Raw genomic sequence first — 228479 nt, 5'->3', positions numbered from 1 at the left:
GCTAGTGAAATTAGATGCTGATTTGGGGATCACCCATTCTCCTAAAAACGTTGTCTTTGATGTCCTATTATGTGCTTTACACATAAAAAACAAAACAAAACAAAACAAAACAAAACAAAACAAAACACCACAGTCTTAGGATGTGCAGAGAGTAGTAAAGGATAGAAGCAAGCTGAAACCGGTTTGGCTCAGTGGATAGAGCGTCAGCCTGCAGACTGAGGGGTCCTGGGTTCGATTCCAGTCAGGGGCATGTACATTGTTTGCGGGCACATCCCCAATGGGGTTGTGCAGGAGGCAGCTGATCGATGTTTCTTATTGATATTTCTGGCTTTCTATCCCTCTCCCTTCCCCTCTATTAAAAAAAATCAATAAAAATATATTTTAAAAAAAGATCATGTAATTTTTTTAATAAAAAGAATAGAAGAAAGAAAACACATAGTTTAAATAAAATTAATAGGTGAAGTAATGGGAGTATGTTCAAACAATGTGGTTGTACAGAAAAAGGACAGACTAGCTCTATAGCATGGGTGGAGAAAGTTCTTTAAGCCTTATAGTATCTTCAAAAGGAAAAGGAATTTATATATATATATATATATATATATATATCAGAGAGGAAGGGAGAAGGAGAGAGATATAGATAGAAACATCAATGATGAGAATCATTGATCAGCTGCCTCCTGCACGGACCCCACTGGGAACTGAGCCTGCAACCCAGGCATGTCCCCTAACTGGGAATTGAACCCTCAACCTTTTGGTTCATGGAACATTGGCCAACCAGCAGAGTCACACTGGCCAAGGCCTTCTCTTCCTCTTTAAATGGTCTGTGGGCTTACATTGGGCCTACCTTGATAATCAAGTTTAATCTCCATTTTAAGGTTCACAGTCTTAATTAAGCTTAAGTTCTGAAGCTATTGCTCCTGTGTCTAAATCCTGCTCTACCATTCACTTGTTAGCTTTGAAGCCTTGGAGAAGTTACCTAAACTAGTGTCAATTTTCTCATTTAAAAAATGGCAATAATAATTGCATCTATTTGTGAATTGTTATGACTGACATTAAACAATGTGTGAAAGTTCTTAGCACAGTGCATAGTATATATAAAACTTGGTAAGAGTTCTTATTTTTTGTATCCAATGCATGAGTATCCCATGGAACATAGTATTTATTATGCCCAGCATATAATTGAATTATGGCAAGGCTTACTAGTAAATGTGATAGCTTATCATTACAGTTTTGGTACATGGGAGGTAATAAAAGCAATAATGCAATGACACTTTGTAGTCTTTATGTTCTCTTTTTAAAAAACTGTGCTTTATAGGGTTTTGCTTTCTTGATGCTGTTTTGATAGGTTTGTACAACTGTTTTGTGAATATTCTGGGATATGTAACATTTTGGCCTCACTTTGTATGTATTCTTTTGGGAGTCAGAAAATACTGAGGAGCTCTGGGTGTGCAGTTTTCTTCCATTTCAAATCTATTTTTACTTTCTTTCTCAAAGGTTAATATATGATAGTTTGTATCACATTTTGTTTTTGGGGTTCTCCCAACTCTTTTGAGCTATTTCCCTTATAGATATTGATCAAGGGGTATTTCTGTTTTTTTCTCAGCTTCTCAAAATGCAGCTTAGGTAAATTTACTGAAATGCCAAGGGGAAAGTTGGGAGAAGCGTTGTTAGAGTGCACTAATATGTGATTATTAGCAACATGTGACTACTGAGCCTTGATATTGGGCTAGTCCAAATTCAGATGTGCTGTAAGTGTGAAAGACACATGGGATTTCAAAGACAGTTTGAAAAAAATCAACCATCTTATTAATGGTTTTATATTGATAACATGTGAAATGATACTTTTGATAAATTGGTTTAAATAACATACATTGTTAAAATTAGTTTTACATGTTTCTCCTTACTTTTTTAGTGTGACTGACACCATATACAAACAAACAACAACAAATATATATATATATATATATATATATATATATATATATATATATACATATATATTGTTTGTTTGTTTGTTTTTGTTTCGTTTTTTGTTCTTTAGAGAGAGAGAAAGAGAGAGGAAAAGAGAGAGAAACATTGATGTGATAGTGAAACATCAATGGGCTACTTCATGCATGCCCCCTGCTGGGGGTTGAGCCTGCAACCAAGGCATGTGCCTTGACCAGGAATATAACCTGCATCATTTGATGCATGAATGACACCCAACCAACTGAGCTACACTGGCCAGGACTCACATTATATTTTTATTGGACAGTACTGCTTTAGAGTATTATAAAAGATATATTTAAGCATACTTAAGGCTCAGAGATATCCGGCAATAAAGAAAACTAACAGAAAATAGAAATTGTTTGACAAAGTGTTTTGATCACAGAACATCTATTAAGTTCTAAGGACTTAAGGTTCTGAAGATGAACTTTTGGGAGACTATAGTCTACAAAAAATATCCCAAAAGCCTAGAATTCCTTTTGCTAGCCCAAATTAAATTGAACATATTGTGATTTTTTTGTTGTTGTTCTCTTAATACTCCAAACATACCCACTCTAGTTTTTATTGTTTAGTAACAACAATTAGGTTAAGAATAATATTTTTTGTTTCATATTTTTTTTACCTTTTGAGAGATTAAATTCCATGGAGTGCAAATCATGTGTTTATTCTGGGGTCTACTTTCAATTAACTGATTCTTCCAGCTCATACGCAAAGAACTGCAGTCTTCCATGTGACTTAGCATTGCTCTGCCTTCACTACCTTTTATGAGGGCAGGCCTCTCTTCTCTTTGCCCAGACTTAACAATATCCCACCAACTTGCTTCTCACGGCTATTTTTACCTTTCTCCAAGTCACACCATTCCAGAGTAATGGTTTAAAATTAAGAACAAAATAACAACAACAACAAAAAAAACCCACCACCAAATCAAATTGCTTTCCTGCTTAAAATGCTTAAATGAATTTTCATTGTATTTAGGGGGGAAAAATTCTAAATTTTTTTTTTTTTTGGCCTGCATGTTCATCAGAATGTTTCTCTTTCATATGTGATCCCAGAAATGCAGGCTGCCTTTTCTCAGTTATTCTACATTCTGTCCATTTCCCAGGCTTCTATCCACTCTGCTTTGAAAGGTCTTTACCAAATTGTCTTGATGTTTTCAGACCTTCCGTCCTGATCAGATTGGCAAACTTCCAGACAAATATATTCTTCCTCCTCTTGGTGAGACATGCTTCATCCTTAGCCAAGAGTTCTTCAGTGTGTAATCTTAAACCTCAGTCTAGGAAACTACATCCTATCTCACCACTATCTCAGTAAGCAGACCTCCACTTCTCCTATCGTCCTTTTTCTTCCAAAACACCAAAACACCAAATCAGATTGCTGAGGTCTTTTTCTAGATTCTTACCTAAGACTTCATGGATATTAGCTATTTTCCAGGACCCTTGAAGCAACAGTATTAGCCCTCAAATAAATCAGTCAGTGTGGTAGTAGTTAATTGGCTTTTTGTCATGTTAGACCTTTTGTCTATTTTAATGTGAGCTGACTAAAAGAATACCAAGGACACAGGTCTGTGTGCGCAATGATCCAGGGAAAATGCCAGCAGTTATGAACAACAAAGGAATTATACCCATCACAAACTGGGCATTTCCCTGATCTTTTACCTTGGGCTTATAATAATTCTATTTTTTTTTAATTGATGAGAGAGAGAGAGAGAGAGAGAGAGAGAGAGAGAGAGAGAGAGAGAGATCCATTGCTTCCAGCTCATGCCTTAATAGGGATCAAACCCAATACCCAAGTATGTGCCCTGACCCAGAATCAAACCTACCACCTTTTGGTACAAGGGATGACACTCCAACCAACGGAGCCACACAGGCCAGGACTGCAATATTTCTAAAGAGTAGTGCTCTTACTTTGGGCAATTTGGAGATGCCGGGAGAATGTATCTTTGAAAATGCCGTGGTGCAAGTTAATTAATTGATATCAGTTTCAGGTACTAGGGAAGCATTATAAGCATTAAAGGAACTTCCAAAGGGAATAAAAAATAATTCTAAAAGTATCTCCCCCCCACCTCCCCCAAAAGAGAAGCTGACTTGTTATGTTAAGATTTCTGTTTTATGCAATGTGCCATTATTTGTTAGGAAAAGTACATTTAAAAATTATATTCATTCAAATGATCTTGGAGGGGGGAGGGCTTTAAAATGGTAAGTAGAATTCAATTATTAATCCCAGACTCCTTTCTTCTGGAAACAGTGTTAAATTGGGTGTGTATTTGGTATGTTTTTCACACACTTGTCTTCATAAATTCTCTCCCTCCCCTATATTGTTTGTCTGAAATTTGCACTAAAGGTAAAACGGAAATAAGTCATTGGCAACCAATCCGCAGAACTTAATGTCCCAAACTCCCTTCAAGGAGGTACAGGCAGCATTAAGAAAAATTTTGAAAACAGAGGAAACAAAGATAGAAAATTATGGTTGAAATAGCTAGGACAGTTAGACCAGGTTAAACACTATCATATTTCCTCTCCCCTCGGAAAACTTAGCTTTCCTTTAAAAAGAAACATCTAACTAAACATCAGAATTTGTAACCTTTAAAAAATTTGCCAGTTTTTGGTTATACATTTCCCCGCCCAATTGTCTTCTATTTGGTAAATATCCAGATAATTGGATAGTTTGTACTTACTTTGCTATAAAAATGATTCAATTTTTCTATTACAGCCAAGCTTTAAAAAACAATCTGGTCCACCAACAGATTTTAGTAAATAAAATAAATAAAAATCCCAGAGACAGATAACCTAAGTCGATATGCAATTTCTGATCATTCTACTTAAAAATTAGTTCTTGTTAAAGGCATGATATGCATGCCCAGCACCTTCCTATGGCTAGACATAATGTAAAGGACTGCACGCTTTCTAACAATGTGGTTAGTTTGAAACTTGACCCTTAGCTTATTGATTTTCTTTCTTTTTTTTTCTTTTTTTCTTTGAAGTTGTCAGTGAATAACCATTTGAAAACTCTTAATTTCTCAATATCAGAGCCGGAAAAGCCGGAGAAACTGGAAGCTTTCAACATCTCCGCACATTCCTTCTCTCTGCGCTGGAGCCTGGCCTCGGGCCGCGTGGAGGGGTTTCGTGTGGATCTGGTTCCTGACCGAGGCTTTGCTGCCACCAGAGATCTGGGAGGCGGAGAGTATCAGGTATAGTTTTCATCGTCAAACTTGCCGGGCCCACTTGTACTTATATTTGGTTCTCATAGGAAAGTTCCGTATGAAACTCATTCAGTGTTTTCAAAAGAAGCACAGGTTGGAGACAGAAACACTGTTGCCGGATTGAGGGGTGTAAGTTTCAGCATCCCTGGACTGTTACCCTAGCAACGTCCTTAACCCTCCCCACCCCCCGTTTTTTAAAGACTACCCTGAACCTGCAGCCAGCCATCCAAGGCTTCATGAATAGTTTAACAAAGAGAGGGCAGAGCTATTGAGTAATCCAGGCTCATGAATTGTGTACTTGCCAGGAGGATCTGCCTGTAAATCATTAATGCAGGCAACAGTTCTCTCCAGAGCCATCAATGTGATTCCACTGCCTGAAAAATGTAATAGCGATGGATATTCTCATCCTATTTTTTTTAGTTTTTGTTGGAACTTCAGAGACACAGGTATTTCGTACACACTCATCAAAACGAGGGCTGAGCCATGGGCTATGGATTTGTGACTCTTAATTAGTTGTTTCTCGTGACAATGAACTAGCGTAGGTGGAAATGCAGATTTGGTGTTCTATAATGCCGTGTGTTTTGTAAGTGTTTTTGTTTGTGTGAATAGTTGTGTGATAGAGCACACTTGTATTTTATAATACTGTGAAACTTGTGATATTTTAAACAGTGCAGAGTTATACAGCCAAGTTGCTTTATTTTTTTCTGACTGTGATAGACTCATTATTTTAGCTTTCTTGCTTTCCAGGAAGAGTTTTATTGCCATTGTTTGCTTTTGGTGTTCTAGGTTGATGTTTCCAACGCTGTTCCCGGCACTAGGTACGATGTAACTATCTCTTCAATTTCTGCTACAACATACAGCTCACCTGTTAGCAGAACAGTGACAACAAATGTAACGAGTGAGTATGTGCTTTTATTTGGAGCCAGTATAAATCTATTGGATGGAAACACTTTTATTAGCAATATGGACATTATATGCACGGAAGCAGTTTGGTAATTAAAGCAAACTTAAGAAAGTGGTCTGTTTAGAACTTTCATCTTACCGGTTCTTTCGTGTCCTTTTCTTTCAAAGACTAAAGGTAACTATTCTATACCTGTTCATGAAATAGATCAGAGACTGTAATATTTGAATAATGGAGAGCCTGAAAATAAGCTCACTGTCCTTGCTAAGAAAGAATTATTCAGCTTGTAAGACTATTTCTTGTTTTCTCAGTTCTGTGTGTAAGACTGGCACAAGTAAGCTTCTTTTGAAAATAATCTGGCATCAAAAGTATATCTGGCATGTAGTATTTAGTAGCATTCCATTTTTTTTTTACATTCTTATAAAAGAATGTTTTTGGTATTTCCCAAACCACTTAATCTTTTTATTTTTCTCTTGGTTCTAGGGAGGATACATTTACATGTAAGAGACCATTTGTCTTCACAAGTGTACATTTGCAAATACTTTCCTTACCTATGATTGTGGACATACAATAATTTAACATGGTTTTGTTTTAATAGAACCAGGGCCTCCAGTCTTCCTGGCAGGAGAAAGAGTGGGTTCTGCTGGGATTCTTCTATCTTGGAATACACCCCCCAATCCAAATGGAAGGATTACCTCTTATGTTGTGAAGTATAAGGAAGTTTGTCCATGGATGCAAGCAGCATATACACAAGTTAGAGCAAAGCCAGACAGTCTGGAAGTACTTCTTACTAACCTTAATCCTGGAACAACATATGAAATCAAGGTAATAATTTTTTTAACAATAACTTAGTATTAAAACATTGCCTCTATTTTAAAGGTGAAGGAGCTTTTCCCATCTGGTCAAGCCTTTACAGCAGCACAGAAGTGCCTGAGGAATGACCATTTGAATCATGACCTCAGTGCCCATCAGGGCTTTTAAAACAAACAAATGTTATAATCTTCTTTCATTTTTATGTGCATTTATGTGATTGATTTATTTATAAAAGCATTGGCTTAGTGACTTTTTCAAAGAATAAATCAAGTTTAAATTAAATAACTTAGGGTTTATAAGTGAAAATGTTCTACTTTTTAATTAAAATCAAAGTTAGCTTTGTTATTTTTTTCTCTGAATCCTGTTGAATTTGCATGTCTGTTATTGAAAATTTGGATAATGGAATGGAAGTAACTAATAAGCCAGTTTTCCAAAGAACCAGGAATTCAAATAAGCTTCATCCACCAATATTTCCTGATAATTTACTGTGTATTTGTGCTAATAAAAATGTTTAATCATTTACAACATTTAATATGCAAAATTTAACATCTTATTTGAAAATAAAATAAAGAGTAACCTATGAAAAACTACCCTAAATTAGTTAGGCCATACGAAAATGTTTACAATTAAGAGCTATCTGTGATATTTCTAGGGAGGTGGTAAAGGGTACAGATGTTTTCTTGTCCTTCTATACTTTCAGCATAACATCAGAATATTCTTTGATCATTGTAGGTAATTAAATGTTGAGGAAAAAAATCTGTTAGATCTGTATAAATATGTGAACAGACATAACTGGGATGACCTTCTAAATGGTTAGAAATGATGGAGAGGTTTGCCTGGAGGGTTTTTCCTACTGGAATTATGCCTATTTGTGAAATAATAATAATAATAATAATAATAACAAGAACTGGAGAGCATATACCAAAATTGGGGATCTCACAAATGAGAAAAGTAAAAACAACCTTTTACTGATAAAAAGGTCAAAAATAAAAAATGTTGACAACAATTTTAGTGCAGAAATGTGGGTTAAACAATGGGAAAGCATTTCCTACCTGACATCTGAAAATGACATACTACAGATATTTTCTATTAACGGGCTAATTTATTTTCAGATTATTTTATGAGAAATATCCTGTTGAATGTGATAAGTAAAGTTTATATTTTAATGTGATATGAGAAGCTACTTAGCCAACTTAGCTATGCTTAGATTTATTTTTATGGAGTTTAAATTTTTATTCCTTTGAATTCTCTTATTCTTTTTATTCCACATTTTATAAATCATTGTTGAGTCCTTTACACTGTGGTGATAAATGTTAGCCAATGCAGAATCCCAAAAGGTATTTGGCATGTTACATTTGATATCTTCAAAATGTAGGTATAAAATCTATATGATAATGGAAAAATCCTGTTAAGTATATCACATGTGCTATTTCATTTAGTCCTCAGAACAATCTTAGGATATAGATACATTATCATTGCCATATTGAAGTAAAGGGAAATGTAACTTAGAACAGTTAAGTTAATTGACCAAATCTACTTATCTGGGAATTGGTAGGGGTGCAATTGAAAACAAGGTTGTCTGACTCTGGTGTGGTATTTGAAGACCTTGAGTCTTGCTCTCTTTTAATGACACTTTTTCTGCCTATTCTATTTGACTAGTTATCCAACTCAAAAAGAACTTTTTCTTCTCTTAAATTCTAGAATCCTTAGTGTAAATGATTAATTAGATGTGCTTATTTTTTTTAAAATATATTTTATTGCTTTTTTACAGAGAGGAAGGGAGATGTATAGAGAGTTAGAAACATCAATGAGAGAAACATCAATAGGCTGCCTCCTGCTCACCCACTACTGGGGATGTGCCCGCAACCAAGGTACATGGCCTTGACCGGAATCTAAGCTGGGACTTTTCAGTCTGCAGGCTGACACTCTATCCACTGAGCCAAACCAGTTAGAGCAAAGATCTGCTTATTTTAAAAAGTGTTTTCCTGAGTGTTTATTTGCCTGATCAAATTGTAAACTCTAAAACCAGATTCCATAGCTATGGTTTTGTATTTGTTACAGAAATAATTGTAGATCTTGCATAGAGTCACTACAGTGGAAAGAGGTTGAACTTTAAAAATAAGGCAAATTTTAGCTGGATTTTGGTTCTGCTACTTATTCCTGTATGACTTCAGGCAAATTATCTGATCTCTCTCAACTAGTTTTCTCACCTATAAATTGTTGACAATAATGCCTCATGTTTGATTATGTGGCTAAAATGAGATTTATAAAGTTAAAGATTTCCTTGTACATAGAAGTTGCACTTTAAATGGTAATTGTTAGCTTAGGCTATAAAACTTGATTATTAATTTTTCCATTAAGAATATGAGAAATCTGTTGAATCAAACTATGCTGCAAATACATCCTTAGGGGAAATGGAAATATGGACAACTCTGTATATGCCTTACATTTTGGGTATATTGTAAGGAGGAGAGGAAAAGGGTCTTTATCATTTGCCAAATAATAAGACAAGTCAAAGTTTTATTATTTCAGGTTCTGTTTAATTAGAGAGGAAAACTTTTGAACATAATTATTTTGATCTCCTCTAGGTGGCTGCTGAAAACAGTGCTGGCATTGGAGTGTTTAGTGACCCATTTCTCTTCCAAACTGCAGAAAGCGGTAATTTTCCTAAAGCATTTTTTCTACTTTAACTTAGTTATGAGTTTTTGTTACTTAATTTGTTGCTAAAATGAATAAAATATTCAATAGCATGACCATTTAATTATTTTAGAGCCTTCTTAGATAATTTATTCATTAAAGTATATATTGTCCTTTCCGATTATAAAAGCAAATGTTATCTTAAAAAACTAAAAAAATAAAATAAAAAGCATGAAGTGAAAATTATTCATTGTCCTGTTTTACAAAGTATCCTATTCTCATTTTGGTACATTTCTGGCTGGTCTCTCTCTCTCTCTCTCTCTCTCTCTCTCTCTCTCTCTCTCTTTCTCTCTCTCTCTCTCTCTCTCTCTCTCTCTCTCTCTCTTTCTCTCTCTCTCTCTCGATATATATATATATATATATATATATATATATATATATTTCTATATAACTGCATATAATAAATGTAGGCTTGTGCTATTTATGCACATTTATATCCTGCATGTTCCAGTTAACATCATCATATGCATTTATATGACGTTAAATTTTTAGTAATATGGATTTTAACGTTATAATATTATCCATAACATGTGTCATTACCAAACCAATTTAAAGATACCTCTATTGTTCTAGTGGCAGTGAGGAAAAATCTTATTTATTTATTTATTAATTTAAAATCTTTATTGTCAAAAGTATTTTATATATATATATATATATATATATATATATATATATATATATACCCTTTTCTCCCCTATTGACCTTTTTTAGCCTGCCCATACCCTCTACCTCAAGCCTTCAAACTATTTTTCTTTTATTAAATTTTTCTTTATTGATTAAGTTATTACATATGTGTCCTTATCCCGCCTTTGTCTCTCCCCACCCCCATGCATGCCCTCACCCTCCTGTTGTCTGTGTCCATTGGTTAAGCTTATATTCATGCATAGAAGTCCTTTGGTTGATCTTTTCTCCTTACCCCCACCCTCCCCTACCTTCCCTCTGAGGTTTGACAGTCTGATCTATGCTTCCCTGTCTCTGGATCTTTTTTTGTTTATCAGTTTATGTTGTTCATTATATTCCACAAATGATTGAGAGCATGTGATCTTTATCTTTCTCCAACTGGCCTACTTTGCTTAGCATAATGCTCTCCATTTCCACCCATGCTGTTGCAAATGGTAAGAATTCCTTATTTTTTCCTTCAGTGTAGTATGCCATTGTGCAGATTTACCACAGTTTTTTAATCCACTCATCTGCTGATGGGCACTTAGGTTGTTTCCAAATCTTAGCTATGCTAAATTGTGCTGCTATGAACATAAGGGTGCATTTATCCCTCCTGATTAATGTTTGTAGTTTCTTGGTATATATTCCTAGAATTGGGATCACTGGGTCAAATGGGAGTTCCATTTTTAGTTTTTTTGAGAAAACTCCATACTGTTCTCCACAGTGGCTACACCAGTCTGCATTCCCACCAGTAATGCACGGGGGTTCCTTTTTTTTCCTGCATCCTTGCCAGCACTTGTCATTTGGTGATTTGTTGTTGATGATAGTATTCTGACAGGTCTGAGATGGTATCTCATTGTAGCTGTCCATAAGTTTCTTAGTTTGTACCATTTATCATATCATTTATATATAGCCCCTCTCCCAAGGCCAAACTTTTTTATTTTATTTTATAATTTATGTGGTTTTCATTTATAAATCATATTTTGTCATTCTTTTCTACAACATGCACTTAAATTCTGTTATTTCGTATCTTAATACTAGGCAACTTGTATCACTTATAATATTTTACCCCAAATGCCTTATTTTGTTTTTATTTCTTTCAATAGTGACTTGTCATGTTTGTTCAATATTCTGAAGGATCTTGATTACTTACTCTACTTTGTCAGTTTTGTATAATTTTTCTTGAAATTAATAGGCATAATTTTCTTTCATTCTGCACTTATGTTTGTCTCATTCCGATTAAAATAATATATATAGATTATTATTATTGCAGATTATGAATAATTGAAACCAAAGTACCATGAATTCTGATGAAAATTAATTTTGAGGGTGTGTGAAACTCAAAATGTAACAATCACAACCAATTGGGTGTTATCCACTTTATGTTAGACACTAGATATTAAACACTCTAGAAATGCTTTTTGGGGTAATTGGTGGATATTTGTTTTAATTTTCCATTTCTTCATTACCTAGGGAATCTATATAATTCCAAAAGGTTTTGAGGAGAGATTCACATTTTAGTTATTTTTTGTATATTCACAAAGAACTAATAATTGAATTTTTTAGATATATTTGAAGTAGTTTATCATTAGACTAGAGGCCCGATGCACTAAAATTCCTACAAGAGTAGGCTTTCCCTCCCCTGGCTGCCCGCAAGGCTTCCCTCCGGCACCTGGGACCTGGGCTTCCCTCCTCCAGCCGCCCACAGGCACCCGGGACCTGGGCTGGCTTCCCTCCGACCCTGGCTTTGTCAGGAACAATCTCCAGGAAGATGTCTGGTCTACTTAGCATATTACCTTTTTATTATTATAGATGTGTTGATCAAATAGTCTTGAAGTTAAACTTATCTACCCCTTAAACACAGCATTATGGGCCTAATTTCTAGTTCTTTATTTTAGGCAGAAGTTATTTAAATATATTTCAAAACCTCTCATGCATGTAGATCCCCCCTTCCCCATGTATTACATATTTAGTTTCATATAACATGGGAAGTGTAATATCCTAAAATTATATAACTGGCATTCTAAGTTTTATAACATTATTTTTACTTCCCCTGTAATCCCTCTCACTTCCCCAGCTCCAGGAAAAGTGGTAAATCTGACGGTGGAGGCCTTCAACTATTCAGCAGTAAACCTGATTTGGTACTTACCCCGTCAACCAAATGGCAAAATTACCAGTTTCAAGATTAGTGTCAAACATGCAAGAAGTGGGATAGTGGTGAAAGATGTCTCCATCAGAGTAGAGGACATTTTGACCGGGAAATTGCCAGAATGCAATGTAAGTACTATGGAACACTTTCTATGTCTCAAGAACTTTAAATGTATATCTTGAAGTTTCCTGCATCTGGATACTATATATTTTGCCAAAGTACAGCGATTTGATTACTTATAGTATTCGGTCATAGTATCATGTTACACACAGTTGGCTGTATTCAAAGTAGAATAAGAGAAGGGTTTGAGAATTCAAGAGTAAAATGTCAGAATTACTTAGGGAGCTCAGGAAAGACTCCTGACAGGACTAGCATTTGTGATAGGCCTTGGGGAAAGGATAAATGGAGATTGTCTGAGAGACACATTTTGTGTGAAAGATACTTTATAAAGCTCTGAAGTAAGAAAGTATAGGCTATCACTAGTAACAAGATGTGATAGGAAGTGAGAGGATGGGCATTGTCAAGGTTAAGTTTGTGATTTTTGTTGTGCATATATTTGGTGAAAAATTTGTTATTATTCTAGTCACCAATGGGAAATCCCTAGAAGTACTGTAATAATGCTCTTCTAAAAATAATCTTATTAATCTTTGTGAGAATATTGATGGAGAAGCAGCCAAACAAAATTTTGTTTTAAATGCTCGATTTTTTACAAGTTTCAAAATCTTCTTTGTGGAATTTGGATATATTCTAATATTTACAAACACACACACACATACACACACACACACACACACACACACACGAACATGCACTCAGATACACAACACATGCTTTATCTTTTGAGCGCTTATGAGAAAAAATTATAGTAACAGTAAGAAAGAAACATATTTGAAATTTCACAAACAGGGAAAAATTTCAGCTCTTTGGCTCTTGTACTTTTAGCATGAATTTCAAAAATTCTTACTAATGATTTTGTTATAGTTTTACCTTTATTTTAAGCCACTTGAAATCCTACTCACAAGAAGGATTAAGGTATAAAGAATTCAATATGTATATTATGCTCTAAAACTGTAGGCACAAATGGGTATAATTCTAGGGTATAATCTAGCAGATTTTTTCCATAATGTATATAGGCTAATTTGTTAAAATCTTATATTATTTCCACCAAATTCTGTGATCATACACATATCACAAATGCAATAATAGTATTTATACTATAAAGGAAAAAGAAATACATTTCTCATGTCTGTGAAGAGACAACACATTTTCCCATTGACATTTATTTTATTCACTAGGAGAATAATGAATCTTTTTTATGGAGTACAACCAGCCCTTCTCCAACCCTCAGTAGAGGTACGCCTCCAACACGGACCACATACTCCTCGAACACGTGGGCGCGGAGTAAGATAAGCTCCGTGTGGAAAGAACCCATCAGTTTTGTAGTGACGCATTTGAGACCTTATACAACATACCTTTTTGAAGTTTCTGCTGTTACAACGGAAGCAGGTTATATTGATAGTACCATTGTCAGAACACCAGAATCAGGTATGGTTTTTATTTATTTTGTGTGTGTGTGTGTGTGTGTGTGGGGGGGGGGGGGTTAAATTACGTACAGAAAGGCCTTTCATTTAAAAAAAAATATATATATATATATATTATTGATTTTTTACAGAGAGGGAGAGAGATAGAGAGCTAGAAACGTCCATGAGATGATGAGAGAGAATCAAATCTGGGACCTTTCAGTCCGCAGACCGACCCTCTACCGCTGAGCCAAACCAGTTTCAGCTCATTTTTTTTAAATACAGATTTTTGTTAAAATATTCCTTCCTTTTCGATACTTTCCCCTCCTAATGACAGATAATAGAAATCTTACTTGGAGAATCTTCAATTTCACTTCTCTTTTATAACATAAACATCTAGAAGCAGAAATATTTGAAAGGATTCTTGAACTAATGACCATGATTCTAAGATCAGCTTTTATTCTGTGATCTCAGCACTTATTCATAATCATCCCTTCCCTTCTGCATCTTCTGTAATCACCTATACCCTTCTCTCACTGATATTGCTATCACCAAATGTAAAGCTATCACCTGCATAAATATCATGCAATTAACATTTCAGTGTTAAATAAAAACAGTAGTTAAAAATATACATATTAGTATCCTATTTACCCTGCAGTTTCCTCATGTGAAAAAAGGATACTGTAATAGTATGTTTTTATGGCAGTGGTGTTAGGATTTAATGAGTATAATTAGATATTATTACCACTAAATTCACTATTTCTAGATCTGAAAATATCTATTTAATTATGGTAGTATGGATATATATGTAAATTTATGTAGATACTGACATAATTCCATACTAAATATATAGTATCAAATATTCAGTTGTGATTTGTAGTATTTGAAGTTACTGGAAATTATTGATGGTAGAGTAATTTCACTAAAGCATAGTATTTTCTTTTCTGGTAACATATCTGTTAGTTTTTATCATTTCATTACATGTAAGTTTGAGGGGTTTTTAATTTTAATAACCATCTTTGAATCACAGCATTTTCTTCTTTGATAATCCTTACTTCTTCTTCTACAATAAAAACAAATTCATGAGGGTCACCCAAAGTGAGATTTAGTAGGCACAAAATTTGTTTTGGAAAAAAAAATTGAAATGTTTTATTTTAATTTAAAGAAAGGGTAAAATGTAGAAACATCTGTGAAAAATAGACCAAATTGTCATTATTAATTTTACATGTTAACAGTGTTACCTTAGAATATTCTAATTATAGGCTATAAATATTCTCTCAGAAACAAGTACAAATATTGATACAAAAAGTAAAGATCATTGCCAATAGATTCTGAAGGTTGTTATTTCCTTGACGCTTTTACTTGTATCTACCAGGAGTTGAGTGTATATCAAGTCAGACACAGGCCTGTTGAATGCAATATATATGTACATATACATATTTCAGGACATGTAACTCTACACTGAACTATAAAGAAATGAAACTTAGATGCAGCATTAAATAAGACTAGTAATTGTTGCAAATAAGTTGATCTTATGATCCAGCATGTCTTATTCAAATTCAATTTATTCCATTTTTCCTTTTCTTAAGTTAAGAAAACACTTTGCTGTTATTGTGATATTTTATTTTATTTTTTACTTTATATTTTATTATGTATATTTAATCAGGTAATTTTTAATTTTAAATATATATAACTGTTCTGTTATTTATTCATTTCCTCTGTGATTATCTTAGTACCTGAAGGACCACCACAAAACTGTGTAACAGGCAACATTACAGGAAAGTCCTTTTCAATTTCATGTGATCCACCAATGACAGTTACAGGGAAATTTAGTTATAGAGTTGAATTATATGGGCCATCAGGTAAGTGTTCATTGGTTTTGTGTTTACCTTTCAGAATAAGAATTACATAAAATATGTTACTGGTATCATTTTTTTAAGTATCAGACTCCTTTTAAAAAGACCCTGTAATTGAAGCAAATAATTGAGAAGTAATAAGGAAGGTATGGCTCTTTGAAAATTTTCTTAAAACCATAAATAAATATAAAGAAGGCAGAACACTATCCATGTTCCGTATTTGTTGAGGATGAGCTGAACTAAAGATAACTCCTCAAGAAGAAAAGTGTTAGAGGAGATATACAGAGAACTCCCCACCCCCCAAAAATGTATATATACTTTAACAACTGATAACTCAATTTTGAAAATGAAATATATTTTAATAAACGCTGCCTTTATAATTTTTCAATGTATACATTTTTTGGGATGCCCTATATGTCTTTATATTTGAACAAGACCTCGAGTTATTCTGATTACAAATATATTTATGAAGAACAATAGTCTTTGATTATATTAACTCAGATTTCTGCTTAGAATAAAGACTCCATTTCTAATAGTTAGAGCTCTCTGAAAATAATATGAGCAACTTTATGAGGTGTCAAGTTCTCCATCTCTGTGAACAAGGAGAACTTTGGCATCTATTCATCATAGATATTTTGAGGGGTTCAGATACTATATTATTGGTAGTTAATTAAATAAAATCTAAAATTGTTTCTATGGTTATACAAGAGAAGTTAAATTCAAATAACAATGAAATAACATAAACTCACATATTATTATTTATTTTGAAGAATGAAAAAAGTGGAGTTCCAAATTATTCATTGTGAAACTTTTATGAATCTCATGAATCATATGAGTAACCTTTATTTGCATTCCTACGTACTCCTAAAATTATGAAATACTTGCAGTTTTTTAAAAAAATGGTAGTCCTTTCTTCAACTCCCAACCCTTTCTTCTTTCTGAAACATAGAGACAAACACAATACAGAGACATACCTTTTGGAATTAATTTGCAAAACATTGGCAAGGTAATTTTTTTCATCTATAAAACTGATAAATCAAGTAAGATGCATTTAACAGCATGGAAGTCATTAACAATCTTGGCAAGAACAGTTATAATAAAGTGTGGGGGTAAATGACTGATTGGGATGGATTCAAGAGAATGAGAGAACATTGTGTAGTAGGTAACAGACAATTCTTGAGTTTTGCTGCAAAGTGAAGCAATGAAAGAAGCAGAGCATGGGGATGGGGTAAGCAGAGCTAACAGGGTTTCCCCCACAGAAAGAACAAATAATTCTTCTCTGTTGTCTGATGTCAATGAAGAAAGAAACAAAAATTTAATGATATAAGAAAGGCAAGAATTATTCAGATTATGGAGGATTTGCAGTTATTGGTAATAGCGATAACAAAGTTATGATCATGAGAGAGTGACTGAGATAGAGTGCAGACTATATTATTTAAAAAGAACTCAAGGTAGTTTAAAGATTATCTCTTTAAATATTGAAATCACCACAGTAAGATGGTAGCATTAAATAAAATGATATTGAAGTAGTAGGTACTCCATCCAGAATGAGAGTAAGAATGGGAGGGTTAGACAGTGAGCCGCAGTTTGCCACTCTGTTGACTAATGAGTTTGCTGACCACTGGATAGGGGTTTAATCACAAGGAACAACAACAGCCTGTAATTATTGGAATTGATAGTCTTAGAAGATCACTACAACAATGAGGGCCAGTGGATGCCATTATAACATCACGTTTAAAAATGTAGGCTTTTATAAGGAGGGAGCTAGAATGGCCTATGACAGGGTAATGAGGAACAGAAAAAACACTTACCACACCTGAAGGGCTAACCATGTTTTAAGGGCTCTGGGGAAAAATACCACTACTGGGAAGGCTGAAGGGAACAGAAGTATCCCTTTGAGGGGACAGTCAGGTTTCAACAACAAGAAGGTGAAAGAACTATTTAGTGAAAAAGTTCAGGATTTAAGGAATTTTGATGCTGGACTACTTGAATTTTTCTCAGAAGCTAAATTAGAAATGTTTTCTAAATAAAATTTTCTATAGATGAAAATGAGAATATTTAGCATTTTAATTGACTAAATTTGAATATAAAATGTTATCACTGATTTTTAAAAATAAATATTTATTGTTGAAAATATTACATATACCCACTTTCCTCCCTCCCATTGCCCTCTCTCACTCCCAAGCCTTCACCACCCACTGTCTGTGTCCTTGGGTTATGCCTTCCTTCTGAGATTTGACAGTCTGTTCAATGTTTCTATGTTTCTGGGTCTATTTTTGTTTATCAGTTTATGTTGGTCATTAGATTCCACATATGAATGAGATCATGTGATACTTAACTTTCTCTGCTTGGCTTATTTTGCTTAGCATAATGTTATCTAGGTTTAATGGAGTTCCTTCTTTTTTATAGCTGCATAGTATTCCATTGTGTAGAGGTATCATAGTTTTTAATCCACTCATCTGCTGATGGGCACTTAGGTTATTTCCAAATCTTAGCTATTGTAAATTGTGCTGCTATGAACATATGGGTGCATAGATCCTTTCTGATGGGTGTTTCTGAGTTCTTGGGATATATTCCTAGAAGTGGGATCACTAAGTCAAATGGGAGTTCCATTTTTAATTTTTTGAGGAAACTCCATACTGTTTTCCAGTGGCTGCACCAGTTTGCATTCCAACCATCAGTGCACGAGGGTTCCTTATTCTCTGAATCCTTGCCAACAATTGTCATTTGTTGATTTGTTAATGATAGCCATTCTTACAGGTGGTACCTCATTGTCATTTTGATTTGCATGTCTGTGATGATCAGTGACTTTGAGCACTTTTTCATATACCTTTTGGCCTTCTGCATGTCCATTTTGGAGAAGTGTCTATTGAGATCCTTTGCCCATTTTTAAATTGAGTTATTTATCTTCCTTTTGTTAAGTTGTACAAGTTCCCTGTTTTGTAGGTTAACCCTTTATTGGATGTATCATTGGCAAATATGTTCTCCCATGGAGTGGGCACTCTTGTTATTTTATTGATGGATTTTTTTTTTTTTTTCAGTGCAGAAGCTCTTTATTTTGATTTAGTCCCATTTGCTTATTTTTTCATTAACTACCATTGTCCTGGGAGCTGAGTCAGTAAACATATTGCTATGAGAGATGTCTGAGATTTTGCTGCAAATGATTTCTTCAAGGATTTTTATGGCTCCACATCTTACATTTAAGTCTTTTATTCATTTTGAGTTTATTTTTGTGTATGGTAGTCTAATTTCTTTTCTTCTTTTTATATACCTGCCCAACTTTTCCAACACCATTTATTGAAGAGAGAAGAGAGACTGTCTTGGCTCCATTGTATCTTCTTGCCTCCTTTTTCAAATGAGCATAATGACTAAGGTTGATTTCTGGGTTCTCTGTTCTGTTCCATTGGCCTATTTGCCTGTTTTTGTGCTAGTACCAGGTTATTTTAAATACAATTGTTTTGCAGTACAACATGAAATCTGGTATTGTGATTTTCCCAACTTTGTTTTGCTTTATCAAGATTGCTGAAACTATTCAGAGTCTTTTTTTATTCCATATAAATTTTTGGAGAATTTGTTCTAGCTCTGTGAAATATGCTGTTGGTATTTTAATAGGGATTGCACTTAATCTGTAGATTGCCTTGTGTAGTATTGACATTTTAATGATGTTGATTCTACCAATCCATGAACATGATATATTCTTCCACTTGCATATATCTTCCTCTATTTCTTTTTCCAAATACAGGTCTTTTACCTTCTTGATTAAGTTTATTCCTAAATATCTATTTTTTTTTTTTGCAATGGTAAATGGGTTGTTTGTTTTCCCTTTCTGAGAATTCATTATAGGTGTGTAAATATGCCATAGATTTCTTATTAATTTTATATTCTGCTATGTTGTCAAATTCATTTATTAAATCTAGTAGTTCTAATGTGTTCCTTTAAATATATAAAAAAATAAACATGGGAATTGAACAGGACTTCATAATTTAATAAAAGTCATTTTAAATGCTGGATGATTTTCAAGTTATTTTAGTTATTTTAATTAAATCAATATCTATCAATGAACTATTAAACTCTATACTTAAAATATATCTAAATGTTATAGTGCCCTGGCCAGTATGCTCAGTGCTTAGAGTGCTGCCCATGAGTGGAAAAGTCACGGGTTTGATTCCCAGTCTAGGACATGATACAGGCCACAGTTCAGGCACATGTGGGAGGCAACCAATTGCTATGTCTCTCTCACATCATATTTCTCTCTCTTTCTCTCTTCCCTCTCACCCCCCTTTCCTCCCTCTCTTCCACTCTAAAAAAATAAATAAATAAAAAATCAATGGGAAAAAAGTCCTCTGGTGAGGATTAACAACAAAAATAAATTGTATTAAAAAACAATGCACAAGTTAGCACTTTAAATGCTGTTCTTGGCTATATCCTTATATGTGAGAATGATCACATGTTTGATGAGAAAATAATCCACAGTTATATTTTTTTGCTTTTTTTTCCAGGTCGGATTTGGGATAACAGCACAAAAGACCTTAAGTTTGCATTCACTAACCTGACACCATTTACAATGTATGATGTATATGTTGCTGCAGAAACCAGTGCAGGGATTGGACCCAAATCAAATATTTCAATATTCACTCCCCCAGAAGGTAAGAACACCTCCTTTAGTGTATTAATGAGATGTTTTTTGCTCTGCTTGTGAATTTTATTGCATTGGTTTAATATTATATTATAAGCTATTTGGCTTATATAGGGTTTCCCAAGGAATGTACACCCACACTTTGAATACTTATAAAATCAGTTTTTATTAAAATACATTTAATTTTCAAAATTGATCTATCAACTGTTAAAGTGTGTATACATTTTTTGGAAACCCCATATGTACTTAATTCATATTATTTCCTTATCAGGTAACTACCTAGTACATTCCAAGCATACATAACTCAGAACATTAAACCCATAGCTTACTTCATAATAAGAGGTTATGAAACACTACATGCAGTAACGGACCTGCTAGAGGTTCACAGTGAATATTGGCAAAACCTAAAGAAATCTTAAACAACTACATTTAAAAGTGTTTAACTCACATTATTTGATGTAGAATATATATTTCTTCACAGATTAATGTTCAGAGGAATCTATATCTCCAACACCTATAACAAATATGTTTATAATGAAGAGGATATTTTAAGCAAGTAATGAATCCTAGAGGGTGCATACATAATACTAATTTACAAGCATGTACTGAAATTATTAAAACAATATTTCTCCTAAAAAAACACTTTTATCTGTATCTCGTAAACATCACAGTTTTAGGTGAAATGTAGTGTTAAAACATTTTTACCATACTCTTTTATAGCATTTTTTTGGCCTACACCAAACTTGCTAAATGTCTTTATTTCTATTTAGGAATTGTATAACTGAAAAGAACACAATAATTTTTTTCACAATCACATTAACACTTTAAAAGTTTCACATATTTTCTTTTTGTGAAAGATAAGATATAGTAACAAATTAAATACATTCATGTGTGAACATACATGGGCATGCATACACCCCACACACACACACACACACACACACACACACAGGATTGGGCATGAATTCATCAGAAATATATCCATTCAAGTATTTGACCATTAGAGGGCAGCAACATCTTACAATTAGGGAATTTTGTACTTCAAAAAACAGTAAAACGATGATATTTTATTTAAAGAATATACAAATTATGTTTTATATCCCTTTCAAATGAAAATGCTAATGCATATATGGTTTCAATACACAGATTAAGAAAGAGAAGCATATACATAAGCAAAATGTTCTCTTTCTTTTTTTTTATATTAAATTTTTTCCTTCGTGTTTCTATTAGAAGAGTTTTGGCTTTGTATGCCTTCTCCACTAGACCTTAATTTTCCTGGTCTCCACCTAGAAACTGTTCTTAAGCATTTCCAAGAAAGCGGGACAGATTTATGGATAGCTGTCAAGCACAGCAGCGCTCCAGAGCTCCTTGGCCCTCATCACACCAGAGTACTTGAGTTTGATTGCAATAGCATTTTCTCAACCAAGCTAATTTCTCTTCTTATGTTATACAGCTAAATAAATTAAAAACTTTTGTCTTCTTTCAAGTCAAACCAATTTTGGTGCTTCTGAATCCCCAATTTAAGATTGTTTTATTGTCATCATTCTTGGCCTATAGTATTTGACAAAAAATAGAGAAATAGAAAATATTGCCACATACAATCCTGTGTGTTTTTTTATTTTGAATATCATGTAAACATTAATTTCCCTTTTTATGTCTGCATTTTTATTCACAAAATAATAAGTATAATTTTAGGGACATTGTTCAATAAGTTTCATATGAGTTGTTTTTCAGACCAAATTATTTTCAATAGATGACTCTATTTGCCCTGTGTAACAAGCAGTTTACCCTGAGTTTCATCTTGGGCTACTCACCATATAGACCACATCCGTTTGGATCTCAGGAGGGAACACTGACAACAGGTGAACTCCAGTAAGGGCAGGAATGACGTGGTTCTTACCATCTGCATGCCAGCCTTCCTCCATGGAGTTCTTGGGGATAGTTCAACCTTAGGAAGGGCTTCATAGGAATACTCTGTCTAACGCAGTGAATGTAGCTTTCTACTTGTGACAACACTAATGAATCATGGTCCCACTAATTAAACCTTATAATATAGGAATCTTTAAGCTATATGAGAATATTCTAATAACTCATAAGAACTATATTCTTTCAATTAAAATCGATCTCTGAGTTTTAGTTGATTTTTTCATTTATTGACACAACAGAGAATAGATTTTAAAGTCACTCATTTTATTTTCTTAATTAAGGTTACTCTATTTTCTTTTCCTTGTTTAAAAGGAGGTTATAGTCTATTTAAAAATTCATTAGGACAAACTTTAAAAAAAATCTTTTGTTGAAAGTATTACATATACCTTCCTTTCTCCCCTCCCCCCAATTGATCCCTTCTAGCCTGCCTTCTGCTCCCTACCCCAGCCTTCAGCACCCTATCATCCGTGTCCATGGATTATGTAAATATGCATGCTAGTCCTCTAGTTGATCACTTCCCACCCACCATCATCCCAAGACTTCCCTATCAGTCTATTCATTAGGACAAATTTTTAAAGCAACTGGGGCTCTAACAAACCTCCAGATATTCATAGAAAATGTTGAATTTACCCTTACAGAAAATAATATCTGCAATTACATTGCAATGGGGCTAATTTCATTAACACTGAGAATATTATGGTCTCTAGTATACATTGATTATCAAAGAAAAATCAGCCCTAACGGGCTTGGCTCAGTGGATAGAGGACAGCCTAAGGACTGAAAGGTCCCAGGTTAGATTATGGTCAAGGGCATGTACCTTGGTTGTGAGCACATCACCAGTAGAAGGTGTGTAGGAGACAGCTGATGGATATTTCTCTCTCATCGATGCTTCTGTCTCCCTTCCACTCTGTAAAAAAATCAATAAAATATATTTTAAAAAATCAATGTCATGCTGTTATAGTAGTGATATTATATATTTCATAAGACTCCTATATTTGCTTAACATTTTATTAAACAGATTTTTACATAAGGATGAAAAAGATGATTTTGGGGAAAAATTGGTAACATAATAATCTCCAATGCTACAAAATCATGAGTCATAAGTTACCCAACTAAGAGACAGCAAAATGAGACGGTGCTCCTGAATATAGACAACAGCATTTTCTTATCATTTGTATGGGGCTGAAAAAACCTTAAGTGCCCTGGCCTGTGTTGCTAAATGATTAGAACCTCTGTCTGTTCTGCAGGTTTGATTCCTGGTCAAGGGCACATATCTTGGTTGCAGGTCAGGAGGCATGTGGAAGGCAACAAACCAATGTATCTCTTTCACATTAATGTTTCTCTTTCTCTCCTTCTCCCTCCCCTCTATTCTCTCTAAAACAAACAAACAGACAAATGGAAAATTATCCTCAGGCAAGGATTAACAACAAAAACAAATCTTAAGTAAACTTTGTTGCTTCAGTATCACCTAATAAATTTTGTATCACTAGTGACACATGATTTGTAATGTGTTTAACATCATATAAAGCAAAGTATTAGATGCCATATTTACTTCCCCATAAGTAGCTGTAGAAGTGAAGATTTTTGTTTTCAGCGATTTCAACTTGCTACTTTCTGTAAATGGTAATAAAATTTTTAGTAGGGAAATCACTGACAGACTGTCAACTTTGTTTTTCAGGATTTCCAGTGACATCTATTTTTCAATAGGTTTTCCCCCACAATGTATTTCTAATGGAAATTTAATTTGCTCCATAATGGTAGAAATTATTTTAACGAATTTTCTTTGTTTCTCATTTATTAGCAAAATTTATAGATGTATTGACTTGAGTTTTATATAGTCCCTGCAGACAATACAATAACTAATTGCCTTGTGTGTTTGGTTTTCTTTAGTTAATTTGGTATCAATGTTAAAGGAGCTTGATCTGATCCACATTTCTCTGGTTTCCCTATAAGAATTTGTGGTAAAACAGATCAAATCTCTTTCTGAAGATAAGACACAATGCTGTCTACTTCATTTCTTTTATCCCTTAAGCCTTTTCTTCTTTTATAAGAAAAAAAAGAAAGATGGGTATGCAGTCATTCTTATATGAGTTTGGGGTTCATTTTTAAGGTAATATAGAAGCATTTAATTTTTACTTGAATCATAATGTTAGGCATTAGTATCATGGGGCAATACTTATTAAGTTATATTAAAACATCTTCTAAATTAGAAAATGAAGAAATTACCTGCTACTATTCTAAGTTGGCTAAGAGATACCAAACCATGTACTGGGTAGTTTGTGGTATCCTACTACATTAATGTGTTACATCAAATTTCACTTATTTTTAGGAGGCAGGGTTTAGCTGCCTGATTATTCTGATAAATGCAATCATTAAATTGGCTTCTTAAATTGAGATGCCACTACGTGAGTTCAAATTACTAAATAGAAAAATGACCTATCTCTTCTGTGAATATGTTATACCATACTGGCTAAGGGTGTATCTACATAGTGATGCCATATCTACAATATGGAAGAAAGGTGAAATGGGAGCATTGCTAACTAAGTGGCTGCATTGTTTCCATACTACTCAGTTCATTGGAATGTTTCTCCACCCTTAAACAATATGTTGGTAAATATGGTAATAGAAACATAAGCTCTGAAGGCACTATCTGTTAATGAAATAAAACCTATACAAGAAGTGACCTGTGCAAAATGTTTTATCTATCTTATGTCTCCCTCTGTCTTCAGGTGCTCAGACAGTGTGACTATATGAGTACTCGGTTGGGTGATGAATGAATGAATCAATGATTGTGGGATCCTAGAACTGTTCCTCCATCCATCAAAGGACAGCTTTCTCTTGAGATTAGATCTTACGATGTGGGGGAACAATCTAAAGAGTTATCCTTCTATTTAGAGATTTACCAAAATGTTTTTAGCTAGAAGATTCAAAGGATTCGCAAATTACAGACATTTAGCCATGTTATATTTATCTCCCAGTTTTGATTTTACCCTTGCTGGACACTAGAATCTTGTCTGCAGTAATCAAATAATATGCTCTTGGGCCAGAATGACTTACTCATCCATCTAGCCATTAACTATCAAAAAAAAGTTTAGAAATATTTATATTATTACAATATCTAGAGAGCTTTTTAAATGGTTATGTCATAGATAAAAACACTCTTTATTACTGGATGAAAACTCCATACAGTTTCTTTCATGATTAATTTAAGCATGATTCTAATAACTAATTATGGATAATATTGATGGAAGTTGTGATATTAATTTTTAATTTATTTATGTTATCTTAAAAGGTAACAGAGTAATTTTCCATTTATATCATACCCTCCTCCCTCCCATCCCCAGGGCTTTAAGGCGTCTCTTCTAAGTGAAATTTGCTAAATCTTTACTAATGTGAACTACCTCATCTTAGGAAGATCAATATGTTACCGCGTCCTCATTATAAAGGACATTATTTTTCTAACATATTTTTTTCTTTCTTGAACCAACATTTTATAAATTCTCTTGAATCATTTGTTCTTTAAAGAAATCTCACATAGTAATAGGAATGATATAATTACACCAGTTTTATAGATAAGGAGACTGGGGATGGAGGGGTGAGTTGGCCATTTGTAACCACACATTGAGCTATATGAAAAATGTGGACAAAAGCCCAGGGCAGTTTGTCCTTGATCCATTACTCTTTTGCACTGGAGGTTTCCTCGATGTCACTTTTGGTGACTTTATACCTAGAACTTGTTTAAGCATTTGGTGCTTTGTCTTAAACCAAATAGTTTGTTCCTGTTTTTCTTGACTGAAATACGTAAGGGTGCCTGAAATTTGAGACTCATGTAATTAATTTATAAAATCAGCAGGTAAAAATCAATCAACTCTTCAAACAATCTTATGTAATAAATTAAATGATAGCCTAATTGAATTTAACAACTATATTTCATTGTATTCCAAGTCTTCTAGATATTGTTTTTTGATATGCTGTTATCCTATATAATAAAAGGCTAATAATACACAAATCGACCAAACAGCTGGTTGCTGTGCTGTGCACTGATCACCAGGGGGCAGATACTCAATGCAGGAGCTCCCCCTGGTGGTCAGTGCATTCCCACAGGGGAGCGCTGCTCAGCGAGAGGGTGCAGCAGTGGAGCCTCTCCCACCTCTTCAGCAGTCAGACATCTCTTGAGGGCTCCCAGAGGGTGAGAGGGTGAGAGGGCACAGGCTGAGCTGAGGGACCCCCCCTCCCCCCCTCCGCCCGCGCTCAAGTGCACAAATTTCATGCATTGGGCCACTAGTAATTTGTATAAAGCCCTCAAGGTTTCTACTGTGCATTAATCATCCAGAAACAGCTTCTGGGAAGTTTTTTTTTTTTTATTAATGTAATTATCGGGACAAATATTACAACATTTTGATTTGGGGAAGTTATTCCACATTATTTTGTTTCTTATTTTCATTTTTGAGAATAATGTGCAGAAATTTAACTTTAAATACCCATGTATTTAAAGATTCTTATATATATTTAATTATTGATTAATAATTGTTTTAGCCTGTTTTCTAGAAGAATTTCTTATAGATCTTAAATCATTAAGAATTTGGAAAATTAAAAAAAATTAATTTTTTTTTAAATTTCCACCTCCTTATTTTTATTTTTATTTTTATTTTTAGTTCCAGGTGCAGTATTTGATTTACAGCTTGCAGAAGTAGAAGCCACACAAATAAGAATTACTTGGAAGAAACCACGACAGCCAAATGGAATCATTAACCAATACCGAGTGAAAGTGCTAGTTTCAGAGACTGGAGTAATTTTGGAAAATACTTTGCTCACTGGAAAAGATGAGGTATTGTCTTTTATTTTACACCTTGGTGAACACTTTCTACTTGTTCCTGACACATGATAACTTGGAAGGTTTTCAGTCACTCACACAAAATACTTGACAAGCTTTATAGAAGAATGTGAAGTAAATTTGGGCCTTGTTGATAATCTAGTTGGATCATATTTCATTTTAAGACAGATATTATTAGTGAAATGTTATTATTCTCTTTCAGCATATGAAAGATGTTAATTGAGCAATTAAGTAGGCAAAAGGTCCTTTCATATGTGAATATTATTATGGTAATTCAGTTAATGAATTGTTTTAAAACTCCTATTATAATTTAAACAATTCTACTAAGATTGTGCTTGCAATGGGAACAACAAAAGGTACTGTCATTTTAGTAGCTATTATTGACAAATGATTATGTTTGTTTAGCCTTAGGAGAGTATATTTCTCAGAGCTGCCTTTTATTGAGAAAGTACATTTCATTAAAGAAATCAAATCTTACCTAATAATAGAGAAACATGTAAATTGACCATACCTCCACTACACCCACAGCCAATCAGAGTGAGTATGCAAATTAACTCAATAAAGATGGCTATTAATTTGCATACATACCTGGATCCTGGGAACCTTCTCTCTACCCAGGTCACTCCCAGCCGGTCATCAGAGGGGGTGGGGCCTCCTTTCAAAGTCTAAAGCCTCTTGGGGTGACATTGGTTTGCAAAGCCATACAGGTTTCAAGTGAACAACTCAGTCAAATATCACCTGCACACTGCTTGCTGGGCACACATAGAATAAACAGATTTAGGACCAGTGAGTTCATCTGGAAGACTAGCTTAGAGGCACTGCCCAATGGGTATTCAGCAATTGGCTTCTACTATTTTGGTTCAAAATCACTGCTGCTTCCAGCTGTGCTGTTATTTTCCCCACATTTAGTCCTTCTATTTCTAACCCCGGCCTTCCTCTGTTTCTGCCATCTATTTGAAAATTGACTCTTCTAGGTGCTCAATGCCCTCTGGCTGCCCAGTATTATTACTCCGACTTGTTCACCATCTCCAGCCTAGGGTTCAGTTTTAATCCTGTGTTGACTCCTTTCTTTCTCTGAAAAGATGTTGAGTTCTACTTTCTCTGATACTCAGGTAAAGGGTAAAAACTCGACCCTTTACTCCTGACAAGAAGGTCTTAAATGAAATATATAGTTCTTTTGGGACTTAGGTGCCAGGTCTCTCACACTTGCTTTTCTCTTGAAAGGAAGAGGGTCTAGAGAGACTTCTTGTAATTTTGCTTCTATCTATATGACTGCAATCCCTGTGACATAGTAGGGACAACCTGAGCTTTGGAATAATAGAATTCTGGGTTTGGTCACTTACTGGGCTGTACTGGGCAGAGAGGTCAAGAGCATGGTCCTAAGAGACAGAATACTTGGCTTTGCCATTATGGACAATTTAACTTTGGGCAAGTTGGCTTGAAATCTCTGAATTTTAGTTTCTTTTTCTCTAAGATAGGGATTATAAGAGTCCCTAAAACAAAAGGTTGGTAATAAAGATTTCATAGATTAATGTATGGAAGAAACTTAGAACTGTAAGTTGGCAGGTATTAAGTACTGTGCTAAATAATTGCGACTTATTGTGATTATTTTTTAGCATAGCTTTTTATTTAATTTTTTTAAAAATTTAAATTACAGTTAACATACAATATTATATTAGTTTCAGGTGTACAGCATAGTGATTAGGTATTTATATAATTTATGAAATGATCACCCAGATAAGTCCAGTACCCGTCTGACACTATATATGGTTATTACAAAGTTATTGACTATATTCTCTATGATGTACTTTACATCCCTATGACTATTTTTATAACTGGCAGTTTCTATTGTGATTATTAATCATGGCATTGGGCCATCCGCCTTGGTTGGCACTCAATATTAGCTCCCTTACCATCTCTCAATACAGGAGACATTATACTTTATTTTTGTGATGGTATCTTTTTCATTAGATGAGGCCTGTTATTGGTGTTTGGGTTTATCTTGCAGGGAGAAAGATATGGCTAAAGCTCTAAATTTAAATGAGCCAGGATCCTAGCACTGGCTCTGCCCTGTTCTAGGTCAAGAACTTGGACAAATCCACTTTTGGAGACTTGGTGCCCTTATTTTAAAAGCTGGACTTTGCCGAAACCGGTTTGGCTAAGTGGATAGAGCATTGGCCTGTGGACTGAAAGGTCCCAGGTTTGATTCTGGTCAAGGGCATGTACCTTGGTTGTGGGCACATCCCCAGTAGGGGGTGTGCAAGAGGCAGCTGATCAAGGATTCTCCCTCATCGATGTTTCTAACTCTCTATACTTCTCTCTTCCTCTCTGTAAAAAATCAAAAAAATATATATATTAAAAAAAAAACTTAAAAAAAAAAAAAAAAAAAAAAAAGCTGGGCTTGTATACCCACTCCAGAGAATGAGGAATATATGAGATAACAGATAAAACTTCTGGGTTAGTGTAGTAATTTATTATCCTTTTCCTTGATGTTAGCACCTATCTTAGGAAAAAGACAGTTTTCTTCCAGTCACTCTTTTAAAAAATTTATTTTTTAATTATAGTTGTACAAATTTATATCAGCTTCAGGTGCACAATCCAGTGATTAGACATTTATATAATTTACAAAGGGATCATCCTGATAAATCTAGCACCCATTTGATGTCACACATAGTTATTACAATACTAGAGGCCCGGTGCACGAAATTCATGCACTGGAGGGGGTTGTCCCTCAGCCTAGCCTGCACCTTCTTCAATCTGGGAACCCTTCGACATGCCTCGCCTCTCGCAATCCAGGACTGCTGGCTCCCAAACACTCGCCTGCCTGCCAGCCTGATCACCAGCCTGATTGATGCTTAACTGCTCCCCTGCCAACCCAATTGCTCCTAACTGTCCTCCCCTACTGGCCCAGTAACCCCCAAGTGCCATCCCCTGCAAGCCCAGTCACCCTCCCCTGCTGGTGTGGTTGCCCCTAACTGCCCTCCCCTGTTGGCTCAGTCAACCCCTAACTGCCCTCCCCTGCCAGCCCAATCACCCTCCCCTGCTGGCCTGGACACCCCTAACTACCCTCCCCTGCAACCTGGTCACCCCCAAGCACCCTCCCCTGCCAGTCATTTTTAACCACACAGGGGTGGCCATCTTGTGAAAGCGTGTGAGGGTCAATTTACATATTACCTCTTTATTATTTAGGATTATTAACTATATTCCCTATGCTGCACTTTACATCCCCATGACAATTCTGTAACTGTCAATATGTACTTCTGAATCCCCTCTCCTTTTTTACCTATTCTCCCAACCTCCTCTAGCAACCATTAAAATGTTCTCTGTATCTATGAGTCTGTTTCTGGTCTACTTGTTCATTTATTTTGTTCATTATATTTCACATATAAGTAAATTCATATGGTGTTTGTCTTCTTCTGTCTGACCTATTTCACATAGCACAATACCTTTTAAGTATATTCATGTTTTCACAGATGGCAAGATCTCATTCTTTTCTTATGGCTGAGTCATATTCTATTATACATATGCACCACTTCTTTATCCATTCATCAATTTTTAAAATATTTTAATTAATTAATTTTTAATAATGTTTATTGTTGAGAGTATTACAGATGTCCCCCTTCCCCTTCTCATTGTCCCACTCCACTGGGTTTCTCATCCCACCTTCACCACACTACTGTCTGTGTCCAAAGGTAATGCATATATACATATAATAAAAGGTTAATATGCAAGTCAACCAAACGGTAGAACGACTGGTTGCTATGATGCACATGGACCACCAGGGGGCAGACACTCAAGACAGGAACTGCCCCCTGGTGGTCAGTGTGCTCCCACAGGGAAGCTGGTCTCATGGTTGGCGAGGGCCGCGGTGGTGAGGTGGTGATGGTAGCCTCTCCCACCTCCGCAGCAGAACTAAGGGTGTCCAACTGAGAGCTTAGGGAGCGGGCCTAAGCCGTCAGCTGGATATCCTCCAAGGGCTCCCAGACTGTGAGAGGGCACAGGTGGGGCTGAGGAGACTCCGCCACTGAGTACACAAATTTTGTGAACTGGGCCTCTAGTGTGCATATAAGATCCTTGGTTAATCTCTTCCCACCCTCTCCACACTTCCCTCAGAGATTCCTCAGTCCATTCCATGTTTTCATGCCTCTGGTTCTATTTTATTCATTTGATTGCTTGTTTGTTTATTTTGATTTTTAAATTTAATTGATAGATATGTATTTATTGCCATTTTATTGTTCATAAATTTCCTCTTCTCCTCCTCCTCCTTCTCTTCCTCTTCCTCCTCCTCTTCTTTCTCATCCCTCCACCACCTCTGCCTGTGCCTCCTCCTCTTCTTAAAAAATACCTTTCAACATTTCATGTAATACTGGCTTGGTGTTTTTTTCTCTTTCCCTCCCTCTCCTTTAGGTTTTTCTTATCTATGAAGCTCTTTATCTGACCTTAAATTCTAAATGATAGCTTTGCTGGATAGAGTAAACTTATTTGTAAGTTTTTGCTATTCATCACTTTGAATATTTCTTGCCACTCCCTTCTGGCCTGCAAAGTTTCTACTGAGAAATCAGCTGACAGTCATATGGGTACTCCCTTATAGGTAACTAACTGTTTTCTCCCTTGCTGCTTTTAAGATTCTCTTTTTTCTTTAACCATTGGGATTTTATTATGATGTTTCTTGGTGTGGGCCTCTTTGGGTTCCTCTTGTTTGGGACTCCCTGTGCTTTCTGGACTTGAAAGTCTAATTCTTTTACCAGGTAGGGGAAGTTTTCTGTCATTATTTCTTCAAATAGGTTTTTAATATCCTGCTTTCTCTCTTCTTCTTCTGGTATCTCCATAATGTGAATGTAGTACACTTGAAATTGTCCCAGAGGCTCCTTACACTATTTTCATATTTTTGGATTATTTTTGCTCTTCTGATTGGATATTGTTTTGCTTATTCATATTCTAAATCATTGATTTGATTCTAAAAATCTCTTATTCTACTGTTGAATTCCTATAAATCATTCTTTATTTCAGTTAGTGCATGCTAATTTCTGACTCGTCTTTTTCCATATCTTTGACATTCTCACTAAGATTCTTGAAAGTCTTACTACATCCCTTGAAGCTCTCAAAAAGTCCCCTGAATCTCTCATTAAGATCCTTGAGTAACATAACTATTTTTTTGAACTTTTAATAGTTTTCTTGCTTCCATTTTTTTTTTTCCATTTGCGATATGTTTCTTTGTTTCCACATTTTTGTTTGTTTTTGTGTACTGGGTAGGGTTGCTATGTCTCCTGGAATTGGTAGAGTGGCCTTGTGTAGTAGATGTCCTTTAGTGACCAATGGCTCAGCCTCCCCAGTCACCTGAACAAGGCACTATAGGTGCACTCTTGTGTGGGCTATGTGCACAGTCTTATAGTTGAGCCTTTATTGCTGTTGGTATCACTGGGAGGAGTTGACCTCTAGGCCAGTTGGATGTGAGGACCAGCTGTGACTACAATGGAATAGCTACTATGCAGAAGACTCCTATATGAAGCAGGACTTGCTTTAGTGGAGATTTGGTGCTCACTGAGTCTGCCCGTTGAGTGTGTGAGGAGTTATGGATGTGAGGAGTTGTAATCTAGTGTGGTATGAAGCTATACCACAGGTGCACTGGCTATAGGCCTTTAGGGAGGTGCAAAGTCAGCCTGGCAGGAGCTACAAAGTGATCTGTAGATGCCTGCTATTTGTATTGGGTTCTGAAATTCCCAGGCTGTGAAGCAAGGCAGGCAGGTTCTAGTGCCAGGTCTTGGGCATTTTAACACTAGGTTTGGGGCATGTTAACACCAGCTGCTGATTGTTTGAGAGATTTTTAGCAAAGTCTGAAACCTGAGCCTTTGTACAGGCTATTCATATGGAAAAGCTGCTACAAACAGCTTGGATGGGGCTACAAATTGGACGGGGCAGGTTCTAAAGGAATCAACAGGGTGGAGAAACAGTGTGAGTCACACTGATGTAAACTCAGATATGGCTGCCAGTCAGCTCTGTGACAAAGAAGGTCCCAGCACTGGAACAATGACCCCTGTGTGATTCCTGTGAGTACTTCCATCTGGGGAAAAAAGCCATCCCCAAGTTCTGCCCCAGCGCCAGACAATTCAATCCTCTCTAGGTCCCCCAAAGCTTCCGTCAGGCATTGGAGCTCAGAGGAAGTGGGACCCAGTAAGTTCATGTACTGGTATTTAAGAGGAACTGCCTGGATCTTCAGCAGTCTTTGTGTTACTTAGCAACAATCTCTGCTGGTTTTTATAGCCTGAAGTTATGGGCTCTGGAATGCTGAGCTGGGGTCTGGTGTGGGGCTGGGACACCTTGCTCCTTATGAGAGGCCTTGGAGATATTCCTCCTTATTAAAAAAAAAAAAAGCCACATGTGGGTGTCAGACCAGCATGTTCTGCACCTCTGCCCCTCCAACGAGTGTCTGTGCTTTCTTCTTTACTTCTCTAGTTATAGGACTTCCATTCAGCCAGATTTCAGGCAGTTCTGAATGATGGCTGCTCTATATTTTAATTTTAATTTTGATATGGTTGTGGGAGGTGACAAGTGCCCACATTTCCCTATACCACCATAATGGTTCTCGAGATAATATATCCATTCATCTATTGATGGACACTTAAGCTGCTTTTATATCTTGATATATATATATATATATATATATATATATATATATATATATATGCTTAAGTGACCATCTGACCAGTAGCTATGATGCACAGTGACCACAAGAGGGCAGATGCTCTGACCAGTAGCTATGATGTGCAGTGACCACTAGGGGTCAGATTTCAACATGGAGCTGCCAAGCTGCGGTGACTTGGCAGCTGCGATTCTCGGGTGATGCAAGTAGAACCAGAGAGGAGGGACCTAATTCCAGGGTGTGTCACCTGAGAACTGCCCCCTTGCAATCTGGGGCCCCTTGTGGGATGTTGCAGAGCAAGTTTTGGCCCAATCCCCGCAGGCCAGGCCGAGAGACCCCACTGGTGCACAAATCTGTGCACCGGACCTCTAGTTGTAAATAATGCTGCAGTGTACATATGGATGCATATTCTTTTTGGATTGATGTTTTGGGTTTCTTTGGATATATACACAGAAGCAAATTGCTAGTTCCTTCTTTGTCTCTAGTCTTAAGGTCTATTTTGTCGAGGATAAGTATTGCTATCACAACTTTTTGTTTTTTTATTTGTATTTGATGAAAATATCTTTTTCTATTCCTTTACTCTGAAGTGAGTTTCTTTGTAGACAGTATATGTAAGAGTCTTGTTATTCTATTTTCACTCTTAAATGTCTCAAAAAGTATAGCCTTCACACCCAGTCTTGTTTTAAAAATGCTTTAAATCCTTTAAATCTTTATAGATTTCACTAGTGATCTCCTAATTGGATACTTTTTTTTTTTTTTTTTTTTTTTTTTACTATTTTTATAAAATGTCTTTATTTCTGAAAGTATTACCGACGTACTGCCCATTGACTTTCATCCACCCTGCACCCACTCTCCCAGGCCTTCACCACACATTAAATGGTTACATATTTTTAACACTCCTCATCTTTCTGTGTCTTCCAAATCTATCTCTCTGTCATCCTACTCCCAGTTTTTCACATAATTATTTGTTTCCTTATACTTCCACCACTTTTATACATTATAACTATTGAATTTTGCCTTTATGCAATGAACAATGAAGAAAATAAAAGAGCTAGCATTCTCTTTTATGATTTTCTAATTCTGTCTTCATGAAAGTATTCCAGAGATTTCTATTTTCAGCCATCTCATTATACTTCTATATTATTTTAGTTAATTCTCAATAAGATTATTTTTTCTATTGATTTTTTTTTTTTTTTTTTTTTTTTTTTTTTTTTAGAGACAGTGGGGTGGGGGAGGGAGAAAAACATCAATTGGTTGCCTCCTACACAAGCCCTGACTGGGGCCAGAGATCAAACCTGTAAGGCAGGTATGTGCCCTTGACTGGGAATCGAGCCTGCAACCCTTCAGAACATAGGCTGATGATCTAACTATTGGGAACACTGGCCAGGGCTCATTACATTACTGCTTTCTATTTGCACGATTCTTTTGCTTTGCTTTCCACAATGATCTTTAACACTCTGCATTCCTAATTACAACCATTTGTGGGAAGATTCTTCTAGGGCTCATCACATCTAAACTCATCTACTCCATAAAGCAAAACAAAATTATTATTATTATTATTATTGTTAATTATTATTATTATTTGGCTAGTAGCATTTGGTTCATATTTAGAAGGAAAGAAGTTGAGATGAGGAACAGATACTAGATAGCTCCTGGTACAGTGAAGAGGACCTGTGAATATTCCCACAGGACACACAAGAAGAAAGTCTGTCTAGGTAATTAATACTTTCAGGATGACAAGAATATACCAAATAATAGGCTTAGAATTCCCTCACCCCTTGGATTGGGCACAACACCTAGCCCTGACAGGAAGGCCATTGTCTAAGTGTTTGGAAGGTTTTTATGGCATTTTTATATGCCTTATGTTTCTCTTTTTGGATAAAGGCATCGTTATCTTCTCTGTCATGAAGGTTCGAAACCTTGGGGTTAACTCTTTATACTTAGCATTCAGATAGCCATTCAGTGCTAAGTCCAGTTATTTCTTCCTCTAGAGTGTGATTGTCATACATCTCTATTTCATTCCTGTGTCCCCACCCCAGCTCAAAATTGCACAGTCTCTTGCCTAGACTATTGTTGTTATCTCACTGCACTATTTTTCCATTGTTGTATAACAATTTGACACAAGTATAAAACAATTCACGTTTATTGTCTCACAGTTTCTGTGGGTCAGAAGTCCAGACAGCTTAGATGGTTTTTTCGTTGGTGTCTTACAAGGCTGCGATCAAGGGGCTGATTGTGTTGTCAATCTGGAGGCTGGACTAGGGAAGATCCATGTCTAGGATCATTTAGGTTTTTGGCAGATTTAATTTCCCTTCCTTCCTCCCTCCCTCCCTCCCTCCCTCCCTCCCTCCCTCCCTCCCTCCCTCCCTCCCTCCCTCCCTCCCTTCCTTCCTTCCTTCCTTCCTTCCTTCCTTCTTCTTCTTTTTTGTTTTTGCTATAGAATTGAGAGAGAGCCTTGTTTCTTGCTGGCTCTTAACAGGAGAGCATCCTAACTCTAGCTCACGGAGGTCTCACATATTCCTTTTCCACATGGACTTTCCCAACATGTCCATTTACTTCATCAAGCCAGCAAGGAGAGTCTGGGTGATGAAATGCAATCATGGGAGTGAAATTCCATCATTTTTGCCTTGTTCTGTTAGGTGCAAATCACAAGTCCCGCCCATTTTTAAAGGAAGGGATTATTCAGGATCATGAACAAGAGGAGGTAGGAAACGGGGGACCACCTGAGAGCTATCACCACACTCTCTCAGTGCACTGCTTTATATTTCACATACATTTTACAATATTTTTTTCAGATTTAAATATATTAAAGTTGTAAAAGTAATCAAACAAGAATTAAGAATTGGGAGAGAAGTTAAGTATGTATCTATTTATGTAATATAACTCTCCACTATTGTAGAAAGTCAATAGATAATGTTTAAAATAAGTGAGCCTTAATAGGAAATATAAGCATAATATTTAGTGATTTTAGAAATAAACACCATAAGAACTGAAAACAAGTGCTTAATAGTGTTGCTCAGGAGTAAGACTGAAAGTCAGGAAGATATGGTCAGGCATTTTGGAGGTCAGTGAAGAGAGAGAGAGAGAGAGAGAGAGAGAGAGAGAGAGAGAGAGAGGGAGAGAGAGAGAGAGGAGAGAGAGGCTACTATTTATTGTAGTATAATACCTTAAAGAATAAAATTTTTATAATACCTTAAAGAATAAAATATAATACCTTAAAGAATAAAATTTTTTAAAAAGTTTTAAATGGACAGGCATTTTCATTGTAAATTCTTCATCACCTGTTCTTGTAGCCATGCATATATATAATGATAATTAAACTTAAAAACATATTATATATAGTCATATTAGGCTTAATCTGATATCATCTACATTTTGAAAAAAAATTTCTTAGTGATCTCCCTAGATATTTGTTTCTTTTTTTCTATTTTTAAAAATTTTAAACTGATTGTTTTAGAGAGAGAGTAAGGGAGAGAGATTGATGCAAGAGCAAAACATCAATATACTGTCTCCTGTATGCCACCACCAGGGTTTGAGCCCACAATCTGGGCATGTACCTTGACCAGGAATCCAATTGGCATACTATCAGTATACAGGTATATGCCTTACCAACTGAGCCAAACTGGACAGGGCAATTTATTTTTTTCTTAATGAATAGGAGTTACTTAAGCAAGCCTAAATATGTATAAGATTTTACTTTCACTATTCAAACATACTTGAAAAAATGCATTAGAAACTTGAATCTCAGAGTTTGAGAGTTTTATTTCAACTTCAAACTTATATAAATCTTTTCTGTGACATTCCTACTAAATGATTGGGAATCCAGCCTCTGATATAACATTTAGTCGACTCTGAAAATAGGGCAATTTACTACATTACAACTTTAAAACATTCTTCTCTTGATTAATAACTTAAAACATTCTTCTTTATGGTCTCACAGATGTTTATTAAGTAACTATAAAGTTTCAGATATTCTGTTAGATCCAGAAAATACATAGATGGATAAGAGACTACGCTGCCCTTTAACTATTTTGAACTGAAATATTTGTGGCCCCAATATTTACCAACTTGTCTTGTTTGTCCTTTCTAGACCCAAACAGTAGATTATCGTAGTTTGGGATTTGTAACCAGGAAAATGTGTTCCAATCCTTCCTTTGCTATCTTTAGTAAAGTGCACATGAACAGATGACTATGAAGTGGGAAGGTGAATACCTATCTCCTTGTGCTATAATGAAGTGACAATTCATGGGCAAACGTGTTTAGTACTGTATTTGACACATAATAACTTTAAATGTTAGTCTGAGTAGTAGTAGTAGTCATTTGAAGACTGATGAGAAACAACTTTAGTTATGATTTCTAGGTCCTTTGTATTATTGATTATACTACTTTATATATATTCCTGTTTGTCAATGAGCCTCTTTCTTGGGTGAACACAATATTTCATATATAGTGTTACTATAACCAACTTGAACATAATTTATCCTTCAGTGTAGATTTTCTACTTATATCAATGCAGTGAACAAAATTAATTTATTTGGGGGATTCATCTACTGAGATTGAAGTCCGAAGTAACCTTAATTCGTCTGTCCATGAACTCTCTTTAGTTGACTGTCACACACAGGTCTCTTCTTGTACTTATTCTTATGATAGAACTCTGGGACATTTTCTTCCAGAAGATACCATCTTGCTACCTAGTATTATAATTTCTGAGATTCATAGAAGCACATATTTTTCATACAACATATTTTCAAGTGTATCAATGTTTGCCAGCTAAATGCTGGCCAGTTGCTATGGAATGAGGCTGAGGACAGGACTCAGTATCTGTTTAGGATTGCTTGAGGTAAGTTTACTTTACTGAGCAATAGGAACATAACAGAATCAAGCCTTTAGGATTTTTTTCACCCAAATAATGTACAGAATGATATGGTATCTGTTAGGAGATGTCAAACATATGCTAATTGTAAACTTTTCTTTTTACTATTGCTTCATAATAGATAATATATCATTTTATATTCTATTATAAAATATAGCTTCATAATAGATAATATAAGTCATGTTATAGTCTATTATAAAATATAAAATCATTTTTAAGAATAAATTATTATTAATTAATTCAGCATATCTTCCAGTGAGTCAAAATAGGTAGATATAATTCAGGCTATATAGATACATATATATTTAGAGTTTGTTTTTAAATAAAATTGGATTAACTATAATGAAGAATATTACATGTAGAATCAAGTTGGTTTATTCAGGTGGGTTTGGAATTTAACTCTAAGGACTCCTAATTCTTTCACAAAAATTCCAAAGATTCCTGGGTAGCTTATAACAGGCCTTTCATGTTGATGAATTGTGACATTCCCTGACTCGGTTGTTCTCAGCTGGGGGTGATTTTGCTCTCCAGGAGGCACTTGGCAATCTCTTAAGACATTTTTTATTGTCACAGTTAGGAAGATGCCTCTGTGCATAGGGACCAGGGATGATGCTAAACCGCCCACAATGCACACAACAGCTCCTTAGAAAAAGAATTATCTGGCACAGAATGTCAGTAGTGCTGAGGGTGAGAACCTTAGGCCCACCTAGTGATTTCCAAGCTTTGGGAAGTTGCAATGGATTCCCTCTGCCTCATATTTCCTTTATTTCTACTTCTGCTTTTCTCTGTCCCTTCCCATCACTCCTTACGTTCTGATCTTTCCCATCATTTTTCGCTCTTATTTTTTTTCTTTTTCATCTATTAAAAACAGATAGAATCTAGTGTGTGTGTGTGTGTGTGTGTGTGTGTTTATAGAGGCAAAATATCAGCAATATCACAAATGGCACACTTTATGATAATTAGGAACATTCTAGGCTATGACGAACCCAATGCTACTATTATTTCCCAAGTTAAGGAGGGCCTTTCCAATGAATACCAGAATTTTGGAGAAATTCAGCTAGAGTATTCAGGTCAACTCTTACCTTGAAGTGGCAGTATATCAAGAGAGATGCTTAGCCTAGTTAATTGATGGGATGCTAGGGTTTAATTTCAATAATTTATCTGACATGGGTATAAATATTGAGAGATTTAATGCAAAATCATTGTTCAGGGGGAAATTCTTTGTACTACCTCACGGTACCTTCTGTAGTGGTTTGTACACAGTAGATTTTCAGAGGGGCTGATTGATAGTGGGAACAGCTGTGTGGTTGGGCATAAACTATCGACTGAAATACCAGAGCATCTCTGAGTTATGTGTTTGTGCTTCATGCCCTCCCTGATTTTCCTGTGGAGGCAGAGCTGAAGTGAATCTTAGGGAGACAGAAGACCTTTCACTTATCCCCTATAGCGTTCCCTCTCCAGAGTTTTTTAATCACACATTTTTGGAATGGATCATATAGGTGTCCCGCTGCTCTTTATCAGGATACTTTTGTGGATAAAGGTGTAACAACATTTAGATAATTTTATCTCAAAAATATTATTTGGAGAACTGAAATTTTTCTTGAATCTTTTCTCCATTCTTTTATCTCTCAGAAAAGTTAATATTTAAATGACCCACCTGTGTTGGCAATTAAATAAATAAACTGCCTTAAAATGTCTAGCTTTTCTGAGATTTTTCTTTCTTGAGCATCTATTTTTTTGAAAATACTAAGTGCTTTATATTGATAAGGAATTAAAAACTTGTTTTTTTCTCTATGAGTAAAGACAACCTCTAAAAATATAAGATAATTAAAAGACAACTGTACCAAAACTTATAAAGAAAACCTCTATTATGAATTAATTACAAATCCTGAGAAATTTATATTTGAGAATAAATAGGGTAATTTTTTTAAATAAAATGTTTTAGCAGTGGATTTTGAAGCAGAACTTCAAAAGAAATAGACAAAAACTTTTTTAAAATACTTTATTTTGGATAATTTTGAGGAGAGATAAAAGTAGAGAAAAGAGAATGATGAACTCCCAATTGCCGATCAGCAGGATTGAGTAATTGTCAAAACTCTGCCATTCTTGCCTTAGCTCTCTTGTGTTGTTGTTACTTTTGTGAACATATTTTAAAATAAATTTTGTTTCTACATGTCTAAGTGCAAATCTCTAAAAAACACGGATGTTTTAATTCACTCAATGATCCCATTACCACAACTAACATATTACTAACATCGTTTTGGTATCATACAGGGGTCTTCAAACTATGGCCCGCGGGCCACATGCAGCCCCCAGAGGAGTCTGATCCTGCCCGCCAGGTTTTTTGGGCAGTGAGCGCAGCCAAGGTGTTACAGTAGGAATTAGTACGTAGTTCATATAGTCCGGCCCTCCAGCTCTCTGAGGGACCGTGATCTGGCCCCCACTTTAAAAAGTTTGAAGACCCCTGATAATACGTAGATGATACCAAAACGATGGGGTTGGCAACCTGCGGCTCCGGAGCCGCATGCGGCTCTTTTGAACCTTTGCTGCGGCCCCCAGCAGGTTCGACACTAGCAGGGCAGATAGCAGGGCGGGGCGGGGAGCTGTATCACTTATGTCACAATGGTTTTGCTGCTCCGAGGTTTTTTTTTTCCTTCGAAAACGGTCCAAGTGGCTCTTTATGTCTTGAAGGTTGCTGATCCCTGACTAGATCATATTCATATTTTTCTGATTACCTTCAAAATCTGTATTGGTAGGTATGTTGTAATTAGAACCCAAAATCCAAACATTGCATTTGGTTATTGAGTCTCTAAAGGCAACATTTTCTTTGATTAATATTTAAGCTTATTTCCAAGGTTGACAACCCATAGTATTTGGCCAAAACAAACTTTTCTCATTCTGTTTCAATCAGCTATGCTGTGGGAAGGGAAAAGTCATCTTGTTATCCCAACAAAAACCTCTAAATATTTGTAATCTGCTCCTGATGTTTTTACTTCAATATCTGCCACTTTGGTGAAATTGATGTGTATGAAGAACATCATGGCTCTAGGAACAATCACAGTTACTTAAAATATTCCTTAGGGACAGAGCGTTGGATAGGTAGGTCTACTGTGAACCTGTGTGAAAACCATTGCCATGCAATTTTGTTCATGTCTGCAGCCTCAATCAGTCATAGATAAACTCCTATTCCTAACGTTTATTAAGCAGTCATACAGGACTCTCACACCTGGTGTAAGGCGGTATTCCTAGACTATTTATCTTTTTTTTTTGGGGGGGGGGGGTGGACAACAGTTAAAATATTTTAGTCCTGGAGTCTTTTCATGAGGATTTTGAATTTTACAACAACTGAAGTCAGAAACAAATATCTGCTTCTTCCCACAATCCAGTACTAGTCTCTCAAGACACAGGAGTGATCAGTGAGTAACATCATGCAGGATTTTAGTAGCTTTAGAATAAAATTTTGGTATATAAAGAAGACAGGAGTCATGGAAATAATATATCAATATTTTTCAAAAAGGGTAATTCCAAAGTTACTAGTTTCTTAAATTGAGTGAAGTCATTGTTAATATAATGGTTATAAGTGGTTTTTGTAAATACTTATTTTTAATTACAGTATATAAACAACCCGCTCACTCCAGAAACTGTGAATGTAGGAGAGTCAATGGCAGAATTATTTGAGGGTTCAGCAGAGATATCTTCTGACCTGTATGCAATTGCTTCAGTTATGTATAACAGTCATCCACATAATAACTTTCCTGCGAGGAATAGAGCTGAAGACCAGCATTTAACACTTGGTAGGTACAGATTTTTATGTTCTATCAAATGCATTGAAACCACCAGTGCTAGCTAGCACAGATATGAACTTCAGCTTGGAATTCAGCCGAATTATTAATGGTTCATGGGCTGGAGTCAGAGTTTTTTCTTCTTTAGCTGTTGGATAACCTCATGCAGCAAATGGAAAGGCCACACAGGCAGGAGCTGGCCCCTCCTAACCCATTTGACCTTCCTCCCAGAGAAAGTAGCACCCTAGAGTCTTTGGCCAAGCTGCATAGACAATCAGTTATTACAGTTGCCAAAGCAGGTGTGATGGGGAGGGATTAACATATCTTCAAATCATTTACAGGCCTCGCACTCTCTGCAGCTTTTGACTAATAGGTTTTCAAATGTCACTAAAGGTAAATAGGTCAGAAAGTTACAACTCTAGTGCATGCAAGGGATAAACAGGTGTAGGTGCCCCAGCGACGTGGTGATGTCATTAGTGTGTACACTTGCTCTTCAGGGTCAGTGGATCTTATTGTTTCTAAAAGGAGAATACCGTATAGAGCAAATTAAAAGTACTTGGTTAGAGAACATCCATTTACATTTTCTCTTTTTTTTTTTTTCTGAAATGCTAAGTGAGAACATTTTCTCCAATTTGATATTTGTCTTGTTGCAAATTAAAAGTGTGACTTTATTGATGGTATACTCAGTCAGAATATCACATTACTTCAGTATACATTTATTTCACTTACTGATTTATTCTTTTTTTGTGTGTGTGTGCAAAGATGACTGGGGGCAACACTAGAAATTAAGAGACCCACAGCTTCTAATACAGATGTTTCCTTAAATACTTCAAGTGTGGCCTAATTACTAATTAACATCATTGGAACCACAAGTTCTAAATAAATAAATAAAAATCTAACACCATTTGAAATCCTTATTCAGACAGATTTAAATATCAGTTATCAAAACGTGCCTGCTTTAAAATACAGCTGGTTTTAGTGAAGGTATAGTGAATTTTGAGTTCAAATAAAAGGCTTAATTTGATATCATTGCTTAGTTTTTTCAGAAAAAAAAAAAGGAAAGAAAATCCTAGCCAGTCCTTTTTAGCAAGTTATATATTTTCCAAAACACTAATCTCATATTCCAGGATATCATAATAACTAGCAAAGCTGTATTATGAGTATAAAATGTTTATAGATATTGTTGGGGAATACTCAGCATATTTATTATAAATTGTACACCTGCCTTTTGTATAAAGGAGTAAATGGAGATATTAATGAAGTATGTGAACTCTGGTTTAATATTTCACTGTGTGAGCAAACATAATTTTGATCGTGAACCCAAACACGCTTTAGAAAACATTTTATTTCAAATAGGAACTACGTGGAATCAGTATATCACTGACATTGCTGCCGAACAGCTGTCTTACGTTATCAGGAGACTCATACCGTTCACTGAACTTATGATTAGTGTATCTGCTTTCACCATCATGGGAGAAGGACCACCAACGGTTCTCCACGTTAGGACACTTGAACAAGGTAAGGATGTATTTCCTTTGAAATAATTACCTGCAAGTGTTGCTCTTGCACATTGTAATCCTCTTTCTTTTCTTGCGAATTAATTGTTCATTCTTCTTTTCAAGTGCCAAGCTCCATTCAGATTATAAACTATAAAAATATTAGTTCCTCATCCATTTTGTTATATTGGGATCCTCCAGAATTTCCCAATGGAAAAATAACTCATTATACAATTTATGCAATGGAACTGGATACAAACAGAGCATTCCAGATGACTACTCTAGATAACAGCTTTCTCATAACAGGTAGAACCAAGTTTTGCTTTTTGAAAAACATTTCTATCCTGATGGAACATCTGCATCTCTCTCTGCCTTAAGCCCTGCAGGACACGTGTTTCATCTTTCCAGATTTAGCTGGGCCATGGAGATCTTACAAAATATGCGTTCTTATTAAATGTGTTCTCCTTTGTATTTAGCTACAAAGAAGTAAAACCATTAGATCACAAGTGTCTTAGGCATATATTTAACCCAGGAAAGTTTGTCTATATATTGAAATAACTCAGAATTATTGAAGGAATGAATGTGAAGTAAATCAGCTGATCCGGTGTTTGTGCCAAGTCAACTGTACTCCTTGCAGTGTGCCAAAATTACATTTCATCCTCAAATCATTCCTTGATATTTTAGGAAAGAACTAAAACATCAACAACATGGGAAGATCCTCAAGCCCAAGGACTTTGGGAAGATTGGGATTATAGGGAAAGTGACTGGAGGAGTCAGTCTCCAAAATAAATTATTTTCACTATTCCTATGTAAAATGGCACTAATCTGTTATTTTAAGAAATTGAAAGCAAATTGCCTGTTGGTTTTATAGGGTTAAAGAAATACACCAAATATAAGATGAGGGTGGCTGCCTCAACTCATGTTGGAGAAAGTTCTTTGTCTGAAGAAAATGACATCATTGTGACAACTCTGGAAGATGGTAAGACGATTAGGTGCAGTTTAATTTGCTTACTGCCATATTCCTTGTGCTGCCTTCAGTAGCTGAACCAATAAACCTGAAAAACTGCAAGTATTTAAGGTTTTCTTTTCTTCCCCCAGAACCAGAATCATCACCTCAAGTTGTGGAAGTTACTGATGTTACTGCACATGAAATAAGTCTGAAGTGGTTACCACCTGAGAAACCCAATGGGATTATTGTTGCTTATGAAGTTCTCTATAAAAATATGGATTCCTTATTTATGAAGAACACCTCAACAACACACATAATTTTAAGGGACTTAAAACCTTATACCCTTTATAACATTTCTGTGAGGTCATACACCAGATTGGGTCATGGCAATCAGTTATCTTCCTTACTCTCTGTAAGGACTTCTGAGACTGGTAAGTTTTTTATTTATTTGTTTAATAATGAATAGTAGCCCTAACTGGTTTGGCTCAGTGGATAGAGCATTGACCTGTGGACCGAAGGGTACCTTGGTTGCAGTCATATCCCCAGTAGGGAGTGTGCAGGAGGCAGCTGATAGATGTCTCTCTCTCATCGATGTTTCTAACTCTCTATCCCTCTCCCTCTCCTTCTCCCTTCCTCTCTGTAAACAAATAAATAAAATATATATTTTTAAATGCATAGTATTGAATGTGGCTGACAATTGTTATACTGTTTTTATTTTACTTAACTAAAACCCCTCGTTGTTCCATTTTGTATAATCCAGGAATTTTTTTGCTTTTCTAAAAAAAAAAATGTTTTTGTTTTTTTTTAAAATTGATTTTAGAGAGGAAGGGAGAGGGAGAGAGATATAGAAACATGCTGCATTCCCCCACTTGGGATCAACTTCTGACTGGAATGAAACCGTGACCTCCTGGTTCATAGGTTAATAATGCTCAACCGCTGAGCAAAACTGGCCAGGCTGTTTTTGTTTTGCTTTGTTTTCTTTGGTAAACGAGTATGAAAAGGCTTGCCATGCAAATTTTTAAAAAAATCTTATTTGCATACAAGGGACTCCAAAATAAAAATCAGCAAATTTTATAAATGAAGGCTTAAAAAACTAAAGATGTTTTACAACGTGCCTGTAAATTTGTGAATTAATAACTACTTGCTTTCAAATTAGGTAAAAGCAGAGACATACTCATAAGAATAGATTCCTATACTCTAATGAGGTATGTCTGTAGAGTGGGATCACAGAAAGGGCATGTGGGGGAAAGCCTTTGGAGGAGGTAGCATTTAATCTATGTCTTAAGGAGTCAGGTGGAACGGGCAGGAGGACCTTATAGAAGCCATATGAGAGGATATCTGATCAAAAGAAAATAGTGCAAGCAAGGAGTTACATGTCAGTTTCACCAATGCAAGAGCCAACAACACAAAGGAAGACATTTTGCCTGATGATGTCAGTTTGTTGTTTATGGTTATAATCATACATTAGAGCATCACTCTTAAGTCAGCTTTATAGTGTGTGCTAAGAATTAAGAACTGAATTTAAAGTTACTGTCTTATGCCTACATGTAAAAAATTAAATATTTATTGACTAGCAACTATATGGATTTGCTATTCCTATAGGTCAGTGGTCAGCAAACTCATTAGTCAACAGAGCTGCAGTTTGCAGACCAATGCTATAGGTCATAATGCCCAAATGTCAGCAGCTTCATATGGCTTAGTCAGACCCTGTGATAGTGTGGCCCTGTCACTGACCTTGAGGATCAAGGAATCTAGTAAAGCAGCTTACCTTGGAGGGAAACTGATCACAGAAATTAATTATATGAGATGACACATCGTCCATAGAGAATGGCATTGGTTATAATTTCAGAAATAGGAGTGTGATGAAAAGAGCATTTTTTGAATCATCAAGAGTTCCTCTAAAGTGAAACCTAATTGATATTAAACTACATATCATCATGTTTCATTGCTTTTATAGATACGGTGCTTAAATATTAGTATTTGCTCTTTACCAGACCTATTTTTATTTTATTTCACACTGGGTCAAGGAAAGAAAAGTATATTTAAGCACCTGGAAAGTACCATGGGTTTTGCTATTGGACTTCATAATAATTGCCTTTTATTCTGGAATAGAGCATTAAGGTATTATTATCTTCATTGCCTAATGAAGAATGGAGATCTGAGAGGTTCATCCTTTCAATAAATATTTACAATATGCCAAGCCCTAGTGGGCATAAACCACTGTAGAATAAAATGAATTTTACCCACCTGAAGTTAATATTAATTGGTGGGTATTTAATTGCTTAAGGTTATGTAGCTGGTAAGTGATGAAGCTGGAATTGGAACCCAAATCCCCCTAACTGTAAAGCCCATTCCCTTTCACAATAATGCTGGTTTAAGAACCATCAATAGAGCTGCTAAGTGATAAATATATCTTGACCTTCCTGTCATTTTTTTTCAGTATATTTCACTGTTTGGGGCACTGAACAGCATTAGAAAGGAAACTAAGAACTTAAGAACTTAAAAAATCCTGTTGTGATATTAAACAATAGCCATATTCACTAACATTTATTAAATGTTTCACTATTTAATTGGTCATAGCATCAAATACACCTTATTTTTATGACTATATAAAAATCATTTTTTGTTTTCTAATTATTATATGCTTACAGTTTTTTTTTTTTACTTAAGATTAAGTAAATTTGATTTTTATTTCATTATTTGTTGTATGGATTTAATTCTCAGGTAGGGATAGTAATAAGCCATAAGTGAATTTAATTTGAAATGTAATTAAAAAATGTGAATTTTAGTGTTGGAAGGTGTCTTAGAAAATACACAGGATCCTTTATTTTATGGATGAGGAGACCTAGGTATCTATATATATATATATAAAAGGCTAAGTGATTGACCATCCATTTGTCTGACCATCCGACTGACCATCTGGCCAGTACATATGACATACGCTGGCAATTTAAAAATAAATGTTGACTCGCACATGTGAAATATTTGTCCCGTCCGTTACTGACCTCCAATGTAAATTAATTTGAGGATAGTTTCCTGTGATGCCAGCATTTGCGATGACTATTAACAAATCCAAAGGACAAGTTAGACAGAGTAGGAATATTCCTACCTAAACCAGTTTTTGGACAGGGTGAGTTATATGTTGCTTTCTCTTGAGTTTGAAGAGAGTGTGACGTTAAAGTTAAAGTTATAACCGTAACTCGTTTGGCTCTGGATAGAGCATCGACCTGTGGACTCAAGGGTCTCAGGTTCAATTCCGGTCAGGGGCATGTATCTTGGTTGCATGCACATTCCCAGTAGGGGGTGTGCAGGAGGCAGCTGATTGATGTTTCTCTATCATCGATGTTTCTAACTCTCTCTCCCTCTCCTTCCCCTCTGTAAAAAAAATCAATAAAATATATTTAAAAATAAATAAATAAATAAAGTTGTAAATACTTCATCACAAGGGAAATTGGTCAAACACTCTGAAAGTGTTTTACCCTTAATGTGGTATACAGGAGATATTAGAATTAGCTTAATCAATTTATCAGTCATTGTTTTTTATCAATATTTTTATATCATGTTTTTGTTGTTTCTATATCATCTTTGTTGTTATATCATGTTATTTTTAACTTATTAATCAATTTATATATTATTTTCATATACATTTTTACTAATTTTCTTTCAACTCTGACACTTATAGAGAAATGGTGAATAGTGACATTAAAATATTTCTTCTAATTAATTTCCTTTCAATGTGCATGAACTGTGCACTGGGCCACTTGTATTTTAATAGAATTTCTCAAAAATCATAGTAGATGAGAAATAGTGTTCGGACTTGAAGCTAAGCCTCCTGACAGCCATTCAAGGCTCCTGGTCTAGAGAGAAAAATAGAGAAGTGAGAAACAATTATGACAGGGTTCGCTAGCTCACCCACCTGGGTGAGTACAAATTGGTCATCTTTACACTAGAAGCAAAAGAGACCTAAATACAGGGCCTAGAGCTCAGGGTCCATGCTCCTCATTCCTACTTCTCTGTCCTAAATTAGGGTACTCTCACCGTCTCTGTATTCTCCGTCTAGATGAAAATGGTGGACAATGGAATCTGTTAATGATTTTTCCAGGATCATGTTTACTACTTTTGAGCCACCAATTTAGCTCTTTTTACAAAAGAGGAAGTTAGAATTTTAAATAGTTTTCAGGTGTTATTTGAAGCAGGATGTGCTCAAGAACAACCATCTATTTGTTCCCAGGGCTCAGGATACTGATTAGATACAATAATTTTACCTTTAGTCATATCAAAAGAGAGCCCACATTTCATTATTGTTTCATGAGAAATGGAGGAATGTGATTACTCAGTAATGTGTTAATTCTGCTAATTAGAAATAGGAGTAAATTATTTGTTTAAACATTTTATCTTAGTTGGGGAATCAGGTTTTACTAATGCTTGGAAGTAAAATACTGTACTCCTGTATTCAATCAGGAAAGTGCAATACATGACTAATTCGTGTGTGTGTGTGTGTGTGTGTGTGTGTGTGAGTGTGTGTGTGTTTATATCTGTGCTTAAAGTATAGAATGTACAGTTGACAAGCAAGCTTGAGATTAGTTTGTATTTTCTCAAACGTAGTGTGCAGTAATCACATAAAGAACTTTAAGTTCCCATACAGATTACTCTATGATGATCCATATATTCTGTACCCCTTTTAAGACATAATTATTTTTTTTTAATTCTTACCTGACGATATGTCTTCATTGATTTTAGAAAAAGAGAGAGAGAAACACTGATGTGAATGAGAAACACTAAACGGTGGCCTCCCATATGCACCCTGACTGGTGATCAAACCCACAACCCAAGTATGTGCCCTGACAAGGAATTAAACCCAGGAGATGAGAAGATGCTCCAACTGACTGAGCCACCCATCCAGAGCAAGACATAGCTTTCTTTACAGCAAGCCTTTAGCCAAATGCCTTGAATACATCTCATTCTGAGCAACAGCCACTGTGGATAGTAACTTAGATGTTGACCAAAATTTGATGTGGTAGGACTCTATAATTTTATATTAAATTAATAACATTTATTTTTTAAGTTTATCTTCATTGTTAAAAATATTACAAATGTCCTCCTTTTCCCCCTATCGACCCAATTCACCCCTCTCCAGCCCTCTCCCTAAGCTTTCCTCACACTATTGTCTGTCCATGGGCTATGCATATCTTAATTTATCTACATAACATTAAAACTATACCAGTATATCCCAAACAACAATCTTTTGGCATAAACAAGGTAAATTCCCACTTCCTATTTTAGTATAATCATGAACTACATCATTTATTTTTAATTTTTATAAAAATTTAGCTTCTTTCAACTAACTATAATAACTACTTTTTATTCTTGGATTATCTATTTTGCGCACTACAATTGGAAACACTATGTTATTTCAGAAAACTGAAGAGTGCCTCATCAAATTCTGAAATAGTAATTTATCAAGTTGGTCTTGCTTTATTTACCCCGAAGATCCAGGACCAGGACTGGCCTGCAACAGGTCTGACTCGGGCAATCCAGCCTGTAGTGTGTGAGTTCTTGACTTTGTGTAGGAACGACTGCACAATATGAAGTCCAGATGATTTTGAGAATACATTTACTGGGGGCAGTGAAACAAAGGAAGGACGTAGGATAGACAAAGCAGCAGCAGAGAGCCTAGTCAGGGCTCTGCTTTGACTCTCTAGAAATGCAATAGGAGAGAAGGGAGCCAGAGCGGGACTGCTTTAGCTCACTGGAAGTCAGAGAAAAGGGGTCTTGGAGACAGGACCAGGCGATAAGCCTGGGCTGAGCTGATAGAGTCCACTGCTCCCCTGGTTGCAAGTCTCTTAGGGACCCTGAGAATTTAGGAACAAATAAAAAGTTCATGCTTGGGAAGAGGCATGGGTGTGTTCTAGAGTGAGCCTACACTGAGTCTTTGTTCTGAGGGCTTTCTCTCGCTCTCTCCCCCTCCCCCCTTTTCAGGTGAGAATCATACCGGAGAGTTTCAGCAAAATATCCATCAGCTTTCTAGGTGTATTTTTAATATGCTGATGTATTAAAATGAGTGTATAAGGGAGTTTGGGATTTTCTTTGGTTTTTTATACTGTTTTACTTTTTAACTTGGACCTGTTTGGCTTTAATGGGCTTTTGTTATTTGTTCTCCTGACTTCATCTGTCCTTGGGTTTAGCTGGCACAAATAGCATTAATTGTGTCTTTGGTCTCTATTTTCCCAGGCCAGGATGATTTAAGCTATCTTTACTCTGGTTAGAGAGGGCAGGTATAAGCCATTTGCTCTAAATGTCCTTGGTTAGGAAAGATAAGGTCTTATGGTTCACCAGTTGGCAGATGTAGTTCAAATAGTTTGGCCTTGTTTAATTTTCTTGCCTTAGCTTCCCTATTTTACTTGCTCAGAAATTTTTCTAGCTTCTCACTTTTATGCAACTGGTATCCTCTCAGGGTTAATCAATAAAAATGCAAAGAATATCAGCCTGCGTCAGAGAAGCATATTTATATCCTAACTACCCCCACTCCTCCATGCTCAAATTTTGTGGAATGGGCCTCTAGTAATTGTATAATTTGGGAAATCAAGGAGGAGCAAGTAAAGGACTAAGCAGAAGTGGCCAGTAAGATAGGAAAATTCAGGACAAGATCATGTTTTGGAAGGCAAGTGAATAATTATTTTCAAATAGAAGGAATTTATTTCCTATGTCAAATGCTACTGATACTGCAGTAAGATGACAGCTCATGTATTTAGTTAATGATATGGCAAGATAGAGGCCATTGATGACTTCACAGCAGCAGGTTTCATGAAAAAAAATGGGGAAAATACTTAACTGAAGCAGGACTTAAAAAGACAAGAAAATGGACTAAATGAATAAAGGCAAATTTTGGTATAAAATGGAAGGTAGAATGGAGCAATAGTTGAAAGGACAAGTAGAATCCATTTTTTTTTTTTTTTTTTTACTGTGTGCACATATAATTGTATAGTCCTATACAATTAAAGCCTAATATGCTAAGTATCCAGTCATCCATTCAACCAATCAAACCATAATATGCTAATGATAGACTAAGGCTGCCCAGCCACTTGCTATGATGTACACTGACCACCACGGGGCCGACACTTTGACCAGTAGGTTAGCTTGTTGCTGGGGTCTGGCCTATCAGGACTGAGCAAGATGAGCTGGATATGCCCTGGAGCCCTCCTTCAGTCTCTCTTCATCTGCAACCTCCCGTGTCCCTCCCCGGCCCTGATCATGCACCAGTGAGGTCCCTCGGCCTGGCCTGCACCCTCTTGCAATTTGGGACCCCTCTTGGTATGTCAGAGAGATGATTTCAGCCCAATCCCAGAGGCCAGGCCAAGGGATCCCACTTGTGCATGAATTCGTGCACAGGGCCTCTAGTGATATAAATAATTCAATAAAAAAGGAAAAATAAAAATTGAACAGATAGGGTATAACTTCAGTTCTAAAGAATTGGACCATATACATGGAATAGAACCTAATGCAGAAGTGGAAGGCTAGAACTTGGAAAGGAGCAGAGGAGTAGAAAATTAAAGGAAAATTGGTGGTAGGAAGATAATGCAATTCTCTTCTGAATTGTTTTATTTTCTCAGAAAATAAGAGACAATATATCAGCTTTGAATGAGGAGAGGAAAGATACTAGATGTTTGTGGAGAGAAAAAATGGTGAAAATATATACAACAACATGGGAGACTGAATTAATTAATTAAATATATATATATATATATATATATATATATATATATATATATATAGGCTTCTATATAGTGAAATCTATTTTATTTGAGATTTGAGATTATAAATTTATATGAGACTAGTCACCATGAAATGATGTTTTATCCAGACATTTTCAACTGTTACATAGCTGACATGAAATTAGCACTGAGTTTGGTTTAAACCAAACTGGAATTTTGCCAGGAAAATAAGATAGAAAAAGCAGGAGTTGAGGGAGATTGCTAGGGAATGACTTTACAGACACTGATCGGAGTAAGTAAGAAGGTGGAAGTGAAGATTTGATGAGGATAAAATAATTGCTCAGTTGGCAGAACAAGAGTCAGTAAGCTGGAAAGATAGAAAGGGGTTGCCAAATGCTGATAGTTACTGGGAATGACAAGGTCTTAGGTGTTGCTGTGAAAGGTGAGGTAGAGGAAAAGATTGTTGGCATTATGGAGACCAAGGAATGTCCACACCAGATAATTGGATAGATCATTTGTATCAATGTTGACATCTCTATGAGTGGTAGAGAGGAAGTCAGTCAACCAGATGGCAAATTTTTAAAGATGTTTGGAGAAGTGGCAGAGTGTCACTAGATAACTGTCTTAAGAAAGTGTAGCTCATAAAGTTTTTCAGGAGGAAGGAAGGAGAAAAGATCTGAATATGGCAAAGAGGAGCAATAAATTCAACTATTCAACTCCCAGGTCCTATAGTTATAGAAGTTACACAGAAAAACAAATGGCTACCTGTTACCCACCCGGGCTAAGATGTAGTGTTCTCAGCAGGTCCAAGATTTCACTGAAAGACAGAAAGTTAACAAAGCATTCTGAGTAGATGTTGGATGTTTGGGAACGGATAGTAAGATTATATTGCTATATATTGTTACACCAAATTATGTTCTGATTTATAAATCTTCCAAAAATTTTAGAACTATCAACATTCTTAGGTCATTTTTTTTCTGTGAATTCTTACTTAGATACAATATACTTCATAGCAGGTAATAATTGGCATTGGGGGTACCATATCTATATTTTAAAGTCTTCAGAACTTTATTTCTCTATTTTGTTAAAATTAATAGTACCACTATTTATGTACATGGTATTTAGGATACTAATAAAAGTTTCATTTTTTTTCTTTTGAAAGAAAATAATTTAATAACAGGAGTCTATAAAGAAAATAATGTTTACATATTTAGTTCATATTGTTTATTCCCAAAATTAGCCATAATTGTTATTGTTCTGTGCAGACGATGTTTAAACATTATCTTTGCAACTACAATTTTTCATCTCTAGGAATTTCTTTTTCTCGAGAGTACATTATTTAAAATTTCATTTATTGAGGTTGTATTGATGGCATTCTTTGTTCTTGATTGACTTAAAATCTTACTAATTTTTCTGGCTGTAGATTTCCAATTGTTTTTGAATTAATTTCAATTATCAGTCTAATGTTCATTCCTATATAGATGATATGCTTTTTTTTTTTTTTTTTTTTTTTTTTTTTTTTTTTTGGTGCTGTTAAGACCATCTCTCTTTTTTGTATACCCTACTTTCACAATGAAGTGCCTAAATATGATTTTTTTTAAAACTCTGCTTGAGATTTACTGGAATTTCTTGATCCAAAGTTTCGTATCTTTTAATTATTTTGAAAAGTCTTAGCCATGCTCAGCTGGCATGGCTCAGTAGTTGAATGTTGACCTATGAACCAGTAGGTCACGGTTCAATTCCTGGTCAGGGTACATGCCCAGTGTGGGGCATGCAAGAGGCAACCAATCAATGATTCTCATCATTGATGTTTCTCCCTTCCTCTCTGAAATCCTCCATTATCTTTTTAAGTAACTCTTCTCATTCTATTATCTTAGATTTTCTTAGTATACCTTCTATATCTAACTGCCATTTTATATATTATATTTTCTTTTTCTAAGCTTCATTTTGATAATTTCTCCAATACTATCAAATTTCTCACTAAAATTATCTGTTTTATCTAATCTGCTTTTATATATCAAGAGAATTTTAAATGCAGTTAGCTTGTTTTTCTGTTTTAGAAAACCTATCTGGTTCTTCATTAACCCTGCTTGCTTATCTATATGATTTATTATTATTATTTGAAGAATTATCTGTTTATATTTTTAAAATGTTTAATTCCTTTAAATATACTAAACATCCATATTCTTATTCTATAGCAAGTTCAATAGCTGAAGTCTTGTGTGTTTGTGTGAGTGCGAATATGTGAGTATGTGTATTATTTTCCCCCTCTTTTTTTTGCCAGCATTAACTGTTGGTGCCTAATTTGCTCCGATATTTAGTGATCTTATTAGTGAACTCATATTCCTTGAATTCACTTACATGTGGGGAATTATGTGGCCTGAATTGAGTTTCTTCAGAAATTTATGTTTACTTTTGTTATTTGCTTTTGAATGATAGGAACTCAGAGTTACAGATTTGTTTTAATTTAAATTCTGAAGTAGAGGTTTTTCATGCTATATAGGCAACAGGTTTTGGGCCACATAAATTCCTAGGAAGAGACTTGCAGTTCTACAACTGAATAATTTCTCTTTCTTTCCCACCTCTTTCTTTCCCACCTTTTATCAAGAAGAGGGGCAAAAGAAAAAAGTTGCTTTTCTGTTCTCTTTTGCACAGTGGGTTTACTCTCCACCCTCCAGTCCCTGAGAGTGAATAGACCACATTGCACTAGTCCGAGAGTGACCACACCTGGTGAATTTCATGGCATTCTGCAGAATAATTCAAGGCGCCCCCTAGAGTTGTCCCATCTAATGGTTCTGGTTGAAATTGCATTCTTATGGGTTCTAGCTCTTTATGCAGGGATATCCCTTACCCTTCTTCTGGTCCAGGTCTTTCTCTGGCACAGCTATTAATCGAGAAGCTCAAAGTCACTGGGATTGACCAATATCTTCCAAGGCAAAGTTGATAGTACAAGCTTCCTTCTGAGGATACTGATTTTATTGTGTTGTGTGTTTTTGTTGTTGTTGTTGTATTTTATTTATTTTTGTTTTTGTTTTTTGGTCACCACTGTTTTCTTACTTCCCTGTCAACTTAGCAAGTAATTAAAAGAAAAATATGTTTTTATTTTATGAAGTGTTTAATTATTTTAAGTAAGATAACCATTCAGTTTAGAATATATATTTTGCCAGAATTTGAATCCCACATACAGTTAGTTATTTGAACATATATAGAGAACCATTTATGACCACTATGTTTAACAGAATGAAAACATTACCCAACACACACACACACAAAAAAAAAACTAGTGCTTTAAGACTGTTTTTTTGCCAGGCAATAATTACAGCATTATGTCTAGAGAAATTAATTGCATTGTCATAGATCTTGTTTTAGACTAAAGCTAATTATTAACTATATATATTTAATTAAAAACAGAATCATGTTAAAGTGTTTTTCAATCCTCTTTCTTTCGTCTGTGTGTTCTGCAATGCAAGGTTGCTTAATACAGTTACAAGTATTTTAATAAAAATATCATCCTATTATATAAGCATTATTATATAAAATAATAGTATGAATTTTCTTTTTCGATGAAATTTTTCTTTTTAGTGTATAATTTACCTACACCTTACTTCATTTAAAACATTTATTACAATCACATTGTAGTACTCATGAATGAGAAGTTCAACAGAATAGATTTTTAGGATGGAATTATTTTATGCAATTATTGTCTTTCTCTTTTCTTTTAGTACCTGATAGTGCACCAGAAAATATTACTTACAAAAATATTTCCTCTGGAGAGATTGAAATATCATTCCACCCCCCACATAGTCCTAATGGAATCATACAAAAATATACAATTTATCTCAAGAGAAGTAATGGAAATGAGGAAAGAACTATAGATACAACCTCTTTGGTCCAAAACATTAAAGGTAAAAAAAATATATATATATATGCATATACATACACATACACATTATATATATAATATATATGCATATATATACATGTGTATATATATGTGTGTGTGCGTATATAATGTTAAATATTTACCTTTATATTGACAGGTTGGCCACAAAATATTAGCTTGTTCTATTATAAATATTAAGTGTGTGAGTGCGAACAGTTTTATACAGGCTATGGCAATCTGGCTTTTTGGTTAGATAAGCCAGAAGTTTATTTCAGGTCACATGAAAGAGTATTCTAGATCAATCCTTGTCCACATTAGCCTGTTTCTTTTTGTTTTCATAACAGGAATTACTATTTCAAAGATTTACATTTCCATTTAGCTTTTACTTTTGGATGATTGTTAAGAGACATTTCATAGTTTGCTTCATGCATATTATTAAAGGATATTTGGTAAGTCTCAACTTGTCAATTTTGTTTCTATTTAGGACTGAAGAAATATACCCAATATATAATTGAAGTGTCTGCTAGTACAGTCAAAGGTGAAGGAGTTCGGAGTGCACCAATTAGTGTACTGACAGAAGAAGATGGTAAGTATAGTAGTGGATAGTGGTGTTTTTAAAATCCATCACATTTCAGAAAAAAATGTATGAAGATAAAGATATAATGAAAACAACAACAACTGTATCCTTGGGTATCAGTTGTGTGCCATTCCAGCATTACACAGATTTCTTTGTCATGGTGTAAAAATAGTTAGTATAGTCAAATTTATGTTCAACAAAATCAAGTGTAAGATGCTTTTTTAATTATTCTGGTATCATCCATGTCCTGTAAAAAAAAAATTACTAATATTTTTTTTTCAATTGGAATTTTTAAGGTTAATATTTTGGTTTGAATAGTTTGAACACCAAAAATGCATTAGTTATAACTGTTCATGAGTTCTTTAGTTCAACTTTTATGTTCATAAGAATAGACATTTACATAGGTTTTGTAGTGGATTCTGTTATGTGAACCTGCAAGTTTCTTATTTCATTAGATTTAGTTTGTTAATGAGCTCAGGCTGCTTTCCAGGTTGAATATTTAAACCTACCTTTTCTTAACCTAAATAAAATCAGCTTTACTACCAAGACCACTTTACACCAAGTTAGAGGCATATATCATGCTAAGAAAATTAACTTTGAGGAATATACTTGGGTTTTGATTTGCATTTATGTTTTATATATTGTGTGTTTTGGGACTGTTAATTTTTACTATAAAAGGAAGCTCTATTCTAATGGAGGGGGTGGGGGTACTGTTGTATCGCAAGCATTTGTAAGGTTTTTGTTTTTCCATTTGTTTCAAGTTTCCCAGTCTTCAAGCTAGTTTGTATCCTTTGTATCTTCAGATTCTAGTCATTCACCAGGACAAAATGTGCACTGCACGCTTGTAAAAGGAAGGCTTTTCTCTGCATTGTTCTTATTTTACTCAATAAAATGAAGTCTTTGGAGCTCCCTCTTCCCATTCCAGGTCCCCATGGCTTCCCCTCCACCAAATTACTTCACTAGAGCATGGTGGTAGAGTGCTCTGAGTTGCCCCCGTTTCTAAGTCTTCTTAGAGGTTAGTCTTCCTTAGTCATTGCCTCTACTTGCTATGCTTATTTCTCCATCAATCTTTATCTGTCCAAAATTGTATTTTTAAAATTATTTTTTTTCAATTACAATTTATACTCAATATTATTTTGTATTAGTTTCAGGTGTACAGTATAGTGGTTAGACAATCATATACTTTACAAAGGGTTCCCCTCATAGTATTTCCAGTGCCCACCTGGAAATTACAATATTATTGACTATATTTTTATTACAATGTTAGTGACTATATTTCCTATGCTGTATTTTACATCCCCAGGACTATTTTTTGACTACCAATCTGTACTTTTTAATGCCTTCACCTTTTTCATCCAGTCCTCTACCACCTTCTCCCTGGCAAATATAAGTCTGATTTTTATATCTATTAGTCTGTTTCGGTTTTGTTTGTTAATTTATATTTTTTAGATTCCACATAAAAGTGAAATCATGTGTATTTGCCTTTCTGTGATTGACATATTTCACTTAGGTGAATCTATGCTGCTGTAAATCGTTAGATTGCATTCTTTTTTATGGCTGAGTAATATTGCACTCATCTATTGATTTTTCACTTGGGTTGCTTCCATGGCTTGGCTATTGAAAATAAGGCTGCAATGAACATAGGGGTGCATATATTCTTTTAAATTAGTGTTTTGAGTTTCTTTGTATATAACCTCAGAAGTGGAATCACTGGTCATAAGGCATTTCCATTTTGAAAAACCTCTATAATCTTTTTCATAGTGGCTGCACCAATCTACATTCCCACCAACAGTGTACAAGGGTTTTATTTTCTTCACAAACCTGCCAACACTTGTTTGTTGATTTATTGATAATAGCCATTCTAACACAACAACCCCTAATCTGTGGAACACAATTATATACCTACCTCAAGAAATAAGAAAAGTCTCAAATAAACAATCTTACTGTACACCTAAAGGAACTAGAAAAAGAAGAAAAACTAAAGCCCAAGGTGAATAGAAGGAATAATAAATATCAGTATGGAAAGAAATGAAATAAAATCTAAAAAAAAAAAAATGCAGATAATCAATGAAACAACAGTTGGCTTTTTGAAAAGATAAACAAGATTTATAAACTTTAACCAGACTTATCAAGAAAAAAAAAAGAGAACACCCAAATGAAAATCAGAACTGAAAGAGAAGTAATAAGTGACACATCAGGAATAAAGAGGATTATAAGAAAGCTAGAGGCCCAATGCATGAAATTCGGGCCTAAATGGGCAGTCAGACATCCCTCTCCTCTCACAATCCAGGACTGCTGGCTCCCAACTACTCGCCTGCCTGCCTTTCTGATTGCCACTAACTGCTTCTGCCTGCTAGTCTGATCACCCCCTAACCACTCCCCTGCCAGCCTGATTGATACCTACCTGCTCCCATGCCAGCCTGTTTGCCCCTAAATGCCCTCTCCTATAGGCCTGGTCATCCCTAACTGCCCTGGGTTAGGGATGCAGGCCTGGGTCCCCCCCAACTGCCCTTCCCTACAGGCCCGGTCCCCCCCAACTTCCCTCTGCTGTCCTGGTCACTCCTAACTGCACCCCCCTGCTGACCAGCCATCTTTTGTCCAAATGGGGCCAGCCATCTTTGACCACATGGGGGCAGCCATCTTTGTGTGTTGGAGTGATGGTCAATTTGCATATTACTGTTTTATTTGATAGGATAGAGGCCGGGTGCATGGGTGGGGGATGGCTGGTTTGCCCTAAAGAATGTCCTGGATCAGGGTTGGGTTCCCTTGGTGCAGGAGGTGGCCTGGATGAGGTACCTGTGGTGGTTTGCAGGCCAGCCATGTCCCCCAGCAACCCAAGTGGAGGCCCTGGGATCTAGGATTTATTTATTTTCTATAATTGAAACTTTGTATCCTTCAGCGGAGGCCTGGACTCGCTAGGGCAAATGGAAAGCTTGGCTTCCTCCATTGCTGGGGTCAACCCAAGCCTCCTGCTCTCTCTGTGGCCACAGCCATCTTGGTTGGGTTAATTTTCATACTCACTCCTGATTGGATGGTGGGTGTGGCTGGTGGGTATAGCAGAGGTATAGTCAATTTGCATATTATTCTTTTGTTAGATGGTATGGTACTGGAAGTCCTAGCTATAACAATCAGGCAATAAAAAGAAATAAAATACACCCAACTTGGAAAAGAATTAAAATGTTATAATTTATTTGCCCAGTTCTTTATTTTTATTCTAATTAAATTATTCTGAGAATTTGAGTTCTTATATGAAAGAGCCTAGGGTAGTAAAGAACCTATATCTCAAACAGTCAGAGCTTGTTACCTCTCAAGTCAATAGTTTCAGTGCTTGACTATGCATCTGAATACCTGGCTTGCTAAAAATAGAGTCAAGGTAACCCTCCATCCAAATCTTTGGCCTAGTCATTGATATAATTGCTAAATGTAAAGAAGACCCCCTTATCAAAACACTGCAAGGAAATTGAGAAGGGATAAAATCTTGATGAATTTTGATATTTTTGGATATTAGGAGTTCCTTGCCCTCATGGAGCTTTCAGTTCAGTAGAAGAGATACACATTTAATAAATGTATACACAAATAATACTTATAATTCTAATTATTGGTATAAGTGTTCCCAAAAGTATTCACAGGGGGAAAAAATGACTCTAGCTATTCTGAGACATATAGGAAAATGCAGCTGAGAAAGTTATGTATAAACTGTGACTTGAAGGCAGATGCCTAAAGAAGGAGGGTGAGCGATAGGAAAGATCATGCGATGCACAGAGAGTAGGAGCCTACTGAAGACCCTTCTCATGTATTCTCATATTCTCTTTCATAATGAAGTGAGTAAAATGCAAATGACATTGCATTTATTTTTCTAATTTTTATACAAATGCCAAAATGATTAAAACAATCAGAGCTTGTTACCTCTCAAGTCAATAGTTTCAGTGCATTGACTGTGTATCTGAATATCTGGCTATGACAGATGTGCAGTATTTTGTTTAGATAAGTATTTAATTACATTTATTAAGCAATACAAAGTTTTACATAAAAATGTGCTATCCAAGGATATATTGTAGTAAGATTAAGTATAAAACACCAAGAATTAACGTTTGTTCCATATAAATATATTAAAGAATAATATGGGATAGAAATGCCTGATTACAACATAAGTTTAAATCAGTTATTTTTTATTGAAATATATTTCCCCCAATAATAAAAATGTAATTAAGGTTATTCAGAAAATAAAAATAAAAATAATTCAGGTCGTATTTTATATAAATGATTGGAAAAGTTGATGTGCACATGTACAGATTAATAAATTAATAATGTTTGAAGATCTCAAAACATTCCCAGAATCTCTGTTAACTTCCTACTTGTTCATTTTCCATGTAAAACTGTAACAATGATCAGTTTAGTGATTTATACCATTTTATATGTAAAAGTTGAATATTAATAGTCCAAAACATTACTATACTGTAATACAGAAACTGAGAAATGACATTCTAAATGTTTTATCTAAATGGAAATATACATTTGGCTAACTGGTTTACAGAATTTTTTTTTAGTCTCATTCAATTAGAATGGCTAAAATATTTGATTCCTTACACGATTATAGCAGAATGAGATGTAGACCCTGAGCTGTATTTTCCAGTTTATGTGCTGCATTGGTATTTCCTTTGTAAACTATTCAATTTCAAAGACTAAGTGAACAGATATCAATATTATTTTACATTAACACAACTAAAATTGAGGTGTGTAGTTTTTATTTGTGAGGTCAGTCATTTTAACTGCTCTCCCAATGTTATGCTTATGACTTTTACTTTTTAAATGTGGATTCCCCCCCACCCCCATCTATTTTTATTTTGTAGGGAGCTTTTTTTTTTTTAACCGTATATTATATTTATTCACCACATAGTTTCATTTTTATTAGAGAATGATAATTTACCAAGATGTACTTGAGCAGTAGGTGAATCACTGTGAAATACTCCTTGCTCTTTTTTCTCATGAAATGTTTTTTTCCATTGAATCACAGAAACAGATGTTCTAACACCACCATGCAAAATCTTCTTTTATCATCTCATTTTGAAAGTCAACATCAGTTTCTCATGCCCATGGAGAAAAACACTATACCTGATTTATTTACCAGAAAGTTTATAATAAAAATGTTGTGCACCTTCATTTTAACCTTTTTAATATATGTCTAATAAAATGCATCATCTTTTACTCTAACTTTTCAGCTCCTGATTCTCCCCCCCGTGACTTCTTTGTGAAACAGTTGTCTGGTGTCAGGGTGAGGTTGTCATGGAAACCACCCGTGGAGCCAAATGGAATTATCCTCTATTACACAGTTTATGTCTGGTAAGAATTTTTTTTTCTTTTTTGGAAATAGTTCTGAGAACAAATATTAATCTGTAACATAATAGGAATGTGGTTTATTTTTTTTATTTCAAAATGTGATACTACATTAGGAACCTGATTATTAATAGGCTAGTTAATATGCTTTTATTAAAAACAAGTTTTTCCATATTATGTGGAAATCTAAGCATAGTCAAACAATATAGTTTTTTGTAACTAAAACAAAGACAATTATGTATTATGCATAATTACACTACATTTCTGCTCCTTAAAATTATTGCTCCATCAATTTAAGTGAATAGAGAATATAATTTTAAACTCTCCCTGAGTTTTACTCAACTATTTTCTATATTACTGTTCTTTTTAACTTTTCTTGAATATAATCATTTTAACTAAAATTTAAAAGATATGTCTTCAGAAATCTGTTACTTAAGGTCAGTTTTCTATTGAAATGTAAACAGTGGATTTATTGTTTTCTAACAACTTTTACCTGATTGCCTATTTATGCATCAATTGTGAAAAAGTTAAAATCTTATAGTGTGTCTCCTGTCAATAACATGGAAGTACTACTTCATGAAAACTCCATAGATAAAAATCCTAATTTTCATCAATGTTAATGCTATTAAAATGAATCATCAGTTTTGTAATCTATATCCTAGTGCATTTTAAATATCTGAACTCAGAAAATACATTTTATACAATATTTTATGGAGCATAGGCATTTCTTACATTTAGATTCCTGACTTGGAAGATCCAGCATTGAGAGGCTACAATATTTCAAAGACATTTACTTTTTTCTCCTAAATTAAAATTTTTCCTCTTTAAATTCTTTACATACTGCTGTGTAGGACTACATCTCTTATGTTCTTCATTGACATTGCTAGTCATTTTCCCCAGTCATGGTGAAATTAGGAGTGACAAGAATGATGTCAGTGGGAAGAGAAGCATATTCATTCATTTATTTATTCATTTTTTAATCCCTTCACTTAACAGCACACATAAGTCCTCTACCCTCAAGAAATTTATATCTAAAGGGATAACTGGATTATACATCCACAAACAAACTACTGAGGGGAAAACAAGAGAAAGAAGGCTACTGCACCATTGCTTGGGTGCTTGGGGAAATCCTCTTTAAAGAGGCATTGCGTTGTGATCTGAGGAGGACAACAGCCTCTCTGCCATGGGAAGATCTTCAGGGGGGGGTTGTCCAGGAAGAAGGAGCACCAACTGCATAGGCTCTGTGGGGAAACACAACTTACCATTTTGAAGACAAGAAAGAAGTCCAGTGTTTCTGGGGGAACAGGGAAAGAGGTGGGTAGTACTGGGGGCAGACAAAAGTCAGTAGCCAAGCCACAGTAAGGATTCAGTTTTCATTTTAACAACGATGGAAGTTACTGGAGAATTTCAAGCACTGTGGATACTTTACAGAGAATGCATTGTAGGGAGCCAGAGGTGCAGCAGGAGCCTCGTAGGGGTGCTGTTTTAGTAGTCTTTGCAATAGATGATATTGGCCATGGAAAAGACAAATGGGCCACTCTGAGCTCCAGTTCTAAAGAGCTGACAGGACTTGGTGATGGATTTGTTACAGGGGTAAAAAAAAAAAAAAAAAAGATAAATCAATGATAACGTCCAGATTTTTTTAAAATATATTTTATTGATTTTTTACAGAGAGGAAGGGAGAGAGATAGAGAGCTAGAAACGTCGATGAGAGAGAGACATCGACCTTGCACACCCCCTACCGGGGATGTGCCCGCAACCAAGGTACATGCCCTTGACCGGAATCGAACCTGGGACCTTTCAGTCTGCAGACCGACGCTCTACCACTGAGCCAAACCGGTTTCGGCAAACGTCCAGATTTTTAAAATCAAGCATGATACTCTAAGATTTTTGACATAATTTTACTGAGTTAGAATAAACTGAAAAGGAAATAAGTTAATGAAAGTGAGAGTCAAGATTTTTCTGGCTGGGGTTCCCAGTCCCTTCTCGATGCAGTGATTATGCTTGTCTCATTGAAGCATCAGGGTGTTTTTAGCATCATGTGTGCAGCACACACAGAGACACACAAGGTTAGATAACATTCTGTGGGGTGTTGTCTACCTGCTTCTTTTCTCTCTGGTTATGAACTGGTACAGTCCACCAGACCCACTTACTTCAGGAATTCAGCTATAATTCTAAGTTATCAATTTTATAAAATTCTAAATTTTATAAAAACATAGTAGGATGTATTACAATGGCATTTATTTATATTATACTACCTTTTCAGAATATAGCAAGACTATATAATTTTGTATGGTTTATATGAATTCAGATGTTATATAAAATGACCTCGTGTTCTGGCTCTTTGTGCTTTTTGTAATGTTGGTGTGGGAAGTGAGGACACTGATTCAGGGTAACTCTTTCTCAACCCCTCTGGGTTTAGTTCAATTTCTTTTGGGTAAATAATTTAAAGTTCACCTCCCCCAAAAAAACAGGAGTGCTTTTCCCCTCCTGTTTCTATGAGTATTTCTTTTCTGTTTCACTTCCTAAGATGGATTCTAGGTACGGGGGAAGTCCAATGAAACTGGGGTGAGGGAATTTCAAGTCTGTGATACTGTGATTTATCTGACCTGGTTTCTGGGAGTCATTCAGGTACTGACCTGCAGTCATAGCTTCTAGTTTCAATGTTCTTACTTTCTGTTTTGTTCTTGATCCAGCCCCAGGCTTAATTTAGTGCCCTGAGTCTCAGCATGTCTGTCTCAACCCCCAGAGGCACTTGGTTGTTTTCCCTGCCCGCATCAGCAGTGTGCAGGATGCGGAGGTGACTTCCACACCCTTCCCTAGCTCTGCAGTGTCCACTAGAGGAGCCCTTAGGTCTTGCTGGCCTTGGTACTATATAGAAGACAGAGATTTTCTGAGAAACTTGTTGTTTCTCTTAATCCTGAGAAGGAACAAGTCCTATACAATGGGATTTCTTTCACAGACCTATTTGGATGTTTTGATCACTCTACCATCACCCTAAAATCCCAGGACACCCTAATTATACTGCTTTGCTCTTTTCTTCCTCTCACTGTTTTTTAGTAGTGCAAAGCTTTTTGTTTTTTAACTAGTAGCTCTGTACAGGAATATGTGCGCCAGTAGGTTGCCAGTAGCTCACTGCTGCCCTTCAGTAGCTCTCCCCCCTGATCTCCTTCCCCCTGACACCCTCATAGCTTGCTGCCCTGCCCCCTCCTGTAGTTCCCTGTCACCCACTTGCAGATTGCTTCCCCACCCTCCTGCTGATCTGTGATCTGGTCATTACAAAGTGGGTTGTTACGCTTCTCGGCGTAATGACCATTTGCATATTACATCTTTATTATATGGGATTTTTATTTTTAATTGATAAAAACTTTATTTTTTTATATATACTCCTCCCTCTTTACACCATCATTACTTATCAATATGGTCTCAAATCATACAGGATTGACTCTTGATGTATAAAGAGAATGTAGAAAAAAATTTTTCCCTCTACAAAACTTGGTTTCATTTTACACACACACACACACACACACACACACACACACACCACAACTTGAGAGGGAGGGGGCAGGAAAAGGAGGGAGAGAGGGAGGGAGGGAGGGAGAGAGAGAGAGAGAGAGAAGACCCTTTGTGTTTCAAGATTTACTTCTTTGTTCATTGCTGTATACAGAACAGAAAGCCACCTGGCTTATAATTGTGATCATATTTTGAATGGATGAATGAACTAAAAGTATATTTTAAGAGTTAAAAATTGATATTGACTTTTTCTCTTTGACTTTCTGCCATAAGAGCATTGATGCTCTTCCAGACAAAGGATGCCTCAGGTTGAATGGGATAGGATCACATAAAGAAAAAGTGGGGAAAAACATGTCAGCATGTTCAAGAATATTATCTGTAGCAGACTGAGATATATATTGACAATTAAGTATAGAGAGGCATTTTTAAATTTCCAGTATCTTCTCACTAAGATACTTATTGGAAGCTTTAGAAACTTTAGCTCATGTAGTTTAAGGAATGGTCATAATTCTTGGTTCTTTTACAATCACTAATGCCTTTTGAGGATTTTTGCCATATGTTTTATTGGGAAAAATGGGAGGCAGGTATCATAACATAGTGCACATGGGTCTTGAGTCAAAGAGACATGGATTTGAATCCTGACTCTGACACTTACTTATCTGTATAGTTCTCTTAAAATACGGTTTAAATTGTGGCTATTAATATTAGCAGGGTTTTATTTCTCTCATAATTCTATTTCCACTGTTTCAGTTGTTCCAGTAATTGCTTTAAGAAACAACAATAACAGCTATCTTTGGTTATTTACTCTTTTTAGTATGTCCACAAAATGCAGGCTTCTTCCTTTTAAAAAAAAATATTTTTATTGATTTCAGAGAGGAAGAGAGAGGGAGAAAGAGAAAGAAACATCAATGATGAGAGAAAATCACTGACTAGCTGCCTCCTACATGCCCCACACTGGTGATCAAGTCCACATCCTGGGCATGTGCCCTTGGCTGAAGTCGAACCTGGAACCCTTCAGTCCACAGTCCAATGCTGTATCCACTGAACCAAACTGGCTAGGGCTGCAGACTTCGTATTACACTTATTATATTGGATGACTTCTCTCTTTGTCATGAGCATTTCTCTACAAAAAATTCACAGTCACTATATATCCATTACTTTGTGAGTCATGTATGATTTGTAGAAAGTGTTATCGGAAATCTGTTTTCATCCATCGCATTCTAAATTAACATTTTCTTCTTAAAGTTTGCTTTGTGAAATAACTTTTATCATCTAGCAATATGGTTAAGTAGTATTTTTCCTCAGTTATACTCATAAATTATACTTTTATGTTTTCAAATGATACATAACCCTTGTATTTTTAGAGCGACTACTATTAAACAAATAAATTTCTATTAGAGCACAGTAAGCTTATTCTTCTAATACACTATGGATTAAGTAGACTGATTTAAAGCTTATTTATTTACTTTATGTTTGAATTGAACTTGGATTTATTTATCCATTTTACTTCTATATTGTCAGTCAATTTTAATAGTAGTTTTCTCCTTTGTGCATAAAACTTCTGAATGAATGCTCTATAAGGTTTAGCCAAAAGACTGTGAAATAAAAGTGATGCTGAATATTCTAGCTTATGTAGAGATCTTAGCTTAGAAATGTTTCTCACTTTTCTTAGCCGTAATTATGAAAAGCAATTCTGAATCTGTCTGACAGATGTTTATTATACTCTGTGGGGAAATATAAAATATATAGAAGGCTAAAATGATTGTAGACTAATTAGAGATAAAATGTATTATGTAAAATAATTTAAGGACACTTGCTAAGCAATATGTTAGGCAGTCAAACAATTCTGAACAACATTTTTTAAATCAAATGTCACTAGTCTAGTAATTTCCGCTGTAACATGAAAGTGTACCTTAGAAAATGGCCTTTCATATGCTAAAAAGTATGGTTAGTCCTATTTCTTTCAGTTTTCTAAAAGATTTCCACGCTTTTACAAATACCTAATGGTTTGAGCATATGATATAGATTACGAGTCAGGATGGGAAGAGGGCCATTTCAAATTTCATTAGTTCACTCCCATTTTAGAATGAAGGTGGTAAAGATAGAGTCATAGTCAGGAGAACATCTCAGTGGAAACAGTATATGAAGGCTCCAAGGCATCATGAATGAACTGTATCAATAAGTTGATAAATAGCATTATAGACTTAAAGATTGGGGCCAAATTGGGATTATGAGTGCTACACCAATAGAGGGAATGGTTGAATAAAAGGGTGCTCTTGATCTTTTAACTTTAGTGAGATGGTAAAAGTTGTCTGTTTTTGCTCTTTCTTGCTAGTCATTTTGTTCAAGGGTAAACAAGTTTTACTGTTTCATGTTTTCACATATATTTATAGACCCACATAGAAAACTTATTCTTGTGCAGAAAGATTCATATATCTGAAAGTTCATCACAGCCACAAGATCTAACTTACCAACCACAGCAGGTTAATTAATAAAAAATGAGGAATATTCATTGTTTTTTTGTTTTTTTAAAAATATATTTTATTGATTTTTTTTTTACAGAGAGTAAGAGAGAAGGATAGAGAGTTAGAAACATCGATGAGAGAGAATCATCAATCAGCTGCCTCTTGCACACCCCCTACTGGGGATGTGCCCGCAACCAAGGTACATGCCCTTGACTGGAATCGAACCCGGGACCTTTCAGTCAGCAAGCCGATGCTCTATCCACTGAGCCAAACCAGTTTTGGCAGGAATATTCATTGAATGGACTACTATAGAGCAGTTAAAATGGATAAACTTGAACTAGAGGTATCAAACTTGATAAATATCATGACATAATTATAAACAAAAAAGGCAAGTTACAAAATAGGTGAACAAAACACATCTATCTAATAAAATAGTAATATGAAAATTGAGCATAACTCCACTATACCCACCAGCTATGCCCACCAGCCATGCCCATCAGACAATTAAGAAAAAATATGCAAATAAACCCAATCAAGATTGCTGTGGCCATAGAGAGCAGGAGGGAGGCTTGGGTTTCCCCAATAATGGAGGAAGCCAAGATTTCTGCCTGCCCTTGCTGGCCTTGGCCGGGGGCTGAGCCAGGGCTGGGGGTTCCCTGCCCAGGGCCGGAGGTTTTAGGCCTTGGCAGGGGTAGAGCTAGTGATTAGAGGGAACTGGGGGCCCATGCCCAGTCCCTGTGGCTTTAGGCTTTGGCAGGGGTAGAGCTGGAGATCAGAAAAGATAGGTGTGAACTATAGAGGAAACAACTTTTCTGACTGCTCATTGGCTAAGCTCCCTGTATGCCACTGGCAATATTCTTAGTAACTTGGGTATAAAAATCCAAAAAGGTGATCTAGGGCTTTTCCACCACACTCCTGGAGAAAAAAAATCAAAGGTCCACTCCTGGTGGGCTAAGAAATGTCATATCCTGCCCTAGCCAGTTTGGCTCAGTGGATAATGCCTAGGTTTGCCAACCGCAGGGTCCAGGTTAGATTCTGATCAAGGGCCTGTACCTAAGTTGCAGGCTCTTCCCTGGCTGGGACCCAGGTCAAGGTTTATGCAGGAGAGAACCAATTAAAGTGTTCCTCTCACTTTGATGTTTCTCTTTGCCTTTCCCTTTCTCTTCCACATTCTCTAAAAATCAATGGAAACATATTCTCAGGTGAAGATGAAAGAAAGAAAGAAAGAAAGAAAGAAAGAAAGAAAGAAAGAAAGAAAGAAAGAAAGAAAGAAAGAAAGAAAGAAAGAAAGGTCATTCTATGAAAGACACATCTTGAAAATGCCTAAAGAAAGGTGTCATTTTTTATGGTGAAGGGATGGGAGTCTGTCTTGATGAAAACACCTTGGTGGCTGTGGTGACTGGCAGTAGCTGCAGCAGTGGGGTGATGAGACTGGTGCCTTTCTCTGATCAGCCCAGTCATCTCCCACAAAGGGAGGCCAGTCTGCCACTCCCATGGGGAGTGGGCCTAAGCCATCAGTAGGTCATCCTCTGAGGGCTCCCAGTATGTGAGAAGGGGCAGGCTCAGCTGATGGGACCCCCCATCCCCCAGTGCACGAATTTTGTGAATTGGGCCCCTAGTATATATATAAAAAGCCAGTGACCATAACACTTTAACGACCAGTGCAACTGCTCAGTGAACTGCCCAATCAGGGAGTAAGGCCAGCTGGCCAACCTCCTGTGTCCCCTCCCCCCAGCCAGCTCCACCCCTGACCATCCCCCACTCTGATCAGGGGCAGGGCCAGCTGGCCAACCACCCACAGTCCCTCCCCATAGCCAGCCACACCCTCAATCAGCCTGAGACCCCTCTCCCTAGCCAGCCCAACCCCTGATCAGCACCCCCCTACACCAATTAGAGGCGGAGCTGGCCGGCCAACCTCCCACAGCCCCTCCTCTGGCTGCAGACCCCTGATCGACTGCCCCACCCCATTTGGAGGCATGGCCAGCTGGTCCTCCCTCCCCATAGCTGGCCCTTCCCCCAATTGTTCACCCACATCCCAGTTGGAGATGGGGGATAGAGAGACAAGAAATTAATCTTAGTATTGCATGGGATAGTTAATTTAACCATACACCCAAATTCCACACCCCTGCAGACAACATCCCAAGAACGTTCCATTACTCTTAGAATAAAATCCAAGTTTCTTATTTAGCCTGAGGGAATCTATCCACTCTCAGGGAATGAAAATGTTTCCCCTTCAACTCAAGCACAATTAATGCTTCTGTCTTCTGGACCCTAATTCCTTATCTTCTCCAAGGCCCTGGTTTATAAGTGCATTCTTAGCTTCAAACACATTCTCTTTAGTGGATTTTTTCCTCTAAATCTTATAAATATGTCTTTTTCTGCTAAAGACAAACAAGCAAACAAAATTAAAACAAATCAACCAGCGAACCAAATGATGACAATAAGACCAGTAGCTGCATTTCCACCACCAGGATCAGGCCTAAAGGGGCAGATGGACATTTCTTGAGGGGTTCCAGATTGGAGAAGTTGCAGGCTGGGGTGAGGGACACACACTCCCCCTCTGTGCTCCAATTTTGTGCACTGGGTCTCTAGTATAATAAAAAGCTAATATGCAAATGGTCTGCTCCATCAGGAGTTTACCTGGTGTTCAACCAGGGGGCAGGGCTGACTGGCCAACAGCCCATGTTCCCTCCCTCCTGCCAGCCTGGTCCAATCAGCCCAGATCAGGGCAGGCCGGCCAGACCCCACCTATGCATGAATTCGTGCACCAGGCCTCTCGTATGTATGTATGTATGTATGTATGTATGCATGCATGTATGTGTGTATGTATGTATTTTAAATATATTTTATTGATATTTTACAGAGAGGAAGGGAAAGGGATAGAGAGTTAGAAACATCGATGAGAGAGAAACATTGACCAGCTGCCTCCTGCACACCCCCTACTGGGGATGTGCCTGCAACCAAGGTACATGCCCTTGACCGGAATCAAATCTGGTACCTTTCAGTCTGCAGACCAACACTCTATCCACTGAGCAAAACCGGTTTTGGTGCAGGCATCTAGTATTTAGATAACAGTAAATTAAAGTTTTGAAAATAAATTCATAGAAATGAAAGTATTATTAGATTAGGTTGCCCACAGGAAACAAAATATAATATAAAATGATGTAGTTTAGAATGAAGACCTTGACCTTTCATAGGGGCTCAAGCCTATGCAGAAAACCATTCAGGTTCACACTGAGGGACATGGGGGAAAAATCTTTAAGTCTTCCCATGGGGTGTTTGTATTCATGATTACTTTATAGGCCATTGCTGCCTGGCATGGTCTCGATGTGATAAAAATTAACCAAAGAAACTGGTAATGCAAAGAAATGCTGTTATGCTTTAGAATTTCCTTTATGCCCTAAAAATTATATTTTACTAGAGACCCAGTGCACGAATTCATGCTTGGGTGGGGTCCCTTGGCCTAGCAGGAGATCAGAGCTGATTGGGGGTTGTCTCACCCAGTCCTGATCAGGGCCTATCAGGGGAGCTGGCTGGCCTGAGAGGGACCGCAAGAAGACTCCAGGACATGTCCGGCCCTCTCACCCAATGCCTATTGGCTGGAATCCAGCAGCAAGCTAACCTACCAGTCAGAGCATCTGCCTCCTGGCAGTCGGTGTACATCATAGTAACTTAGCTTATTATTCTTTTATTATACATGATATTTTTTCTGAATAATTTCAGAATCATTTGAATAGTTTTGATTTATCAAGTTTCAAATAGCTTTAAAAATGTTGTAAGAAGTTCCTAGAACTAAATCATTAAAATGATTTCACCGAAGGTTCCCCTCAAGTTTTTTCCCAGTTTGAACATTTATACTAATCAGGAGCTTTGGCTGATTTTGAAAGTTATGTATTTTAGAGGCTAAGTACTGTGTGACATTTACATTTCTTCTTTTTCTACGCTGTTTGTGACTGTGGGTTTGTGAACTAGATCTGTTTTGTCAGGTAGGCTTCCTTTCTTGCATTTCCCACCTCACTCAACCCTCTGTTCTGTTCTCCATCCTTACAAACTAGCTCTGAGGTAAACAACTTCCTGCATCTTTAGGGCTATTGTTTTATTTTCCTTTTCTACTCATTAGCCACAACTCATTTTCTGCTCATTCCTTTTTATTTGTCTTCACTTTTAGGCACCTGTGGGGGTAGGATTTATTATTCTCATCTTTAAGGGGATCACATGGTTGTTAATGAATAGTTTTATACTTATTTCCTGCTTTTTCTTTCTGTATCTTACTTGTACTTATGTCCAACAGAGCTTCTGACATAAAGTGGATACTCAGTAAATTTTGTTGAATTTTACTGAATATTGATTGCATGCATGTCACCTCTAAATTTAGAGAGGGTGGAGAAGGTATATTTATTTGTTTTTTGGAGCACTGTCTAAAAGAACAATAATCCCTAACTTCAACATGTATTTTTCTCTACTCAAAAGACTCAAATAAAATAAATAAAATGCATGAACAAGTTATTAAAAAAAGACCAATAAAATTATAAGAAGATATTGTATCTCACTCACAATCAGAGAGTGCAAATTACATAGATTTATTTTTTGTCAATCAAACTTGCAGAAATTAAGAAGATTATTATCTAGACTAGTAGTGAGAGTTTGCCAAAATGTGTATTTTCACATATTAGTGTTGGATTAGGTACATTGCAGTGTTCTGCTGACATCCCCAGAGGGGTCCAAGATTGGAGAGGATGCAGGTTGGGCTGAGGGATACCCCCCTGCCCAGTGCATGAATTTCGTACACTGGGCATCTAGTGTGTTTATAAAGAAGTAAAAACGAGATTATAAGATATATGTATTTATTCTGTGATATTGGCCATATTTCATAAGTTATTTAATAATTAATTTTATTGCTCTTAAAATCTAAATTTGTTTTAGAAATACAGTTTTCAGCACCTCTATATATAGGTTCATTCTTTAATTTAGATAGAAATCTATACCCAGTTCAAAACTATAAAGTTTGAACTAACATAACTGAAATAAAATAATTATAGGACACTTTTACTTAGCAATATTTTGTTCTTTGACTTTTTTCCCTTCTCCTGAGTTTTAACACTTACTAGAAGAATATTTATTTTATTTTCTGGATTGACATTTTAAATACTTTTAAGATTTTAATTGAATGAGAGATATGAACTCTATATTTCTTCTATATGTTATATGTACATTATTTTCAGTCTTGTTTCTAATTAAATAAATATTTGCTATTTTAGATACTACTATTCAGATATTTACTATTTATTTGAATTTGTCTAAAGTAGATATTACTTTTGTAAAATATATGAAAATGAGTTTGTTGATAAATATGTAGTACAAATAAGATTTTGTCAACACTTAAAAGAATATTTGAATAACTAAAACATTGGCATAAAAAAAATGCTGTGATTACTTTGAACATATAGTATGCCTAGAGAATCATTAAAATTAATCCAAGCAAACTCTACTATGAACACATTAGACACTAAATATACTTGAAAACAACATAAATTTATTTATTGAATTCTGAAGTTCTCTTTTGCTAGCATTTCAGGATAAATGGCATCATTATCTTATTAGTCTGGATTAATAAATTTCTGTGCACATGTTCATTTTTAATGTAATCTCAAAATATATTGTAACATTTAATTTAAAAGTCAATTCTACAAATAATCTCTTTTTTCTCTCTCTCAGGGATAGGTCATCATTAAGAACCATTAATGTAACTGAAATATCATTAGAGTTTTCAGATTTGGACTATGATGTTGAATATGGTGCATATGTAACAGCTAGCACCAGATTTGGTGATGGAAAAAAAAGAAGCAATTTCCTTAACTTTCGAACACCTGAGGGAGGTGAGTTCTTACCCTTGTGACCATGTAAAAGAATACCCTCCCTAGACAAAATAAGTGTTAAATATAAATATACATTATTAAGCCTAATATCTACAATGGTTAGATGCAAAATTGCTTTTTGGTCACTTTCTCGCTGTGTGATAATGGTAAAGTTAGCTGATCTCTCTGTGCCTCAATTTCCTATTTGTATTATGGAAACAATATGGTACCTACTTCACAAGGTTCTATGAGGATTTAATGAATCTATATTTGTAAATGCATGCAGAACAGAACTGGATACTTAGTAAACATTTTATGTATTTGTTAAATGAGGCAAAATAAAATGCACAAAGCTCTCTGCCATTGTTCTCTATTATTTGATTTAAATATTCTAAGTTAGAATTTCATATTATGTATTCTATATTGGAAACTCGTTATAATTTTGTTTTTAAATCCAGGGCAAAATGCATACTTCAGAGCTAAGATATTAATCATAAGATAATCTTATGATTAAGAATCAGTCTTTCCTCTGCTTGAATATTGCTATAGTGTTAGAGGAATTGACCAGTGAGCCTTTGGGATTTCATTTCTAACTTGTAATTAGATAGTATTCCAATTTAAGATGTTTTTTTTTGTTTGTTTGTTTATTTTAAAAAACAGTTATTACCACTTATCAAAGGCAGGTAAATTTTAGAACATTTCAGACATTATTTAAAGACACTAGTTCAGTTTTCTGTTCAATTGCTCTTTTTATAGCACCGAGTGATCCCCCAAAAGATGTTCATTATGCAAATATCAGTTCTTCATCAATAATTCTCTTTTGGACGCCACCTTCAAAACCTAACGGGGTTATACAATATTATTCTGTTTATTACAGAAATACTTCAGGTACTTTTGTGCAGGTAAGACCTGAGTTTTCTCCTAGTTCTTTATTTACATCCTTCAGTTGATGATGGTATAGACTGGGCACAGTAGAAAAAATAATTTATTTTACATTGATAATTATCTGTGGTCATTTTATAAAGCTCCCATTGACAGAAAAATGTGGTGGAGAAATGTCAGATATATTATCATCTCTCTATGTATGTGCACACACACACATTTCTATATTAGCTTCAAAGGTATTATCAACAATGAAGCTGCCACCTATTTAAAATTATGTATAAAAACATGGCCCTTAATTCCACTCTTCTAAGAAATATTCTCTAAAGAGTTGATGGTTTCATTTACCCTCATTTATTTCTCAACTAAGAAAAAAATTTTTTTTGTTTGTATACAATATAAATACCTTTTATGTTTGGATATGTTTGTGTGTTTTTTATTTTTAAAAACTGTTTTCAATTATTATCCAGAGTAGTTATAACTATTATTACTATTATCAGATATAATGAAAACTAGAAATGTGGTTAACTTGACGTATGCAAGGTACTAGGCTCACACACTTAGCACATGGACACTTTCTAAGATATGAATGATAATATTAAATAGCTAAAATGCATTTTGTTTAAAAATATATTTTTTCAGCAGAATTTATTTTTCTAAACTAAATATTTTACAGAACTACTATGTATTAAAATAATAATATTGGACTTGTGACTGAATCAGGATTGAAGAAAGATGGACTATGATATGGAAAACACTAATTTAGAAAAAATCGTGCTCTTTACTGATAGACATTATGGATTGTATGTTGGTTGTGGCTCTGGCCATTCTTATTTCTCTGTATCATTTTGAGCAGGAGAAGAGAGCGAAGTCTTAGACATTCCAGGTTGCCTGATCCTATTTGTGACTGACAACCTAGTTTCAGTTACTAGAGTGAGACCCGTGAGCAGCAATCTCTGGGCCTAGAACATGACTTGCTGCAGTGCATCTGTAGTCAAGTTTATGCTAATGAATGGGGTCAGAGCAGAACTTTGCAGGCTCTCTCGGCACTAACCCAGCAGTGAGTAAAACGAAGTCCAGAGGTTGGTTTGGTTTTACATTCCATTCTAGGCCTTCTAAGGAAGAACTAAGAGGGAGGATCCTTCCCACACCCTACTCTGTATGTCAAGCAAATTTTGAGGCACCCTTTGTTCTGCTCTATTTGAGGAAGAAATATGGGGATTAGTATATAATGTATTAATATTTGCTAACTATAATGCTGTTTATACATTTAGCAATGTCATTATGTCATACAGGTTATTGGAATTGCAGATTTTTCTTCTTTCACACATTTAGCAAAAAATTTGCAAAGTGTCAGTTATTCTGAATCTTATCAAAGCTTTTGCTTCTGTACAATTACTTGATGGCTTAGTTATGATTCTATTTAGCTTCTCTTTCTCTGTATCTAAATAATCAAGTGTAAACATCTAATTGTGGTTTCAACATGATGTTATGTGCCTCCTTATTCAAACCTGGGTATATAAAACAATCTCATTTGCAATTTATCTATCTTAGACGATGTAATATTTTATTAAATAATCTTGCAAATGCTTTTCCGTTTGACAGCCGCCAGGGGGCAAAAGCTAATAATGTCAAACATTTATTATATTGTTTGAAGTTCATCTGTGCTTTAATTTCTTCCTACAGTTAATGTTAAATATAGCATCAAAATCTTCACTCCCTAGTTTTCTATTTTGGATTGGCAGAATAGAAGAAATCTTCAAAATCAAAATTATGTAATGGAATAAGTGTATAACTTATTTTCTTCCTCATGTTTTTCCTTCTTCTTCCCACCAAGATTTATAGAATTATCTCTCGCATGGCACATCCTATTTTGCTTCCCAGCCTTGGTATCTCATACTTGTCTTATGCTCCCTTTTGCCATAACAAACAACAGGAAGAAAAGGGTCATGTGACAACTTCCCATCTCCTGAAGTCCTCTGCACTGTATCATGCATAGGTTTAATGCTCAATAAATAGTTTAATTGAGCCTGGCGGGTGTGGATCAGTAGTTGAACATCTACGTAGGAACCAAGAGGTCATAGGATGGATGCCCAGTCAGGGCACATGCCCAGGTTTCAGCCTGGATCTCCAAGTAGGGGGTGTGCAAGAAGCAGCTGATTGATGATGTTCCTCTCTCATGGATGTTTCTATCTCTCTATCCATCTCCCTTCCTCTTTCAATAAATCAATAAAAACATATTTTAAAAAAACAAGCATCTTCCATCCCTGCCTATCCCCTTACAAAATGTATTTTTAATTGAAAGGACATAAATTATTTTAACAGACCAACATTATTTTCAGTACTTACAGATAATTTGGAGCACTTGAGTTTCTAGTGATCTTTTCTTCTTATTCTAGGGAAGTTAATCTCTCTACTATTACTTGGCAATCCCCATTCTGCTCTCAATTGTTGCAAATTGTGTTTTATAAAGTGTTTTAATGCTTCTGCATTTTAATTTCTACTCACTCATGTCATATGCTTGACATTGTCTTAGTACAATATATTATAAAGTGCAAAATAAATAAATACTGGGTGATGAATCAAATTTGAAAAGTTTTTTCTAAATACCTTCTGACTACATTTCTATACACAAAAGAGTAAACCTTAATTAGATCATTTGAATCACAAGATTTTCCTCCCAAAATAAACAAAGGAATGAAATAATTTAGATAATTGATTTAATTCAAAATTTGTTATGTCTTTCATGTCTATGCATACTCAGTATAAATAACTTCTGGGGATTAAAAATAATTTGTGACTTAATTGTCATTAAGGTCATATAATAGGTAATCATAATAAATTCTATAATAAATAAAAATTAAAAGTTACACCAAAAACTGTTAATATTTTATATGGTACTTTACATAAGCTTGTTATTCTATGTGTTCAGTAGATGTGTTAGATGATATTGAAGTTCACAAATCATATTTTGTGTGAGATTTTTTTTGTCTGCTCCTAAATAAATCACCACAAAATTAAAATAGATCTGTTATTACACTCATTTTTCTCTTCTCCCTCAAATATTGGCAAAGGAATCTCAAAAACTTGATGAATTTAATTTGTTGATACAGTGTAAAATCATTCTAACTATAAATTTTAGTCAAATTGTTTATTCAAAGTTATTAAATTAAATGACCTAATTGCCATTTGTTGATTTTTGTTATGTGCAGACATGGTTTTAATTGCTTAATGTGCTTCATATCATCTAATCCCCAAAGTTTTCTGTGAAGTAGAAATGGTTATTTCCATTTTATAGTTGAGGAAGAAGAAGATGATTCCCAGAGCGATCCTGCCAGAATGAAGGCAGGTTTTTAGAACTCTAAGTAAAGGCTTTGTGAAGATGGGGATGATTTAGATTTCTCTATGTAGATGAACATATTACAAATTTATTCATTCTAATTGCCAAATGTTTTTTGTTAAAAGTCTGTTTTCTTTTATTTTAAAATTTATTTTTTTTGTGTGTTTTGTGTTTAATATTTGCTCAAGAGACAATGATTGCATAAATTTCCCAATAATTTAAACAGTGCATTGGGACCAATATAACTAGGAGTCAGGCCTGAAATTTACAAAATTTCTCTTACTTTGCATATAAGAGAGTGTATCTAACTGACTTCCTCTCTTCCCCAGGATTATAGAGAACAAGAAGACTCATTAAAGATGAATAATTATATTATCTAGTTAGTTAATAGAGGTGAATACTTTCATAATTCCTTCTTCTTTAATAGGAAGGAAAAATTAAAAATTTATTGTATTCTCAAATTTTAAAATATATTGTTAACATTTTGAAAAATACTTGAATGTTTCATAAGAAAAACTAACACTCTCCGAAAAGGTGTAGCATTTTCAGTCTGTCATTGGACCTTCATTAATAAGAGTTTTTTTTTTCTCTTTGCTGTTCTATATATTGATTTTGTAATAAAAACTGCCACCATGGATTCTTATTTTAGTACAAACATATTTCCAGTTTAATTATTGCAATAAAATGTCCTATGTTGATTTTCCTCAAAGATTGACATATTAAAATAATGAGGCAACCAATTCATGAAAAATTATTTTTGAAATGTTCATGTATACTAAAACTATATTCTGAACAATTAAAACAATATGTTTATTTTTCAGAATTTTACACTCCATGAAGTCACCAATGACTTTGACAATGTGACCGTATCTGCAATAATAGATAAACTGGCAATATTCAGCCCCTATACATTTTGGGTAACAGCAAGTACTTCAGTTGGAAATGGGAATAAAAGCAGTGACATAGTTCAAGTATACACAGATCAAGACAGTATGTAAATGAAAAGTATTTATTAATATTTAATAAGATTAACTTAAAACTTTATAATTATTTTACAACCTTCTATTTGAATGTATTCATAGTAAGAACTACATTTTATTTAGGCACATTTAACTAGTCATTATAGAAGTTTGAAAATGCATTTAACATAGCTATAAAACTATTACAATAATAATAATAGCCTTTCTCTTCATATAAACTGCTACCATTTATTCATGAAAATTGTGTTGCTGTTATCGCTTCAAAGGATGTCACAGCCATCCGGTTTGGCCATGAAAAACCATTGTACACATGGATGGGTTTTCTAATAGCTACTTGATTATTCATTTGCTTTAGGAAATACATTTTTCCCCCTCTAGCTGCTTATTTCATTTCAGTCTTTTAATCCACATAGGACTCTGTGCAGTTTCTTTGTTTGTGTTGTGTTTTTGACTAATATATCCAGAATATCTTTTTTAACCCCAAAAGTTTCTTGTATGCAGCTTCTGCAGAGTCTTGTTTGTGCTGAGTATTCAGAAAACTATAACAACTGAAACTCTCAATGTTTTTTAGGTTTCAGCTTTGAGACGATAATGATACATGGGTCATTGCTCATTTCTTCTTATGGTTGTAACTTTTATTCATTTTAATATTATTTTGCATTAGTTTCAGGTTTGCAGCTTATCGGTTAGACAATTATATACTTTACAAAGTGTTCTTCCTGATACTTCCAGTACCCATCTGGCACTATACATAGTGATTATAGTATCATTGACACTATTCCCTGTGCTGTACTTTACATCCCTGTGACTGTTTTGTAACTACCAACTTGTATTTGCTCATCCCTTCAACTGGTCCCCCAACCCCACCTGTCCACTTTTATTGAAGACTAGTCTCATATTGAGATATGGTATTGACCTCTACTGCTGAGAGTAAAATTCCATGTTTATCATCTGAAGATTATAAGTTGACAGACTATATCTATGAGAAGTGAATGCTTTCCTTGTTAGAACAATCTTTAAAAAGTTCACAAATTAACTTGCAGAATAAGATATGATAAAATATATGGAGATATTTGTTTATATAGACTTTAACAAAAGTGTTTTAACGCAATATGTGGTCAATATCATTTCAGGCATTTTTTAAACTCAGATTTCTCCTAAGATTTTTACTTATGACTTTTTATCAGTTATTTTAGCACCATGGATAATAAACATGTTGTGTGCACTGTTCCAGGCAAGAGGTTCTAGATAACTTCATATACAAGAAGGATAATATTTGGAAGATAGAAACCAAAACATTTTATAGCTAATCACATTGTTGCAATATTTAAATATATGTATACATACACATGCATACATGCATATCTACACACTCATAATCTCCATATTGTAAGAAAGAAAAGCCAAGAAAATATTATAGGAAAACAGCTCTCACATCTAATAGATGTGTGAGATGGCAGGACTTAGTTTGAATGATTTTTAATATTATTTAGAGGATATTTTATAGTAGATGATATTTACTGTATCTGCATTTAAACAATTTAAGAACTGATGATGCAATAGATGCAATAGGTAATTTTAACAATTACCCTCAGTTTGTGAATTTACTTAAAATTATTTAGGGTGACTGATAATTTTTATATTTTGCACACTACCTGTCATAGTACCTGAAGGGCCTGTTGGAAACCTGACTTACGAGTCCATTTCGTCAACTGCAATAAATGTAAGCTGGGGCCCGCCACCTCAACCCAACGGGCTGGTCTTCTACTATGTCTCTCTGAGCTTACAGCAGACTCCTCGCCACGTAAGACCACCTCTAGTTACATATGAGACGAGCATGTATTTTGATAATCTGGAAAAATACAGTGATTATCTATTAAAAATCACTCCATCAACCGAAAAGGGATTTTCTGATACCTATACTGCCCAGCTACACATCAAAACTGAAGAAGATGGTAGGCTGGATCCTTTTAATTGTCTATTAAACAGATTGTGTTTTTGTTTTTTTAATTTATATTTCTTTCTGACAGAAAACATTATTTTTATAATTGTATAGATTATTAGTTCTCAAGTAACGAGCCTTTCAATAAACACAACAAGCTCTAAGTTTCTTAAAGTTTAAATAATTAGATGCGAATAAAATGAAGTCCCATTATTATTAAAGCCTTTTTTTTTAATGCTAATTCTCTTTTGTTTCATTTAATATTCTTTTTTTCTTTTATAGTCCCAGAAACTTCACCAGTAATCAACACTTTTAAAAACCTTTCCTCTACCTCAGTTCTCTTATCATGGGATCCCCCAGTAAAACCAAATGGTGCAATAATAAGTTATGATTTAAGTTTACAAGGACCAAATGAAAGCTATTCTTTCATTACTTCTGATAACTATATAATATTGGAAGAGCTCTCACCATTTACACTATATAGTATTTTTGCTGCTGCAAGAACTATAAAGGGACTTGGTCCTTCCAGTGTCCTTTTCTTTTACACAGACGAGTCAGGTAAGCCGGAATTCATATTTCTTCCAATGCTTCGCTGTCGCAGCCCTTGCTCTCTCTTTTGAAAGGAACCGCATGGAAATTGAGAAGATATATGATTGTCTATTTGTAACAGGTTTACAACTGTTCATCCACTTTGCTTAACTTTTATTCTTTTTCTTATTTAATTTGGGCTTCAGAACGAAGTGTTCTGTTTAAAGTTACTTTGGAACTGCTGAGTTCCAAAAACATCACTATTTATGCTATTGGTTTCTGAAGTAAAAATATGATCATTTTGTACATCTTTCTTAACTAGTGACTTCAAGAAGCGACAGTCACAATGATATTTTTATGTTAAAAAATCATGAATATAAGTTTTATAATGTGTTTTCCTACAGTGCCTTTAGCACCTCCTCAAAATTTGACTTTAATCAACTACACTTCAGATTCTGTGTGGCTGCAATGGAGCCCGAGTCCTGTCCCAGGCGGTATTGTTAAAGTATATAGTCTTAAAATTCATGAACATGAAACTGATACTATATTTTATAAGGTAGGTTGATTATGACAGTATATGTTTATTTAAAAAATTCAGAACATGCATGAAACTTTTGGCATGCAGGGAGAAAATGGATTGCTTTCAATGAAATGAGGGCCATCTTTGAAGAAACCTTTTTTAGTTTCCTTCAATTGAAAGATGCTTATGGAAAACACAGAAAATACTTGCCAGATAATGGAAGCCAAAGAATTCATACAATAATTAACTTACAATTTCTAATTTCTGAATGTCTACATTTTAAGAAATAATTGCACCATTTTGTGAATGCTGGAAAGTACATAGTAAAATTTTTTCCAGACTAAAACCTATTATTGCCTGAAATGTAATATATTTCTATATTACATCTGTTGCTTAGAATGATGTGCCAAGTTAATGGTTTTAACCTTTTCTGAAAACTGTTTTTACTGGACTTCTGGTAATCTTCCCTGATAGCATATAATCCCACACTAATTGGTATTTTAAGAGGTATCATTATCTTTTACTTGAAACACTAATTAGTTTGCAACACTAAACACCCATTCCCTCCTTCATTTTTAGGTTTCAGAATCAATGAAAACTAGCCAAAGAACTGATGTAGCAAAGGGACTGAAATATACTTCTATGATTTCTAGCATTTAATTGCCAAAATATGTTATAATGCATGACATTTATTTCTTTAAGTGTTCTTCTCCTCCCCCAACCCCCCACCAAAGGCAAATTGAAGCACTGGTATGCTCTTATTTAGTTATAGCAAGAAGTATATAAAAAAAAATCCGCAGTAAACATTGTTGTTATATGTATTTCAATTTATTGCTGATGGTAAATCATTTTTATAGTGTATCTAGCTTACAAAGGGAATAGTCAAAACCAAAATTTATGATTAAGATTATATCATAAGAAACAAATAACTTCCTTTCTGGAAATCTGTGTATTATTTCAAAATCTGAAAAGCTGAGTAAAATTTGAATTATATTTAGTACTCCATAAATGTGGACTCTCTTTCCCAAAAGTGTGAAATTATATTAATGACCCCAAATCTCTAGCCCTCTGATATCTATCTCTTTTCTAATTTTAACATTTTCCAACTTTTAATTTGCTTTGGCTATAAGTGTCACTGGCAAATAGGTATTCAAAGGGGGAAATGAACCATTTCTTAATGTTATCTTGTTTGTAGGATAATGTGTATGTGTGTTGGAGCATGGGTGTCTATGTGCGATCTTTTCTTCTCAGAACAGCGATCTCCAGCATCGATGCCATGACCAGGAAGAGTTACTGCTCTGCATTAGACAAGTTGCTTAACCTCTTATGACTCAGTTTCTTTAACTGCCAAATGGGAGTTATAAAGATGCATACCTTTAAAAGTGATGATTAGAAGGGAGGATCTATAAAAAAGCACTTAAGACTATCCCTGGCATATGATAAACGTGTTAGCTATTGCTATTATTCATAGTTATAAAAAGAACAAAATATCCATCCGGCAATGTAATAGCCCTAAGTGTAAAATGATGTTATGTCGTTACCTGATTACGAAAATAAACTGTATTGTAAGATTTTTAGACATTCTGTTCTCTCAATATGAATACTACAATTAATATCCCACTAGCAGCAAAATATAATCTTTATACTGTAAAGTATTGATTATATAGTTTTGGAGTGGAGAACATATTTTTTTTTTAAATCTACTACTTTTAGTTCCTCTTCTTACATCTATTTCCTCTTCCATCAATTCTCATTATCTTATTTTCGTTGAAATTCCATTAAATGTACTCTTGTGCCACCCTTTTCCTTTCTTGACATCTAGTTTACTTTATCTAGTTTCCTCCCACTGTTTTGTTTTCCCTATAAGTATATTTTTCTATTTTCCTTTCTATGTTTTCACCCAGCCCTGTGCCACAACAATATCAGTTTCTATTACTTTTTATCATTATTTTGAGTTATATGTGGGCTCTTGGAGGCAGAATAATTGCAGAGCCATTCCACGTGTCTCTGCCATGCCAAGCACTCCAGTGTGGTTCCCATGGAGATCAAGAAGATCCAGGTCTGCAGATAACTCAGGGCGGTCCTGCACCCTGGAGTCGTTTATTCAGTGCAAAGTTCTTTTAAAAGATGTTTGGCAATACTCCTCACTTATGTGTCTGTTTTACTGTTATTCTTGTGTCCACCTGTTTTCTATCCACTCACACTTTCACTGTAGACTCTTGAGTTCACTCACTTCTCTGGGTACCTTCCCTTTCTAACCAAAATCAAAATTTACCTACGCTCTCTTTAAGTTTTTCTTAGTAGTAATTGTTTGTAGATTTCTCTAATTAATGTTAAAATTCCTTAATGACAGGGGGCATGCTTTATATATTCTTCAATATGCTGGTTATCTGACAGTGTGCTTTTTAAATAGTAAATGTGAAACAACTAAAGGAAATGGTGTAATGTAGTGAGTTCAAGGACTTGCCAGAGATTAATTTAAAATATGATTCTAAGTACCCAAGAGTTAGTAATCTTGCTGAATTTCTGTTACTGAAATATTTAACAAATAAGTCCAAGTGTTTTATATTTGGGGTCAGATATAATGCAGTATTCTTAACATTGTACCACACAGGATATTATCTTTTTCTTTACATAAATGATTAATCTTAACTGCCCTCTTGGTTAGGATAATTATCTTTGAATGAAAATTTCATACTCAAGGGTAAAATTTTCTATGAGAAAACATATTCTTTCTTGGGCACCTGTGTTGTTTTCTTCCTTATCTCTTTTTCCTTAGGTTCTGTCAAATAGGAAAGGCAGAAGTTGTCTAGAAAAACTCATCATTAAAGCTTCATAGGAGCAGAGATTTTCTTTTAATTCACTGCTGTTTCCCCTTGTTTAGAATATAATAGATGATGAATTAATTTATTTATAACATAGAATATTATTGGGTATTTAAAATAAATTTAGATGAACTCAAGAAAAATCAAGTATCTATGACCACCTGTAAGCTGGATTTAAATTGAGGACTTTAATTTTGCTATATTTAAAGAAAGTAGGATGTAATTCCAAGTAAGAATCTGGGATGCAAAATGAAAACAAAATAACCTAGTTGTTTAAGAAATGGCATTAAATGAGATTCTTCATGCTGAATACCCAGTTTATCCTTGCATTATCAGCTGTGCACTGCCTGCGCCAGAAAAATATTTAACATTTTTAAATTAAAATATCCAAGTTTATTAAATCATTAGAGGCCTGGTGCACAAAATTCATGCATAGGGGGTGTCCCTCAGCCCAGCCTGCACCCTCTCCAATCTGGCACCCCTCCAGGAATGTCTGACTGCCTGTTTACACCCGATCCTACTCAGATCGGGCCTAAGCGGGCAATCAGACATCCCTCTCACAATCCAGGACTGCTGGCTCCCAGCTGCTCCCCTGTCTGCCTTCCTGATTGCCCCTAACCGCTTCTGCCTGCCAGTCTGATCACCGCCTAACCATTCCTCTCCCAGTCTGTTTTCCCCTAACTGCCCTCCCCTACAGGCTTGGTCACCCTTAACGGCCCTCCCCTGCAGACCTGGTCCCTCCCAACTGTTCTCACCTGCAGTCCTGGGTCTCCCCCCAACTGCCCTTTCCTGCAAGCCCAGTCACGCCCAATTTCCCTCCTCTGTAGTCTGGTCACCCCCAATTGTCCTCCCTTCCAGGCCTGGTTCCTCCCAACTGTCCTCCCCTGCTGGCCTGATTGCCCACAATCTCCCTCCCCTGCTGGGCATCTTGTGGCGTCCATCTTGTGTCCACATGCGGGCAGTTATCTTTGACCACACGGGGGCAGCCATCTTGTGGGTTGGAGTGATGGTCAATTTCCATATTATCTTTTTATTACATAGAATTATATAGGATAGAGGCCTGGTGCATAGGTAGGGACTGGCTGGTTTGTCCTAAAGGTTGTCCCAGATCAGGGTAGGGTTCCCTTGGGGCATGTTGCAGCCTAGGCAAGGGGCCTGTGGTGGATTACAGGCTGGCCAGGTCCCCAGAGACCCAAGTGGAGGCCCTGGTATCTGGGATTTATTTATCTTCTAGAAGTGAAACTTTGTAGCCTGGAGTGGAGGCCTGGGCCCTCTAGGGCAGATGGAAAGCTTGGCTTCCTCTATTGCCAGGGGCCACCAAAGCCTCCTGCTCTCTCAGTGGCTGCAGCCTTCTTGGTTTGGTTAATTTTCATACTTGCTCCTGATTGGCTGGTAGTTGTGGCTTGTTGGTATAGGGGAGGTACAGCCAATTTGCATATTACTCTTTTATTAGATAGGATAGGTTAAACAAGGTGTAACTTTGATGTGTTAAAACATGTCTTCCAGTTATAAGCACATTTATGATGATGCATTATGATTAATTTTTTTCCTGCTTTTCAGAATATTTCAGGTTTTCAAACTGAAGCCAAGCTTGTTGGACTGGAGCCAGTCAGCACCTACTCTATCAGCATCTCTGCCTTTACCAAAGTGGGAAATGGCAATCAATTTAGTAATGTACTAAAATTCACAACCCAAGAATCAGGTTAGACACAGCGTCTTAAATCAGCTAAGATGTTTTTAACCCTTTTCCCTTCCCTTTTTCAGTTTCTGTGATAAAGTATTATTTAATAGTTCACTCAAAGGGAAGTTGAATTTTAATTCTTTAAAGCTAGGCTGGATCTTGTTTGCTATCAAATACATGTGTTTATATGCATATACTCACACTTTTGTTTTCTTTTTGGAAATTGTAATGAAAGACTAGTTTAGGAGCAAATTAGAATCTATATATCTGTGAAAATTACTTACTTCCTAAGACCACACAACATTCTGTACCCTGATTGGTAAAATAATAGAACATTTTCAACTTTAAGAGTTATAATATCTGCTGATTAGTTCATAGTTTTTAGTGTCAATCAGTGAAATAGATGTTCACAAAACTCAGTTTTGTACATTAACTTTAAGCAAGTTATCAAGTGCCTCTTGTTAACATGTTTTATGAAAATATTGTGATATGTTTTTTAAAAGAAAGAAGTAAAAGATGTGAAATTGTTTTTTTCTTTAACTTTAAATTTCACTCATTTTATAAGTATTCTCCTGTAGTTCTGATGCCCATATCTTCGAGAGGAAGACAAACAGGTTTGGGTCAGTGGAGATAACCGTAAACAAGTCAAATTTACTTGACTATTATTTCAATAACTATGATTTACATAATGACAGCTAGTGTTCCTTTCACTACTTTTTGCAATCTATGAACTAACTGTAATCTAGCTTTCCTTATAGCATCCTCTTTTTTACTGTAATAGGATAAGCTATGCTGACGTTAGAGGTCACCAGGTGATTCAGCATTTCCATGGGAAGTAACCAGTCTCTCCAGTCTGCAGTCTCTGTCGTGGGCTGGGTTTTTATGGCTCTTTAACCAGGTCTACCATAAATAGAGCACTTCTGAAAATGGGGTTACTTCCAAGTGAATTCAGGGAAGTTATAGGGAAATGTGGACATAATTATAAACTAAGACTGATTTTAAATCTTCCCTTCAATGATTTTTATAAAGGTACTACAGAATCAGGTCTTCCCAATTCTTCCAAGGAGGCCATCTTAATATAAAAGCACCTCCCTTCCCCCCGCCTACATTGCTTACATGTTTGCTGGTACTGTTAGACCCAAAGGTGCCATATTAGGGAGGCACCTTATATCTTTGTTTTGCACAAAAAAGTTGTCATAATAAAGTATTTCTAAGACTTCTCCTTCCCAATTAAGAAATAAAGGAGCAGGTTTCAGTCACTGCCTGAACTTGAAACTATGCAGTAGCCTCTGACTATGCAGTTTTGAGGATGTGATTGTGGCTTTGACCTAGGAAAATATTAAGGGAATGCTTTAGTATTGTAAGGATTAACATGATAACAGAGAAATAGGCCAACTGCCATTTAATTCAGCTAAAAAGGGGTCACATATAATACTTTCAACAATAAAGATTTTTAAAAAGGGAACTTTTGGAGAACAAATTGAAAGACTGATATGTTAAATTTTTATTTTATGTCTACTGGATATGATTTTATATAGCAATCACATAATTAAATTATTTATCTGCTACATGTGTATAAATATTAACTTTATCTCTTAAGTTCCAGATGTTGTACAGAACGTACAGTGTGTGGCAACTAGCTGGCAATCCGCGTTAGTGAGGTGGGACCCACCCCAAAAGGCAAATGGAGTGATTACATATTATATGATAACAGTTGAAAGGAATTCTACAAAAATCTCTCCCCAAGATCACATGTATATGTTCATGAAACTTCTTGCCAATACTTCATATGTCTTTAAAATAAGAGCTTCAACCTCAGCTGGTGAAGGCGATGAAAGTACTTGCAATATCAGCACGCTACCTGAAACAGGTAACTAATCTGAAACAGGTAATTTACCTGGAAGAGATAACTAATCTGAAACAGGTAACTATTCATAGATAATGTCTTATGTTTGTCAATATCATTGTAATTTTTATAACACGTTTATCTAAAGATATAAAAGAAATATTGAAAAGTGCAAAACATACTTTTTTTTTATCACGTATGTTACCAGGTGTGTTGTATATTGACTCCTCTTTACAACACTGGGAGATCAAAACAGGAAAAAAGAGAAAATCTGTTTTACTGTGTTTCCACAAATATCTGTTTCTTATTATCCAAACTCCAAACTTACTGAATTATGTTTTATTATAATTTAAAATAGGGAATGAATTTGAAAACTTTTGTATTTCTTTCTTAATTTATTTTATGGAATTCTAGCTGTTTCTCTGAATTCCATGGCTGCAGTGTCAGACTCACTTTCATATGTTTCCTTCCCTATATGCCAGGCTTTATTCTTTATATTGTTTGACTAAAAATATCCAGGTCACTAGGGCCTGGTCTTCAAAGAAAGCTCTCGTTCTTTCTAACAGTGGTCCATAGTATGTCATGATCTCCTTCATCCTCCAAGTTCTCCAACATGGAGCAGACTCATAAAGATGAAAACCTGGTTTCTTATTGGTAGCACTACTTCCTTGGTGGTTTTCCCTGGTGGAGACTGCGGGTATTGGCATAATTATTTACCTTTGACACATCCAGGTCCTTCATTTTGGAAACATCTGTTAACCCTTTCTCTCCTCCCTCCCTCCCTCCCTTCCTCCCTCCCTCCCTCCTTCCCTCCCTCCCTCCTCTCTTTCTCTCTTTCTCTCTTTCTCTCTCTCTCTCTCTCTCTCTCTCTCTCTCTCTCTCTCTCTCTCTCTCTCTCTCTCTCTCTCTCTTTGTTTTCCCTGTTCAGCTACAACGGATGCATTTCAACACATTTTTCTTAATCCTTAGATCTCAAACCATGTAATTGGAACTCATCTTCAAGGAGATTCCCAAATCTGAGAGGATCCCCCTGTTTGTTTTAATTAGATCCTGGCTGATGAGTAATGCTAGAAAAAAATAGAAATAGTTCTACCTTGTTCAGCTATAAACTCACCTTCTTGAAGTCTCCCAGAGACTTCACAGTCTTCTCTGCATCCCTTGTGTACACTCCATCAGTTTTCCATAGGAAATTTCTACTCCCGTTCTGACTGTGTTCTACTCACACCATCATCCATATTTGATATTATCACTCATTTTACTGGAAATATCAAAGATACTTATTTGCTCTCCTTCAAGTTTTACCCATATCTTCATTTATACTCTCCAGATATTCTCTCAGCAATGTCATTGCCTTCTTCTTTTCAAGAATCTAGGTGCTCAATTTTGTTTCAATTTCATGTCTCTCCTAGAACATTATTTAATCAATTTAGTCTCTTCTGCTTTTTCTCCCTTCTCTCTTGTGCATGCCTGCACACCTCCTCTCTCTCTCTCCCTTTCTGCCTTCTCTCTTCCCTTCCCTTCCCTCCCCTCCCCTCCCCTCCCCTCCCCTCTTCTCTCCTCTTCTTTCTCTCTCTCTCTCTCTCTCTCTCTCTCTCTCTCTCTCTCTCTCTCTCTCTCTCTCTCTTTCTCTTTCTCTGTTTCTCTTACACACACACACACACACACACACACACACACACACACACATATAGTTAGAAAATTTCAACTAAGGACTAGGTTGATATATCATCACCAAACATATTCAAAATAGAATTTATGTTCGACGAATTCTTCTCTTTCTCAGTTTTCTATGCCTGTTATTTATAATAATTTGGACACCATACCTCATATTTTTATGTGATTTTTTTCCTCTCCTATATCTTCTATATAAAATCTGATCTCATCACTTCAATCTCTGCCATAGTTATGCAACTTCTCCCCTCTTCAACTTGACTGTTCCAATCTTATAATAGACATCTGCTCTTCCTGTGTTAATACTCTACAGTGGCCTTATCACCCATATTCATCTAGACTGCCATCAGTCTCATTTTTCTACCCACTTACTTTGATTAAATTGGCTCCAATATGCAATTTTGAGGAATTATGTGTTGACAGTTGAAGTTTATTATCTGAAGGAGAGAAATTAAATATGTCGATTTGGTTATCTGAAGTATAGTGGTAGGTGATAATGAAAACATGTGTAGGAGATGTCCCAGAACACTCCCAATGTTTTATTTATTCCCAGAATTCACCACCAGTTAGAATCTGGCTTCTGTCTAGTTTTCCATCCTTATGTCCCTCTATTGCATCTCTTCATAAAGCTGATGCCTCTAGCCAAACTTTATGGACTAAACATTGCTTATATTCTCTTCTTTAAACATGCTCAACACTTTTTACCATCAGATTGCTTTGCTTTCTTATATTGTCCTTCTCCCCTTCTATGTCACAAAAATTATATTAATTCTTAAAAGTCCATCTTAGATGTGTTTTCTAAGTCTTCAGTTATATGTGAAGCTTTAAGGCTACATATTTCTGGACTTCACCTCAGACTTGCTAAATAATAGCCTCAAAAGATAAAATCCAAGAATCTGTAATTTTAAGCATCTCTCCAGGTGAGCTGATGTTCTGCACATTTTGGGAACTACTGGAGCAGATTACCAAGGAACTTGATGGCAGGTGATATGTAGCAGTGAGAACAGGCAAACAGTGTCAGAGAAGTCCAGAAACGGGTGACAGGTGTTTCCCCGTGGGTGGGAGGCACATCATTGCTATGCACAGCCCGGGAAAAGAAAATATGTTCCAATCCAGGTAGGTGGTCTGCATCGGGGTGGTCTAGCACCAGGTAAAATAGTCTTGATCATTGGACAGGGGCTGAGTTTTAGAAAATGGTGAAAAAATAGTATTTCTGAGATAAATGAGAAACTCAGGACTCCAACAACAAAGTAGATGACTCATTATTACTGAATCCACTGGAACACAAGGTGACAGCTTAGTCACAGTAATGAAACAGAAGTTCAGTTAGTAAAACTGATACACATAAGCAAATTGCAATATGAACTTGACGTAAAGATGTCTGACCTTAAGATTCAGGTCTTTTCAAAAATAATTTTAATTAAAGATTTGAATTGAATCTTAACTCAGGATTAAAAGGCATCAGGATTGGAGGTTGCAGGAATTCTTAAATTAATTAGGCAAATATTAGACACATTGTACAATGTACTATGTTGTTCCTTGCTACCAAAGACATATGGCTCTCAGAGTTTAGACTTCTGATGCCCTGCAACAGAATATACATCTCTGAGGGCCTACTCCATACCTAAGAAATCAGAATTTGGAAATTAAGATTTACGGATCTTCATTTAAGCAAGATATGTGGGTAAAACAGTGCTGAAGTTTGAGAACCGCTCTATTTCACTGTTACTCTGTATCTGGAGACTATGTCTTCTTTGTCTTCATTTTACTCACAGCTCCTGAGAGCTTTGGGCATTATAAGGCACTCATGTTTGTAGTAGAAAGAAATTATTTTTCATATGAAATTCATAATTTTTCATAAGGTTTTTACTCTAGAGCAATATATTATTTCCAAATAACCATAAGGCAAAATTGCATTTTCTCTCAAGCAAATACAATATCTATTTTTTAATTAAGAAGAGTCATTCATATGAAACAAAAATTAATTGCTGCTTCAAAATATATTTATTTTTCCATCTTTAAAATGAGGATTTTGGTCTAGTTTGTAATTATAATTATTAGGGAAATAATTTGCTTTTATCTGGATTCATGTGAATTGTTTGTTAATGAGAGAGATGTTAGTAAAACTGGAGATTCATTGTTCAGAATGGAAACAGTTTTATAGCTGTTACAAACTTGTAATTTATGGTGGTCTAAGATTAGTCACAGTGTATAGTCAGCTCTGAGTCACCGGCTCTGTGCTTATTTTTGACATAAAGTAAAGTCAAATTTGACTCACTCTCTCACTGCCTACTGTTTGACCTTAGCATTCCTTTCAGGGATTTTTGGGCATATCTGAGCACGGTATAAACTTGCTCATATCTGAGCACAGTTATACATGCATCATGACCATTGAATTTATGAGGAGATTAGCATTTGGGGTCTAAACTGGTTCCATTGTCACAGTCAAACATATTGGAATAGGGCAGGTATAAATGAAGGCCCCTAAACTTAGTACTTTTAACCGAATTTTATGTCACAAAATATCAGATGTACCAATAAAAATATTATAGCAAGTACATGTGTCTATAAGACTTAACTTTTAGAATCTCAAATTAGTCCAAAATGCATTTACTGATCCATATCATGTTCCAATCTTAGTAAATGTCATGATTTAATACTGAGTTTTAAAAACTTTTTTTTCCTGGAAGGCAATTTTAGAGTTGGATTTATTCAAAATGCTTCCAAGTTCAGTAATTTAGAGAAAAATAAGTATTATCATTCAGATGCCCAAAATTTAATTGAGGTTAAGAGTATTCTTTTCTGTGTTGATTTATTAGCTTTTTGTCCAATAGAAGATATCAGGTATCTGTAGGGACCCACTGGAAATCTATTGAGCTTGCAGTTATATTAATGATACACTGTATAAAAAAAAAAGAAAAAGCTCATATAGCCAATTGTTATCCTTCAAAAAGTATATTTGTTCTGTACTTAATTTGGAGTCCTCTTTTGTGGATTTTTCGGAGCAATGCAGAGTCTACTGGAAAAACTGTAATTATAACTAAATCTGATCTCCATTTACAAGATTTTAAAAATATTTATGTCATTTATAAGAATTCATACCATTCTTAAGTACTCTTTAATAGATTGCATGTAGGTGGTAAAAGTGCCTCTCAGAGGATTGCAAATCATTATACTAATTCAAAAGTTCACTTTTTCCTTTGTCTGCCTCCCCCTGACTTGTTCTTCTTACCTATTTCCTTGGTTGAAATGAGAAGTCAAACATGGAGGAAAATTGCATGATCCTGTTTGTTCTTAAGCAAATGAATTGACACATTCTACTTACCAGTCGGTAATTGCTAAAAGCACAAAAGCCATTAGAGTGCCTGTCACAGATCAGAGAGAAACAGCTATTAGCATTGCTACTCTAATTGAAATTCAAAGGTTTTACAAAGTATATTTCATACAGACTTAATTTTTAAACATAATACTTTTCTTAAGAATGAACATCAGATGAGAAGTATTATCCCCTTTTATTTTATCATTTTTCCATTACCATTATATACTCTTTTCCATCTCCACTTCCCCTTCTCCTCATAGTCACTATACTATTATCCATGCCTCTGAGTTCTTTCTTTTTTTCTGTTTTGCTAATCTCATCATTCCACCCCCCTACCACCAGAGCTATCTGCTTTCTATCTATGAGTTTGTCTCTATTTTGCTTGTTAGTTCACTTTGTTCATTAGATTCCACATGTGAGTGAAATCATATGGTACTTGTCTTTCTCTGACTGGTTTATTTCATTTAGCATAATGTTCTCCAGGTCCATTCATGCAGTCCCAAAGGGCATAATTTTCTTCCTTTTTCTGGCTGCATAGTATCCTTTGGTGTAAATATGCTATAGTTGTTTTATCCACTCATCTACTGATCAATACTTGGGCTACTTCAAAATCTTGGCTAGCCTAATATATAAAAAGCCAGGGACCGTCATGACCAAAACAACTGGATGGACAACTGAACAGCAGGCTGCATCATGGGGTGACCAGGCTGGCAGGGGGGGACAGTTATAAGTGACCAGGCCGGTGAGGGGGGTGGGCAGTTAGGGGCAATCAGGCTGGCAAGGGGGGCAGTTAGAGGTAATCAGGCAGGTGAGCAGTTAGGAGCCAGTGGTCCCAGATTGTGAGAGGGATGTCTGGGATCGGGCCTACACTGGCAGTTGGACAACCCCCAATGGGTCCCAGATTGAAGAGGGTGCAAGCGGGGCTGAGGGGACCTCCCCCATGCATGAATTTCATGCACCAGGCTTTTAGTTGTAAGTAATGCCACAATGAACATAGGGGTGCATATATTCTTTTGAATGAGTATTTTGGGTTTCTTTGGATAAATTCCCAGAAGTGGAGGTGCTCAGTCATAAAGCATTTCCATTTTAAATATTTTGAGGTAACTCCATACTGCTACACCAATCTGCATTCCCAATCTGCATTCCCAGTACACAAGGGTTCCCTTTTATCCACATCCTTGCCAGCATTTGTTGTTTATGGACTTATTGATGGTAACCATTCTGACAGGTGTGAGGAGATATTTCATTGGGGTTTTAATTTGCATTTCTCTGAGGATTAGTGAGGTTGAGCATCTTTTCATATGTCTATTGGCCATCTGTATGTCCTCTTTGGAGAAGTATCTTTTACACTTGTAGTGTGGTGGACATTTGCCAATATGTACTCACTGCTTATTATGTGCAGTGAGTCTTGAATGTCACTGGTGATCTCTGAGCTACATGACCAAACAACTCCACCTTTATTACAAAGACATGTACAATAAATATAAAGCAGTAAAATACAAAATTATATAAATATATTAGTTGTATAGATTAGAGATCTAATCAAATGGGAATTCAGGAGTAACAGATTTTATTGAAGAAAGTAAAGAAGTGAAATAAGAACTGGATGTTGCTCTTTGGTAGCTTCCAAATTGCTTTATAGTAAAAACTTAGACTTAGCAACTTAATTGGAAGATAATGATATGTTATTGATCCTTGAATTTCATAGGCAGTTATGCATCATGTTTAGATCATCTGATATAGATTAATAAAATAGCCATGTGTTCTAATTTTTTTTTTTGTTCTTTAACATGCTGTGAGAAAATGTCAACTATGCATCTCAAAAAAACATTCTTATTTTTATTTGAGGTCTTTTAGATGGTGGAGTTAGGGAGATCTGAAGATTATGAGTATGCTAATGCACTCATAGTGAACCACCCTGTAGTACCATCATTATTGATGAAAACAGTGAAATTAATAGATAGAGGAGAGTAAATAGGAATCCCAAGATACAAAAGAGGCAACACTAGAATAAAGGAATGTAATACAAGGGTTGGGCTGAATTGGAATTCTGACTATAGTAGAGGGCATTGTATTGGATAGAATGTAAGAAGGGAGGCAGGACTTACTCTGGTCTTAGTTTTATATAACTGCGGCAGAAGTTTGAATATAATATCATAGAAAATTGGACTTTCTACTAAATTTAGAGTAAGAAATAATATAAGTAACTCAAAAATTAGGGATTCTTTTTTACCATTTTTCTCAAACACTGTAGTAACCTCTTTAGATGGAAAATGATTTGTTCATTTCATATTTACTGAGCCTTTCAAGTCACAAAAATTAAATTACACAGTCATTTCAGTGGCCCATAAAACTCTTTACAACTCAACATTTTCTTTGCTACTTAAATGTACGTCTTCTTCTTCATCTTTTGAAATTTATCCTCACATGCCACATCTTCAAAAAGGATCTGACTTACTTATGATTGAACTTCCTTCTAGCTAGAAGTTTCTATCCCTTTTCCAGCTCTGTTTTTCTGTACACATGCCATGTGTGTGGATCTGCACTCATTACAGTGCATGCTCATGAGGATAGAACTTCTTCTTTGTGTAGTTCACTCTTATTCCCAGTACCTATAAAAGTGTTTGGCATACAGTGGTGCTCAATAAATATTTTATGAATCAATCAATGAATACACAGGCCTCGAAGAGTGATCAGTACAATATGTATACTTCGGGTACCTTAAGTAGAAACTTTCAACTACAAAATGATTTTTATATAATTATGTGATAAAATATCTAAGAAAGACATGCCTTATGGGGTACTTTTTTAACTGAATGTTTTGTTTTGAGATAGTTGTAGATTCACATGCAGTTATAAGAAACAATACAGAGAAATCCTGTGTTCTCTTTATCCAGTTTCTTTCAATATTAATATCTTGCAAAGCTATAGTACAATATCACAAACACAATTTTTATATAGATGCAATCAAAATAGAAGATAGACTTATGAGAATAATCCTTCATGTTGCCTTTTTATGAAAACACATAATTAATTCATGCCCACTCTCCTAGCAATTCCCCTTATTTTAACTCTCTGACAACCAGTGATTTGTTCTCCACTTTCCATAATTTTGTCATTTCAAAAATGTTATATAAAAATAGTAATAAGCTGAAACTGGTTTGGCTCAGTGGATAGAGCATCGGTCTGCGGACTGAAAGGTCCCAGGTTTGATTCTGGTCAAGGGCATGTACCTTGTTTGCGGGCACATCCCCAGTAGGGGGTGTGCAAGAGGCAGCTGATCAATGATTCTCTCATTGATGTTTCATACTATCCCTCTCCCTTCCTCTCTGTAAAAAATTAATAAAATATATTTTAAAAAATAAAATAAAAATAGTAATAAAATGTAAAGTACATCATAAGGGATATAGTCAATAATATTATAATAACAATGTATGGAGCCAGGTGGGTATGTGAATATTGGAGGGACACTCTGTATAGTATATGATTGTCTAACCACTATGCTGTGCACCTGATACAAAATAATATTGAATGTAAACCGTTATTGAAAAACAAAATTAAAATTAAAAATAAAATAATAAAATGTACTTTAGACACAGTGAAGAGGATTTGAGAGAAATTAGGATTTTATATTTTTGTATTGCTGGATACTTTTTAGAGTAAATTACTATGGTTTCCCAATAAAAAATAATTAACAATTGGTAGATTTTAGCAGTTACACACAAGGCTGTGAGGAAGAGATTCCCTGCCAACCAGATATTTCAATTCTCTCAAATTTCAGTTTTCCCACATACTATCCTTGAAATAGGGATAATAGTACTTTCCTTATATGGGTCTCATAAGGTTTTATTTTTTTCTCCTGCTTTAAGTACCCGCCAATTAAAAAAAGTAATTTAATGTAAATACTTTTTGCATTGATTTACATGCTCATGTGATTTTCTCCTCTAATTTGTTAACATCATGGATTATAGTGATTGATTTTTAATATTAAACAACCTTTGTCTCTGGAATCAACCACACTTAATCACGTGGTGTGCTTGTTTTTATATATTACTGATTTCTATTTGCTAATATTTTGTCCAGGGTTTTTATATCTGTATTTATGCAGAATATTAGTTTGCAGTTCTGTGGGTTTATTTTTCACTATCTTTGTCTAGTTTGGATAAAGTAACACTAGCTTTATAATATGATTCTCTTCTAATTTCTGGAAGAGATTGTGCATGATTGGTGTTAATTCTTCTTCTTTCAACATTTGGTAGAGTTTTCCAGTGACACTGTCAGGCCAGGGGATCTCTATTTTGTGGAGTTTTAAAATTCTATTTAAGTGTTCTCAGGAGACAAAATTGAAGCTGAAATGTGATGTTAAAGCAGTTGCAAAAAGTGATACTTCTAAATGATCCATTTGTTAAAAAGGAAGTCTCAAGGGAAATACAGTAAACTAAAATGTATTTAATTGATATGAAATGAAAGTACAATAAATAAAAATGTATGAAATATAGTTACCAGATTAAATAAAGGAAAACTATAGCACTCAATGCATAAATTAGAAAAGAAGAAATACCTAAGATCAATAATTTGTTTTCTCAATCGTCCACTAGAGTCTAGAAAAAGAAAAGGAAGATAAGTCCAAAACAAGCTGAAGGAACAGAATAATAAAAATAAATAGAGAAACAAATGAAATTGAAAACAGAAAACAATAAGAAAAATCAGTGAAATAAAGAGCTGGTTGTTGAAATAAATAAAATTGACAAACCTCTAGCAAGCCTGGCTAAAAAGAGAGAGAGTGAAAGAGAGAGAGAAGACATAAATTATCAATAGTTAGGGATAAAACCACCACAGACATCAAAAAAATAATAAGGGTATAATGCCAACAACTTACATACATGAATTTTATTCCTTGGATGAAAGGAACTCAAATCTCAAAAAGCATACCTACCTCAGCTTACCTAACATGAAACAGATAATTTGATTTTTTTTTTTTTTTTTTTTTTAATATATATTTTATTGATTTTGTACAGAGAGGAAGGGAGAGAGATAGAGAGTAGAAACATCGATGAGAGAGAGAGTCATCGATCAGCTGCCTCCTGCACACCCCCCACCGGGGATATACCCGCACCCAAGGTACATGCCATTGACCGGAATCGAACCCGGGACCCTTCAGTCCCAAAGCCGACGCTCTATCCATTGAGCCAAATCGGTCCTGGCGAAACAGATAATTTGAATGGCCCTGTAACTATTAAGGTCATTACCTTTGTAATGCTTTCCTTTGTTGCCACTCTGGTAGGGGAAGGGCGGTCACCTCTTCATTACTGTCATGTGGGGGTCGAAATCCCAGTTCCTCACTCGGCCTCCTGACATCCAGGGGAGGATGCTGGGTGGGCATGGGAGAGAGACTGCCCAGGAGGCCGCCTGACCCTGCTGCATTACTGCTCCCACATCATATCTGCTCCCAGGACGCAGTAATCTTAGCAGATATGATGTGGCAGCAGTAATGCTGCATTACTGCTCCCACATCATATCTGCTCCCAGGACGCAGTAATCTTAGCAGATATGATGTGGCAGCAGTGATGCTGCATTACTGCTCCCACATCATATCTGCTCCCAGGACGCAGTAATCTTAGCAGATATGATGTGGCAGCAGTAATGCTGCATTACTGCTCCCACATCATATCTGCTCCCAGGAGGCAGTAATCTTAGCAGATATGATGTGGCAGCAGTAATGCTGCATTACTGCTCCCACATCATATCTGCTCCCAGGAGGCAGTAATCTTAGCAGATATGATATGGCAGCAGTAATGCTGCATTACTGCTCCCACATCATATCTGCTCCCAGGAGGCAGTAATCTTAGCAGATATGATGTGGCAGCAGTAATGCTGCATTACTGCTCCCACATCATATCTGCTCCCAGGAGGCAGTAATCTTAGCAGATATGATGTGGCAGCAGTAATGCTGCATTACTGCTCCCACATCATATCTGCTCCCAGGAGGCAGTAATCTTAGCAGATATGATGTGGCAGCAGTAATGCTGCATTACTGCTCCCACATCATATCTGCTCCCAGGAGGCAGTAATCTTAGCAGATATGATGTGGCAGCAGTAATGCTGCATTACTGCTCCCACATCATATCTGCTCCCAGGAGGCAGTAATCTTAGCAGATATGATGTGGCAGCAGTAATGCTGCATTACTGCTCCCACATCATATCTGCTCCCAGGAGGCAGTAATCTTAGCAGATATGATGTGGCAGCAGTAATGCTGCATTACTGCTCCCACATCATATCTGCTCCCAGGAGGCAGTAATCTTAGCAGATATGATGTGGCAGCAGTAATGCTGCATTACTGCTCCCACATCATATCTGCTCCCAGGAGGCAGTAATCTTAGCAGATATGATGTGGCAGCAGTAATGCTGCATTACTGCTCCCACATCATATCTGCTCCCAGGAGGCAGTAATCTTAGCAGATATGATGTGGCAGCAGTAATGCTGCATTACTGCTCCCACATCATATCTGCTCCCAGGAGGCAGTAATCTTAGCAGATATGATGTGGCAGCAGTAATGCTGCATTACTGCTCCCACATCATATCTGCTCCCAGGAGGCAGTAATCTTAGCAGATATGATGTGGCAGCAGTAATGCTGCATTACTGCTCCCACATCATATCTGCTCCCAGGAGGCAGTAATCTTAGCAGATATGATGTGGCAGCAGTAATGCTGCATTACTGCTCCCACATCATATCTGCTCCCAGGAGGCAGTAATCTTAGCAGATATGATGTGGCAGCAGTAATGCTGCATTACTGCTCCCACATCATATCTGCTCCCAGGAGGCAGTAATCTTAGCAGATATGATGTGGCAGCAGTAATGCTGCATTACTGCTCCCACATCATATCTGCTCCCAGGAGGCAGTAATCTTAGCAGATATGATGTGGCAGCAGTAATGCTGCATTACTGCTCCCACATCATATCTGCTCCCAGGAGGCAGTAATCTTAGCAGATATGATGTGGCAGCAGTAATGCTGCATTACTGCTCCCACATCATATCTGCTCCCAGGAGGCAGTAATCTTAGCAGATATGATGTGGCAGCAGTAATGCTGCATTACTGCTCCCACATCATATCTGCTCCCAGGAGGCAGTAATCTTAGCAGATATGATGTGGCAGCAGTAATGCTGCATTACTGCTCCCACATCATATCTGCTCCCAGGAGGCAGTAATCTTAGCAGATATGATGTGGCAGCAGTAATGCTGCATTACTGCTCCCACATCATATCTGCTCCCAGGAGGCAGTAATCTTAGCAGATATGATGTGGCAGCAGTAATGCTGCATTACTGCTCCCACATCATATCTGCTCCCAGGAGGCAGTAATCTTAGCAGATATGATGTGGCAGCAGTAATGCTGCATTACTGCTCCCACATCATATCTGCTCCCAGGAGGCAGTAATCTTAGCAGATATGATGTGGCAGCAGTAATGCTGCATTACTGCTCCCACATCATATCTGCTCCCAGGAGGCAGTAATCTTAGCAGATATGATATGGCAGCAGTAATGCTGCATTACTGCTCCCACATCATATCTGCTCCCAGGAGGCAGTAATCTTAGCAGATATGATATGGCAGCAGTAATGCTGCATTACTGCTCCCACATCATATCTGCTCCCAGGATGCAGTAATCTTAGCAGATATGATATGGCAGCAGTAATGCTTCATTACTGCTCCCAGGATGCATCTACTCCATCTTCCTCAAAGCAGAAGTCCATTCATGGGCACATATTTCCTCTCTCTCTATAGAATCCTTTTTTATCCATATATTCAAGACCAAGTTATTTAATATATAACTATTATATGAGGTACTAATGGGAAGAATATTATGAAACAAGTTTATTTCTTGTGCTTTAAAAATTTATAAATATATAATTTTAGATCTTCATTAGATCTCTGTGATAATGTCATTCAGGCATTCATTTTACATACATGGGAAATGAAAAAAGAGGTTAAATCTGCTAATGTATTATTACTATTAGCAGAAATTTTACTAATCCAGAATTATTTCTACTATATTATAATGCCTCCCTTACCTTAGAAATGTAACAACTAATTTTAGTTTATTATAATTAGAGTAGTTTTATGCTATTATTTTACAATATCTAAATAGAATCATTATGAAGTGGGGGGAATTTGGGTCCATTATACAAATTTCCTCATAAAAGTATATGCTTACATTGTAATTATAATTACCCAAATATGTATTTAAAATTCAAGAAAACTGAATTTCTATTCTCAAATATGTGCTTAACCTTTACTATTAAAAACACTATTAGTTAACATGATAAGATCTGTAAAATACTGAAGCAAAATATATACTGGGAAAATTTTAAAGGTGCTGGACATCTCTCCCATTTTTTAGCCTGGATCAGTTCCAAAGGTGTAATGTCTAGCTATTATGAAATTGTCTTAGGTATCAAATTCTAAATTATAAATTTAAAATCCTTTTAAATATAATTCCTTTTGCAAGAAAAATGAATTTGAGTTACTCTGCATAATTCTTCTTGACCCCACTGATGCTCTAAAACCTTGCATTAAGTTGACTCTAGGCACTGATTCTTTTCTTCTTCCCAGCTCCAGATAAAGCCAGCTGTTCTTCCAGCAGCATTTTTATTAACTTATTTAGGAACTGGGGCATATCTTATTACACTATTTTCCATTCCTGTTGTATGCAGCTGTACCTGATACTTTTCATAACAGCCCTTACATATCAACCTCCTCTCCATTCACCCCATTTTTTCTTATTCTTTTTTACTTTCCTTTTAAAGTAAATTAAGCATGTGCATGTAAACCCATCTCTCCCTCCTTCTTTACCTCTCTCCCTCCCTCCCTTCCTCCCTTCTTTCCTTCCTTCCTTCTTTCCTGGTAATAATATTATTTGCATGCTTCAAGAATGTGAATGTTGTTTCTATGAGATTATAAACTTCAGGGGAAAATGTTTACTAATGGTATAAAAACTCTCAAATGTAGAATAAATGAATTTTAATGATAGCAAAATTTTATTAATACTAACTTAATTCAGTTTAAAAATCAGAACACTATGAATGTAAAAAAAAAAGGCTTTGACTATAAGGGAATGCACATTATTGTTAACCTCAAAACAATGAATTTTAAATATGTTTCATGGTCTACAAAAACAACTTTGGTAGAGGAACCTATTTTATAAATATAAAACATGCATAAATAGCAGCCACCATGTTATTAAAAACTTCCAAAATTCAAATAAAAAGTAATATTTCTTAATGTATTAATATCATCATTATAACTTGAATTTTCACGACCTAGTTATTTCCTGCAAACTTGAAAACAATCACTTACTCAGTGCCTGGATGCCTTATTATGAATAATTATTACTTTAAAACAAATTGCAATGTTAGAAAGATATTAAATATTATTCCAGATCGAACATAACAATGAAAACTATATCAATTAAATGATATATTAAAAATTAGTAGCCCCAAAAAAGTCTGTTATTAATTAAATTAGTTTGTTTTAAATAGGATTAAAAAAACATTATTTGTAATTTTTATATATAAATTTTCATTACTATTTGTTATGTATGAGAAGTCTAACATTTTAAAATGATAGACTTGAAATTTTTCATTTAAATTATTGTAGAGAAATGGCTAATTTTATATAAGACTTACTCCCTAAAATCTGGATAGAATGTTATTCTCAGAAGTACTAGGAAGAGCTCCACCTGCAGATTAAAGTTACAAAAGGTAGTTGAAAATAGTTGGCATGTTTGACTAACTCGTAAGGCTTTATTTCTAATACAGATATATGAGAAGTACATTATTATATCATTATTTTTTTCTATAAGCTAGAAAGTATTTTAAATTTATATATAAGTATATTTTTATGGGAAAGCTTTTTTACTTTTTTATGTTTTTCTTATTTCTTTTTATGTTTTTTAATTATGGGAAATTATTTTTTGTATAGTGAAATGAACAGAACTTAGTATATTATTCGGTGAATTTTTACAATGCATAAGCCTTCATAACCACCACTCAACAACATGTAGATCATTTCTGTCTCCCACAGAAACTTCCCTTGGCAACCACTGCCTTGATTTTAATCAATATAGATCAATATCAATTGTTCTTGAGCTATATGTGTTCTTTTCTTTCTTTTTCTTTTTTTAAATGGTTTATTTTATTTTATTACATTTATTCCGGTGACATTGGTTAATAGTGTCATATAGTTTTCAAGTGTACATTTCTTTGATATATGACCTGTGTATTGCATGTGTGTCCACCACCAAGTCAAATCATCTTCTGTCACTGTATATTTGAAACCTTTTATGTTCTATCTCCCCACCCCCTTCCCTCTAGTTTCAGTTTTATATCCCACGTATGAGTGAAATCATGATTCTTAGCTTTTTCTGAATGATTTATTTAGCTTAGCATAATATTCTCAGGGTCCATCCATGTGATTTATCCAAGGTCCATCCATGTTAAATTGTTTAAAATATTACAATTAGTAGAAAATATGTCTCCTTTTCCTCTAGTGACCTCCCCTGTCCTTCCTCTACCCCCTCTATCTCCTCTCCTCCCACGCATGCCCTCACCCTCCTAATGTCTGTGTCCATTGGTTATGTTTTTAAGGATGCATACAAGCCCTTTGGTTGATCTCTTACCCCTCAATAACCATCCCCTGCCTTCCCACTGAAGCTTGACAGTCTGTTTGATGCTTCTTTGTCTCTGTATCTATTTTTGTTCATTATTTTATGATGTTCATTATATTCCACAAATGAGTGAGATCCTGTGATGTTTATCATTCTCGGTTTTTTTTTGTTTTTGTTTGTTTTTTTAATCCGGGCCTCTAGTACATCAGTAATTACCCTAAGTGTAAATGGACTGAATTCACCAATAAAGGCACAGAGTAGCAGATTGAATAAACAAAACAAAACAAAAGAAAAAAACAAAAAAACTGTGGGGGCTGGGTGGGGGGTAAGGGGGGAGCAAGGACACATATGTAATACCTTAATCAATAAAGAAAAAACACACAACACATATGTAATACCTTAATCAATAAAGAAAAAACACACAACACATATGTAATACCCTAATCAATAAAGAAAAAACAACAACAATGTGCTGCCTTCAGGAGACACATCTAATTTTGAAAGGTTTATAAAAATTTGCCATGTCATAGGAAAGATGCTCTCTCTGTATTGTAACCTGAACAATACAATAAGAAAAATAAAGCAACCACTCTTGATAAGTTTCTGTTTTACAAATTAATCTGACTTTAATTCTTATTATTTCTAATGTTTTAAATTACAGTACAGTAAATAAATATTGGTTTTACTATTTTTATTTTTTATATATTTATAACTGATAGTAAAACATATTTAATATAGTGTCAAAATATTTTGAAGATCATGGAACAATCATAATATCCCCCATTGACTATGAAGATTGCTTTGCATAGATTCAGCTGTACAGTTTATGGTATCACACATTTAGTTCTGTTTCATTATTTCCACTTTCTCTGCTGAAATTGCCCATTTGCTTTCCAATTATAACTGTTTTTCATTGTCAAATAAAATACTTATAATAGCTTTTTAAAATTATTTTATTCTAATCTCTTATCCTATAATTTTCCTATTGAACACTTTTTCTTCTTGACTATTAGTCACATTTCTGCTACTAATAATTTCTCTATCTGCATAGTAAATTTTAAACCCATATTGAATATTATTAGCGATCCTTTTAAAAAATTCTGGATTTTGTTGGCTTCTTTTTGGAGAGTGTGGCGTTTATTCGGAAATATCATTAAATTCTTTTTCTTTTTTTTTATTCTCCCTCTCCCTCTTTGTCATTTTGAATCCCTGAGATATCCAAATTTTTTTTTCTTTCTTATAGAATTTTCCCCAAACATTAGATCCAGGACCTTTTGAGTATTTTAACTTATTAAGGTTTTTAGTTAGTTAGCTTTTTGTTTGTGCAAGCATTGTCCTTAAAAAGAGGAATGGTTTCAAGTAGGATTTGATTGCAGTCAGCATTGATGACACTTGTTCATCAATCAGCATTGGTCACCCTTTCTTCGTGGAATTTTTGCATGAATCCATGCATATATGCATTTATTTATTATTTTTAATTTATAAGTCTTTATTGTTCAGATTATTACAATTGTTTCTCCTTTTTTCCCCCCATAGCTCCCCTCCACCTGGTCCCCACCTCACCCTCTTCCCTAACCCCTCCCCTGCTGTCCTCATACATAGGTATATGATTTTTGTCCAGTCTCTTCCCGTACCCCCCATGCAGACACCCTTTTCCCCTGAGAATTATCAGTCCCCTCCAGTTTATGCCCCTGATTCTGTTATATTCACCAGTTTATTCTGCTCCTCAGATTTTTAATTCACTTGACTTTTAGATTCACTTGTTGATAGATATGTATTTGTTGTTCATAATTTTTATCTTTACTTTTTTCTTCTTTTTCCTCTTTTTAAATAACACCTTTTAGCATTTCATATAATACTGGTTTGGTGGTGATGTATTCCTTTAGCTTTTTCTGATCTGTGAGGCTCTTTATCTGCCTTTCAATTTTGAATGATAACTTTGCTGGGTAGAATAATCATGGTTGTAAGTTCTTGCTGTTCATCACTTTGAATATTTCTTGCCACTCCCGTCCAGCCTGCATAGTTTCTATTGACAAATCAGCTGATAAGCATATGGGTGCTTCCTTGTAGGTAACTAACTGTTTTTCTCTTGCTGCTTGTAAGATTCTCTCTTTGTCTTTTGCTCTTGGCATTTTAATTATGATGTGTCTTGGTGTGGTCCTCTTTGGATTCCTTTTGTTTGGGGTTCTGTGCACTTCCTGGACTTGTAAGTCTATTTTTTTCACCAGGTGGGGGAAGTTTTCTGTCATAATTTCTTCAAATAGGTTTCCAGTGTCTTGCTCTTTCTCTTCTGACACTCCCATAATTCTGATGTTGGTACCCTTGAAATTGTCCCAGAGGCTCCTTACACTATCTTCAACTTTCCGGATTCTCTTCTCTTTTTGCTTCTCCGGAGGAGTATCCTTTGCCTCTTTGTATTCCAAATCTTTGACTTGATTCTTGCATTCCTCTAGTCTTCTGTTGGGTCTCCGTATAAGTTTTTTATTTTTTATTTCAGTCAGTGTATGCTTAATTTCTAGTTGGTCCTTTTTCATACCCTCAGGGGTCTCATGAAGTTTATTGGCCTTTTCTATGAAATTCTTGAAAAACCTTATAACCATGGTTTTGAACTCTATATCCAGTCTTTTCTTCTCCTCCATTTCTTTTGTTTGAGATCTTTGTCCTTGACTCCTTATTTTCGCTGCTTCTCTGAGTTGGTAGGGTAGCTTTGTGGGCCTGGGTGTTCTATATGGTTCAATGGGTCAGCCTCCCAGTTGCTTGATGTGGACACTCTTGGTGCACCCCTTTGTGGACTCTGTGTACACCCTTGTTGTAGTTAAGTCTTGGTTGTTGTTGGTGTCACTGGGGGGAATTGACCTCCAGGCCAATAGGCTGTGAGGACCCGCTGTGTCTATAATGGAAGAATTGCTGTGCTGGAGACACGTTTATGGGGGAAGACTTGTTCCAGTAGGGCTTTGGTGTTCCCTGAGTCTGCTTTTTGAATGTGTCCCTTATGAGAGTAGATAAAATTTGGTGTCATCTCACACCAACCACTAGATACACTAGTTTCTGGATCTCCAATGGGGTGCAGTTCAGCTAGGAGCTATAGCAAGAACTACAGTTTTCTCCTCTTTGCTTGGGATTTGGAGGTTTTGGAGCTGGAGCTGCAGTTTATTTCATTAAGCTGCCACAATACAGGCCATTTATATGCAAAAGCAGCTGTGTGGAGCCTGGATGGGTTTGTAGAGTGTGTGGAGTGGGCCTCAGGGCAGGGTGGGGTCTCAGAACTTCACTAGGCTGGGGTGTGGCAAACAGCAATGGCTGCCATTAGCCATCTGTGCCTTCCTGCATTTCGAAGTCCCAGCATCCTCATGCTCCAGCGCAGTAAACAATGATTGCTGTGTGCACCTCTGCAAAAAAGTCACCCTCACTTTCTGGCTTGATGGCCGATAAACCAGCTTCTCCCCGTAGGAATCCGGGTCCCTCGTGTGAGCCCAGAAACTGGATTTCAAAGTGGTCCAGAGCTTGTTTCCCTTTGAGTTGAAAAAAGGCCAAAAGCTGCGCGCCCAGTCGCTCGCCACCAGCTCGATTAAAGTGCCTCTGGACCTAGGCTTTTCAACTTTTCAGTGCTTGTGCGCCTTTCTCTTTCAGCTAGTTTTCCTATGGTTCTGGGTGATAGACGTTTTGTCTTTTAGTTATAGTTTTGAAATTGTGTGCAAGGCGGCAGATTAGTTGTTTACCTTTGCCACCATCTTGGTTTCTCTCTATTTATTAATTTTTTTCACTTATTTATTTACAAATATTTCTTTATCAATGTGTGCCAGATATTATTGGCATACTTGCAATTTTTATTATCTTTTCCTATTTTACTTCACTATTGACTACTGAGTTTATCGTCTGATGTTCTGACACAATAAACATTCCTTTTAAATATTCTTTCACTCTCATGATTTCAAAATGTATATATATACATATTTAATTAAATTATTTTTTCCTGACTTCTTATCTTAACCCGAGCTTCTCCTCCTAAGACATCTCTATCCATGCTAACAAAATATGAAGTACATTTTACTTACTCATTTCTATCCTCAAGTGAAATCCTACAAATCAATATGTCTTTCTTATTTCACCATCAATATTAATGGCTCAATTTAGTCTCCAGATGTTAATGCAATGGTTTTAATAGAAAATTAACTCTACTATGTAATTGCTCCCCTAAGAACTACTTCATATGAATTATTTTAAATCAAAGTTGTCATTTCTTATATTCTCATGAGATAATTTGCTATATACAGTAGTCAAACTAATCACTCTGTAAAATAAATTAACTCATTTAACCTCCAAATAGGATACATATAAACCATTTTCCTTATAGTGTTCTCAATAAAAGACTTTTCCCACAAGAAATTTTACTGAGATACTTTATAAAGAAGTTCTGTGTTCACTAATATTTAGTTTAAAATTAATATTATTGTCCTAGTCGATATAGTTTGATGGGGTATCATCCTCTGCACCAAATAGTTGCCAGTCCTATTCCCAGTCAGGGCGCATGCCCAGGTTGTGGGCTAAATCCCAGGTAGGCTGCATGGAGGAATCAGCTGATCAACATTTAGCTGCTATCACATTGATGTTTCTCTCCTCCTGCTTTTCTTTCTCTCTAAAAATCAATTTTAAAAATCTTAAAAAAAACAAAACAAAACAAAAAAAAACAACCCAATATTATTATAGCTTTTCTTCATAGAATTTTGGGTCTCTAATTGTCTGTGTCTACATATATTGGGACAGGCATGTTGGCTTCTTTTTTAGAAAATCACAGTCCTCCTTATAATAGACACGTTCTCAATTGCCTTTAATGCAAATTGATATGTTAATATGGTTTAATTTGTCATACTAATTAGTGTGCCAATCCATATCTCAGCTTTGTAGTATTACCTAAAATAATGTTTATGCAGCATATTTTGGTAAATACTATTACAGCTACTCCAAAAATTCATCTCTGGATTAAGCCGGAGTACCTGAGAGAAGTATACCTGAATTAAATAATTAAAACTTCTGAAAAAATGGTTTAACAAAAATGTATCTGATAATTATGATGCCCACCCACACTAAGAGCTGTTATAAGAAAGACCTAAGTTAAACCTTATTTACCATGTAAGGATGTTGTTGAAGACATGTTCAGTAAGTTACATGATACCCTGTTTATGTGATTTGGGGAGGAGAAATATATCTTTGATCTCAGTACCAGAGATGGTTGCATTTTTCTTGACTATTTAATTTGTCTTTATTGCCACAGAGATCTATGATGTTGGTTTTGAAATATTATTTGCTGGAACACTCAGAGCTAAACCATAAAATACTTCTGGAATGTTTATGGCATATCTATTTTACCTATTGACTAAATTCTTGGGTTCATTCCATTTGTTGTATTCCTATTTCCTCTATGTAAATAAATCATCACATCCTGCCAATATTCTTTTGCTTATTCCTAATTATTCTTTGTCATCATTGTAACCTGCATGATGCTATGCATATATACAATACCTAAGCAGTTTATGTCAACCTTACTTTTTTTCTTATAGATAGCTATCTGGAGGCTCAGTCTTTCCTTTAAGTTTATACTTTACCAATTAAATAGTCATCTAAACTTATTTCTCAAACTGCCAGTGCCTTTCAATAATACTATGCTTGATGGTCTACCTTTTCTGCCTTTTCTTTTTACTTCCTAAGACTTTCTTTTCTCCGGTCTATGACAAATATTTTGTTTCCCCTTATATATCTCTTGTCATATTCAATCTACTTAAACATCTTTTCTCTCACATCTCTACTAATCTTCAATTGTTCTTTCAAATTGTAGCTACTATATTTTCTCATTCCATTGAGCCTTTCCTCTTTGCATCACCTATTTGTACTGGTTTATATCAGCTAAATTTACTTTTAAAATATGTATGAAAAAGGATCTGATACACTAAGACACAACTTGCCCATACCACTCAATTTGAATGTCCAATAAATGCTGATAATAAAATTTAAGTTAATGCAAAATTTATATGTAGTATGGTAAAATTTTCTTTGCACTCACCCTTGTAGGAGTTTATATTTTTATATTTATCCATACTATGCTAGTGTTAGAAACTGTACTTTTATTTATATATGCTCAAATTATATACTTGTTCCTTGTGTTTCTAAAAGAGTTGTAAATTATTTAAAATTATTAGAGATAAGAATATTCTTAATAAGTTAAGAAAGATTATGTTGATACTTTTATAAGTTTTAAAATTTCTAGATACCTGTTTTACTTAAAAGAGATTGTATCTGTGCTGGAAGATAAAAATATATAGTCATAAATAAAGAATTAAGGAAACTTGGTTTCCCATGTTAGTATACTTAACAAAATCAGCAAGAAGTCAATAAAGCTATCATCAGAATTCTGTGATAAAGGTTGATAACTTCTAATAGTTGATATTTAGAAGTTTAGGGAATAATTACTTTTTACATACATTTTCATACTCTAAGTTGAATCTATTAAGTAGTCACTAAAGCTGACATGCATTTAAACCTGTAACAAATTGTACTTATACAGATACACATACTTTTATTTAAATCAGGATGAAAGAACTTCACCGATAAGAATAATTTATGAATAAAAATATAATTTACGGAATACCTTGGCAGTGAATGTTGATCGCTTCATCACAGTTCAGTCATGTTTAGAAAATCTAAGCAAGCTGCGTGATTACTCCAGGAAGCATGGCATGATGTGTTCAAATTAATACCATCTGTGGATAGAAAAAGTTTGAGGGTTTTAGTCATTCTTAAAGAATGGAAATCTGATTCTCCATGCTAAAATGAGTGTAATCCTTTTTGTATCTGTAATTCAATAGGGCAGTCGCTTTGAAATACACTGGTTCAATACACAGTTCATCAAAAGAGAAGATACTGGATATAAATGAGGGTTACTGCTGGTCATTTATGAGTGCCTGTATGGTAGCCTTGTTACAAAGAATGGTGCATGAGTTATACTATATATTTGGCCTCAGATTAGATTTCATTTCTTATCATTCTTTTAAATACATTTGATTGGAAAATGTGGACAAAGTTTCTTACTACATGAAAACCAAAGGGCTGTTTCAATGGAGCATAATCTAATCACACAGTCAACACTTACTGAGTGCCTATGTGCCAGACACTGGGGCTCTGTTCAAGTTCATCACTGTACCTGTCACAAGGAAGGCAACTGCAATTGTTGTTACTCTTTCGTAGCTAGATTAAAAATAAACAGTTCTTGCACAGACCCTGTTTCTTTGTCAAGTTAAAATACTATCCTATTTAGACCATGACTTCTTTGTAACACTTTTTTTTTGAAAATGCTGGAGTCTATGGGTCAATATTAACCTGCTGAAAATCTTTTTACTGGGCAAGAAAGTTTAAAGTAATTCTTTTTTTTTAATCTTAACTTTGAAGGGGGAAGTTCCATCTACAACCATGGGCATCCAGTCTTGCTGAAATGGGGAAAGGGTAGCCCTCTTTCTTCTTTAGTTTATTGGATAGCTAACGCACCCCTCTTCCTTCCTCATGTTATTGGCCCAGTAAATGCTAGGCCATGGGAATTGAAAGGAAGAATGGGTGCTTGGTGGTGCCTAGGCCATACTCCCTGGTTCTCCTGGGGAAAAAGCAGATTCTATGGTCTTAATGCAATCGAAGAGTCAACCTAAAACTCCTCAATTATCCCACTGGACTTAGAATGAAACTAAAACTCTTGAATCTAGTCTAGAAGGCTCAATATTTTCTTATTTTTGGCCTACTTCTCCAACTTCCTATCTTCCTATCTACGTCCTTATCGGTTACAATAGCCTTTTTTTTAGATGTTTCTCTTTTCTTCCTTAGAATCTTAACACATTCTATTGTTTTTCTCCTGGGAAGCTACATCTGATCTATCAGATCTCTGGTCAAATAATAATTGATCATAATTTTTTTCCTGACCATCTGTCTAAATCAAATCCCTATTATACCCTCTTATTCATTTGTTCATATATTAAAAAATATTTATTAAATGCCTTCATTTTTGCAAGCATTAATATAGACCTTCAGGGACAAAATCTAATAGGTAGATGGGCACTTGTGTGTGTGTGTACATATAGTTGTTCAATATTTTTTATAGAAATTAATATGGAATCTAAATCTTTTTAGATCTTTAGTATAAATGGAGTGAAGCAGAGATGACAATAGGATTATTCCTATTTGAGGTGGGTTTTCAGGGTAGAACTAGGATTTATAGGAAAATAGATATCAATTCAAAATAATGAAGGGTGAACAAATTAATAGTGCTATCCTGAAATAAATTTTAAAATAAAGCCCTTCAAGATTTTGAGTTTCCTTTGGCTCTCTATATTTAAGCAAAGGCTAGGTAAGTATAGATTGGTCACTTTGTGGAGGGAAGTTGAATTGGTTTTCTGTTGTATGTCACAAGTTATCACAAAATTAGAAACTTAAAATGACATGGATTCACACACAGTTCTGTAGGTCAGGAATCTGGGCATGCTGTGCCTGGATTCCCAACTCAGGGTCTCACAGCGGAAACCAATGTGCAGTCAGCTGTACTTTTAGGTGGAGCTCAGGCCCTCTTTTAAGCTCATGTGGCTGTGGCAGAATTCAGTTCCTTAGAGCTGCCTGACTGAGATCACCATTTCCTGTCTGGTGCTTAGCCAAAGGCTACTCTCAGTGACTAGAGATGTCCTCAACTTTTTTACACAGCCAGCAGTGGAGAAACTTTTGTGCACCGAATATATATTTTGCTTTATATATCTTACTTTTCTCTCTCATAACTAGCCAAAGAAAACTCTGTGCTTTTATAGGACTCACATTATAAAATCAGGCCCACTGAATAATCTCTCTCTATTTTGAAGTAAACTTATTTGAATTCTTAATTACAACAGCAAGATTTCATCATATCAGTACGTATGTCAGTGTTTGGTAGAAACACTGGAAGAAGCCAATAATCTTAGGGGACATTTGCCTACATAAAGGTCAGACATAAAAAGACAAGTTGACCAAGATCATCTCTAAACTTCTTTCAAATTCTGATTCTCTAATCTTCTAATTCATTTGCCTGTTCTATAAATGCAACCACCAAAATAGACCTAAAACTTGACTAACACATTGTTTCTTCTTTCCTGAACAAATCAAATGGCCTGTGAATTTGTTCATTTTCCTCTTGTGCAATTGCCAAACTTGACTTGATAAAATAGACTTCTGAACATCTTATTCTGACAACTTTCCATTGCCTGACAAGCTATCTGGAAGTCCCACAGAAAAAGTATGTCCCCAGGCCATTATGCAGTCTTTCTATTTGAAATTGCCAATATGAATTATGAACTATGATCTCACTTGGCTTAGATCGCATTACTCCCTAGAATCTCTACATTTACAATCAATGAAATCCCATCTCACATGCTGCCTTGTCTCTTAAAACTTATCCAGAATCCCCAAGCCAGTCATGTTTCTCTGCTTTGTGTTAAAATATCTTGAAAATGTATCTTTTCTTCAAGTAGTTGAGTTCAAACTCAGTGGCTGAGGAATTTAACTGAATTATGGGAATTCTACTTTTTAAACAATTCAAAATTTCTTCTACAAAGGTAATTTATTTTTCTTAAAAAATAGCTTTTCTCTAATTGCTTTCCCACATAACTAAAGATAGAAGAGGGAGGTATTATAAGTAATGTTCTGTTTGCAATGCTCTTTTAAACATTGTTTGCTTAAATGCAGTGATATTTGATGACAAATATTAATATTTGAAAACAGAGTAATAAAATCTGGTCAATTTAATCCAACGGCTGTAGTAATCTCCTACTTGTTTTCCATTGCTTTAGACTTTCTTGTCTTTTCCAGAGTTAGGCAAATATACAAGCAATCTGTCTGTAGATAATTCAGTAAAAATTTAAGAGGAAATCTAAAATTTCAACTCATGTCCAAACCTCTCTTCATAACACCAAACTCATGAAACTACTATTTCACATCTTCTTCTGGATATCTAATAAGCCTTTCAAAGTAAACATACTCAAAATCACTTCTCAATCTTTCTTCCCAAAGCTTACTCTTGCCACAGTTATCCCCCTGTTGGTTAATAGTGACTTCATATTTATTTTGCTCAATCCAAAGACCTTAGCATTTCCCTCTACTCCTCTCTTTCTCTCACACACCACAGGTCACACATCAACAAATCCCATTAGTGCTCCTTTAAATTATATTTAGAATCTCAGTACTTCCTGTCAATGTTACCACTACAGTCTGGTCTAGGCCATCATGATCTCCCATGTTGAGTTTACAATAGCCTCCTAATTATTCTCCCTCTTCTCACCCTTGTATCCCTTAGTCTATTCACAACACATTAGCTTGAGTGATTCCATGAAAACATAGTAGAGCCTGTCACTTTTCTATCCAGATTAAAGTAAGAATGATTTACAACATTCTACATAATCTAGCTTTTAGTGTTTTTTTTTTCTTAGACTTTGACTCCTAGGAGACACACTATCTTCTATGTTATTCTTCAATTATTCCAAGCATGGTTCCAACTTAGGGTCCTTCATAATGTATTTTTTCTGCTGGGATGATCTTTTTCCACCTTTATCAAGAACATCATGTTTTCTAATCAATGAGGCCTTCTCTAATGACTCAATTAAAATTTCAATATCCCCGTAATTCTTTTTTTTTTTTTTGCTTCCTTACATTCCTCCACAACACAAATCATCATCAAAAGTACTATATGTAATACTTATTTATACTTTTATTGTATACTAGAGGCCCAGTGCATGAAAATCGAGCATGGATAGGGTGCCTAGGCCTGGCCAGCTATTAGGGCCAATTGGACCTTCCTTTCCCAGCTGCTGGCTGCCAGCTGTTGGCTATCAGCTGTTGCCCAAAGCCTTCTCTTGTTCTGCACCACCCCCTGTTGGTCAACACATGCCATAGTGAGCGATCAAACACCCAGTCTCTTGGTCCAACTCCCAAGGGGACACTTTGTATATTAGCCATATATATATATATATATATATATATATATATATATATACACACACACATATATATATATACTAGAGGCCCAGTGTGCAATTGAACGTGCATGAGGAGGCACCCCGCAGGCCACCACGAGAGTCAGTCTGGACCACCACTGTGGGTGGCCTGGACCTGTCCTGATTTCTATCCCAGGCCGCCCCTACTCCCTGCCTGTGTCTGCTCCAGGCCGCCAGAGCTGCTCCAGGCCCCAGTATCTGTCTTTGTCTCCACTCCTGGCTTCACCTGAGCAAGCAATCTTCTCCTCTCTGGTCATGACTCATGACAGAGCCCCGATCTAATTTGCATATTTCCTCTTTATATAGATAGTTAAAGCTCCTTAATGTAAATTACACAAGGATAGGGACTTTAATTTATTTTCTTCATAATAAAGAACCTACAGTATCACTTGGAACAAATTGGGTACTCATTTGTATTTATTAAAAGTTGAATTCATATGATATGTTTAGGAATGAGTGAGTTTTCTATTTATTAATTGCCTTATTTTTAAGTTTGCATATAGTTTTTATGAGTTTTTCCATTTCCATACAAATCATTGTTATTCATTCTATCTCAGACTTTTGAGCAAAACTCCTTACATATAGGCATGGTTGAAGGACATACCCATACCACTTAGTATAATTGTTCTTTCATATTTCTAACCACAACATGCTTATATTTCTTATCCAATAAATGGCTATTAAAAAAAAGACATAAACCTATGTATCTTTAATCCCTAAACAGGCTCCGGGCCTGGCACATGGTATGAATATAGCAAACCAATAATAAATATGAAATCTAATAAGTGAGTTCAAGTAGGAGCATGTATTATAGTTGATACACCAATGTCTTAGTCTGAGAATTAATATCAGTATGCTGGATGATATTCTAGAAATAGTTTTGTTAATTCTAAATTGTACAAGATAAAATAATTATGAATTCATTTAATAATCTTATTTTAAATTATTTTATACTCAACATTTACTATATATAAGATGCCCTTGTGTCTGTCTAGACATTTCAATATAGAATGTCTTTCTTAGGAACTGAATATTAAAAACTCAGACCATACCTAGGGAAGGACATAGGACTCTATGAGCATACAAGTTTTTTTGTACCAGTGCTTGTATAGATGAAGCAAGGTTTATGTTGTAAATGAAATAGGGAGCAAAACTAGAAATAAAAATAATCACAATTATTTTGTCTTCCACCTCTTTGAACCTGCGGTCTCTGAAGCATCAGCTTAATATTTAAACTAAGGGCAATTGTAATAAGACACTTTATTATGCCACTAGTTACATTATAAGTAGTATTTTTTTAATATCATCTTTTACTTCTGTTAACAAAATGTTCAGTAATTCCAATGACTTTGTATTTTTTTCTCTTTAATTTTTAGTTCCCAGTGTTCCCACAAATATTTCTTTTTCTGATGTTCAATCAACTAGTGCAACATTGACATGGATGAAACCTGACACTATTTTTGGTTACTTCCAAAATTACAAGATTACCACTCAACTTCGAGCTCAAAATTGCAGAGAATGGGATTCTGAAGAATGTATCGAATATCAAAAAATTCAGTACCTCTATGAAGCTGACCTAACTGAAGAGACAGTGTATGGCTTAAAGAAATTTAGATGGTACAGATTCCAAGTGGCTGCCAGCACCAATGCTGGCTATGGCAATGCTTCAAGTTGGATATCTGCACAAACCCTGCCTGGCCGTAAGTTTTGTCCTGTATAGGTACATATATTTTTGCAATCAAGAAAAAGTTCTTTAATTGGTTTTCTATAGGAAGCACTCAAAGTGTAGCTAAAGATTGCTCTTACAACCTAAATTTTATATTTTAAAACTAACTTCCTTACTTGCTGTGACAACATCATTAACGTTTAAGTAAATGATGGTTTTCATACAAAGTGTGTGTGTGTGTGTGTGTGTGTGTGTGTGTGTGTGTGTGTAGAATAATCTGCAGATGTGAATACCCACGTCCCATGTGGTTCAGGGTTCAAGCTCTGGAAGAGGGTCCACACACAAATGAAAGAAATGAGACAAGAAATAATTTGGAAATACTGGGGGACCAAGGGGAGCCCAATTCAAGAGGAAGAACTCCACTTGGGTTCCGGGCTTGCCATCCTTTTGTTCAATTTGGGATACACCTATAGCCCTTCCTTATGCAGGTAATTTCCAGTAACAGGCAGACTATTTTATCAATAAGGATTTACATGACTGTCTGGTAGGGAAGTTGCTTCAGTTACCATTGTCTGGATTAAACAGTGGTTGTAAAGCCCTGACCTTTGCCAGAGCTCAAGGGTCACCAGCATTCTGGGATCCTGGTCCACATCTCTCTACTAGTGAAGACAATAGACAGTTTCCCACATACAGAAAGGAATAATTTTTTTTGTCAGTGCCTGTTTTCAAACTGATGACCATTCTTGTCCAGGCACTGCTGACAATGCAAAGCAATGGAATCACAAACATCAATAATAATTTCATTTGGTATTTTTGTGCCCTCAATTTGTCCACTGTTGCTGGTTTTGTACAGTAAATTTATCTTTTATGTATCTCCATAAAAAATTTTGCGGCACTTTAGGACAAATTTTCTTTGAACAAAGCTTAGTCAGGCTTCACCCATTATTTCAAATCAGTTAAACCTAAAAAGGAGTGAAAATTAAGTGAGTTATCAATTGTTAAGTTGTGGATTTATTTTTGGTAACTATATATATATATATATATATATATATATATATATATATATGAATAAGAGTATATATTATATACATATATATGTATCTATGCATATGCTATATATCATTATATATATCACACACACTGATTTCTGTTACAGTTTATATCTATGTGTTAATTTCTACTTAAATAGTGTAAAAATCACTGAACATAAAAATTACTGAGTTAGTACACAAACTAACTCAAGTAATAACACATTTACTTTTAATTTAATTGAATACCAATGGCAAATTTATTTCTGTCATTAGGGTTTTCTCAGACTTTCAGAGTTGTGTCACAGAGTCTTATATTACAACAAAATATTACTGCTATCTCTTGTGGTCTGTCATTAGACTATAGTAATTGATATCAAGAATCCTTTGTCCATGCCTACATTTTCTCCTCATATCTGCAGTATATGAAACCAGGTTTTACAACCTTTTCATTGTCTCCCTCCCTTCCCCTCCCCCTTCCTCTCTTCCCCTTCCTCTCTCCCCCTTCCTTTCTCCCTCTCCCTCTCCCTCTCCCTATCCCTCACCCTCTCCCTCTTCCTCTCCCTCTCCCTCTTCCTCTCCTCTTCCTCTCTCTCTCCCTCTCCTTCTTTCCCTCTCTCTTCTTCTTCTCATCCTTCTCTCTCTCTCCCTCTTTCTCTCTCCCTCCTAGACAGATCTGTCTTCTAAAAGCTTTTTAGTGTATGCTTTTCACCTGAAGAAAGTTCTGGCACAAAGAAGTACCTAGGGTCTGACTTCCAACTTGAGCTGGGGAAAAGGGAAAAATACAGAGAAGAAACAAAATAATCTCTCAAAATTGTTCTGTCATCTATACATATTTCAGGACTTCTGCATTCAAGTAAACACTCTTTAAATGTTTTTCCAGAGAAATCACTAAGAGTGGGTAAAGATTGTTCTTGCAACTTTAGTTCAATATTTAAAAAAACTAACTTGTTACCCTACTTGTTTAGATATTAACCATTATTAAATAAGTGTTTCTTTTACTTATCATGAACACTATCCACACTAATAAAAGAATAAGATGCAAATTAACAATACCTTTGTGATGCCCACCAGCCAATCAGGAGTGAGTATGCAAATTTAACCCAACAAATATGGTGGGTTATTTTGCATATGCAGGCACTGAGCAGCCAGGGACAAGGTGGGACGCAGGCATTCTGCACTGCCCCAGCTGCTCTGGGCCTCTGGGCATCTTGGGAAGGCAGAAAGGCGGCTCTGGGCCAGAGTGAAAAGGTGACTTAAGCCGGAGTGAAGGCAGTGCTGTAACCAGGGGAAGGAAGGCCCATTCTTGCACGAATCTCATGCATCAGGACTCTATAATCTACATATAATTATGGTGGCTACCATACAAAACAAATAAATTGTAAATCAAGTTCTGCTCTGAGAGAAGACTACACTGTCTTTGAAATGCCTTTCACCATCTCACACAAACCCTCCATAATATGGGGACCTTATGTTACCATCCTTCTATATTAACCAAGACTTTTACTAGGTTATTACTTTAAAATCAAAACCATATTTTTCTTTAAAAAAAAAAAGAGTACCTATTAGTAGAGTAACACACACAGATTTTCAGTGATAAGTGGATGCTGTTATAGTCCTTTATTGACAGTGAAATAAGCTTTGATCTAGAGGCTTTATTTTCTAGGGCACTACGTGCATCTTTTGTTTCTATTCCCCAAAGTACCTGGCATAATGTTTGAATAGTAAGTGTCCAACAAATGTTTGTTAATGCAATTCAACATTTGAGATAAAATCTAGACAGGTCAGCCTTCAACACAATTGTCCAAGCTCTCCTCTTTGTAGCACTTTGACTTTTGATTTCTGTGAAATCTACCCTTCTGGTTTATTTCCTACCTCTCTGGTAGCTCTTTCTAAGCCTCCTTTGCTCATCCTCTTTTTCTTTGACTCTAAGTTTTGGAGTGCCAAGAAATCTATGCTTGGCACCTTGCTTTTTGCCTTTATTCCATTGTGATTAAGAGGAAATGAAAAGATTTATATACAGGATGGGGAAAAGTAGGTTTATAGTTGTTCCTATGGAAAATAATACAATAATTAGTAAACAATAATACAAGAAAAAAACTGTTTGCATACTCATGACTGGAAACCTACTTTTCCCCCACCCTGTATTTCAGAATTTGTAACAATAGATATAATTTTTCTTAATATTTTCAAACTTACTAGTTTTTCATCTGAATATTCATATGTGGGTGAGAATAGTACATTATTTTAGTCGTATAAGTCAGGAAAATTAGTTGATTATTCTTCTTTTAGTTTCAAGAATTGAGGGGACATTTTTTCTAATATTTGAATTTCATAGTACTGCAGTAAAAAAAAAAAGTTGTATTTGTTATATTAAGCCAAGAAGAGATAATCTAAGATTACATTTGATATAAAAGACAAAAAGACACTACATATATTATTGCAAGATTATATATATATATATATATATATATATATATATATATATATATATGGTAAAGTAACATATAGTATAGGAATCAAAAATTAGAACAGTCAAGCAATAAAAATCTTAAAAGCAGTGATGTTTTTAAAATTAAATGTAAGAAATGCTTAGATGTTGATTGCAGACTAAACAAGAAAAGTATAGCCATTTGCAAACATTAGAAATAATCTGGAGGAAGATAATTAGAAAGTTTTGTATTACTTATCTTTGGTTTTTAAAAAATAGTCATTTTATAATATACCAGAGGCCCAGTACACAAAATTCTTGCACTCAGTGTGTGTGTGTGTGTGTGGGGGGGGGGGGGTTAGGTCCCTCAGCCTGGCCTGCACCCTCTCACCGTCAGGGAGCCCACAGGATATATCCAACTGAAGGCTTAGGCCAATTCAGTTCTAAGCCGTCAATTGGACATCCTTAGTGCAGCCATGGAGACAAGAGAAGCTCCCACCACCACCGTTGTGCTTGCCAGCTGGTGAGCCCGGCTTCTGGCTGAGTGGCCCTCCCCTTGTGGGAGCGCACTGACCACCAGGGTGCAGCTCCTCTACTGAGTGTCTGACCCCTGGAGGTCAGTGCGCATCATAGTGACCAGCCGTTTGCCATTTGGACAATTTGCATATTATCCTTTTATTATATGAGAAGATAAAATTATGAAAGTGAACAACTTATTTGAATAATAGAAAGGTCAAAACAATAATATAAGTTGGTAAAAACTACTATTTCTGATATGTACATTTTATTATAATAGCATCAAATTGTGTCCAAGCTCTTAGCAAAATAGAACCTCTTATCAAAACCTACGACTTCTGAATAAGGAGAGAACAATTGATGGATAGTTTGAACTGGAATTATTCACTTTGAATAACTCAAATAAAGGACAACCTAGTTTGGGTAATAGATATTATTTTAAAATGTTCTGAAATTGCTTGTAAAATTAGAAAATATGTTGTATATACTCTTTCTGAACTAGTAAAAAAGAAAATTTAAATTAAAATCCAGAGAGCAGAGTTGGATTGCAAGCTGAGGATTAAGTTGGTTTACTTGCTGAATCCGAATCTATCACTGTACACTAGAGTGAATAAAGAAACTGTATTCAGCCAACACAAGCTAACATTTCTTTCTCCCACATACTCTGATCTAGATCATTGAAGCCAAATTGCTATTCTCCTTAAGTCATCTGTGTAATAACCATAACTCTCTACATCATGCTGAGTGCATATTGATAAATAAGCACAGAAATTACAAATGGCAGAAATATTTAACTTGCAATATTAAAATCTTGCAGATCATTTTACTAATCTATTATTTTTTTTTTATTAACCCTATACTCAAAAGCAATTTGAGTTGAGTAGAGGGAAGAATATAGACTGGAAAACTGCTAAGTATCCCTGTGGTGCACAATAGGTACTTAAAATGTTGAGGAAATGTATAACTTTAAAAGAGTATGGGTGTGAAATTAGAATGGAATGAATTGAGACTCTTCATAATGTGCATCTCCTATGGACCACCAGGACTGGAAGACAGCAAGGAAGGAAAATTCCTGGGGTAACACTTAGGTTGTGAAAACCACAGGATACCGTACTCATGAGGAATTTTAACTACCCAAACATCTGTTAGGTTAAAAAAATTCAACAAAACATGCCTCATCAAAGAAGTTTCCGAGGAATGCAACTTTATTATCTAAAAAGAAGAAAAAACAAATAGAAGACAAAGTATGGAATAGCATTTTTTAAAATAAGCAGTTGTTAATGAGTTATTCAATTAATGTGATGAATGCTATCATAATAGAAGTAGATATTAACCTTTCTGTAAAGAAGCAAATATATGATGGTTAGCCATAAATAAATAAATAAGAAGCCATAGTCTAAGACATAAAGAAACCTATTTGATTTACCAGTAGTTCATTTTTATAATAGACTTTATCTTGCTGCTACTAGAGGAAATGAATATAATTTATTCTACACATGAGGAAATTAGTTAGGTGCTGTGGAAAGTCTTCTCAGTTAATTTTCTGAGACTCACAAATGTGTAATTCAGACATGTCCTGGCTGGGAGCCCAGTTAGTTAGAGCATCATCGTGATGTGCCAAGGTTGAGGAGTGGATCTCCCCCAGTCAAGGTACCTATAAGTATCAACCAATGAATGCATGGAATGATAAATGACAAATTGATCTCTCTCTCTCTCTCTCTCTCTCTCTCTTTCTCTCTCTCTCTCTCTCTCTCTCTCTCTCTCTCTCTCTCTCTCTCCCCCTCTCTCTCTCATCAACTTTTAAAAAGGATAATATCTCTCTCTTCTAGACTTGTACATTAAAGTTACTAGTATGATTACTTAGGTTTCCACAGACATCTCAGACCCCATATTATCATTGCCCCTCCCCCACTATAAATCTTTTCCTGTCTCAGTGCATTGTATATTCATCTAACTGTTGAAATGAGCATTCTAAAAATAATTTTTAATTCTTTCTAGCAATCCTCACCCCCAAGTCCATATCTGAGTCCTTTTGAATTTACTTATTAAATACTTCTCAAATTTATTTTTTTCTGTTAAGGGTCTCTAAATCCAGACCTTTAAAATGCATATCCTAGATTATTACAAAAGATATCTAAATGGTCTTTCTGTCTCCCATTTTATCTACCCCCATCTGAACTCGGCTTTTGAATATGCCTATACGACATACGATTCCTCTGCTTAAAAGCTTTGATAGTTTTATACTTTCTTGTTGTATAAAAATCATACTTTTTAGTATGCTGCTCAATGGCCTCCTTTATGACTTTGCTTATATTCCCTGTATTTGCCTTGTTTTTTCTTCTTTGTGCTTCAGAATCTTTGATTCTTTTTTCTTACTTGCCTTTTGGAGAGCAGCCTTTTCCATAAATTCCTCTCTCCATCCCATCTCCCAAAACTTGCTTGTGAAAATACTGACATGTATTGTCATAATTGCTTATTTCTCTCTCTCTTCTGTGGAATTCTCAGCTCCTTAAAGGCAGAAGTAATCAGATGATCATGTCTTATATGTGTTTCTAATATCTAGACCTACTCAATGTCTAAATTTGGGCTGCTAGGTATGATTACAAAGAGAAGCTATTTGGATAAAATCATAATTTATAATGATTACATAATACTAACACATAAAATTAAACTTTTAATAAATCATTCAACTATACACTTAATTCAAAAGAGCTATTGCCAGGTAATTAAATGAGTTTTTCAGAATTTAAATAAAAAACATTTGAAAGGCCATTACATAAGCTCATAGAATGTGTTTTTCAGTAAAATCACTAAAAATCAAAGGAAATTATATGAATTATCACTATATTATATTTTAAAACCAATATTATAGGAAGCCTGGTTAACCTAACAAAAGAAAAGAAAAGAAAAAAGAAAAAAAGCTCTCCCTTTATAGCTAGGTGCATTTTATCATTTTTTAAAAAGGAATTCTTTCACTTTCTCATCTGAAACTTCAAATCTCATGTTGAATTGAATTTATTTTTAGTCTTCTGAGAATCTTCTTTCTCTTGGTTATGAGAGAAGTGTGCAATAGGCTTAAATCTTTGTGCTTTTGGTCATTGACCTTAGTTCTGGTCTGCCTCAGTACGAGGCCTTGGGTCTACAAAAATTCAGCTTCATTTTCTCCTACATTTACTAAGGGAGTGGGGAGAATTCTAAGTTGACTATGCAAAACTCCAAATTCTATAGATTACTATGCCTGGTGGTTTAGGTTACTTTCTGATTGGACCCAATAACTGAATTGAGAGACCTTGGCTGGATGGTTAAAAACCATAACAATAGCTATGCTTATTAATAGATGCTGGTACTATTTATTCTAAGAACTTTACATTTTGATTCAGTCATGAACCTCATTCATTTCTAGGGAAGAGCCTGAGATCTTAGAATGTGACTAGAACTTGGGCAAAGCCTCATGGTGGTATGAAAGTAAAAAGAGGTGGAGGGGTGCTAAGTAGGAATACAAAGAGGATATAATCAAGTGAAATCATAATGCAGAGGAAATAATAGTAAGCATATAAAATTAAACTATTTAATAAAGATTTGACTCTATATTAATGTCAATAAAGCTTTTGTAAGGTTGTTAAGCAAGTTTTATAGAATATCAATAAAATCTTTTGAAATCAAATTTGTATAAGCAAATGGAATATCTTTTTCAGCAAAAGCACTAAAAACTAACCAGTAAAGGACATTTTAAAGATTATCACTCTGTGATATTATTTGCTTTGGCAACTGGGACTGGGAAAGACCTTCAGAGCCCTAACCGGTTTGGCTCAGTGGATAGTGTCGGCCTGGGAACTTAAAGTTCCCAGGTTCGATTCTGGTCAAGGGCATGTACCTTGGTTGCAGGCACATCCCCAATAGGAGGTATGCAGGAGACAGCTGATCAATGTTTCTTTCATCAGGGTTTCTAACTCTCTATCCCTCTCTGTAAAAAATCAATAAAATATTTTTTTTTAAAAAAAGAAAGACCTGGAGATATTATATAAGTAAATAACACAAACATCTTCATTCCTAAACAAATGATGGAATTTTCCCTTACACAGAAAACCCTAATCTACACTTTTGGTTTCTTTTCTCTTTTTTATTTTACCCTTAATTCATTGCCCCTGCATACAATGAATGGGTGGGCAAAATAGAAACATTTAACCTGGCCCTAACATTCCATATGTGATAGCCTTATCTGAATTATTTCAGGTTTTTCCTTCAGAGAGCTTCAAGGTGGATCTAACAATGTTTTCCTATGTTCCTATGAAGCATGTTGCTCTGTTATCACTCTAAGAACTTTGTGAATGGGAGGGAGTGATAGGAGGAAGAAAACTCTTTTAGTTTATCCAGAATTAAAATAAATGAAAGGTGGGAAGAGTCTAATCTGTGGTGTGTCTGTTGGCTGGATTCATGTTCCCATGTTTATCACCAGCTGCCAAGCCCTCCTCTACTACTTCTCTAGCCTTCAGAGAGCAGTCCGTTAATCCCCTTTTCCAGCCTTTTTATAAGAGTTGTAATTATCGGTCAACTGATCTGAAGAACAGTGCCACTACTTTTTCAAATGGTATGTTGGTATTATAGAGCGATGGTTCTTATACCAAAGGCATTAGAATCATCAGGCGGGGGGGAGGGGGGGGGCTTGTTAAGACAGTGCTGGAGCCTCCCCAGGACTTATGATTCAGTAAGTCTGGGGCACGGCCTCAGAATTTGCTTTCTAATAACTTCCTAGGTGTTGCTGCTGGACTGGAGGTCACAGTTTGATAACCACTGTTGTGGAATGTTGTTTTATAAACTTGATGCAATTCCAAAAATGATCTTATCACATTCTAAAAATAATGGTAATAACATTTGAAAATGTTCAGTCTTACCTGGCATAGCTAGTATTGGAAATGGCATAGTTTTTTGGTTGCTTTTTTTTTTGTTTGTTTTGTTTAGTTTTTTTTTTCACCTTAAGCCAGTTTGAAATGAGGTGGAAAACTATTAATTAAGCATCAAAGAAGGAAGTCATACAATGAAGTCTAATGTTGGGATCTTCACAAATTACCGTTGGGACTTATCAAATAGACTAATGGACAGTTTTTTAGGCTTGTAATATTTGCTCTTTGTGATACCATCTTGCTGTTGGGAAATGTAACTATAAAACTAAATTAAAGTCTTGTAAAGCAGTAGGAGATATTTGATACAACAACAGTAGTCTCCTATACAGGGCAATGAAATCACTGGGCTCTAGGGAAACATCTAACACCAGGGGAGGTCAGTGGACTAAATCAGTCTTTAATCAGTGGGATATGTCCCGAGATGCTCTGGGCCTACATAAATATGGTCAGTCTAATTGCTGAACTTCTTCAGGACCCTTGGTGCCCTGAGAGATATATCCAAACACCCAGCTGCATCTTTAGTCCTGAGAGACTTCTAAAACTCAAAACAAATTCTTCCAGGTGTATCAAAGCCAGCTCACAATTTTAGAGGTCACTAACATTTGTGTAGTTGAAAAACAACTGAGTCCATGAAGTGGTGACCAGAACTGAGAATCTGGTGGTCCGGTGTACCAAATTCTGGAACTAAAATACCTTGAAGGGCAGGCCCTTTAAATAAGCTTTAAATTTAACTTGAACAAATATGCAGACAATTTAAATCATTAGTGCCCAGAGCTTAAGATTTTCTGTCCTTCAAGTGGCTGTCAAATCATTTATTTATTTGTATTTATTCTTGTAGGAAAGCCATTCTAGCATGGTGCACTAAAAACCACAGAGTATTTTCTACAACATTTTTCATCATTAAATTAAATTTACAGGGATCTGCAGAAGGTAAAGTTACTAATAAGTCTTTGAATGTGCTTATTCTGAAAGTGTGGTATTAGACACACCAAAATTTGATGGTCCTTAATCAAAGTGGCACAGACTTGGGGGCATTCAAACTTTTATATGGACTAGGCAAAATGATGGTCTATCCAGACTCACCACTCAGCTAACACACTTAGCATGAGGACACAGATGGATGGGAAAGATGACCCTGACCCACATAAGACCCACATTCCTGTGCAAGGATAGAAGCATGATAATCAGGAAATGATGGTTGTTAGTTACAGAAAATGCATTATTGTGAAAACCAGGGTGAAAGTGCTTATGAGAGGAAGTGATTGGATTATGGGGAATGAGAGAATAAGAATAGATCATTCTCACTGAGTAAATTGCTGTGATTTATAAGAGAAAGGGTATAGTGATATCTTGGCCCATTACTGACTAGATTCATTTCACAAACAATCCTAAATCAGAATGTGACAGTTTATGGGGAGACAAACAAAGTCTCCCAAGGATGCTTATATGTTACTAAGCTTTTAAACTGGAATATTTCAGCTCTCATACCTTACTGCCATCAGCTTCTTTTATTTTGATTATTGATATTCATAACTGTAATTTTGTATTCCCATTATTTGAATCTAATACTAATTTACTATACACTGAGAGATGTAACATTGGAATTATTTTATTATGTATTTTTGAATTTTGATAAATTCCAAGAGAAAATTACCTAAAAGAAACTTGAAATATTATATACTTATAAGTATACTATAATATTTAAATAATTTAAAAATAATTAGATACTACTTTATAATAGACTTGAACATATTTCTCTCAAATTATCCCTATTAATTAATAAAATTATCATTTTCATTGCAATATACAGATGAAATATATAGTATATGCAAATAACATATTCATATATCATCTCAGTTATGCATGCGTTTGCCTTTGCTTTTTAGTTTGGATTTAAGAGTTCTTATTCCATCATATTCTAATCCTTCAAGTATACAAATTGTATAATATATTTGAATAGAAAGTTTTCACAAAGGATTCAACAAAGGAAACACTTGTAACAAAATTGGCAATTTCATTGAATTTATTGAAAATGCAAATGTTTAGAGTGATTGTTTCTTAAAAAGAAAGGAAGAGAGAAACTGGGAAAAAGTTCAAGAACTGGCATTAAAACACATCTCAGCAAGGAGCTAAATACTTTGCCTTTTCATAATGATTGATTACTGTATAGACCTTAAAATATTTAGTACTATTAATGATTACTATGTGCCATAAATTTTTTTTAATGTTATTTTTCTCTCTGCTTTGCATGGGTAGCAGACGCTCCCTGATGAGGGCTTTGATTGCTAGTATTTAAGGAATGATTACAGCCTTGACATTTTACTTTGAAAGATTAGAAGTTGAATAAGGCATCATACTGCTTTCTGAGCTGGTCTATAGACATATTTGCAAAACTAGTCAAGGTTTTCCATGGGAAATGATTTTGGATCTCTCCTTAGTTGAAACTCAAAGGACCCAGATTACAGAGCAGAGACGGTATGGACATATTTCCCTGGAAATATTTACAGCCACAAGCTACCATCAACATAGTCACAGAAAAATCCGGTCAACTTTCTTAGCCTCAGAAAATTCTCAGTAAACTGTCTGTGATGTCTGGGCAACGAATTGTACAGCTTTGTTTGCCTGTTAGAATGAGTTAGGTTTAAAAGTGTAGTCCTGACAGCCATTGAGTTGGTATACTCTATCAAGATACATGAATCAGATAGATTCTAGACGAAGTCTTCCCTCTTTTGATCTAATTTATTTTGACCCGTCTTTCTGATATGGGATAGATACCAAAATCTACAGAGGCCCTGGTTATTTTAAAGACTTAAGCAGTGGCATCGAAGGCCCTACATGACTTGGCCCCCATTTTGTTTCCAGCTCTTGTTTGACTTACATAATTCCAGACTCACCAGAGAACTTGTTATTCATAGAACACACCATGTGCACTTCTGTCTCAGGGTCTTTGCAGGATCCACTTCCCTTCCTGTGACACTATTTCTCCTTTACCTCCTTCAAGTCTTGTTTAAATGTCATCTGCATGGAGAGGCATACCCTGACCACCATATTTAATGTGGCAACTTCCATCAGCATTCCCATTCCCAGTATCCTGCTTCATTGTTTGCAATAGTACATATCACTTCTTAACATCGGATATTTTTACTTGTATATTGATTCTAAATTTTATACTATACTTAGATGTTATTTGTCTCCTCCCACTGACATAAAGGTTTCATGCTTCCCATCTCTTTGCTTCTCATCTCTATCTCAGCACCTCATAAGTGCCTAGCATATAGTATATGTTCACTAATCAGTTGTGGGGTGAAGAAGAGCCATTAAATATTAGAAGCTCCATCAGTAGTTCTCAACCTTTCTAATGCCACAATCCTTTAATACAGTTCCTCATGTTGTGGTGACCCCCAACCATAAAATTATTTTCCTTGCTACTTCATAACTGTAATTTTGCTACTGTTATGATTTGTAATGTAAATATCTGTGTTTTCCGATGGTCTTAGGCGACCCTGCTAGTGGTTCTCACAGGTTGAGAACTGTTGTTTTAGAGCCGAAAGGTTGCGGCATTACAAAGGTTGAGAACCATTGCTCTATATGATAGGTCCACACCTACCTTGATCACTTCCATGGGCTTCGTGTTTTTTAGTGCTGGGACTGTAGATGGTGCTCAATAAATACCTGTTGATTGGATGAATACATAAATTTCATCTAAAAGCCGAAACCGGTTTGGCTCAATGGATAGAGTGCCGGCTTGGGGACTGAAAGGTCCCGGGTTCGATTCCGGTCAAGGGCATGTACCTTGGTTGAGGGCATATCCCCAATAGGGGGTGTGCAACAGGCAGCTGATTGATGACTCTCTCTCATCGATGTTTCTAACTCTCTATCTCTCTCCCTTCCTCTCTGTACAAAATCAATAAAATATATATATTTTTAAAAATTTCATCTAAAAGCCAACAGAACATTTGGACATAAATAAAGAGAAAGGAAGCCAAAAATATTTTCCTGTCTAATACCTCTTGAAATGTATGGTTTGTCAGAAAATTGCTTCTCTCACCATGGTTCTTACAGAGCTAGAAGGCAGGTTTGCTAAAACACTAATAATCAAGGGGCCTAATAAACTGATTCTTTGCTTGTAGCTCATTCTCTTTTACAGAGTCAAAGGCCTTTGAAATCCTTCAAATATTTTATATTTTTCAAAGCTGGTTTCTCCACGAGGAGACGAATGTAATAATTCTCAGTGATGTTATACTTGATCGTGAGGCCCATCCACTCATTTAACATTTTAATAAAGAGATTCAGATCTGCTGTTTGTTAAGGAGAAGGTGGGCACACTGCTAAGGAATATCCAGTTTGGAAAGGAAAAGGGTTGCCACTCTTGCAAATGGAGTGCATTATCTGTGAGGCCACCCAAAAGCAATTAATTATGCTGGTGGTGGGAGAACTCTCATTATTCTCATTTGCTAGGCATGGTAACCTGAACAAAATATGCTAAAATTTGAGTCAGTTTTCATAAAGCTAGAAGTAATAAGACTGAACATGTCAGAATATGCAGGTTCTATGATCTCTTCTTTTATAGTCACCAGATCCAATTCTGTCATCATTATTAGCACCTCTCAGCTCATCAAACCTCTGAATCCTGGGAAATCCCCTTCTCATCCCCTCCCCTGGGTGCTTGACTGGGTCTCTGAGTCAGTGTTCTAAGTATAGCCCAATGGTCAGAAGAGATACAAGAGGCCCCGGCAGGGACTGGGAGAGCGAGCTGAGTGGGGAAGTGGACAGGATACTAGTATGTCTGGCACCCCAAAGGCATTTTCCCAAAGAAACTTTGTTATACATATTTGCTAGATTCCTCTATAGCAGTGGTGTTCAACCTTTTTATTATTATTATTTCATGGCACACATAAACTAATTGCTAAAATTCCTTGGCACACCAAAAAATAGATTTTTTTCGCTGATATAATAAAAAATTTTAATTTTGATTCATTCACACTGGACAGCTATTGTCTTGTTGGCTGTTGTCATTTCTTTTCTTACACAATCTAAAGTAAAATAGGTCAGTGCTCCTAATTAAGTAGTTAGGTACTGTATGTTTTAAAAATTCTTACAGCACACTAATTGAAAATCACTGCTCTATAATAACATTATTAAACTATTTTGATGCTGTCATTAAAAATATTTTTATGGGTTGTTTGGCATTAAATTCCTCATATATTATCTCTCTCAAAAATATGTTCTAAGTACCAATAATTCATTCATAGTTTGAAGATTGTCATTACTATTAACACCTTAAATATCCATCTGGTAAAAACACTGGAACTATATATACTTCTCATATTTATACTGCCCCAATTTGTAAGGGATTATCTGAAGCTAAAAATAAAAAAACAAAAACACACACTTAAAAACCATTTTCATCCTATCTTCCTAGTTTTAGTCTCATCTTTTTTTTTTTTAATATATTTTATTGATTTATACAGAGAGGAAGAGAGAGGGATAGAGAGTTAGAAACATCGATGAGAGAGAATCATTGATCAGCTGCCTTTTGCACACCCCCTACTGGGGATGTGCCCGCAACCAAGGTACATGCCCTTGGCCGGAATCAAACCGGGAACCTTTCCGTCCGCAGGCCGACGCTCTATCCACTGAGCCAAACCGGTTTAGGCAGTCTCATCTTTCTAATTGCCAGGTAGGCACCTTAATCTTCATGAGTTTCTTAGATTCAATGAGTACAAATCCAAATTTATAATCTCCTTCTGTAATCTTATCCCTATAAAAAACCAGTATCTATTCCTTAATGCACTGCTGTGAACTCTATCAGCATTTTCCTAATATTAATGCATAAATTACCTTTTACTACTTCCTCTATCTCAGTTTGTATGAACACCTAATAAGCTTGTAAGTTCTTTTTAAATTTTCTAAATAACTCTAGAATTCATACTTACCTGTGAATTCTTATTGTCACTATTCTAGCTTAGGGTCTTCTCATATATCGCCTGGTTTTGGGGAAGTAGCCTGCCTGGACTCAATGCTTCTGAGCAATTACCTTTTTCAGAGCCACCCGAGCTTTCTCAGAACCCTACCACGGCTTCCCATTGTTTAAAGAATGGACTTCAAACACCTTAACATAATAAGCAAGTGCTCCTTAACTTAGTTCCCAAACTACTATTGTATTTAAAGCTTGTTCACAACTATATTTCTCAATGAACACTGATCTCTCTCTGTGACATCTCTATTCCTTGAATTTAGAGATTCTGAATCTTTTCTGTATCATGGATTGCTTTGGCCTGATGAAGTGCTCAGACTTCTTCCTAGAGGAATATTTTTTAATGTATAAAACAATAAACATAAGATTACTAAAGATAGCAATTGCATGGTAATACAATTCTGTCTGTGGACCCTGATATTTATGTCATTGTGGCTTTGCTTATGATCCTCTTTCCATAAACCTACTCTTCTGATTACCAAATTCCTTTTCATCTTTCCAAGCCTATTCAATTCTCATTTCCTCTGTGCAACTTTACCTTTACTTCCTGCTCCATCTGTATTCACCACTTTGCCCTTTGCCCTCTCATAGATTATTTGTATTTCTAATTAGTCCTTATCTTTACTTTGCCCTCTATTATAAAACACTGTATTAAATGACAATGATGGACCAAACAATATATTGGCCAATTTTACATGTTTTGTCTTCATATTTCTCTATTAAAACACTATAAAATATGTATTTGAGGAGGAAACTGATTTACAGAAATTTTGTTGTTTGACCAAAATCTCACAACTTCCTCCATATATATATATATATATATATATATATATATATATATATATTATTGATTTTTCTTACAGAGAGGAGGAGAGAGGGATAGGGAGCTAGAAACGTCGATGAGAGAGAAACATCAACCAGCTGCCTCTTGCACACCTCCTACCGGGGATGTGCCCGCAACCAATGTACATGCCCTTGACCGGAATCGAACCTGGGACCTTTCAGTCCGCAAACCGACGCTCTACCACTGAGCCAAACCGGTTTCGGCAACAACTTCCTCCTTTTATAAATTATTTGAGAAAAGTAATATTTGATCTTCCTCTGTATACCTTCTCAGGATCTAAAGAATAATGTTGTCTAGTAATGTTTGCTTATATGGATTTAAAAGTTAGAAATACTGTAAAATACTTAGTTTCCAATATTTAATGTCTCTAAAATCTACTAGGGAGCAAAGGAGGACAGAGATGGTACAACTGTATTCCTAGGTCAAAGTCTATGCCAATTAACTGGGAATAAATACTTCTTAACATTCTATAAACCCTTCTAATATCTAGTGATTTCACAAATTGAAAACCTACATCCCATATATGAAATCATATGGTTCTTAGCATTTTCTGACTGATGGAAGATGATTTGACTTTGGGAGGTGGGCATACAATGCAATGAACACATCATGAATTATAGGAATATACACTTGAAACCTATATGATCTTATTAACTGGTGTCACCCATAAATTAAGTAAAAAAGAGAAAGCTTATACAGGGTTTTCATTAGTCATTTCCTTAAAATATTATCCTTGTTTTGCATTCTTGATAAAATAAAACAACAATAATAAAAATATAATAAATTAAAGAATTTGTTTGCAATAATAATAAATCCAGTAAATATTTACATTTATAATAATATCAGTTGTGTAACTTATTTACTATGCTATCCCCTCAGTAAAAACAATAAAATGAGCCCAATTTACATTCATATTACAATGCATTTTGAATCTAATTACCATGTGCCAGTTTCACTTTCCTATAATTATATATGTTTTATAAGTTTTCTTAAAACAACATTGTTTGGCTATTTTAGAATAAAAATAAATATTTATTTTAGCAATACTAAAGCTTTCTTTTCCATATTATTTTCAGTTTAAAAACCATGTATCTATGACCATTAATTTCTAATGTGAAAGTTCTTCATGTATAGTAATTTTGAAAGGAATTACACGTTTTTATTTAATAACACATTTAGCATGCTGTGAACTATAAATTAATGCATAATTAATTCATTATGGCTATCCAGTTTTTACGACTTCTCTATTATTGTACTGCAGCAAATATTAACTCAGATGTAGATGAGTAAATGGTTTCCTATTTTTACAGCTCCAGATGGTCCTCCTGAAAATGTGTATGTAGTAGCAACATCACCTTTTAGCATCAACATCAGCTGGAGTGAACCTGCTATCATTACTGGACCAACGTTCTATCTGATAGATGTTGAATCAGTAAGTCTTGTCTTACTTTTTGCAAAAGGCAATGGAGAACATGGAAATGAACAAACAAGAAAATCAAATAAAGCAAAAATTCATAGACACTGACAACAGTATGGTAGTTAGCGAATGAAGGGGGTAGGAGAGTGGTAAATAAATAACATCAGAGTTTAGTATTATCTTATCTCCTTACTTGCATTATCACACCTTATCTGACATTTTGATATAAATATTACTATCTTCATTCTGTATAAAGGTGAACTGAGACAGACATGATATATAATTTCTCACATAACTGAGGCTTGGATAAGACCAGAAGACAACAGTATGATAGGATAAATGGAAAGCCATTACATAGCAAATAAAGGGTCCCAGGTTTGATTCCGGTCAAGGGCATGTGCCTGGGTTGTGGGCACATCCCCAGTGGGAGGTGTACAGGAGGCAGCTGATCAATGTTTTTAACTCTCTATCTCCCTCTCCGAAAAAAAAATCAATAAAATATTTTTTTTTAAAAAAGAATCATTAGTTCCTAGACCCATGTAGAACACAAATTCAAAATATCATTGAATTTTGCACTCCTAATACAGGCTGAATTTTGTCAAATACTAGCCACAAGGACATACAAGTCTTCCCATATAAGACTCAAATTAAGGCAAAATTGACCATCTTAAAAAATTATATATATATATATATATATATATATATATATATATATATATATATATATGCACTGATGTCATCCTGGATGATTTTACTAGAAATTAATGCATTTTGTAGTCATTTTTTATTGTTATATTTACTTTTACAAAATTAAAAAAAATATATATATTTATCGAGCAGCCTCTATTTTCCAAAACAAAGATGGAAAATATAGTTTTGTTCTCAAGTAGCTCACACTGTAGTGGGAGACACTAGAATATAAACAGCTAATTATAGAGTGTGATATAGGCAGTTTTTTGTTTGTTTGTTTGTTTTAATGAAAGCTAACAAAGTAGTTAAAGCTTCTGTTATGGGGAGACCTGGGATAAAGACAGGACTTCACAGAGAAGGTTAAATTTGTTCTGGGACTTGAGGGATGAATAAGGATTTACCAGGTAGGAAGGGTGGAGGTAGGAAAGACAAAGGAGAGAAATAGAACCAGACTAACTACTGATGCTGTATATAAAAACTACTGTACTTCAAAAATAAAGTTTCATAATAATAATAAGGGATCAAATATAAAATGAGCAAACAACCTTGGCACTAACTGAAGGAAAATGCTATTCAAAAAGGTTTGAGCTATCGGTCCTGGGTAAGTGAACGGGCAGTTTAACGTCCCTTGAGGTGTCCCAGATTGGAGAGGGTGCAGGCTGGGCTGAGGGACACCCCCTACCCTGTGCATGAGTTTTGTGCACCAGGCCTCTAGCATGTAAATAAATCATAAAATTACATTTAGTATAACAAAGGATATTAATTTGTACATATTTAATAATTATGGTGTCCACAATTGAGTTCTTATCCAGTGTCATGCATGGTGTCGGCTCAGAGTTTTTCAAACTGCAATCAAGACCAGCAATTTAAAATTAATTGGGATAAAATTAGAAAGAACAGAAAAGACCAAATGTATTTCAAAAGGAAGTTATATTTCTGAAATAGTTTTTCAGGTAAAAAGAAGTATATATATGAGTGCACATATAAAAACTTTCTATACCTGAAAAATGATTTTATGAGTTATGATATGAAAAATGATATCCTGGATTATGTTACAAAATGTGTTGCCTCTGTGTGAGTCTGGTATTAAAATAAAATAAAATAAAATACTTCAGATATATTTTTTCTAAATTTCAACAAAGCACTATAAACACATGTTATCACCCATTTTAATACATAGAAAGTAAAACAGAGCATAAGTGACTTGACAAATGCTATATGGGAGCTATTAGGTGACTAAGTTGGGGTTTGAATCTTTGATGGTTGGCTACCAAAACCTATATATTTTTTTTTTCTATAAAGCATTAGAGTAGAAAATAGTGTTTCATTGACTGCGGAGATGATTTTGGCATAATTTGGATGCTATTTGATGGGTTAATTGCTTTTTCCTTTACTTTTAATTATTGAAATAATTTCTAATTAGTAAACTGTTAAAGTAACACTTTAGATTTCCCAGGACAATCTGTTTAAAAAAAACAAACAAAAAAACAGTGTCCCTTGAACAACATGGAAGTTAGGAGCACCAACCCGCACATAGTTGAAAATATGCATATAACTTTTGACTCCATCAAAACTTGTTATTCCTCATTGTCCACAGAGATTGGTTCCAGGACCATCTGTGGGCACCAACACCCGCAGATAGTCAAGTCGCCTACATCAATTGTAAATGGTCAGCAAGCTGTATCTGTAGACTTCCAATTGCAGATTGAAAACAGTACAAATATTCACTGAGAAAATCTGCATATATTTGGACCCTTGCAGTGCAAACCTGTGTTGTTCAAGGGCCAACTCTAATTTAAATCTTGACTACCCTGTTTCCCCGAAAATAAGACAGTGTCTTATATTAATTTTTTCTCCCAAAGTTGCGCTAGGTCTTATTTTCAGGGGATGTCTTATTCTCGGGAAACACGGTAGATAAATATACCACATGTAGCTTTGTATGATTATACTGTAGTGATTTTTGTCTGCTTCCTTTCATTGTCAGCAATTTTTTACTTACAGGTAGATAGTGATGAATTTAATATTTCTTTAATCAAGTCAAATGAAGAGAATAAAACCATAGAAATTAAAGATTTAAAAATATTCACAAGGTATTCTGTGGTGATCACTGCATTCACTGGAAACATTAGTGCGGCATATGTAGAAGGAAAGTCAAGTGCTGAAGTGATTGTTACTACTTTAGAATCAGGTAAGATGTATTTTTCATCATTGCTAAAATCTGACCTAGTTAGGTAACTTTCTTACAGTTTATCCCACCCCACCCTAAAAAGGGTATGTATTATCAAATTTTTAATGCATATAAATGTAATTTTCAGTGATTCACTGTGGTTGACAAAAGTGAAGCTTACTATTTTTTGAGGCAAAGTGGAATTATGCAGAATAGCCAATCCTTGTAAATACAAAAAACAAATTTGTTCATAATAAACCCAATTATTGCATTTATTAAACACTAAATGTTTCAAAAATTGTTATCTTGCTGAAGAGATGATTTTCCCAATTATCTATAGCCAAAAATGCTTCACCTAAAACTCCATTTTAATTATTTCTGTCTCATGATTTGAATACTTATTAAAGTGATAATACTCTATCATTAAATAATCTAGAAGTCAAAATCCGAATCTGGGTCCCATTTATCATATGTTTTTTTCACTTATTTAAGTGACATGTTTTATTATATAATCTATTTGATAAATGTCAGAATCCATACAGATTTCCTCAAGTTCCTATGAACAGGGTCTGAATGAATAATAAGATTGTAACCAATAAGAATTAAATGTGGAAAGTCAACTTCCCAGAACTCGCTTGCCCCAACCTCCTTCAGATTCCTGATGTTCTTTGCCACCAGATATATCTTTGGAAAGAGCACATGAAGGGATGTGTTGCTATAGTTTATTTGTTGCTATCTCTAAGGTAAGTGTAGGAGGTAAAAATAATTTTGAGTTAGTCTTTTCATTGTTATATACTGCATTGTCTACTGTTATGGTTCTAAATTAAAAGGTCCATCTTATTCTCTAAACCCTAAAATCCCACTTGTTTCCAATGTGCTGCCACATGTATCCCAGGAACCTATTTTCTTATTATATTTGTTGCAAGTCTCCATCATCCCACCTACCTGTGAGGAAAGATGCTCCTGGACTTCTTCACATTCATGCCATGAAGCATTCATTGAAAACCTTAATGTGCTACCTCTTTCAAAGATATTGTAGTTTAATACATTTTTACTGAGCATCTAAAAATTGAATTTTAGATGTAAAACCAAATATGTTTGCAGGACAAGAAGTTCTTTCCAGCATTGAGAGAATTCTTCCACTTATCCAACTTTAAACCTGATCTTATTTTTGAAAACATCTCGTAAAAAAATGTATAAAGTTTTTTTTTATGTATCATAAAAATGTTTAACAACTAATGTTGTGGAAACATGTTGAACCAGTCTAACTTTTATTTTATCTATGCCTTTCTTGCCCTTAAAATGTGGTATTTGGAACAATAAAATGTTATCTGATTTTCTCTTTTTTCCTCACTGTTATTTATTTACTTATTTTTTGCTTGCCAGATGGCACTATTTCCAAAGATGTTTGCAAGAAAAATACAGCTTTTACCTAACTTCTAATAGCCAAGTATTAACAGGCTTCTTCATGAAAATTCTTTATTTAGTATGGAAAAATATATCCATTCCAACTTGATCAAAATAGATATATTCATTCAGTTATTTATATAAAGAACACTATGTAGTATAGCAAGAACTAGTTCATAAAATATATTTTATTATGAACTATATTCATAAAATAAATTTATCTTCATTCTCTTTCATAATAATTTATTGATACTTAGCTAGCTATATATCCAACTAACTGCTATTTATTTAAAAAAAAAACAAAAAAAAAAAAACCCGGACTATCGACTATATGAACTCTTAAAACTCAACACAACAAATCCAGTAAAAAATTGATAAAATATATTTCACCAAAGAGGAAATGATTGGCAAATAAACTTATGATAAGATAGTTTTCAGTATCATTACTTATTAGGAACATGCAAATTAAAGCCACCATGAGATATCACTATGCATCCATAGAATAATAATATTGAAAATGGTGAGAATACCAAATGCTGGCAATGATGCAGTAAAAGACTGGGTTTCCCATACATTTCTCATACAAAAAGGGTATAGCCACATTGGAAAATAGTTTGTTAATCTATTATAAAACCAATCATGATTTAGCAATTATACTCTTGGACATTTACCATAGAGAATTGATAACTTGTGTTCATGCAAACATCTGTATATAAATGTTAATAGCAGATTTATTAGTAATAACAAAAAAAATTGAAAACAACCCAAATGTGGTGGGTGTTTTTTTTTGTTTGTTTGTTTTTTTTAATAATTAAACAAATTCTGCTACACCCATATAAGGGGACACTACTTGGTAATGAAAAAAGAATGAATTACTGACATATGCAACAACTCTGATGAACATCACAGTCATTGTGCATTGTGTTTCTCAAAATGACATAACTAAGGAGATGAAGAATGATTAGTGTTGAGGGGAGACATGGAGGGCAAATATAATACAAGGAGAAGGCAAGATGAGGTTCCTTTGGCGTGATGAGATTGCTCTGTATCTTGTTTTTGGTGGTGTTTATAAGAATCTACGTGTGGGATTAAATTGCATAGAAATACATACAAGAAAGTATGAAAAAATGTTAAATTTGAATATTGTCTGTAGTCTTGTTAACAGCACATTGTACCAACGTCAGTTTCCAGGTTTGATATTAAACTACAGTTATATAAGATGTAACCCCTGGTTAAAGCTAGGGGAAGGTTACTTGGAACTGTGTATGATTTTTGCAACTTCCTGTGAGTCTATATTATTTTTAATTAAACCCAAATAGTCATGTAAATGTGTTCTGCATAAAAATAATGCATATATAAAGCTAAATAAATAAGAAGGAAATATATCAGCAAATGAACTGGATCAACAATATGGTTCCTGTGACCTAAGATGTCAGTGATGTTACAGTGCATCAGATATTTTGCTTGTTTCCATAATTCATAAGACTTAAATAATCTGTGTAATTCCCCTTATAAACATAAATTTGAAGTGAGTAAGTTTTATATGGCAATTGAAAAGAACATATTTTTTAATAAAATTTAATTGCAAAATATTTCATTTTAGTCCCTAAGGATCCACCTAACAACATGACATTTCAGAAGATACCAAATGAAGTGACAAAATTTAAGTTAACATTCCTTCCTCCTTCTCAACCCAATGGAAATATCCAAGTATATCAAGCTTTGGTTTACCGAGAAGATGATCCTACTGCTGTTCAGATTCACAATCTCAGTATTATCCAGAAAACGGATACATCCGTCATCGCAATGTTAGAAGGACTAAAAGGTGGACATACATACAATATCAGTGTAAGCATTCATAGCTTTTAGTTATTTGCCTATTTTACAAAGTCAGTTTTCAAACTCAGCATTCAAAAATACTTCAGCTTATGTACACACTACATTTTTCATATTTTGGGGGGGGGGTTGTTTAAGACATGCCAACAGAAAATAGATTTAGAGAAGTGAAATTGTTGATATCCTATTATAATACAGCAAGTACTATGAAAATAAGTAAATAAAACATTTGTATAAACAATAATGCTATTTACTTTAATAGCATTATTATTTAGAAATATTTTATTCTCCTTCCATTCTGTAGCTTATACATATATCCATCTCACTGATTTTGATTTGGGCCACATGATGTGCTTTGGCCAAGGACATGTGCCACATCGATTGAGAAACAGAAGTTTCTGTCTGCTCTCTCCTTCTTCATCTCTGTCTCAAGTAAAGATATACGGAGCAGAGTCTGCTCCTTCAGTCTGTGTCTAGGAAGGGAAAATATCAAGTAAGGTTAAGCCATGGCAGCCAACCCACAGTTGTGCATGTCCTGTAAATAAGAAAAAAATGTGCATTATTGTAAGCCAAAAGTAAACACCAAAAACAACAGTTGTACAATGTTAGAAAATAAATAAAATAAAGGATAAAGGAAAGGTATGCTAAAAGTAAAAAAATGGTGGTAGATAAAGAGATAATTCTTCCAAATGGAAAACTGTTAATGTGTGACTATAAATGAACATGGAAAAGCAAATTTCAAAGGCAAAGAGCAGATAATTATTTACATGATTGAAATTCACATATACTTCACATAACTATAATATAACTAAAAGCTAAAAACATTTTATATTTTCATTCTAAATTATCCATTTTGGAAAACAAATGTATATGTGAGTTCATATTGCATATATATAGTCCATGAACAATTTATTTTATCATTTGATAGTTTTTATGACATGTCCTGCAATTTTAAAATAGAATTATCTGACTCAAAAACTTACATTTTAAGCAACATAGAATTCATCCCTAAACCTTAGCTTATTAACTAAACCTCCTAGTAACTCTTTATAATCATCAGAATACTACCATGTGTGTATGTATTCCCTCAGTAACTTTATATCTTACTAGAGGCTCAGTACATGAAATTCATGTACTGGGGCTGGGGTATCCCTCAGCCCAACCTGAGCCCTCTCTAATCTGGGACCCCTTGAGGGATGTCTGACTACTCGTTTAGGCACAATACTGGTGGGATTGGGCCTAAATGGAGAGTCAGACATCCCTTTCACAATCCAGAATTGCTGGCTCCCAACTACTCACCTGCCTGATTGCCCCTAAATGCTTCTGCCTATCAGCCTGATCACCCTCTAACCCAGACGTCTTCAAACTACGGCCCGTGGGCCACATGTGGCCCGCAGAGCAGTCTGATCCGGCCCGCCAGGTTTTTTGGGCAGTGAGCGCAGCCGAGGTGTTACAGTAGGAATTAGTAGTTCATATAGTCCGGCCCTCCAGCTCTCTGAGGGACCGTGATCTGGCCCCCACTTTAAAAAGTTTGAGTACCCCTGTTCTAACCACTCCCCTGCCAACCTGATCGACGCCTAACTGCTCCCCTGCCAGCCTGATTACACCTAACTTTCCTCCCCTGCTGGCCTGGTCACCCCTAACTATCCTCCCCTGCAAGCCTGGTTGCCCCCAACTGCCCTCCCCTGCTAGCCCAGTAACCCCTAACTCCTTTGCAAGCCTTGTTGCCCCTAAATGTCCTCCCCTGTCAGCCTGGTTGCCCCCAACTGCCTTCCCCTGCAGACCTGGTCACCCCTAACTGTCCTCCCCTGCAGGCCTGATCACCCCCAACTGCCATCCCTTGCAGGCCTGGTCCCTCCCAACTGCTCTCCCCTGCCAGCCATCTTGTGGCAGCCATCTTATGTCCACATGGGGGAAGCCATCTTTGACCACATGGGGGTGGCTATCTTGTGTGTTGGAATGATGGTAATTTGCATATTGCTCTTTTATTAGATAGGACTAGATAATATGTTTTGCTAGGATTCTTGTTGCATATAGCATTGTGACTACCTTTGTGAAAGTTCTATTAGAGGGAGAGTAGTGGTTAAGAGAATGAACTGACCTTGGTTCAAATACTCACTTTGCTAGTTTCTATTTCTGGTAAATTTCTGCAAATCTATCTTAGTTTTCTTATCTGAAAAATTAGTAATAGGAATAATAACTTCTTCATAGGAATATTGTAAGTATTAATGTTTTGTCTATTGTGAATATGAGAAAATATAGGAAATAAAGCACAACTAATTCATAATTTAAAAAAACAATAAATTCTCTGATTGTTCACAAAGTGGAATTTACAGCATCCTCAACTCCTGAGAGTTTATTAGAAATGTATAATTTTAGCACCTGTCCCCATCTGCTGAATGAAAATCTGCATGTCTTCATTTAACAGGGTTTCCAAGTGACCTTTTTCCACAGTGCAATTGAAAAGCACTGTCCAATTCATCATTTACTATGTCACTTAAATGTTAGGTTGCACCATAAATAAAAATAACGAAGCACACCGTAATATCATTTTTGTTGTGGGTACTTTCTTAAGTTTACAAACTTCAATAAGTATTTTCTTTAGTTATTTTTTAACCATGTTTTTTGGGCTTGTGTTATTTACCATAACTACCACATCATACATATCATTACAATTTTAATTCAATCAAAGTACATATAATGTAGAGTGTGGGCCACTAGCATATAAACGAATTTATTAACTTCAATAAACATTAAACTCTGAATTTCATTTATCAAGTACAATAAACTGGGCAAGAACATAGTCTTTGTTTCATATAGCAATATAATGTGAATAGAAGAAAATCCTGTGTCTGCAGTTTCCTAAGCACAACGTTAATTGAAAGGATCCACATCTGTGTAAATCACCCTCTGTACATACAAACAGAGATGCTTTATGTGTATATGCTGCATTACGCAGGTTATAGCATCAGATACTTTGGGGCAGGGGTGAAGAAGGGCATAAAGGGCAACTTTCAGAGGGATGATTTAATACAGGAAAACTGGGAGGATGAAGGAATAGGATTTCATCTCAGAGAAGGGGAAAAAGAGGATCTTGAATATGGATTTACAGAAAGCCAATTACCTAGCTACGGAGAAGAGGAAAAGATGTTAGAGTAGACTAAGAGAGCAAATAAAGTCTTTTCTATTCTTCCTATAAGTTCTAATTGAAGCCACAGTCCTTTCCTAGTCTCTTTGAACCATCTATTTTGGCCAGTCAGCCTTTGTTCTCAGGGCTTACTAGTAACACAAGATCAGTTTCAAGAATTACTTTATTGTTATTATTCTTCCTCCATATATAATTCACATTTAAGTGAGTGCAAGAAATAAATAATAGATTATATGTGATTGTTTTTTTAAAAGTAGGATCATTTTAAAATTACATATAACCATAATCAGTTATATGTACACATAAGCAATAATTTGAAAATATAGTAACAAGACGTTTTTTTGTTTTAGGTTTATGCCATCAATAGTGCTGGTGCAGGACCAAAAGTTCAGATGAGAATAACTATGGATATTAAAGGTATATACACAATCTCCCATTCATTTCACAAGTGCTGTTCTCTTAATAAAACAGTAATAGAACTTGAATTCTGTATTAGAATTAAGGATGTAGTCAAGCTTTTGGTGAAGCATATTTAAGTAATAATGTATGCTTGTTAAAGCTATAATTAAAATGCCCAAATAATGATGCAAATTACCATCCTATACAATAAAAGGCTAATATGCAAATTGTCCCCTCAGTTTGACCACTCGCTATGATGTGCACTGACCATCAGGGAGCAGCGTAAAATGAAGGAAGACCCCGTCCAGCAGCTGGCAGCAGAGGGGTGGGGAGAGGAAGGCCTTGATTGGCCCTGATCATTAGCCAGGCCTAGGGACCCTACCTTTGCATGAATTTTGTGTACCAGGCCTTAAGTGTTAAATAAAGAGAATGCCCACCTGCTATTTTTCTTATATTTCCTTTCCTCTAACTTTAAACTCTTCTGAGACAAATTTTATAGTCCATTATTTTGTTTTTAAATAAAATAAAGAAAGCAAAACTTATTCCTTAAATTACCCATGACTAGAAGTTGACTAGTTTTAACTAGATTCCTCAAATGACCTTTATTTATATTGAAAGTTGAGTTCTTTACAGTTAATAATAGTGTTTACTGAAAAACCACGTATTCAGCTTTATGATTCTGACTATAAAGATTCTGATCTATCAATTCATTAATCTTACAGGTAGTTTTCATTGAAAATATAACTAAAATTTGGAGCCTTTTGCCTGCCAAATCCATAAAAAATTAAAAAAAGTTTTTTACGAGGAATTTAGAGCCATTCAGTCATTCAGGGTGTCTTCTGTTCCTGAGACTGAAAACCTGCATGTAACTGTACCTTTTCTCTAAAAAGTTGTATAAAACCTGCAAAACTAAAAACAAACAAAACAAGTATATGGACCTGTAGTAGAATTCCACCACCTATTGCTTCTCTCTTTAGAGCAAAAAGTAAGTACACCAGAGCACAATGATTCTCAGTCTTTGGCAGGGACACCAAGCACAGTGATTAAAAGCAGGCTCTAGGCTGAGTCTAGGGTCAGACTGCTGAGATTGAATCCTGGATTGACCACTTGATATCTGTTTGACTTTGGGCAAGTTTCTTGACCCCTATAAGCCTGGATAGTGGAGATAATACTAGTTCCTATTGCATACCTTGTCCTGAGGATTTAAAAAGATAATCTTTGAAAAAATGCTTAGGACAGTGCCCTACTTGAGAATGAGAAACATTCACTGTAAGGTGAAGCTGATAAATATTATCTTTTCATCAATGGGCAGTTTACACAATTATAATACTGTATATAAGTATTAATTATTTGCTTTTACTGGTAATTGATAAATTACATGCTTAGGAAATATAAATATAAAATCTTAAAAATCAGCAATTTGAAAAAAATGAGTTCATAAAGAAGAGCTTACATCAATTCATCTTATTGTCTGTTATTCATTGGCAGACATGTAATCATGCAATTAACAATATTGATTCTTTAGTAAAAAAAAAAAAAATCCCCATTTCAGATGATTTGGTCATCCCTGGTAAAGAAGACTAATTCTGCCTTTCTTCTCTTTAGGTAGGGCAGATAGACTCAGGACCAGTTATCTGGAGAAGGTATAAATATATATACTGGAGGCAGTGGTGAGGTCCTAGAGAAATTAATTTTTCTTCAGTAATATGAATGATTTCATTAGTAAAATGGAGTGATATTGAATTATGGTAGCCTCATTAAGTTTGCATTTGACAGGTAATGTCAGGTTGGGTAGTGGTGTCCAGTGCCAGATTCTTCAAACTGGGAACCTTTTCTTGGGAACTTCTCAGTGGCCTAGAGCTTCTCAGAACCCCCCGAAACCTGATGCTCCTCCTGCTGAATTCTTTCTTCCCTCCCTTTTCTCAGGTGTCTCCCGGCCTATTCTCTGTGGTCTAAAGGCTCTCACCATCTCCTCTTGCTCACTGTATCTTTACTCTCCACAGATATGTTCCCCAATAAACTTGCTACTCATCTAATATCATAGGCTTTATATCTCAGAGGAATGAGCTAAAAGATCAAGTAAAAAGATCTGGTTCCCTTTTATAGCTATGTGTGTAAGGCCATCTCCTCGTGTGTAAAATTGAAATAATATTGCCAATTTTATAGCATTATTGAGAGGCCTTCTAAAAAGATTTAATAAAGATGGAAAATAAAATTTGATTAAGCAACTTATTGTTGCTCAAACAATTGTTATATATAGCTATGAAATGAAATTAAACAAACAGGAGCTTCTATAAATATTGACTTTTGGAGATATTTGTATGCACTGATGGTAATATGTGAATTATCAGGGCACTTTTAGAAATTATTCTGGCAATATCTATTAAAGGTTAAAAATACACATATTGTTCCAGAAATTCTGCTCTTGGAAATCTATTCCACAGAAATAAAAGGATATTTGGCATGGATAAACTGGGCAGGAGGGAGGTGCTGGTATGACTAGAATAGAAATAGGAAAACTAGCTAAAAGAAGTAAAAGAATGAAAAACACTAAAATAATAGTATAATTTAGTGCACCTATGAAAATTATATATGAGTGACAGCATATATAATTGGGATGTATTTAATATGTAAAGATAAGTCAGATGTCCAAAAATCACACCTGAGTCCCATGATTTCAGGTTAAGTCTCAAATATATTACTATACCACCAGGAGATAATAATTGCTTAATATTTGCTGTAACAAAACAAGACTATTTCATTTGTTCTTTATGTTTGTCATTACTTTATCTGTAAATTTCCTGCCTAGAAAAAAAATGTTTAATGCTTATTTCTTCTCTTCAGAAACAACAACAACAAAAAAGTCAATTATGATACTTCTTTGTTTACAGCTCCAGCACGACCAAAAACCAAACCAACCCCTATTTATGATGCCACAGGAAAGCTGCTGGTGACTTCCACAACAATTACAATCAGAATGCCAATCTGTTACTACAACGATGACCATGGACCCATCAAAAATGTACAAGTGCTTGTAGCAGAAGCTGGAGGTATCATTAAATATTAACTTATCCTGTTCATTTGTAAAGTATGAATTGCTGAATGGTACAGAAATTTCAGTTCAAAATTAGTAATATAAATTGACTCCTGATTAGCACAGAAGTCTTGACATTAATAGATTGTCAATATTATCATTAATTCTACTAAACACTTATGCTAAGGCATAGTTAAAATATGTGATTTATTTATTCCATCTGCCAGTGGGGTTGCTTTTACTTTGACAAGATGGATTATTGGTAACTTCTTTGGAGATGTGAACATTACAGTTACCCTTGACTGAGGGATTTTTTTTTTTCTCTCTAGCTGCTTATCCAGGTAAATCAGCTGAATCATCCCTGATGGTTCATAGAGTGAAAGATACTTCATCCAGAATTTACTCATGCAATTATAAAAACCATTTATAAATTTGAAAACACTGTATATGTTACTTGTAATCAACATTCTTTTTTTCCCCCCTGAAAATAGCTCACCATGATGGAAATGTAACAAAGTGGTATGATGCATATTTTAATAAACCAAGGCCATATTTTACAAATGAAGGCTTTCCTAATCCTCCATGTACAGAAGGAAAGACAAAGTTCAGTAGCAATGAAGAAATCTACATAATAGGTGCAGATCATGCATGTATGATTCCTGGCAATGAAGACAAAATTTGCAATGGACCTCTGAAGCCAAAAAAGCAATATTTGTATGTATAGTTTATATCTGCCATGCATTGTGTTAGCAAGCTGGTTGAGATCTTTCATTCCTTCATCTACCCATCCTTTTTTCTTTCCAGTAAGCACTGGGCATCCATCATGTATTATGACTTGAGTTTTTATAATATTTTTAAAATATATTTTCATTGACTTGAAAGAGAGAGAGGAAAGGAGAGGGAAAGAGAAATATTGATTAGCTGCCTCCTGCACATCTCCCACTGGGGATTGAGCCCACAACCCAGGGCATGTGCCCTGATTGGGAATTTAACCAGCAACCTTTCCTTGCATGGGAGAGCCCTCAACCAACTGGGCCACACTGGCCAGGGCTGACCTGACTTTTTAGGCTCTAGGAATGAATGTAAAGATCAACAAAGGATTGTCCTCACATTCCACAGAACATACAGTTCTATAGGGAAAACAGACAAACCTAAATGTAATTATGATTTGATCTGATAAATTACATAAAGTCACTATGAAAAATGTGCCCTTGGAGTATATAGACAGGAGGATTTAATTCTTTCTGTAGAGGACAATGTGACCAATGTAATATTTTATGTTTTTCACTCGTTATTTTGCCTTACCTGCTCAGGTGTTTAGAAACACTATTACAGTCTTTTGTTCATCGCAATACTTTTATCCTTTCATCATACATCTGAATTAGTGATTGAAATATTTGCAACTCACTTTAATATTTGGCATTTTGTAGACCACACCAATTGAATATCATATTAAAATATTTTTACAAATGAAATCGATTTTTAAATTTTCATTGATTTTTATAAATGGTATTAGGTAAGGGTCAAACTCCATTCCTTGGTCTTTGAATATCCAGTTTTCTTGACACCATCTGTTGAAAAGACTGTTTGCATCTCCAGCTTTGTTAATTTCTTTGCTAAATCAATTTTTCCTACTAAATTAACTACTATTTCTGTGTCACAAGATGACAGATTTTTTAAAGTCTTGAATTATTTTATTTTAAATATATAATTTTTTACTAGTAAATTTGAAATATGTAGCTAGTCTCATCTTGCCAACTAATTAAAGCATTATTAAATTCTTTATAAATGTCTTAGGTCAAATTAGCATTGGAAAAATTAGAGAAAGTAGGTAAATTCTTAAAAAATGCTCTGTCATCTATTATGAATTATAGTTACTTTGGTTACCAGGTTATTGCCCAAAATATAATCATTATATATATATATATATATATATATATATATATATATATATATATGATAGTTATGAAAATGGTATATCATAAAGTTTAATACTTATTCAAGTATTTTTATTTTGCATATTTTTTTCAAAACAGACTCTTCATATAATCAGTACAATAATAAGAAACTGAGAATAGTAAAAATTAAATTATATATTGCAATTTATTAATGTAAATTGATTTTATGTTTTCAAATGCCTGGATGTCTGTAGTTTTTAAATGACCTGTTTCGGTTGTCTTTGTGGATATTAGAATCATAGAGTGATTTTTAAGATTGATTCTTTTCTGTACCCTTTTTCTATTTCATCCTATATAATAAAAAAGCTAATTGCTAATTAGACCAGACGGAGGAACAACCTTCTGGAACAACCTTCCATAATGACCAGTGGGCAGAGGGTGGGGCCATGGGGCCACCAGGCAGCCAGGGCCAAGCTCCTTGCATGAAGTTCATGCACCGAGCCTCTAGTATGTTATAAAAGCATAGGAAGTAAAAATATAGCTGTGCACACATAGATTTAAGAAACTTTTTCTTAATTACGTACATATGAACAAGATAAGTTCTAAATGACAATTCTAAATCTGGTTCACTGCTATTTTCAAAGGTGGACAAGGTACAACATTGTTTACGATTTATAGTTTAAAAGTCTATTTGTGTAACTCACTTTCACAGACTACATTATTTAATCCAAACAAATCTGTGAAGAAGGCAGATAATCTGCTTCAGTTGAGCTGCTGACTGCTTATGAGTCTGCCCAGATTCTTAATCACTCTCTCATGAAGTTCATGAAGTCCATGTCTAGGGTAATTATTTATCTCACATAAATAATAATATCTATTTGTCCTGATGGTCATTGAATTCCAGGTCTACATCTTGTAAATTCACTTTATCTTAAATAAAAATGTTTATTTTAATAGCTATTTGCTAAATTATTCATAGAAAAAAAATCATATGGCATGCAAATTGCTAGTTTTAATTTTAATTTAATTTTATTTTATAGATTTAAATTTAGAGCCACAAATGTCATGGGACAATTTACTGACTCTGATTACTCTGACCCTGTTAAGACTTTAGGTAAGACAAACTTTATAGTTTACTTTCAATTCTCAACATGCTAATTACAGTACAACATTTGTAAATGTATTAATTTATGAATGAATGCTCTCAAGTATAAATTCATTTCAAGGTTAACTAGACTGACTAAGAAATAATACTATATTGTAATAATCTATTAATAGATGGAAGTTTCATCCATTTGAATCTGGACCTAGATTTTGAAATGATACTGATTCTATGCTGATGTGTACCAACATTATACCAAACAAATATTTAATTGGCTGCTTAATATACAATCTTACAGAAGATTTTTACCTAATACAAAGGAAAAGGCTTATGGCAATTATTCTAGTAGAATTATCCTAAAACACTAGAAGCTTACCTATCCTCTTTAATTTTGCTTTTTTTTTTTTTCTAATCAACTCTTTCATGAGTTTTCTTTTTAATTATATGCACTCAATTAGGCCTGAATAAAATACAAATATAATTTAGTCAAATGCAAGTATATTTCTTCCTCCTCTTCCTCCTCCTTTACCTCCTTCACCTCCTCCTTCTTTTCTTTGTCATCACCATCATCTAACATTATATCTTCTATACCAGACACACTTTCAGGTTCTTGGTATGTATTAACTGATGAACGCTTCATAGCTACCCTTTACTTTAGACCAGTGGTTCTCAACCAAAGTAATTTTACTCTCCAGGGACATTTAAGAATATTTGGAGCTGTTTTTGGTTGTCACATCCTTGGGGGCTGATCTATGGGCATCTACTGGGCAGAGACAAAGGATATTGCTGAACATGCCACATTGCATAGGACAGCCCGGATCAGCAAAGAATTATCTGACCCATAATGTCTGAGACTCTGTCAGGGGATATTGTTACCTCCATTTTAATGATGAGAAAAACCAAGGTTCATATTAAGTAATTAAGTGACTGAGTCAGGATTCTAGCACAGATTTGATAGCAATTACACCCCAAATAGAGGATTTATACCTGCATTCAAATGTTGTCTCCTCCACTTTAGAAAATAATTTAATTTTTATAGACTTCGGTTTCCTTATTTGGAAAACGGTAATGACAATATTACCTTAAAATATTTATATAAAGCAACATAGGTAAAGGCACTAATATTTTATAGTTAGAAAAAAATAAAATGCTTAATAGCTTATTTTGGGGTAGGCTATAATTAAAAACTTTAGAAATATACTTTCTTAGGAGAAATTATATTTCCAGAGTTTCTCTGAGTGGATCACAACTTCTAATTTGCACCAAACTTTGAGGATGTGGAACCTTGTATGTTGCTCAGATACACAGCAATCATGAACTGCAATAGATTCAGTAAGAGTGGAAACTGGATGCAGATAAATTGTTCTACCATTTTCAGTTAGAAATTCTCACCAGGTCTTAAACATTAATTGTATAGAAAGCCAGCTTTGCAGGCTCCACTTAGCTAATAAAACTTTGGACCCTGAAGAAATCAAGAAGGGGCTTATGACTTGCTACATGGATGTTTATAAGGAATAACAAATTCCTTTGACTATTCTCTCTAATTTCATAAAATCACTGGTTTGATTAACTGTACACAATATATTAATCATTTTAAAGCTTGCTGATGAGACTTGGGATATTTAAATTTTGTTGAGTGTTTCATTTGATAGGTGATTTTTATCACACAATGATACCACCAGAGTCAATGCCTTGCCAGCATTAACATAATTTCCTCGCGATTACAGCATTTAGAGACTATTGCCTCCACTCACTAATGATTCTGATGTGTTTACTGATGGAAGAAAAGAGTCAAAGACAAAGTGAATAGCTAGCAGTGCTGAAAGAGACCTCCTTGCTGTTCTGTGCCTCTCATAGCTTGTCGGTTTCATACAAATTTACTTATTTTAATTTATTTTATTTTTTTATCTTTTTTTCTTTTATTTTTTTATTTATTGCTGACAGTATTACAGATGTCCCCCATTTCTTCCCATTTACCTACCTCCAGCCCAGCCCCTATCCCCCCAGCCTCTGGCCATCACCACACTGTTGTCTGTGTCTCTGGGCTATGCTTTGGCTAATCTCTTCACCTTCTTTTATCTAGTTCCCTCCTCCCCTCTGAGCTCTGTCAGTCTGTTCCATGTACGTATCCATGCCTCTGGTTCTATTTTTAAAAATAGATATTTTATTGATTTTTCACAAAGAGGAAGAAAGAGTGATAGAGAGTTAGGAACATCAATGAGAGAGAATCATCGATCAGCTGCCTCTTACACACACACACACACACACACACACACACACACACACTGGGGATGTGCCTGCAACCAAGGTACATGGCATTGACAGGAATCGAACCCAGGACCTTTCAGTCCACAGGCTGACGCTCTATCCATGGAGCCAATCCGCTTTCGGCTCTGGTTCTCTTTTGTTCATCAGTTTATTTTGTTCATTAGAGTCTACATATAAGTGAAATCGTGTGGCATTTATTTTTGTTACTGATGTGAGGACAACATATTCAGTCAGTTATCTGAGAACAAAGTTGAGATATTCAGGGGAATAGGAATCAGCATGAAAAGCCATAGAAAAGGGGAAAGCTGAGTATCAAAGACCATGCTTATCTTCTTTCTTCCTTTCTCTCACAGACGAGGGACTAGGACACAATAATTAACTCTAGAAAGTAAAAGGAATACACAATTGGTTCTTGCTTCCTTTCTGGAATCATAACTACTACCACCTTAGTCATCCAGGTACTAATGCTCATGTGTCCTGGTAACAACAGGAGACTAGAAGGGATGTTAAGATGTGGGGCAAAGGGCAGAGTGCAGGATCCTGCCAAGGCCAGGGAGGAAGGGGCCGGGGAGACAGACTGGATGGAGTAGGTAGAAAGGCTCTGAGTTGGTAAAGGGAAGCGACAGGCAAGGGTTTCATGTGTCTATGATTAAATTCTCAGAGCTCATATATTATTTGTAGGCCAATGGCAGAAGGACAGCCTTTCAAGCTCCTCCTTAGAGTTGTCTCCCATGGGATGGCTTCTGATATACAGCAGCTTTGTAGTAAATAGGCTTTTGCTCTGTAATGCTTTGGTTTGGTCATGTGGACTTCTGCTTACTAGTCATTTATAGATAGTAAAACCTTGACAGGTAGGAGTAGAGGAAATTACAAGGAATGAAAACCTCAGTTGTGAAATGAGATGTTCAGATTGAGAGTATGAAGTGTACCAGTAGAGTAGACTTCCTTGATGACTAGCAAAGCAGTCCAGTCACTTTGCTGGTTAACGGAGTTAACAACGTCACTTTCTGTCCTCCAATCAGTTTTCTACCTGGCTATTGGATGTTATGATTCTGTAGAGATCAGATTTGCTGATAAGCCAAGGCACCAAAGAGCTCCCCTCGAAATGGCCCTGGTCCATGATTTGACATTAATAAAAGGCCATTGGGTCATACAACTTTTCAGAAAAATAACACTGCCAAGGAAGATATAGTAGAACTCAAAATAATAATAATAATAATAACATTGACCATTTCTACAATAGTCAATGGGCAATGGCAAAAATGGCTGTCAGAATGGAGACAAGCAAATAATAAAATGCATTAATATGTTATCCCTAAAGTCACCATAAGGTACAAAAGACATTCAAGACCCCTTTTCTCTCAAATATGTCATGTATCGGGGTATATAATGGCATTTCCAATGGGCTAGTGAGTCTCCACATTCTTAACAAGCCCACTAAAGACTTATGTATGTCTGTGACCCCAGACTTCAGTGAAAGAAATATAGGTCCCATTTAGGTCACCAAGCCACCAGTAGATAGATGTTCATTCACTGGCATTTCACACACCACAGACGTGAGTTCTTAGCTGCATTGTCTATCAGTGATATCTTCAGGATTTAAGAGCCTTTGCAAGTCTGTGTTTCTAAATTTGTTCAGGGCATATTATTCCAAGGCAGGCCATTTTGATGGTGGTTCCGACTCTCAGAAACATTATCATTCAGAAGTTAAAACTACGAACAAAAGAATCACCATAGACTGATAGACTAAAGGTTTGTTAGTGAAAGAGGCTGACAGTAGTGGGAGTGAGAAGAAGCAGGCGGAGCTTGGCTGGATAAGGATGAGTGGGTCTAAGAGGAGTTTGCAGGTAGGGAAATCATTATGGCCCAGAAGAATGAACATGGGAAATGACATGCACCATTATTTTAATCTTGAAAAAAATTCTTATAACTTAATTCGATTTTTTCCCCCACTCAGGATTGAGCATTAGCATTTTTTGTTAACAAAATTTTCAAGAATTTCTTAAACCCTCTTTGGAAATCCTCTATCGGCACATCAGTTTATGGAAACTGCTGGTATGCAGTGTTTTGATTACAAGGTTTAATTATAGAGAGTCCCTGTGATTTGAAAACCACACACTCCTTTCTGCACCTTACAAGGCTTCATTAAAGCAAAATAAGATGAAACCTTAAACCCCGCGGCAAAGGCACCACGTGACTCTTTTCCTCTGTCATAACACTTCTCCTTTAATTACTAAGCTAACAATGAAAAGGTCCAATATGCTCACTTAGAAACAGGGTCTGTAGGTATTTTTGCTGCAGCAAAAGAATCACTTTCCCCAAAACACCAGAGATGTAGGGGAGATTTTTATTATGTTAAAGAGATAGTGACCATGTGGGGGTGAACCTTACAAACTTTGTAGTTAAACAGGCATCTTTCAGGCACTTTTGACATCTATCGAATTTATGTGACAGGTTATTTACTTAAAAGAGTAACTTCTGAAATCTCACTTCCAAAATGAGAATAATAATACTCATCTCACAAAATAACTGGGAAAGTAAATCTGATGAACAAATGAATGAATGTGATAAGTGTTTATTAATAAAAATACTAAACGTTCTTTATTTATGTACCAAGATTTTCCTTAGTGTTTTTATATATGATCTAAGGTATTCTTTACAGTCATATAACATGATCTTCGACAAATAGATATTGACTATTTATTGGTAAAAAGTATGAAGCTGGCTCTTTAAGAAACTTGTCCAAGACTATTGAGCTAGGAAATCACAGCACCAGCTTTCAGGCCCAGGCAGTGTGACTCCAGGCAGTGCTCTGCGTGTAACCACTGTTCCCGCGTTGGCTGAAAATCGTTAAGTGCTCCAGGAGCTTTCAATTTCATTACTATTGGTGATGTTTCTGCTCTCACAGACTTCCTGTTGTTGCTGTACCATTTTCTCTTCTCAACGTTTTAAATGATTTCTAGCTGTTTTCTTTTCATCTTCTTGTCTTAGCTTTTGAAGTTAACGTTCACATATGAGTATGCTTTATTCTTACACATAAAGATACAATAATTCCTTTTTGTTTTGTTTTTTAGCAATGAACAAGTGAGACTCTTCCTACATTCTAGAAACCACGTTTAATATTTTGTCATTCTGGTGTATGAAAATAATATTTGCCTAGCTTATTTTAATATATATTTCTTGAATTATGAAATTGAGTGGCTTTCCATAAATTTTTGTGCAGTATTGGAATATCCAGGATGGCTAAACCAAAGAAGTACTCCTTAAATTTAATTTTGGTTAAAAGAACTTGAACTTGTTTTCTTTGAAGATTAATAATAATATTAATAAGATCATGTAACGTGTTCCTATGTCAAAAGCCAGACATTATAAAGCTGGTAAGCTTTATAACCAATTTAACTTAAGCTTCTTAGAGATATAAAACTGGCTTAATCTGATCCATATATTTAGATTAGATGATGATAATTACAATCAAAATATAATACTGATGAGAATTTAATCAGTACTTCATAATTATGACTTAATTACAATGGTATGTTTTATTCTGCAAATACAACATAATTTAATTTGACCTTTTATAAAATCTATATCTAGTGAGGAAAGGACTTGTACTTATTACATAAAGATTCATGTTTATATTTTTAGGTAAAATAATTCCATTTTCTATGAAAAGATTTATAGTTGAGTCTTCATTCTGCATTGGTAATTCTTTGTGCGTACATGCATTGCAATGAATCAGAATTTGTTCTCACAGTCATGGCACATTTTGTCCTTTCCTGATGGTACTTTTGTAATACATGTGCCCAAAGGATTACACATTGTTTATTAATACATCATATGTCATTTCCTCACTTCACTTGGCTGATGCTTTGAAATAGTAATTTAATCTGGAAAAAAATTGTAGTCTATGAAATCATTTTTATCCCCACTAAGTTTTAAAGTCCAGTGATTCAATATTACCTGATAAAGATTCCACATTCATCTTCACGTTTCCTTTCCCAAGCATATCCAATTAAGAGTCAGCATGTGAAAATTCAATCGAACAGACCGTTCACGTTTTTATGTATAAAGAAAGGTGTATCTAAAATACTTTAGGAACTACACGCTGCTTTAGTGTCTTCTAAATTGTGCTGATGATTCTAGAAAACCATGAAACTATGATAACTCTTTAAAGTCCAGTGTTTATTTAAATCTACCATGCAGAATCGCTGTAGGAACCCTTTTATATTTTAACATTTCATAAACATCAATCCAGGGAAAAAATATGAAACATTAAGCCCTGCATATTTTACAGATAGCCTATTTTATCACTCAACTTTAATTCTTTTTTACAGTAAAATTATAAATCAGATGAATTAAAATTTATTATAATTTTAGTAGTTGTCTAAAATAAATGATTAATAAGTTGTACATTCTTATTTGTTTCAATGACTGATCTCCAACCCCCCAAAATTAATATATATTCAAAAACAATATTTTTATTCATTTGTAAATTTCACAAATATTCAGGCATTTATTATGTGCCTGATACTATTTTCAGAATTTGAAAAACAGTTTTGAATAAAATAAAGTCTCTTGTCTTCAGGGAATTTACTTTCTGGACAGGTAATAAACAATAAGGATAATAAATAAAGGAATTATAAGTTAAAGGGTTATAAGGACTATGGAGAAAAAATAAAGAATACTACAGTATGCAGAGGATATAGAAGAGAGGAGGCTAGTTATATCTTTAAGTTTTAAATGCTATCATAGTTTGCTTAGGCTGCCTTAACAAAAGACCATAAACTGTGTGGCTTAAATAACAAACATTTATTTTCCCACAGTTCTGCAGGCTAGAAAAGCAAGATCCAGGTTGCAGTCAATTTGGTATTGGGTGAGGATTCTTACTCTGACTTGTAGAAGGCCTCCTTCTCACTAAAATCACATGCCTGTTCCTGTGTGTGTACAGAGGGAGAAAGCCAGCTTTCTGGTATCTTTTCTTATAAGGATACTAATCCTATTGGACTTATCAGATTAGACCCAACTCTTACGTCTTATGACCTCATTTAAACTTAATTACTTCCTTACCCTAAATGTAGTTACCCTCGGGCTTATGGCTTCAACATATGAAGTTTGGAGGCACCTATACATTCGTAGGAGGTAGTCAGTGTAGGCCTCATTGAGAAGCAACCCTTAAAGATAATGAAATGGCTCTCCAGGCCGATATGCAAGGGAGTTACTTATTTGGCAGAGGATGAAGCAGATGCAAAAGCCTTAGGTCAAGAGTGACTGGGTGTGTTCCAGAAACAAAAAGGAGGACATTCTAGCTCCAGAGGAGTGTGCAAGGCAGAGATTGGAGGAGAAGTCAGGGAACCAGAGAGTCAGTGAGGGACCAGGTCATACAGTGCATTGAAAGAACTTTGGCTTTTCTCTGTAAGAGAGGAGGGTTTTAAGTAGAGGGTTAATGTTTTAAAAGGATGACTCTTCCTGCTATGTAGAGATGGATAGAAGACAAGGGAGGATACAGGGAACTTGGGTGTCCATACAATAATTCACGTAAAACAGGATGGTAGCCTGGATCAGGATGCTAGCAGCAGAGATAGTGAGAAGTGAGTAGAGCATACTCAAAAGCTTTGAAGATTATAATGAGCCCCCCAAAACCTACTAGTTAAGTTGAATAATTTTAAACATTTTGCCATATTATTTTATTTATGCATTCATTTTTATTTATGAAGCATTTTAAAGCAAATCGCAGAAGGAACCCTGAAGTAATTTACTGTTTCTCCAGTAACTACATATATATTATATTGTCACAGTTAAATAAATTAACAATAATTTATTGATATTATATAATACTACATACATTTTCAAATGATCCTTTTCTTTATAGCATGTTTGAATCAGGATCAAAATAAACAGGTCACACATTATCTTTGTCTGATCTCTTAATCTCTTTTAATCTAGAAGAAACGCCTCTTCCCCATCTTTCCCCCCTTTTGACACAGACTCATTGAAGCGATCAAATAAGTTGTTCTGCAGGAGGTCCCATATTCTGAATTTTCCAGGTTACTTTTGTTTGGTAGCATTAATTTTTTTCCTCCTTTAATACTTTCTTAAAAGTTAGAAATGAGATATAAAGGTTTGAATATTCACAATTAATGATTTGGGCAGGGATATGTTAACAATGTTGCTGCCTAGATCCAAATACCTCACATCAGAAGGTATATAATATCTTGTTGCCACATTTTCAGTGAACTTAAATTGATCAGCAAGTTTAATAGTAGTGACAGTATAATCCTTTATTAGAAAGTAGTTATTTTCCCTTTATTATAACCACAAAATAATCTGTGGGGTATATTTTTGATTCTATAAATATCCAATTTCCTATCAACCTTACTCCTCATCATTTAGAGATGCACTTATGATGGTTACCTGAATCACTTATTTAATTAAGAATATAATATTGTGTATCTAATTTTATTATTACCTCCCATAGCTTAGTAGTTTCAATAATATTTGAATGTATGGATTTTTTATATGTTGAATCTTTCGATCAATTTCAGTTTCTATTTATTATAAAGTTTAAATTGTTTCTTCTTTGGCCAGTAGGAATCTCTTCAAGAGGATCTTTTGTTCTTATATCATTAGTCTTTGAAAGTTTCTTAGCCTTCTTGCCCCATAAGATATGTGAATTCCTTTTGTTCCCTACTACCACTTTGGAATTATCACCCAAGTTTTCTAGTTTCTTTTATTTTATTTTATTTTTAAAATATATTTTATTGATTTTTCACAGAGAGGAAGAGAGAGGGATAGAGAGTTAGAAACATCGATGAGAGAGAATCATTGATCAGCTGCCTCTTGCACACCCCCTACTGGGGATGCACCCGCAACCAAGGTACATGCCCTTGACCAGAATCGAACCCGGGACCTTTCAGTCCCCAGGCCGACGCTCTATCCACTTGAGCCAAACCGGTCCCGGCTTCTAGTTTCTTTTAATGAAAAGAGTACATAACTTGAAGATAAAGTTAACAGGATTTCCTCAATGATTTTGCATTTGTGCTAAGAGAGAGTCAAGTATGACTTTAAGATTTTGGGCCTGAGCAAAAGGAACGGTGAAGTTGCCATCAACTAGAGGTAGAAGGATGCTCTTGAAATAAGGGAATTTTGGGAATTTAGCTTTGGGAATTTTGATTTTTTTTATTTTAATTTTACTTCCCATAGGCAATTGGTTATACAAGTTCACTAGGTAACAATTAATAATCAACATCATATAGATGAAGATTAAAGCCATAAGGCAGGGTAGGCTCACCAAGGGAGTGAGTTTAGATAAAAAAAAGGAAGTCCAAGGATTAAGCCCCAAAGTTATGAGATTTAGGAGAATAAGATGAGTATTCTTTATATACTTTTAATTGATTTTTATTTTTTACAGAGAGGAAGAGAGAGGGATAGAGAGTTAGAAACATCGATGAGAGAGAATCAGCTGCCTCTTGCACACCCCCTATTGGGGATGTGCCCGCAACCAAGGTACATGCCCTTGACCGGAAGGAACCAAACCCAGGACCTTTCAGTCCACAGGCTGATGCTCTATCCACTGAGCCAAACCGATTTTGGCAAGATGAGTATTCTTGAGTAATATTATAAGAAAATATTTTTCTGTGTTTTGAGATCCAAGATAGTATTAAATAATAATAATAAAAAAAAACTAATGATAATGTTATACTTCATCCTCTTCAGGTGAAGGACTTTCAGAAAGAACTGTGGAGATTATCCTTTCAGTCACTTTGTGTATCCTTTCAATCATTCTTCTTGGAACAGCTATTTTTGCATTTGCAAGGTAAGAATTATTTGTGCTCACATGCCTAGTATGCTTTGTGAGCACTATTCTGTCCCAGTCCCATAGGGAGACAAGCCACAACAGTGACCTGAATGGGAAATATCTAATAAAAAGAACTGTTAACTAATAGAAATACTTAACTACTAAAAGGTAAAGAATTTAAGGGGTCTAGAACTTGTCAGTGCAGCAGAGAAGATTCCCTCTCTAGGATGAGGGAGAGAGGACAAAACAGGAACTAGAAAAGGCCCAAGGCTAACAAGGAGTGGCTACCACAAGTACATGCAGCCTATTGCCTATTGGTGGGCAAGGACATATGGCAGAGGGCTGGAGCTGTTCTTCAGAAGCTACCCATTGCTATTGGAGGGTAGGCAGGCTGAATTGGTCTGTAGAAGCAATCTCTTGCTGAATATCTGTATATGCAGCTGGAGCTACTTGTTACCATTCACCTGTGGGAAGAGCCTCCACTTAAGAGGCAGCCAGAGCTCATGGAGGTGGTCTGCCGGGCTCCCACATGAATAAAAGTATTGCAGCATGAACTCCCAAGGGAAGTGTCTCCCAGCCCTATAGCTTTGCCAGGGTCACTCCAGTGTCCTTTGTTGACAAAACTTAACATCTCGCTAACAGGCAAAAGAGAAATGTTATAGCATGTAGCTCTAATACTACAATCCAGGGCAAAGAAGAGTGGATTTAGAGCTCAGAAATAATAAAATGATAACTACAAAAGAAGATGCCAGGCTTTCTATGTATTTTTGAATAATTTATAACTGAAAGATTTATTTAAAATAATTAAAACAACATCATTGTCTTTTAGCAGTGGTGCTGATACCACTGAGCTATTTTTCACTTTGGCATATTTTTTATTCGTGAAAAATCTATTAGGCAATTGGAGGGGAGGAATATAAGCTCACAGAGTCAGTTTCATTTGCTCTATATTTTAAATATGCCAGTGGCTCAGGCCTTGAGCAACTAATTCTCATTAAAATTTGAAACTTCAAGAAATTAACATGTTAAAAATATTTATTAAAATAGGTGCTAGGGAATTAAAACTGAAAAAGATATTGAGTAGCTGTGCATTTTCAGGATAGTCAGAGAAGTGATCCCAAGGAAGAAATTATTTGATTCATGTCTGATGCTTTCTGTGATATCCCCTTCTTGGACATTGCTGCATGGGTTTTAGGATTCGTCAGAAGCAGAAAGAAGGCGGCACATACTCTCCTCGAGATGCAGAAATCATTGACACTAAGTTCAAGCTGGACCAGCTAATCACAGTGGCAGACCTGGAACTTAAGGACGAGAGATTAACGCGGTGAGCACACTCCTCTGGGCGAACAGTGGTCCAGAGGGCCTGGAGCCATGACCCTATTCTGACCTATGCTTGTTGGAAGTGTTTGTGGGGCTCCTATTTATACAGGTCACAGAGATCTTCTTTCAAAGGGTGACCTCCATCTTCTGCACACTTCTCACTGATGTTCGGAGAATCACTTAATCTTCTTAATACTTAGAGTTCAATATGAACCTCGGACTGCAGTGTTTTCAACCAAGCTTTTTTTTTTTTTTTTTTTTTCTGAGACAAATATCTTTACACATTAAACATTTAAAGTTATGTTGTTTAATAACTCACTTCATATGAAAGATTTTTTTAATCAGATTTCCTGGAGGTATCCACATTTTTAATCACAAGTTTAAAATAGTTATATTTGTAACGATTTGATATTGTTTATTTTTTAAAAGCTTTATTTTTATAATTATTTATTTTAGTATGAAATTACATTATAATTATAAATTGTATATTGAAACCTTATTTTTTAAATTGCTTAGTATTTAAAAATTAAATGTAAAGTAAAAATTACCTTTGGAAGAAAAAATAAATATGTGTGCACTAAATATGTATCAATAATATGTATTGGAAATAGTAAAGTACTTACATTTAAAGAATAGGTATTTTAAGTTTTTTTAAAATCATTACAAATTATTCAGAATGTTGGCACATTTGAAAAACTTTTGTCTATTAAAATAATTTATCAAATTCTTAATAAAAACTGTCATCAGGCTGTTTTAGCAAGTTTAGATTCTTTTAAGAGTCAATATTTTGTGATGCTTATATAAACACAAGACAATTATTACAAAACAACTCAATTGTACATTTATAAGTATTAACTCTAAAAATATGACATCAAAGACTTGGAATTTATTAAGGTATCAATCATTTATAGCTATTGTTTATAAAGTTTGCCCTTTGCCTAATAGATCAACATTTTTATTTTTTTAATTTCTTTATTGATTAAGGTATTACATATAGATCAACTTTGCATGAATACTTACAGCATGTTTAAGATGCCTAAAATGTGCTATAGAGCAAAATGTCACTTGATGAGCAGGGGCCTTCCAAATGCTGCAGAATGGAAATTATTTAGTATTATAACTAAATTACAAGGAAATTTGGCCTGTTGGATATGAAAACTTCTTTCTATTTAATATTCTAGTGCAGACCATTCCCACCTGAAATCGATATTACTCCAAAGACTATGTGTAAGATGGTTATATATTACTCAAGGCATAGTTTTCAACCTGAGAAATGTTGAGTGTAGATCAGTAGATTCCCCAGGTAACCTGCCAAAGTGCATTCACATCATAGGAACAACAGAGCATGGCTAGTATGAAGCTGTGCCTCCCAGTCCTTGAAAGGAAGTGTCTAGTCCTTTGCTCTGTGGGCCAACAGAATTTCAGTAATATTCTTGCCAGTGCCTTTCTGCCCTCCTTTCTCAAGGCTTTTTGCCTCCTTCACAGGCCTGGGGCCTCAGTCTGTTTCTTCCACACCCCAAGCTGTGCAAGTGATAAAACTTCAAGTCTCTCAGTGCAATTAACTTCAGTTGTTTTAATCTGTTTATACTAAAATATGAACTGCTAAGCACTAACTTTTAGAGAACTTTTAAAAAGACATTTTTCATTAATTCTCCAAAAGTCCTTAGGAAGTAGTTCTTGAACAGATATCAAATAATAAAGTGTGTATGTGTGTGGGGGGGATGTGAAAGCCAGTCAGTGTCAGAGGAAGTATTCTTTATTAAGGAGGTTACCATTTCTAGGCAAACTGGGCTTTGCTAAGGTCAGATACCCTAAACTCTACATGTTTTCACAGTTTGAAACTTCCTCCACTTCTGAACACAGCCATTATAAAAAGTAGAAGGTTGTTGTTTTTTGTTGTTGTTGTATTTTTGTTTGTTTATTTGTTAACAATTACTGTCATAGCAGCTAATAGAAAAGGTGGGTGAGGACTTACAGATTGTTTATTATTCCGTGTTTATAATTCAGGGACTGCCTTTTTTAACCTTGACTCTGGTTATATTTTTTTGATTTTCACATTTATTTATATGTCATTTTATTTATAAAAGGATTTACGAGTGTCTTTCAAATATATTTTAAATGTCTTATTTACTTTTACACATAGAAAATTAGTATATATTATCCCTAGTAATAGCAAACTTGGAAATTTTAGTGTCCATGCTTTTTACTTTCCCATTTGTTTGCTATGATTCTAGTATTTGTGACTGTAAAACATTCTGTTTGTAATTCCAATGGCATGTAATAATATGCTTTGCTTGATTTATTATAGAAATTTGTTTAAATAGCCACCTAGTTGTTTGGGTATTAACTCTTCATTACAGAGATCTGTCTCTAGCTTTACCATTTGTTGAAATTTTTCATGTTAATACATTAGACAGTAAGACTAGAAAGATAGTAACCAGAGGAGAATCCATGATTAGGTGCTGAAAATCAAAACCTACTCAAAGCCATACAGGTCTGATGAGGGTAGAGCCAAGAAGACTGATGGCAGATAGTACCAGTAGGTTCTAGAAGTGAAGAGTCAAGGAGCTTGAGTTCGCTTCCAAAATGTTGAGTAATGTATGCTGTATGTCTTTGTCATTTGCATGAAAGAACTTAGATCATTTCCTTTAAGTCCACCCATATGATCTTTCTTACTTGAGCTCAACCATGTTCTTTTCCATAGAACCTGCTCAGTTTCTTCATGCTAATTGGCAATTTTCCTCAGGGCTATATGTCTCCACGTGTCCATAAAAAAATAATAATAAAAGAGAATATCTAATCAATCATTAAAATATTAATTAGAAGGAGTTATCTAGTTGACAAAAAAGCATTGTGATGCTCGGTACTAAATCCTTTGAAGGATTTTATAGTTAAAAATTATTTAACTATTTTATATTACCTATTTATTTACTTACATTTTAAGCTTTATACTGTAATCGTTATATATGTAAATTCTTATTGTTTAATTTATATTTTACCTTGTTTCACAAAAGATCTGAAGAATTGTCTTGCTTTATAATTTTTCTTCTTGAAGGAGAGTGAAACTCAAAGATTTAATATACTATTAACTCCATGAGAACAGTCAGAGTACACCAATATAACATTTCAAATTCTTATATAGAATGATAATTATGTAATTTCAATATGCACATTTTATTTTTAAGTTTTGACAATACAAGCCACATTTTTAGGAAAAACATTTAATATTTTTGGCTCACCCATTACACATTTACCAGGTGAGCAAACGATCCTATTATATGATAAACAAATGAACAGAGTAACATTTTGTGATGACTCCTTCAAAGCATACCACTTAACTCATTGAAGTGAGAAAGGTTTCTAGGTAAAAATATTGGCAAGGTCAGCAAGACATGCATAGGTAAAACAGAGACCTGTATCTTTAAGATTGTGAGATAGGTAAAACAGAGACCTGTATCTTTAAGATTGTGAGATTGTGGATTATTTTTTAAGCTAATTTAAGTGCAATACTGACTACCTTCCCAAAGAGGTATTACAAAAATCAAATAACTCAAGGTAAAGATTCTATTTTCTAAAAGGACTTATTTTTACCTCCTTTTCACACTTGGTTTCTATGGTGACTAAATCAGAAAAAAAAATAGTTGAATAACAATCAATGTTTCTAATATTCTTACTTGACAGACACTCAACTTCTTAGCCTCAATTTTCCCTCCAGAAATTTTGTGTATCACACTATACCAATGATCTTGCCTACTATAGTTGAGTGAATGTAACTGTACATTATTTTAAGATGCAAGGCCAAATTCTGTAATAATGAATGGAATTAAATTTCTCAACAAAGTGAAGCAAACAGTTGAATTGCTAGTTTAAGAGTATCTTTCCTTCTTCAATAACTTTGGATGTTTGTATATTGAATTCTTGTTCAGCTTACAGCTATGTCCTCAGGAAGCTTATGATTTGAAAGAATCCTATGAATGTGCTTTATAAACTATAAGTCAAAATACATTTATTTTTGTTATTATTGTTATTTATAATATAATATTTGTAAAAATAAAATTACCCTAATATACTTTCATGGAGGGATTGGTAACATAATAATTGCTACTGTTGATAAGCAATTACTATGTATTAAATTCTGTATGTCATGCTTGCAAATAACTTTCAATCCTTGGTTCACAAATGAAAAACAAAAGATACTTAGAGATTTTCAGTAACTGTTCAAGGTCATACATCTAGTAAATGAGACAGTCATGGTGATAGCCCAGGTCTGTTTGATTCTGAGATATCAAAATACACCAGTGTGTGTGTGTGTGTGTGTGTGTGTATTTAACTCTGAGGCATACTAGATGAGATAAATATTAACCCTCTCAAATACACAAGGGCTTGTGGTATCCTTCTTCAAGCAGCATTTTCTATCAGGGATCAATTCTAAGGAAAGCACTCTTCCTTTTGAATTTTTGATATGGGACAAAGGAATGCTGGCATTTAAATATAAGTTCAAATTTGCAGAAACTGGAAAATCTTTATTAGTGCAATTTTTACTGTGCTTTCATAAGAATACATAGTATTTGACTGACACAGGAAATTTTATGTAAAACAGTTAGCATTTTAATTGCCATCAGTTCTTTGGCAGATTCTGGTTGTTAATTTTACTTCTGTTTTAAACTATTTTATAAGCAATGGCAAAAATATGAGAATCCAAATAAGAAATGTCTGACCAACATATGAATTCAAAATAAGAAATATCCTGAAGTAGAGTAAAACTTAAAATATTTAATGCACATGTCCTTATAGTAGAAAATCAAAAGTAATTCAGTGTTTGTAAACTCAATAATTAATGAATCTTTACTTCCAGATACTCTTCATTTTTCTTTAGACGCAAGGAGATTTTTGTCATTCAGTAAGTTACTGTGGTGATGCAGAAGTCTGCTGTGACTATTTTAATCTTGTCAGGTGGTGTGCTCTGTATTTTAAAATATCATTGAGTGCTTTGTTGTCTAAATTGTAATTTTTCTCAAAGCCATCCCCTATGCTTTCTACTTACAATGTGTCCTCTATATTGCATGATATTGATATGGTAAAGTTAATCTTATCAAAATGCACATTGATTCATAATGTGCATGTCTAAGAATTTGCTGTGTTCTCATGTTGTGTCAGCTTTGAAAAACAAGTGCTCACCTAGATTTCTTCACATACTCCTTGTCCTATTTTAATCATGGCACAAGAACTGAATTTGCCATCTGACAAGTGGAGGCTGGGTTTACACTCCATACAAGCCCATTTCGACCACTGCAGGCAATAATCTGTAAGGACCAAGATGCTGCCATGTCCTGTTCCCCGACTCTGGGGCACACAATGTAGTACATTTCATGGAATATTTAATTTTGTCTGGACCATTGGATGGCCAACTGTGAATATTTACAGGCACTCTTCTGTTGCTCAGAAATATCACTTTGGTATTAGCACAAAAATTACTGTATTCTGAAATCAAAATGTCAGTATTATACTGGATCCCAGCAATTGATTGAATGCCTCAGAGATAATCAGTTAATTCCTGCAAAATATGTAAATGGAAGCAGAGAATGAAAATGCATTTGATTTCAAAATCTCAAATCTACTACAGAGAAATCAGTCCCCATGAGCCACAGTGATGGATGGGACCAATGCTCCCAACATTCTTATTGACCATGAATAGTACCGTACTTGGCATGATTGAAACAGATGAGACCAGGCCTATTTCTATTCTAATCACATTTAGCATTTTGTAATCATAATTCATCTTGTTTTACTGTTTATTAACTAATTATCAAGTTTCCATTTACAGAATTAAAATAGTTTTATGAAAATACCTTTTCCTCAAAGGACCTGCTTGATCAGATTCAATCGTTTGTCAAAGAAAGACACTCTTGAGCTAAAGATTTAAGTGAAAATGTCACACATAAAAGATCCATCTCTAACCAGCACTCGAAGCTGACCTCTCTTCATTCCAGATGCAAGTGTTCTGTTTGAGCAATTCTGCTAAATGTATTTCTTCATCATCATTAACCATAATCCTTTTATGCTTTATGCCATTAATATCTCAGGTAAAAAAATGCTCTTTTTTCATAGAATCCTCACTGTCTATCCTCTTTCACCAATTTTTTTTCCTCTTAGTGTCCTGCATAGTTTCCTGCTCAGTCAGAATTTAACATAATAGTTTGGGTTAATGAAAATCTTTATAGAACACCTTTACACGAATTGTATTTGGTAAAGTAGATGTGGTCTTCTTCCAAATTTGGTTTTCTGAGGTTGCCTTCCAACTCCTTCCAGAGGAACTTCATTGCTTATCTGCCTCCATAGCTGACAGTTCAGGCTGCAAGGGCTTCCTTTTAGATGTGTCATGTCATCAGCTTCCTCTTCATTAAGTCCTCACTGAGAACTTTGCCCATCTTTTCACACAGCTGTCAGCAGGCTCTTCATCCTCTCCATCTACTGCTTCAGCCCTATTGTCCCTGGGGTAGCTAAGCTTATGCCCATGGTTTTAATTTAGAATATATGGTTGACAAAATACACCAACTGTCAAGAATTTGCTTTCAAATGTGCTAATGTGAAGAGGCTTAGTAATGAGGAAAATATAACTCCTGCTTCTTGGGAATCTCATTTCAGCTCTTAGACATTAGCAAGAATGTTGCTTTCCCCTATCTATCTAAAATTCCATTTCACTTTGCTTGGATAAAATAAGCAACAGTTGGACATCTATCAAGTACATGGCACTGTTCTAGGCACTGGAAATACTGTGATGAAAAAAGAGAGGCAGCCCCCAAAGAGCTGCCCTTCGAGTAGCTGAGCTCCTTTTCAACTTGTTTGTCCTTACAGATGTAAGGAGATGTATTTGGAGAGTACTTGGATATCACTTACTAACTGATTGTTTTTCTAATTAAATAAGAAAAACATACATTACTGACTTACTCAAGTTGTATATTTACTTTATAAAATGAAGTTTTAGCATCAGCTATATAGTACCAGCCTCTGGTTAGGATAATATTCTTAATTTATATTGAAGACCACAGAAAAGTTATTGATTATTTTATAAAAAAAAAAAAAATGAAGAAGGATCTGAAAGGATGCCGTTAAGTGGGACAAAAGAAAGCAACAGGAAGAACGAAACTTAAGACACCTTGGACAGCATTACGTTGTTTTGGATAAGTGGTAGAATATCATTTAGAAGTGGATGCAAGTGTTGGAACAATTAAAAACTCACATTCACCATTTTGCAAAACTTGGAAAAATTAATTAATACATTTTACCAGAGAGGTAGGATTGTTCACAAATTTTTATTTTAATGTGAAGTACAAATGACTGTGTACAAATTTTATATTTTTATATCAAAGCAATATATTTTGAGGTTCTTTTCTTTTCTGCCTAACTTAACTGGTTAGCAGAAAACACAACATTTCTTAATTTGCCCGGTGCTACTAGTAATGCTGATTTAAGCTGCTCATCTATATGCTATCATCTATGGCTCTCTATTTGGACTATATTTTAATTCCCTATAGATTTCAACTCATTGACCTTGAGGGAAAGCCGAGTCTCTGTGACAATAAGGTCTTCAATCACCACTGCCAACATAAATAAATGGTTCCTCTCTGGATCTATCAAGAGTAATCTGAGTGGAATTTAAGTTTTTGATAGACTTTTAAAAAATGAGCCCAGCCGTGAAATAATACTCTTTTCAGCAAAAGGCCATAGGAATTAAGATAGCCAAGATTCATGTAATAACACTGTTTAGCCTTTTATATTGGAACATGGTTGGTTATCTTATTGAAATCTGGACAATTACCCAACTTATCTATCTACTAAGGACCTGAATATGACTTGACAATAACCTTAAATACAGGGAGTCACAAAAAATGTGCACACATTTTAACAGCTGATTGCTCAATTTTGAAAATGAAATGTATTTTAATAAACACTGCCTTTATAATTATTCAAAATTGTATCTACTTTTTGGGGACACCCTAGATAGTAAGTGAATAAAACAAGAGTACCCTAGCAGTAAAATTCTCTCCACTTAAGAATTTCAGAAGTTTTAAAAAAAAAGTTAATAAAAATAAGTGTTCTGTATGAGTTTCTTTGAAGGTCACCACAGAGGCACTTGTTTTGAAAATAGCTCTCCTGAAATAACATCGTTAACTTTCATGCACATCAATTTCTGTAAATTTTTATTTGTATGTAACCAAACATTTTTTTTCCTAAAGGAATTTAATTACCTCACCAGTGATAAGTTAATTCATATTTTCCTCATATTATATCTAATTTTCTATATTCATCATCCAGATTAATTTCGCTTATTTAAAAAATAAAAAATTTAAAACTTCAAAGAAAAATAAAATTTAGACCATAGCCAAGACTGAAGGGCAAAATAAACCCATATATAAGACTATTATCTGAATACCACAGACAACAAGAAAAAAATCTAATTTTTATTTGAAATAGGTAATTCATGCCCATTTTTGCATAAATTTAAGCTATCCAGAGAGGTACTTGGAGATTTCTTTTTAATTTCATCAACCTTTTATTATCAAACTCTAGTAGGTTTAACTTTGAACCCAACTAACAGCAGAACAGTATGTCTAACAGGATCTAGAGGGGAGGGTCAGACATAACAAAGATGGCATCTTTAAAAAAGGATTTTTAAAAATATGCATCCTCACAAGTAGTTTTTTTTTATTTTTTAAAATTTTTTTTTATTAAATTATTATCTGTGTACATATTTTAACATTGCCCCCCTCTCCCAAACATACCCTCCATTCCCAGAGTTTTGTGTCCATTGGTTGTATTTATATGCATGTATACAAGTCCTTAGGTTGATCTATTATCTCCCCCAGATCTCCCTCCCCTCCCCGCTGTAATTTGACAGTCTGCTTGTTGTTTTACTGTCTCTATATCTATCTTTTGGTTCATCAGTTTATAATGTTCTTTATTATCCATAAATGGGTGAGTTCATGTGGTGTTTCTCTTTCATTGACTGGCTTATTTCACTCAGCATGATGTTCTCCAATTCTATCCAGGTTGCTGCAAATGATGAGAATTCCTTCTTTTTTATGGCAGCATAGTATTCCATTGTGTAGATGTACCATAGTTTTTTTTAATCCAAATTCTCCAGTGTTCTAGAAAAATGTGTCCCAAAGTGACTTGTCCATAAATAAAAAACAACATTTGGAACTATACTGCCTTCAAAATCCAGTTCAGGATACATCAGGCAGAAAAATATTTCCTCTCTTAAACAAATCCCCTTTTCTCTTCCTTTCTGTTCCACTTCCACTGCTTATTCCTAGAAACGCCCAGAGAACAGGGGGAACAAGACCCAGCCTACTTCTCTTGGCCTTTGCCAACCTGAAGGCTCACACCAAGGATTGTTCCTTAAGAATTTCCACCTCTGCTACAATCAGGAAACTGATCCCTAATTTTTGGGAGCTGCCAAAAAAATCCCATTTCCTTCCAGGAGGGGCCTGAGGGCTCTGTAAAGGAGCAAAGGGGCAGGATGTGTCAAGGGGGTCTTTCTAAAGAAAAACACCCTATGCCTTATAAGCTGACGTTTAACCTATGGGTAAAAACACTAGCAGCTGGCATACACCAAAATGTGCTTCTCTCCCAACTTTTAACCATAAAGGAAACAGAGAGGAGAGTCTAGAGAATTTGACCTCCTCTCCCTTCCAAGACCCTAGGCCAACGCCAGGTTCCAAAGTCATAGATATTTGGTCACAGGGTACAATCTTTACTGGATAAAGCTCCCACTCCTGGGCAGCCTGGCTCATGGCTGCTTTACTGAAGCTTTCACCCCCCTGTGCAAAGTGCTTAAGAATCACTAGGAAAATCACTTTTTTTTAATTCGACTTGTCACTGACAAATAGGTCAATAGAATATTATAGAAACTGCCCAGAGGCATACCGCCACTGCCCCGCCCACCTCCCAGTTCAGGGTCACAGATCCTTCCAGTTCTGCAGCAGCAAGTTGGTTTTAGAGAAATGTTTGCATCCAAAGAACCCTCTGTGCACCACCTGCGGGGAGGGGTGGACAGTCTGCAGCACGTGGTGGCGCTTCCTAGATGGCACTGCCCTTCCTCTGAGCATGGGAACTCCAGAGCAAGAAGACCAGGCCATTCGACTTCTCTCTGAGCCAGGACACAACCGCTTCGGTAAATTGCTCCCAACCTTTCTCTTTATGAGAATCGGCCTGATGTGCTCTGACTGTGAGTGGGAGACACCTTGTGTGGTCCACCCAGATAAACCGCCATGGCCAGGAGGAACAGAACCATCGATGCCTGCAGACAGCTCATGATAAATGTTTTACAAACTGGGCGGAGGTGGAACAGGTCTTTGAACACTCAAGCAGAGCCCATGGGTCTATGATACGGGTCCTGTCCCAGGATGACAACCTTCATGGCTCTTATGTCACATGTTTGGGTCCATGTGAAAACTTGGTGTGGGGGGTGGATAAACAGTGTAAGGTCTTCTTTCTTCAGCAAACAAATCCCATTAGCTTTATAACATACGGTTTTCTGAACTTTCCACTGAGGTGTTTCCAACTCTCACCGAGACCCACTGGCACACTGAATCTAAGCCATGTGGTGTGCTGGGCACCTCCTGCTCTGCCAGGGCCTTCTTGGCCGGGCTGGTTGCTGCATCCCCACTCTTCTCAGCTAGGGCTCCCGCGGCCTCGCTTCCTGGCGGGCCTCCAGGAGAAGCAGTAGAGCATCTCCTGGCAGATCATGCCGAAGTCCAGGAGGAAGCAAGTGGGCCCCAGGACCCACCAGGTTGGCCTGAAAAATTCCATTGCAAATAGAATTATAACATAAGCCTAGGCTGGACAATTACATAAGGATTAGACTATTAAAAGCTTTGTTTCTTACATTATATAAATCCAAATGTGAAGGACAGATTGCAGAAAGTGATTGGGTTTAGATAGAGTGATACAAAAGAAAATAAAGCCAAACAGGCCCTATCTCCTCTTAAAAACCTATTTTTTATTACTTAAGTAGGCAAAATTGATTTTTTTGTTTTGTTCCTATGTCTTATTTCCCAACAAAGTATTTAGCACCTGTTAACTTCTAGTGTTAGATGGCAGGATCTGACCTTTGCTTATACTCTATACTGTTTGCTGGTAAGTATAGTGATCATAAGTATCCAAAGCTTTGAGTTAGGACCTTCTGAGGATTCTCGATTGCTTAATATTCTAGTCAAAACTGATTTAATTCAAATACTCTCATAATAATCAGAGCACTTGCATTTAGCTTACTGTGTATTTTGGTCTGAATTCATCCACATTGTATACTTAACAATGATTCACTCATTGTCTACTATGAGTAAGGTTATGAGGGACTTGTGGTAAATCAAGTGTTACTCCTGACCTTGCCTTCAAAAATACATGAACCTTAGTGCAGCATCCTTAATGCATGTAATTAAATAGCCATAATACAAGGTATAAGGTGATTTGTCCTAAGAAATTTGTTTTCATGGAAGGAAGATATTGTTTTCTCTGTAATAGAAGAGGGAAAATTCCAGGGGGGAGTTAACATATGAATCAGCTATTAGGGAATCAGTAGAATCTGGTTGTGAGAAAACACCTGGAATGAAACAAACTGAGGGAGGAATTCCAAGAGAATTTCTGGAGTTCAAACAGAGTGTCTAAAGGGGAAATGTAAGGAATAATGTCAAAAATGTGGGCTTGATTAGAAATGCTTTCACCTGATTACCTGAAAACTGAAATGCATGTAGGATCTTGCATTGAGAACTGGAAAATCTGAGTTGGATTGGAAGTCTAGATATTTGTGACCATTCTTTATGCAGAACCTTGATTAGGGAAAATAAAATAGAAAATCTTGCTGCTTAATCTAGCACAATCAAGTTTACCCATATTTGAGTATATTTAAGACAATATTCTTGTAGAAACCAAAAATATTCTTTTCTATATCATAAGTTATAGAAACAATGAGTAAGAGGAACTTGAGTTATACAAAATAAACTAGGAAAAGTAACTATTGTACTAAGGATAGTAACTAATATGTATTGCTTACCAAAACCAGATATTTTTTCTGAATATTTTACATATATGATTATATTGATTTATATAATTTTTATATTTTTTATTGATTTCAGAGAGGAAGAAAGATGGAGAGAGAGAAACATCAATGATGAGAGAGAATCATTAATCAGCTGCCTCCTGCAAGCCCTCCCACTAGCGATTGAGCCCACAACCCAGGCACATGCCCTTGACCAGAATCAAACCTGGGACCTTTCAGTTCACAGGCTGACTCTCTATCCACTGAACAAACCGGCCAGGGCTTGCTTTATATAATTTCATCCCACTTTTCAAATTAAGAAAGTGAGGCACAGAAAGAACAAAGTAACTTGCTTAAGATAATGTAATCAGAGCAGGTATTTGAAGCCTCACAAATATTCATTCAAGTCTAATATTTAGCCAGTTATGTTTTAAAGTTAGTATTTTAGAAAAATATTTCAAATGAAAAATATAAGAATAGTAAAATAAAATCAATTTTCTGTAGCATTTTTCACTGAAAAAATTGTTTAATTATAATTTCTAAATGAGAATACATATTAATGAAAAAATAAGAATATGAATAACAATATGTTGCTTTAGCTCTTCCTTGCTTATTTATATTTCAATATGATTATTTATGTTTAACATCTTTTGGGAATGTCTTAAACATAATGATTCTTTAAATGACTTACTGATGGCTGCCTAGAAATTAACTCTGTTTCAGATTCTAGATATTCCAGTAAAAATATTTTACCAGTCCAGCCTGGATGCTCAAGCAGTCCTGGATCTTCTGAAAAAAGAGAGAATCTGTTTGGCCTGATTGTCCTTAAATAGGTGGACCATGGGCCTGTAATTAAATCAGATGTAGTTTGTTTGAATCTCACCAATAACAAACTGAAAAATGTTCCTTGTTGCCATAAAAATGATCTCCATGCAACTCAAGAATTTTCATTAGTTTGGTCACAGGGAAATTGATTTGATAATTCAAGTATCTCATTTATTTCTATCTGAAGCTTGGTTAATTAGGTTTTGCTCAGCCTAATTCCCTTTCCATTCCTATTTCTGAGGAACATCATGGCCTGGGAGCATTCAGGCACCAGGCATCTAATGGGTAGTGTGGGTTTAGGCCATAGTGTCTTTTTTTCTTGATGGTCTTTGCTGAGGGGTAGTTATTTCCAGTTGTTTCCTAAGTTCCTACCATAGCCATGTCTGAAGCATTTCCAAGGCCTCTATTTCAGATTTTGTCATCCTGTCTCCAAACCAAGGATTCTTCTGATATAATAGCCCAATCAGCCATCTCCATATCCATTTGGAGTCAGGATTTCTCTGTTGCCTTCTTAGAATCACTAGAAAGTGTTGTGGGAAGCCCACAAGCTCATCCACTAAGACTTTGCTCAAACATTGCTACTTTACCATTGTCATGCCATGTTTGATAATGGGATGCTCTACCAGGTTATAGCCTGAGAAGCTGAGTGAGATTTCCTTCTGCTTGAGGAGACCCACAGTATTAACCAAGATTCTATCATTCTTCTTGGTAATACTTGCTCCACCACCCCTGTACTCTTCAGCAATCCCTATATTAGAATGAGATATACTTCTTTTTGACTCATGTTTTTTTTCATTGAACAGAACGCTTTGTGACCATTTTCATAATATTCATTATGCCATGTTTTCCAATCTAAGTATTTCCTTCCATTCATCCTTTACTTCACATAGCATCCTCTTGTAAATATTATTTATTGAAGGAATACAGTAAAATTATCCGCAATAATACTTAAAATGTAAAACTTTTTATAAGTAACATGTTTTACTTTATTTCATTATACTTTGTGGCCTTTGTGTTGTTGCAGTGCTAATGTGTTGTGCATGACAAACTTGTTACTGAAGATGTGCCCATTTCTGAATTTGTGTGTTGCATAGTCTATTTAGCTGCTAGAAATAATTTCTTTTTTTTTCAGAGCATAAATAACATGGCCAATGAACTGTCACAAAAGATATGTTTAAAATAACTGAAATGATTGTGATTTTTGCTATGATTATATGTTCATCAAAAGTCATTCATGAAACAAGCCTTAGGCAATATGATGTCATTTTTCAGTGACCCACTCTTCCTGGTTCAGCATTCCCTATAGACAAAGGAAATATTTTTTAAATTCCCGTTAGCTTTCTTATACCATTAAATACTATGCAATATATTAAAAAGTGACCCATTTTAACATAGTGTCCCAAATACCTAACAATATAGAAAAGTTCCTTCTTAGATTGAGAAAGAAACTAACTTATCATTTGTCTATATTTGGGTCTAAAATAATATGTAACATTTAAAAATGAAATGGAATATTAAATAATGATCACATGTCATTTAAAAGCATTGTACTTTATACGTAACTGGTTTATATTTTTCTTATTTTAATCTAGAACTCTTTTAGAAAGAGCCATATGCTCAACTCGTAAAGCATTTAACACAATCTCTGTTGCAGGTTACTTAGTTATAGAAAATCCATCAAGTAAGTTTATCAAATATCTTTTCTACTTTTTGCATATCAACTTTAGACTCTCTGATTTAATGAATCATAATGTATGGTTCCTTTTTTGTATGTTTGTTAGAAAAACCTCCAAGCTGGGTATAAATCATAAAAGCATGACTAATTGCATGGTAACTGGAGAAATGCTTTCTCTCTCTCTGGGGTGAAGTCTGCATGTCTGTATTTTAGCTTGGGAAGTAATACGGGGATATTTAAACTCCTTGGGGTTTAAAAGCCATGTCATTATGAGAATGAGGTCACTGCAATATTTTATATCTTCTAAAACCTTGTAATGTATAAAATGTTTTCTGTATGACAAAGAGGTATTATGTGCTTGAGGATTCAATGATAACTTTATGCCCCTACATTTACTTGAAAAACTTTCTTCATTAAAATGTTAAATCATTCACTTAAAGTCACTTAAAAATAGAAGGAATTTTGAACCATGAATATATAAAAAAAAAAAAGTGCACTTAAAGGAGAAAAGTTCATTTTGTAAGTATGACAGAGTGACTTTATGGAGCTGGGTGGTTTATGGGGTTTGAAATGCCTTCAGTTCTTTAACTTGCTAACCAGTGCCATGCTAAAGCGAAAGAACTCAATCTAATGTGACTCCATTTTATACCTTTCCTCGCTTGGAGGCCGATAAGCAAGAAATCCTTCCTACAACATGTTGAAGAGCTTTGCACAAACAACAACCTAAAGTTCCAAGAAGAATTTTCGGTATGTTACTAACAGTTGTCACAACATTGCCAGACCTCTGGTCGTTTCATGTGTCACATTTCATGTCCACTTTAAGCATGCAAGGCCATGAAGGACTCTGGCCTTGATAATCAATACTCAATTACCAGGTTGATTGTTTGGATAGTAATGTTACACTGGGCGGCCTCTGGTGCAACCTGAACAGAATTATTCACCTACTGTGTCAGGAAAGGTGCACGTCTTCAGACCTCCCGGGGATAGCATCCTACTCTCCTTTCTCTGCTCTCTCATTCAGATGAAGACGCTAATTTATAGGACTTCTAGTCATTAGTTTTTATTTGAATATGGGGCTTGGGTTATACCATAAATGCACTTTATATTTAAATAATTATTATAAATATAGAAACTAAATAATTCCAATTTGTATTTGTCTGCTTAGTTTATATTAGTTTATAATTCCAATTTGTATTTGCCTACTTAGTTTATGTTTGTGATATAGGAGAACCAGAGAGCAGAAGTTGATGTGTTCAGACATTATATAAATAATGTTATTTATAGAACTGTTCAAAAATAAAAATAGATAAGGAATGTCTATGTTTTACAAGTTACTATTTTTAAAAATAAGACTGTCTCATGTTATGGAAAGTAAGTAAAGAACTTGTCATCTAAAAACTATTTAAAAGTTAAGAATATTTTGGTTGCTTTTAGCATTTTATATAGTTATAAAATTGAAGTTATTTTCAAATGAATGGTAGATATCAGATCTATAAGTTATTTTAAGACTTGTAATCATCTTTCCTAAGTAAGATGGTTATTTTGTATTATGAAAATAAAACAGATTCCTAAATGTCACCAAAACTTTTTTTCATGAAATTCATAGAGTGTGTGAACTTATGAAACAAAGAATTGAGCAATTGGGTTGAATGATTCAGCATTATAATATTTCAGTCTCTCAGGGAATAATAACAAAAAATGTGAGAAGATTAATGATATTTCCTACAGCTTTTTGGTTATGCTTCTTAAGTAATATTGGTCTGGACTTAACAAAATTGGTGGTACCATAAAATACTTTTTAACATTTGCACAGCAAGAACTCTCAATTTTTCAGAAGCAAAAGTGTAATTTCACTAGAATAGAAGCGAGTATAATTACATTATGCATGACTGAGTAGATGAAAAGTTTTATTAGCAATAACATTTTCACATATATTATACTGAGATAGTTTCTAGTTTATCTTTTTTAAGAACTCATGGAGTTCATGGTTTTAAGAACTTGGAGTGTTTTTATATAAATATATAGGTTTTGTGAATATGTTATATAAATGTATCTATGTATGCAAGGGATTTGTTTTTTTTAATGTTTTTATCCTAATGCTGTATTAAGTTTGATAAAGCAAAATTATGTTTTAATAAACAAATGCATATTTGATGCATATATTTGAAAAACCTTATAATTCAGGTTATATTCACATATTATACTTTAAATGTTTATAAGCTCATACCATATGATAAGCATTGTATTTAGCACTTTGATATATATCAATTCCATATTTAATATCTAAGTGACTTTAGGCAAATCACTTAAACTCTCTGCGCTTTGATGTCTTCATCTATAAAATGATAGCATCTACCTTATTGAGTAGTAAGACTAAAATGATTGAACATGTGTAATACTAAGAATAGTGGCTGACACAAGTGTTAGCTATTTTGACAATTATTCCTACCAGAAAGAAGCTCATATTATGATAATAACTGCAGACATGTATATAAAGGTTGCAGAGGCACTGTATCATGACAGAGATATTCGTTAAGAAATGAGGATCAACTCTGTTAGGATAGCAGTCAGGAAGAACTTCACAAAAAGGTGACCTTTGAGATGAACTTCGGACAGAACTCCAATGAAGGGAAAAGGTATTCCAGAGAGAGGGAATGGATGCAAAAGCATTTTCAGCTGCAATCCCACTGAAAAGAGGAAACAGTGGGAGAAAGAGCTAACAGTCGGGAGGATGGTTGAGGCCATCAAGTGTAACATTACTATCCAAACAATCAGCCTGGTAATTGTGTATTGATTATCAAGGCCAGAGTCATTTAAATCTATAAATGGACACTTATATGTAAAATCATTAGAAAAGTACCACTTTTCAGGTAATTTCCAATTCACCTGTCTTCTCCCCTCTCCCACACAGTTCTTTGTCTCTTTTAAATATGCTCCCAAAACTGTGACACATGAAAGCTGTATGATTCCTCACTTGGTTAATTTTTTTTCCTAAGCCTCTGAGGCCAACACCCCAGAATCCAGATGTTTATACTGTCCCTATGCTCTAACACTTACCTGCATAAGACTGCATTTTCTTTCTGATATAAAATAAGGTGGGAGGGAGAATTATTCAATTAAAATAAATTATTATAATGATGTTGAATGAATTGAAAAACAAATATGTTAGTAGTTGTTAAAGAAATTGGCAAGTTGAGGCATTTCTAAAATGAAAAACTATAAATTTCAAAAATGTAAATCTCAGCTCAACACAAAAGTGAATATGTTTTTAGCACCAACTTTCTTAATGATGAATGCATGGCATCATGATTTTTCACCAAGATGTCAATAATAGATCTCCTTGACCCTTCATCTGTGTCTGATTATTCTTAATCGCACCTTTGCATTCTACTCTCGGTTTAACAATGCCTTCTGAGAGCAGGAATTGACCTTTGGCATCTTTTCAAACTGACCAGTGTTGTACCAATTACCAGGCATGAAATCACACTGCCTGAGGAGAAAAAACAAAAAATAAATCACTGGACTCCTTTCCCTCCTAAGTAGACATTAAAATATTAAATAATATTATATGTGTTTATAATAAAACCATTAAGAAAATATGGGAAAGGGATAGTAACATGGTTGCCACATCTTAGAGCTTCCTGAAGTATAAAAAAAATTATACCAGAGAGCAATAGTCCAACTGACCGCTTTTATTCAAGCTATTTTCAGTGAAAGTTTACATAAATTCATTAAGGTTAATTATGCCTTGTTTCTACAGTTCTGAGGAGAGTTTTCAATTTAAATATAAAAGGGTTTAGAAAAAAATGATCTTTTACTAAGTGGAATTTCTTGTTTATCTTTGAAATCAATGTAAACTGTGCAATGACTTCATTCCACAGGAATTACCAAAATTTCTTCAGGATCTTTCTTCAACTGATGCCGATCTGCCTTGGAACCGAGCAAAAAACCGCTTCCCAAACATAAAACCATGTATGTGCTCTTACCGTCTCTGGTTTTAGCTGTGAAATGCTTTAACGTGACCACAAAATGCATTTTAGCTTTTTTCATTTCTTAAATATATTTTATTGCATATTAATTAAATTATAATAATGTGTTTTGTTAGCAGCAGCTTTCAAATTGTTGCACTTTTGCTTTGTTAATTTTATTAAAGTTAACATACATGGTTTGCAGCTTGTTCACACAAGGTTCACTTAATGCAGGTGCAAGAAACTGTAGACCTAATAGTGTTTCAGCTTTGTAATTTAACCCAAGTAACAAAACTCTCTTAACATCTTCCTACCGACCGAGTTTTCAAATGGAAAGAGCGAGTTCACGTGGAACTTTGTGCATTAGTTTTCCTTAAGAGAATTACGTTGTTTTCTTACAGAATATAAAAAGTGCATTGCAAAATATTCATTGAGAATCAAATATATTTAATAAAGTTAATGTACATTTATGCTTACCAGGATTGGTTTTACAAATAAGGCTGAGCTGTGCCTTCCCATACTAAAAATTGCTTTATTTTTCAACCAATAAGAAAAAAAAACACATTTTAATTCTGTTTTAAGAATTAAAGAAAAAATATATAGCATACTTCTGTTAATAAAAGCTATATATATGATGTATTTTTGAACATGTTTCTGCTATAAATATTCTAATTTAATACCCTTTATATTATGAAATAACAAGTGCCACTTGTGATGTTTTTAAATATTGTCAATATTTTTTTCAAAATCTAAAGTTTTAAAATATTCTTAATTTTAAAGCAAACATAATTTTCTTTGTGCTATACCCCTCAAAGCTATATTGAGAAACATTGCATACTTAAAAACTGAACTTTTCTATCTAAAAAGACATGGACTTAGAGAAGGATACGGTCACAGAATATAAAGTCACAAAGTATATGGATAGGGAGAAATGAGCCAAATTCTGATATTCTAGAACTAGAGGATAACTGAGACATGAAATAAAAAATTTAAGGAAACATGATATAGGAGGTAGTAATCTAATGGAATCTGCTAATTCCCAAGAATTAGAATAGGATGAAAATACAAATAACTTTAATCCTAAAATCCTTTCTGGAACAAAACAAATCATAAGTAAATGACTTTAAGAGCAGTTGACAAATAAGACCTTATAGAAAATAAGAAACATTTTATATCTCCAAACTTTTATTACATGACCTTTCTGAACAGGCCCTTTGGCCTTCCCCTTAAGAGAGTTAACTTGGGTTGGATGCATCATTAAGTTTAAGAGTTATAGAAATTATATTTTTATACTCATCTGTACCTATATTTCTTCCAGACTACCTAGTTCATGCACACTCAGTGATGTTCTGTGAAAATAAATACTATAGTTTGATTGGAGGAAAGTTATTATGTAATATTTAATATTTGTTTACAATTATGTAGTTAGCTGAATGAGTTTATTACATGCCAGTATGTGTAAAATAAGTAAATCAAATATTTCTAACTAGTTGTCCAGAATCAAAGAATATTTAACAAATATTTGTTAGAGAAATATTTTAAAATGTTATATTTCAATCTTTTATTATTAATATTTCACTGCATTATTATCTGGATTTACATCATAGCTATAAAATAGACAGTACTAGCTTATTTCTTATAGGATAAAATGAGAATAAGAATGGTTGATGGGACTAAATAAACAACCTTAGAACAAGAACTGAGGAACATGATTATCCTAGTTCTTGATTTCTGAGGCTAAGACAAAAAATAATTGTTAGTGATGGATTTATGTTGTAAATTAATGATGTTCTGAAATACTACAATGGACATTTCATGCATTTTATTTCTTTGTTAGAGTCAAATGGATAATATCTAGTTGGTTTTTGCTTCTTAATCTCAGTACTAAAAACCTATGGTAATTTTTCAAATAATATATTACATCTATATCTATGGATTTGTAGGAAGAAACTTTTTTCTTAACTGTCTTCTTAAAGAGTTGGAGGTCCTATAAGAAATAATTGTGTTAGGTAAATTTTATATTTTTCGAGATTGTTATTAGAATAATTTTTCAATTCAACTAACATATATCCTCTGTACAGTAATAAAAAAATAAGCTTTTTCTAAGTTATTACAAGGGTTCTAATAAAATACCCTGGGTTGAGATCCTATTTACCCACTAACTACTTTAGTGACTGGACATATAATATTATTTATTGTTTCTATCTCTTAAGGTTATTGTGAGGAGCAGATGAAATAATCATGTAAATCAATTTGCCCAGTAGAAAAACAGGAAAAGCACTCAATATGTTAGTATTGATTGTAAATAATCAGTAGGTTGCTTATCTTACAGAAATGTTAACTTTCAGAGTGACTAAGACTTGGGAATAGGCCCTATGATCTATGGTATGAAAATAACAAGATCACCTTCCTAGCTTGGGTTAAAAGCAAGTGGTAAACTCACAGCCACCTCTGTGCCCAGCCCATCCACCACCCACCCCTCCACACACACACACACACACACACACACACACACACACACACACATACACACACACACACGAAATAAGCAAATGAGTTTAGACTAAATATATTTACCTACTGTGTATGCAAAGAAGCCATAAAGCTGCAGAAATGTTTTTTCTCCTGTAGAGAATGAATTCATTTTAACAGAATCTGAATTTCAGCCTGAGCCAGATCAGTGAACTGCATTGTTTCCCTTGAGTAATGTAGGAAGTAGAATTTCAAATATCACAGTGCTTTTTAGAAGGTATTAGCTTACAGGGCTTTAAGATGCTAGAATTAGCTACAAATACTTGCAGAAGAGATTTGCAAATCTCTGCTTGACAGGACATCATGACCTTCAGGAGTGTTCCAACACTACGAATAAAAAATTTAACTTGTTGTTGACTCAGTTATAAACAGACATATCGAGTGACTAGAAACCTTCCTTAGTTACAAGACTAGCCACAATGTCATTAAAATAGTTTCATGATACTTAATTCAAAATCTTTATAATACAATCATCTGCACAAATTTGCTAAACATTTCCCATCTCTAACTTTAAAACCATTGGACAAGTCATTAATTACTAACAATCTGGCTAAGTCATTTTAACATATAACATGTGCTCAAGTTTTAAGAATATGAGAAAATGTATTAAATGCTTACCATAAGCATTTATATAGGTTTTCCTCAAGAGGATTCTACAAAATAAATAGTATAACTACATATTAGAGCTGAGGTAACAAAGAAAGATGGTAGACAGATAATCTGGTATTCAAACCCAAACTCATTTTCTCATTTTTCCTCCAGTATTGAGTGCTTTCTCATTAAGGTTTTTTAAAAAAATCATTCAAAATAATTAATTAGTAATAATATGTTATTTTTATTATTCCCATGCCTAGTTAAAATTAGCACTGAAAATTGCAATTATAATACCAAACTTGGTTAAAAAAAAATCCTCAGGGGGAAAAATTAATATTTTGTAGAAAACTAATTGGGGTTATTTACATTTCCAAATCTTGAAAATTCTAATAATTAAAAGTTTGGTATTAAATCAAGAATAAGCACAAAAATTAATAGAAGAGGATAAGTACTCCATAGATAGATATAAATAATGTAAAGAAACCTAGTGAATGAATAAAGTAATATTTTGCATTAGAAGGGGAATGTAAAAATATAGGTCTATTTGTTGTTTCAAATGGCAACAAGCAAACAAACAATAAAGGATATATTTTACTTCATTTTGTAAAATAAGTAAGTAAGTAAATAAATAAATAAATAATTCTCAATGGATTGAAATACTTAAAATAAAAGCAAAAGAGCATATTAAAGTTCTAGAAGAAAGTATGAATGAATTTGTGAAAATAGGAATATTGTTGATAAACACCCTCGCATGAATGATAAAAGCAACTAAAATGAAGCCATAATTAATGAAAAGAAATGAGAATTTTGATTACAAAAATATATTTTATGTAGGATAAGATAGCTAGCTAGATTAATAGAGTAAGAGACAAACAACTAACAAAGGAGAAATGTTTAATACATAATACAATAGGACACAGGTTTTTAGTTTATACCTTTGTTTTTAGTATAAAGTATTTTTAATAAGAAAGTGGTATAATATGAAAAATAAATTAATAAAAATGGCCAATAAACAAGCAAAGCTGAATTTTACTTATAGTTAAGAAGTTCAAAATAAATATTATGAAGTATCAATTTGTATCTGTCAAAAGATCATAAATTAAAATGTTTGATAATATATTAAAAAAAAAAAAAAAAAAAAAAAAGACCAAACCGGTTTGACTCAGTGGATAGAGCATCAGCCTGTGGACTGAAAGGTCCTGGGTTCGATTCTGGTCAAGGGCATGTACCTTGGTTGCGGGCACATCCCCAGTAGGGGGTGTGCAAGAGGCAGCTGATCGATGATTCTCTCTCATTGATGTTTCTAGCTCTCTGTCCCTCTCTTTTCCTCTCTGTAAAAAAATTAATAAAATATATTTAAAAATAAATAAATAAAAATAATAAAATGTTTGATAATATTGTGTGGTAGTGAAAGTAAGAGGAAACAGAATTGTTTGAACATTTTTGTTCAGAGTATGAATTGGTATAATTACAGAACAATTTGGGATTATCTCACAAAATTTGAAATGCACATTATGATTTGAGAATTTTACTGCTACTAATATATAAATACACTCCAATATACTACATGCAAAAACTTCAAATATCTTTATTCAGCATTTTATAAAATAAATGAATTAATTCAAATCTTTAAAATATTCTATAATCAAACAATGAAATACTACATGGATTTTTTTAATAATCAGCTACATATCATTGTTTATGTTAATATGGAATGAGAGAGGTAAATGAGAAAAACAGTTTGTGATTAACTTTCTATTAGTATGTACAAAAAACTCTGGAAATATATTCAAGGACATATTAATAGTTATTGTCCCTAGGTAGTGAAAATATGTGATAAAACGGAACTTCTAATTTTCTTTTATAACCATCTGTAATGTTGAATGTTATGTCATTAACTTTTTTGTATTATATTTATAGTAAAAATCTAGTAGCAATTTAAAATGGAATTAGCATTGATTTCTTACATTTTTTTTAGATAATAATAACAGAGTGAAGCTGATAGCTGATGCTAGTATTCCAGGATCAGATTACATTAATGCCAGCTATGTTTCTGTAAGTTGTTATTTTTATATATTTTATATTTTTATAACTTAGATACTGAAATTTTATTACTTTTCTAACTTTAAAACAACAAACTCATTATAATCTCTATGGATCTTGGTGTGCCAGTTTCTTACAACTATGTACCCCCATTTTATACAGGGGGAAATGGAGGTTTCTAATAGAGATTTCAACCTACCAACAATCATTTCACTAATAAGTGGCAGAAGTACAACTTCAGGTTATATATCATTCTCATGATTTTATGTAAGATCTATATGATGATTACTTTCAAATATATGTATATTTTAGCTTAAACTTCTTCCTCAATTTCAAACTCTTATACCCAATTGCCTTCATTTGACTTCCACTTGAATATCTGCTAGGGGTTTCCAGTTTAATATGTTCATAATGAACTCCTAATTTTCCCTTCAAATCTGCTCATCCTGGAGTCTTCACCATCTTGCTTTTGAATTATTATTAATTCCTCTAATTTTCTTATACCCAACATTCAATCACACAAATTCTGCTGGCTCTGTCTTCTATATCTAGATCTCATAACTTCTCACCACCCCATTGCTATCGCTCAGCTACCCTTTTGGTTTGTTTATTGTAATAACCTTCTAACAACTTTTTCTCCTTCCACCTTTAAGCCCCTCTAGGCTAGTCTTACAGAAACCAGAGTGAAACTTGTTAAACCATACACTCTGTATGCTTATAAATTTTCAACTGCTTTCTGGATCATTCTTAGTAAAAGAACAAGGGACCTAAAAACGTCCTCCTCCTCCCTCCCCTGTTCCTTCTGATGTCATCATCCAATACGGTGCCCCCTCATGTACTCCACTTCAGCCACTTACTGCTCCTAGAACAATCCAGACACATGTCTCCTTTAATACTGTTACACTTGACTTTTTTCTATCTGGAACACTTCCTCCCACCCCAGTAATGTAGGGCTTATTCTCTTTCTCCTTTAAGTCTCTTCTAAGCTGTCACCATTGAGTGTTTTCTGAATATCCTATTTTCCTAAAGCTGTCTCTCATAGTATGGATCACTATTAAAACTTCTATGTATTTTGTTATAAGTAGACTTATTAATAGGTTGAATGTCTATTTCCCCTAACTAGAATATAAGAGAAATGAGGTTAGGAATTATACTGTCTTTTGTCAGTGTTCAATTGTCAGCTCCTATAACAGTGCCTGGCACACAGTAGGCATTCATCAATATTATTTGAATGCAGTAAATGCATATTAAAAAAATTATGACTAAATTGATGAAAACATTAATGGTTTTTCATTCTAGATAGTGAGATTGTAGGTGAAGTCCTCATTCTATTTTATATACTTTTCTGAATTTTTCCAAACATTATATACTAAATATATACTGCTGTTTTAGTCCTAAAAATAACTCCAAACTCTTAAAATGTAAAATAATTGAACAGTCATGTTGATTTCAACTGAGATTAGAAAAACAGAAATGCTTTAACAATTAATGTATTTAAGAGACTCAAAATTTACCCCAGACACTGTCAATGGCTAGCAGTGAGATTTGGGGAAATCACCTAAAGTGCCTCATTATTCTTTCAGTAAAATAAATTACTTGAAATTAAAAATGTGTATTATCCTATCTAATAAAAGAGTGATATGCAAATTAACCATCACTTCGCTCAAGCCACGCCCACCAGCCAATCAGAGCAAGTATGCAAATTAATCCCAACCAACATGGCTGCAGCCACAGAGAGCAGTTGAGAGGCTTGGGTTTCCCCAACAATAGAGGAAGCAAAGCTTTCAACACACCCTGGCTGGCCTAAGCCTCTACTCAAGGCTACAAAGTTTCAATTATAGAAAATAAATCCCAAGAAAAATGGCAGCAGCCACAGAGCTGGAGAGAACAGGATAGCATTGTCCCCCCCTCCCCCCTCAACAGAGGAAGCAAAGCTTTCCACCTGCCCTGGCCAGCCTAGGCCTCCAATCCAGGTTACAAAGTTTCAATTATAGAAGATACATGAACCCCAACAGAAATGGTGGCAGCTGGAGTGAGCAGGGGCTTGGCTCTGCTCCAGGCTCCAAAGTTCCAATTGTAGAAGGTAAATAAATCCCAGATACCAGGGCCTCTGCTTGGGTCACCAGGGGTTATGGCGAGCCTGCAAACCACCAAAGGCCCCTCGCCCAGGCCGCCCCACACCCCAAGGGAACCCCCACCCTGATCCAGGACACCCTTCAGGGCAAACCAGCTGGCCCCCACCCATGCACCAGGCCTCTATCCTATCTAATTAAAGAGTAATATGCAGATCATTCATCACTCCAACACACAATATGACTGCCCCCATGTGGTCAAAGATGGCTGCCCCTATGTGGTGGATACAAGATGGCCACCACAAGATGGCCAGCAGGGAAGGCAGTTGGAAGGGACTAGGCCTGCAAGGGAGGTCAGTTGAAGGCAATCAACTCTGCAGGGGAGGGAAGTTAGGGATGGCCAGGCTGCCAGAGGAGGGGAGTTGGGGGCAAACAGGCTGGCAGGGGAGCAGTTACACATCAATCAAGCTGGCATGGGAGTGGTTAGGGGATGATCAGGCTGGTAGGCTGAAGTGGTTAGGGGTAATCAGGAAGCCTCAGGCAGGCGAGCAGTTGGGAGCCAGCAGTCCTAGATTGTGAGAGGGATGTCTGACTGCCCATTGGGATCGGGCCTAAACGGGCAGTCAGACATCCCTCAAGGGGTCCCAGATTGAGAGAGTGCAGACTGGGCCATCCCTCCCCACCCCCATGCACAAAATTTGTGCACTGGGCCTCTAGTTTTTATATAATACTTTATTCTCTGATTACTAAGATAATTCCAATTTAAAAATAAACTTTATCTTTTATTTCTATTTCTTTAAATATTTTGATAAATATGATTCCATTATTACTTTTTTATTTACACAGTACCTTTTGTAAGAAAAATCCACAGATATGGCACAAGTTGCATGCCTACATTCCAGGTGAATGGACCAGGGCTTAGCACAATTTTATAAAATATACAAGAGCTGACAAAATAAAGTTGAAGCAAATCTCTGGTCATATGTCCAGCAGGCATGGCTTAGTGGTTAAGCATCAGCCTCTGAACCAGGAGGTCATGGTTTGATTCCTGGTCATGGCACATGCCTAGATTTCTGGCTCGATCCCCAGTATGGGGTGTACAGGAGGCAGCCAATCAATGATTCTCTCATATCATAATGTTTCTCTGTCTCTCCCTCCCTCTTCCTTACTCTCTGAAATCAATAAAAATATATATTTAAAAAAATTCTGTGTTCTTGTATTAGCTAAATAAACTTTCATATTACCCATGTTTCTCTTTTCTTTCCTTCTTTTTTACTTATTTCCTATTTTTCCATTGCAATATATATGCAATATTATTTTGTATTAGTGTCAGATGTACAGCACACTAAACAACCATATCTTTAAAAGTGTTCCACCTATTTCCAGTACCCACCTGGCACCATACATAGTTATTACAACATTATCAGCTGTATTCCCCATGCCATACTTTATCAGCTGTATTCCCCATGCCATAACTTTTGTAACTACTAATCTGTACTTCTCAATCCTATCACCTTTTTTTCATCCAGTCCTCCAAACTGCCTTCCCTCTGTCAATCATCAGTCTGTTCTCTGTATCTGTACCCAACATTACTCTTGATTCTGCGCTCTAGAGAATAAACACTAACACCAAAGTTTAAGTAAAAATGTAATTTCTTAGAGGAAGAGAATGAAAATTTCTGCAAAACCCGTGAGTATATGACAGAAACAGTGGAGTGGTAAGAGTGCTGGCTCTGGACTCACACCAACTATGAGACATTAAGCAAATTCACATTTCTAAGCTTGTGTCTTCATTTATAAAATGAGGACAATAGCCCTAACCGGTTTGGCTCAGTGGATAGAGTGAAGGCCTGTGGACGCAAGGGTCCCACGTTCGATTCCAGTCAAGGGCATGTACTTTGGTTGCAGGCATATCCCCAATAAGAGGTGTGCAGGAGGCAACTGGTCAATGTTTCTCTCTCATTAATGTTTCTAACTGTCTATCCCTCTCCCTTCTTCTCTGTAAAAAAAAAATAAATTAAAAATATTCTTAAAAATAAAATAAAATGAGGATAATAGTACTTATTCACAAGAGTTTTAGAAGAAATAAGTTAACTAAAATATTTACTATAAATTGCTTAGTACATTTTTGGGCATGAAGTTAGCATTTGATTAAGGTCAACATTATTTCTGTTTCTTTTTTGTGTAGTCCATGTTTTATTGAAAAGTTAGAAATAAACTCCAAGAACAATTAGTTCATTTAATATATTGCATTGTGAGGTTAAAATTGGGTATTGGACATCCAAACTGCACAATATTTTAAAATATTAAACTAATTTACACTGATATATTTTTCATACACTGCTCAATAACTAATGCAGACTGGTGCAGCCACTGTGAAAGCTGTATGGAGTTTCCTCAAAAAATTAAAAATGGAACTCCTATTTTACTCAGTAGTCCCACTTCTAGGAATATATCCCAAGAAATCAGAAACACCAATCAAAGGGATATATGCACCCCTATGTTCATAACGGCACAATTTACAATAGCTAAGATTTGGAAACTGCCTAAGTACCTATCAGTAGATGACTGTATTAAAAAACTGTGATACATCTACACAATGAATACTACGCTGTTGTAAAAAAAAGAAGGAACTCTTATCATTTGCAATAGCATAGGTGATAAGAGCATTATGCTAAGCGAAATCAGCCAGTTGGAGAAATACAAATATCATATAATCTCACTCATTGTGGTATATAATAAACCACATAAACTGATGAACAAAAACAGAACCAGAGACAGAGAAACAACAAACAGACCATCAAACCTCAGAGGGAAGGCAGGGGAGGGGGTATCAGCCAAAGGACTTGTATGCATGCATATAAGCATAACCAGTGGACACAGACAGTAGGGGAATGAGGGCATGAGTGGGGGGTGGGAGTGGCTGGGGAGAGGTCAATGGAGGGGAAAGCATACATATGTAATAAAAAACAGACAAAAGAAAACCTATTATCTATTTACATATATGTAAATGCTGATATAATGTTGTATTTATGTCCTTCTAGGGTTACTTATGTCCAAATGAATTTATTGCTACTCAAGGTCCATTGCCAGGAACAGTTGGGGATTTTTGGAGAATGGTTTGGGAAACCAGGGCAAAAACATTGGTAATGCTAACACAGTGTTTTGAAAAAGGGCGGGTAAGTTTTTTTTTTTTTTTAATCTTTTAACAAAATATTATTTTACAATTGTGATAATGTATGTGTGACAATTTCAGCTAATACTGCAAATTATCAATAACTTGGATATCTATAAGGCAATTTTAACTAAGTAGCAATAACTGTGATACATATTCATATATTAGTGGTTCTAATGAATGGTAATTTTCTCTGAATACAGATCAGATGCCATCAGTATTGGCCAGAGGACAACAAACCAGTTACGGTGTTTGGAGATATAGTGATTACAAAGCTAATGGAGGATGTTCAAATAGATTGGACCATCAGGGACCTGAAAATTGAAAGGGTAAAAAATGGCGGGGGGAGGAACATGATAGCAAATATGAATGCTCTAAATTTGTAAAATGAATTCCTAGAACTATGCCTTGCAATGATACCTGTATAGTCAGCAATGCTTTCCTATTGTCTTAAATAGAAGTTTTGAATTGTCATCTAACTTCGATATCTATATCTAAATTCCAAAATCACTTGGTTAAAGTTTATATTAACCAGTTAGCATCAAATTCTCAAGTAGACAAGGAGGAAAAAAGGAGAAAATAGCTAGATTACTAGAATTGTTTTATTTGATAAACTATAATACTTAATTTACACCAAGAATTTCCCAAATCGCTCTTCTTTATCTGTATTCAGTACAGATGTGATAGTATGGAACCTCTCTGTATCAGTCTATAAAAGTATCTATACACACAGAAAATAATCTAAGGATCTTTGTACTTTCTGACATTATCAGACACCCAATATCTGTATTTTGAATAATTGGTGAGTTTGGGGTCAAAATTGTTTAAAAATCTACGTTTACGATGCTACAAAATGTTATACTTACATTTGAATATAAATATGTTGTCATCTCTTTGCAACCTTTCTTATTATTTTTATTCATACTAAAGGCAATTTTCTTTATGGTAGCGGCAGTAAAAGACCTCACAGGAAAAATAAAAACAGTTTTCCTGTTTGGTAAACAGTGATTTTTAAAAGATCACTTTCAAAAGGCATCAGCTCTCTCAGCCTTCATTATGTACTTAAATGATTGTGTCGTGCTTCTTAAACCTGTCACTTTGTTTAGCATGGGGATTGCATGACTGTCCGACAGTGCAACTTCACTGCGTGGCCTGAGCATGGGGTTCCTGAAAACAGTACCCCACTCATTCACTTTGTGAAGCTGGTGCGAGCAAGCCGAGCACATGACACCTCCCCTATGATTGTTCACTGCAGGTAAGATATATTATTGGAGCCTTCTATGAGACACTCTAAATAGTCTTTAAACTCAATGTGGTCTTTCATTATCATGATACTATTGACTTTTTTTTTGGCAGAAGTTAATGTAGATTCATTCCAGCTTTCACTTTTCAGATATATAACTGGCTATAATAAATAAAGATGTAGCTTTATAACAGTTCAGATGGTAGAAATAAAATGAGTGATAAATATATCTAAAAGACATATATACCAGTACAGAACTTTTCCTGAATTCTTGCTTGGATTTTACCTTTTTGGCCTTTTAAAAATTAAAAATTGTAGCCCATTGTTAATGTATGTGTGTGTATGTGTGTAAGATTTTATGAATAAACATCTTATATTTTATTATTTCAACAGATATTACTATACTATTGCAATGTAAACATTTCTTGTAAAAAGAAATTTCTAGATGGGTATTACAGAGGATAATTAAAAGAAAATGAAGACCAATTTAAGTGACCAACCCAAGTATAATTCCAAAATTCTACAAAGTTTTTAATTAGCAATATATTTGACTTGAGCCTCTGAACATGGTTAATAGAATATAAGTTGAGATTTTTTCCCCCTTCATTATTTATACTGGTATTTAATGCTCTTAAAAATAAAACTTAAGGTTGTTTAGTATTCAGAGTACTTCTGGACAGATTGATACAATTTTTGTTTTCTAACATGATATATCTAAATAAATTTCAACTTGAGTCTTCAACAGTTGGAGTTTGGAGATTAGAGAAAAAGTGGATGATATACTGTTTTGTGATTCCAAGTATATAAAATACCTAAAATAGACAGAAAGAGTGATAGTTACCAGGGACTTGTGGGAGAGAGAGATGAGGAGTTATTGTTTAATGAATACAGAGCTTTTGTTTGGGGTGATGAAAAATTTCTGAAAGTGGATAGTGGTCATGGTTGCACAACAGTGTCAATGTGGTTAATGGCACTGAATTATGTGCTGCAAAATGTTTAAAACGGTAAGTTTTATGTTGTGTGTCATTTACCACAATAAAACATTTTAATTAGCAATATATTTTGAACACATTAATTATTGTAATAATAAGCTGGTTATTATAATACTTTTAAAGTTTGTTATTAATTATAATAAAGTTTATTATTAATCATAATAATTCTAAAATTTAGTTTATTAATAATTTTTGAATAGGTATATATTATAATTAGTGTGGGTGAGTAAGAAATTATCAATTTATTCAGTTTTTTACTTTGTTTAAAGGAAAAAAATCTGTAATTTAAATGGTCATACTTTTTCCAGGGATATTTTGGATTTTTTAAACAATAAGAGAGCCCTAATTGGTTTGGCACAGTGAATGTAGTGTTGGTCTTCAGACTGAAGGGTCCTGGGCTCAATTCCAGTCAAGGGCATTTGCCCAGGTTGCAGGCTCAATCACTAGTATGGGGCATGCAGGAGGCAGCCGATCAATGATTCTCTCTCATTGTTGATGTTTCTATCTCTCTCTCCCTCTCCCTTCTTCTCTAAAATTAATAAAAATATATTAAAAATAAAATAAAATAACTTCTCTTTAAAATAAATAAATATAAAAATATATTATAAGAGTAATACATAAATGCTTGATCTTTCCCCCCAAATTTAAAATATTATTTTATTTTAGCTTAAAACACAAATGAAAATTCATTAATTAATGATAATATGTCTAAAGATTGTAGTTCTAAGTCATCTTTTTTGCATGTAATTCTCTTACTATGTCCTATTCTTATAAATTTATGTTTATTACATGAATGCTTTCTCTTGATAAAATATCTGAACAATGTTTATATTTAAAAACCATATAGAACAAGATATAAAAGTATCATTCTTACCTTACCAATTATATTTTCCCTCCTTATATTGATATAATACTTTTAAGAAAGTAGTATAATAAATGACACAATAGTTTGCTTCTAAATGCAGTGATTTATTTTAAATTGACATCATTAATGATTAAAATCTTTAATGGATAGTTGCCTCACCTTCTCAGTATCTTCCTTATACTCAGCCACTGGCACTAAGTCCATTGGAAAAGGAAAGCACCTCCTCTCTTGAAGCCTCAAAAACAGTAGAGTCTTTTCCTTTGTGATTTAAATAAATAAAAGAGATCACAGAAAAATTAGATTATGTTAATAATCATTTTTAAATATCATATTAAAGCTACTAAGTTTTTATCTCCAACTCTGACTTCTTATCTCAACTTTCAGTTTAACATGACAACCTGGATGACCACAAAATTCTGAAAATTAAATGTGTCCAAAACTGAACACTTGGTTCAATTTCCAATCTCACTCCTTCTCCTTCCCAAGTTTGTAAACAGTAAGTCTACTCTGCTTGGTCCAGAAACTCTGGACTCATTCTTGACTCCCCTCTTCCTCTCACATTCCGTGTTCCAGCCTACCATCAGCTCTGACCCGGCCCATCACCTCTCCACTCTGCTCCCCTCACCATGATCTCCTTGTTCTTCTTTGAACACAGAACATTCTGCCACTCAGATCTCTTCTTCCACTCCCTCCGGCTGCCATGCTCATCTCCCACATACCCACGTGGTGTGGTGCACTCCCTAACCTTATCAAGTTTCCTTTCAAATGTTACGTTATCAGAGAAGCTTTCTCTGAGGACCCTATCCAACCCTATCACCCTCCATCTCCTTAACCTGATTTATGTATCTTCATAATACCTCTTCCTGCCCGTACATACTGTGCATGTCTGTTTGTGTAACACTTTAATATGTCCTCTAGAGTACCAGCTTTGTAGGTGAAGAACTTTTTATTTTTCACTGTTACACCCCCGATGCCTAGGATAGTGTCTGACACTCACAATATATTGAATGATGCAATGATTGATTACCCCATTCAGGCATGTTTATGTGTGTCAGATTTATATTGTAATGCTCCTATTTCTTAGGTCAAATCACAGGAAATTGACTTTTTCTTACCTACAAAAATGGCAGTTTTATGTTGTTTAAAGTTACATTTGTAAGATTAGGTAGCCTTTAAAATTTTTTTTAAATATTTACTTCCTATATTAACTATTTAAATACCCATTGTCTTTCTAATGGGAGTTTCTGAATAAATCTTCTTAGATATATCACATAATAGTTTCTTTGGAGCACATACCTATCTTGGGCATTAAACTAATTTTTAAAAGGAAATAGCTTCTCAATCTTATTATTTGAAGGAAGTAAACAAAATTCTATAGGACAAAAATACATGAGAAATTATTTCAAGATCATACAGAGGAAATGCTATATGGCTGGATGTTTAGCATTTCTATTGGTAACCCAAAATATGTTTAATACAAAGTTTGAGGTGTTAAGAATTTTCAACAATTTTTCAAAATATTTTCTATACTTCTCCAACTACAACCTCTAAAATACTCTGAAGGGAGAAGAAGTGTTCCTTAAAAAAAAATAACCTCAAATATTTTGTATTAATAATAACCATCTTTCCCTATCTAAACACTCTTGGTAACAATATAAATCCAAAGAAACTCCCAAGGTATCTACCTCCAAATAAAAAAGAAACTGTCTAGAATGTATTAGTATCATAACTTATATTCTTCATCACCATACACATGAACCACTTTTTACTGAATAATTTTTATGTAATTTCACTCTTTCTGCAGTGCAGGAGTTGGAAGAACAGGAGTTTTTATTGCTCTGGACCACTTAACACAACACATAAATGATCATGATTTTGTGGATATATATGGACTAGTAGCTGAACTGAGAAGTGAAAGGATGTGCATGGTACAGAACCTGGTAAGACCCAAAGTTGCATGAGATGTCAGCTCTGGAATTTCTATGAGGGAGGATCGTAGTGGCAGCAATGTGACTGGACATGGACTCGAACTTGTCTTTGCACAGCAGACACTCTCTTTTCCTACACTGTAAACATCCTTGGGGGAGGGCAGCAGATGGAGATTATAGGGGAACTGAAGCCCGATTGCCACAATCATCCTTCAATAATGTTAGTTGACTGTTCATCATAATTTGTTTATACTTACAGGTATGTAGAAAACAATTCGTAAAACTGACTTGTTTTCACATTTCTCAAATTTTGGGAGCTTAGAAAATGATCAAATAATCGCTTTTATAAACATGCTTAGTTATAATAGAGAAAACCTTTAAAATGTTGACTTTTGTGGTTTTATGTATTTCACTTGTCCATATTTATTCCTATTGCATGTTAATGCCAATGACATTTATTATAATATATATTAACTAACTAGGAGTTTTGTTTATTGTTTTGGCTTGGAAGTAAAAAATATTTCTATAATATACAGACTTTTCTTCATTAAAAAAATCGCATACTGCTCTGGCCAGTGTTTCTCAGTGGTTAGAATATCAGCCTGTGCACTGAAAGGTCTCAGGTTCTATTTTCAGTCAAGGACACAGGGGATCCAAACTCTCTCTCTCTTTCCTTCCACTCTCTCTAAAAACAAACAAGCAAACAAACAAAAACTCAATAGAAAAAAATACCCTTGGATGAGGAAGAAAAAAAAAATAAAAATAAATAATAAATAAATAAATAAATAAATAAATAAAAGGAAAAAAACACATTCTATAATGATAATGAGACTAAAAACCTTCTATGGTGTGCCTAGTGGCCCATGCTATATTAGATTCCTACATGTTATCTTATTTAATCTTTTATCTGTAGTCCAATCAAAATAATCAACAAACTAGGTATTATTGGCTCTGCTTTACAAATAGGGAAGCAAATGTTCCAAGTAGTTAAGTGATATTCCAAGTTTATACTATTCATAACTGTCAGAGCCAAATGCCAAACCAAGTCATAATATACAAGATGTTCCTATCTGTATCTTTGGATTGGAATTTGTATGCTATCCAAGTTGAGATTTTTCTCACAGTAAATATAAAGATCTGTTCTAACAGTATTTTCTAAGGTACACCCTAGAAAACATGAATGGTATCAGTTTTTAAAAGTGTGAGGAAACACGTTTTTTTGCTAACATAAGTTGGAGAAAGAAGTTAAATTGACTTTCTTAGAATTTCTTAGAGCCTCTATACTAATGCACATTGAAAATTGCAAATGCAGAATCTTTGTGGGCAACATTTTCTAAACTTATATGATTGTGAAATCCTTAAACCCTTTTTGACCTGAGGACTTATAATGCTATTTCATGAAACATTAATGTTCTTAGCAAGATGTTACTGTAGACCAGAGACACCCAACCTTCTTTGACTCCACATCTTTTCAGCAAAAAGTGCTTGAGCATTCAACTTTAATAAATATGCATTTGCTTGTACAATACTTGTACAATTATGTAAATTATTAAACATATACATATACAAAATAAGAAATAAAAAAATTTGACAGGTTAATATTATTTTGAAAATCTTGCTAGTTGGGAGGGTCTCATTGTATCATTAAAATATAAAATATATACTTAGGACAGGTTAATTCTACTTAATTTAAAAATGCATATTTTAAATTATTTCTAATTTTTTTTTGTTTTTTAAAATATATTTTTATTGATTTCAGAGGGGAAGGGAGAGGGAGAGAGAGATAGAACATCGAAGATGATAAAATCATTGATTAGCTGCCTCCTGCACGCCCCCTAGTTAGGATTGATCCAGCAACCCAAGGCATGAGATATGCCCTGGCTGGGAATTGAACCATGACCCTTCCATAGGCCGACACTGTATCCACTGAGCCAAACTGGCTAAGACTATTTCTAATTTTAAGAAATAATAATAATAATCTAGCTTACAATGAGGGGATTACTCTAGGAGTACAAAGAATGTCACCCCTGCTATTATCTTGTCATTCACTTGAGCTTGCATAATAAATATATACAGTCTCTTTGTGGGAATCTTTTAAAGCCACATTAATTCTTTGATGGTTATGTAAAACTAAGTAATATAATCCATATCCATTCCTTGATATGCTGAAAGGGAATAAATTAGTGATGTGTTACCCTTCTCTCAGGATACTCAGAAATGGAAGGTGACTTGTGATCAGGGTTGGCATCTTAGATAGGCAAACCTGCACAGTCTCTCAGATCCCCCATGCTCAAAAGGGCCTTTGCACCTGTTTTAATGTTTTAGTGTTTGCTGTCACCAGCTTGAAAATCTTTAATAACTTTGGAGGAAGGGAACACACCACTTTGCCTTGGGCCCTGCAAATTGTGTATCTAATTCTTATCCAGAGGTCTTATAAGAGTGCCAATATCAATCCATCTATTAGCCATTATGAAACCTCAATTTTTTTCATATTTTTAGTTAACAATAAAGATAAATAGAGCCGAAACCGGTTTGGCTCAGTGGATAGAGCGATGGCCTTCGGACTGAAAGGTCCCAGGTTCAGTTCTGGTCAAGGGCATGTAACTTGGTTGCGGGCACATACCCAGTAGGGGGTGTGCAGGAGGCAGCTGATCAATGTTTCTTTCTCATACATGTTTCTAATTCTTTATCCCTCTCTCTTCCTCTCTGTAAAAAATCAATAAAATATTTTTTAAAAAGATAAATAGAAAGCTGATTTTCCTCCCAGGTGCTTGGTTGCACACAGGTGCACTGGTGATTAATGCTCTTGACATTGATCAAAATTGGTTGGCTCTCTTGAATAGAATAGAGGGTGGGACAGATGGGCACATTGTATTCTTCTAGAGGCCAGAGTCAATCTTTAAATAATAAAAGTTGAAAAATATTTTGCGGGGGCAGTACTTGGCAAGCTAGTTGCATGAGAGAGAGTTAAAAAAAAATACATAATCCGGAGACACCAAGATGGCGGCATAGGGTAGACACCGGAATGCAGCCTACCACAACAAATTTGAAGTTAGAACTGAAAAACAGGGGAGGCCATTGTCCTGAAGTGCCGGACGGCAAGTTGAGAGGAGGCTCTGCCATCTGGGAAGGAGAGAGAAGGCACGCTGAACCTCAGGAACTGTGAAGGTACGGAGAACTGTGTGCGCGAAAAGGCGCTGGCTTACTCCCAGCGCGGGGAGAGGAAGGGCCGGACAGAGATTGCTGCTGGCTTACTACCAGCGCGCAGAGAGGGCGGGCCCAGCTGAATTTGCTAATGGCTTATTCCCGGTGCGCAGAGAGGGCGGACAGCTAACGCGCAACTGGCTTTCTTGTTCGAGAGGAAAACAGAATCAGCCTATTGCTCTGATAGACGGCCCCAGACAGGGGGAGGCCAGACTGTCAGGCAGTGGGCAGAGATCTCTCAGAGGTGTGTGAAGCCAGAGGCCATTACTGAGGGACTTGGGGAGGAGTCTAAGGGAAAACAGTTTGTCTGCACCAACCTGAGACTCTGCCCAATCTCTGGCTGAGCACAGAAGCTCTCCCAGAGGCTGGCTTTCTCTAAGGAGGAACTGGCAGGAACCCAAAGCTTGTCTGTGCCTTTACCAAAGAGGTGCGCGTGCCTGCAACCAATCTTCCGAAACTCTCCCAGAACAGGTCTTTTCTAAGGCGAGACTGACAGGGAACCAAAGCTTGTCTGCGCCACCCCGAGACCCCGCCCTATCCAAGCAGAGTACAGAAGCCCTCCTAGCTGAGACTCTGCTGATCCTCACAGCCAGTTGGCTTGGAGATCAAAGCTTGCCAGTGATACCAACAATAAGCAAGGCTTAACAACAAGACTGCACACACAGCCCACAAAGGGCTACACCAAGACTGTCCACCGCAGGTAACTGGGAAGGCTGTGCTACTGGGCTCTACCAGAACACCTAGAACACAAAGCTATTCCATCAAATCAGGAAAACAACTAAAATGCAGACAAGAGGAAGGAGACAAAGGAAGGAGATGGAGGAAAAGAAAAGATTGGACATTGAGTTCAAAACTACAGTTATAAGGTTATTCAACAATATCCTAAAAAAGGCCGATAAAATAAATGAGACCTATGAGGATATGAAAAGGGAGCAACTAGAAATAATAAGGGATCAACAAGAAATGAAGAAAACATTGTCTGAAATAAAAAATATTATACAAAGTCCTAAAAACAGACAGGAAGATCATAAGAATCAAGACAAAGATTTAGAACATGAAGAGCCAGAGGACACTCCTCTGCAGAAGGGAGAAGATAAGAGAATCCAGAAAGTTGAAGATAGTGTAAGAAACCTCTGGGACAATTTCAAGCGAAACAACATCAGAATTATGGGGATTCCAGAAGAAGAGAGAGAGCAAGATACAGAAAGAATACTGAAAGAAATAGTGACAGAAAACTTCCCCCACCTGGGGAAAGAAATAGACTTACAAGTCCAGGAAGCCCACAGAACCCCAAACAAAAGGAATCCAAGGAGGAACACACCAAGACACATCATAATTAAAATTCCAAGAGCAAAAGACAAAGAGAGAATATTAAAAGCAGCAAGAGAAAAGCAGGTAGTTACCTATAAAGGAACACCCGTACGATTGTCAGCTGATTTCTCAACAGAAACCATGCAGGCCAGACGGGAATGGCAAGAAATATTCAAGGTGATAAATAGCAAGAACCTACAGCCAAAAATAATCTACCCAGCAAAGCTATTACTCAGAATCAAAGGACAATTAAAGAGCTTCACAAATAAAAAAAAGCTAAAAGAGTTCATCACTGCCGAACCAGAATTATATGAATTGCTGAAGGGGGTTATTTAGGAAGGGGAAGAAGATAAAGATAAAAATTATGATCAACAAATACGTAACTATCAACAAGTGAATCTAAAAACCAAGGGAATTAAAAAAATCTGATGAACAATATTAACTGGTGAATATAATAGAATCAGAGATATGGAAGGGGAGTGAACTGACGATTCTTGGGGAAAAGGGGAGAGGGAGATGCGGGAAGAGACTGAACAAAAACTGTGCACCTATGTATGAGGACAATGGGGGATGGGGAAAGGACAGAGGGTGGGTTGGGAACCTGGTGGAGGGGAGCAATTGAGGGGAGGAAGAGGATCACATTTGTAATAATCTGAACAATAAAAATTTATTTAAAAAAAAAAAGGAAAAAAAAAGAAAAATATTTTGCCATACTCTGCAAATTTTTAGAACTGAAATTTGTAAAGAGTGTGTTCAAAATGCCTGTTAAGTTCACACAAGTTAGTACTCAATACATGCTGTATAATCTTCATACATTATTCTTGTTAACTATATTGCTAGAGCGAAATGCGGCAATTGTTTAGGGGAATTGAAGGAGCATGAATCTTGGAGTTGGAGAACTAAATTTATAATCCAGCCCCACTAATTGCTGGCTGTGGGACCTTGTGTAATTAACCCATCTGAGATCATTTTCTTTTGTAAAATAGCCATGTTATTTTTTTTCACGATTTTGTTGTCAGTATTAAATAAGAGACAGTACCTAAAACATCAAGCATGTGATCAATGCCCAGCATGCAGTAAATATGCCAAGGCTCTGCTGTGTCCCAAGCTGGAAGTCTGAAGCTTTCTTTCACCCATTTTTATTTCCAAGGGGTTTTACTCTTTACTGTCCTTTCCCTGTGATGAAAGGAAAAAGAAAGAAAGGGAGGGAGGGAGGGAGGGAGGGAGGGAGGGAGGGAGGGAGGGAGAGAGGGAGGAAGGGAGAGAGGGGAGAAAGAAAATGACCATACTTTGGCTCCAGTCCTTACAAACCAGCATGGCCTTGCACAAGAGATTTTTAGATTCTTCTATTGCTCTTGGAAGTAATCCTAGTTCCTATGAAGAATCCTCATGTCAGCACATATTACAGTAGCTGTGAGCAGGAGTGGGGAGCAGGAATCTGGGCAAAATATTGAACAAATGACACCAAAGGGGCATGGCCCAGGCCCAGGAGAGAGCTTTGTCTTTCACTGTCTAACAGTTCCCAGCAGCCCCATGAGATTTGAAAGGACTTTCTGAAAGAATATGCTGCAGTGATATAGTATCCTGAGACACTATTGATGGTTCAAATAGGGGTTAATCTGGATGTGCCTCTTTTCTGCTCTGGTTCTCCTGGAGATTTACTGATGTGAAGAACATGAAAGAAAAAAACTAATATATTTTGGGTTCCTAGTTTTTTGCCAGGAACTTTACATATGTTAAGTCCTTTAAATCTCACCATGTATACTTTATGATCCCCCTAATGAGGAAACAACATAAAAAACAATTCTTAAGGTAACATAACTATCTATAGAAGAAACTGAAATTTCACTCTTGGCTCTCTCTTTGGCAATAACACACATGGCAGAGGGATCGTGGAAAATGTAGAACTGCTCCTCCGAGTTCAGCCTGCCCTGCTGGCAGAGCTTCCACCCAGCATGCTTTCCGGCGGAGAAGATGAGATGGCTACAGTCAGAAGCTTCACATTTCAAATTCAAATGTGATTTTAAAAAATAGCAGACTAATTGTTTTTTTCAAAGGAAATATAGTGTCAATTTATTTCTACCAATAATGTTATTCATTGTATAATATATGTTTGAAAATACTCTTTTGGGATTACCTTGAGAAGTAATTTACTAGCGATTTCAATTGAATTTTCATTAGTTATAAAATAATAGAACAACACTTCATCCCTTAACAAAATTGAATTATGAAACTTAATGATCTGTTGCACTTACACACTTTATCCCTCATGACTTCTGGATATTTTCCAAATGAAAGCTGTCCTTATATGGTAAAGATTGGTTAGCTGTGAGAATTAAATGAGACTAAGTCAACAAACACTTATTACACAACTAGACATGCCAACCACTGTTACAGGCAATGGGAATTGAGCAGTGAATATAAGAGTTATGTTCTCAAAGCACTAACATTTCAGTGATGAGATGTTTGGGGGAACATTCTGTCATTCACACACACACACACACACACACACACACACACAAAATAGATATTCCTGATGATGACCACCAATTTCTGAAGACAGTTTCAAACAGGTTTGTAGTATAGTAGTAATAGATATAAATATAACCTCTTCAGATGGTCACATAGAGGGCATTCTATTTAAAGCAGTTGTCTATTTGTATATTTATATATCTTAAAGACATGGTTACATTCTTTTAATGTCAGATATATTTCCTAAGTAAAAGTATAGGTGATGTTCTATGACTATAACTTTATCTACCATCGGGGAAATCCAAACTCAAAAATTCTAACAGAATATTGAATTATACTGAATAAACTTAAAGAATTTGGGTGGTAATAAATTTAGCCCCAACATTCCAATGAACTGTTAGGAGTTCTTGTCCAGCACCAGATTGTTTGGATTTTTCAATGGTCAACTGCCTTTTATTTACAAATAGAGACTAGCTACTATAAGTAGGCCAAATGTTAGGTGATTAAAAGAATTGTTAAACTTATCTTAAATGAGTTCATGGTGTATGGATATGCTCACTCACAGATTTTGAAAGTAAATTTAGCATCTGCATTCCAACCGCCATTCTAACAAGAAAACTGTTTTTAAGAAAAATTACTCAATTAGACCTAACAGCAAGAAGGAAACTTCTAAACAAATTTAAATAATCAAATTTGCCACTTCTAATAATCATGGCAAGAAAGAACATATTAACACTTGGCGTTCAATGGCAAGTATTTTTTTTAAAGACACTTGAAGCCCATAAGAAGCCACAGGAATTTGGAAAACCTTATGCTTGAGATGGTAGAAAATCACTTACATATAAGGTAAATTCTGTATGTAGCCTCGAATTTAGCTATTTAGCATTTGTTGAATTCAATATTACTTTTCATTGTAACAGTACATATCAACTTATAAAAATTATCTTCACCACATCCAATTATTTAAGCACTCTTTCTTTTATGTCTAGGCGCAGTATATCTTCTTACACCAGTGCATTCTGGATCTCCTATCAAGTAAAGGCAATAACCAGCCCATCTGTTTTGTTAACTATTCAGCACTTCAGAAAATGGACTCTTTGGATGCAATGGAAGGTAAACAGAGGCAATGCTTACCCCAATTTACTAGTTTATCAAAGATAGTAGGAGAATTAAAGTAATAATAACTGTATGTTGAAAATGTTTAGAAGCGTGGCTGGTGCACTTATCAAAAAAAATTTTTTTTTTTCATTTCTAAGCCCAGTTAGGATAATAGCTTTTCATCTGCACTATATTTTTTGCCATGAAACATTTAAATCTTTTTGAATTGTTAACTTCAGTTCTCTCTTGTGATGTATTTATGTTATAGGTGATGTTGAGCTTGAATGGGAAGAAACCACCATGTAAATATTCAGACCAAAGATTACAACTGGAAGATATTTTCAAATCCCAGGGGCCAAAATTACCCCTCATTCTTCTGATTTGAAATGTGCATACCTAAAGAAACGTTTATGCTTCCCTTACTGTGCCTTGCTAAATACATTGACATTTTATGAATAGTTCTAATAAGTAGCTGACTCGGGATAGTCATTTATTTGTACAGAATAAATAGTATGCATTTAAAATGTTTAAGAAAAGATATCCCAGAGAGTTTTTGAAGACTGTCATATTTTGGAAATAAGCCAAAAATAAAATTATTATTATTATAGCATTAATGTTTCCATGTGAATTTTCCCTCCATATTGGACTTACTCTTGAACAAAAGTTGTAAATGTTGATTCAGTCGTGTTATTTTGGCCTCCAGGGTGTTGACGTTTCTTGTGGATAACTTCCAGGACTGTCATTATGATCTGTACTTCCACGTATGCCCCTGTGTTTTGAATCCTCTGTTTTATGAGTGCTGAGATATCATCTCATGATCTCGAACAGCTGAATAGTAACCCCTGACACTGCAGGGATTACTTAGCTTTTATACAGCACACAGTAGCTCTTCGGGGACACTGAGGGCTATTTGAATTGCATTGTGATCTTTAGTTTGAAAAAAGAAAAATTAAACAGTGCAATTGCTTATATGAAGCTGTAGAGGACTTTCCTAGCTTGTCTACATTTGTACATGTTCAGACACAAGCTGCAACACTATATTGTATATTTCTATATACGGTTAAATATCTCAGAGTATTTGTCCATTAGCTATTTAGTCAACCTAATATTATCAGTTTTGAAGGTTTTCTTCAGCAGAAATGTATAAAAACAATAATAAAAACATGTAATGTGTTGCAAGCTTGTAAACTACTGATGTGCTCCTGTGGTGCCAATAGAGACTTCCAAATAGATTTCAAGAAATGGTCTTTATTTTATTCCCAAGTTTGGGTTTGATTATTGAGGAGTGTAATTGGTGGAACTGAAAACAAACAAAAAAATCAGCCAGGCTACAGCAAATTAGAGATTTTTTTAAAAAGAAAATATTTCAACTTCCTTTTTATTAGATAGTAACAATGTGTTAAGCTTTTAATTATATGGTATTTTGTCATAGATTTCCATTGACTCATAAAACAAAATAATATTAATTATTCTATTTCTTTCATGATAAGAATTATATCTTGTGCATACTTCTGCTGGAATATAAATATAGGAAATATTATGGCCAATAAAATTGAATTTTAAGGAACTGAGATATTTTTCAGCATGATTTCAGATATCCTTATAAATTTTATTTTCTATCACATATTATATATAATTTTCATAATGTAATGAAGTATATTATATGTAAGTATAATATAAGTTAGTATAAATAATTAAGATATAATCATTTCCTTTAATACCCACAGTAATTTTAAAATTGAATTTATTCCCCAAGAAATCCTTAATCTTGCAAGCAATCCTGCTCCTGTTTTTTCAGGGCGAGGACGTATAAATGTAGTTCACAACTGACCCAACCAACAAGTTTATTCTATAGAAAGTTACATAAAACAATAAGATACGATGAGAACTCTAGAAGATTCCTTTGGAATTAGAAGTTCTTCAATGTATTTCATGGCTATTGAAAATGTGTGGCATGTCAGTACTTATGAATGCAGTTTTTTGTATTTGTAGAAGACAGGTAACTGCCTGTGAAAAATATTGATGAGGGTACTCTTTAATGTATTAAATTAGAAAATAAACAGTTCAATCTGCAAGTCAGTTAATTTTCTATAATATGTGTATAAAACAGATGTGTACAACATAGAGTATCAGGTTTGACCCATATGTATATTTGTGCATAATACACATTTAATCTAAGGCCTCCTTTAAAACAGTGCTTATCAAAATTTAATGTGTATACAAATCACCTGAAGATTATGTTAGAATGCAGATTCTGCTTTAGTAGATCTAGGATGGGACCTGAGAACCTTCATTTCTAGCAAAGGCTAAAGTTATGTTGTTGCCTGAGCTTAGACCCTTAAATAGTAAATATCTAAAAAAAAAAAAAAAAAAAAAAAAAAAAAAAAAAAAAAAAATTAGGATCAGAATAATTTCACGTCCAACTGAAATTATTTAAAACATTTTTTAAAAGACATTTGGCTTTATTATCAGAAAAAAAATTAAAAGAGAGCACCTGTTAAATGTGAATAGCTCACTAACTATATCACAGAACTATAACTGAATCGGTACATATGAACTATAGCTAAATTTTTCTCTTCATTATGGTGTTAAAGGGCTAGATTATAGCCAAGCTACTACATTCAAATTAAGTTAATGAGGAACATCTGTAACATTTTTAGATCCGATTTGTCAAAATACATTGAAGCATATGTACAGTAAATGAGCAACATGTGCTTCATCTGAACCAAATGAAACCGGAGCCTCTCAGAATGGTTTGCCAGGGACACAAGCAGCTGTGGATGTCACCTCACTTTCATCCTGCTTTAGAACGCACCGTTTTCCTCTTTCGGATTATAGGTGAACTGTAGGAGGAATCTTGAAAAACAAAAGCTAATTAAGTATTTCTCTTGTCATAAAGGAGATGGTGATTCAGTTTCCAAATCTGGTACCAAGCACTGATTTTTAAAATGGGATTTAAGTTCAGCAGAATGTTCTACAAGTCCATGGCATTATTGTGATAAATCCATTTTCATGGACCACCTTTTAGAAAACTCACAATGAAGTATTTGATGAAGCCTGAAATACAAAATGGTCTGAAATTTTCAACCAAAGGATAGTAAAAGTAAAAATATGCAAACAATGTTTATAAGCATAATCTTGTCAAATCAACTTGCCTTCTTAGCATAAGTAATATTCTCAGTACATGACTTCATAAATATGCATAGCATTTCCATGCAGAATCGGGACTCCCATGCCCACCAACTCATGAAGATGCACTAAGGAATAGATTAGATCTCACATATAATTGTATTTTGAATTCTACAAAGTTAATATAATCTTTATCTAGGCTGGTCAGTATGTAATATTTATCAGTGAGATAATTGCCCAATTGTAGGATTGTATTGTACTTGGTGCTATTTAGTGCTATATTTGTATGTCTGTTTCACCTGTAGGGATTGAAGAGAAATTTATGGAAATTATATTGAATTCTGATAATTAAGACCACTGATATTTTTATGAAGGATTAAGAGCATTCTCAAGGAAATTTTGGACTAAACACTGTACACAAACAACATAAAATGTGAATTGGAAACTAAGTCAAGATATTGTTCATTTCAGGCATCTTGCCAGGATATTCTGAACTAGTGTCTGCAAATAAAACTGTAACTTAATAGACAGTAACAAAAGGCATTATTTTGATTATGATTCTAGAGTCAAACTTTGGTTTTCACTCAAAGTATTATTGGGAAGTAATTATAGTAAACTATAAACTTTTTAGAATACTTTTACATTTTGATTAATGTTCACAAAATTTCTTAAGATATTCAGGGTCCCATATTACAGATAAATATAGTAAAAGCTTAATTGCTCTGCCCAAGACCACATGGGAGCTGCATATCACAATCAAGTTACTGAAAGTCAGTGATAAAAATAAAAATGTTAATAGCAACAAAGACAATAGATACCTGCTCAGGGATACAAAGCTAAGAAAATATTCTAGCTTCTATTCAGAACCAATGCAAGCCAAAAGAAAATGAAATGACCAATTCAAAGTGCTGAAAGTACCTTCTAAACCTGGTTAAGGGCAACTACATAAAGCTAGAATAAATATTATACTTACAGACCACTTTCTGTAAGTTACTTGTCATATATTTAGTGATAATGCTAGCCCTTGAATTCAGGTATCAAGTTCAATTTTCTTTTTATTATTTCTTCCTTCCTCCAATATATATTTGATTCAAACAAAATTGTATTGTTTATTTGTTTTCCACCTCTTGGAACTTGTTGCCAGATTTATCTCCCCAGCTCTGAACTGGTTATTTTACGGATCTGTTTAGTAGCCCTCATTGCCTATTGAATTAAAGTCATAGAAGATTCCTTTTCCATTCATTACTCTTTTTTCCAGACCTAAGCCAAACAAGAATACTTGCAGCCTACTAAAATGCACCCTACGCATTCCCAATACCGTGCTTTGGCCTGACAATTTCCTCAATAGCTCATATCCATTGGAATTCGCCACTCACTAGATTGTCAGTTGCTGTGAACAAGGACTATGTTCTCATCATGGTTTTAACCACATAACCCTTGCATAACATCTCACACATGAGGTAAATTCAAGCAAATATGTTCAATTAAAATTTTGCCTTGGCAGAAAGAAAATAGTTACCGAGTGACTATGTATTGCACATGTTAAATATCTTTCAACCCGGGAACAAACAAATGATAATGGGTCCTAGTTAAATAAAGGTGGGAGAGCAAGAAAAACTGGGTGCAGCCATGAGCCACATGTTCGGGTTATCAGTTATCCAGAATAAAACCAAGATCATAATAGTATACAAAAAACGTTTAACAACTGAAGTTGGCAAAAAGGAATTCTGTACAATTGGGTAATTTACTAAATAGTAGTCTATCAATTTTTTAAAAAAAATTTTTTACACTGTAGATAACTTCAACAAACTGAGTTTCCCAGTTGAAGGAGTTTAGAAATAGCAAAGCTGATGGTTTATATTGTGCATATTTACACACACATGCATGCACACATGTACATCTTTCTAATTAAAAGTACATAGGCCTTTAAAACATAAAAACCCAGGACCATTTATTGAAATATAGCGTATGTCAATAGCCACTGGAGAGAGCAAAAATAAATATCCTAACCAGTTGCTTTTGAGAAATCACTTTTTCCCCCCCTCTTTAAATTACATTATATTTCCTCTTAAGGAGACAAGGAATGAGTTTAACACTTTTTTAAAAAAATTATTTTGTTAAAACTAATTAGACTAATGAGACAGAATGAAAAGGTTTTAGAAAAACTTGGAACAGGCAGATCTGGAGTTAGTGGCCAACATGCACATGCTCAGAGGCAGACACTAGGTCCAGAGAGGACAGTAACAAGCAACAGGTGGCAAACCAGGCCAGCGGGACACATGAGGGTGGACTAGTAAGAGGTAGCATATCATAACAGACAGGTGGAGCAAGGCTAAAGAGAACCCAAGAACTGGCCCTGTGCAGATCCAGAAAACTCAGAGGCAGGGAAGTGGGTCAGCAGGAAACAGGGTCCTACTTGCCCGCAAGACTCAGACACAGCTCACTTCCTCCCCACCAGATCCCTCATTTCCTGAAGGTAGATAAATAAATGGATGGGTACTTAGATGATGACAGATGATGATAGATAGATAGATAGATAGATAGATAGATACATAGATACATAGATGATAGAGTATATATCAATATCTCTCCCTCATAGTGCTTAAGAGTATTAAATAAATTGTAATGAATAAATTAGTGAATGAATAAATAAATGCTTTAAATAAGTAGACTACCAGAGAAATTTTAGAGGCAACAAATATCAAAATCAGGTACCCAAAGTGTATTTAGAGGCAACAAACATCAAAATCAGGTACCACTATTCTAACCAAAGCAATAAAAGCAAAAACCAGGAAAAGCCAAAATTGCCAATATTTGGTACAAAAAAAAATCTCATATCTAGAAGATACAAATAAGTAGACTGAAAAGCTTTAAGTAAAAAAATTGCAACTTTATAAGCAACAAGTTCTCTAATAGAGATGACCACTAAATAAATACACAAAACCAAAAATAATTAATGAATGAGATATATAATGAGGAAAATTTTTTCATTGAAAATGTCCAAATGTTATAAAATACCAGGAGATTAAATTTATAGGGCATTTCTGGAAAAAAATCTATAAATCGGGGAAATATAAAGCATGATTAATTTTTTTATATCAGATACCTGTTATAAAGAACATGTTTCTTCTCAAATTACTTCACAGGTATACTATGACAATTAAAAATATTAATAATATCAGATTATATCAAACTAGAGGCCCAAAGCATGAAACGTGTGCACTGGAGGGAGGGTTCCTCAGCCCGGCCTCCACCCTCTCGCAATCTGGGAGCCCTTGAGGGATGTCCAACTGCCGGTTTAGGCCCGATCCCTGTGGGCCTGAACCAGCAGTCAAATGTCCCTCTAGCAATCTGAGACCACTGGTTCCTAACCACTTGTCTGCCTTTCTGCCTGGTCACCTTTAGCCACTCTGCCTGCCTGCCTTATCCCCCCTATTCACTTGCCTGTCTGATTGTCCCTAACCACTTTGCCTGCCTGCCTGATCACCCCTAACTGCCTCTGCCTTGGCCCTTGCTGTGGCAACTTCATCCCGAAGAGCATCTGGAAGGTTGTTTGGCTGTCTGGTCTAATTAGCATATTGCACTTCTATTATTATAGATTTGTAAAAAAATGCTTAAGTTTGGAAGAATAAGTAACAGAAATAGGTTCTTTTTTTTTTAAATAATAAAGCTTGATAAGAGGAAAACTTCCCGTTCAGATATTAAAATGTTTTATTATCTAAATCAAGTTAAAGTGTATTACTTATAAGAGAAGCAGTCAAGTTAAATGTATTACTTATATGAGAAACAAACAGCACCTCAATGAAACAGATACATTTTCTAACACAGACCGTATTATAAGATTCTATTGTCAGTAAAGGAATATGACCCACCAATGGAGGAAATATATGCTATTCAGTAAATGATGTAAGGAAATTGGTTGCTGGGGGTAAAACAACAACAAAATCATGTTAACTTCCTCACCATAACCCAAAATGAATTTTGGAGAAAAAAAATTCTTAGTATGTTTCATGGCCCTGTTTCATTTAAAAAATTTAAAATTATTCATAAATAATTTTACCTTCTCAGGTTGCTCACCCAACTTCTAATGCCCAGTGCATCCTTCCACCCCATGTGAGACATCTACATTTTCTCTATAATTTATAATGATGTATGTCTCCCAAACAAAACCTGAAGTATAGATTACTTTAAGTAACTTTATGTCCCAGTCCAATAAATTTAATTAAAGTAGCATATAAAATAATCTCGTATAATTAGGAAAGATCTTATTTACATAATTGAATTTCCTGGAAAATCGTAGCTTATAATCTGGAACAAGCCACCTTGTTCCCACAATACTCATCTCTGTTTATCAAAGCAATTCAATTTAACCAAACAGATCAGCCTCACTTTAGTCTCTGGGAAGAATTTAATCGTTATCTAAGGAATTTTAAGGTGTATTCCTTCAATATTCCTGGATCAGCATCAAGACAATTTTGCTGCAAATGTCCAGGCCGAAGAATAGCTATTATTAACAAGCTGGAGCAGTGATTTCCATTCTTTTTTTTCTTTTTTTTTCTGATCATGGTCACTGAAAGAAATGAATCAAGATTCTGTGATGATTCCTAATCATTGGTAAGCTTATATGACGTTGGCTAGAAATATGACCAGTTTGCTTTCAATGTTTGGGCTTGAATTATAAAAGTCGGTAACATTAAGTCATCTGAAAGGAAAGCCTACTCTATTGAGTGTTCCGTTAATATGTATTCTTTTCTAAAAAGTTTATTAAAGCCTGATTATTTCACTAGCCCCTTATCTGGATTACTGGGATCATTTCAAAGTCCTCTTATACATGTTACTTACTGGTAAAATATTTTGATTACTTTATACAGAAGAATGTTAAAAAATATGTAGGGGTGTGTTAAGGATTACTGTTTCCAGTGCTGGGTCCCATACACTTGTTATAACCTTCAGGTACCAGGAGAGCCTGAACCAGCAGGGCTCAAGAGGTCAAAAGGTAGCAACACAGGTCAGCTTCTGCAATGTCCTGATGAGTGCCCCAGGGTAAGGTAGCCACATGCCCTTCGGCTCTCCCACTGGGGTCAGCTGGGTGAAATAGCGACTCACTGACAGGGAGATCAGGAACATTAATACATTCAAAGTCAGGAGCAGAGTGACCAGGAACAAGTAACGCACCAATACTTGTTTAAAAATAAAATAATAAGAGAAAATATTATTAAAAACAAAAAGATGTGCTTTACCTTAAGGTGTTCTGTTCAATCTAGTAATGCTAAGAATTTTAAATATTTCCAAAGTATGCTTTTATTTTCAAAATGTGATTTTTTAAAAATCACATTCCATCTGTGTTTTAAAATTTTATATTTTAATTACATTTGACATTCAATATTATTTTTTATTACTTCGGGAGTACAGCATAGTGGTTAGACAATTATAATTTTTACAAAGTGTTCTCCCCTTGATATTTTAAGTAACCCCCTGCCTGGCACCATACATACACTGTAGTTATTACCATATTATTGACTATTCTCCCTCATCTATACTTTAGATCCCTAGGGCTGCTTTGTAGCCTGAACCGTAGGTCTGCTCAGCGAAATAAGTCAGATAGAGCAAGATAATACCATATGATTTCACTTATATGTGAAACCAAAAGAGTGGAATAAATGAACAAACAACATAAAAAGAGATTCATAAATATAGAGAACAGACAGATGGTTACCAGAGGGGAGGGGAATTGGGGGACTGGGTGAGAAAGGTGAAAAGATTAAGAACTTCAAAACATGCTTTTTTAAGAGTTGATTTAAAGTGGTCAATTCTGAACTCAGAATGATTTCCCAGCCCCACTTTCCCACTTCCAGCCTTTCCTTCTCCTCCCTCGGCACTCCCTCTGTTCTTCCTGCCTCTCTTGTAGACCCTCTTCTCTCTCCACAGCCTGCTTTCACTTTGGATAGACTATTAAAAGCCCCAGAGAAGTCCTGCTGCCCACTTCTGAAGGGAGAGCTGTATTAATGCACCCTCAGGAAATCTCACACTAATCTTATAAGGTCTTATAAGATCATGCTTCATTTTTCCTGTGGCTGAAGTTATTGCTAAGATAATGTATTTATAAAACTCTTTAAGTAACACACCATTGCCAAAAATAGTATTATAGTATTATCATATGTCCAAAATCGGATTTTAATCATCACTTTAATCTTCAAAAGATAACTTATTCCATGAAGAAGACTGGGATTTTCTTCAAAGTCAGGAAAAAATAAGCTTCCTCGTGAAGTGAAATGGATAAGATTAAAGAAAAAAATTCTGTTATGGGAATTTTAGAAAGCTATATAAAATACCAAATCCTCAAAGTAGTAAAAATAAAGTTTGAAACCTAAGAAGTCTTAGCTGTATTGGAATAATACATAGAACATTAAGGCATTAATATCTTGAAATTATTTAGTTCTTTAAAAAAAGTAATATATGTTCTTAGTGCTGTTACATCATGACATATTATAAAATCTAAAAGATTAAACTACATAATTGATCTAAATAAAATGGTAAAAGAATATTAAAACAGTCCAATTTCACTTATCATACATATTAGTTTTAAGCATAACAACAAAAATTGCTATCTTTTGCAAACTTCACGTACAAAAATTACCAAGAATAGCACAACAGATTGGTAATGTACAAAGCAACCTGTGAGGCCCGCATTCTTTCTTTATGACGTGATGTTTCTCACTAACCCAAAACAAAAACTCACACACAGGAAAAGAGCTTTTGCCATGGAAAAGTCATTCCACTGCACGGTCCAACTTCATTTTAGTACAAAACAAATATACTCATCTATGGCCATTTATTATTCATTTTTATGCTCTTAAATCCTCAAAGTGCTGGGGTCTCCCAATCACAAATAAAAACATTATCAAGGTTGACCATATTTCACAAAGGGGCACCACAGTCATGCTCTGTTTCCTGGGATCTGTTATTGCTTTCAGTCTTGGCTCACTCAGAATATGCCCACATGTGCCTCCCAATCGGAGTGGGGGAAAAGAAAATAAATAGATTTTCTATAAGTTTATAACTACAGATCTATTGGATCCACTCAGGTAGGGTGTGTGGAAGGTTCCAGGTTAGAAAAGGAAGCATTGGCACGAATTAAGTCTTGGCAGAGAGAATAGGCTGCGCTCTTTCACGTTTTAAGAGGTCAAACTAAACTGTCCCCCCGAATGAGAATGTGTAGTGAAGCAAGCAGCGAACTGCTCTAATGACTGCGACATACTTTAGGGCACTGGTGTGACATGGTCCTCAGAACACAGAAACAGAGTTCAACAAAGAGCCATATCAGAAAGGCTGTAACACTCTAAATCGCTACAACAGCTGAGTGGAGGGGAATCGTTCTACTGAATGGAAATTAATGAACAAGCGTCAAAATGGACAGTTGGTGTCTAGAGGATTTGGAAGTAAGAAGTGGAGTAAAGAAATCTTATTAGTTAATAGAGCTTTTGTTTGCATGAAAAGGACATCTTACTTCACAAATACACATCACAAGAGTCATGCTGGTCACAATTCGCATTAGTCTGTGTTTGGCAGAAAAGAATACTTTATTAAAGGCTCTGTAAGCAACTCAGTTTCTTGATCTCCAACAGCGTGTGATCATCTGTTTTCTTGGACACAAATTTAGAAAGAAATTCTACCCTCAGCCAATGTAGTAATTCTTGGACCAAAAATTCACACACCATTTTGAGAAAGAAATGACTCTTTCAAGCCCAAACTATTTCTGAGTGAGTTTAAAAAAATATTTGGAACGAAAGCATTTTAAATTCTAGCCTTTTTTAGTAGTAGCACCATTGAAAAATAAGTCTCCTTTATTCTATCAAGTAATAAATGAATAGTAATAAAAGTAAATAAACATTTTCCCCTTGATTATTAAATCTGACTAGAAGGTAGTTAATATTGATTGAAAACTTGAAGTGCATTCCTTCTCTATCTTAGGAAGACATATTACAGGAATTTCTTTCTTTTAAAAAAAAAATATATTTTATTGATTTTTTACAGAGAGAAAGGGAGAGAGATAGAGAGTTAGAAACATCAATGATAGTCATCTATCAGCTGCCTCCTGCACACCCCCTACTGGGGATATGCCCCCAACCAAGGTACATGCTCTTGACTGGAATCGAACCGGGGACCTTTCAGTCCCCAAGCCGACGCTCTATCCATTGAGTCAAACTGGTTTCGGCAGGAATTTCTTAATAAAGAGATTCTTTATGAATGACATATAAAATAATCTGTTAAACCTTAATGTAAATTACATCAATAAACTCAAAATATCAAAAATTATATGGAAATTTAATTTGTTTCAGCATATGAAAATGATTGAAAATAAAATTTTTCTTCCAAAAGATCTAAAATTGCCTTTTTCCATGTGCTCACTTATAGAAATTGACAAGGTCAGTATTTTTTTCTTTCTCTTATTTTATTGACTACAGTTGCATTTAGACATTTCAAAAAAGCTACTCTAAATATCTGATACCCAAATGAAAAAGACTCTCTTACTCCCAACCCACAATAGATACCACTACAAATCTCCATAGAAGACTAATAGAAGCATGCAATTTTATAAGCTAAAAATAATTTACGGTTCTCCTCTCCCTATAAGCTTACCAGTAGCCCCAATAGTCACACTATTTATACTTTTAGGTCTGTCCTACCAGTCATTCTCATCACAGTTTGATCATGTCCTAACTTTCATGTTCATCAACTATCCAGATCCTGCCCATCTTTCTATGTCTTTAAAGAAAACAACTTTTCTATGAGATCCTCTATGCATTCAAATAACTCTTCATTCATGCCATATTCCCAACATTAATCATTTTGGAATTTCACTGTATACTAATTTGTACCATTGTATAAGTTGTATAACTGCTTCAGAAGTTACATCTCCTACCTCTAAATAAATTGTAAACTCTGTAAAGGCAAGCAATACATTAATCTTTCTAAATTTGACATAAAATTTTGCACAAAATAAAGGCATATTAAGAAATAGACAATGCACCCCCATATTCATAGCAGCATAATTTACCATAGCTAAGATTTGGAAACAGCCTAAGTGCCCTTCAGCAGATGAGTGGATTAAAAAACGGTGGTACATCTACACAATGGGATACTATGCTGCTGTAGAAAAGAAGGAATTCTTACCATTTGCAACAGCATGGATGGAGCTGGAGAGCATTATGCTAAGCAAAATAAGTCAGCCAGAGAAAGATAAATTTTACACGATCTCACTTATTTGTGAAATATAATGAACAACATAAACTGATTAACAAAAACAGATCCAAAGACAGAGAAGCATTGATCAGATAATGAAACCTCAAAGGGAATGTAGAGGAGGGTGGGGGTAAGGGGAAGAAATCAACCAAAGGACTTGTATACATGCATATAAGTCTAACCAATGGACACAGACACCAGGATGATGAGGGCATGAGTGGGGAGGATAGGGTGGTTGGGGGGTTAAGGACACATATGTAATACCTTAATCAATAAAAAAAAAAATTAAAAAGAAAAAAACACAGAAAAAGAGAATGAGGATAAAAGGAGAATTTTACAAACATTTCATATGGGGAAGAACTCAGAGTTTAATTAGAACTCTCTGAACCTTTTGCTCAAATTTTCTGTAAACTGCTCTTTCACTTACTTTTATTTTATTTTTTAATTAAAATTTTTGGGTAACAATCTATAATAATAAAAGTATAATATGCTAATTAGACCAGACATTCTTCCGGATGACATTCCAGATGAAGCCTGGGTTTCGAGGGAAGCCCAGGGCCTGGGTGCCAGAGGGAAGCTGGTGCCAGAAGCCGGGAGAAGGAAGGCCTACTCTTGCACAAATTTCGTGCATTGGGCCTCGTAGTTAATAAGATTACATAGGTTCTATGTTAGTGGTGTCGAACTCAATCAGAGAAGGGGCCAAAATCTAAAATCCAGCCTAAATCGCGGGCCAAATGGTTTACTGAACAGTCATAAACTGACAATGTCATAAACTGACAGCGGAGTGCAGTGATGACAGCACGGTGCGGGCCACATTGCAAGGCCTGGAGGGCTGGATTTGGCCCGCGGGCCTTGTGTTTGACACATGTGTTCTAAGTGAACAATTCTATGATGCATTATCAGTACACTGCATTGTGTGCCCATGACCCAAAGTCAAATCATATTCTACCATCATCTATTTGACCACCTTTCTCCTTTCCTATCCCCATCACCATCCTTTCCTCCGTTAAACATCATACTGTTGTCTGTGTCTATGAATAAAACTATTCCTTTAAAAAGTCTGTTAACTTAACAAAACATTTGAGAGGATGTATTTTTAAAAGAAAAAAAGTTATTTTGAATTTTTAAAAAATGTATAATAAATACAGAATGCAGATGATGGAAAATAAACATATCTATTGCTCAATAGTTAATCATATCAATGTTTGTAACATAACAATAAATCTAAAAATCCAGGAAGGATTGTAGTAAATGATAGTTTTTCTTCAGCAAGTACATAAACCTGTGGAATATAGGTTTGGTTTGAGGCCTAAAATAAATAAAATATCAACTTTTAAAAATAAACCAAAAACAGGGATGAACAGGGGCAATTAGAAATTAGAGAAAAATGAACTTTTATAAAGATGGATTTATATTACATAATTCAAACAAATTAGTTAAGAAACTAAAAACATCAAGAAATAGCACTTATAGCTGACAAGCATATGAAAATTATACATTTTCTGTTACTTAAGAATACTCAATTCTACCATCCACAATAGAGGAGAAAAAAAGGGCAATAGATGAAACTAAATATAAAAGCAAATGTTTTGGAAAACATCTGAAACACAGATAAAGTAGGTGTAACCTATGCTTGTCAAGACAGGAAGGAATTGATTAAGCATCAAATCATCACATACATCTGAAACACCCAATATTCAGGAAGTCATATATTAAACACTCATAGCTGCCCAACAGATTATAGGTAAACTATACCCTTCGAGCAAAGATGTGTCATTAGAGATCAAATCTAAAATCAACCACACCCTCATATTCCCAATTACTATATCCGAATGTGAAAGCTGTGAAGGAAGAAAAAATTAATTCATTTGAGATATGGTGTTAGAGGAAGGCTCTATGGATACCCTGGACCACAAGAAAGGAAAACAAGTGGGTCTGAGAGCAAATTAAGCCTGAAACATTTATGGAAGCAAAAATAACAAAACTAACGTTGCCCTACTTCAGGCACATCATGAGAAGGCAGGTTTCTTAGAAAAGACGATAATTCTGGGAACAAAAGAAGGCAGCAGGAAAAGAGGAAGAACAGATATGAGATGTATTGAATCCATTAAAGAAGCCATAGGAATGAGTCAACTGTTGAGATCAAATCACTGTAGACATCACTCATTCATAGAGTCTCCAGGAGTCAGAGCCAACTCAATAGCACATAGCTTTTGATTAGGAGTATGTAGTATTGGTTTCAGACACTTTCCATCTGCTGAAACCCTCACTTCCAGTCTTTGTGACTATTGTAAGTGGCATAGACTAAGGGGGAAGGGAGAAAAAACAAGATACATGAGCATTGTATAACTCAAGACTTATTTATATGATTTCTCTACCCAACTTTTGCCCTATCTTAAATAGGCTCAACTACTCCATCTTTTTCCTTTTGCTTCTTTTTTAAAATTTATTTTTATTTATTTTTTAATCTTTGTGGTTAAAAGTATTACATATGTCCCACTTTTTCCCCCATTGACCTCTTCTAACCTGCCTCTCTCTCACTGCCCCTGGCTTTCCCCATCCTATTGCCTGTGTCCATGGGTTATGCATACATGCATACACACATTCTTTGGTTGATCCATTCCCATCCATCTACCTCCTCCTCCATGCCCACCCCCCCCTTCCTTCTGAGATTTCATAGTCTGATCCATGCTTCTATGTCTATGGATCTATTTTGTTTGTCAGTTTATTTTGTTCATTAGATTCCACATATGAGTAAGATCATGTAATATTTGTCTTTCTCTGACTGGCTTATTTTGCGTTGCATAATACTCTTGAGGACTTGCCTTGCTGTCTTACTGTATGTATTTTAAATAATGAAATAAAGCGTGAATTTCAAGCATTTTGACGAGAACATCAGTTTTGTGACTTCTGGGACAGACTGGCAGAGTACATGGAATACACATAATTGCATCATTATTTCCCAATGGCACAGTACGCAGGTCCAAATATCAGCCGACAGCTATCAACAGTACCTCTCTTAGTCACTCTAGTAGAAAAATGTAACTTGCCCTTCAGATGAGTAAATAAATACTCAAAGGTCCTCTAAATTAGTTTATCCTAGATTTTTTTTTCACTGAGGATTATTATTTTATTGGTTAGTAAAAGGAGGCTCAGAATAATTACTTGGTGATTATAGGAAATAGAATTTAGTTTATAAACATGTGACCTTGGGCAAGTAGATTAATTTCTCTTTGCTTTGCTATTCTCTCTTTAAAATAAAGATAACTATAGATAGCACAGTTGGTAAAACATAAGGCAATGAGATCACTCCTTTTAAGCATTTCAGGGCCTGCTACATTTTCTTTTCAATTAAATAATGGCTACCGGTTTACAAAATAAAATATTTATATATATTTTTATCTATATTCTAAAAGCACCAATTATTTAAGTTATATTGTCAAATGTCTTAAATCTCATAATGGTTTATACTTAAGTACTGAAAAATTAAAACTCTATTTATATGCTTTAATAAAAATATCACAATTATATTGTAAAATTACAGAGCGAGGCTTTATAACTACTCATAGCCCAGATCATGAAATCAGGGAAGCTAAAACTTAACATGATTCTTTTTGTGTGACTAGTGATTTGTAAAACATATAATGCATATACTTGCAAAGCTCCAGATTATATGCAATTAAATATATTAGAACTTTTGGTACTTTTCTACCACTTAATATTATCAAAACTGACATCTATTGTTTGAAGGCAAAAATGTCTAAGCTTCTGAAAAAGTGTAAAATGTGTGTGTCCATCTGATTAAACAACTTTTTTTTTCCAAACTGGTAGAAAAACTTTTTATGGAATAAATGTGTTTGTACAGTGGTGACTATTTGTCACAGTAGGCTCTGACATAGGCATTAAAGCACCAACTATTTTAGACAATATGTCATAACCAGCCAGTTGGAGGGCAGTAACAAAATACTTGGCTAACCATTCTATACTAGAGACATCTGTTTAGCTTAGCAAGTTAGTAACACAGACACTACTATAATTCAGATTATCTAAATATCACAATTCATTTAGTTCTTAAAAGATATAAACAACAGTAAAAAATCATTTTATACATCTTAGACATTTTAAACATTTGTAGCATAAAATGTTTATGAAATATATTAAGTGACAGAGCCAAAATATAATATTATATTTATATTGCATTATATTTATATTTACATTTTAAATCCTATAATACAAAATTTATATTTTATTTATATTATATCACCTAACATTTTTGTTCATATAGTAAGCAAAAAGCATGCAGAGTTTGATTTAATGAGGCAACATGTAGATGGGTGTTTTTTTTTTTTCTTTCCTTCAATCAAAAGTTTAATAATAGAGTATTTGCTGTGCTAACACTGTCTATTAAATGCTTCATTGACATTTTTAATCTTTAAAACAACCTTATAAGTAATAGTATTTCCATTTTATGGATTAGTTAATTGAGATTTAGAGAAGTAATATAACTTGGCTAAGGTCAACTATTAGCAAGTGGCAAAACTGGACCTAAAATTTGGATTTAACACCAAACCCTGCATTTGTAATCACTGTAAGTTTTGTAAATAAGAAGTTTACATTAAATGTTCTGCATTCTGCTCATAGTTCTTGTTTGTGAATGGCATCTATTCTGTTTTTCTGGGAAGGAGGGTGATTTGCCTGGTATTCTCTCAGTTTTAGAACACAGGGCGAGCCTCAGGGCACCCATCCTAAGCAAACCTGTAGCAGTTGGTAGCCCACCAGGAAGCAACACTTAACCTGAAACATTCTACTGGTTCACACATTTTACTCTCAAAATTCGTAAACCTGAGTGAAAAGTAGGGGAGTCTGGGGATTATGAAGAGGACGTCATTGCTTAAGTACCAAGGACTGTATCTCAGGTAGAAGAGCATTCACTGTCTCCTTCCCTGGAAATTATGTCTAGAAACTTAGAAATGAGCAGCAGCCTCTTTAAGTAGCATTTTGCAGCAATACCATCAACTACCGATAAACACCGGTTTTTGTGGCAGTCACATTCTACTCCTGATTGGGAGGGAATTAGGGGTGAGAGCAAAATATGTATTTCATGGAAGCTCTGAAGAGCAGCCCGCTGGTTCCTCCGTGAAACTAGTGATTTATATCATCGCCTAATTTCTTCGGAACTGTTCTTAAAGGGCTGCTCCACGGCATCTCGTTTCTCCGTATCACTTCTCATGGCCACCATCTGGAGATTGCAAAATCCATGAGATTTTGGTCTTTAAAATCTTTCCTTTTCCTCTGCTTGGTTAGTGCTCCTCCCCCAGCTCCTCTGAAGTAACTGGCATGCTCTGTAGGTCTAAGTGCAAACCTATTTTTACCACAGTGTTTGGAAATCTCTGGGCACAAACTCTCTGCCGATTAGGTAAGTTACAGGTGCACAGGTTCTTGTTACTCATTTAGCTACCACCAGTTCAAAGCATTAATCTGACTCTTCTGAATTTTACCTTTCAGGCAGCGGGGCTGCCTTCACCTGCTGTTGAGACACTCACTGCCTCCCTAGTTGATCTTTTCTCTATCAGCATGGTGGACTAGGTTCTTCTCATTTTCTTTTTCTCCTCTCCTAAGCCCCTTCTTTATTCTACCCTTTTCTCCTCTATTTTTTTCAATATTGGAATGTTATGTGGGTCTAAGTGCAAACCTATTTTTACCACAGTATTTGGAAATCTCTGGGCACAAACTGTCTGCAGGTTAGGTAAATTGCAGTATCATCATTTTCCTGTCTGTCCCCCAGTCCTACTTTCTCAGCTATAACTGAAACTGCTTTCATTGAACACAACTATGCAACAATATAGTCATATCCCTTAGACCTAACCCACAAAAATATCTTCGCCAGTTGATATAACAAGCCCTCACCCATGTCCATTTACTCCTTGAGCTTCCTCTTACTGTCATCTTCTCAATCTCCAGGTTTGCTAGGAAGCTTCAACTTTGCTCCCTAGAAATACCAACCCAACATCTCAGCAACTACTCTCTCCAGTCATTCTTTCCCAAGCTCCCCATTCATGACAAACTCTTCATGGTTCTAGACTTGTGTAGAACCAAATTCCTTTCCATTCCCAGCTCAGTTATTTCATTGTATGATTTTTATATTAATGTCTGTCCTCCATGAAAATATGTTAAGGGTAAAATATGTTAAGGGTAAACTATGATTTAAGGTCATTAGTTTCAATATTTTCATTTCCATTATATAACATTAACAAATAAATCCCTAACTTTATTTTAAACATCAGTGTCACCAAATATAGGTTTTTCAGTTAATTCACTATGGCTATTTAAATAAGAGGCCTTATGAATTGAGTAGAAGAACGGAAATTCACATTTGTTGAGTTATTTCATATCATGACTCAACATACATTATTGCACAATACATTATATACAACACAACAAACCTATGATGTATGTATTACATATGCCATTTGATCTCTTATAAAATGAAACTTCGAACATATAAGAATGGCTAGAACTGCAATTCTGTCTTACTCTGGAGCTCTGTTTTCCCATGACATATACCACTTGTCCCAAGGCTCAGAGCTAAAATCCACCAGAGTGAAAGAGTCATAATCCTTTCCCTCCCACTCCTTCTCAAGGAGAGAACTGGACATACTCAGTCTTTTATGAAGATGATAGAAAGAAAATGCATTTACAAATACCAAAGTGTAAAGTAAGAACAATGGGGTGGCAAACTATTTGAAAACTCAATCACTAACCTACTTTTAGATTTATTAAGTAACCTATTAAAATTTAATTTTATTGTTCTCTTATTATTATCTACTTTTTTCCATAATTTTTAAACATGTAATTTAAATTATTTAAAGCCTGGGGGATTTCAGTTTTCATAAACCTGTCTTGACCACTTGTCAAGTTTTGTGGCTTCCAAATTCTTCTGAGAAGTAATGTAATTGCAATTACAGACATCTCAAATTTTGCAAACAATTGGAGTTCCAAGAGTTTACTAGTTCACTTGGAATCATTGCATATTTTCCCATTACCTAATCTAATAAAGGATGGTTATTTCCCAAGCTGGCATTTCCTTTTCTCTTTTCCCACTCCCACCCAAAACAACAACAGAGAGAGACCAAAACAACAACAATGTAGAGCAAAATGAACAACTACATTAATTTTACAAATTCTACAAAATGTTGGAAAGGAGCTTTGTAATTTGATAAGAAATAATAATTTGATAGTGAATGTTGGAGCTTTGTAATTTGATAGTGAAATGATAATTTGATAGTGAATGTCAAGGGGTTATTCTTGACCAACACTTCAAAGATTTTTTTCTACTTTTTTCTAGAATCTTCTCTTTCTACATTTTGAACTCACTATTTCTCAAGTGGGAACACTTTAATGAGGGAAAAATAAAGGAGAAAGAGAACACTTTCCTATTCTTTAGCAGCTCATGACATACAGACTCTCACATCTATCCAATATCTCTTAAAATCAGTGGTGAGTCTAAGAATGATACCACCTTAAATGTTATATCTATTATCCAAGCAATAAAATTCATTAGTAGCAATATTTTTCCTGACTCAGATTTTCACATTTTTTTAAATGTCATATTTATTCCGGTCTTTGAGATTATATCTTTTGTCATTGTATCAATTTTATGATTAAAAAATTGGGAATTTGAGGTGTTAGAATTGATTAAACCCTCACAGGCCCAAATGATTAAAATCTAGGCCATCCATCCCCAGTTCCAGGGCTATTTCTCCTCCACACACTGTTTTTATATTGTTGTCAATTTCACCTACCCTTCTACATTCAAACTCCACAAGAAAAGTGATCATTTTTCACTTTTTACCCATAGTATCCAGGACACTGTCTGGGACCCCAAAAATGTTGAATAAATGAATTTCAGTTATTATTATCTTAGTAATCTTTGCAACTATGCTATGTAATTATATTGGTTAACACTCCTTTTTAAGTTATCTTTACATCGTAAAATGCCGCATAAGAGTGTGGTTAAGAGCACAGGATAACTTCCCATAATGGGTGTTTGTCCTGTGTTGTTGGAGTTTCCAATCTGCAGCCTTAACTGCTGACATTACCGTAACCAGGGCGCTGGCGGAAATAGGAGAAACTGTCACAAAATACAGATCTTATTATTGTTTTTCTTACCTATGCTCCCTGTTTTTCCAAAAAAATGATTCATTCTCAAATTTGATAAGGAATTATTTGGCTGAACAACAACAAAAACACAAAAACAGCCCCAAATGTCAACCTAATACCTATGGCTCAATATAAAGAGACTGAAGAATTATCTTTTGAATAAGCGACTTGGCTGGAAAATGTAGCTAGTTCCTACATTGTCTGACCATTGATTCCTGGCACTGTCTTCACTCTATTCATTTTTTAAAAAATGAAGTCATATTGAACATAGCCTATAATTATCACTGCTTGGTCTCTATCTGGTTTTTCAGGCACTGACTATACAGGCCCGAACCAAAGATGATTCTCATTTCAAAGGCCACTTACAGGTGGCGTGGGTCCTTCCAGAACTCTAAGGAGAAAAAGGAAGGAAAGGAAAGGAACAAAGAGAAAAGAAAAAAAGAAAGTAAAGAATAAAAAGGAAAGAAAAAAAGAGGAAGGAAAGAATACAGTAACAAATGAGAAAAAAATAGCAAAAGAACAGAAGCGGCTCTGCAACAGAGCATTCGTAAGAAATGGTCTGAGCCAAGCATAGCCTTGTGCATTAATGCTTATCAAGCAGTTAATATAGGCTATAGGCTTCACATGCCTGTCATGTGATCAAACCCTCACCGGAATTCTGTTAAGCAACTGCAATTATCTTGAAGAAATTGAGATCTAACGCTTACCTAGGCACACATAAATAGAAATGAACTAAGCTAGGACTTCAAGGGAGTCCTTCGAATCTAGAGCCTCTTCGATTCATATCGTACTGCCTTCCAGCCACCATACTTGTGTGCATTGGACCATAGGGAAGCAGTAATCAAAGTTCTATTGCTTTGCTTGTGTTTCAGCATCTGCCTTGCCCATCTGACTCCTAGGAAACAACTGATTTGGAGTCAATGGACATGGAGCACACCAATGCAAAAGCTGTGTAGAACAGGAGCCATAACAGAGGCACCTTAGAGTGGGGGCCACAATGAGTCTTGAAACATCGTCTAGTTTTAGTGAAAGCCTCATTTCCATGAAAAACTGTCTTTAAACAGTTTATTACATGTATTGCACTCACATCTCTGCTCCACCCCTTACCTCATAGGTACTGCTGTGCCACCATGGAGGGGTACAGAATTCAGATTTTAGTTGCCACCCCTCAAAAAAAAAATATATAGCAAAGGAAGGAATCTGAGCACTTTCCAACCACCCCCTCCAGCTCCCCCAAAACGATCTGCCTGCCTTATTAAAAGAGAGGAAAGAGATTTACCTGCTGCTACTGAGGCCGCAGCCTGAAAGTCATGCAAACCCTTTGAAGGACTGTAATGGTTTTAATCACAGGAATAGCATCTTTTTGACAGACAGGAGAGAAAAGAACTGAACCACTCTGCAAATACTAACCAGGCTATTTTGGAGCAATGGCTATTGCCTTTGAAATCTTTCATCATGGAACTATACTTAGAATTCAGATGAACCTGGGGGAGGGGAAAGGGGTAGTGTTAATCCCTGGTTGTTTTGAAGTTGTACTGTAAGCAGGTTAGCATTTGAACTGCCCTCCAAATGGAAGCACTGGACTCTGTGTTTAAATGGTAGTTATTCTCTCCGTGAATTTTGTTTCAACCTGTTCTGCATATAGATCGTCACATCATTCTGGGGGTGACACTTCTCAGTTTTCTTTTCAAACTAGATGTTCTCAGGAGCACTGGCGGTGACCACATTGGGAGACTGATGCTCCATGACAGCTAAAAGTTGGATTGAGTTTCAGGAGCTACTATATATAAAGCTGGGGTGACTTATGTCACCGCACTAATTAAATGCCATCTGGGTGGTTCCTCTGGGTTTTTGAGCCCATCACCCGGTTCAGACTGAGTCAGAGGCCAAGGAGGCGAACATGATGATGGACCTTTTCGAAACTGGCTCCTATTTCTTTTACTTGGACGGGGAAAACGTTACCCTGCAGCCATTAGAAGTGGCAGAGGGCTCTCCTCTGTATCCAGGGAGCGATGGTACCCTATCCCCCTGCCAGGACCAAATGCCCCTGGAAGCTGGGAGCGACAGCAGCGGAGAAGAACACGTCCTGGCGCCCCCAGGCCTGCAGCCTCCCCACTGTCCGGGCCAGTGCCTCATCTGGGCTTGTAAGACCTGCAAGAGAAAATCTGCCCCCACCGACCGGCGGAAAGCCGCCACCCTGCGCGAGAGGAGGCGGCTGAAGAAAATCAACGAGGCCTTCGAGGCTCTGAAGCGGAGGACCGTGGCCAACCCCAACCAGAGGCTGCCCAAGGTGGAGATCCTGCGGAGCGCCATCAGCTACATTGAGCGGCTGCAGGACCTGCTGCACCGGCTGGACCAGCAGGAGAAAATGCAGGAGCTGGGGGTGGACCCCTTCAACTACAGACCCAAACAGGAGAATGTAAGGCCAGATGCAGCCCAAGCAGGGGAATGACATTCAGAGTCTGATTAGACGCTTTCTTTCCCCTGGGGCTTTACCATCCAGCTGCTAGGTCTCTTTCCCCGGCCCCTTCCTCGCCCGCCCCTCCAGCCCCCTCTCTAATGAACCCCCGGTGACCCCTGGGCGCTGGGTGCCCGCCACAGGCAGGAAATGCGCACCGGGCCTGGCTCGAGGAAGCTGGGGAGACGTCCCCACAAAGCCACCCCCATCCCCCCGGAACCGGTGTTTATTTTCTAATCTGCCGCCTTGGTTTTTCCCCAGCTCGAGGGTGCGGATTTCCTGCGCACCTGCAGCTCCCAGTGGCCCAGCGTTTCGGATCATTCCAGGGGGCTGGTGATCACTGCCAAGGAAGGTAAGGAAAAGCGGAAAAGCGGGGCGCTGGCTGCGCTGCGCTGGGGGACACCCCGGGAGGGGCTGGCTGCTCGCGCGGGGCGGACCGGCCTCAGGGCCACCGCGGGGACGCGCCCGGGGAGAGGCGCGCTTTTCCCGCGCGGGGACCCTGCGCTCCCCGAGTTGCCTGAGGCCTGGAGCTGCTATGCCTGTGTGTTTTCTGTGCTCAGGAGGCGCAAGCATGGATTCCTCAGCCTCGAGCAGCCTTCGGTGCCTTTCCTCCATCGTGGACAGCATCTCCTCGGAGGAGCGCAAACTCCCCTGCGCGGAGGAGGTGGTGGAGAAGTAACGTGGAGCCGGCGTTTGGGACGCTCACCGAGGCAGGAAGATCATCCCACCCTCTCTCCTTCGACGGACCCTTTGGATTCCTTCCCATGACATCCGTGGGCAGGAGCCCAGACTGCAGAAGTTGAAGAAAGGGAATGAGGCACAAAGAAACTTCTCTGACACTGTCCTGCGCGCTCCTCAGGTGCCTTTGGCTTTGCGCTTTAATTGTTTGGAGCTGAGAGTGGCTTAGGTCTAGCAGCCTTCCTCGGCTTACTGTTTGGTTGGTTTTTATAATATATTTACTTTGATGGCGGTGATTCTTTTTGTGCCATGACCCAAAGAAGTTCATTCCTGTCTAAAAACAAAGTGGGAACGCTGCATCTAAATGTTAGGGGTATCGAATGTATATTTTGTAAATAATCTTAGTACTTTCATTTTATATGTAAACAAACCTAAGAAATATATATTGTAAAGCAACAGACATATTGTATATACAATGTGAGAGGATCCTGGTATTGTAATATTAAAAAAAATGAGTTTCTGTATGAATAAAGTTGGTCCTATTTTGATTCAGCAGGGGGAAAAAATATATGCTTGAGGAAGATAGAGAGCCATATGCTAATTTAGACATCACACCAGCCCATTTATCCGGGTGATTTCTTAAAGGCTGACTTAAAGGGGGAAAATGGGTTGTTTTTCTATGTCTGAACTAAACTGTTTCCTTTCCTATACGTGAGGAATATCCAGGAGGAAATTATCTTTTTTATTATTTATATATATATATATATATATATATATATATATATATATATATATATATATATATATATATTTGTATCAGCACACTTTCTCTTTCTCTATCTGTCCTGTACCTGGAGCTCTGGGTGAGATTTGCTTACCCAAAGTTAACAACTGACTTTTCAGTCCAGTGAAATCTCATTGTTGCAAGAAATTACCACACAAAAACGTTTTGCTTATTTTTCTAAAAGATCTTCAGCTAATTTAGACCAAATGACTTTCCCTCTTTGACTTTCTCCAGCCGGGGCCCTTGAATAAAAAGCATTGACCCGGAGTCCACCAGAGGCCGCACTGCCAGGCCTCAGGGGCCCTCCCCAGTTTTCCTGAACTAGTTGGTGGCAAGAAGGCTGGACTACTCTCAAGGCCTTGTGTGGCCTGGGTTAGTTTTCCAACAGAAAGAGAAAAGGAGACAGTCTGTTGAGGTGGGGTGGGTTTTGTAGAGGAAGAGAGGGAAGGGTTAAATGCTGAGGGCAAAGGACAACAACAACACACATGAAACCTCTTAGCTGGGCCAAACAGCAAAGCCCCAGAGAGGCTCGCATCCCCAGGAGCTCCTCAGGGTGAGGATTTTACAACGTGTGCCAGGTTTGTTTACCCTGTAACCTCAGGAAGGAGCGACCACCAAGAATCGCAGTGGGAAGTAAAGCAGAGGA

The 228479-nt window shown here is 35.3% G+C and overlaps 2 protein-coding genes and 1 pseudogene across 3 annotated transcripts; 2 read left to right on the top strand and 1 right to left on the bottom strand.

Annotated features, from left to right (window-relative positions):
• Positions 1-5577: 5577 nt before the first annotated feature.
• PTPRQ (protein tyrosine phosphatase receptor type Q) lies at positions 5578-204694 on the top strand (the record flags this gene model as incomplete). Its single annotated transcript, XM_084878250.1, has 45 exons — positions 5578-5631; positions 5972-6083; positions 6685-6911; positions 9488-9557; positions 12334-12533; positions 13701-13950; positions 15659-15787; positions 20281-20427; positions 26999-27171; positions 42304-42484; positions 43829-43990; positions 44095-44274; positions 44840-44947; positions 45067-45348; positions 56352-56534; positions 56997-57098; positions 62309-62429; positions 74117-74277; positions 75013-75158; positions 79300-79468; positions 81123-81413; positions 81683-81958; positions 82333-82484; positions 86834-86975; positions 88555-88824; positions 116878-117201; positions 134175-134296; positions 136973-137159; positions 140149-140393; positions 143880-143946; positions 146820-146978; positions 147454-147676; positions 149901-149974; positions 159944-160043; positions 161221-161349; positions 175865-175891; positions 176551-176632; positions 179767-179857; positions 184958-185034; positions 190138-190272; positions 190472-190597; positions 191375-191523; positions 195173-195308; positions 203273-203396; positions 203650-204694. The coding sequence occupies 45 exons, from the start codon at positions 5578-5580 to the stop codon at positions 203685-203687; spliced, it is 6903 nt and encodes a 2300-aa protein (XP_084734376.1). The 3' UTR covers positions 203688-204694.
• On the bottom strand, positions 168367-174632 carry LOC311618634 (uracil-DNA glycosylase-like; annotated as a pseudogene). Its single transcript has 2 exons — positions 174583-174632; positions 168367-172085 (listed from the first exon to the last, which is right to left on the bottom strand). The product of its transcript is annotated as a uracil-DNA glycosylase-like (transcript).
• A 20753-nt stretch (positions 204695-225447) lies between the features above and the next one.
• Positions 225448-227581, top strand: MYF6 (myogenic factor 6). The gene is made up of 3 exons (XM_084877292.1): positions 225448-226332; positions 226633-226723; positions 226932-227581. The coding sequence occupies exons 1-3, from the start codon at positions 225814-225816 to the stop codon at positions 227048-227050; spliced, it is 729 nt and encodes a 242-aa protein (XP_084733418.1). The 5' UTR covers positions 225448-225813; the 3' UTR covers positions 227051-227581.
• The last annotated feature ends 898 nt before the right edge of the window (positions 227582-228479 follow it).

The sequence above is a fragment of the Pipistrellus hanaki genome, assembly GCF_964339955.1.
Source record: "Pipistrellus hanaki genome assembly, chromosome: 3".
Lineage (NCBI taxonomy): Eukaryota > Metazoa > Chordata > Mammalia > Chiroptera > Vespertilionidae > Pipistrellus > Pipistrellus hanaki.
The sequence above is the reverse complement of the archived record's forward strand: the minus strand, read 5'-3'. Positions and strand labels throughout refer to the sequence as shown.

Bases quoted from the DNA above. Each gene is read 5' to 3' on its own strand.
- MYF6 (XM_084877292.1), top strand. From the start codon at position 225,814: ATGATGATGGACCTTTTCGAAACTGGCTCCTATTTCTTTTACTTGGAC. The intron at 226,333-226,632 runs GTAAGGCCAGAT...GTTTTTCCCCAG, and splicing joins ACAGACCCAAACAGGAGAAT to CTCGAGGGTGCGGATTTCCT. The intron at 226,724-226,931 runs GTAAGGAAAAGC...TTCTGTGCTCAG, and splicing joins GGTGATCACTGCCAAGGAAG to GAGGCGCAAGCATGGATTCC.